The 268381-nt window shown below is 40.3% G+C and overlaps 18 protein-coding genes across 38 annotated transcripts in view; 7 read left to right on the forward strand and 11 right to left on the reverse strand.

Annotated features, from left to right (window-relative positions):
* LOC120545033 (M-phase phosphoprotein 9) overlaps positions 1 to 8839 on the reverse strand; it is a 28834-nt gene extending 19995 nt beyond the window's left edge. For 2 of the 3 annotated variants that reach the window (XM_039778970.1, XM_039778968.1), the window contains exons 1-8: positions 8744 to 8839; positions 5938 to 6209; positions 5032 to 5179; positions 4376 to 4465; positions 3658 to 4154; positions 2324 to 2489; positions 2105 to 2177; positions 609 to 712 (exon numbers count right to left, since the gene is read on the reverse strand). In XM_039778970.1, the coding sequence (XP_039634904.1) occupies positions 609 to 712; positions 2105 to 2177; positions 2324 to 2489; positions 3658 to 4154; positions 4376 to 4465; positions 5032 to 5179; positions 5938 to 6173 (1314 nt within the window). In that variant the 5' untranslated portion in view covers positions 6174 to 6209; positions 8744 to 8839. The remainder of the gene's footprint in view (positions 1 to 608; positions 713 to 2104; positions 2178 to 2323; positions 2490 to 3657; positions 4155 to 4375; positions 4466 to 5031; positions 5180 to 5937; positions 6210 to 8743) is intronic. The other variant, XM_039778969.1, reaches the window with a different exon arrangement.
* Positions 8840 to 10366: 1527 nt separating this feature from the next.
* Positions 10367 to 16900, reverse strand: LOC120544914 (cyclin-dependent kinase 2-associated protein 1). Of its 2 annotated transcripts, none has more exons than XM_039778788.1 (4): positions 16672 to 16900; positions 13454 to 13554; positions 11724 to 11850; positions 10367 to 11010 (listed from the first exon to the last, which is right to left on the reverse strand). In XM_039778788.1, the coding sequence occupies exons 1-4, from the start codon at positions 16697 to 16699 to the stop codon at positions 10943 to 10945; spliced, it is 324 nt and encodes a 107-aa protein (XP_039634722.1). In that variant the 5' UTR covers positions 16700 to 16900; the 3' UTR covers positions 10367 to 10942. The 2 variants fall into 2 exon arrangements, with proteins under 2 accessions (XP_039634722.1, XP_039634721.1); XM_039778787.1 differs by lacking the exon at positions 16672 to 16900 and adding an exon at positions 16009 to 16187.
* Positions 16901 to 18618: 1718 nt separating this feature from the next.
* On the reverse strand, positions 18619 to 44046 carry sbno1 (strawberry notch homolog 1 (Drosophila)). 4 transcript variants are annotated; one of them, XM_039779113.1, is made up of 33 exons: positions 43727 to 44046; positions 41143 to 41262; positions 40959 to 41057; positions 40103 to 40327; positions 39877 to 40009; positions 38426 to 38526; positions 38217 to 38313; positions 35283 to 35443; positions 34740 to 34873; positions 34529 to 34619; positions 32935 to 33096; positions 32610 to 32745; positions 32394 to 32499; positions 32135 to 32288; positions 30866 to 31048; positions 30490 to 30587; positions 30245 to 30396; positions 29850 to 30053; positions 29146 to 29316; positions 28883 to 29052; positions 28625 to 28756; positions 27470 to 27605; positions 27188 to 27300; positions 26994 to 27065; positions 26810 to 26909; positions 26539 to 26613; positions 26269 to 26415; positions 25947 to 26041; positions 25767 to 25853; positions 24744 to 24881; positions 24575 to 24651; positions 23407 to 23600; positions 18619 to 22805 (listed from the first exon to the last, which is right to left on the reverse strand). In XM_039779113.1, the coding sequence occupies exons 2-33, from the start codon at positions 41260 to 41262 to the stop codon at positions 22663 to 22665; spliced, it is 4206 nt and encodes a 1401-aa protein (XP_039635047.1). In that variant the 5' UTR covers positions 43727 to 44046; the 3' UTR covers positions 18619 to 22662. The 4 variants fall into 4 exon arrangements, with proteins under 4 accessions (XP_039635047.1, XP_039635048.1, XP_039635045.1 ...); XM_039779114.1 differs by having other exon boundaries at positions 26825 to 26909; positions 39877 to 40012; XM_039779111.1 differs by having other exon boundaries at positions 39877 to 40012.
* Positions 44047 to 46181: 2135 nt separating this feature from the next.
* On the forward strand, positions 46182 to 53011 carry kmt5aa (lysine methyltransferase 5Aa). Its single transcript, XM_039779115.1, has 7 exons — positions 46182 to 46437; positions 48697 to 48841; positions 49060 to 49348; positions 49485 to 49572; positions 49781 to 49840; positions 51616 to 51806; positions 52769 to 53011. The coding sequence occupies exons 1-7, from the start codon at positions 46201 to 46203 to the stop codon at positions 52977 to 52979; spliced, it is 1221 nt and encodes a 406-aa protein (XP_039635049.1). The 5' UTR covers positions 46182 to 46200; the 3' UTR covers positions 52980 to 53011.
* Positions 53012 to 61225: 8214 nt separating this feature from the next.
* Positions 61226 to 88314, reverse strand: rilpl1 (Rab interacting lysosomal protein-like 1). 6 transcript variants are annotated; one of them, XM_039780077.1, is made up of 10 exons: positions 87734 to 88314; positions 78975 to 79122; positions 77571 to 77689; positions 77227 to 77472; positions 76125 to 76295; positions 73987 to 74037; positions 73732 to 73886; positions 73257 to 73361; positions 65332 to 65419; positions 62944 to 63078 (listed from the first exon to the last, which is right to left on the reverse strand). In XM_039780077.1, the coding sequence occupies exons 1-10, from the start codon at positions 88019 to 88021 to the stop codon at positions 63073 to 63075; spliced, it is 1377 nt and encodes a 458-aa protein (XP_039636011.1). In that variant the 5' UTR covers positions 88022 to 88314; the 3' UTR covers positions 62944 to 63072. The 6 variants fall into 6 exon arrangements, with proteins under 6 accessions (XP_039636010.1, XP_039636014.1, XP_039636013.1 ...); XM_039780076.1 differs by lacking the exon at positions 65332 to 65419 and having other exon boundaries at positions 61226 to 63078; XM_039780078.1 differs by lacking the exon at positions 62944 to 63078 and having other exon boundaries at positions 65326 to 65419.
* A 1913-nt stretch (positions 88315 to 90227) lies between these two features.
* Positions 90228 to 112032, reverse strand: LOC120545035 (huntingtin-interacting protein 1-related protein-like). The gene is made up of 33 exons (XM_039778972.1): positions 111741 to 112032; positions 111327 to 111390; positions 110754 to 110896; positions 110577 to 110633; positions 110404 to 110484; positions 110233 to 110309; positions 110087 to 110148; positions 109025 to 109165; positions 108761 to 108818; positions 108602 to 108677; positions 108267 to 108395; positions 108046 to 108168; positions 106456 to 106639; positions 106263 to 106351; positions 105278 to 105394; positions 105058 to 105159; positions 103196 to 103390; positions 102084 to 102194; positions 101794 to 101988; positions 101083 to 101230; positions 100535 to 100621; positions 99916 to 100023; positions 99684 to 99820; positions 98796 to 98906; positions 98642 to 98700; positions 98521 to 98551; positions 98364 to 98426; positions 96697 to 96797; positions 96499 to 96604; positions 94827 to 94950; positions 94244 to 94305; positions 93256 to 94137; positions 90228 to 90492 (listed from the first exon to the last, which is right to left on the reverse strand). Exons 1-33 carry the CDS (start codon positions 111819 to 111821, stop codon positions 90457 to 90459), a joined length of 4140 nt encoding a protein of 1379 aa, XP_039634906.1. The 5' UTR covers positions 111822 to 112032; the 3' UTR covers positions 90228 to 90456.
* A 72-nt stretch (positions 112033 to 112104) lies between these two features.
* ccdc62 (coiled-coil domain containing 62) lies at positions 112105 to 119685 on the reverse strand. The gene is given in 13 exon segments (XM_039780514.1): positions 112105 to 112664; positions 112793 to 112996; positions 113553 to 113712; positions 114449 to 114549; positions 115163 to 115251; positions 115936 to 116037; positions 117158 to 117260; positions 117380 to 117481; positions 118013 to 118179; positions 118393 to 118585; positions 118832 to 118975; positions 119073 to 119113; positions 119237 to 119685. Coding segments are annotated over 13 exon segments (1533 nt in total). The 5' UTR covers positions 119304 to 119685; the 3' UTR covers positions 112105 to 112604.
* A 406-nt stretch (positions 119686 to 120091) lies between these two features.
* denr (density-regulated protein) lies at positions 120092 to 127619 on the forward strand. 3 transcript variants are annotated; one of them, XM_039778978.1, is made up of 8 exons: positions 120092 to 120258; positions 121196 to 121308; positions 122221 to 122240; positions 122567 to 122651; positions 123578 to 123664; positions 124576 to 124692; positions 124789 to 124928; positions 127301 to 127619. In XM_039778978.1, exons 2-8 carry the CDS (start codon positions 121206 to 121208, stop codon positions 127343 to 127345), a joined length of 597 nt encoding a protein of 198 aa, XP_039634912.1. In that variant the 5' UTR covers positions 120092 to 120258; positions 121196 to 121205; the 3' UTR covers positions 127346 to 127619. The 3 variants fall into 3 exon arrangements, with proteins under 3 accessions (XP_039634912.1, XP_039634913.1, XP_039634914.1); XM_039778979.1 differs by lacking the exon at positions 120092 to 120258 and adding an exon at positions 120266 to 120395; XM_039778980.1 differs by lacking the exon at positions 120092 to 120258 and adding an exon at positions 120660 to 120678.
* A 100-nt stretch (positions 127620 to 127719) lies between these two features.
* Positions 127720 to 130062, forward strand: LOC120545038 (hydroxycarboxylic acid receptor 2-like). The gene has a single exon (XM_039778976.1). The coding sequence runs from the start codon at positions 128009 to 128011 to the stop codon at positions 129056 to 129058; it is 1050 nt and encodes a 349-aa protein (XP_039634910.1). The 5' UTR covers positions 127720 to 128008; the 3' UTR covers positions 129059 to 130062.
* A 106-nt stretch (positions 130063 to 130168) lies between these two features.
* Positions 130169 to 167463, forward strand: clip1b (CAP-GLY domain containing linker protein 1b). 3 transcript variants are annotated; one of them, XM_039778974.1, is made up of 24 exons: positions 130169 to 130280; positions 135288 to 135362; positions 135573 to 135759; positions 137865 to 138245; positions 138338 to 138468; positions 138871 to 138995; positions 139680 to 139881; positions 140776 to 140973; positions 141231 to 141334; positions 141482 to 141542; positions 143055 to 143159; positions 145687 to 145848; positions 146119 to 146214; positions 147230 to 147287; positions 147412 to 147497; positions 150031 to 150105; positions 155887 to 155993; positions 160605 to 160650; positions 160858 to 160895; positions 164147 to 164237; positions 164337 to 164502; positions 164591 to 164643; positions 164740 to 164852; positions 167147 to 167463. In XM_039778974.1, the coding sequence occupies exons 3-24, from the start codon at positions 135669 to 135671 to the stop codon at positions 167379 to 167381; spliced, it is 2724 nt and encodes a 907-aa protein (XP_039634908.1). In that variant the 5' UTR covers positions 130169 to 130280; positions 135288 to 135362; positions 135573 to 135668; the 3' UTR covers positions 167382 to 167463. The 3 variants fall into 3 exon arrangements, with proteins under 3 accessions (XP_039634908.1, XP_039634907.1, XP_039634909.1); XM_039778973.1 differs by lacking the exon at positions 135288 to 135362; XM_039778975.1 differs by lacking the exons at positions 135288 to 135362; positions 143055 to 143159.
* Positions 167464 to 174178: 6715 nt separating this feature from the next.
* Positions 174179 to 183401, reverse strand: bcl7a (BAF chromatin remodeling complex subunit BCL7A). Its single transcript, XM_039780608.1, has 6 exons — positions 183223 to 183401; positions 180858 to 180939; positions 180129 to 180225; positions 179245 to 179394; positions 175046 to 175149; positions 174179 to 174409 (listed from the first exon to the last, which is right to left on the reverse strand). Exons 1-6 carry the CDS (start codon positions 183312 to 183314, stop codon positions 174335 to 174337), a joined length of 600 nt encoding a protein of 199 aa, XP_039636542.1. The 5' UTR covers positions 183315 to 183401; the 3' UTR covers positions 174179 to 174334.
* A 2359-nt stretch (positions 183402 to 185760) lies between these two features.
* On the forward strand, positions 185761 to 193823 carry eif2b1 (eukaryotic translation initiation factor 2B, subunit 1 alpha). The gene is made up of 9 exons (XM_039780303.1): positions 185761 to 186262; positions 186948 to 187049; positions 188626 to 188762; positions 190586 to 190702; positions 192876 to 192988; positions 193081 to 193149; positions 193239 to 193314; positions 193423 to 193548; positions 193628 to 193823. The coding sequence occupies exons 1-9, from the start codon at positions 186250 to 186252 to the stop codon at positions 193781 to 193783; spliced, it is 909 nt and encodes a 302-aa protein (XP_039636237.1). The 5' UTR covers positions 185761 to 186249; the 3' UTR covers positions 193784 to 193823.
* Positions 193750 to 201955, reverse strand: ddx55 (DEAD (Asp-Glu-Ala-Asp) box polypeptide 55). Its single transcript, XM_039780302.1, has 14 exons — positions 201746 to 201955; positions 201605 to 201655; positions 200554 to 200640; positions 200323 to 200414; positions 199021 to 199083; positions 197223 to 197372; positions 196908 to 197097; positions 196741 to 196823; positions 195691 to 195822; positions 195503 to 195595; positions 195057 to 195171; positions 194729 to 194897; positions 194346 to 194638; positions 193750 to 194060 (listed from the first exon to the last, which is right to left on the reverse strand). The coding sequence occupies exons 1-14, from the start codon at positions 201851 to 201853 to the stop codon at positions 193881 to 193883; spliced, it is 1806 nt and encodes a 601-aa protein (XP_039636236.1). The 5' UTR covers positions 201854 to 201955; the 3' UTR covers positions 193750 to 193880.
* A 1039-nt stretch (positions 201956 to 202994) lies between these two features.
* Positions 202995 to 206798, reverse strand: tmed2 (transmembrane p24 trafficking protein 2). Of its 2 annotated transcripts, XM_039780609.1 has the most exons (5): positions 206439 to 206798; positions 205348 to 205540; positions 205123 to 205140; positions 204683 to 204790; positions 202995 to 204573 (listed from the first exon to the last, which is right to left on the reverse strand). In XM_039780609.1, exons 1-5 carry the CDS (start codon positions 206616 to 206618, stop codon positions 204449 to 204451), a joined length of 624 nt encoding a protein of 207 aa, XP_039636543.1. In that variant the 5' UTR covers positions 206619 to 206798; the 3' UTR covers positions 202995 to 204448. The 2 variants fall into 2 exon arrangements, with proteins under 2 accessions (XP_039636543.1, XP_039636544.1); XM_039780610.1 differs by lacking the exon at positions 205123 to 205140 and having other exon boundaries at positions 206439 to 206797.
* A 1337-nt stretch (positions 206799 to 208135) lies between these two features.
* Positions 208136 to 230946, forward strand: ptpn11a (protein tyrosine phosphatase non-receptor type 11a). 4 transcript variants are annotated; one of them, XM_039780318.1, is made up of 16 exons: positions 208136 to 208384; positions 209877 to 209999; positions 213527 to 213721; positions 214841 to 215033; positions 216759 to 216878; positions 216976 to 217089; positions 218487 to 218583; positions 218689 to 218786; positions 219083 to 219241; positions 220433 to 220564; positions 221694 to 221848; positions 221958 to 222025; positions 223952 to 224103; positions 224204 to 224322; positions 228311 to 228403; positions 230483 to 230946. In XM_039780318.1, exons 1-15 carry the CDS (start codon positions 208371 to 208373, stop codon positions 228363 to 228365), a joined length of 1794 nt encoding a protein of 597 aa, XP_039636252.1. In that variant the 5' UTR covers positions 208136 to 208370; the 3' UTR covers positions 228366 to 228403; positions 230483 to 230946. The 4 variants fall into 4 exon arrangements, with proteins under 4 accessions (XP_039636252.1, XP_039636253.1, XP_039636250.1 ...); XM_039780319.1 differs by lacking the exon at positions 230483 to 230946 and adding an exon at positions 224433 to 224538 and having other exon boundaries at positions 208137 to 208384; positions 218689 to 218768; positions 228311 to 228932; XM_039780316.1 differs by lacking the exon at positions 230483 to 230946 and adding an exon at positions 224433 to 224538 and having other exon boundaries at positions 208137 to 208384; positions 228311 to 228931.
* Positions 230947 to 233603: 2657 nt separating this feature from the next.
* On the reverse strand, positions 233604 to 236871 carry LOC120545975 (tripartite motif-containing protein 16-like). Its single transcript, XM_039780690.1, has one exon. It carries the CDS (start codon positions 236270 to 236272, stop codon positions 234581 to 234583), a length of 1692 nt encoding a protein of 563 aa, XP_039636624.1. The 5' UTR covers positions 236273 to 236871; the 3' UTR covers positions 233604 to 234580.
* Positions 236872 to 239140: 2269 nt separating this feature from the next.
* Positions 239141 to 241056, reverse strand: LOC120545976 (tripartite motif-containing protein 16-like). Its single transcript, XM_039780691.1, has one exon. It carries the CDS (start codon positions 241011 to 241013, stop codon positions 239334 to 239336), a length of 1680 nt encoding a protein of 559 aa, XP_039636625.1. The 5' UTR covers positions 241014 to 241056; the 3' UTR covers positions 239141 to 239333.
* A 15851-nt stretch (positions 241057 to 256907) lies between these two features.
* rph3aa (rabphilin 3A homolog (mouse), a) overlaps positions 256908 to 268381 on the forward strand; it is a 50886-nt gene continuing 39412 nt past the window's right edge. Inside the window, exon 1 of one of the 2 annotated variants that reach the window (XM_039780629.1) lies at positions 256908 to 257058. The gene's annotated coding sequence lies outside the window, so the exon portion shown is untranslated. The remainder of the gene's footprint in view (positions 257059 to 268381) is intronic. The other variant, XM_039780628.1, reaches the window with a different exon arrangement.

Here is a 268381-nt window from a genome sequence, read left to right on the forward strand (position 1 = left end):
TGTTTTTTGAATTCATGGTCAAGAAATCTCATTTATATGAAATTATATACATTTTTTGTGTTTAGTTTCAGGATACTGTTTTGAAACCATTTGAAACCCAAAATTCAATAAAGTAGTGAACTGATCTTTCATTTAACTTGCAAGGAGCGTTGTATGGAACCATCCATGTAATTTTTGGACAATATGGATGAAAGAATCCCAAATTTCTGATGTAGAAACTTTTAAAAATGGGTCAAATTTGACCCGAGGACAACATGAGGGTTAAAGTGGTGCTTTTGCCCGATTCTTTGTGGAGAAACTCAGTTTAACAGATCTGCCGATTAAATCAACTAATCGATTAGTCGACCAAATCATATGAGTGTTAGTCGACTAAGAATTTCTTTAGTCGAGGACAGCCAACCACCAAACACCAGTCGTTTCTGAATATTCTCAGTTAATCTCCTCAAAGACAAAAGCTTACAGGTCTTTTTTTTATTCTAAAATGTAATTATAAAAGTGGAATCCACAGCTGCTTGTTTAATCTTATTCTCTACTAGGGATTGTTGGACTACTCATAACTCATCTCCCAATCAGAGCAGTCACCGTTTCCACGGTGAACTGTTACTCACAAGACTCATAGATGCTTCTTGCAGAAGGAGGTAAGCGCCACTGTCGAAGCTGTCCGGTAGGGGGTGATACAGTTCATTCTCATTCAGACGCCAATAAGTGAGACCTAAGACAGAGAGAAGAATGTAGTGTGATTTAATCTACTTAAAATTAAAATTACATGTCTTGTATATTTCCAGCAATGATAGCCACACCGATAGAGTTTATTTGAAAGGATAAGTCTGGTGATGTTCTGTATTATTCTTATTGTCAAAAAAACAAACATGAAAAGAACCAAACCCACCTACAGCATCCTGCTGACACAAATACTCACTAGAGCACCAAATGTGGATTAATCCGCCGCTGAAATAAGTCCCCAACCAATGCACCATTACCTCCTGTTCGTTTCATAAAAACTAAAGTGACCAGCTGACACGAAAGGGGAGAGAGGGGGGGAATGACATGCAGCAAAGGACCGCAGGTCGGAGTCAAACTTTGGACAGTGGTGGCCCTAAAGGTTAGAGAAGCGAGCTTGTGACCAGGAGGTCGTCGGTTCAATCCCCAGACCGACAGGATAAAATCTGGGTGGGGAAAGTGAAAGAACAGCGCTTGTCCCTCCCCCATTACCACCACTGAGGTGCCCTTGAGCAAGGCCCTTAACCCCAACCGCTCCAGTGGAGCTGCTCAGTGGCCAGCAGATCAGACTGTGGTTGTACTGGGCAGCTTCCAGGTATGAATGTGGAACTGTGTGAATGTGATCAGGGCGTTCCTGCAAAAGAGAGGCTGCCTCTCAGTGAACCTTCCCTGAATAAATAAAGGTTAAAAATAAATAAATAAATTTAAAAAACTCAGGACCGCTGCATTGAGGAGTAAACCTGACCAGCTGTTTTTAGGATATTACTGAGCCATTTAAAAAATGAAATGATATATCTGTGACCACTTTTTGAAGATTTACAGTAGAAACCAATGTGTTTGGTACTTAAAGCCACCGAAAGAGTAGACAAATCTGAAAATACTGAGAGACAAACTAACACATTGTTGGTTTTGGCCTTTTAATAGAAGTTGTTGACCATAACAAAAACATTTTATATTGCCAGACTTATCCTTTAAATGTATTAACTAAAACAAAAATATGGAAATAAATAAACTAAGGGACATGACATAGTATTAATCTCTCAGACTGGAGTAACAGTTCAGCTCTGCTTTCACAATGATTTCAGGTGACACCTAACAAAGTTGGTCCTTAAACTGTTTATAAAGGAATCACACACATATATTAGTGAAATGTTTCATGAAATAAAACATACGAGAATTGACATTATTTCATATTATGAAGCCCTCAGTGGTACAGCAGTGCCATCTTACTGTCACTTGTGGTAATTGCAACAGGGCTTTATCTTTCATAAAAACATGTAATAAATACCCTGTATTGATTATTCTATGGTCACATTGTCAGTGACTTCTTCACGCTGTCCGAGCCTTGCTGTTCTGTGTTTTGTCTGAGTCAGTGAATTGTTACCTGATGCCTCAGACAACAGGCTGTCAGTCCTCCTCAGGGGGAAAGAGCTGGTAGACGGCCTGGACGCTCGCTGCTGAAACACAATAGAGATGAGCAGATTAGATCCAGCGGAGGGAATGTAATCAGTAACAGCCACAACAGACATATGCATCTTAAATAAAAAGCACTACAGATGCAGGGCAGTGATTTTATTATCTGTTACCATGTGGTGAGTTGTACCTGGTCCTGGATGTCGGCGCTCTCTGGGGGGTTTTGTTTGTGAGATTCTCTGAGGCTGGGTGGCTGCTCCTGGTACTCAGGGATTTGTACTGAAGCTTGTCCTGCTTTGCTCTTCTTGGGCCTGAGTTTCTGCCTCTGCGCCCAGGAGGTCAGAAGCTGGCTGGTGCTGCCAACAGAACAAGTCAGGGTAAGTAGAAATGTAATTTCACTGATTGAATGTTGCTTATATCTTAACGGGGTTTCTGTAGAGTTCAAGTTAAATTCAAGACTTTTTAAAGACGCTTTTTTTCAAATTAGGGCCGGCGCGATATGGAGAAAATCAGATCTCACGATATTCTTGACCAAATACCTTGATATCGATATTGTGGCGATATTCCAAGGTTGACAGTTGGTGCTTTAAAAAAATATCTTCACACTTAGATTTTAGATAAATAATCATCAATAATGTGGACATAATGTCTAAGTGGGGAAAAGGTAAATAATAGAACAGCTAGAAACAGTCTGGTAAGTTCAGAGCATTACATTACTTTACTGTAATGCAGCCTTTAAAACCAGGAAAAGACAACACTTATGTCATATCACGATATTACGATATCCAAAATCAAAGTTGATATCTAGTCTCATATCACGATATCGATATAATATCGATATATTGCCCAGCCCTAGGCCAAAGTAAGGAAGATATCCATAAAAACCTGTGGGGACGATATGGCCTAAAATAATTGACAAAGTCCGTACATTTCCATATGAGATTTTTATATAAAGAAAAGAATATTTTTCAGTCATTTGTCTGCAGCTCATTCTGTTAAAAAAAAAAAATCGCGCAATCGACTTAAAGTCGTGAATCATATCTAATCGGGAGTTGAGTGCATCGTTACATCTAGGGGTGCACGATTCAGGAAATGTCACGATTCGATCGATTTTCGATTCAAAAACGGTTCTCAATTCAAAAAACAATTCACAGTATGTAAATACAATACATTAAAAAAACTAAAAAAAACTTTAAAATATGAATACATTTTTGGAATTCTATGAATCAATTTTGAATCAGTAGAGCTTGAATCTAGTTACATCCCTACCATTGAAGGCTGGGCTTTTTATGGATTTTTATTAGATAGTACAAATAGGCAGCAAAGGGCCATGGGTCAGATCGAAACCTGGGCCACTGCCAAGGATTCAGCCTACATGGGGCGCACTCTCTACCGGGTGAGCAAGAGGTCGCTCCTTCAAGGCTTTTTTTAATTTAGGAAACTTAAATAAATCCTTTTAAAGACTTTTAGGACCTGCAGACACCCTGTTATATGAAAAGTGTCTTCTAAACAACTCAGACGTACCCAGAGGTTCTCTGCTGGTAGTCTAATGGGTTATTTCCATCCACTCCTAGAGTCCTCACATGAGAATAATCCTGCTGGCACCCAGTCACAGTTTTCTCTCCGTCTTCCTGGAAGTTAGGGGACCAATCATGCTTCCCCCTCTCGTGAATACCATCCCCATCTTCGGCCGGAGACCCAGCCTGTTCCAGACCTGTTTCCCAAGCAGACAGAGTACCGTACCCACTGCTGAGCACCGTGGTTGCCCGCTCCTCCCCCTGGTTGGCGGTCTCTGATCTCTGGAGCGGAGGGGAAGGTGAGCTAAAAGGGGTATGGGCAGGGGCTGCCAGGCTGTCATTGGGACTGGCCACATTTTTGGGGACTGTGCAGTCACCGGAGATGAGGGTGAGAATATAGTCCTTTGTGTTTGGGGTAGTTTTGGTCACCGAAGTTGGAGAGAACTGGACGCTGGCCTGGCGGTTCTGGAGCTGAACCAGGGCCTTAATTTCATCCTGAATCAACTGGGGGGAAAGAATCACATAATTGTTCCACTGGATAAAACAAATATTTTAACATCATGATAAGTTGACCAGGGCCTGAAATTAACGCCCATATCTGTATTTAGCCTTTATTAGGTAAAACAAAATTGGCTGGTAAAAAGCCTGTGTTGCTAGTGGATTTTAAAATCCACTTGCCACAGTGGCTCATGGCCAAAAAAGGACATGACTAGATGCAGTCTTACCTGTATTTGGCACTGGTATTGTTCTTGCTGAGCGAGTATTTGCTCTTGGTATTGCTTCTCAACCAGCTGAAACAGATGCAGCCATCGGCCCTTTTGCAGAAAAAAAGATCAAATTAAGTGTCATTTACCATGATTACTCACAGCAAGAAGTTCATTTATAGTAAAACAGCTGAGGGAAAGACACAGTCTGTGATGGAAATCATCACAGACAATATACACTGACACTTTGACATTCCTTATTTGTCTTTGACCTGGCTCTTCATCTGTATACTGCAGTGAAGTCTTTGTGTTGCAGAACATCACAGTTGTCTGTTCCCTGCAAATCATAACCTGTGTCTGAAAGGATCAGCTGCAGTGTGGTGCTGTGTGTGTGTGTGTGTGTGTGTGTGTGTGTGTGTGTGTGTGTGTGTGTGTGTGTGTGTGTGTGTGTGTGTGTGTGTGTAGCGTGTGTGTGTGCCTGTCAGGTGTGATCTGCACAAAAAGATAAAAGTGACAGCTCAGAAATGAGGCTGCCAGCTGCCAAAAGCAGCGCTTAAGAACAACTGCCACAGCTGCTAACCCCAACTAAACATTCAACGTCATCGGCGTGCATTTACAATTTAATTTCCACATTGAACAATAACGTCTGCCTTTCAGGCTCTGTGGTATTTCCCCACCTCACAATCCTTCCAGATCTCAGGGTCGGTCTCTCCGCTGCTCTGGATCTCCTGCACCAAACCCCTGAGGGTCTCAAGGGAGCTTGGGTTGATGAATGGGAGGCTCTTCCCTTGTTCAAATGCTTCATCTGTGCTCAGACAAAGACTCCTGCAATAAAATCACATACTATTACATACTGTACCGTAGTATAGTATATGTACAGGATATAGATAATATACACAGTTCACCAGCCAGGATAAAACATCAGAAATTAACAATATTTGCATTAGAGCTGCAAAGATTAATCAATTAGATGTCGTCAACTATTAAATTAATTTAATTACCAACTATTTTGAGTCATTTTTTATTAAAAAGAAAGGAAAATTCTCTGATTCCAGCTTGTTAAATGTGAATATTGTTCTAGTTTCTTCTCTCCTCTGTGACAGTAAACTGAATATTTTTGAGTTGTGGACAAAATAAGACGTTTGAGGACGTCATCTTGGCCTTTGGGAAAAACTGATTGACATTGTTCACCATCTTCTCAGCCTAAATTACACACATATATATATATATATATATGTGTGTGTGTGTGTGTGTGTGTGTGTGTGTGTATAGGATTATTATTTTCCTACACCTAAACAAGACCGAACACTCTAAGGCATACTGCGTCCCATCCCATGATTCTTTAGATGTGACAAATTGACTATTACATTGAATCTATTATCTGTGAAGTTCAGGGAAATTCAGAAAACTACAACATTGGTCCTTCACAGGAAATAAATTCAAATCTTTACAATTGCATTCGCCATCATTTATATGTGGGAGAACATTTAAATGATCTTCTAATAAAAGATGAATCTACCGGCCACTGTTTCATATTTTATCTCTGCGGTCTTTTTATTTTCCGTAAGCCGTTCTTACTGCACCTGATCTTGTTGCATGCTGGTGTGATGTCCATGGGCCGGCTCTCCACAGTGCCTCCTGTTGTTTGGGAGGTTGTGCGTCTGCCCTCTGAGACAGCCAGCCCCGAGGCTGACGTCCCCTCCGAGGACACCAGAGAGGCCTCACTCTCCTTACCCCCATCCCCGTCAGCACTGGCATGGCAATGGCTCAAAGCCCCCGAGCTGGACACATCCTCAGAGATACTGTCATCTGTGGACATGTTTATGGGCCCATGCAGAGGGGGTCAGTCTGACAGCTGGAAGCCAAGAGAGGGGGAAATAGAGGCAGTCAGACATGTGGAAATATGGTATTTAAGGTAACAGTGGGAAGTAATCGATTAGTCGATCGACAGCAAAAATAATCACCAACTATTTGGATATTCAATTAAAGGTGGTGCAGATAGGATTGCGAAGATCCAGGACATAGCCAAAAAATTTGAACATCCCCACAAGGGAGAATGAATGCGTGTGCATGAGCAGTGACTGACACACAGTTAGACACCCCCCACCCTGGCCAACAGGGAGAGGTGGATTTTTGCAAATCGCACTACAGGCTGTAGGTGGTGCCAGAGGAGCCAATCGTTTTTTTTAATGACCTCCTTCATGTAGTTCTACTGGAACATAGGGTCAGTTTCAGCAAATATGACAGAAAGTTAGTTTTAGAAGTCTTACCTACTGCACCTTTAAACATTACATTCATGCAAAAATGGCAGGACATGCTTTTTTCAGCCTCTAAAATATGGAATTCCCTGCTTTTCTCAGTTTTAAATCATATTAAACTGAATATCTTATGTTTCAACTGACAAAACAAGACATTTAAAGACATCGCCTTGGACTCTGATGAACTGGGATGGAAATGTTTGACTACTTTCCAAACGGTTACTGGATTAATGTAGAAATCGATTTCAGAACGCTACTGTTGCCGTTCTGATCGGCTGCTTCATTATGAACCATCCAGAGCCCTCAGGTCGTCTGGGTCAGGTCTGCTTTCTGTCCCCAGAGTCAGAACTAATCATGGAGAGTTTTTATGCTCCACATATCTGGAACAGCTCCCAGAAAACTGCAGGTCCGCTGCAACTTTCAGTTCTTTTAAAGACTTTTTTATGTTATTTTTAAGCAATTGTTCATTTGTTACACTGCACTGTAACTTTTATTCTTGTATTTCATACAAGAATAAAAGTTTTTCATATTTTAGCTGTTTTTATATTCTTTTAACTGGTGTTTTTAATTGCTCTTTAATGTTTTCAGTGTTTCCAATACATAGGTTCTACTTGGGCGCCCCGCTGGAGACACTGTTAAATTTTGTAAACTGAAATAGACAGAAATCAGGGTTAAATTCTGTGTTTTAACTCTTCAACTTATTTAGTCTTCATGTTTGTTGCTGAGAGATGATTGCTGTGGTGTTTCTTCACCGCACAGAGTGCAATCAAACAAGTTTCAATCCAACATTATGGGATGTCCTTTGACATCTTGTCATTAGTTGTTGTGTAAATGTTTAGAGTTTCTTTAGGCGGCGCTCCTTCCTGCGTCTGTTTAGCCATGGAGGCTCTCAGGCTTGTTGACCTGAACTGAACATGAAAACTTATCCGTGCAGGAAATAATTAAATGAAAATTAATATTAGTTGCAGCCCTGGTACACATCTAGTGTATTCATAAGCTTTACTCTTTATTCTACAATCTATTTATTCATTTATGCACTTCCAGTTACTTAGATACTAAACTGCATTCCTGTACTTTGGGCAATAACAATAAAGCTATGTAATCTGTCTAAAAAAACATCTGTATATTACACAGCTATTATTGCTGAGAATAAGCATCCAATCCATGTAATATTTCTAACCTTAGTTACATCTGCTGTCACCATTCAACAGTTAGGCCTAGAGGTCTGAAACGTCATACAGGTATTGTTGACAATATGTATAAGGTAAGTGTGGTGATTTACATAGTGTGGCATGAAGCATGTCTTATTTATTGTTATTAAAATATGACTTATTACAGACGACCAGACCAAGCACATCTTCAGAAACTAGAAGAAATTAGGTTTCAATGCAGCCTCATGCATTTTGGCCTTGCAGTTCTTCTGTTATAAGCTTTTTCATATGGGTATGACAAATAGGCGAAAATCAAACAAAGAGAGGTGGATTTCAACAGGTTAACAAAATATAAACATTAACACAAATATTCAAGTTAATGTCTAAATGTTTTGCATTAGCATCTATCTTATCTGTCTGTCATAACCTGTTTCCTGTGTGTGTGTGTGTGTGTGTGTGTGTGTGTGTGTGTGTGTGTGTGTGTGTGTGTGTGTGTGTGTGTGTGTGTGTGTGTGTGTGTGTGTGTGTGACAGCTTGTCTTCACTGGCCATGTTTGATTAAATAGCTAACGTTACTACCACCACATTAGCCATCAACACAATCAACAAGACACAGACATACAGCTATTGTTAGCCATGCAGCGGTTTGAACAATTTAAAAAAACACCAGCTACATTAGCTTCTTTAGCTACGGTGACAGCCAGCCAGCCCAACGGAAGCAACATCTCGTTAAAGTTGCCTGTCAACTCCTCCTTGTCAGCTAGGCTAGCTAACACGATAGCTACAACTACCTAACTGATAAGCAATTGGTTAGCTAGCTAGCTAGCTAAGTTGAGCTAAGTTGGCTTATTACAGGTTTGTAAGCATAGCGTAGGCAGGATGGACAGCGCGGGTGAAATTATAACACACATAAACCGAAAGATAAACACTGGTTTATAGAAGAAAGAATGGCGCAGATAAACCAAATAATAGTTAACGTACCCGTTGACTTGTATCATCGTTTCATCCATATTTCTGTGTGAGTAGTCAAGTTGGTTAGCTGGTTGCTGGTTGGCTACTGCACTGCAGTGATCCCTGGCTGCTGTAACGTTCACAGCCCTGCGTCGCTATTGGTCAAACTGTAATCAAAAATACAGCGCCGTGATTGGTTGTCACTCTCACTCTGTGTTTCTATTGGCTGTTCACAGGGGAAAGAGGTGTACACATCTGTTGGGACAAAAGCTGACAGAGGAGAAAACCTACAGACCACATACTGTTCTACCTTTTTACAAGTACAAATTCAGGGTACTTTAGATGAGTATTTCGATTGTATTCCTCTTTATACTTCTACTCTACTACATCAGAGAGCAATATTGTACTTTTTACTCCATTACAGTTATCTGATACATTTAGTTACTAGTTACTTTACAGATTTAGATGAATAATACAAAATATTATCAACAAATAAAATGTATTATTATGGACTGAGCTACCCAGCAGTATATAAAATAATTCTTATTAGCTCTACCTTTACCAGCTGCAACATTAAAGTGATGAACACATTAATGCATCAATAATTATAATCCAGTAATGTAATATATTATTCTAAAATGGGAAAAAACAATAATTACTTTTATTTTTTGATGCCAATACTTTTGTATTTTCACTCTGAATGTAGGACTTTTAAAAAAGTATTTTACACTGTAGTATTGTTCCAGTGTAAAACTGTACGTTAACACCATATGTTTCCCTTTGCTTGCCAGTTTCAACATGAAATGAACTTAACTGCATTTATATAGCACTTTTATCCAAAATGGCTTGACAATTGGTCTATTGCATCTCACTTGTTCACTCACTTACACACACCAGTGGCAGCAAGCTACCATGCAAGATGCAGGCCCCAACATGTGGAGAAATTTGGGGTTCTGTATCTTGATCAAGGAGCATGTAGGGATGTAACGATGCATCCTTCTTTTTTTATTATTATTTTTTGGGGCATTTTCAGGCCTTTATTTCTATAGGACAGCTGAAGACATGAAAGGGGAGAGAGAGGGGGGAATGACATGCAGCAAAGGGCCACAGGTCGGAGTCGAACCTGCGGCCGTTGCTCCGAGGAGTAAACCTCTATATATGGGAGCGCGCTCAAAGGTGAGCTACCCAGGCGCCCGTAATGATGCATCCTTAATCGGTTAAACATTGATATAAATGTCTTAAAATTACAACCAGTTGAGACCAAAAAAAAAGAATCACCATGCAATATTTAAATGTACTAAAGGTCTCCTTTTGATTTCACTTGATTGACTTTCAACGCAATACTTTTCACTCACTTTTCTGCAGCTTATTCCGTTAAAAAAAAAAATCGGGGAAAAATCGTGATTCGAATCGTGAGTCGAGTGTATCGTTACATCCCTAGGAGCATGCCACATAAACATTTTAAAAAGTGAATCACATGAACCACTGAGCAAAGAAAACAATCACTGCAGCTTTCCTTACTTTTTTTTTTTTTTTTACCACTTTAAGGTTGTTAGGTTAGGTTAAGAGTTTGGGAAGACAACAGAAATACATGTTTATCACAACTGGAAGATGATTGTCTAAAATGCGCTGAATCACACAATGACAACTATATTGAAAATACAATTTATTACACTGAGTAATAAATACATACAAAGATGCAAGTAACAGCATTTTCCATTTTTTTTTTTGTAATACCAAAACCAACCTCAACACGAATGAACCGATGCATTTGGCACATTTCTGCCCCTCACTCACTCAGTCATGTGTTTTATTAGGGTCTGAAAAACAGACCAGAATACTATCAAAAACAAGCCTTGTCCATCTACCCCTGTACAAGTCATGCACTGTCTACAATTAACCCCCAGGCCTGTTCGCATGCATAAATCAAATTTTTTTTTTTTTTTTTAAATATGAAGTCAAAACTAAGATCCCAAAAGTGGGGCATAAAAACACATGATATCCTTTCATATGAATTCCAGTAACCCACACATGATTTAAATGATCCTCCAGAACCCTCAGGAGTCATGAACTGTGTTATTGTATTTTTTTTTTTTTGTCTCGCTAGGAGCTTGCTTTTCCATCCTTTGTTCATTTAGTTCCTCTTCTCGAAGGAAATGCCATGCAAGTTTTTTCTTCACGAGTAGCCCACTGTTAGTTCTTCTTGCACGGAGGAATGTGTGTCCGTAGCTAGGACCTCGCGTTTCTCTCGGTCTCAGCCAAGCATTCACGCACCAACCCTCTGGCATGGATTATTCCTTTAAAGAAAGACAAATACAATTTAGATGAACAAACTTTACTGTACTGTATGTTTTGCACTTGAACTGTTGTGCATTTCCAGGGATGGTATGCAAGTATTCAGATCCTTCAGTTAAGTGAAAGTATTAATACCACACTGTGAAAATACTCAACTACAAGCAAAAGTCCTGCAACCTTACTTAATGTAAAGGTGTCAGTGTTTTCCTCCTCTTCTATCTGATGCTTCTGGATTAATATTCCCGCTGCATTAATGTTTATGTTGCATTTTACTGCTGTAAATGTTTAAGGTGCTGATTTTAACTCCTTTACATACTGTTGGGTAGTTTAATCTACAGCGATGCATCATTATCTATAAAAAAAACAGCTGTTTTCTGCTTTGTGACGATGCATTTGATCCAAGAGGCTTTTTAAAGACTTTATTTAGCTGAAGGAGGAGAATTTTCTCAACAAATAAAGGAAGACTTCATCCTTCAGTTGATCACAATCATTCAACATCAACACATCTGGAGATACGCGGTTTTCACTGGACAGGAAGGGGAGGAAACACTGTCATCTGAAAAGTAACTAAAGCTGTCATAAATGTAGTGCAGTAAAAAGTACAATATTTACCTCTGAGATGTAGTGGATTAAAAAGTTTAAAGTAGCATAACCTAGATACTCAAGTAAAGTACAAGTACATGTGTACTTGAATGTTAAGAATAACAAGAGTTACCTCTTTTCAGTCTCTCCATTGCACTCTTACTTCCAGCATATGTGGGCCTGATCTCTTTTCCAAGCTCTTCGATGATGGCCAGCAGCTCTGCATATTTGTTCTGAGGCACTTGGCTGCCACTGGAGCCCTGATGTTAGCGCACACAGAAACGACATAAGCCAGGTTCAGCACATTTCACATTGTTTTTGATATGAAGGAAGGAATGGAAGGAAGGAAAGCGTAATCCTTTAACCGTTCACCACAAATTGCAAGAACGCACAAATAGGGAATGTAAAACTTAAGGCATTGCAATATTTCTGTGAATATCCTTACAATTAACCAGTGATTAATCTTACATTAATCCTGTAAATCTCCTTACAATATTCTTATTATAAAAGGACAGGAACGTGTCCCTACAATAGGAACTATTTTGGAATAGAAACAGCTTAACATTTCACCCATCAAGACCACTTAACTACTCATGTGGAGTACTGCTCAGCCTGTGAAAACAGTTGTTTAATGCCTTCTGTGCTTCGACTGACCATTACCTTTTTATTTTGTCTCTTGCACGTGTAAGAGGAAATCATATATCTGATTAATTACATATCTGACTACTAACTTGTCATGTATTTTTTAGCAGCTTGAATCTTTCACAGTTTCTACTTTCAGTACAAAGGTTTCAAATGTTGTTGTAATGTGCTGACTCTAACATTCAAAGTGTTTTTCTGATATCGGGCTACACAAACTGGGACAACAGTCTCTCTCCCAGGCTGTTGTTTTTCGGCCTTGGAGGGAGCTAATAAGGTCCGGTAGCTCATCCCCTCCCTTTGATTTGAACAGTTTAATAAGAAAGTGATTCTCTACTTCCTTTGGTTCCTTCTCCCAGACCTTGTGCTGTGATGTACTGAACCTTTCTTGCAAGAAATAAACCCCTTAAAATACGTCGTTGACTGAAGATTTATTTCAGATCTCACCCTATGTATAAGAACCCCCCCCTACAACCAATATATTCAGTTAAATAGGACAAAGTTAAAGTGCTCATATTCTGCTTTTTCCCCTTTCCTTTATTGTGTTATATATATTTTTTTGTGCATGTTATAGGTTTACAAAGTGAAAAAGCCAAAAGTCCCCCCAAAGGGACTTACCATCTCCAACAGAAAACACTGTTCACCAACTGCTCCAAACAGCTCTACTGTAGTCCAGCCTTTACTTCAGAGACAACGTGGTCACTTGAACACACGTTATAATGCTGCCTAGCTGCTAGCATGGCGCCCTCATACTCTGCTTCTGACTGGCTAGTAGTCCTTACCTGGGTACTGTCAGGGCTCGCCCTCATACTCTGCTTCTGACTGGCTAGTAGTCCTTACCTAGGTACTGTCAGGGCATGCCCTCATACTCTGCTTCTGACTGGCTAGTAGTCCTTACCTAGCTACTGTCAGGACACGCCCTCATACTCTGCTTCTGACTGGCTAGTAGTCCTTACCTAGGTACTGTCAGGCGCGCCCTCATACTCTGCTTCTGACTGGCTAGTAGTCCTTAGCTAGGTACTGAGCATGTGCGACTCCCAACAAAGATGGAACAGAAGTGAGATGTCTCACTCTGTAGCTAAAACAGAGAGCTCAACACACAGTGCAGCAAGTAATACAACAAAAATATGTTGTTTAAATTGAAAATTAAAAAAAATAAACCCAATTTTAAAAAAACAAAAAAAAAAAAAAAAAAAAAAAAAAAAAAAAAATATTTGCAGTTACCTGTGAGAATCCCAGAGATGGAGGGCCATAGTCGCTCAGAAGGGGCCTGTAGGACTGCAACGTGGCCAGGTTAGCTGCTGAGGGAGACTGGAGGCTTCCAACTGTTCAAAAATTACAAGCTGACATCAGACTTACAGCGCAAAAACAGTCATATAAACAGTATGACAATGTTTTTTGTTGCAGAATTTCAGGAAATAGTAGAAACATACCGCTACAATTGCCCAGAACCTGTTTTGTCCAACTAACAGCCCAAATCCCAAAGATACTGAATTTACAATACGAGAGTAAAAACAGCAAATTCTCACATTTGAGAAGCTGCAACATTTCCACTTGATAAATGACTCAAATGAGTAATTGATTATCAAAATAGTTTCCGATTCATTTTCTTTCAATCAACAAGTCGATTAATCGTTGCAGCTGTAATCCATTTATTCATTTTGTTGGCCTAAAATGGGCTGATTCGGTCTACAAATAATAATAATAATAATAATAATAATAATAATAATAATAACTTTGATTTATATAGCTATGTTGGAATGATCCTCAGAAAAACTGTAGCTTAAACTCCCCCCAAATTTCAATAAAAAATACTGGACCGAGGCAGTGTTGGAAGTATATTTACTGTATTTACTAAGTACTGTGCTTAAGTACAATTCTTAGTTATTATATTATATTTATACTTTCTACTACACCACTAATTTCAAAGTTTTTTTTACTCCACTTTATTCATTTGGTACCATGTAGTTACTTTGCAGAGTAAAAGCTTAATTACATAAGTAAGAATTTAAATGCAGTTTTACTTGTAACCGAGTATTTTTAAATTGTGGTATTTTACGTAAATAAAATAACTTAATACCACTGATAGTGAGTAATTTTTACATTTTCTTGATAATACTTACATACCTGACTCAAATAAGATTTTGAATGCAGGAGTTTTACTTGTAACAGAGTATTTTTAAATGGAGGTATTACTATTTCTACATAAATAAAATATGTCCGCCACCACTGATAGTGACTATTTTTAGGTTTCTTCATAATACATACACTACCGGTCAAAAGTTTGGGGTCACTTAGAAATTTCCATTCCTCTCCATTCCAGACAGAATACCAGCTGAGATCAGTTGCATTGTTTTTTTTAACCAGGGCAGCAGTTTTCAGATTACATTATGTGCTTACATAATTGCAAAAGAGTTCTCCAATGTTTTCTCAGTTAGCCTTTTAAATTGATTGATTGATTTATTAGACAGTAACAGAAATAAATGCATAACAAAATGCCAACACAGTGACATTGTACATTTATCAGAACTGTCGAGGATAACACAAGAAAGTTACAAACTTATTTCCATTGTGGTCCTAAAATGATATCAGATTAGTAAACAGAAGTTGCCTTTGGACTGTTGGATGAATGGTTGCTGATAACGGGCAATGTAGATATTGCATTAAAGGTCAGCCACTTCTGTCTACAACAGTCGAGAACCCTTTTACAATTATGTAAGTTCATAATGTCATCTGAAAACTGCTGCCCTGATTAAAAAACAATGCAACTGATCTCAGCTGGTATTCTGTCTGGAATGGAGTGGGAATTTCTAAGTGACCCTAAACTTAAAGTTTTATTTTTAAAATCTCATTGTGTAAATATTTTGTGAAAGCACCGATAGTCAACACTACAATATCGTTGCGGTATCGATATCGAGGTATTTGGCCACAAATATCGTGATATTTGATTTTCTCCATATCGCCCAGCCCTAGTTAGCGCCATAGCTCATTTTCATCTATTGTCGCTAGGCAGATACATAAAAAGAAAAACATAAAAACAGTAACAAGCATGCAACAACACAACAGCACTAAAAAACAACAACAACAACAACAACAGAACATGTGATTGTCACACATAGTGAAATGTTTCTTCATAACCCTAACAAACAAAAACATGTTGAACGCAGCAGTTTAACTTGTAACAGAGTATTTTAAATTGATTTTTTTTCCCTCCTATATTTCTACTAAAAGATGTTTTTTTTTTACATAACTCCACCACTGAATCTGAATCTAGGCAGGTTTTTTCTCCTCCACCCTCGCCGCTCCCCTGCTGCTTTGTTCGGCTGTAATATTCAGCCTCCGACGCGAGATGTCCTCGAAGAGTCCTAAAAACATTCAGAGGCACATCAATCAGCAGCTACCGACCGAGGAGCATCATGGAGGAAACGGAACAAGGCTGGCTCAAGAAGACACAAGTGATACATTTTTGTCACCGTGTAACGGCACCCACCCGGCGGGACCAGGACCCCGGACGACGGATAATCGCGTTTAAGGAACCGTCGCCTTCTCGTTTCACAGCCCAACCGTCTCCCTCCGCCGACCGATATCACGGACGGCGCTCTTTTACATTAGTAATAATGGCGGATATGAATTAGCCTAGCTCCCAGGATCTGACCCTATATATATAACTGGACAAAAACTACAGACACGGTCTTTCTCCAGGTATTCTCCGAGACCCCGAATTTAACACTCGATGTAGCGGACGGATACTTTGATTTTCCGGCGTTTTTTCTCCTTACCCTGGTTCCCAGAAGTTCCCGGAATGTGCTGATGGACATTGGGTTTATAAGACATTCCCAAAGACATTGTAAATTAAAGAAATAAAAATGACCCGAAATTCAGTGAAGCGTCTGTCTCTCACTTTTTGTTTACAACAGCGGCACCGGCAAATATGGCCGTCACTTTATATTGACACCCACTATGCTTTCTAACACGGCTACTATCCATTGCGGGTTATCAAGAAGAAGAAGAAAAAAAAACAGTTAAAACCTGATTTCGACGTTAAAACGACGGATTTCACGCGCGCTTCCACGCGCATATTTATCACATTTACTTAGCATCAGACGGACAGTCGACTTTGAACTACACTTTTAAAACACTTTTCTTTTTTTTAGGATGTTTAAGAAGTGAACATGTGAAGTGTGTTTAGACTTTTTTTTTTTTTCCTTTACATTGTAACGTCTTCTTTTACAATTTTTTTACACCACATTAAAAGGCAAACACTAGGCTAAGCTTTAAAAGTCAGATAATGAAGTTTGTGTTTTGTATATTTAATGTAAGGTTAAATGTAACATGAATCCAGATGAGTTATAGATGCTTTTGTTTCAATTAAATATGAACACTTTTTTTCCCCCACTGAAAAGAGAAGAAGAAAAAAACAACGAGCTGGTTATTGCAGATACCTGTCTTTGTCTGTGGGGGCGCATCCATTGTTTAGTCTTAGATAGGAATCTGTAGAGCTTTTTACATGAACCAAAAGAGAGAAGTTAAAGCATTAAAGTGAATAAAAGAATCCCCTCTTATTTTGGAGGCGGGTGGCTGTGTGTCCGCTCTTCTTCCATTCAAATAAGCAGTCAGTTTAAAGCCTCAGTGTGTCCCCGGGTGGCTCTCCTGACCGCATGGTTGAACACACAAGCACAGTGTGGCCCAATCCTTGCTCGGTGTCCTGACCTGCGACCCCGGGGAAGCAGTGGGATGTCCCCCCCCCCCCCCCACCCCCACTCCCTCCCCTATCCAGATGAGTAGATAACAGTGGGTGACAGTCTCTGACTCTAGGACATGCTTTTTGGGAAATTTACTGCTTGGTTTCAAAGAATTTTTTTGTCTTCAAATTGTACTCTACTTGGAGTATTTCCATTTTATACTTCCACTCGATAACTCCAGTTTACTTTAGATTTAGATCAGTAATACTAAATTTAATCAGTAACTAAATTATAATGTATTGTTATGGATAAAGACTTAATAGATCCGTTACAAGCTTCCAGGCTATATACAGTAAGGCAAGGCAGCTTTATTTGTATAGCACAGTTCAGCAACAGGGCAATTCAAAGTGCTTTACATAAAAACAGATAAAAAAAGAATTAAAAACAGATAAAATACGAGAATAAAAGTTACAGTGCAGTATAAGAAATTAAACATTAAACAGCAGTTAAAACAGTTAAACATATAAAAGCAGATAACATAGGAATTTCTCTTTATATGCTTATATAGATTGTCATACAATCTATAGATATACAATACAACAGTATATTATATATATATTATATACTATACACACAGTATAGTATATCTATAGATATACAACAGTATATACTGTCTGTATATACTATACACACAGTATAGTATATCTATAGATATACAACAGTATATACTGTCTGTATATACTATACAGACAGTATAGTATATCTATAGATATACAATACAACAGTATATACTGTTTGTATATACTATACAGACAGTATAGTATATCTATAGATATACAATACAACAGATATACTATACAAACAGTATAGTATATAGCTGCAACATCAAAGCAATGACCTCACTTATACATGTAAGTATAATGAAAATGAACTTGTTTTGGATTCTTTGTCCCAAATCATAAAACATTTTTATAACCACATAATGATCCCAAACTTAGCTGCGTACAGTTACGTGTACTCTGAGATAAAAGTATAGACTACCTGCTGCCAAGCTTTTAACATTTTAGAAGCTTTCTTTTAAGTTGTTTAAAAAGTGAACATGTGAAGTGTGTTTAGACTTTTTTTTTTTCCTTTCACATTGTAAAGTCTTCTTTGTTTACATTTTTACACAAAAGGCAAAGAAACAATTAAACTAAAAAGTAACTCTAAAAGTCAGGTAACTATCTTTGTGTTTGTATATTTAAGGTTAATAACATTTTTCCAGGTGAGTTAGAAGAGACTACGTTGGGGTGGGAAGGGGTGGGTGGGCACTGTCAAGCTGTTCCTGATTTTATTTATGTACATTTTTTTATGTGGTTGTTATTGTTTTCAGTTACTTGTATATCTATGTTGTTTTATTTTGGCTTTCTGTTGGGGTTATTTGGGCCTTTACGGCTTTGTCTTTTGGTTCAGTATTTGAAAAGAGGCAGGAACAGCTGTATTACTGTTCTTATGCTTCATAATAAAATATTTGAAACAGATGAGTTATTAGAAGAGTAAAATGTCAGTCTGTGGGGGAACATCCATTTTTTTGTGTATATATTAATTCTTTAGAGCCTTTACAACCAAGATGTGAAGTAGCATTCAGGTTTATAAAGAATCCACTCTTATTTTGGAGGATTTTCTTCTATATTTGTACATTGTGTCACAATTAACAGTCCTTCGAGGTAGAAGTATACCAAGCTTTATTGAGCATCACACTCATTCACGTACAGGTCATCTTGAAATTTTGTACAACTCTCGTCAGTAGTGCAACCCGTGCAATGATGAAAGAAAAAAAAATAAATCCAAGTGTTTTAAACTTCAGTAAAGCAGATCTGCCATGACGGCATTCAAAAACATGTATCTATAGATAGAGAGAGAGAGAGTGGACATTCAAGTTGAAACGACTTGCAAATAGAGAGCAGACCTTTTCAGTAAAGTCTCTCCCAGTTCTGTTCATCAGAATTTGTTTGCATCCTTTTACAAAGTGTACAAATGCACGTTGGTATGACACAAAGACTTCCTCCTTCCCATTGCTTTTGTTTCTTAATGCATCAATCGAGAACAGAGGAGCATACGCAGTAAATAACATGAACCAATCCACAGGATAAACGATACGCCGGAGCATACTGGGATAGAAAACATCTTAAATCATTATCGTCAGATAGGACAGCTCATGTATCCAGACTTTGGTCTGTCCCTTCCAGTGCAGGTTTAGTATAATGCAATATAGGACTGAGGAGGCAACAGAAGAGGTACACTATTCAACAGAAGCAGTCATCCATTTTAATCACAACTCGGCTCCAGACAGAAGAAGATTAAGAGGGATGGTTTCAAACATGTACTGTGAGGATACGCCACACAGTAATATTACTGAGTAGAGGTGTTTAAGGAGCATTTGAGTTCTGGTCATGCATTTCAGATACTGTGTAAAACTCTAAAGACTTTTGTTTTTCAGAGGGTCTTTTTATGAGTTTAACCCCTGAGCAGAATTCCTTTTAACAAAAAAAAAAAAATAAAATAAAAATAGGCAACAAAAACATCTGAGCAGAGCACAGTGCTGCTTGGTTTAAAAAAAATAAAAAAATAGAAAGAAATATGGTCTTCGTCAAGGATTTGACATTTCTCACAATTCCTTGGCTGCTTTACTGTATATGACTGTTGCGGTTAACATGTTTCCTGTCCTTTGAATGAGTTATTCAAGAGTGATTTAGTTTTAACTCCGAGATAAGTCGAGGTAAAGACCAAAGGTGGTTTTAACCTGCAACACAAAATAAAAAATAAAAAAATGTATATAATAGACTGGGGAGAAGGGAGCACAAACTCTTTAATGTGGGAACACTACGGCTCAACAAAAACAGCAGTAATGCCCCATATTTAAGCAGTATATAAACATTTAATAAATGGTTTGTAACACTGAAGTAGTTGTAAGTAGTGTGTATTTATGAGCAACTATAACTCCTGTATGAACACAAGACAAACTGCTGTCATAAGAGAAGTTACATTTGTCAAAATGTCGTTAAATCTGCTTACAACATTATAGTTCGTTAAACCATTTGAAAACTTTAAATAGGGAGATAGGAGAGACTGATTTGTGTCTCTTGTTAACACAAACATTACTCATTCTTCTATTTTCTTTGCCATTTAAATTCGTATCTTTGGGAAACATTTTCTAACGTCCACTCACTATAAATCAAAAATCACCAGACCAGCACACACTAAATCTTTCTCAAGTCCAAATCTGACTCGTCAGTGCTTTGTAAAAGGTGCCTGACCGGAGAAGCAGTTTGTGCCGATACAAAAGGCACATGTTACAAACTCCTGGCTCTAAAGGGACACTTCATTCCCAAATAGAAAATACATATTTTCACTCAGTGCTTTTTTTCAATCTTGATAGTAACGTCTGCCTTCTCCACAACATAAAAGGAACTAGATGGCAGTCGGCTCGTGGGGCTCCAAAAAAAACACACATTTGTAAAACTCAACAGTAATGTCTCTTTCCAGAAATCATGACCCGGTTTAGTCAGGATAATCTGGCCCTGGCTGTGAGCACGTAGGAACTATTTTCTTTCTACCGAAGTACACCGGCCAACTATATCACGGCGCAGAAGGAAGCGCGCTTATGGACGAGAGGCTCGTGTTCCTCGGCTGAGCTCTAACTGATACCGCTAGCTCACCTGAGCGCCAACGCTAAAGCTCAGCCGAGGGCATCTCGCACCATCAGGACCACGCGCCTCCAGTCCACCTTCCCTACTGCGCGGTGATACGGTTGGCAGGTGTAGCTCAGCCGATATCTCCAACACTGGACAACTCAAACCAAAACCATCCAGATTGATAAATAGCACTACAGGTAAGTGGACAAATACGTATTTTTGATTTCGGGGTGAACTGTCCCTTTAAAAAAAAAAAAAAAAAAAAGGATAGTTTCACAATTTTTCAATTCAGTCTTAAAACAATAGTTGTTAGGTTTTCATTTTGATTGCAGTCATTATTCCTAATGTTGACACTAGCTATTAAAAGATCCCTCACTAGGTTAGATATCTGGTGAAAAATATTGCTGATAGTTAAAAATAAGCCATCACAAAGAAATGAGGTAAAGTAGATCCCCCCCCCTATTCAGGAACAATGGATAGAGATAGAGGAAATCTACATAACAGAAAAAAAACTGACACATTGAGATTGCAAGAAGCTCTGATAAAAGAAAAGCTGGAGAAATGGATATTATTCAGGACCAAAATCAGCTAGGGACTAAGACTAATGCAGCTGCAGACAGCTAAAACTACGGAAAGGACAACTGATTTAGTTGACGAAACAGAGAGAACGGATAGACTAAAAATGTAACTCCCAAACAAACGTTTTTAGGTGTGATTGTATGTTTTTCTTTGTAGGTTTATTAATGTTGAAATCATCAATAAAAATCAAAGTGAAAAAATAAAAATAAAAAAAAGATTCCTTACTAAAGTGCTTTAAATGTAAGTGATGAGGGATAAAATCTACATTAGACAGAAGTTTATTTAAAGTTAATTTAAGGCTTCAGCAGTCTGAGTTGGACAGATCAGGTGGGTAAGTACCAAATTCTATTTTGGTTGCTGTCCATCCAGGAAACAAAGAGGGAATTTTGAATAGCCTCATATTAACTTCAGATACACTTTTGAATACATTGACACAAAAAGAGGGATTTTGTTCCTGATCACTTACATCGAAGGTGTATTAGGAAAGGATCTCTTAATGTCAAGTATGAACAGGATTAAATATTACAGCATGAAAAAAAAAAGTGTTTCAAATGTTTATATGTGCACCTGAATATTTGTACCAAGACTTGAAAAGACTGTGAACCTATCCTTTAATGGTACAACGTGGACAGAGAGGAACAAAGTGATGAAACTTGAAATGAAACAAACCAAAGAACTTTTGATTAATTTTGAGACGCATGTGCAAACAAACTGGTCTGTAATTAGGATGCAAGTGGATTCTGACCATAAAGACATTGTGTTTTGTTGTCTCATGAGTGAATACAACGGCTACAGAGAATCACAAAATCATCTGCACAGATCAGGATTCCTGTAGTTAACTGGACTGGCGTCCTGCATCACTTTTTCTACTTCAAACAACTAAATCTTTCTCCGTATCCGTGCCGAATCATGTCTGAGGAGTGATAAGCTAACACTTTTCTTCATATATTAATATGAGATCGTAGTTTAGCATTAAATGCCCATATTTTAATGAATTTGACTTATGAAGACATAGTGGTCTTTTGTCTCGTCCACCTTTGGTCTGACCCAAGAAAAAGTCTTTGCTTCATACCAGGTAGTTCAGACTAAACAGCTTAAAGCATGGGTGAGGAGTGGATAACTCAACAGCCACAGGCCGACAGGCCCTCTACATATCAAATCTGCCTCCATCATTACTATTATATTACAATTCTTTTCACTCTGAATGTCAGAGGACAAAACATCACCCGTCAAAATCTCTCTAGGTGAAAAAAAAGTGTCTCTGGAGATTTAAAAAAAGAAAAGAAAAAACACCTGAAATCTTTCCTCTGTACAACCACTGCTTTACATCTGAGAGTGTGGTGGTCACCTCAGACAATTTTGGGGGGTGGGGGGAGGGGGTGCAGAACAACAGACAGCGGTCCTGGAGTATGCAGTGCAGAGATAGAGACTCATGAGTCAGATCCCTTTAGTTTGGGATGTGAGCTTCGAGAAGGGATTCAACACGGTCCATCCCAAACTATGTGTTCGGTGCATGACTGAGACTTTGGGGATGAAGCTGCTGCAGTTTCTGCAGCTCCTGCACAGCGAGCTGCTGGCACTGGTCCGACGTCGAGAGCTTGTTACATAAAGGAGACACGCAGTTTGCTGGAATGATCAGTCCTGTGAAAGAAAGAAAGGGTTTAGATTGAACTAGGAGTCTGTACACGTTGCCTGTGAGACCAATGATGTGGACACTGAAAGCACACATTAAAAAAAGGGAAGAAGGGTTTGGACATTTTGGAAAATATGCTTTTTCCACTTTCTTGCGAGAGTTAGATGAGAAGATTGATACCACTCTTGTGTCCGTACAGTAAATATGAAGCTGGAAACCTCACAATGATGACAGGACAAGCCAAGAAATAGTCTGACACATAATGTCCCACAAAACCATCATGGTTGTCAACTTATTTTTGTACAGTTTCAACAAACAAGATATACTGCCTAAAGCTCGTAAATGAACAAGATGTAACATTTTAATTAATGAGCTTTAGGCAGATTACAGGCTAGCTGTTATCCTGGCTCTGTCTCCAGTCTTTGAGTCTTTAACAGACACGTGAGAAATTAAATTATCTATTACCCGGAGAAGCTGCATGTGAGAAAGCAAATGTCCGAATCAATATGGCCTCGTGTCCGAAAGGGAACGTTAACGATTTAGGGGTACGATCAATCTTCTCATCCAACTTTCTGCAAGAAAGCAAGCGGTAGCAGGCCTTTGACTTACCAACTATTCTCTGTCCATCTTCTGTTCTGAGGCGGACAATCTGCACCTTCACATTGGTTCCACTGACTGGAGTCAGCACTTCCTCCAGCTCGTTCCACACACTGAGCACGGAGCCACACAGAACGTAGTACGACCGACACCGAAGGCCAACTTCACACTGAAGACCCACAGATGCTTTCTTACAGTTACCCCGCCTGCGGGCAGAAACAGATGTATTCTATGTTGACTTCTCAATGTTATCAGTGAGGCATACATATTAGCATTTGGTTTTTAAAAAGGATAAAGCTGTCGATATTCTAAATTTTTGTAATTATCAACAAATCCCATGAAAAGACCAAAACCCACCAAGCCTTCAGTACTTTGAATTTTCTAGCCTGTTTGTGATTTGCAATCTCAATTTGTTCCTACTGAAAATGTAAATCTTTTAAAAACAGGTCACAAATGTGATGTTTTATTTAAAAAAAAAAGGATCAAATACTTGTCTCAAACAGCCTCCCATTGTAATCAAATTAACAGGAGAAAATAGTGCATTTGTTGGGACTACTTCCAGCAGTAGATTAATCTACATTTGTTGCTCCGGTAGCAGGACAGTGTATAAGGGGTGTATCACGGAAAAATATTAAGACAGAAAAAGACTTTTAAACCTACATTGTGTAATTTTTTTTTTTTGTTGATTCTTAGTAACAAAGAAAATTTTGTTCTTTCACAAATATGTTCTCATTCATGTGTAATTACTAAAAAAACTAATCAAAGTATTCTCGTAAGCGTAGAATCTGCCATTCAGAATACATACGAGCGAGTCGCTCGAATGACGGCCGCCATGTAGCGCCTCCATCTTTAAATTACATTAGCCAAAGAGGGACATACCTCCGCATTTCTCCTTCTTACACATATTGGCAGCGCGACAAATGCCAGGGGGAGATTACTCGCCAGGGAAGCGAAAAAGAGAATTAAAACGACAACGCAACAAGACCAAAGTTAATATTGGAGAACAGCTAGAACAGCTGCCTATAAACAACAGAGATACTAAGAGATCATTTTGTGTTCGGCCACCGTAGGAGGAAGGGCTAGAAAGTAATATTCAGTTGGTTGTCATGTACAATTTCACCACTAGATGGGAGAAATTCTTACACAATGTGGCTTTAACAGATATGTAAAGTGCACATACCAATATGCATGAGCGCAGATCTTTGCTGACAACTTGTACTGGTCAGTCCAGTGCTGCTTGGCATCTTCTGACAAAACCTAACAGGGCAAAAAAATAAAAATAAAAATCACCACATGAAGCATTGATGGTTTTTCTTTTAGCAATCTTAATATAAAGAATGTTGTGTAACCTTTTTAAACTTCTTCTTGAGGTCTGCATAGGTCTCCAGTTTGAGCTGTCTGCCGGTGTTGGGCCTGTGAACCAGGAAGAGCCTCTTCTTGGTGTTCACCTCTTTGACCAGTATGGCTGTTTTCTTGTTGTTCCTCATCTGTAAACGAAACGCATACTTTAAAAAAAAGGAGGTACTCCACTGATTTTACATATGCAGATCTGTTTACTTGTCAGGGGCAGTACCAGTCAGCCTGTGAAAACAGTTTTACAGTATAAAGTCTTATGTGCCTCTGGAGAAACTTTGTCAAGTCTGACTACGCCGCTGCATTGCAAACTGGGGACGTGAAGTTTGAAAGACGTGGGCATACACCAGTCAGAGAGGGTCTGATGAAAGATGCCATTAAGTTGGATTATGGGAAATGTAGGCTCAAGTGTTCTTGGTCTCGGACCCATGCTAGGTAATAAAAGTCAGGAAACCTCTGCTACACCTATGCTGACCACTTTTTACAAATCTGTCCAACTTCATAGAAGTGCAGAAGTACCCATTTACAAAGTTAAGATGCTGTGCAGGCTACCACTGCACTCAAGTACCATATCTCAAGATGTGTGCAAAAAAAACACAAGAGAAACGGTTTACTTTCTCCTGAAATAACATTTCTGAATTATACATTTGGTTTGTTAATATGGTACAGCAACAGTACAGACAAACTAGTTTCCACTGATCACTACCTACTACCATTATTTGCGAAATTATCCAACCACTCAATGCTAGCAGATCAGTTTTTGCTGCTGGAGAAAGAGTCCTGTTGAATTTTGGTATGGCATACATAGGATTTTACCCTCTGTAATGTTTACCGTCTTTCCTTTATGTAGCGGGATGATCTTAATACATTTTTGTACTACCTTCAAGATGCAAATTTTCCTCTATCAAAAAAGTGGAGATAACATCGATACAGTCCAAAAGTTATCACAGGAAGAACATCAATTTAACCAGTCCAAAGGTTGCAGGGCTAATTTCTAAGTGAGAATCATCTTCTCATACCTGAACATAGAAACCATCATCTGGTCCATTCTGATCTGCCCAAGCATGCGTGGCTTCCTCCCACGACATCCCCCTCTCCACACTCACCTGTGAAGAGAGATACAAAGTCAGGTCACGTGACTGCGATCTAACCATATCCTTAAGAGGGGGAATGGTATATAAATATTTGTATGAACATACGGTGAAGAGTTCCACATGTCCTGATGTAGTGTAGCCCGGTGTTAGGAATTTCCTGCAGTCTACCTTCTTCACCTTCTCATCACCAGAGCCCAGATCTAACAGAGGACAGGAAGAGAATGATTTTATTACCTTTCAGATCCAATGAGGCGCTGAAATCCAACCTTCAGGGCAGACAGATGGTTATGACTCAACTGATTTCCTCCCTGAGGAAAGCGCTTTGAGGCAGTAGGCATCTTACTATGTTAAATTATTCAGTTTTGCTTAAATATGTTTGTGACAGACAGCTGTTGAAGGATAAAATAAAGGATGATGACCAGCTTACCGAGAATGCCCATGTCATATCTGCCGTTCTTCTTGGCTTCCTGAATAACTGCTGCCAACGTGTCAGAAAAGTACTGGAACAAGGCATTTTGCTGCTGGACCTCCATGCCCAAAATACGGTTCAGGAACTTCCCCATGTTGTTGTAATCTGCAGCAGTTAAAGTACATAAATGACAAATATGTGGAAATGCGCACAAAACTGTACATGCATCGCATAACATTTAACAGCAAGAATAGTTGCAAGGTCATTCATTTTAAGTTTTAAAATCACCTTTGTCCAGTGACATTGCCCCAGATCTGTCCTCCAAATTTATGAGGCCAACGCCTATTAATCCACTTTGAATTTCTACGGAAGGAAAATACCGTTGTTACTCATAGCCACACGAGAAGAACCATCAATTAAAAAATAAAATACAGAAATCAATAAGATAATAATAATAATTATAAAATAATAATTACACAGACATCTAGGGGTAAACCAGTTAGGTAGATAGGTAAATACATTCATTACTATGTTTGGAATAGGACATAAATCAAAGTACCTTTGAAGAAATCACCTTTAAAGTTAGAGGGCGGAGACACTAATGGAGAATCAAGCTTAACAATTGACTTCATCACAATTTCCAGAGCGTTTCTGCCGTACTGTAACAAAGATAAACGTGAGTGAGTCACAGGTAACTAAAGACACTGATAAGAACTTCTGAGACCAATGCTTAATGTTCTTACTTTGTTGTCAAAATTAAACCTGCTGAGATCTCGAGTTTCTGTTGCTCTTCTGTCCCCGTGAGTGAGAGCACCCTGTTACAAAGATTAAAAGTTGATATTTAATATAAATAAATAGTGTTAAGTACCTTTTCACAAATAAAAATAATTAAAAAAAAAGTAAAAAAAGAAAGTTTAGACGTTCTATTAGTCCTTACCAGGCTTTCTAGTCTTTTGGCAACGATGGATGCAAATCTCTGCTCTCCTGCAAGCTCTGATATGAGGAAGACGTATTCTGGAGCTGTGACCTGGTTCGACCTGTGAGTTCTCCCTGTGACCAAACAACAGAGAAGAGTATTAAACCACAGTCTTATTCCATTTATGAAAAAAGTACAACTTTCAAGCCCAAATTGACACTTTGTCAGGTACAAGAGGACCAGTTTTGAATAATTGTCATTAGGTTTGTTTGTGCCTTCATAGTGAGATTAATATCCACTGACCGAACTGCTGTATAGCTCTGTCTGCACTCCACGGTAGCTCTAGTGTCATGTGGACTCTCCGCCGCTGGTTCTTCACTCGACGATCGGCCTGTAGGGAAATACCTGAGCTGGCAGCTTCCGAGATGATGGCTATGTTCTGGTTAACAAAAAAAGAAAGACAATTTTTTAATTAACCACAAGCTAATTAAATTTCTCGATTAACTGGCCCCAAAGTAAATACTGTGCAGTACAACACTCGTGGAGCAAAAGAAACTCGTTTGTCTCAGCTAATTTTGTGCAGTTTAAACAAACTCTGGTGTGTCAAGTTTGGCTTAATTTGGTCTGGTGTGAAAACTGTCAACCAAACTCTGCGGTGGACTAAAGCCTTGTGGTGTTTTTTGCTCAACGAGATGTTGCTGTATTCTCCTAAACACCAGGGGGTGTTTAAACTGTCTGGGCAAGGAGACTCCACCTCCGCTGGAACGCAGGTCGAAGGTGGCAGCGAAGCCAGGTGTGAGCCATCCGCAGTGGGCTGCCTGATATAGTGGCATCAGTATTAAAGTGAGACAGTTTCATAACTAGTTCATGAGTAGTGTAATTTGTGACACTGCAACATGTATTTGTATCTATTCTATCCCGTTTTTATTTTCTACCTCTTGCTGAAATATGCTGTAGCAATAAAGTTGCCTTGCCATACAACCTCAGCCTGTCAGTCAGTCACCAGGGCATAGTGACCACTGCTGTGCCTGTCTGAGGAAGCGTCACCGCACCACGACCGCTTTCGCCATTAATATTATATTGCAGCGACGCCATCTACGTGGAGTTTTAAAAAGTGTAACCACACTCGCAACCACTTTAGCGGCATTGCAGTGAGTCACCGACTTAAACTGCCGAGGCAACTTAGTTTCGCCGCGTCTGCACCACAGCTCTGCGTGTGTGTCGGAGCTCCGCTCTCTGTCAACATGCAGAGAGGACAGATAAGCTTGGACTTACACGCTTCTCAGGTACTGAAATTTGGCAACGTTTGATGTAGCGTGAATCGGTCGGTACCCAAAAAAGTTGGTGTGAACGCACCTCAAGTCCTGACTAAGTTATTAAAGCAGCAAACCTCTAACTAGTTTTTGGGTTACATGTTTGTTACATCTTCCCCCATTTTGAAACTAACTTTGCCTTTACCTTCTCTCCATCCATGAACCTTTGCTTCTCTGTGAGATTGAGGATTTCTACCGGGACATCCAGCTCAGAGCGCGATTCATATGTGATGGTGCCATCGTCATTGCTGACCACACGACCTTTGCGTCCAGTCATCTGAAACACAGTTGAAGAAAAAGTGAAGGGAGTTAAGATACAAATCAAATGGTGATCCAGATTTAAAAAGAAACACAAACTAAAAACAAAAAAGAAACCAAAGACACCAGCCACAAATGTTTATACCTCGGCTACGTTCTCTGGTCCTCCCAGTTCATCTATCAGCTCGTCCAGAGTGTTGGGAGGTAGATCCTCAGCTAGTTCCTCAAGTTTTTCCAGCAGATCTTTCTTCATTTTCTGGGCATGTTCCACTGCATCCTGACTTGTTAGACAGCTATCCTGACTCTCTGCCTTGACTTATGAACAAGTAAAAACAAGGCATTCATTAATCCTCAGAAGGCTGAATCGGAGTGCTGTAATCCTGCTGTGCCACGTGGTATCGGGCTTACCTATGGCCGGTGTGCTGGCGGGAATAACGGGGGCAGTGAAAGCCGGCCTGGTGGAGCCCAGCCCAGAGGCTAGCAAGGCACTTTGAATGGAGTCTGGATCAATACTCTTCTTTCTCTTTTTCTTTTTCTTCTCTTTCCCTTTCTTTGGTTCCTTTCTGATGAGCCATGGGTCTAAAACAAAAAAGACATAACCGTTTCCTGTAAACACTGAATTGGATATAAAGAGGTCTTAATTCCAGGTCCTGGTCCAGAGCTCAGAGTCCCAGTAAGAGTCTGAGGTCTGGTCCACAGCTCAGACGGGAATTGTTGATGTTTTTGTTATTAGCGAACTACAATAGAAGAAGCAACTGCTGCCTGTTCAGACAGATGAGAACTTTGTGCGTTTTTTAGGATCAATTTCAGAAAATATTTATTCTGGTTCATTATAAAAAATATTTCCTTCCTGGCTGGTTTTATTTTTTGTTTCCTCTTAAAGAACTGATTGACAACATTGATTAGCTCCAGATGTTAAAAGGAAACCAGTTTTCCACCAAGCTTCTGTTTGTCTTGTTGTCTTCTGATATGGTTTTGTTTTTGGTTATTTATTTGGTGATTATTATTTTGCTTGTTTTTGCTCATTCATTTTTGACCTTCAGGGTTTTAAGAAGGAAACCGAGCACTGAAGTGAATAAAAACTCTTCCACAGCCGCGCTCAGAAGTCTCACCATCTTCCTCATCGCCATCGGACTCGTCTCGGAATGGGTTGAAGTCGTCGTCTTCGTCCCCTGAGCTGACAGATTTGAAGCTGTCGTCACTGTCTTTACCAGACTCTCCGTCCGACTCCTCCGACTGGCTCTCCTCCGAGCTGGTACCCGACAAACCACCGTGCTTGCGAGGCTTCTTTTTCTGCTGCTTTTTTATCTCCGAACCTGGTGAGATGATCAGATTATAATGGGGAAAAAATTATAAACATCAAAAAGGTGATTAAACTGCCCATAAACTCCATTCACGAGAATCAAGACAACGCATTTTTTTTAAGACAAGCCAGCGGTTACTTCATGGATTTTCTGAGAAGGCCACTTCAGTTTTAAAATCAGTATACCTTAAAAATAATAACTACCTTTTCTTTTCTTGCCCTTCGGTTCTGGTTGTGCTGCAGTGTCACTGGGAGAGGGGGTCTTCTTAGTTGGGAGGTCGATACCAAGAAGGCTGTAAAGCTTCTGTCTGTCAGGAGCCGGAAAGTGCTTCTCAACCAGGGACTGCAGCACACCTCTACAACAACAACAAAAAATGTCAGTACAGTGAGATACATACATTATTCCGTTTCAAATTGTGTGGGAAAAATCATCTTTAGTCGGTCCGTACTTTGCAGTTGACACAAAGTCATTGAGCTCCCCTCCTCCTTCCTCCAAGGCCTCAAGTGTTCTTGCTTCTCCAGTGGACTGAAGGCCGATCACCACACACTGCAGGAAAAATGTGAATAATGTTAGAAGAGGCAGCACGTTAACCATTTCAGGAATTCATCAAGTAGCTTTTGTCTGGCAAAGTATTAATCTCTTGTTTTGCAGTGTTGACCTGAGTGTCTTTGGCTAGTTTAGATCATAAGTCATACAGTAGCCTCTGTGATCTCCAGGGGTTTTCTGATTTCAGGTGGTTGTACAAATTTGAGATCATAAAATTGAGATCGTAATCTAAATTTAAGTAATTGTACAGCCCAAACTTTTTACTTTATTAGTCTCACCTTTCCATTTTGGACCTCCTCTCGGGCCAGCTGAACCACTCTGCGGACTTTGGAGGCAATGCACAGGTATTTGAAGAACCTCTGGTGGGCAGACCAGAATTGGCCCCACATGGACTTTTTCATGCGTTGCTCTGCATCCATCAGGTTCGCTGCCTGCTGGAACTTCTCACGTGCTGTCACCCACTGGGAGAAGCAGGAGAGCATAATGAAGTCTAGTTATAAACCGCAAAAACAAAGCATCGCAGCAACGTGTTTAAAATGCATTTCTATACACTTATACCCCTTTCACACATAAATGGCTCAATCAGGGTTATAACCAGGTCGACTGTGTGTGAATGGGGTAACCCTCAATCTACTCAGCTTTGCGACCCAGGTAGCGAGGTGGGTTTAATCAGGGTAGACTAGGGTCGATTTCAATATGAATTGTGCATGACCTGAGTCGCTAGCAGCCAGGGCGGGACAAATTACGTGATTGGTTGGAAATGACAGCGGAGTAGTCGTCACAGGTCGCCGGCTACGTTCGCTGAACACTTTGTTAAAACAACAACAACATAAATTTTATCTCACTGAGATTTATGCAGAGTTTTCACCATACACTGTCTATAACTAGGATTTTCACAGGCAGCTTAGTTCTGCTGGTATACAGCTGGACTGGAGTATGTGATGTTAGCGGTTCACTGAATATGATGTGAAAGCCCCGCCCATTTCTAGCACTTAAGTTAATTGTTATGCATTGCTCCCGGGTTGACCCAGGTGAGCTCTGAATTGTCATGACCAGGGATATACCCATGTAGTAGGGCTGCTCAAATTATGGAAAAAAATTTAATCACGATTATTTCGGTCAATATTGAAATCACGATAATTGAACACGATTAGTTGACTTCTGGAAAGATGTTGCAATTATTGAACTTAAAAAACAGTGGGAAAAGTTAAATAAATCAACAGAAAAAAAAAAAAAAACACATACAACTGTGAAATTTGTCTTAGTACTTGTCCTATTTAAACTTAATTTTTTTATTCAGAACACAAGAGAAAATAGGAGTTCACTTGCAAAACGTAATGAGCTAAATAATTGTATTTCTAGATTATTCTGTTTTTGTGATCATTGGGAGCCGAAATCATAATCACGATTACATTTCGATTAATTGCTCAGCCCTACCACGTAGACTGGTTTGGTTTGAATTTCCAAAAGGAGGGTTGAACCCTGATCAGACAACCCTAGCCCAACCCTGGTAGGTAGTGTGAAAGGAGTATTATTCTTGTACTTACCAGCCTCACAGATTTGTTGTACATGTTGATGTATTTCTGAGTCAGGGGAACCTCCTCGATCTTAAAAGTCACCCCTGTAAAACTCAGCTGCCTTGCAATGTACATGCCCCTCAGTTTCATGTCCATAGCTACGATCTCCATGGCGCCAACACCTCTGAAATTGCGGGGAGAAAAACATGTTGAATGTTTAGACATGTCCAACCCGCTCTAAAGTCCATTTGCTTTTCTTTTGTGGTCACCTGCAAAAACAGAAACTTACCTTCGTTCAACAGCTTGGATAAAGTTGGCAAATTCTCTGAAGGGTGTTTTATGCCCCCAGATGCCCAGACGATTCATATAGGCCATATTTCGCGGTTCAGAGGCACCTAAATTGAAACCGTATATTTTTTGAACTGCACAAATTCCAACACCTCCACCCAAGTTCACACTGCAAATTCATTCAAAAAGATCATTTCCACTGATTGTGTCCACTAACCTGTAGCACTTGCATATACAACCCGAGCCTTGGGAAGTTTGTTCTGCAGTTCCAACACTGCAAGCCCAGTTTTTGTTGGTTTGGATGATCCAATTGGACATACATTTTTGGCTTTGTGACACTCGTCATAAACAATCTAAAGACATTGGGTTAAGGAAAGTCATTACAAAGCCATTCTAAAAAAGAAGATTGTCTAAAAATGATTGTTTTAATCACTTTTATAGAGTTTGGACCACAAAATTACTTCAGTTTTGTACACACACACAAAAAAAAAGGACATAGTAACATCTATTCTACTAACTGATTGCAACTTGAAAAAGGATACAACTCCATCAAAGTCCTCCCCACACCAGTGGAGAAGCTGTTGAAATCTGGTCTTGTACTTCCCTCCTGATTGGCTCTCTCCTATCAAGGAAGAGTAGGTGGCGAATATCACACCTTTCTTCACACTCCCATTGTGTTTTGAGGAGATTTTGCCATATTTGAACTGAAAATATAAACATGTAATGGAGTCACACTTTGGTACCGTTCAGACCGGTTTTTAAAATGTGTCCCAATCACAGGTGGACAGCTTTAAGTACAGGTGTGAATGAACCCAGGATGCATTCACGACGCTTGGAGATCTGATCACTCAGACCAGATACCACAGACATTGGTTTACATGCATAGCAGTAACTGGGGTATGGTTTTACCGGGTTATGCCAGTTCTCTCCGTATACATGAGCTGGAAGAATGGGAAAAATGACGGACCAACTCTACCTCCGGTACAGTAGGTAGAGTTCCGCTCTGCCAACACACAACTGGCTTTTTCTTCCGGTTGACCTATGTCAAAATTAGTTAATGAAAATTAACTTAATGTTTCATTCACACAGTTGTCACAGCGTAGGAAAGCACAGTGCTCTCGCCAGACGACCGACAACTTCTCCAGCTCATTATATTCGCCCAGTGTCGGGTGGAATTAGCAAGCTAACTTTATTAACAGCCCCAGAGATGGACAATCTGTTTAGCCATCTCCCGGTGTCTGCTGCTGCCTCGGCCAGGAGTAACGTACAACAGATCGACCACGTGCTCTTTGCTGCCGATGGCCCGCTGATTCGTCCATCACTGTTTTGTTGTATGGTATTATAGCAACGACTAAGACTGACAGCTCTGACTGATTATTTCCTTAAAAAAAAAAACTCCAGCGGAGTGGGAAGGGGCAGTTTACACATGCGCAGACGCTCAACCTGATCATACCCGGTTAAGGTGAATACATGAAGGAATACCCCGGTTACTGAAGGAGTTCTCTACCTCTGTTAACCGGGTTAAGGGGTTTACAAGGCGTTTGAGAAATGGGGTAATGCTGTAAGCTGAAAATACGTTTTTTTTTTTTTAAACTGCATGTAATGTGTGAATCTTGTGTTTCGAATGTTTTTATCATACCTGGGGGCTGCCGGTATATGTACTTGAATTCACAAATATGTGGATATTACTATAGACATTCCTATTCTTACGTCACAGTGCCTGTTGTTGTTATTTAGAAGCCTGCCAGCCTGAGTGAGTGGTCAAAGGAGCTGCTGTTAAACTGTGGATAACACTTCATTTCCTTAAACTCCCAATTATTTCGTTATGAAGCTGCAAAATCAGGAAATGTTGGGTCTACTTTAGCAGTAACTTAACGACATGAAACCGTAAAATAAAGCATATATAGGCAGCGCTTTTACATCGGTCGTTGCAAATTCTGTAATAATTTTTCATTTCTGGTAAAGCGGAGAATTGAGATGTGATCACAAGTGGTCACTCAAAGACATATGGAGACACATTCTACTGCCAGGTGTGAACACGCGTACTTAAAGCTGTCCGCTTAATGAACCTCAGACATTATGAAACCAGGAAACACTTGTCACTAGTTTCATCTATGCATCATAAAAGCATCTTACCTTGTTCAGTGAGTGAACCTGGATGTTTTTGGCTCCTATGTCCTTTAAATCCCTTTCAGCATCATACTTCAAGTCGTTTGAGACACTAAACCTGAACAAAAGAGGAGGATATATAAGAATAGGTCTGTTAGCATAACTTTTATTAAAAAAATTTTTTTATAATTTATAATTGCCTGTGTTAAATATGATGTAAGGGATTTGGGGTATTTACCAAAGTGATCTTTTCCTGCCTAAAAGGTAATTCTCATAGATGATCCCTGCAATGGTGCGGCCTTTCCCAACACCAGCTCCATCTCCAATCAAATAGGCAGCTCGATCCCCGCTGGGGAGGAATGTCTCATGTTGCTGTGGTACACAGGAGAAAAATGCACAATTAAAACGAGTTAAGGCTCAGAGTTTTTTTTTTTTTTTTTTTAAAAAGAGACCGTATTTCAGTCAGTGACTATTGTTTCAGTCTGGTTTAAGACAACAAAAAGGTAGGACATTTTATAACAGATTTTTAATAAAACACTTTCAAGGTACAGATATAGCGGTAACTCAATACAAGTGCATAGTAGTGCAAGACTTACGTGAAATATTATAGGCGGTTTTAAAAATATGTATTTTAAGTTTTTTTTCCATTAATCTGTTGTTCACACAATCATTTACTTTTTATTTATTAACAAACGTTTTCATGTTATTTTTGTTTGTTTCTCGTGACAGAAAGATGTCAACGAATAGCTTTCGTCATAGTTTAAGTTTTCACAACGCTTACCTGAGCAGCATATGTTATGGCCTCCAGCTGCAGAGCAGACAGGGAGCCACGATCAATGACTTCTTCTGGGATGGACAGTCTGTACCACACCTCTGGAGGGTTCACACTGGACAGGGAACTGGTCTCCACCACAGGATCAGGATGCCGCAGGCCGATCTTTACTGCATTGACAAACTTACTGGTCAGTGGATCGAGCGTAAAGCAATAGCAGGCTGTATCAGAGTTTCCCATACATAGGTTACACTTGGGCGCCCCGCCCAGGTAGATGAAATCAGAATTCAGTCAATAAAGTCCGAACATTATTATAACGATGGAATTTTATAGCACACAAACCAGTTGCCTCCAGCCCCTTCCTCTTGTGAACTCGCCCGCCACATGCACGTCACAGCGTCAACAACAATTTACTTCATGCAAGGCTCAGAGTCGGGTTTACGTTCGTAGTAGCAAAGATTCTTTAAAGTAGCACGCTGCTTGTGAGGTTTCGTTCTGTGGGCTCAACTGTACTGATAAACCGTAAAAAAAAGCTGCGGCAACACCACTGTGAAAGCTCCCCGAACATCATTTCACAGTCTGGTCGTTCACCCTCTCCGTGAGGTCGTTGCTAACCGAGCCTTCAGTTCTCGTTCTCTCCATGCCCGTACCCATTAACTGGAACGTTAATTATGCACTCGAGCCAGGATAAAACACAACATTTTATTAAGTGTGCTGTAAAAGTTGCTGAGTTGTTAGTATGGACCTTTTTCACAGAAGACATTTTGACTTATCGTAGTAGGAAAAGCACAGCTGAAATTTGTAACCTTAACGATGGCTCAATTCCATCAAGTTTCCCAGTAAGATATTTCAGTGAGTCAGCATGCACAATACCAGGACCTCTCCTAAGTGGAATGCAGCCATCATTAATGGTTTAATACCAGGACCTCTCTAAGAGGAATGCAGCCATCATTAATGGTTTAATATCAGGACCTCTCTAAAGTGGAATGCAGCCATCATTAATGGTTTAATACCAGGACCTCTCCTAAGTGGAATGCAGCCATCAGTAATGGTTTAATACCAGGGCCTCTCTAAGTGGAATGCAGCCATCAGTAATGGTTTAATACCAGGGTCTCTCTAAGTGGAATGCAGCCATCAGTAATGGTTTAATACCAGGACCTTCTAAGTGGAATGCAGCCATCAGTAATGGTTTAATACCAGGGTCTCTCCTAAGTGAATGCAGCCATCAGTAATGGTTTAATACCAGGACCTCTCCTAAGTGGAATGCAGCCATCAGTAATGGTTTAATACCAGGGCCTCTCCTAAGTGGAATGCAGCCATCAGTAATGGTTTAATACCAGGGCCTCTCCTAATTGGAATGCAGCCATCATTAATGGTTTAATACCAGGGCCTCTCCTAAGTGGAATGCAGCCATCATTAATGGTTTAATACCAGGGCCTCCTAAGTGGAATGCAGCCATCATTAATGGTTTAATACCAGGGGTCTCTCCTAAGTGGAATGCAGCCATCAGTAATGGTTTAATACCAGGGCCTCTCCTAAGTGGAATGCAGCCATCATTAATGGTTTAATACCAGGGCCTCTCTAAGTGGAATGCAGCCATCATTAATGGTTTAATACCAGGGCCTCTCTTAAGTGGAATGCAGCCATCAGTAATGGTTTAATACAGGGCCTCTCTAAGTGGAATGCAGCCATCATTAATGGTTTAATACCAGGGCCTCTCTAAGTGGAATGCAGCCATCATTAATGGTTTAATACCAGGACCTCTCTTAAGTGGAATGCAGCCATCAGTAATGGTTTAATACCAGGGCTCTCCCTAAGTGGAATGCAGCCATCAGTAATGGTTTAATACCAGGGCCTCTCCTAAGTGGAATGCAGCCATCAGTAATGGTTTAATACCAGGACCTCTCCTAAGTGGAATGCAGCCATCAGTAATGGTTTAATACCAGGGTCTCTCCTAAGTGGAATGCAGCCATCAGTAATGGTTTTGAATACACCTGTGCTTTTCCTACTATGACATGTCAACATGTCTGCCGTGAAAAAGGTCTATGACAGAAATCTGTTCTGATGAGATCTTAATGAATGCAACACGGAAATGTATAGTCCAAAACAGTGTTTAACGTTATTAGGATCCCCAAAACAGAGATTAAAACACTTTAAAAAACCAATAATGATCTATAACAACCAAAATGAACAAGAATTGACTTTGGATAGCCTTAGTGTTAAATATGATTTAACAGGAGTTAGGAGGCGCACGCAGGGTTGAGATTATAATAACATTTTCTTTCTGTATGGATCATAGTATGGGTTTATGGTTAAGTTCTTCAGCTCTGGGTAACGTCAGGTACTTTGTCTTCTGAACCATACATTTTATTTGACAAACCAACCAGATTTAGTTGACAAAGCGCAGCTATACTTCATTGTTATCTTCTAGACTGTTTTTTTAAATATGTAAATAGTTATTTCTTTCTAAATTATCTTGTTATGTAGTCTGCAATCTGATGGCATGATGCAGCGCAGTCACATCCTACACCACAAGTTAATTCTCCACCTGTGTGAAACACGGTTGTATTTTCTATGATTTGGATGAGTGCCATCGATGAAGGGTGATACAGTGCACTGCTGTTATCATTTACTCCTGTCCAATTTTTTAGGCCTGAGGGTAGCAAAGCTCATCACTTGTTTTCAGAGTTGCTGTATCAATGCAGTAGTCATCGAATTAAATCGAATTTTGATAGCGATTAAAAAAACAATGTAATTGAGTAAACAATTGTTTGCACATTACGCTTTGCAAGTAAAGTAAAGTTTTATTTTGTCTTGGTGATCTGAATGGGGGGAAAAAGTTCAAACGGGAAAAGTATTAAGGGAAATTTCACAGTTCAAAGTGTTTTCACCGTTGATTTGTTTAACTGGTTTCCTGTTTCCCAACACAGCAGTCATACTTACATTTCATTGGCATGTACTCTGCATAAGTCTCCGCATGACCCAACTCGTCTTCCTCTTCCTCCTCAGGCTCATCCTCCTCCTTCATCCCTGGGATTTTCTGTCAACAGATTTACGTAACTATAAATACTGACTTGCCAATATTGCCTTTAACATACCAGCAACTTTGCCAACGTTCAACAGCTTTGTAAAATGAATATTATGATACTTACCAGAGAATGTGAGAAAGTTTGCATTTTAATGTCATCGTTGTTCCAGATCCTGATAGCATCTTTACCCAAAACTTCCTTCTTGATCCCATTGTTCATTTCACCTGAAACACCAAAAGACACCACCGTCGTTACCTCACGAGTTTCTCAAATACTGAACAGAGTTCATTTCAAAGTATTAAAACTTGGATCAACAGAAAATAATAGCGGCACCATAAATCTTTATAAAATCGCGATCTCAATTCACCCGTTCACGATTTAACTTTTAAATGACTTCTGATTTTTTTTTTTTTCTCCTTCAATTAATTTATTGAAAGCATTTGACATTTACATGTTTTAATTATGTAAAGACATGTTCAAAGGTCAGATAGAGCCTGTATCAGGGCCATATTTAGTTCAATGTGTTATACATCACTATTTTTGGTAGCCTACTGTACTTAAATGGCCAGTATGTACTTTATTTTCTTTATTCATTGAAGCCTCTATCTTTACAGGCTTGTGGTGATGAGCGATGTGCTATAGGTGCCAAAATAATCTCTGTTTGGTACTGCCAATTTGTTTCGTCATGGTTCATGTGTCCAATAAACATTACACTTCGTGAGAAAAAAATCCTGGCAGAGAATCGTGATTTCAATTCTAAGCTATAAAAAAATAAAAAATAAAAATAAAATCATGACTCATATTTTTCCCCAAATCGTGCAGGCCTAGCAGATAACTAGGTTATTCAAGCAAAGAATATCAAACATCAACTTGTTCAAGCTTCTTAATTGTGAGACTTTAAAGCTTTTTTGGTCAAATGTAAATCTAAATTTTAGTTTTTTCCCCCCACTACTTTCAGACATGTTTAGGACCAAATGATCAATGGATATAAAAACGGTCTTTAATGAAAATAATAGTTTGTTGCAGCCCTGGTGCATTTATTATTTAAAAAAACAAACATTTTCATTCATGTTTTGTGAAATGTGAATGGGAGAGGGCCTACAGGGCCTTGGGACTGTTATTTCATCTTATACACCTCTCCCCCTGCCCCCATTTCTACACTGTCCTGTCAAAGAAAGGCAAAAATGCCAAAATATATCTTAAAATAAATAAACAAATTGAGTTTTCACACAGACTAATTTTCACTTTTTTTGTGGTAAGTTTTTTCCTCTTAGGGGTAAACAGAGAAACTGTTTTGTTCTGCTATGATTTTAACCTGCGATACGAACTCCATACCATCAGGAATTAACACCAAACTCTACAGCTTTGTGGTCATTATTTTGGTTCTCCGGAGCTTACATGAACTGTTTTTATAACCTCTTTAAATATCTTATAAGCCTCTCCAAATGATTAAAATCATACATCACTTTCATGTTTGCTTATTGTTAATTAAAATGTAAAAGATACTTCTCAGCCCTTATCGGTAAAAAAACAAAAAAAACAATCTAATGCACATTAAAATAACATTAAATGACCTGTGGCTGTTGCCGTTGCTACTGGTGGAGCAATGTTAGGTGGAGGCTTTAGCTTCATGAGCTCCATCAGACTGTTGCCCTTGAGACCGGTGGTCTTCACATTGCCGGTCCTAAGGAGGTCTCTCAACTGAATCTGCTGAAAAAGAAAATGTATAATCAGCATAACCAAAAGAATTGCTTTTCTCTGTGTGGTTTTGTCATTTAAGAATTTTTTCAAAATTGATACCTGATCTCTGTTGGAAGGCACTACTGTGGATGCTGAAGGAGGAATACTCGAGGAAGGGTTCGAAGAACCTCGCAGGGCTGAATTAGTAACATGGACCACTTTGGTGACAGTTATGGTATGTTTGATAGGGTTTGTAACTGATTGTTTGGTCACAGCAGCTCCTAGCGATGGCAACTGATTCAGCTGATTTAAGACAAAGGTGGTGGTTGATGGCTGAGGTTTGTGCTGTTGGAGACATTAGGCAGAAAGAAATTTTGATTATAATACATACCACAAAACACCAGCTGTAACTTAACTATGTCTTCTAATTAGGGCTGTCAAAATTAACACGATAACTTAAAATTCCTTTTAACGCCACAACAAATTTTGATGCGGGATTAACGCACACACGTTCTGTGATATTGGCCTTGGGCGGCTCCGTAGTTTGGTAAATCATGAAGCCATTTAGCAATAATGTTGTGCGTGGATAGCAGAAACCGTTATTTGCTCCGTGATAACATCTGGCTTGCCAGACGGCGGATAGCTGGAGTGTACGGAGGTCATATGAGCATGGCGAGCTTAGTCTCTGAACTGGTGGACACGTTAATAGCCGAGCGAGGATTGTTCTATTGACAAGACTCAAGTTATTTGCATACCATCTATGCAAATTAAGTTACCACCGGAGTACTTCAAGTCTCAAATACCACTTGATCATTAAAATCTGGAAAAATATCCCTTTTAAAAGTACATTTATAACAGATAAAAATGGATGAATAATCGCGAGTGAACTAAATCATGCGATATAACATTTTAATAGATCGACAGCCCTACTTGTAATTAGTTAAGGGGACTTTAGGGAGCTCCTCTATAACCTTACCCTGATAGTAACTATAGGGACTGGAGCTGGAAGCTCAGTTCGAACACCTTCCGCTGACTCTGTCCCCACACCAACATCCAGGGCACTGATGGAGATAGACTGCAAGAGAATCAGAACATTAACATTTAGCTATGAAAACATTAATAAAATCACTCTTCCTTTAAAAGAACAAAGACCATCTTACTTGCTGGGTTGTAGAGGGCTGTGCAACATCCTGAGAATCAACATCAAATAGGCCAATATCATTCGGACAAATGCCACTCTCACTTAGGGCAGCGAGAAGTAAATCCTGTCCAGGATCCATCTGCAAGACAAATGTACACATAAACATGATTAAAAACCATGATAAAACTATACCAAACATGTTTAATAAGTATAACAGTAAGTAGATTAACCTGATACACAAAATACATTTGCATCAATTTTGATTATCAATGAAACGTGGTATTTAAGAGAACATTTGCAGATTCCGGCCTCTCAATTAAAGGATTTACAGCTTATTTTAATGGTTCCGATTGTAAAAAATAAATGTCTTGTCTGGCAAGAAAATGTAAAAATGTAAACTTTAAAATGCATGTTTACACATCAGGAGAGGGGTTTACGATCTCATGCCATTTTCATCAAACTCTATAAACTTTTAACAACATAATTTCAACACTTGGTTGTTAACCATAAGCACATCAATAATAATAGTTTAAAAAAAAAGAAGCCATGAGTGAAATAATGCAACAGTGCATGCTTACAGAAAGAAAACCAACACAGAAATGTGACCTCCAAAAAAGCATGAACCAAAAATCTCAAATGGAAATTAGGACCCACATGCACACATGTGATCCTACAGGGATGCAATATTAACTTCAAAGCCCAGTTTTTAAATGATAAACAAAACGGTATTACATGTTTACATTCAGTATAAAAAAAGATCAAACGTGTTAACTGTAACACACACTTTTTTTTTTACATCTAATGTAAGCAACATATTAACCGTATTAAATGTTCACCTCGCTGTATCTCCTCCTGCTGCGCACGCCGAAAAAGCTAAAACGAAACACTAAAACGCAACACTGACTCGAAATAACTAAATTCACTCAAAATCGAGATTTACGAGAGAAGAACAAGACTTAGCCATTACTAACAGCAACGTCTGCACGCAAGGACTACTTCCAAAGTGACCCAAAACAAGACACGTGTTTGCAATGCCCTGCTTTGGTACGTTCAACTTCCTGGTCCCTCTGACTCAAACGTAGCTTCCCCTCTCCCCGGACTCCTTGTTAGCTCCGCCGGTTAATCATTATTTACACAAACAAGCACAATGTATGACAAGACATAATGAGCGCTGCTACACTTAAGTGTTCAACATGGCTAATTTGGCACCAGCTTACCTTTGACTGACACGCTGTCGCACCAGCTAAACGGACTGGCTGGACCGGGATGACACGGCTTGACTGTGCTAACCGACGGCTAACTTTCACATTCATTTCAGCGACACCACACAGTGAAGTCACAAAGCCCTAATTTAACTATAGCTAAATGCAAGACATTGTAGAACTAACTGCATGTATGAAATAAATCTCACAGTCGTTATGTAACCACGGAGACTTGCTCACATTTGTCACTTATCTTTTAACCTTATCCCCGCTGTTTCCACATACTACGTAATACCGGTTATTTTGTCCTACACTGGGTTTAATGTTTTCCATTTAAAGTGCAGAATGTGAGGGGGAAAGCAGATGAATTATACATTACATTATAGTAAATAGAAAATATGTAAGCTGATTTCTGTATTTAAAAAAAAAAGAATAGCTTTTACAACAGCATGGTGAAGAGGTGCTGTAATCATATTGTCAACATAAAGCTAGCAGTTGTTTTTTAACATTATCAAAATTGTACATACTTGTTATTACAAAGAGCAACAGTTTTGGTAATTTATTAAACATACAGCTACATTAAAAGGGATAACGTTCTGATATCTTAAGTGGGGTTGTATTAGCTAGGTACTTATCTGTAGTCAGTGCAAATATAACGTTATAGAGTGCAATACGAATAATAAATACTAATAAACTAATGTACATAATGCCAGAAACGTGTATATATATATAGGTTAAGTGTAATAAATATAACCTGCCAAAACAGTAGACGGCTAATGGTGACAGTTATACAAAATAAACAGGTTGATAAGGTACATTTCGAAGCTAGCCTGTCGGTAAGCCAAATTGTTTTTTTTCCTAGGATGGAGAAGGCATGACCCGTCCTACTCTCCCTCTGAATGGCTAGCACTCACTGCCTGCTCTGGTTGGATTGGTTAGATTTAGACAAGAGGCGTGCGATTGGTTAAGGTAAGGAGAGTAAGCCAATCAGAGGCAGAGTAGGGCGGGACATGCCTTCGCCATCCTAGATATATATAAAAAAAATAATAATAGACGTTGGAAGGAGTTGCTGACAAAATTACGTTATATAGTTTTAGTTTACAAAAACACCACATTAACCTTGACTGTCGGTGTGTCCTTCCTCAACCTTTCCACCCACAGAAGCCGGGCTCGGCGGCGGGGTTAATAAGCTAACGGCACCCTCGCATTGTTGTGATGTTGTTCTGTGTCATTGCTGTCGCTAAGCTAACACTAGCAACGAGGAGTAAACGAAGACGAAGCTGTCACAAATCGAAATATAATACTTTCTTTGCGTGTCACCGCGCCACGAAAAGTTCACGTTTTTAATAACCGGGACGTTGGTGTGAGCCCTAACGTATGCCCACGCTGAAATCAACTTACTTGACAGTGTAACGGCCGCTCTTGGTTCCCGGTGGCGGCGCTCAGCAGATCGGCAGTTTGTTGTCCTCTTCGCTCCGCCGCACAGACGCCATCTTTTTTATCAAACGTTTAGCCGCATGCTGGTCACGTGACGTGCAGGCCCGTTTTCGCAGTCAAATTCCTCGCGCAGCGTCGATAAAAACGGCTCTCCGAGCTGCTGCCGGACGTCCACGCATCACAATAAACCGATAAAACCGAGAAAGTTAGCATTTCTAAAACGTTAGCACTAACGACAAACATAGCAGAGTCGACGAGCTAATACAGCATCACGTGACCCCGCGAGATCTTGAGAGGAAGTGACGATTCAAAAATGTCTTCTTCGTTCTTCCAGAGTCTTCTCTTCCTTTTTTAATATACACTTTATTTAAAGAACACAAGTTCATCAACAGTATGTACACACAGACCTGTCCAATACCAGAGGGGCATATAGAAAGAAGAAAAATAAAAGTATAAATAATAAAATACAAATCAGAATCATATTTATTACCAGAGTAACTTTGGGATTTTCCTTGGTGTATTTTGTGTATACAACAAACATATTAAAAAGGGAATAAACAATAAGGCAAAGTCAAAAACCTAAACACAGAATAGATAGGTCTAAATAAAAAGTATGTAAAAAAAAAAATACACTATAACAAAATAACAAATATGAACAATATAACTCTTAAGAAAGCAAAAGAAGGAAGACTGTACAGTACAGAGCAGGGTGTACTATAATATTGATCAGGGGATGTTCAGTAATAATAGTCCAGTCCAGGCACTTTTCCAAGACCAAACTGAACAAAATCTTTCCTTCTGTTTTGTCTACCTGTGGATAGTGAAATAGGGCTGCTCCCTCTTAGTCGATTAGTTGACTAATCGGTCGTTTTGGTCTTAGTCAACTTAGATTTCTTTAGTCCATTAGTCATGTCTGATGCTGTTTCCATGCTGAATGACTTATTTCCAAGAAACGTACGAGCACATCTCTGGTAAACACAAGAATTAAAGTGGTGCTTTTGCATGACTCTTTGTGGAGAAACTCAGATTTACAGATCTGTCGATTAAATCAACTAATCGATTAGTCGGTACAATTGAATGAGTGTTAGTCGAATAAGAATTTCTTTAATCGAGCACAGCCCTATTGTGAAAGTCTGGCGGCGGTCATCTTTTCTAGTCTTGCCCCAACCTCAAGAATAATAATACCTTCAACTTAAACTTTATTGATATCATCCCAGAGGGGCAGTTTGTGGTGCAGCAAGGCATACATGCAAAACAGTTAGACATACAGTACAACAAAAGGAGATCCACATGAAATGAGGCACTAAATAGTAAGCACATGGCATACAGCTATACATTCACGTAATTTAAAATAGTTAGAGTTAGAGCTGGGCAATATATCAATATTATATCGATATTGTGATATGAGACTAGATATCGTCTTAGATTTGAGATATCGTAATATGGCATAAGTGTCTTTTCCTGGTTTTAAAGGCAGCATTATAGTAAAGTGTTGTACTTTTCTGAACTTACCAGACTGTTGTAACTGTTCTATTATTTGCCTTTGCCCACTTAGTCATTACAATCTCATTTTGTAAATATTTTGTGAAAGCACCAAGTCAACACTACAATATCATTGCGGTATCGATATCGAGGTATTTGGCCACAAATACCGTGATATTTGATTTTCTCCATATCGCCCAGCCCTAGTTAGAGTACTAGCATAATTTTTTTTGTGTTTATTTTCATTTTCTTTCATTATTGCAATGACACATACAGCATGCAGGTAATCCCTGATATGATGAATATTTTGTTGCTCCAACTACTCTTTGACTCTTCCCCCCACATTACAACAAGACAATAAGACTATATTGTATTTTTGTGCTGTACTGTATTGTTTTATGTTTCGATCCACCAGGATTTCAGTTTTCCAGCCTTCTTCTCGGGCCTTCATCAAACTTACTTGGTCTTGGCTCTATGGACTGACTCTCAATCCACTTGTGGTCATTTTTTTTTTTTTATTAATAATATATAAATAATAATAACTTCACTTGCACAGCACCTTTAAAAACAACAGTTTACAAAGTGCTTTAACAGGAGAAACAAAAGAACAAACAAATCAGTACTCATACACATATATACACATCATTGTAATAGTGTAAATAGAAGATGGGGACAGAAAAAACGACAATTGAATAAATAAAATGGAGTTAATAGGTGATCAAAAGGACGATAAAAAAGACATTGACATAGGCTATGTGCACTTTTTCTGTGAACTGGCAGTTTTTTGTGTTATTGTCATGTCTATTTGTTTGTTGCTGGTTTTTGTGTTAAAAAAAAGAAGGTAAAAACGTAAATAAAATCTTTGTGTAATTGTTTGTGATAAAAAAAGGGAAAAGAAACTGCCGCGGTCGGCCTGCAGGGGGCGCCGCTGCTTCGTCTCCGTCTACATCATTTACATGAAGAAAAATGGCGGAGAGGAGCTGTGGAGGCTGCATCGGTTGAGCTGCTGGCAGTTTAAACAACAACAGCGGGGCACACGGTCACCCTGGATCGGGGCCGGAGTGTACGGAGGGCACTGCCGTACGAGCAGGGCGAGGATAATCTCTGAACCGGCGGACACATTCGCTCATTCTTTGTCCTGGAAACGAGAGAGCCGAGCGGAGAGCCACGAAAACAAGTCGGACATGAACGGGGTAAGTTTGCTCGTTGTCGCCACCGTGCCAAAGTATCGTAAAGAAAAGCTGTATTAAGTGGATTACTAACGCTGCTTTCTTCGAGAATTAGATTTAAGTGTTTGCATTTACATTAATATCAAAGTTAACTGTTATTCGCCCGCTGTGAGTTACTTACAGTAGCTTCAAATGGGACCCTTTTTTTGTTGCTTTGCTAACATTAGCTTTACGTTGCATGTGCCTGCTAGCTGAGGACGTAAACATGATTTGACATTAGATGACACTACGAAACCCACACTTGTCTTTTTAAGGCGTTTTTGTTATTATTGTATAGTTTTAAAAGCAGCTGTTTTTAATTTGAGTGGATTTGAGAAGGATATAACGAGCCAAGAGGCCTGTGAATTTAAAGGGATTGATGGGAGAGTTGATGTGGGTGTGGAGCCAGCGTGGTCCCCTCCTCACGGCCCCACCCACAGCAGGGCTGGGCGGTACAGTCACTCAAGTACTGCGCTTCAACAAGTTGAGTTTTGAGCTACTTGTATTTTATTCGGCTCTATTCTGTTACTTTATATTTCTACTCCACTAGATTCATCTGACTGCTTTAGTTCCTGTCCAGTGAAAACCACACGTCTCTTGTTTGTGATAAACTGAAGGATAAAGTGTCTTTTGTGTTGAGAATTTTCAAATAAAAAAAAATAAGCTAAATAAAGTCTGTAAAAAGCCTCTTGGATCAGCTGTAGCTATACACACACACACACACACACACACACACACACACACACACACACACACACACACACACACACACACACACACACACGCGGTATACCCACATAGAAAGCTCCAGGATTGGAATGTGCAATGATACGCAACAACATATTTATGTGACAGAACTTTCACTTTATTATTATTATTATTATTATTATTATAAGATATTTGTATTCATAAATACGGGGTCGAGTAATGTGACAGCAAACTAAACTAACGCTGCTGAACATGCAGAGAGACTCTTCTCATCTTTCATCGACCCGCTCCCCGCTGAGCGCAGTGCGTAGTATGTGCGTAGCGACCGGGCCCCAAATGCTCCGCCTACACCAACGCCAGCATCCTCCCTTCACCGCACATTTAAGACAAATATAATAGTAGCCCATTTTATTTTCTCCTTGTTGCTTTGGGGGTCAACTTTTGTGATCCAGGCTCAGGTCCCTGATGTGAAAGCCCCCTTACTGCTTTATATTCCATTATATTTTGAATGTTTTCCTTCTCATAGGATAAATAAAGGTATTCCCACCATAAATTGGTGCATAAAAGTGTGTCAGAATGCAGGATATAAGTATTTCAGTATTGACACCCAGACCGCACACTTTGATATGCCTCCCCCAAAAAAGGCCCATTCTGAGCCAGTAAAAAAAAAAAAAGTGGTACAGTATACCCACTACAATACATTAGACTACACCACTGCTTCTGACTAAATGCTGCTTCCTCCCTTCAGAGTTTTTCTTCTGTTTACATGTCACATTAAGGGCTAACTGGTGTGTTGTTGAATTCCCTTACCGTCCTCAAAAAAGTCAAGTTCCCAGCTTCTCAAAGTGAGAATATGTAGATCTTCTTGATCTTCCTTTTTTTTTTATTTAACCTTTATTTATTCAGGGGAGGTTCACTGAGAGGAAGCCTCTCTTTCGCCCTGATCACATTCACACAGTTCCACATTCATACCTGGAAGCTGTCCAGTACAACCACAGCCTGATCTGCTGGCCCGGTTGGGGTTAAGGGCCTTGCTCAAGGGCACCTCAGTGGTGGTAATGAAGGAGGGACAAGCGCTGTTCTTTCACTTTCCCCACACAGATTTTATCCTGTCGGTCTGGGGATTGAACCGACGACCTCCTGGTCACAAGCTCGCTTCTCTAACCTTTAGGCCACCCCTGCATGATGGTGAAGTGAATATCGTTGGGTTTTAGTTTGTTGTATCTGTTGGTCTGTTGTTTTTGGGAAGAAGTCCGTTTTCTTTTAACTGTTAATCAGACCACTCTTTGAAGATATATATTTTTTTAAATACCTTCTCTTTCTTAATTGATATGCTTTTTTTAAATTATATCTTTGTTTTGTCAGCGTGTACACTCTTCCCTATTTTAATTATGTGTTCTTCTGGATTCACCATGTTCTGTTGTACTTGATTTACTTAATGGGAAACTGAAGCTGTACCAGCTTTGGTGTGGGTGTCAATAAAAATACATGTGGCAGGAACTATGGACTAATTACATTTTCTCTCTGCATTCACAGGAGATTGTATGCAATAGCCAATCAGTCACTGTCTTAAGCTGCACAAACTCCATATCACCAGTTCACGATGAAATCAAGCTGACACAGCAGGGACGGTGCTCTCCAATATGCTTCCAGCAAAATAATGCTCAGAGGCAGGGAGAGGGTAAGTGTCTTTGCTGCTGCTCTACAGCTCCAGCTGAGGAGAGTAGTTGTATTGTGTTTCGCTCCACAGGAGAGCAAACAACCCTGTATTTATTTTAGTATTTCAGTAGATTAGGTAACCGTAAACTGTGAGAAGAAGTGGAAACGCAAGATTTGACTGAACCACTGGGATAATATACTTTTTTTTAATTTTTGTGTGTATTCAATCTTTTCTCCCAGGCAGGAGAACAAACCCCATCAGCACTACACCGAAACACTCCAAGACTAGTTTCCCGGAGATGGAGAGCAGCTACAGCCAGTGTTCACCCTGCTGGTCAGATGATCAGCCATCGCCTCCGCAGCTCCACTGCGCTCAGAACTGCCTTCGTTCCCCCACCGAACTCCCCCTGCGCGACAGCTTTTCTCACGCTCCCCTCCTCGCCGCCAACAACAACGGCAGCACTCTTCACAGCCACCAGAGGAGAGGCGTCCGCCTCAAACCCAAAGGAAAGAAATCCACAATAAGAATGTACGCACATACTGATTATTTAGACCTTTTTTTTTTTTTTTCACAGGAGGGAATCTTGTCCGACAACATGGTGGTGTGATAATTATTTATTCATGTAGTTGTAATGGTTTGTTGTTGCACTCTCTTTCCACTAAAGTGCAGGCGGAAAAAACTCCCAAAACCGAAAAGTTACCGACTACTACCCAATAAGAAGAAGCTCAAGAAAAAGTAAAACAGAGATTGAGGTAAAATGAACTTACTTCTGTTATACTACGTGTGTGTGTGTGTGTGTGTGTGTGTGTGTGTGTGTGTGTGTGTGTGTGTGTGTGTGTGTGTGTGTGTGTGTGTGTGTGTGTGTGTGTGTGTGTGTGTGTGTGTGTGTGTGTGTGTGTGTGTGTGTGTGTGTGTGTGTGTGTGTGTGTTTTGCTATCTCACATTTCTTCTTGTTCCCAGTGTGAAGAAAAGAAGCTCATAGATGATCTCATCACAAAGGGAATAGAAGAAGGAATGGAGGTACACATGCGCCTTCCAAACACACCTAAAAATCAATTTCTTTGTACTCAAATAATTGGTAATTAATCAATTTTTAGCATTTCCACACTGTGCTCTCACTTAAAAATGACAATTGAACATTGAACTTGCCGGAGTGTTGGAGGAACGTTTTAAGTCGAGAGAAAAATCCAAGGGAAGCAAAATGCATCACTACAAATCGCGTGAGAAGAACGTTCACTCTGCTTATTGGTCAGATGTGTCTGGGGGGGGGAGAAAAAAAAAAAAAAAAAGTAAGAAAGAAAGAAAGAAAATAAATACAGGAAGAAGGTCCTGTTTGACCAGAAAATGACTTTGGTAGTTAGTCACCTTTCAATTCAATTTTATTTATAGTATCAAATCATAACAACAGTTATCTCGAGACACTTCACAGATAGAGTAGGTCTAGACCACACTCTATAATTTCCAAAGCCCCAACAATTCCAGTAATTCCCTCAAGAGTGAATTACTCTAGAATGTTATTTGAATAAAAGTCTTAAAGTATCTGATATTTTCTATACTTAAGTATCAAAAGTCATTTTATATTAAATGTACTTAAAGTGATGGTTCGGAGTAATTCACCCTAGGGTCCTTTGCACCACGACCTCGAGCCTAACACCCCCCAGAAGCTTTTTTCACCTGGGTCTAACATTGGGAGAGTTAGCGTAGAGTAGCGTTAGCCGCTGAATAGCTTAGCACAGGGGCTAACGGACACACGTTTGTATCTCGTATGACCCCACTAATTTAACCATTAAATTAATAAATATTTTTGTTGTAACTCTTTTCGGTGTAGTAATTTGTAGACGGCCCTAAGCACTCGTCTAACTGCAGGTAGCAGCAGCAGCAGCAGAGAGCAGAAGAGAGTAGGCAAGTGTTCATAAACTTCTGGTGTACTTACAAACTTTCCAATCCATCATTTTATGAGAGCATAACCTATTTGTACTAGTGTAGAAGTTTGGTATCATTTCGGGCATTATTAGTGGGGTCATTTACGAGATACATCAATGGGTCCATTAGCCCCTGCGCTAAGCTATTCAGCTGATAACGCTACTCTAGCTAACTCTCCCAGTGTTAGACCCAGGTGAAAAAAGCTTCTGGGGGGGTGTTTGGCTCGAGGTCATGGTGCAAAGGACCCTAGGGTGAAATTACTCCGAACCATCACTTTAAAGCAACACTAGAGAACCTTTCCTCTTTGGTCCCCCTACAGGTTGGAAGTGGAATTGCCCATTACAGTTTCTTATGTCTCATTCGAACTACAGATCCACTACCCGATCTGGCAAACTTGCATAGTCGCGGTTAAAAAAAATTTTGAGGTACAAAATAATCTTTGGCGTTGCTTTAATTATTAAAAGTAAAGAAAAACTTTTGATTATGAACTTTATAGTGGCTTCATTATCGTAAAGTATAATATCCCAGGTTTCCACACCTTCTTAAACTTCAAAGTCTGACATCAACAAAGAGGAAAAACGGAAACAGAACTTCCATTTTTTGTGAAGAAGAATCTTTCACTTCAATGTACCAAAAACATTTCTTGCAAGTAAGGAGTAACGGAGATGCTGAGGGGAATCGTAGTGAAGTAAAAGTATAAATTTTAAACGCTCCAGGGTTCGATTCAACCGAACTAAACCAGGCAGGTGGGAAGACATCTCCTCAAAGGTTCAAAATGAACGCAAAAACGACCCTGTGGCGAATTAAAGCTATTGTTTTAGTTAACGTGAAGTTTTGTTTCACGATGGAAAACCTCTCGCTCTGTTTCGTAGGTGCAGCACATAGAAGGAAAGGGGAGAGCAGTGTTCGCCACGCGGTGTTTCCAGAAAGGCGAGTACGTGGTGGAGTACCACGGAGACCTGCTGCAGATCACCGACGCCAAAAAGAGGGAGGCTGAATACGCTCTCAACCCTGCCACTGGCTGCTACATGTACTACTTCCAGTACCTCTGCAAAACTTACTGGTAGGATTAGAAATCAATGCATGTCCTTTTTTTTTTTTTTTTAATGCAAACATACAGAACAGAAACTGAGAAATACAAACTGAACAAGAACAAAACCCGTCACCCAACCCCCACCCTCTGCGGTCTCAAGGAAGAAAAACAAAACGAAAACCAATAAACAGAAAACGCACCATGCCTAGTCACTCTCCTCTAGTTCTTGTGGTGTTGAGGTCATTAAGTCTGATACCTGTGCTGCTGTGCTTTCCCGTAGACTGATAGTCGATGACTTGGCTTTGTTGATCCTTGCTGTAGAGAGCTCAAGGGGGGGAGCCAGCGCTGAGCTAGCATTTGCTTGGTTCAGTTGAGCCGGCTAGCCAAAGTTTCCTCGGTCTCCCAAGCAGGTGTAATTTAGAGTCGTCATTAAGTAACAAAACAATCGGGTCGGTAGGAATTCGACATCCTATCACATCAGATATTATTTATGTTGTTTTATCCCTGAACTCATGCACCTGTTCACACTCCCAGACCATGTGCAGGAAAGTTCCAGTTTGTTCAGGTTGACAGAACGTACAGTAGGGAGTGGGACTGGCTTTAGAGACGTATCTCTTCTGGGGAGTCCAATATGTCCTATGGCATATGTTGAAGTGGATCTGCTGGTGATTTGGGTTCTTGGAACAGTGGGAAATGTCCCAAACTCTCTCCCAATTAATTGCGTTCCCCTCATGGCTCAGCTCTCGCTCCCATTTCCCCACTATTGGGAGTTCTCCTACGGACACTTGCGTCTGTTTAGCATAGATCCTGGACACTAATCCTCTCACAGGAAAATCGACAAACCATTTAATGACTCAAGAGCCTCAAGAATCTTTCCCCATGGTGCATGTCCACTTTTGACGAATCGCCACAACGTATTGCTGGACAACATACTAGGTGTATTTAACATTTTCGAGCCTAAAGACTGATTGTGTTTTTTTTTGTTCCGACAGTGTGGACGCAACAAAAGAGACTGGTCGAATGGGTAGGTTGATAAATCACAGTAAAACCGGAAACTGCCAAACCAAACTCCACGACATCAACGGGGTCCCTCACCTCATCCTCGTCGCCTCTCGAGACATCGACGAAGGCGAGGAGTTGCTCTATGACTACGGAGACCGCAGCAAAGCCTCCATCGCAGCTCACCCGTGGCTCAAATATTGATCCTTCGAGAATGAATGAGAAAAAAAAAGAAACGTCAAAGTAACACGACCTGTGTTCCTCATCGCATTAGTACCGAAATGCCTTAGAAACAGAATGTGTACCCTTTTTTTTTTTTTTTTTTCGATATTGAGGAAGTAGGACGAGGGAAATGTGTTCCGGGGGGGGAGGGGTTGTTGGGGTACTTACCACACTTCGATTAATGTCTCTCTGCCTTGTCAGAGGACATATGTATTTTTATTTATGTGTATATGAAACATTCTGGTTGTTTTGCAGCACATTTCTTTTGTACATTTTGTATTACAATGCTTCTACCAGCATGCAGGTAGTAGTTAATGCTCTGCATTTTTATACGTTTTTCTTAATTCGTAGTAGTTACAAACTTAGCAATACTTACAAGGCCCCAGAGCCCTCTTTCTTCGGTCGGCAAGATCTGTGAGATGCAAACTACAAAATATATGTTCTGTTCAAGTGGAATTTGATTTCAGCCATCAGAACTCACACAACCTACCGTTGTTTAGTGGAAGTTTAATAGTTTACCAAACTCATGGTTCACTCTGCATTTTTGGGGTCTTAATTACAAAGAAACGGTGATGTGACTGACACTGGGTCGAAGTATTCCTGTTGTACAGACTTTAAAGATTAGATAGAAATACAGAAAATAGTCCGTAGTTTTTCTCTCTTTTTTTTTTTCTTCCATGCTTTATTTTTAACCTATATTGTATTTTTTAATAATGAATTAATATGCGCAACACACTTGAATTATCATGTAGTGAAGTTTGTTGCAAATACCTTTACAGTATCTTCTGCTGTGTCTCTAAATACAAATGTATATTGAAGTTTCTTAGGTAAAGATTTACTAATATAAATAGAATCAAATAATTAAAAGACGGTTTAAATTTCTCCCTGACTGGCCGACATGATTGTCTAGGCGGCGTACTGGTAATTTCACTTTCAATTTAGATTCTTCACTGTCTGTATATCACAGCACTATGTAAATATATTTATTGGTTTGCTGTTGCAAAATCAAGGGCGGTTTAAAGGAAACGTGTTGACATTTTTATTTTTTTTTTCTTCACCTTCTTGCAAAGAGTAAAGTGTGCTCTATGCTTCTGTGTAAAATTGCCGCCGTGGCTACGTACATAGGTACTTGGAGACACAGCGACCCTACGCCGTAGCCTGACGTGCGCATCTCAAAAACTGTTCGTACACGTCGCGGTGACGCGCGGCGCTTGGTAGCGTTGCATTTCCTGGTTCTCCTCCTCCATAAACAACGTGAAATCAAGGAGAGGGTTAACTTTTCCTGCTTCAGATTTCCCACCGTGGTCAGAAAACACAGGGGAGACACTTTGGTTCTCCCACTAGGACTCTAGAGTCGCTACTCGCTCCGAAGATAATCACAGTCACTCTCACTTCTCCCTCGCTCTACCACACACACACACAAGCGCACAAGTATAAACATCAGGCCTCTTACGTAGGCTACGGCGAAAGCTTAACAAACAACCCATTTAATGAAAACTGTCTCCACTTCTGTGAACATGTGTAAAGTTTAATCATAAAGCTATGACCAAATAATTTGATTTAAAAAAAAAAAAAAAAAAAAATGTTCCAGCTTCGTCTTGATGAACATTTGTACATCCAATCAAATAAAAAGTAGCTCAATCGCGTGTAAAACTGTTGTTTTGGGACCGAGCCTAATGCTACCTTTATGCTAAGCTAAGCTAACTCATTACCTCCCTGAAGTAGCTTTGAATTTAACCGGCAGATATGAGGGTGGTGTCGCTCTTCTCGAAAGGGAGGATGTGCGTTTCCCAAAACGTCGAGCTCTTCCTTTTAAAGACTTGACGACAACAACGCCAGGTTAAAGCGTCCGCTGGGAATTTGTCAAACATTTTATGTTGTATGTACACACAACACCAGCCTCTCCAACACGTGTACCACGTCTGTGGTGAACAGTGGCACTCCTTCTGTATATTTAAGGTCTTTGCAGGTTTTCTACACATCACGCTCACTAAATATTATTCATTTTCTTCCATGTGAAATTTGTATTGACAGCTGAACCGCAAACAGGTCATTCTTTTACTTTAAGTAGCTTTTTTTGAAATGTTTTTTTTTTTTTTTCAATTGTAGCCAGAAAGTCAAATATAACCCCAAATAATTCTCCCTTTTATCTTATCTTGATTTGTGTTTGATTTTCCCTCATTGAGAACATGACTAAAATGACCAAATTGTTATAGCTAATTAGTTACAAGTATATTCAGTATTTTTATTTTTTTAAAGAAGAGTTCCACTTCTTCTTTTTCCCGATCCAAACACATAAATCACAGTGGCACCTAATATATCTAATTTAGAATACAGTATTGTAATAATAATAGCATTACTTTTGGTCAAGTCACTTAATTACATTCATTATAAATTCATGTACCACAGAAAAAAGGGCACGTGCAGTGCAGCAATTGTGATTTTGAACAATGGACAGCTAACAAGTGAATTTGTCACCTGAAAGTGTTCAAATTAGAATAATAAATCAGTTTTAAAGCATTAAGCGTGGCGATATTCTACATTTTTGGAACAGTCAACAAATCCCATAAAAAGACCCAATCCAACAATGCGTCTCTTTAAAAAGTCCGTGATTTGTAGGGCTGGGTACCGATACCGTTAACTCCATACCGGTTCCTGGACGATACCTGAACATTATACATTATGGGAAACATTTTCTATTTTTAAACATTGTTTTTATTTTTATATAAAATAAAACTCAGAATGTTAACTCCTCTTCACCTCAAGCAACAACAAAAACAGGTCTTATACTGTATAGTAATCTGCTGATTTTCATTCTGGATCAGATGAAAATGTTCTGCAGATTCCACCTGGTTCCGTTAATCACTTTTCATAGCATTGTAACTATTTTTTTATTTTATTGTACAGCACTTTCTCTTATGTTACATTTGTATTATTGCTCTTAAATTACAATAGATTTTTTTTTATTAGTTTGGTATTTTGGGGCTTTGACTTAGAGGAATAGTTGGACGTTTTTGGGGTTATTATGCCTACTTGTCGAGAGTTAGATGAAAAGACGAGACCACTCATATAGTTCTGTTAAATTTGAACAGCTGCTATAAGATGCTTAGCTTAGCTTAGCATAACGACTGTAAACAGCTAACCTGGCTCTGCCAAAATGTAACAAAAATCACCACACACTAATTAACGTGTCATATCTCGTGTTAACTACTGAGCAAATAAAGTGTCAAATAATGTCTTTTTCTAATTACAGAGTTCGTACGCATTTTAACCAATACTTTTCGGCAAATTTAATTGACTGTGTTCCTGAAAATGTCAGTCGCCATTATACAATAAGAATAAAAATCAGTGTTAAAGTTTACCCGCAGAGGGTTAACTATAAAATGAATGACTGATTTATGCGATTCATAATATCGCGCCCCGAATACAACGCTGAGGTTAAGACAACGTGAAAATACATTTATTAATGACATATTATTATGCTGTTAAAAAAAATTCCATGATATCTGAGAGTGGTGTCGGTCTTCTCATCTAACGCTCTGCAAGAAAGGGAGGCTGTGCGTTTCCCAAAATGTCGAACAATCAAACTTATTTTAAAACAATGTACCAAATATAATACATCACGCCTCGATACATCTCTGTGGCGGTTTAGTTTGTACAGAGTTTCCATTAAAAGTGTTCACAAATCATGAAAGATCTTAACGTTTCCAAAATATTCAGTATATTATTGAATGATTCCTTCATTGCCGGTTTTAATGTTATTAAAATACCACGAAGAAACGCATCATCTGTGTTATATAAATGCTGTGCAATATATCTACATGTGCGATAAAGTAAAACCCATTTACATTTTGACCTTTCTAACAGTAGCATTGTGTTACATGTGTGACATGTTTTCATGTGAGCCTTTTTCTTAACATTTCTGAATTATTCCTTTCTTGTTTTTTTACTGTAAATGTAGAACTAATGGAATAATACCAGAAGGGGCAAAAGCTGACCGGTTGGCCATTTTGGGACATAATAGATCTTTGCTGTTGTAGCGTTGAATAAATCTTAATGCTGGGGTGTAGACATCGATGAATAAAGATGTCATATGCAAGAAACGAGCGTTGCCGTCTGATTTTTTTTGTTTTTGTGTGTGTTAAAAGACATTTTAGCAGGCGCCTGGATAGCTCAGTTGGTAGAGCGGGCGCCCTAATATAGAGGTTGACTCCTCGACGCAGCGGGCCTGGGTTTGACTCAGACCTGCAGCCCTTTGCTGCATGTCATTTCCCCCCCCCTTCCCTTTAATTTGCTGTCCTGTCAATAAAGGCCTAAAAACACCCACAAAAATAAAAAATACACATTTTTACAAGTTTAAAATGTTTTTTATTGAGTACTCTCGGTTCCATTTGTCCCACTCGGTGAGTGAGCAACAGAAAGATAACTTCATTCATGTTTTTGCACTATAACGTTCCCGTTACAGCACCCACATTAAAGTCTGTTCAGCCCACCGCACGCATTTCAAATAGCAGCCAACAGGCCGGGTTTGTACCTCATTTTCATCACTGCAGCCGGGGTGGGGGCCAGAAATTGTCAACGTTTGGAGGCTCAGACCAAAACTAAACCAAACCGCTTCAGACGGATTATAAGCAGATGCATCGGGGGGAATATGAACCAAAGACCAGTTTACACAAATGTGAAGTTCGTGAATTAAACTGAATAAGCAGATTTTCAGCCCGAGTTGAATATTTACAGGTCTGACAAAGGATGAGTGATAAGAAGAAATAGTTTTCATTTTAAACCCAAACATATCCGTGATGATGTGGCCCTGAGAGCTGGAAGGCCAGAGGCCAGAGGAGGAGAAGGTCGCTCCGATGTGAGGCAGCTCTGGAGCTCTTTACTGAAATTAGTTTTTTTTGATGTTGTTGAATCAGCGTTTTATATTCACTGAATGTGGGAGAAACACTCTGAGAACACCCTTAAACAGTAAACACGCCACATTTCACATACTCAACCTCACTCTGTCTACATCTGAAGATAACAGAGGATAATCTGCAGATGGTGCTGGAACGCAGCGGCTCGCGGTTACTAATGATTTTACAGTTCAGCGCTGTAAACACGTCCATCCCAGTGACACCATGGTTCACATTATCAGCCAGAGAGGAAGATACCGACTTAAAGCCACAGGTCAATGTTGATTTTCTCCTTTGCTGCACCTTTGATACTTATTTGGGGTTTACCAAGATTGCTGATCGTTAAATTACTTTGTTATATTTATATTATATTATATATATATATATATATATATATATATATATATATATATATATATATATTGAGTGGTCCGAGCCAGTATCCAGATCTAGGCCACAGTTTAGAGAGTCCCCTGAAGCAGTGTTCGTTTGCACACTGAGTGATACAAATCTAGGAACCCATCCCAGAGTTGGTCCAAGAGGCCTGCAGATACAATATCGGCAAATGGCCCCAGACCTTTGCTCGAAATTGATCCAAATTGATCCAAATAAATGGGTCTTAATACTTTCCATTCCAACGCCCTGAAGAAATCTATCCCCAAAATAAATGTTTTTCTGTTTGTTTGTATAATCCCAAAGGACACTTGCGCAGACCTTTGGCCACAGCGTGGAATGCCTTGTAACTCACCTAAAGTCCATAGTGTACTTGCCACATGTGTTTACTGTTGACTGGGGGCCAGTGAGTGCTATTTCAGGAAAGGTGTCTTATAAAAAGACTCTGAAATTGTTGAAATTTAGGCGCCAGTATCGACCAAAAAGTAACACTGTATCAATCGGGAATCACTTTTTATATTGACCTTACAATATGACTTTTTGCTGTTCTTTAGTTTCTCTTGAAGCCGACTGCTAATTCGCACTTCTAACACTTACCTTTTTCCCGCCTCGCTTTGCGGTCCTATTTAATAATCCTATTTTTCTCCTGTTCCGACTGGACCAATTTGGGGATTGTTAAGTTCCTCTGGCCACAGTTCCTGTGACTCTTTCAGCTCCTACTTCAGGGCAGGGTCTTTTTCATTTTCCGCATAGTGGTGGTTAGATGGCTGTGATTATAATAACAAAAAGTCAGTTCCTATGGTCACTGAATGCAAATGGCAAAACCGGTTTTGGGGAAGAGTAGTTGGTGGAACTGTTTAGAAGTGGACTGTTCCTATAACCACGTTCCTGTAACTACTTGGTCGGAAAGAGGCTTATATAGACGGGTTGAAATTCATAACCACTTCCAGGAAGAACTAAATATTGATGTGGAGCAGGCCGACTCTGATAACCGCTGTTCTTCACCAGTTAACAGCTGTGGAAGCAGAATCTCCAGAGAAGTTACAGCTGTCCATGAAAGGATCAGTAAGGAGGTGACTAAGCCTCTTGTGGTATATGGTATGTGGTCGAGGTTCTGCTGTGGCGAGGGCAGAGTTGACCGTTTCTACAACCTCTGTACTAATCATGGAGTTTGAGTTCTCCATACTGCTACATTGGACTACGCCAACTCCAAGAACTTCAGCAAAAGTTTTAGAGAGTGCGTCACCCAGACTGGACCTAAGACACTCCTCGGACAACTCCAAATCAAGACTCGAGATCCAGGTTTTTGACAACGATAGTATAATGTCCATAATCATGTCACCCACTAAAGTGTCGGTGGCAGAATCAGGGTTGCCAGATTACGAAAAATCTCCACTGTTCTATTGTCAATCTTTAAAAAAAGGATTCAATTAATGGGCGAACAGCATCTCCTGTTATGTCCGGTATCTTCTCCGTCTGCTGTTCTGATGAGACAGGTGTAACTGGTGACAAACAGCGGTTTTCAGAGTCGGCCTGCTCCACATATTCACCAATATTTAGTTCTTCCTGGGAGCAGGTCTGGCTTGTTTTCTGCCCGTGTACTCCTGTCTTCTCTGGCATCTCTTCTGTCGGTGGTGTTTCTCCAGACATGACTGTGCTGTATTATATGTTTAGCAGCTATAACTAACTACCTGCAAGCTTGAATTGTAACCTTTTCTGTTAAATAGGCCCGTTGGCCGATACTTCTTGATGCTTGCCAAACATTTGAATCGGCCTAATTGACGTAAGATGGCAGATGGCGTGTAGAAGTTCAATTCTGTGTGCCAAATCTACAATCTGATGTCGTAGATGAAAGCCATACACAGATCAAAGCTGCATGGATCAAAAAACACCCACAGAGCAGCTCAGTTTACCAGCTGTTGCTAGGCAACGATAAACCCCTTTGGTTTCCCCATGGATGGATGTATAATATTTCAAGATCCGGTAAGATCAGCGCTCGGCTTTCATGTCCAGTTCCAACCAGTGACCGTAAAAAAGAAGACCAAAGATGCTCGACGAGACGAGACGAGATGAAACTTGCAGCTACTTGCAACGAGCCGGTCTGCAACGTTCTTAAAGCTGCCAGTAACGTGACGAGACGAGACCAAAACTCTGTACTTCCGTTCTAACTTCCGACTTTTCAGGCTTTTTTTGTAGCTGAATATCGTTTGTTGTAGCCTGTTATATGTCTATGGTTTGTAGCGTCTTAAAATATTAAAGCAACACTAGAGAACTTTTCCTGCCTCGGTCCCCCTACAGGTTGGAAGCAGAATTGTCCATTACATTACATTACATTACATTATACAAGTATGCCAGATCGGGTAGCGGATCTGTAGTTCAAATGAACTGGACAATGTAATGTAATGGACAATTCTGGACAATGCTGTTCAGTTTAGTTTACTAGTACAGAGCCCGTTGAAAATGTGCCTGTTTGGTGGCCGGTTAGCTCAGTTGGTAGACCGGGCGCAGAGGTTAGAGGTTTATTCCTCGACGCAGAAGGTCCAGGGTTCGAGTCCGACCTCTGACGGTTTTCCTGCATATCTTCCCCCCTCTCTCTCCCCTTTCATATCTCAGCTTTCCTATCCAATGAAGGCAAAAATGCCCAAAAATGTATATAAAAAAAAGAAAATGTGCCTGTTTGGAATGGGCCAATTGCTTGGCCTGTGGTATTGCTGCTTGTACAATTCTTCAAAACCAAATTATAAGCCAAAACTACTTACAGAAGGACCCCAAACCACTTCATATGCAACTCCACTGTACAGCTGACTACTGACTTACAGTGTAGGCTACGTCGACATCAGAGGAAGACATTGTACTACTAAATACAAAGCCGATTTTTAATTATTGAGGAGGCATGTTTGAATAAAAATCAGCTCATTTAATAAAGCACTGATCCATTCATTAAATCTTTTAAATAGCCACTTTAATCAGGGAAACACACAGGGGGAAGGTGATCAACACGGACTTAAATAATGAGCTGCAGAACCGGAGCGTTTGGACACGTTGACCAGATTTCCCTTTTAATGTATTCATGTCTAAATAGTGCAGATCCCTTTGACTTTTCGATCTAATCTAGAATATGATACTGTCTCATCATTATCACGCTGTGAACAATGTAAAACAGGGGAAGCTGCTTTGATACCCATTATAGTGTTCCTGTCATTTTACATTCATTTAGGGTGGAAGACATCTCTCAGTGTTAAGTGTGAAGGTAAGCGGTCATAAAGCAGAAGCAGCAACCAGAGGTTAGCATTTTTAACAATAAAAATGGAAAACCACAGTTCAGCTTCATCAACTTTCTGTCATTTCTAACTTCTCAGCCGACTCCTTAACACAATCTGAGGAAGATTTAAATATTACTCTCTATGTAACTTCATGATTTTACGTGGTGCCCTTTTACTTCAACATAGCTTTGACACTGCGTTTCTATTTGAGGCCTTGTATGAATGATGCATAAACGCAGCAAGTCAACATGTACAATCTGTTTTCATCTATATCACTTTTATTTTAAATATTTTCAGCGCTTTACCTTGCTGTCAGACAGCCCAAATGACGGGGAACTAATGCCACTAGGCTCTCGGTCAAAGCCACCAGACTCCTTTGACAAAAACACTAATTTTACCTAACAGAATATAAGAGTATAAGAGTTTCCGCGATCGGTTAGTTAGTTTGGCTTATTGTGTGACTTTGGTGATTCCGAACTAACCCTTTAAAAACCCAAAAGTCACACAATAACACTAACTAACTAACAGATGGAGTGGGATTTCTTGGGTAACTCAAAATTAAATTAAGTAAAATTTGAGTTACTATTACTTCAAAATGTGAATAAAAGCATTTGGAACATTTTTTATGTACACAGGTTTTTAAAATTGTTTTTCTATGCAACGTTTTGTACACAAAGCCCCAAAAACGCTTTAGATTTGGAGAGCTGCATAGTTTGAATTTGCTGACAGTGCTGGTGATGGACCTACGAGCTGCTCACATGAACAAGGAAAAGACTTTTCAAGTAAATTAAATGGGATACACTGCTTTCGTTTTTTGAGAAAACTGCAGTAACTGTGTGTTTTCTTTATTCTACGCCGGTCTTAATATATGGTAAAACCCTACATTTTCATGGAATAGCAAACGCTACAACATCTGGAGTCGTGTGATTTTTAGATGGAACTTTGCGGCACGTTTTTATGCCCAGAGATTTCATCTGTGTCGTCATTTTCACCCACTCAACATATCATTCAACAACTTTCTACTTTCAATCCTACAACTTGAGTTTACCCTCTCTGCAGATCACATATAAAATCGTGTGTGATTCTGTCAAACCCTTCAGGCACCAACATATTTTCTAACATTTTTAAAGTCTTAGTATATGCCATCCCTCATTGAGATACGCAGTTTGTATATTATATAGTATTCTCAGGTGATTAAATAAACTTCTATCTAAGCGGGAGCCTCATTCTAGGTGACTCTCTCTTTGTCTGTCTCACCTCAAGAACCAAGATATTTTCAGGCGCAGTGCGAGTCACTGGTAGGGGGTTTTTGGTGTGCAATCGAAAACACTTCAGGATCCGGGAACTCGAGTGATGGACACGGAGTGTTAAGAGTTTTGGAGTTTGTTTCCAGTCCGGCGGCTCTACAAGTGTTGCAACGCCTCCTGGGCTTGTTCTGTGTACACGTCCTCCTTCCCCGTCCACGAGCCACCGTCAAACTGCTCACTCCGGTGCAAGTTACGCTGCTTGTCACGAGAGAAGAAACTAAACCTAAAAGACGAGAGGATGGAGAGGAGACAGAGGCGTTAATGTGATGTCCAGTGACATCAAAGTGTGCTTTAGTAACATGTATGCAGTGTGTGCAGTGCATACCAGGCATTTGTAAAGCAGTGTTAGTGGAACATATGCCTCTTGTATGTTACATTAAATACACACATTTGAATTATAAGTTTAAGTCAGTAATGTTATATTTCATATTTAAAGGTGCTGTAGGTAGGATTGTGAAGATCCAGGACTTAGCCAAAAAATGTGAACATCGACAACTTCTCAGTCCCTCCCCCCTTTCTGCTAAAGCCCAAAACGGTCTCTAAGCCCCTCCCCCCACAAGGGAGAATGAATGTGTGTGCATAAGCGTGGGTTTGACACGCAGTTAGACACCCCCCTGGCCCTGATTGGTGCATCTGAACAGGGAGCGGTGGATTTTTGCAAATCGCACTACAGGCTGTAGGTGTTTTTTATTTTTTTTTTATTTTTATTTTTTAAAAAGGTGCCCTGCCACACGTATTTCATGACTTTGTGGTGATGTCTGAAGTTCTACCATGGACTCTGTAACATTTTATGTGGAAAAAATGCCTTGGTTACCTTGTTTCAAGCCATTCTAGCGTGGTATAGAAAGCCTGCAGGAAGACTCAGCTCGATTTGTGCCAGTTCTCATTAAAGCGGTTTGAATCTAATTGGCTAACAGCTAGCCAATGACAGCCTGGCTGTCAGCATCCTTTACCCAGCCCAACTGGGCGAGCTCATGAATAGTAATGAGCTCAGGTAGTATGATGTCAGACTGACCAGCTTTTGTGATTGGTCTGATTTCTCTGCTTATTTAGGTTCAGTAGCTAGAGCTGACAGAGGAGCTAGCAGTTCATTTTCACATTCACAACATAACACACACACATATGTGTTTCAAAAAATGCAAGTAAAAACGGTTTTGTATGGCAGGGCATCTTTAAATGACCTGCTTCAAGTAGTTCTACTGGAACATAGGGTCAATTTCAGCAAATATGACAGAAATTTGTTTTAGAAGTCTTACCTAATGCACCTTTAATAGGTTTATAGGTTAGAGTATCTAAGGTAAGGTTGCAGCTTTAAAGCTTGTCACTGGGGGAGCAAGTCAGACCGGGCTTGTATTCCTCAGTGGAGTGTGTGATGGTGATGAAAACAGATAACCTGTGAATATTAATGTATAGCCTACCTCAGAGACAGTAACTACACCCAAATAAATACACCTAAATATTAGGGCTGCAACTAAGGATTCATTTCATTGTTGATTATTTTCTGGATTAATGGATTAGTTCTTTGGTCTCTAAAATGTCAGAAAATGGTGAAAAATGTGGATCAGTGTTTCCCAAAAACCCAACATGACGTCCTCAAATGTCCACAACTCAAAGATATCCAGTTTACTCTCACAGAGGAGAGAAGAAACTAGAACAATATTCACATTTAACAAGCTGGAACCAGAGAAGTTTTACTTTTTATTTTCAATAAAAAATGACTCAAACCGATAAATTATTCGCCAACTATTTTGATAATTGATTAAATAGTTGACAACTAATCGTTTAATCTGTGCAGCTCTATAAGTATCCATCTGTATCTTTGTGCGATTTCATTGTAATGTAATTTGTAACGGTAAAAGTCTTTGATCCTGGACTGTTGATCCTATTTGTCAGAAAATAGTTGTTGAGCTTGGCTTTTACACAAATCATCCACTAGTGCTGTAAGTTTTCTTTGATTACATTTTATTTTACACTGAATAATTTTACTGAGACCGGGCTTGTATCCCTCAGATCCCTAAGTGCTTGTTAGCAAAAAAAATCAACGTTGAATAGAAATACATTTTAAAGTTTCTAACTGAAATTAACTGATCAGTGCAGCAAAGTAGAATTAAACATGATGAGTTAACGGTCTGTTACAAGTGGTTTTAATCACCAAGTAATGCAAAAGAGCTAAAAGCGCTTTAGTTCGGAAATTAAAACAGATAACTGATATGAGTTTAGAGGTGCAGACATGTTATTACTGTGGTCAGTGAGGGGAAAAGACAAGATGTGACGACAACAGACGACATGTAAATTCTGACTGGCTGATTTTTATTTTCCACAATCATCCCATTGGACAATGACAACAAGACAACCCCACAATCAGCCAATCAGAATACTAAAAGAGGTGGGGGAAAAAGCTGGCACATGCAAGGGGAGGGAGGCTGTTAGCTGAGAGAGTGACAGACTCTAAAGTCAACCAAATATAGAGTCATACAAGCGATATGAGACGTCTGATTGGCTGTAAAGTGGGGTCATCTGGGATCAAACCAGCCGCCACCATCGGCATAATGGCTGTGAAGATCCTGTTACACAAAGGTAAAGACACACAAACACAAACAGGAAGAGATATATAGAGAAGAGGGCGGAGGGGAGACAAACAGGGGGGAGGGGGGAGACAGGGACCACATCAACCTTAGTTCAAAACCTCACGTAAAGTTCCTATTGAACCAAAAGAAATCATGCTTTAGTGCATTCTGCTGTTTTTTTCTTTTGCTGTTTTGCATCATGGTGAGTTGGTGTAAGTTAGGGCTGTGCAATTAATCAAAAGTTTAATTGTGATTACGATTTCAGCTACTAACGATCACAAAAACAGAATAATTGAGAAATTATTTTGCACATTCAGTTTGCAAGTAAACTCTTATTTTGTCTTTTGTTCTGAATGAAAAAAGAATGTTCAAAAGGGCTTTAAGTCATTAAAGTGCTCATATTATGCTTTTTGGGCTTTTTCCCTTTCCTTTATTGTGTCGTATATCTTTTTTGTGCACGTTATAGGTTTACAAAGTGAAAAAGTCCCCCCCAAAGGGACTTACCATCTCTAACAGAAAACACTGTTCACCAACTGCTCCAAACAGCTCTATTGTAGTCCAGCCTTTACTTCAGAGACAGACATGGTCACTTTGGAACACACGTTATAATGCTCGCCTAGCTGCTAGCGTGGCACGCCCTCATACTCTGCTTCTGACTGGCTAGTAGTCCTTACCTAGGTACTGTCAGGGCAGCCCCTCATACTCTGCTTCTGACTGGCTAGTAGTCCTTACCTAGGTACTGTCAGGGCACGCCTCATACTCTGCTTCTGACTGGCTAGTAGTCCTTACCTAGGTACTGTCAGGGCACCCTCATACTCTGCTTCTGACTGGCTAGTAGTCCTTACCTAGGTACTGTCAGGGCACGCCCTCATACTCTGCTTCTGACTGGCTAGTAGTCCTTACCTAGCTACTGTCAGGGCACGCCCTCATACTCTGCTTCTGACTGGCTAGTAGTCCTTACCTAGGTACTGTCAGGGCACGCCCTCATACTCTGCTTCTGACTGGCTAGTAGTCCTTACCTAGGTACTGTCAGGGCACGCCCTCATACCCTGCTTCTGACTGGCTAGTAGTCCTTACCTAGCTACTTCGCAACAAAGATGGAACAGCAGTGAGATGTCTCACTCTGTAGCTAAAACAGAGAGCTCAACACACAGGGTGAAAAGAGGAGTTGCAGCAATGTGCAGTACAACAAATAACACTATGGTGTTGTTGTGGCCGGTTAACTCAGTTGGTAGAGTGGGCGCACATACGCAGAGGTTTATTCCTCGACGCAGAAGGTCCAGGGTTTGAATCCGGTTTGACGTTTCCCTGCATGTCTTCTCCCTCTCTCTCCCCTTTCATATCTCAGCTTTCCTATCCAATAAAGGCAGAAATTCCCAAAAAGTTTGAAAAAATATGGTGTTTGAAAATTGAACAATTCCACCTATTCTGGTATAACCTCTAAATACAATTATGAACCTGAAAATGAGCATAATAGGAGCACTTTAAGGAAAAATTCACAGTTCAAAGTGTTTACTGTTGATTTGTTTTACTTTTTCAGTGTTTAAGTTTAATAATTGCAACATCTGTCCAAAAGACAATTAATAATCGTGTTAAATTATCGTGATTTCAATATTGACCAAAATAATTGTGATTTTCTTTTTAGAATCGAGCAGCCCTTATGGGAGTGTATCATGTGCTATACTTGACCCATGACAAAGAATTATTATTATATAATTATTAACCACGCACACAGACTGGTGAGCGTGTCTGATACGTGTCACTTTATCTTTATACACTTTTCCTAAAACTGTTTGCACATCTGTAGTGGACTTTCCATCTTATGAACTCATGCTATGCGCGTTGAGACAGTGGTAGCCCAGGTCTTAGTCAGGTGAGTGTCCAACATAACCTCCCAACCTGTCTCAGGCAGAGCACAAGTTCAGCTCTGTGTCTCCGTAGATGATGGGAGACGAAACAGCTGTATGATACAGTGCCTCGAAAGTTTCGCTTGAACTTTTCGACTTTTCCACATTTCAGGCCTCAAACATAAAGATATAAAACTGTAATTTTTGTGAAGAATCAACAACAAGTGGGACACAATCATGAAGTGGAACGAAATTTTTGGATATTTCAAACCTTTTAAACAAATAAAAACTGAAATATTGCAGTGCAAAATTATTCAGCCCCCTTAAGTTAATACTTGGCCTTTTTGCTTGCTTCACACGCTGTAAGTTTAACTGTCTCTATCAGTTTTGCACATCGAGAGACTGACATTTTTGCCCATTCCTCCTTGCAAAACAGCTCGAGCTCAGTGAGGTTGGATGGAGAGCGTTTGTGAACAGCAGTTCTTTCCGTTCTTTCCACAGATTCTTGATTGATTCAGGTCTGGACTTTGACTTGGCCATTCTAACACCTGGATATGTTTATTTGTGAACCATTCCATTGTAGATTTTGCTTTATGTTTTGGATCATTGTCTTGTTGGAAGACAAATCTCCGTCCCAGTCTCAGGTCTTTTGCAGACTCCATCAGGTTTTCTTCCAGAATGGTCCTGTATTTGGCTCCATTCATCTTCCCATCCATTTTAACCATCTTCCCTGTCCCTGCTGAAGATAAGAAGGCCCAAACCATGATGCTGCCACCACCATGTTTGACAGTGGGGATGGTGTGTTCAGGGTGATGAGCTGTGTTGCTTTTACGCCAAACATAACGTTTTGCATTGTTGCCAAAAGTTTGATTTTGGTTTCATCTGACCACAGCACCTTCTTCCACATGTTTGGTGTGTCTCCCAGGTGGCTTTTGGCAAACTTTAAACGACACTTTTATGGATATCTTTAAGAAATGTCTTTCTTCTTGCCACTCTTCCATAAAGAGATTTGTGCAGTATACGACTGATTGTTGTCCTATGGACAGAGTCTCCCACCTCAGCTGTAGATCTCTGCAGTTCATCCAGAGTGATCATGGGCCTCTTGGCTGCATCTCTGATCAGTCTTCTCATTGTATGAGCTGAAAGTTTAGAGGGACGCCGGGTCTTCAGATTTGTAGTGGTCTGATACTCCTTCCATTTCAATATTATCGCTTGCACAGTGCTCCTTGGGATGTTTAAAGCTTGGGAAATCTTTTGTATCCAAACCGCTTTAAACTTCTCCACAACAGTATCTCGGACCTGCCTGGTGTGTTCCTTGTTCTTCATGATGCTCTCGCTTTACACGGACCTCTGAGACTATCACAGAGCAGGTGCATTTATAAGGAGACTTGATTACACACAGCTGGATTCTATTTATCATCATTAGTCATTTAGGTCAACATTGGATCATTCAGAGATCCTCACTGAACTTCTGGAGAGAGTTTGCTGCACTGAAAGTAAGGGGCTGAATAATTTTGCACGCCCACTTTTCAGTTTTTATTTGTTAAAAAGTTTGAAATAGCCAATGAATTTCGTTCCACTTCATAATTGGGATCCACTTGTTGTTGATTCTTCACAAAAATTACAGTTTTATATCTTTATGTTTGAGGCCTGAAATGTGGCAAAAGGTCGAAACGTTCAAGGGGCGAATATTTCGCAAGGCACTGTAAGACAGTGCTGCCTCAAGCACCGACATCCTGCCAGGGTCATGGAGGAAGTTACCATGTAACACATTCCCACCCACACGCGTAAGAATAAGCTCTACCGCCGAATGGTCAGGCCGACATTGTTTTCTGTCTGTGCTGAGGTAGCCTGTATCCACGACGTTCAACTTCCGGGGTTGCTGCCAGAAATTCCACCAGATGCATGTCTTTTCGGCCAGATGTCCGTTACCTTCTGCTTTCTCTGGAATTTTAAACTCCGGTCAATATATGAGGACTATGATTAACTGCTGCTCAGATCTCTGCAGGTAATCTGTCCAATCTGACTTTTCTGTTGCACGATTAAAACTACTTTTGAACGTACACACGTTCCACCAAAACAAGTTCCTTCCTGAGGCTATTTTGCAGAGGCACTGTGGCTTTTCCCGGTGCTTAGCGCCACCCAAGACGATTGTGATTGGTTTAAAGAAATGCCAATTAACTAGAGCACGTTTTTCTCCCATCCCGGAAGGCTGTGTGGACTAGCCAGACCCTCCTCTGCAGCGCTTTGGAGGAAGGTCTGGCAATGCGAGACCAGTGCTGAGGTGTTTTGGTTCATAAGCATCTGTGTTTATGGCGCCCGCAATATCTTTGTTTACATTAAGGCTTCAGCTAAACTTAATGCCTCCAGCATGAGTAGGACAGGGACTAACCCTAACCGTTATTATTCAATTGTATGACTTCATTCACATTTTATTATTTATAATTTAGCACTACATCTTAACTTGCACTAGTTCATTTTTTTTTTATGTCTTAAGATTCAGATTTTGCTTTTACTTGTGTGTTTTTAGTTAATAAATGAACATAGTTAGAGGTGCCTGAGGCATAGAGATTTCTATTGCCAACGATTACTTCTGTTATTGTTGTGCACATGACAAATAAAGAACCTTGACAGAGCTGACACACAAAAACAAGCATTTTTGTGTGCAAATGCTGATAGAAATACGTAAAATGATTTCAAACAGAAGAAAAGGCACAACCTTCTAAAGAGTTATTAAAAAAGGAACCGTCTGTTAATGTGATTATTTTGTCACACATACTGATCCTATTGGTGCTTTCACACCTAACCTGTTTGGTTCATTTGAAACAAACTCAGGTTTGTTTTCCCGGTTAGTGCGGTTCATTTCGGCTGGCGTGACAGAGACCGAGACCGCTTGAAAAGGTTGGTCTCGGTGCGCTGACATGCAGACTCTTGTGCGGTTTATTTGTGGTGTAAAAGCCACCGAACCAACCGCAGAATTTTTTGATTTTAACATGATTTGAAAACCTAAACTACTAATAATAAATCCATCAGATGATCATGATCGCTGTTCAGAAAGTGGTCTTATAATTTATTAGTGTAAAGCCATGTACAGTGGTGCTCATAAGTTTATGAACCCATGTTAAATTTGACTAAAAAGAGGAATAAAAAAAAAAAAAAAATCATCTTTTGGAAATTGATCTTAATGCCTTAATTAAAAAAATGAGGAAAAATCCAACCTTTAAGGACACCAATTCTCTTTGTGAATGAATAATGTATCGTAAATAAATAAATGTTCTTCCTTAAAATACAGGGGGCATAAGTCAGTCCACCCCTATGTTAAATTCCCATAGAGACAGGCAGATGTTTATTTTTAAAGGCCAGTTATTTCATGGATCCAGGATACTATGCATCCTGATAAAGTTCCCTTGGCCTTTGGAATTAAAATAGCACCCCCACACTGCTTCTACTCGCACAAAATTCAAATTCATTCAATTCAGTTTTAGCCATTTTTATAAGACAAGACATCATGTTTAGTCAGATTTTAAAATGACTCCTCTGATCTCTGACATGAACCAGAGCAGCACGCTAAAACATGCAGAGTCTGACAACATTTTAGTTAGCTGCTGTGCCAAAAAAACGCAGGAAGCGGGGCGTATGTACAATATGAGCTGTTTCCAGTTATAATCTCTGAAGGTATTTTTGTAAAATAAAATAAAATAAAAAAAATGTAATACAGCTGAAACAACTACTCCTGTGGTTATATTTTCAATGTTGGGCTACTGTGTTTACTTTATGGGTGATAACATTTTGTAAAACTGCTTTCACTTTATTTCTAATTAATGACTCATTATGAAGTCACCTCGTTTAATATCAACCACAGCTGGGTGATAGAATGCAAAACCGATTTTACCCTGTCATAGTTGAATAACGACAGTTGGTGGGTAAATAGGACATACATAGAAGCTCAAAATCCCACTGACCCTCCTTTACTATCAAAACATATTTTGAAACTGCCGCTGAAAACGGGTGAATCCCAACAAAGCTGGAAGTTGGCGTCAACCTCCCAAAAACCGGAACCTTTGTCAGCCCATGGGTGTATTAAGAAAACGGTCACGCCCAACATTTACATAGGCTACACAACTGACCTGAGATCAGGTAGTCTTCTGAATCTAGGTCGCAGATCTCTGCTATTCAATTACAAAATTCACTTCTGAAACTTTTTATTTAGAAATAAACTATGTAAGGCACCGGTTTTGGATAATGGATTATTAGCTTGCGAGGCTCCAGGGCTGCAGTTCCCCTCTTCTAATGCCAGGTGTGTGTAGTGAGACACGGTCAGAGCTGTAGCCTCTACCACAGGTTCATTTAATCTTATAATGTGTGTAATTATAATGTGTTGAGTTATTTAAACAAACGATCGGTGAAATACCGCCTCTTGAGCATGATAGAGCCTGGCGATGTATAGCTGCAGCTGCTCTTCCCTGGACAAAAAACGACTACACAGTTACTAAAAAGTATAACTGGCACGAAACAAACCGTAAATATACCGAATTACCCAAAATGAAGCTAACTATCCTGATTTGAGCTACACACAGCTAGGATTGAAGGGGCAGTCAGCTAAGAACCTTACACCACAAAAAACTGAAATGGACACCGTTGTGCTTAGAATAGTTAGATTGTAAGTGGTGGCACAAACTGTAAATACACTGAATCGCCAATGAAGCTAACTAGCCAATCTGTACATAGGATTGAGGGACAGTGCAGCTAACCCTACATCAACAAACTTGAAATCGGACACGTAGTAGCTTTAAAAAATTAGTAGATTAAACTGTGAAATCAAACTTAAATATACTAATTACGACCAAAATGAACTACAACACACTGCAATCTTGTAACATAGGATTGTAGGACAGTGCACTACCCCTCACAAATAAACTGAAATCGGACGAAATTCAAACTGTAAATACCAATTCGACCAAAAATGAAGCTAACTAGCGTGATTTGTAGCTACACATAGATAGGCCAGGGACAGCGCCTAACAAACACCTAGCTAAACTTCACAAATACTAACTTGAAATCGGACACCGTTGTTAGGTTTATAAACATTTAGATGTTGTATAGCTAAGTGGTGACATTGTGTGTAACATGTGGTAAGAGATTCTGGTGTAACAAGCGCTGACCCGCTCTCACCTCCACACGGGCCATTTAGCTCGCGGGAAGAGGGGCTGCAGGCCCTGGAGCTCTGTCAGGGCTGCCAGCCTAACGGAGCTCACAGCAGACCGGGGTTTGTGGAGGAAGGCAGGCCGCGGGCAGCAGCACACCGCCCGCTGAAGTCCGACACACAGTCTTACCATATTTGCAATTAGCCATCAATTCTGTAAACGGCCCATATGAACTTTATATAGTTGATTTCTCACATAAAAAGTCTCAGAAGTGAATTTGGTAATGAAACATTGCAGTGTCTGGAATATGAGATTCTGTCGCTTCTCTAATGTGTGTGTATTGGGAATCGGCTCAACAATCAGCGCATCTCTAATGTCTGCCTATGGCAATTCAATACCAATCAGTCGCAGTTCATCTAAATATTCACGAGCATACCATATTTGGAAGAAAGCTCTTGTTTCAAATAGAGCCAAACACAGGGATGAATAAGGGCCAATAAAATATCAACCAGACCATTTTCAGCCCAACCAATGTTACATATCCCATTAAGAGACCATAAGGAACAGTGTGAAATACTCTTTATAATCATTCTATCACCCCTTTAAAAATCGAGGATGTTAAAATATTATCACAAAGCTAATGTTATTAGCCTGTAATAATCCCAAAAGTCTGGCTCTGCTAGTGAATAGACGCTACTTCTCTAATAAAGAACCACCTTGATTTGCATATTTCTTGAAGACTGTTATTTAAATGTTTGAGCATGAAGGGATAATTTGAATGAGCAAAACGTCTGTGAGATTAGGCGTGTGAGAAGTGTTTTATGTCATACGAGGAAAACTTACAGGCGTTTGATTCCTGACTCTGGCTGTGCAGAAGAGCGGGAGCGAGTCCTCAGTTCAGGTGAAGGAGACGGGGAAGGAGTAACGATCTCATCTTCTGTCTCATCACTGCAAAACAACGACATGGCCGTAAGCATGCTATTATGAGACTTTAGGTGCATCCCATAGCCCTTAAATTGCATCCCCGACACCTCCACTTGCCTCCCTTCCTCAAATCACAGGAGGAGAGAGGCAACGAGCAAATGTGTTTTAGAGGGATGAGAAGTCCTTTCCTCTGAAGCGTCACATGAATTTGTCAGCTGTATGGGCAGAGTTAGCGACTCCTTCAGCTGCACTGCTTCAGGGAAGGCTGCTCTCGTGTATCCTCGGCTCTGAGACAACTTCCGGTTCAGCCGAGGAGTCGAGGAGCTATCGAATAAGGGACATGGGATGTACCTACTATCTCCTCAGATTGACATCTATGTCCCTGTGAGTATACCTTTTGTAGTAGGCCAGCTCCTCCTGCAGCAGGAAGACTTTGGCCTTGAGCTCGTTCCTCTCGTGGAGGACGTCCCTCAGCTCCTGCAGGGTGAAGCGGGGTCGGTTGGGGTCCTTTGGGTCCAAGCCTCCTGTCTCCTCCTCGCACATCGCCTCCTGCCCGACAGACAAACGCATCACCAAGGGGAAACAAAACCAGAGAAAAAGGCCGGAAGGAAGGAAGGAAGGAACGTAGGCGGGAAGGAAGTGAGGATACCTTTGTAAAATATTGGAACACAGCAGGCATGTCCTCATCGCACATCGCCTCCTGGTGGCAAACGTTGAACTCTAAGTCAGACATCGGGCCTTGTTCCAATACATTTGTTCGCCCTTCCCTCCTCCCTTTAAGGTAACACTCGGTTTTTTAACTCAAGACATTCACTGTCACTGTCAAAAAATCCCCTGAAAGATTTTTAACAACACATGCGGCTGACAGAAGTCACTCATGCACTGAGCAACAAAAACCAACCAGACAACTATTCTTATTAATATGTATTATAAGTCCAACTGGAATCACATTTAGTTTTTGATCCAAAACGAAAAACTTAGTCCATATCATCCACGTTGTCATGAAGATTAAATCCAGCAGCGTTATTTGCACTTGTACTGAGTGATAATTGTTCCATAAACACCTTGGAAAATCCTACTAAAATCTTAAATCAATACGTTCTTAATATGTAATCGGTACGGTCTCACCGCCACATTGTCCGCTACGGAGTGCAGGAGGAGGAGATGGCCCGACTGCATGGAATACAGGATAGCATCAAATACCCTACCATTAGATAACTGCAGAACACAGTGTAAATAATATATGTCTTTAATACTGTGCATATATCATCAAATGTCAAAGTCTGAAAATACAGCCGTTAAGCTATCGCGCAATCATTACCCTTAATGTCCTCGTTATTGGTCCGAATTTTAATACTGCTCGTGACAAAACCTGCATGAAGAAAAGTGTGTTTGACTATTAGACTTTCTTCTTCAAATTGTATCTCGGGGTGGAGATACCACTAGTTGATGCTGTGATTTTGGCAAGGTGTTAACAATCACAAATTGTATGTAAACATATAAATACTGCGGTGACCTCCTGCAGGAGGACTACGCCAATGGAAGAATCAAGAGAGAAAGAGACTTCAGGGACCATGACGATGACTGGCTAATATGCCGATTTAAATTCCCTAAAGCTGAGCTCTTGGATCTATGTACTGAATTGCGTCCAGTAGAGAGGGTAACGCGCCGGAACCATGCCATCCCGGTCTAAATACAGGTCCCTGCCACTCTGGGGGCAACCGGCTGTTTCCAGAGGGAAATGGCAGACAGCTAAGTGTTTTTATTATAAATATTATCTATAATCTTTATCACTAAGGCTTGTTTGGATATAATATATAGTTCTGTTAAATCTTATTATATAGGTCTGGTATATCGAAGCTATCCCCGAGTGCCGTAATGCCTGCCGTTATGGACGGTATTATTACTATAGGTAGTCTATAGATCAGGTTTCCATACACCGTGCGAGAACAGGCCGAAATTATAACTCAATTTACGGCAATTCCCGAGCGTCTGAGAAGTTTTTTGCTTTTTCCCTGCCAGTCGTCATGATTCGGCGTAACGAAAGAACAACTGCCAGGGTCACTGACATACTGATCAGCTTTCATGAGGTGCTTTGCATCGATTATTTATGGGGGTACAGGGCGGGATGAGAGGCTGATTCACGTACGCACACTTGTGGGTAATCTGTGATTTATAAAGGGAACGTTGCTTACAACGTTGCTTAATGTGTACGCATGGTTTTATAAATCTGAATTTTTTTTGCCGTAGCCATTTTTAGCTTTTGGGCATACGCACCCTTTGAGTAAGGATCCTACGCACAGTTTTATAAACGAGACCCCAGATATGTATGATGTAGCGGGAAAAAAAAAAAAAAACTATTTCATTTCAGTTGGACTTTCAACTACCATTTCTACTGTAGTCAGGTGATTTTAGTAGTTTCAGGATCATGGTGCATTAAAAGGACAACTTCAAGTGCTGTTAGAAGCCGAGCTTTCGAGGTGATCTATATTTAGAAAGGTCATCGGTGCAGTCGTCCAGAAAGTCTCACCCAGTTGGCAGAAGGGCGTCAAATCCTACTGACACACTGTTAGTTCTTTAACAACCATGCCAAGCTGTTTCAACACTTCTCACGGGTCATACAAATGTTAGTCTACTAGCTTTGTGTATTCTTGTTCTAGTTGTATACAGTCAGTGGTTCTTTCTACTGATACGGTTTGCTGCTCTGGGAGTGGGAGTGCAGGGTTGGAGTTAGAGAGTCGGGACAATCACACCACTCTGGTTTGCTAACTAGCACTTCTGCATTACCCAAAGCAATACTGCCTCGTCCTCAGCCTCCTCATTCCCATCCTCTGGGTGTCCCTCTGGGCTGAGGGAACCAGGCAGGGAGGGGTCAAACCCACCCAACATCAGCTCAGAGGGGTCAGGTCTGTCTGACCAGCTCTCAGCCCCCACCACCACTGTAGCAGCTTTACCACGCTGGCGGAGTAAAAGACACTTTGTTATCTGTTTATGTAGCAATTCTAGTTGTTATATCTTTTTGTCAGACTTTTATATGTGCACCTGCAATTTGGGGAAAGATAAATAGCTTTAGTGGACAATTATTGGTTAACATATTGCACATAAAAGTCATCAGCCCTCTTCTAAATGAGAACATTTGAAACGACTTTGTGTATATATATATATATATATATATATATATATATATATATATATATATATATATATATATATATTATAATTTAAGGACTCTAACTTAAAGGAATAGTTCAATAATTTTGGAAACATGCTTATTTGCTTTCTTGTTGAGAGTTGGTTGAATACCACACATATATATGGATACCACAGACCGTTAGCTTAGCTTATCTTAACATAAAGACTGGAAACAGGGGGAAACAGTTAGCCTGGCTCTGTCCAAAGATAGAAAAGTCAGCCTAAGAGCACCTCTGAAGCTCACTAATTAACTGTTATATGTAGTTTCTTGTTGTCATGGTTTTATGGGGGGTTAGGTGCTAGAACAGGCAGGTCTCTTTTACCTTTGGACAGAGCCAGGCTAGCCGTTTCCCCGTTTCCAGTCTTTATGCTAAGCTAAGCTAACGATCTCCTGGCTGTAGCTTTATATTGAAGGGACAGACATGACAGTGGTATCAATCTTACTCTCAGCAAGTACATTCCCAACATGTCTTTTGTTTTAGGAGTTTTTTTGGCAGTTTTTTAAGATAAGATACAGTAAAGCAAGATTAAGAGAGAAAGAAGATAGCAATTGACAATAGACCAGATTTTAACCCACAGGATGCCATTAAAGTCTACAAGCAAACACAATGATAGATATATTCAAACACATTTCAATATTAAACTCTGACTACAGCCTCAGATGTAGCTCTTTTACTGGTTTCTTGTGCTGCGTTACCTCTGCAGGTGAGGGGGGCAGAGGTGGGGGTTCCTCAGGGTTCTGGGCAGGCAGGTTTCCTTGAAGTCGTTCCCTTAAGCGTGCAACTTCCTGCCGAAGGGCAGTGACTTCCTGCCCCCGCGCCTGAGCCCCGGCCTCCAGTTCCACCTTCTGTTCAATCAGAGCTTTCCCTTGAGCCTCCACAACGGAGATTTTATGGCGCAGGTCGTGGTTGATTTTCATGAGGCGAGACTGCTGCTGCTGGAGCTGCAGGAACACAGAGAGTTGTGGGTAAATTATTAAAAAAAAATACGTCCAGAGTATGAGAGCCAGCGCTTGTCGAAGTGGAGAGTTTGTCGCCTTACTGCTTCTATGTCCTCGTTTTTCAGCGTGAGCTCGCGATCCTTGGCCCGGATCTCGTCTCTCTGCTTGTCCACCACTTCTTTAAGCTTCTTCATCACCTGCCTCTCTCTCTCCGTCATACCTGGTGACCACAGAGAGCAGACAGTGAGCGAGGAGCGCTGTACATACAAACAAAAACAGGCAGGCAAAAGTAGATTTATGTCACAAATAGTTGCTGCAACTATCGATTATTTTCATTGTCGATTAATCGGTTGATTATTTAATTGATGAGTTGTTTGGTCTATAAAATCATTAAATGGTGAAAAATGTGGATGAGTGTTCCCCAAAAGCCCAAGATGATGTCCTCAAATGTCTGTTTTTTTTAAGTTTACTGTCAGAGAGGAGTGAAGAAACTAGAAAATATTCACATTTAACAACCTGGAATCATAACAAAGGACTCAAACTAATTGAACAATCATCAAAATAGTTGGCAATTCATTTCATAGTTGACAAACTAATCAATTAATCTTTGCAGCTCTAGAATTATTTATATGTTTTTATTGGGAGAGAAAAGACATTAAGTTGTGCAGCGGTAACCCTGAGACACACACACGTGTGTGTGTGTGTGTGTGTGTGTGTGTGTGTGTGTGTGTGTGTGTGTGTGTAGCAGGTGTGCTTGGACACTGAGCCTGGTCTGTCCACAGTGTGTCAGGGTGACTGTGTCCTCTGTGTGAAACCACGAAAAGAGCCTCTGATGCAGAGACAAGACTGGCTCGCGTTCAGACACAAGAGAAGGCCTCCTTTGTGTGTGTGTGTGTGTGTGTGTGTGTGTGTGTGTGTGTGTGTGTGTGTGTGTGTGTGTGTGTGAGAGTGTGTGAGTGAGTGAGTGAGTGAGAGAGAGACAGTTTCAGCGAGGGTCTCAGTAAAGAGCTGCATGCAGACATTTTGACGATAATACTTTTTACTTTTACCTAAGTAAAAATGAGATGCATGATCTTTACGTGTATTTCTACACTGTGGTATTACTACTTTTATTTAAATGAATGACCGGAATACTTTTGTCCCAGAAAGTGACTTCTTCAAATGTCAGACCAACAGTCCAAAGACCCCAAAGACTTTCAGCTTATAAGGTTATAAAACCGAAATAAACAGCAAATCCTCATACAGGAAACATCATGTCTATATTTTTAAATATTTTTAAGGCATCCTCCCCAAAAGAAAGCACCAATTTCAAGGTCTCCACTGTGGCCATAACGTAAAATAAATGATATTGTTCTAACAAACGTGTAAAGCAACTGAGCAACTGGTTTGTGATGATGATTTTCAGGATCTAAAGTTAATGGACTCTGCTTTCTGCGTGTGTGTGTGTGTGTGTGTGTGTGTGTGTGTGTGTGTGTGTGTGTGTGTGTGTGTGTGTGTGTGTTCACCCTCATGCCGCTGCAGGTCCTCCTCACTCATGGGGTCTTTGTTGGACATGTTGGTGAGGAGGGATTTGTTCTCCTCCTGCAGCTGAGCGATCTGGGTGAGCAGGTCCTGAGCTTCTCCTCTCCATACGTCCTCCACCAGCTCCAGCTCCTGCACTCACACAATCAAAAACACATATGCAATATTATATATTAACCATTATTATGATAATAATAACTTGGATTTCTACAGCACCTTTCACAAAACCCAAGGACACTTGACAGAGTTACTGGGGTAACAGAGCTCAGGGAGGTTGTAGGCTGTGGTGAACAGCTGTGTGTGTGTGTGTGTGTGTGTGAGTGAGGAGTTGGGATGTAACATTGCGCACATCTGCAGGGAGGGAGTTATAGATTATTGACCATATCTATTACACGTGGCCATATTGAGATTACCTTATTTTAGAACTGTTATTGTTGCGTTCAGGATGTCGCTACGCTATACGTGTAAAATAACGGTTCACCCTTCTGTTGGTCATGGTCATGCTTCTGCACGTTGTGTGTTGTGTGTGACATTCTTTGTGTCTTCACTAATCCCTCTTGGGTAAAATCTATTGTGGTCCCCATGGTGTGAGCTACTGCCTTGTGTACTGAACACACTTAAGTACTAATTTTAGGTATTTCCATTTTACGCAGTGTTATACTTTGTACTCCACTACATTTGTCTGACAGCTTTAGTTACTTTTCAGATGACAGTGTTTCCTCCCCTTCCTGTCCAGTGAAAACCACGTATCTCCAGATGTGTTGATGTTGAATGTTTGTGATAAACTGAAGGATGAAGTCTTCCTTTATGTGTTGAGAACATTCTTCTACTTCTTAAGCTACATAAAGTCTTTAAAAAAGCCTCGTGGATCAGCTGCGAAATGAAACGCTACAAAGCTGAAAACAGGGCTTTTTTTTTTTTTTTACGATGCCATGAAAAGTTTAAAAACTTTTTAGAGATACGTGGTTCTCACAGGACGGCGACGCTACAAACGTAAGATGATCTTACAGAATACGATGCATTGCTGTACATTAAATGGATTCAAAGATGAAATCATCAGCATTCGTTATGTTTCTCTTCTGGTTTATTCAAGTTTTTCTGTACTTTTGTCACCCGTTCGTATGTAGAGAAAAGCTCGATTGTGCTCTTAAATCGGATTCGGTCTCGATATTACATGCTTGTAGAGCACCGTGCAGAGCTCTAATTATACGCTAGGTTTACAATTTACCAGTTGAGAGCGGGAAAAGAGATGAAGCCGAACAGAGATGAAGCCCACACATTTTTGGTCAGATGTTAAAAACTGCTAAAGTTGAAAGAGTTCTTTTTTTTACGTTAAGCTCTCTGGATAAATGTAAAGCTATAGTTTACTCCTTTTAGCTTGTGTGTCCTGGAAACTGAGAGAAAATGGCAAAAATAAACTTAATCTTCTTTTTGTTGTTGTTTGTTTAATTGGTTTAATTTTGTATTGTTTGATATGTCATCTGTATTTAGATATGAGGTATTTCTTTGCTTTTTTTTTCATCTGGCCATCTGTCTACAACCCAAAAATAATATTCAACTTACAATGAAATTATGATATGTTTATATATATATATATATATATATCTTACTGAGCTAACTCTGGCTCATGTACAGTTTGCTGTTGATTAATGAGCATTGTCCCTGTCAAAATAAATAAATAAATGAAGAAAAAAATAAGAATTAATGCAAAAAAAAGCTGCAAAATGTCACATTTGAGAAACGAAAGACGAAAGAACGTTTTGGCGTTTTGGCGTTTTTGCTTAATAAATGTTAATCATAGTCAGAAATAAACTTTCTCTAAATCAACTAATCGACAAATAGTTTCAGCTCTCCGTACAGTTCAGTTCTTGCAAACTGCTTTGCATCAACCCGACAAAATATTATTGTATAGTTTGCGTTACGACTGTGACATATTTACAATTCACATTTTCTTCATATAGTGGAAAAAACCCACCTTCAAACTGGGCAAATACTTAAAGTATTTTAAGACTTTTATTACATCGATTTCAGAGCTGAAACGATTAGCTGATTGACAGAAGATTAATCTGAAGCTAATTTGATAATTGAATAATTGTAATTTTTTTAGGCAAAATTGCCAAACAATCTTTGATTCCAGCTTCCGACCGTGAACACGTGATGCTTTTCTTTGTCAGACATGATAATAAACTGAATATATTTGGGTTTCGGACTGATTGTCTGACAACAAACAACAAAAGATACCGGAAGACGTCACCTTGGGCTGTGAGGATCTACAGTATAAATAAAGAATCTGCTGATTAGTTGGTAATAAAAATAATCATTAGTTGCAGCTCTAGCATATTTAGACTTTTTTCATCTATGGATCGTTATTTCTTTTTCTATATCTTATGTTTACTCTACAAAGCCTTTTTAGCTGTGTGTGCTTCGGAGCATGTGACAAATGAAACCTTTAAATATTGAATCAGTAAGCACACATTCCAGTAGAATATAAGTCACAGGGGTACAACTAGGGCTGGGCATCGAGAACCGAGAATCGGTCCAAAAATGACGATTCCAGTAGAATCGTTCCTTTCAAATCTGATCATCTGCTCCAAATTTAAAATGCGCAAGTTTTGGTTTCCGTAGCGAAGCGGCCGGGCGCTTGTTGTGCTGCAGCCTTGGAGCGCAGTAAACGGCGCTCTAGTCTGGCTTTATTTTACGTTGAGAAAGCCTGGTAAAACTGCAACCCACCATTAAATCAAAACAAAATGTCCTTTTGCTTTTTATTAATAAGGGAAATAATTCCACTAATGAACCCTGACAAAGCACACCTGTGAAGGTAAAACCATTTCAGGTGACTACCTCATGAAGCTCATTGAGAGAACACCAAGGGTTTGCAGAGTTATCAAAAAAAGCAAAGGGTGGCTACTTTGAAGAATCTAAAATATAAGACATGTTTTCAGTTATTTCACACTTTGTTGTTAAGTACATAATTCCATATGTGTTCATTCATAGTTTTGATGCCTTCAGTGAGAATCTACAATGTAAATAGTCATGAAAATAAAGGAAACACATTGAATGAGAAGGTGTGTCCAAACTTTTGGCCTGTACTGTAGGTCCATTTTAATTGTATTGACATTACAGAAGTCTCTCGTTAGCATCTTGTAGGCTACTTGTCGCAAAGTGACGCATGCGCGACTCACATCTGCACTCGTACTAGTACTAAATCTGCAATGGAAGATGGAGGACGGGGCACCGCGGCCGAGTCGAGTCGAGACGAGTAGAGTCGGGCAGGTACCATGTAATACCATGTAATGGAAAAACGCCAAAAGAATCAGAATCGAGAATCGATAATAACCGAAATCACAACTGGAATCAGAATTGTTAAAACCCAAACGACGGCCAACCCTACAAGTACAACCGATACTCCAAGTCAGCTTACTCCCCCAACCAAGAATACTGTGTTTCAGAGATTAGCGGCATGTCATTCTGCTGTAGATGTGATGTTTTCCGTGTGAAAATCACACAAGCTGACTCTGACCTCTCAGTCACGGCAGAATCAGCTGTCACCTCCGGAAACTTTACCACTTTATCACTTTACCACACTCATGGGACACAGTTAATCAGTGAACCGGTGACTGTGTTCCCCCGTGGCTCACTCACTGTCACGACAAACTTGCATGTCAACCTTTTTTTAGCACTCTGAGCTGTAATCCTGATTTGAAACCACCACCATGTTCCTACAGTGCGTCTGTGATACTCGATAGGGAGTTTAAAGTCATCTCATCAGCTACTTAAGCACCACTTTCATGTACTTAATCGAGTATTCCCATTTCCATGCTACCTTTTACTTCTAATCCACTACGTCTCAGGGGGGAAATATGGTTTAGGGATGCAACTAACGATTATTCTCATAGTTAATTAATCTGTTGAATAATGGATTAGTTGTTTTGTCTATGAAATGTCCGAAAATGGTGAAAAATGTGGATCAGTGTTTCCCAAAGCCCAAGACGACGTCCTCAAATGTCTTGTTTTGTCCACAACTCAAAAGATATTCAGTTTACTGTCCCAGAGGAGAGAAGAGACTAGAACAATATTCACATTTACGAAGCTGCAATCAGAGAATTCTTTACTTTTTTTTCGTAAAATAAATCGCTCAAAAGCAACAAATATATTATCAAATAGTTGCCGATTAATTTAACAGTTGACAACTAATCGATTAATCTTTGCAGTTGAAATATTGTTCTTTTTACTACTCACTACACTTGTCTGACAGCTAGTTACTTTTCAGATTAACATTTTCAATAAATAAAAATTAGAGCTGTATAGTAACGAAGTAGAACTACTTCACTAATGTACTTAAGTACTAAAAGGCTGTATCTGTACTCTACTGGCGTATTATTTTTTTCTCCTACTTCCACTTTTACTTGAGTACATATTTTCGATGAGTTCAATACTTTTACTCCGATACATTTTTTATGTGCTGCATCGTTACTCGTTACTGTTGTGAATTCGTCACGCTACGGAGACTGTGGAGGTTACAGTGTGTGTAGTTACGGCTACGTTAGTTACGTACGATAATTTACGTAAGAAATCCCAGAGATCGCGTCGTGTTTCTTTTCATTACGGTTCCCCGTTCAGCAGTCAGAGACGATGTAAGTGTGTACTCTTTCTATTAAGCCATTGTTGCAGCAGAATAATCTATTCCTGAGTTGTTTGAGTCTGCAGTGAGTCCTGAATGTTAATCTGGATGTTTGACCCTGTGATGTGAAGCTGATCTAGTTTATCTGGATGTTTGACCCTGTGATGTGAAGCTGATCTAGTTTATCTGGATGTTTGACCCTGTGATGTGTAGCTGATCTAGTTTATCTGGATGTTTGACCCTGTGATGTGAAGCTGATCTAGTTTATCTGGATGTTTGACCCTGTGATGTGAAGCTGATCTACTTTATCTGGATGTTTGACCCTGTGATGTGAAGCTGATCTACTTTATCTGGATGTTTGACCCTGTGATGTGAAGCTGATCTAGTTTATCTGGATGTTTGACCCTGTGATGTGAAGCTGATCTAGTTTATCTGGATGTTTGACCCTGTGATGTGAAGCTGATCTAGTTTATCTGGATGTTTGACCCTGTGATGTGAAGCTGATCTACTTTATCTGGATGTTTGACCCTGTGATGTGTAGCTGATCTAGTTTATCTGGATGTTTGACCCTGTGATGTGTAGCTGATCTAGTTAATCTGGATGTTGGACCCTGTGATATGAAGCTGATCTAGTTTATCTGGATGTTTGACCCTGTGATGTGTAGCTGATCTACTTTATCTGGATGTTTGACCCTGTGATGTGAAGGGATAACTGGATGTTTGACCCTGTGACGTGAAGCGGATCTACTTTATCTGGATGTTTGACCCTGTGATGTGAAGCTGATCTAGTTTATCTGGATGTTTGACCCTGTGATGTGAAGCTGATCTAGTTTATCTGGATGTTTGACCCTGTGATTGTAGCTGATCTAGTTTATCTGGATGTTTGACCCTGTGATGTGAAGCTGATCTAGTTTATCTGGATGTTTTACCCTGTGATGTGAAGCTGATCTACTTTATCTGGATGTTTGACCCTGTGATGTGAAGCTGATCTAGTTTATCTGGATGTTTGACCCTGTGATGTGTAGCTGATCTAGTTTATCTGGATGTTTGACCCTGTGATGTGTAGCTGATCTAGTTTATCTGGATGTTTGACCCTGTGATGTGAAGCTGATCTACTTTATCTGGATGTTTGACCCTGTGATGTGAAGCTGATCTAGTTTATCTGGATGTTTGACCCTGTGATGTGAAGCGGATCTATTTATCTGGATGTTTGACCCTGTGATGTGTAGCTGATCTAGTTTATCTGGATGTTTGACCCTGTGATTGTAGCTGATCTAGTTTATCTGGATGTTTGACCCTGTGATGTGTAGCTGATCTAGTTTATCTGGATGTTTGACCCTGTGATGCGAAGCTGATCTACTTTATCTGGATGTTTGACCCTGTGATGTGAAGCTGATCTAGTTTATCTGGATGTTTTACCCTGTGATGTGTAGCTGATCTACTTTATCTGGATGTTTGACCCTGTGATGTGAAGCTGATCTACTTTATCTGGATGTTTTACCCTGTGATGTGAAGCTGATCTACTTTATCTGGATGTTTGACCCTGTGATGTGAAGCTGATCTACTTTATCTGGATGTTTTACCCTGTGATGTGAAGCTGATCTACTTTATCTGGATGTTTGACCCTGTGATGTGAAGCTGATCTACTTTATCTGGATGTTTCTAGCTTGCTAACTTTCCTGTAGCTACATCACACCTGTTACTAGCTAGTGTGTGATACATTTTTTGGGGCTTTAATCGTTACGGTGCTGGAGATGATGTTTATTTTACTTGCACAGTGTGATTTTATTTCAGTATTTGTTAATATTTGTTATTTTTAATATAATATATTTAATATTTGTTAATTCCGTTGGCTACAGCCTTGGCTAAACATTTGAAATAATATAAACAATATAATATTCAAACTTTTGACTGCTTTCTTTAATATCTACATAACACAACACTTGTACTTTTACTTTCAGTACTTGAGTAGTAAATTTTAAAATAAACTACTTGCAATACTTAAGTACAAAAAATGTTGAATACTTTAGTACTTCTACTTAAGTGTTCTGCTTAAAGAGCACTTCTACTTCTACTCAAGTCACTTGTTTGATAGAGCACTTGTACTTTTACTCAAGTATGGGTCTCTAGTACTTTATACACGTCTGATAAAAAATACTTGATGTTTACAAAGTAAAATACATTGTTAAAGGTTAAACCAGGGTTTTGGGGCTCCTTGTCACATTTCAAAAGGTCTAGGAGTTGTTTTCAGATCCATTAAAGGTCCAATGTGTGTGAATTTCTCCCGTCTAGCGTTGAGATCATATATCGCAATCAACTCTCTCGCCCCACGCAGTTCAAAGTAGGTATTACAGCTATGGTAGCCTTCACGCTTCAAAAAGCCGGTCTCTTGCTCTTTTCAATCTCCTTTTTCTTTTTCTGGGCGAAGAAGAAGAAGACTCCTGTTCCCAAAATGTGGATTTTGAATACGTGTGGTCCTCCATGTTTCCTTCTTCAAACTTTCCGGGGGCCGGGAAGCTACAATACCCGTTAGCAGCAGCTGGGAGTTTATCATGTGACAGCGAAAACATGAAAGGCCGAGCAGTATGTCCTGTATGTCCCTTACTGGCTAACGTATTTCAAGATGGAGCATGAATATGGAGCGTCTACCCCAGTTCATGCAAATGCAAATGTAAAATTTCAAGCCAAAAGGAATATTTGGAATTGATGGAGGTGGTAAATATTCATGAAAAAGGACAAATTTTGTGAACGGGCAACACAGATTTTGATAATGAACACGCTACACACTGGTCCTTTAAAGAGACTGTTGATTCAAGTTACCAGGGAAGATATGTTGCTGACTAATTGGAAACAATCACACATTGGACCAATATAACTGGAGTGTAATAAGTGTCCTGCTGAGTCAGCGACAACTTCCCCATCATGTAGCAACAAAACAAACAGCAGCTATCTGACTGGAGGAGTTACGTCAACAAGACTAGACTTTTGGGGGCCCTAAACAGGATTTGGTTTAGGGGACTCTCCACATTGTAACATGTTGCCACTGCACTTGGCACTAAACCAACTTGTGTATTGTAAATATTAGTTTAAGCACTCATAAATGTACAAATTCGCATTTAAAGACTAATGCGAGACCTATTAGCAGCAACACTATCTTTAAATAGACCGGCTCTGTTATGAGCTCTATTGTGGGACATTTCCAGCACTCTGGGCCCCTCTGGTAGCCACGGGGCCCTAAGCAGCCGCTTAGTCGGGCGGCTCCGGGAATTAGTATTTTTTACTATTGATACTTTGAGTATATTTTCCTGATAATAGGCCTACTTACATACTGTTATTTGATTGACATTTTCCATGGAGGACTTTAACTTGTAATGGAGTTAGAGGTGTTGAAATTAATCAAATAATCGATGCATCGAATCGTGGACATGGACGATGCTGCATCGATAATCGGCCGGCTCATAATCGATTATTTCTGTTTACAATTTAATGTAGGCCTAAGAACATTTCTGTTTACATATTCTGGTATGTTTTGCACATTCAGAAAGTGCCATGTGCTCAGTGCGGTATAGTTTTATGTATCCAAGTTATTTAGCATTAGAGCACTGCAGAATATTTTGTTTTGAAGCTTGAAAAGCTACGAATTAAATATCCTACATGGCTTTAATAGAAAATGTATTTGACGCATCGTGATGCATCGAGATATCGAATCGAAGACATGATGATCGTAATCGAATCGGGAGATCAGTGAAGATTCACACCTCTAAATGGAGTATATTTACAGTGGTACTTCCAGTTTTACTACAGTAAGATTTTAATTCAGTACTTGTACTCGTTATTGAGTGGTACTGATACTTTTACCTCAGCAACATTGTCAATGTTTATAAAGCATTTACAGCAGTATTGGTACTTAAACTTAAGTAACATTGAGTAAGTTTGGTTCTTTTAGTCGAGTAAAGAATCTAAATACTTCCATTACCTCTAGTTAAATCACAGTAACTCTGTGGCCCTGTTACATTTGGGGTGTGTGTGTGTGTGTGTGTGTGTGTATTAATCTAAATGTCCAGCTTTAACCAGTGTAGTGTTGAGTGATCTGGGCTGTCAGTGTGCAGTGTGTGTGTGAGACCATTCTGTGCTTCTTCTCCTTCTCCAGCCGGTCGAGCCGCTCCAGCCGCAGCTTGTCCAGCTCCAGCCGCAGCTCGTCGGTCTCCGGGCTGATGCTGTTGCGGCTCACCATCACCTCCAGGATCTCCAACACCCGCACCACTTTGGGCATCAGCCGGGACAGAGCCTCGCAGCCGTACTGGTCTATAATGCGCTCAAACTCCTGGCCCACCACCGCGGCGATGTCGTACACGTCCATCACGGTGAGGTCAGCGACATTCTTCTCCAGGGCCGAGTCGGAGTCCTCCATGTCGGGATAGTTCGGCCCTCCCCGGTTTCCTATTATGTTTCCTCCGCCACAGAAAACTTCCTCCCCCCTGGAAGAACAATTCTGCCAAGTTAGCTAAACTCTGCCGCTTCTCCTTCAGAAACTATACACAAACACGCCGCAAAACAGCATAAAACACCGTAACTATCGTGTATCCATCACTAGCGGCTGAGTCCGGGCGTTAGTTTGATATATTTGGGGTAAATATCGGCTGTGGCCCATCGCTGTCCTGCCTGTGCTGCTGTCCCTGTTAGCTAGTGACCACCATTGTCAAGTCAGCCACATTGAAATATCGCATTTCCGGCTATGAGTTTCAAAATAAAACCAGTGTTGACCATAGACTGTATATTAATATTAACAGTCTATGGTGTTGACGAATGTGTTGCAACAACTTCTGTTTTAAGATTCAAAAAGGTTTTATTCGTCACCAGCGGTGGAAAGTAGCTAAAGGAGTCTATATTTACTTATTTACTCAAGCAAGTCAGTTACTTAAAGCACAGCATTATTTCCATTTTATGTTGCTTTACTTCTGACAGCGCTGTGGAAATGGGTCTGTACTCCAGTAAAATTCATTTACACCTTGGAGATTAAGATTTTACATTAAAAATAATTTAATGGGCTTGTAAAAAACACATTTTCAAGCTTCTTGGTTCCTGACCTATTCAGATTATTGATACAAAACATATGCATAGGGTAGTTATTACTGGAATGGTCTTATAAAACTCCCCCGGCAGTTGAAACCAAATCTGAATTCCCAGAAACAATACATAGGAATAACCTCAGTCTCCTCAATGGAAGGTCCCCGGGTGAGTCCATCGTTGTCACCTAATCTTGTTGCACAATCTAGTCTTAAAACCTTGACTGCTTTAGTTTAGATTGTGCACTTACCATAGTGTATTAAATGCCATAAATGTCCATGTTTAATTGTTTTTAAGTGTCTGATCCGTACAGTTTCCTTGAATGCAACATTTGTGTGTGTCCAGTGGTCGCAGGTAATGTAATGTACAATATACTGTAAGCACTTTTGTACATTACAGTAATACTTCCCCATTTGGGAAGTTATATTTAATCCATTAGCTGTGTTTCTTAAAACATCGTAACTTCTACAATTGCTTTACATAACTGTTTTCTTTTACATCCTAATTTACAAATTATTATTGTATTTTATGCATTTTCCACTTTTTAATTATGGTGCTTAACATTAATTGTGAATGAAAAACATTTACATGAAAGGAGGATTAAAGGGTTAATGCACATTTGGAAACATAAAATTTTGAGGGAGCATTAAGCCATGTTTATTTTAATGCACTGACCTAAGATGTGTGTATACTACAGTGTAATAACACATGGGACTAACGTCCAAACATGGAGGCCTAACAGTCTACAGATTAATGTCCACCGGTGTTGAGCGACCTCTCTGATCTCGGAAGATCAGTTTACTTATACTGCATGAATCAACTTGTTTTGTGCTTTTATTTAGAAGGTAATGACATCTAATTTCCGGTATCTATCTATCTGATGTTCTTGTAACTTGACGCAGCTCTACTTTGGTCCCTATGGAAGTCTACACTGGCTACTTTCATAGTGGTGAGATTGCAATTTGCATTGCGCATGACAGAAATAACAGACAGATGAGGTCGCTGTCTCTTCATGTTGTTATTACAGCATGAAGAGACCTTCACTGGTTAGGAAGAAGTACTCAGATCATTTTCTTAAGTAAAAGTACTAATAGATACTGTGAAAAAAAGTTTCTATCAGCAAAATGTACTAAAAGTATGAAAAGTAAAAGTATTCGTTGCGCAGTGAAATGTTTTCCTACAGGAAAGGGATGAAAAACTGTCATCTGAAAAGTAACTTAAGCTGTCAGAGAAGGAAGTAAGAAATAAAGATGGGAGGAAGGAAATTAAGCTTCTGGAACCACAGTAGATTCCTTCCACCGTCTGGATACATTATGTTGTCCCAAAGAAAGCTGAAAAATGTACGGTAAAATGAAAGTTGTGTAACGTGGCTTTTCAGGAGGTTACCCCAGATGTGGTCAGGACTTTTCCTCCTGTGTAACTCAGTGAGCTTACAATGACGTGGACAATAGGACAGATATTTCCACCCTGACAGAGCAGAAATCAAAAGGAAACGTAACGCTATAGTCTGCCTCCGATGATTTTATGATTTTTAATAAATCAACTTGGTATACAAACAGCAATCAGTAACATTTAATATAATATAGGCTTCATGATTACAAATATCAGTTGGAGAATATTAATTTGCACTGACAATTTCTTTTAAGCTCAGTTTTTTTTTTTTTTAACAGAACCAAAGATAAAGTTTGATTAAAATATGTGTTTTTAACATATAAAAAGGATATTTATATTTCCAGTGATTAAGTTAAGTAAAATGTCAGATTCTTTTTCAGGCACGCTTCAAGATTCCCCTGTTCCAGTTTCACCTCGTTTAAACTGTAATTGAAAAAGAAAAGATTTATATTAATACACTATCTACTCATCAAATCCTCTTATGAAGGGATAGTTTAAATATTTTGAAGTGTGGCTGTATGAGCTACTTCTCCGTAGTCGGTGTGAGAGATTCAGTAGATGGCAGTCGGCACGCCCACAGAAGTAAAACAAAGCAAGTATGTAAATATACAGTACAGGCCAAAAGTTTGGACACACCTTCTCATTCAATGCGTTTCCTTTTTATTTTCATGACTATTTACATTGTAGATTCTCACTGAAGGCATCAAAACTATGAATGAACACATATGGAATTATGTACTTAACAAAAAAGTGTGAAATAACTGAAAACATGTCTTATATTTTAGATTCTTCGAAGTAGCCACCCTTTGCTTTTTTATTAATAAGGGAAAAACTTATTAAAAACTAATTAACCCTGACAAAGCACACCTGTGAAGGTAAAACCATTTCAGGTGACTACCTCATGAAGCTCATTGAGAGAACACCAAGGGTTTGCAGAGTTATCAAAAAAAGCAAAGGGTGGCTACTTTGAAGAATCTAAAATATAAGACATGTTTTCAGTTATTTCACACTTTTTTGTTAAGTACATAATTCCATATGTGTTCATTCATAGTTTTGATGCCTTCAGTGAGAATCTACAATGTAAATAGTCATGAAAATAAAAAGGAAACACATTGAATGAGAAGGTGTGTCCAAACTTTTGGCCTGTACTGTATATATATGTAATGTATCAGTTTAAGTGTACGCTATATTTATAATATTTCAGCGCTTCACCTTGCTGTCAGACAGCCCTTCACAACGGGAACTGAAGATGTTATCTCTGCTCTCTTCAAAGCCACCAGACTCCTTTGACAAAAACAGTTTTTGCTTCCCGATACCGATTCCGATACCTGAACTTGTGTATCGGCCGATACCGAGTACTGATCCGATACCAGTGGGTCATATATTTTATTATGTTTTAACAACTGTATACTACTATCCCTGTATGGATGGGATATGATTTATATATTTGTTGTCTGTCTGGCTCAGGTTAAACTCTTTGTGAAACATGAACAAACACAAACAATGAATGCCAGAACTTTCTTTTATTCTCCAGTTTGACAGTCAGTTATGACGGAAAAAGATTTTCTTTAGGGCTTTATTACATGGTATCGGATCTGTGCATAATCTCCAGTACTTTCCGATACAGATACCTGCGTTTAAAGTGATGGTTCGGAGTAATTCACCCTAGGGTCCTTTGCACCATGACCTCGAGCCAAACACCCCCCCAGAAGCTTTTTTCACCTGGGTCTAACATTGGGAGAGTTAGCGTAGAGTAGCGTTAGCCGCTGAATAGCTTAGCGCAGGGGCTAATGGACCCACGTTTGTATCTCTTAAATGACCCCACTAATAATGCCCGAAATGATACCAAACCGTCTACACTAGTATATATAGGTTATGCACTCTCATAAAACGATGGATTGGAAAGTTTGTAAGTACACCAGAAGTTTATGTAAATAACACTTGCCTGCTCGCTTCTGCTCTCTGCTGTTGTTGTTGCTGCTGTGAGGCGAGTGCTTAGGGGCGTCTACAAATTACAACACCGAAAAGAGATGCAAAACAAAATATTTTTAATTTAACTTATTTTTTAAAGTAAGTGCTGTAATATAACTAGCAGGAGACAAGTAATAATTGAGGTAAGTTTGGAGACATTACCTTATTTAATCATTAAATTAATACATATTTTTGTTGTATCTCTTTTGGGTGTAGTAATTTGTAGACGGCCCTAAGCGCACGTCTAACTGCAGGTAGCAGCAGCAGCAGCAGCAGCAATAGAGCAGAAGAGAGCAGGCAAGTGTTCATAAACTCGGTGTACTACAAACTTTCCAATCCATCGTTTTATGAGAGCATAACCTATATATAAATAAAAAAACTAGTGTAGACCTTTGGTATCATTTCGGGCATTATTAGTGGGGTCATTACGAGATACAAACGTGGGTCCATTAGCCCCGCGCTAAGCTATTCAGCAGCTAACGCTACTCTACGCTAACTCGCCCAATGTTAGACCCAGGTGAAAAAAGCTTCTGGGGGGGTGTTTGGCTCGAGGTCATGGTGCAAAGGACCCTAGGGTGAATTACTCCGAACCATCACTTTAAGGCAGTATCGGAGCCGATACCGATACTGGTATCGGAACATCTCTAAATTTTACCATGCAGAACACGGGAGTTGCTGCTCTACTGCCGCCTCCATTGGTTAGTTTGTTGAGGTTATTGTGTGACATAAAGAGTTAGGAACTTACCAAACTAACTAACCGATGGAGGCAGCAGTAGAGCAACTCCCTTGTTCTGCGAGGTAAAGTCACCGTTTTTGTTAAAGAAGTCTGGTGGCTTTGACGAGAGGACCCATAACATGGATTAACGGCTTTAGTTTCTGCCGGGTAAATTTAAACAGAGCTGTCTGAAGGCAAGGTAAAGTCGGAAAACTTTCTAAAGAGACTTTCTATAGCGTACACTTAAACTGATAGATTCTTTTCAGGTGTCTAAAATGTGTTTAGCTGCTGCCCCCGTCCACAGCAGGACAATGCTTAGCTTCCGTGTCAATACTCGTGTCTGCTTTTCCAAACTGGGGGTGTGACCGCCATCTACTGTAGCTAACACACCGACTATGGAGAAGTAGCTAATACGAACAATCTTTAAAACACCTGAACTGTCCCTTTAAGCATATATGATGACAAATATCCAGCTCCAGCAGATGAGTTTAAACACTTACCGCATTCTTCAGCAAGTTTCCAGATTTGGTAAAGATACTGGGTTTCCTAGAGGCTGGTTTGGTGGACTCGGTGTTGTTCTGCGGGCTGGCCCGGGGCAGAGACGGGGATTGAGGCCGGGAGAGGCTGGAGGGGTTCGTTGACGGTGCTGACAGCGAGTAAGACTGAGGTTTTAGGTAAGTTTGGGTTGGGTTTGGGGTGAAGGGCTGAGGTGGTGTGTAAGGCTGAGTTGGGATAAAAGACTGGGAGGGTGTGTAGGTTTGAGATGGGATGGAAGTTTGGGAAGGGGTGTAGGTCTGAGACGGGATGGATGTTTGGGAAGGGGTGTAGGTCTGAGATGGGATGGATGTTTGGGAAGGGGTGTAGGTCTGAGACGGGATGGAAGTTTGGGAAGGGGTGTAGGTCTGAGACGGGATGGATGTTTGGGAAGGGGTGTAGGTCTGAGACGGGATGGATGTTTGGGAAGGGGTGTAGGTCTGAGACGGGATGGAAGTTTGGGAAGGGGTGTAGGTCTGAGACGGGATGGAAGTTTGGGAAGGGGTGTAGGTCTGAGACGGGATGGATGTTTGGGAAGGGGTGTAGGTGTTTGTTTGTGTGTACGACTGAGGCACGGAGAAGGACTGCGTTGGTGTTTGAGCCGGTGCAAACGGATTGGATGCTGCATAGCTCTGGGTGTTCAGGTAAGGCTGAGTCTGCGAGAAGGACGGGGGCACGGGCGCGCACTCGAGCAGAGTAGGTGGCGGCGGCGGCGGGAAGCTATCGGCTCCGTCCTCTGCGTCAGCGCCGTCGTCCCCAGAGGCGTCGAGCTTGTAGTGCCTCTTCCTCAGCTCCCCGAGACGCACTCGCTCCTGCTCCAGCTGGCTCTCCAGCTGCAGCACCTTCACCTGAGACATCCAGAGAGCACAACATCGTCAGCTACTTGCAATCAACATAAAATACACACACAAAAAAAAAAACTAGGTAATTAATGTTCAGACTTGAAGACCTCACCTGAACTTCCATCTCCTCTGTTTTCAGTTTGATGAGCGACATGCCAGAGAAGTCCATCACACCTGTAAATACATCACAGATGTAACGCTGCAAGGCTCAATAAACAGAAATGTTGCTCGCTCTGCCACTTTGGTCCAGACTGAAATATAAACTATTTAATCGATTCCAATGAAATCTACTACAGACATTCATGTTCCCCTCAGGATAAATCCTTCTGATTTTGGGGATCCCCTGACTTTTCCTCTAGCGCCACCATGAGGTTCACATGCGTGGTTAACGTTGAAATATCTCAAGACTAGAGCTGTAAAGAGTTATCCAAATGGGTTGAGTAATGTTTTATGAAAAAAAATTTAAAAAATCTGTGATTGTAGCTTGGTAAATGTGAATATTGTTCTAGTTTCTTCTCTCCTCTGTGACAGTAAACTGAAAATCTTTGAGTTGAGGACAAAACATGACATTTGTAGGACGTCATTTTGGGCTTTTGGAAAACACTGATCGACATTTTTCACCAATTTTCTCACATTTTAGAACCCAAACAACTAATGTTTCCATCAGGATGAACTGTAATAACATCATCTCCCACCTTGGTCGGAGATTTGCTGCTGCCCATGTTTGGTGGAGGTGACGACCACAGCAGCCATGTCGTTTACGTGCCGTGAGGCCTGCTTCAGAGTGTTCAGCTTCTTGTTGTTGCGGTCGGCCTTCACCTGAAATTACACACGTGCGGTAACTAAAAAGGTTGTGACGGCCCCCGTGCTCCGTTCCCCTGCCGGTTCCGTGTTTTCTCTCTCCAGGGCTGCAGACCTGACCGGGGGAGTAATCAGCGGCACGGGACACACCTGGGCCCGGTGTTTCACATGCAATATTAACCAGAGCAGCAGCCAGTCGTTGGCGGCAGATCTCCTCGCCAAACCGCTTTACATTGTGGCTTTTGGTTCCTTTCTTTGCGTTTTTACAGCACTCAAGCAGCACATTTTCATTCATTCACTCCTTACAATACTGACTTCACAGATTCCTCCCGTCTTTTTGTTTGCCTTGGTTTTATTATTTTGTATTTAAAAAAGGTATAATATGTAGCATAATCCTAAAAAACGATGTTTAGACTAATACGAAAGTAATCCCTCTCAATCACTTATGACCACTAGAAGAATGTGGTGGTGTCTGTATCTGCAGGGACCCTGCCCTCTGCCTGGATTCTCTCTTTTCTTATTAATGCTGTTGTTTATAGGCGTCAGTAAAAAACCTTTGGGATCTCTCTCTCTCTCTCTCTAGTTAGTTAAGCCAGGGAGGAGAAGCCAACTCTGATCGCTGGGTTTACAAACACCAACCGACTAAAGTTAGGCTACATATTATACCTTTAATAAGTCACTTCATTCATTAGCATACCCGTGCGTGTCCTGTTTTTGTCCCGTCTAAGAGCCGGGCTGTGAGAAAGGTAACCTGTGGAGTCATTGTAAAGAAAACAGTCTCTTTTACATTCAGCATTTTTTCACTAAAACGCACGGTCTATATTCTCAAAAGGGTCAGTTCACACAAGTTACAAACAAATAAAACATTTCTTTGTTAAATTCAACTCTATTCAACTCTAAGATATCTGTCTGTGATTTGTGAATGGAAAGTAGTTCTGTCATCTACTAGAGGTACAGTGTCTTCGAGCTGCTCAAACACAAGTTTGTCTACACAAATGTGTATTCATTTTTAGGACCTCTCTCTAATCTTTTTTTATATTAATATTGGACAATTTCACCTCTTTGGGCCTCGAACAGTTCTTGAAATTAAACATCTTCGAAGTTTAGAGGGGAATTGTAACCTGTAACCAAAGCTCTCAAATAAAGGCAGTGGACATTTCTCTCTGACATTTGGTATTAAGTCCCGTACACTGAAAATATACGTAAAGTGAAAAGTAAGTCAAAGTTTAAGTATTTCAGTTATAGTTACTTTCCACTACTGCCTATGTGTCCATTTGTTGTTCCACAGCAACATTTGTGGTGAAAAACACCACTAGAGTGGCCAGGTTAGCTCAGTTGGTAGACACATATATAGAGGTGTATGCCTTGACGCAGAAGGTCCAGGGTTTGAGTCCGACCTGTGACAATTTCCTGCAGGTCTTTCCCCTCTCTCTTCCCCTTTCATGTCTAGCTGTCCTATCCATTAAAAGGCAGAAATGCCCCAAAAAAAGAAAACCACTAGATACCTTTAAAGTGATCAGACAGCTTCAGAAACAAACAGGAGAACATTTTGATTGTGTTTTGTACCTTCGAGGCAGCAACTAGCTGAGCCGTGCTCGCAGCGATCTCATGTGAACACGCGATGAGCTCCTCGTATGTTCCTTTTTCCCCCACCACCCGGTCAGCTGAGTCTCTGACAGCAAAGAGCGTGAAGTACAAGTTCATTATATAGTTTGATATTCAGGACAGCTATGTAACTACTAAAATACATGTTAGGATACTTACAGCAGCTGTGTGGCGCCCCAGCCTACAGCCTTGGAGGCAGAGATGAGTCCTTCTGTCCAGCGAGAGTTTTTGGCATAAAATTCTGTAACAGACGCTGCCCCCTACAAGGTGAACAATTACAAATGTGTCACTATCAAGGTTAGAATAGTTTTGAATCTTCAATTAGTTACCTCTGCCAAAAAACTGCCGTGCCGATTTTCCTGAAACTTGCTGAAAGGGCTTAGCACTGGCCGAGGAAGAACCCGTTACATTTTGGAGCGGATCCGAACCATGAATCGCTTTCATTAACATTGTGAGATGGACTGCATTGGGATCCCGCAGACCAACACAAATCTTGCTAGCTAGCTGGCGGTTTTAACATTGCTGTGTGGGAGCCATGGATGTACAGTATAACAAAGAAAGGTGGAAGCAGGCCACGTTGACCAGAAGGATGGAGTCAACAGTCAGCCAGTCAGTCAACAGTTTCTCATTAATGTGAAATACACAGAAAGGAAAAGCAGTCCAGCGAGTGTGACGTTCTTTACAAACTCCTCTTTGACACATTGCAGCGCTTTCTACAATAAATGTGCCTTCCTGGTTTTAGCAGCTTTTCCCTCAACTTCTCACAGGACTGAATTTATTATTATTTTTGGGGGTTTTGATTTTGAAGCCGAGACTCGTCGTCTCCAATTCAATCATTTCAAATATCTATTTGTCACCTGGGGGCAATTAAAAGCCCGTTTTTTTGTGGTGTGGTCAGGAACAGACAAACACACTCCAGGCAGTGGTGGGATAAAACATTTTTCTTCACCTTTCGCTTTCCGTTTGTCACTGCGTCTAACCAACTCTCACTCACGGAGAAGTCTCATTCTGATATCTTACGAGAAGGTGACTTGATCTAAATATTCAGCCATGACATTGAAAATCTTTCAGATAATGCAATTTTGAAAATGTGTATTTGGGCAACGTGGATGTTAACAACTGGAGAAATAAGGACAAGAGGTTGCTTTGGACATTACTGGCAGCGAGTAAGAAAACCATAACCAGGAAATGGTTGAAACCGGACCTTCCGACCATCGAAGAGTGGATCAACATAATCCAAGAAATCTACATTATAGAAAATCTTTCATTTACTCTCAGGTCACAAAGAAACATGTTTTACAAAACTTGGACAAAGTGGTCTGAGTATGTCAAGCCCATAAGGTCAGACTTTGTATGAGTTATAGTTTCAAATGACAGAAAACCATTTATGTACGGTTGCTCTTCCCACAACTGTTCATATTAAAAGATGTTAAAAATAAAAATTATAAAAAAAAAATCTTTCAGATAACACTAAGCTATGCTTTCCGTACTCGAACACAACAATTTCTTTCTGGCACTCCTCTCTCCAACCTCTCGCCAACAAGTCCCCTCTCGTGAGAGTTCAGAAAAGACTTCTCTGTGAGCGAGACTTGGTAAGAAACAATAACAAAAAAGCAAAAGGTAAAGAATAAAATGTTATTCTATGACGTTGCCAGACACGCACAATAACAATCGGAGCATGTCAATGGCAAAAACAGCTCTTAGTTGACGTACATTGATGGTTTGTAATTGCCTAATAGGATTACATTGCAGCCCGTTTTGCAGGTATAAAAGGCCCGGGAGAAGATTTAAAATCTCTTTTTCAAAAGGAGCATTAGGTGACTCACCCTGCCTCCTTCCACAATGTCTTTCTGTAGGTCAGTAGAAGCTGTCACCAGCATGTGAACAGCCTGGAGGGATACGACACAGAGCAGAAGAAACTGATTAATCACAGAAGTTCACAGAAATGTACTTAAAAAAAAGGTAGACAGACAAACTTCTCACCTTCATCAGGTCTGAACAGGATCCCAGGATACTGTGATGAAAACAGGATGGCAGATAAGAGAGTGATGCAAAGAGGCTTAACAGAGATGACTTTTTTAGGATGATACAGTATTTATCTTACCTCTGGTTGACTTCCAGCTTGATGCCAGAAGTCTCTCTCTTTGCCTGATTCAGGATCTCCTGAGAAACATTTAAAAACAGATATGTTAGGGACCACCAGGTGTGTTGATGTGGTCCAGAGTTCGTCAGGTTTATCTTCCGTTATGTGTCCTTACGTCCATTCGCAGCACGGCCTCTTCAATGGCCGTCGATGTAGCGCTCATCTCTTTATCCACCATGTACGCCAGCTCCCCTTTCATCACATCCTGTCCTTTTGGACGCAGATCCTAAAACATAAATCAAACAGTTAAACCATCAATAATTAGAATACAATATAGATTATTTTGAAATGGGCCATTCTGTATTATGAGTACCTTCGGTAATTATTTTCTTCAAATAATCATTTCTCTTTGTTTTTAATAACCTGATAATATAGTATTGTAGACTTGTTGTGAAAACGCATGTTTTTGTAATTGTTACATCCCCAACATTTACATTACACACCATGGCAAGTCAAATTTAAAATGCCAGACTTTTACTTGAGTATTTTAAACTGAGTATTTCTACACTGTGTAATTGCTTGATTTGAGTACTTCCACAACTGAAAACAGGTAAAAAAAAAATTGTTTATACAGCCGCCCAACTTCTAATGATTTTCTTTAAAAAATGTAAATATGTAAACGGAAGAGAGGAAAGAATCTGCTAACACTCTAAACTAAGATGGCGAACATGGTAAACATTATACCTAGTAAAAATTAGCATGTTAGCATTTAGCTCAAAGCACCGCTGTGTCTAAAATACAGCCTCACAGAGCTGCTAGCATGGCAGCAGACTCTTTTGCTCTGATAAAAGGTTTACGAAGAAACAATTTGCACATCAGGCAATACTTCTGTGCAGATGCGTTGGAAAATATAGACTTGAAAAAAGGGGAATACACTTGACGAAAGTCCAGAGGGACAAAAACATTAGTTTCTTCAATAAATGGTGATGCTGTAGCAAGAGCAGAGTGCAGGATCCTTTTTTCCCCCCTCCTTCTACTCCGATAAAGGTAAAATCAGTCTCACCTGTCCCAGAGCGAGGATGCGTTGGACAGTGTAGCGCACGGCGGAGGGATCTGCTCTCTGTAAACTGGCCTGAAGCTTCAGATCCTTCAAGAACTGAAGGCAGTGATTCGCACAATCCCGACAGCTGTCGGTTAAACCTGCATGAAACAAAGGGGGATGTGGGCGCTTACTTTGAACACTGTGTGTAGTACACGTCCCTCTAACAGTTACAGTGTGAATGTGTGTCTCTTACGGTCGGCCTGGTCGGTGGGAGCGGAGTGAGATGTTGCTGATCCGTTGACGATCGTGTCAGCAGCGAGGTGGGAGAACTGTGTGACCGATCTCAACAAACCACTGGCATCTACAAACAACAAAGGAGCAGTGCTGGGGTTTGTGATAAAGTGATGGATGAAGTGTTCCTTTAAATGTTGAGAAAAATCCTTCTACTTTTTAAGCTAAATAAAGTCTTTAAAAAGCCTCTTGGATCAGCTGGGAAATGCATCGTCACAAAGCTGATTTCTGATACCATGAGAAGTTTTTAAAGTTTTTAGCGACATGTGGTTCTCATAGTACAGCGACGCTACAAAAATGTGATGATTTTATAGAATAAGATGCATTGCTGTAGATTAAACTACCCAACAGTATATAAAAAGGAGTTAAAATGAGCAAAACCTTAAACATCTACAGCAGTAAAATGCAACGGGAATATTAATCCAGAAACATCAGATAGAAGAGGAGGAAAACATTGACAGGGAACATTTCAGCGGGATCTGAATACTTGTTCCAACTCAGTAGAGGAGCATTTGATCCACTCATCATCTAAACATAAACTTGATCTCCAAACGAAAAAAAAAAAAACCCAGCTCACTCACCGTTCCTGTTTCCGAGGTAGACGACGTGGCTCTGCTGTATTTTGTCGATCGATCTCAGAGTGATATCAGCTCGATTCACCAAGTAATCTGGAAAACAGAAAGAACTGGTGAGAAAAACACTTATCTTTAACCTCCCCTATTTAGCCTTTTAAGCAATATATAAACAGATTATACATGCTTATGACATATACACGGTTGAGGGGATTTAGGTTAAGTGTTATCAAGGTAAGGTTATTTGTAACTTTATTGATTGTATCATGCAAATATTGACAAATCATTAAACTGCATGTATCGAGTTTTTCAAATGTCTGCTTTTTTGTCATTGTAAAGTGAGTACTTGGTATGGTAATGGTTTTCTATCTTTCTATTCTTCCTCAATTTTCTGATATTGTGGATGTTCCCTCTTGCTACTCAGACAATGTCAACCTGAGCATTATATGTTCTATACCGATAATGAAAATAATTGTCATTTAAAAGCCCTAGTATTTAGTAAATGAGTGTAATGAATATGATTTTTTTTGTCGGGGGAGACACGACAGAGGTTTTACCAGGTGAGCAGATGCAGCTGACGTGAATGGGGTCGTCCAGTTTGGCCACAGCGTCCAGGATGATGCCCTCAGCCTCCACCACAGCACACTGCAGCAGGCAGAACTGCTCGTCCTGCAGCTTCTTGGACAGCTCAGCTTCACGACAGGCCTGATGACACAGACACAGACACACAAGAAACACAGAACACACAACAAACACACACACACACACACACACACACACACACACACACACACACACACACACACACACACACAACACACACACACACACACACACACACACGGATTATAAAAGTTGTCTGTTCCCACGAGCAGAATAAAAGCAATGTCAGGTGAAGTGAAATGTGTTTAGCACCTTAAAAAAGGAACCAGAGGACACAAATACACATCAAAACAATTCACATACCTATATGTACACATCGTAAAAGAGAAAACAGAAGATGGGGCAGCTTTAAAGGACAGAAAAAATTATAATTTAAAAATCTAAATTAAATGAACAGGCCATAGGCGATTTCACAATGAAATAGGTGATAAAAAGAGGGAATCACATAAAAGGGGGTCTATAAAATGTGTTTGAAGAAGAGATTTGAAAAGAAGTCACTGATTCTGCGAGCCTTGTCTCATTCCAAAGCCGAGGTGCCTGACAGGAAAAGGCACGATCACCTCATAAGAGCTTCACCGTGCAGCCAAAAAGTTTGCGTGCCGCACCTGTTGCTGTAACTGAGCGTGGAGGTTTCCCAGCTCCACACTGCTCCTCTGCCTCTCCTGCTCCAGGGAGCTGTGGTGGAGCTGAGCCTGCTGCCTGAGGGAGTTCAGCTCGCCCTCCTGGTCCCTCATCGAGCGCAGCAACGCCTCCCTCTCCGCCTGCAGCCCTGCCACTGAACTGCTCAGCTGGGTACCACTCTGGGGATCAAAACATGCATCAATTAGTCGTTTTTTTTTTTCCTCTCGAGAGGACGTGTAGGCGACGTGAGAAAAGTTACTAGATAAATTCCCACCATTTCTTTACTCTGCAGGGCGCTGTTCGCACGATTCAGCTCTGCCCGTGTCGAGTCCAGCTCCCGTCTCAGCCTGTCGATCTCCAACTTCTGCTCTGCATTGATGGCAAGCTATAGGAAGGCAAGTTATTTTTTAATAGCACCTTCCAAAAACAAGGCCAATCAAAATGCTCTACATGAGACTTAAAAAAAAGACAAGACACGTCTATATGTTTTAAAGAGAAATAGGAGACAAAAATAGGCTAAAATTAAATTAGTGCATGAAAAGGAAAACGAATGCACAGCTACAGAGAAGTGAGAAACATCATTTCCAAATTGAATTTAACTCTCTGAGACTCCTTTGTGGGAGGGACAGGGGATCTTTAGGGGGAGAATAGCAGGTCAACAGACAGTATATGTCCCATATAAGACATTATCTGAAAGCTGGGAATCTCCACTCTAGATATAAAACCCAAACCGCTACCGCCTCTTAAAGACAGTAATGTCGGCCGGGAGCACCGAGACTCCCGCGGGTGTCGAGGGTTAAAGTGGCATTGGTAAACAGGAAAGTTTTAAGCCTTGATTTAAAAACTACAGAGGTGAAGCACTGCTGGTTTTCTATCTGCCTATTTTAGCAAGTTCTTACTATCTTTGAAGTTATTCTCATATGCGGTTTTCTATCGCTGTGAGAATGAGTTGCTTTTCTCTACTTGTATGAAGTAAATGTTTTATTGTAAGTAAACAAACATCAATAAAGACTTTTTTTTAAATGCATAAATGGGAAAATAAAACTGACTACACAGCTACCAGGCAGTGAGAAATATGAATAATTAGTCTTAATTGTATTTTAAAAAAAGGGCAGAAAAAGAACATTTAGAAACAAGTGAGAGTTGGAGCAGCCCTCGAGTTGTCTTAGAATTTGTTCCAGATATGTGAAGCATACAAACTAAATTGACTCTGGGGAAACAGACCTGAAACAGACCGTCTGAGGGTCTGGACAGTTTAAAAGACTACCAAGTAGTTTTGCGCACTGTTGACTGCATGCGTTAGATGATTTAAGACATTCATGTGAGCCCTCAGAGTGCCTCTGTGTGTATAGATTTCCTGCATGTGTCTTTATCATAAGTCTGTACCTGCTGCTGTAGCTGAGCCCTGAGAGCCTCCAGCTCTCGCTGGAGCCGCTCTCTCTCCAGGTCCAGGGAGCCCTGCTGCTGCTGCGCCTGTTGCCTCAGCGAGGAGAGCTCCGCGTCTTTCTCTCTGGCGGAGCGCAGCAGCACATCACGCTCCGCCTGCAGGGCCGCCAGGCTGCTGCTCACCTGAGATCCCTCCTGAAGAAAACAGAAATACGCACGTGAATAAATTAAGCCCCCAGATGAGAGGATTAATTAAATAAATAAAGCTGTAAACTGCACTTTTCTTGAAAGGTTTTGTTTTCATCCTCTGAGCCAGAAATCTCCACTTCAGTACACCTGACCAGTACACCAAACTTCCCACTTAGATTTCCATCTACAGTATATTCTAAAGCTTTTTATACAGGGCTTAGTTCAGAGATCATTCACAGCCTGATTTATACAACATTTTATTTAAAAAAAAAAACAAAAAAAACATGGAGAAATTAGATTTTTTAATAGCTGTTGACAAAATGTTCTGGTTTGGGACGTGATTAAAAAAAAAAAAAAAAAAAGATATCCAAAATCCCCTCTGCTAAAACCTTTGACTCTTAATAGGTCAACAAAATGAAATTAAAACATTTTGAACCTGGCTTTATCCAACGTTCTCATTTCTGTTCTGGAAATGTTTGCTAATGAACAAATATTTTATAAGATAATGCCGCATTAACATTTAAACATACAATTGCAGAAAACTTGAAATACAAAAGTGGTTGTCTTAATTTAAGGTATCAACTGGGGAAGTTTCATGGTGATTAGAGGTGTTGAAATTAATCAAATAATCGATGCATCGAATCGTGGACATGGACGATGCTGCATCGATAATCGGCCGGCTCATAATCGATTATTTCTGTTTACAATTGAATGTAGGCCTAAGAACATTTCTGTTTACATATTCTGTTTTGCACATTCAGGAAGTGCCATGTGCTCAGTGCTGTATAGTTTTATGTATCCAATTTATTTAGTATCAGAGCACTGCAGAATGTTTGGTTTTTGAAGCTTGAAAAGCTATGAATTAAATCTCCTGCATGGCTTTAATAGAAATAATTATTTGACGGATCGTGATTTCAATCGAGATATCAAATCGAAGACATGATAATCGTAATCGAATCGGGAGATCAGTGAAGATTCACACCTCTAATGGTGATATCTATTGATAACATTTTCTTTTTTATTATTCAACTGCAGTATCTATGTCAGATTGCAGGGACCCAGGTTCCATTCAGCCCAAGATTATTTGTTCTGGGAGATGGGTCAATCCTAAGCGGGATGGATAAGCACATAAGAAGCTGGGTCCAGTCTAGTTTAATGATAGCCAGACAGATTATTTTAAAAGGATGGAAGAATGAAGGGCTGCCGTCAATCCAGGAATGGGCTTGTGAGATGGCTACGGTGGCAGCGTTGGATGTCTATACTAGAAAATGGGGAAAGTACTGGAACTTTCTGGAGGGCTCCTAAGAAGCTCTGGGCTGGGGAGAGACCTGTATGATGGGCTTATGGTGTTCTCATTTATACATATGTTTATTTAGTTTATTGTCTATTTTATTGCTATTTTGTTGAATGGTCTTGAATATTGTAGTTAATGGGTCATCTTTTCTTGATTTTTGTCTGGGAGGGTGGCCACTACAAGGGGAGGTGGGGTATTCATGTTGCAAGTTGTAGGTTTTTTATGTAAAAAATACAGCTACCGATACTGCAAAGAGGTGTTTTTTTTTAATGTAATTTGTGATTTCCCCCACTTAAACTAAGCCATGGAAGATGAAACCATATCTTTAATGATTGGTACAATAATACAAGTTTGTATGCATGTTTTAATTCAGTCTCACCTTGTCTTTATTGTCCAAAGTGCTGCGAAGGAGAGCCAGCTCTGCTCTTTGCTCCAGGAGTTCAGTGTTCAGCCGCTGAACCTCCTGCTGCTGCTGACTCGTCTGATCGGGAGAGGAGACACCTAATCAATTCTCACGACACAAAAGCTCTTCTGGTTCAAAGAGACAATCATGTCAGGTGGTGTTGTGTCTGCAGTGGTTAGGAGTCAGAAGTTCTCACCGTGTTTCTTTTCTCCTGTCGTAGATTTTCCAGCTCATTTTCAAGCTGCTGTTTGTATTTCAGCAAATCGTCCTGACCATGTTGTGTACCTGACAGCAACTTCACTGTTTCTGCGTTCTGAACAAGCACACAGAGAAAAGCTCAGACTAACTAAATAAAAATCACTTTAAATAATAGAACGGTTTGGCATTTTGAGAAATAGGCTTATTCGCTTTCTTGATTAGAGTTTGATGAGAACTTTGATACCACTCTCATGTTTGTACAGTAGATATGAAGCTGCAGAGGGTTAGCTTAGCTTAGCATAAAGACTGGAAACAGGGGGAAAGAGTTAGCCTGGCTCTGTCCAAAGGTAACAAAATCAGCCCACCAGCACTTCTAAAGCTCACTCATTGACACGTTATATCTCGCTTATTAAATCTGTATTAAAAAAAACAAAAAACGTTGCAGTTTCACAGGGGGTTATCATCTGTTGAATACTTTGGACAGAGCCAGGCTAGCTGTTTAAACATACTTCCAGTCTTTGTGCTAAGCTAACCGTTTGCAGCTTCATTTAACACACAAACAGAGTGATCTTGATCCTGTCATCCAACTCTCGGCAAAAAAGTGAAGAAACGCATTTCCTAAAATGACAAACTTTTCCTTTAACTGTTCCAGTCTCTTGTTAGCTTCATCTATGGATGTATTGCACATGTTCTTCTCCAGCATAAACAGGATTACATAGAAATATTTGAAGTGACTAGTTGCATTCAATAATTACGATGGATTATACATGTAGAAGTTAGGTTAGCTGAGAAACTGACGGCAACTATGGTCTAACAACACCCTCATAATAGGCAAAAATGAGTAAAAGAGTATCTTCTACTCAGGTTTTACTAAAAAATAAAATTAAAGCATCATAACATAACAAATAAATATCTATTCAGTGAACTCTTCTCATTTCCCATCAGGAAGAATGTGTGAAAGACACAACGACAGTGCATTTTACCTTCTTCATTAAGTCTGCGTGACTGGTGATGAGCTCTGCGTGTCTCTCTTTGAGTTGAGCGAAACGAAGCTCTGCTGCCTGAGCTCTGTCTGTGTGGAGATACGGGATGAAGAAGACACACAGTAAGAATCAGGACGCACAGAAACAATCAGCTACACTCATACTTCAACTGGACACAAATCTGCGTACTCACGGTCTGCCTCTTTGAATCCGATCTGAGCCCCGACATTGGCAACGTTAGTGCACCGTAAAGCTTCCACTTCCATCCGCAGGTGCTCCTTTTCCATCATGGCCATCTGTTTTTGGGTGCGCTGCTCATCGACCTCGGCCTCCAGACGATTCACCTGAGCCTTAAGCTCAGTTAAACACCTCTGAGCCTGAGGAGAGGTAAGTTTCACCTTCATTTAATAGTTCAGGTGTTTTCAAAAGTCTGAAACTGTGGGCCCACCTTCAGACAAAGCTTGGAAAGAGGCGCCCCTTTTAAATTTACTTGCTTGGTTTCGCTCAATTCCTGGATGGATCATTATGTGATTTGATCCCAGAGACACTCAACAATTGAGCCAAGACAACCTAAACTTTCTGTTTGACATAACTTCAGACTACAAAAGGTCTGTCCTAAGGCATTTGTTAGTTTCTGATACTGGGGAATTTTATAATTTTTTTTCCACTTTCCCAAACTACTGTATCTATTTAATCAAATCACACACATTAAGGCTATTCTATGTGATCTTTTTTTGAAAGCTATTTTAATATTAAGTATTATATATATTGTAATATTTGTTCACTTCCATTGAGCCTCCCCTTAAAAACAGCCTTGAACCCCCACTTTGAAAACCTAATACTTCTTCTCCACTACATCTCGGAGGTATATTGTTCTTTTTACTCCATTTCATTTGTCTGACAGCTTAAGTTACTTTACATTTTAGTTTTTTACCAGATGACAGTGTTTCCTCCCCTTCCTGTCCAGCGAAAACCACGTATCTCCAGATGTGTTGATGTTGAATGTTTGTGAAAAACTTAAGGATGATGTTACGCGTGTTGAGAAAATTCTCCTCCTCCTTAAATCTTTAGTACGTAACGTTGATATTAATGAACGTCCGTTACATTCAAGCCATTGCCAAATGAGTTGATACAAAGCTAATTAAGACTATAAGCTCCACACAACTCTCTCTGGATTTCGCAGTAGGACTATGTTCAGAAGATTGTGGCGCCCGTGACTTTCCCGCGCAGAAACTCAAGTGAAGATAATGACCTCTTCTGAAGTCCATCATGATTTTTTAAACCAGTGTCCTCCTTGGCTACTAGCAACTGTGTGAAGGAGGAGTGGGGGTGGAGCATGATTAAAGAAAGAATTGTATCATGTGGACAAGCCAATAGCGTTGTTGTCATTACTTAAAATTCCTCATAGGGGCGACAGAAACTACGCACTATAGCTTTAAGCTAAATAAAGTCTTTAAAAAGCCTCTTGAATCAGCTGGAAAATGCATCGTCACAAAGCTGAAAACAGGGCTGTTTTTCTGAAACTGACAATTTCATGGTTCTCACAGGACAGCGACGCTACAAACGTGATGATCTTAGAGAATATGATGCATTGCTGTAGATTTAACTACCCAACAGTATATAAAGGAGTTAAAATGAGCACAACCTTAAACACATACAGCAGTAAAATGCAACATAAACATTAATGCAGCAGGAATATTAATCCACAAAAGCACTGACAGGGTACATTTCTTCCACCACTGAGTATATGTCTGATGTGACCAACCTCTGACACCCAACTTACCTCGGTCTTGATGAGCTGTAGTTCTGGTTTGAGCACCTGCAGCTCTCTCTTCAGACTCTCATTCTCGGTTTCTCTCTGCTCAGCTGAAGCATCAGGTCCTCCCATTTGGCTGAGCATATAGTACTGCCATGAAAAAACTTAAATGTTAGCCGTGACACCAGAAAAGGACAAAGAGTTGGAAAACATTAACATTATTTATCTTTTAAACCAGTTGCATGTACCTGTGGGGCTTCCCTCAACTCTGGTTGCATCTCCACTTCCTCTTCGTTATGCCGCTCCTCGTTAGGCATCACTACCACCGGCTTTTTATATTCAGCCAAGGCAGAGGCACGCAGGAAGTTCGGGGGTTCCTGTGGGGTTGAAATAAACAAAATACACGTGCATGATGGACAATGGTGCAATGTAACTAAGTACATTTACTCAAGAACTGTACTTCAGTTCAAATCTGAGATACTTTCATGCTTTATACTTCTACTCCACTATTCCTCCACCACTGATGATGGAAAACCACACAAGTCAAATGTACTGTACCTGTGGAAAAATGTATCTTACTTACATCGGGGAGATCTGGGATCTGGATGATAGTTTTAAAGAACTCGGTTTCTCTAGCTCTGTCGAAGAACTGTGTGAGGCTGCAGAAGTAAAAAAAACACCTGTCACTAACAGAACCCAGAGAAATAAAAGTGTTTTTGCTACATAATCCTGATAACTTCACCTGTTAAATAGATCGCGGAACCGCTCTCGATGACCAAGAAGAACATCTGGAGCAATCCCTATAAACCAGAGGATATAATTAATATGATTCAAGCATTACTGAACTGAACTGTGAATGTTGCTAAAAAACACAAAAATAAACTATATAAAACATAAAAACCACCACAGGAGCCCAGTATCTCATAATCTGTCCATGGATTCAAGCATTGATCTAACACCGTACGGTTTGATTTTAATAGAAGAAACCTATCTCTATGTGACTCACGGCTGTGGAGTTTGAACATCGACAGGACAGAGAAGTGGTAGAGGAGGCTGCAGTCCAGGATGAGAGGAATCAGAGGAGTCAGTCTGCACTGTCCAGCTGGAGTTGTAGATTTGGCGCCATTGGCATCCAGCTGACGCAGAACTTTGAACAAGAAAAACACAAAATCAAAGAGACATTAAAAGATGAATGTCTGGCGTTATTCTATATTTTACTCATTGTCAACCAATCCCATGAAATCACATACATACATACATACATACATACATACATACATACATACATACATACATACATACATACATACATACATACATACATACATACATACATACATACATATATATATATATATATATATATATATATATATATATCTTCTTCCTCTGTGCCATAGAGCTCTTCAAATTTAGTGATTTTGTGCCTGCTCATCTCCTCCCTTTCCTCCGGCCTCCTGCCTGTGACCCGGAAATCAATCTCAGCGTGCCATCCTGAAGTATGTCTCAATTACTAAATTGCATCTCAAGAAGAGAGGAGCGAGGAGGCTTGCCGGAGGAGCTATGAGCATGCACCCATGATGCAGGAAAGAAAGAGGAAAGAGACGCAAACCATGGCAACGGTGTCACACGTCATTAATTGACGTTGTTTTAAAATGGCGGCTCTGAAGCACAGATGTCTCATTTGTCTCATCGTGGGTCTTCCTCACCTCCTCTGTTGTGTTTGTACTGTACATCCTTGCTTCCTTTTCTTGCCTCCTTGGGTCTCATTCCTTACCACCTGAGACGCGAGGAGGCAAGAAAAGGAAGCAAGGATGTACAAATGGAGAAAAAATAAAATAAAATAGGAGATGGGTGACATGTTTCTTCATTACCAGGAACCAATGTGCTGGTAAGTCAGACAACATTGAGAGGCAGAATTAAATATTGTTGGTTTTGGTCTTTTCAAGGGATTACGTGACAATAACAAAAATATAGAATATCACCTTAACTAATACTTTCAAGTATTGCTATCTTATAACAAAAAGGAAACCTGAACATGTAGAGAGTTACCTCCCTGTGGACTCACCTGTCTCCTCCATCTTCAGCCCAGCATCCCAGTAATCCATCAGTTCCTGGGTTATATCTAACCTACAACACAGCAAAATATGTTTATGAAGCATACTGTATATTTAATGAGTACACTGAGCACAGAGTTGTGGGTGGAAAACTTACACTTTGGTCACATCGCTTCCTGTTTCCCTATCGAAAGTCTCATCACTGGCCTCCAGGTTGGCTGGAATCACCTTGTGCTGTGAATTTTTTTTTATGCAATTAACCGATTTATCATTCTTAGTTTGGCACATATCATTATATAAACCATAAAACAAAATACGTATGTGTTACCTTTGCATGAAATTCCATTTTGAGGCAGAGGAACTTGGCAGACAAGGCAACAATGTGGCCGTAGCGATCATGCAAGTTTCCCTGGGAAAAAAAATTAAGATATTTCTAATTTGTTGTATAGATATCTTTACTTAAAAAAAACAATCAGGAGTACTTCTTCCTCTGCTACTCACCCAGAGAATGCCCATATCTTTGACGTTGCGGCAGTATCTGTGAGAATCTCTAACAGCCTGTAGGTCAAACAGAGAGGAGGGAGATCACAAAAGGGAAGAGTGTAAAAATACGAGACAAAGAAAAAAAACAAAAGATACACAAGAAAGTTTTCCTGAAATGTACGGGTTTAAACTCACATTTCTGTGTCCATCCCTGAGCACTTTGTGCAGCAGATAGCAGAACTTCCAGCTGATCATGGAGTTGCTGGACAGAGGAAGGTTGAGGGTGTAGGACCAGAAGGTGGAGGCTCCACCCTCCTTATGTGTTCCCATGATGATATCTGCACTGCAGTCAAGGAAACTCAACAAAATAATATAATATGCAACAATCTCATTTCAACGTGTGTTTCAGCAAGTTCATTAGGGTGTGATTAATAAAAGGAAAGGTTGGATTAGTTACAGAGGATGAACCCTTTTGACTTAATCTCTGGTTCCACCAGTAAATTCACAGGAAAACATCTTGGAAACATTCCAGTGGATTGCCATGAAATGTCCTACATTCATTCATGATCCCCAGGGGATGACTCAGATGCTGACTTTGGGGAGCCTCTGACTTTCCCTCTAGCGCCACCAGCTGGTCAAATCTTCACTCATTCAGTGTTCTGCACTGCCAGCATGGCTGTAGACATGGACCGTTTAAAGTAATTTGTCAGTAAATAATCCAAGTTGTCTTTTCTTAGATTGCTGTTAAATGTTTTTTTAAAAGGATACTGCGCACATATTTCTCTTTGAGTGGTGTTTCACCGGAGATGAGGGTTTTGCTGATGTTGTGAAGCTGAAAGAAAAGAGACTTAGTTAAAACAGCTCAACTTTCCTACAAGTTCAAATCGGACTGCTGCTTGAGGAAATAGACAAGACTGCAAGTTAAAAAACACAAAGTTGGATTTATCCCAGCCAGGAGGGCAAAGCCTTCTTAAAGCTAAATTTAAAGCAAGTATGAACAAGTTTATACTATTTTTTGCTTAAATGTTAAACCTGAAATGTTATTTTTTGTCGGTTTTAGCTTCACATTTAATTTTCCCTTAAGAGCACCTTCTAAAAATAAGTCACCAAAAGTTCCATCACTGAGCCGACTTTAACAAACTATAAACATAGGCTCGATAAAAAAAATAAAAAGTGACTCACCTGTTGTTTATTAAACTGCTCTTTCTCCGCGGCCAAAGCTTTTTCCGTCTTATTGTCGCTTTTGGTCTTCGTCTTGCTCATGTTGTTGCTGTCCTCCGCGCAAACTAAAAGTCCATGTATGAAACCACAGAGGCCAGCTCCTCACCTGTGCTCGTGCCTCTCTAATAGGTGCGCCAGATTCGCCGCGTGTATGCCCCCAAAAGATTCCTCCTTCTATTCGCTTCTTCAGATTAAAAACCCGCAGTCCTCCTGAAACAATGAGCCGTTTCTCTTGTGCGTAAAAACTCTCCAACTGCGTAAAAACGCGCCGATCCGTGCTTTTTTTTTTATTCACAGGTATTTAGAAAACACCACTGACATGTAGTTTATATATAAATATTTTTTTTAATCAAAAGTGGATGACAAAGTTACAAATTGTAAAACACCATTAACAGCGTCGACATTTCCTCTTGAGTCACCGTCAAATCTGCAGGCTGTGAAACTGGAAAGACTAAACAAGTACACACCACTCAACAGCCCTGTAGGACTGGTTTCACATCTCTCCCACTTCACACAATGCAGCCTTTAAAAGTCTGAAACAGGGCATTAAAATAACACATGTATGTATGTATGAATACCCCCCCCCCCAAAAAGAAATGATACACAGTAATGATTTGGCACCAAATTAAAAACCAGATTCAGGGTATACAGAGTGACAAATTCATGTTATGAATGGATTTTTATCACTTCATCATCTCCCTGTGAGGCAGTTCAACCTTTTACCTGTGTGCATCCAGGTTCAAGTTCTGTAACACTGATTTTGAAAATAGACTCCACTTAAAAGTTTAGCACATATGGAGCCACACATATGTGCTTCAGTGAATGTCAAACCGTCCACATGACTGGCTGGTGTCGAGGGCAGGCTTTGGGTGGAGTATCACCGGCCTGTTGGAGGAAAAAAATAAAATAAAGCTGTTATGTCTTACCACACCTAAACGAGTGTCACACCCCATGAATACAAAAGGAGAGACAGAGGAGAGGCTGAGAGGCGCAGCATCATGAAACTCCTGTACCTCGTATGTCTGGGTGGTTGGGTGGAGAAGGTGCTGCTGGTGGGATGTCTGGCACTTATTGGAGTAAATAGGGTCAGTGGCCCCACAGCTCATAGGAGGGACACGGTTACGGTGTACAGAGCTGTGGGGTCTCGAGCTGCGGATGAGCAGTCTGGACTCATCCAACAGCTGCTGCAGGGAACAGCTGGACAGAGGATCATCACCCTGGTCAGAGAGGGAGGGATGGCTTTAAGACAGTTTGGGAAACACACTTATTGGTTTGTTTTTTGGATTGAAATGAGAAGTTTGATATCACTTAGCAACTGGTTAGCTTAGCATAAAGAGGGAGAAACAGCTAGCCTTGCTCTGTCGGTAAAAAAAACTAAAACTTCATGTTCCAGCATTTTAAAAAGCTCAGTAATTAACGCTGTGACATCTTGGTTGTTTAATTCATACAAAACCCAGAAAAAAACAACATATAAAGTGAGTTTAGGAGGAGCTGGTAGTTGGGTTTTGTTACCTTTGGACTGAGCAAGGCTAGAAGTTTCCCCTGTTTCTAGTCTTTATGCTAAGCTAAGCTAACTGGCTGCTGGCTTTAGCGTCATATTTAACGTACAGATATTAGTATCAATCATCTCATCTAACTCGGCAAGAAACTGAATAAGCACATTTCTTTGTTTTAAAATGTACACCATTACAACTTTTACTTTCTTGTGACAAGCACTTGTCTCTAGGTGTATTCATTTCCTGTTGTCAATACGAGGCATCGTTTCCGTCTTACATCAATCGAGTGTGCAGAGAAGACTCCCAGGTCACAGTTGGCTGTGGCTTTCTGATTGGCTGCGGGTGGAGAGGCAGCGTCATGTGACGGTCTTGAGTTCTTCACTCTGAGCGATGAAGGTGACCCGCTGTCCAGACAGACACATCTTAACTCCTCCTGACTGAGACACAAACAAAATCATTTCACACTAATCCTCTCTATTCAATATCAAATTGAATAGATTGTGAACTAAGAGTGTGTGTGCTACACTACAGCTTGATACTGGTCTTATCAATGTAATATCTTACCTCTTTCTTACGCTTCCTTACGATGCACCTCTAGCTGCATGGCTGCACTGATTAAGGCTTTAAAAAAGAGCTGGCTCCTGCCTCTTCTAATATTTCTGTGTACAATCTTTTGTATGGCTGAAACTAACGATACATTTCATTACCAATTAATCTGCCGATTTTTTACTTGATTAATCATTTGATCTAGTAAAAATTTAAAATGTAACCTCTATGCCGGGGGATATATGTTTCCGTCCATGTCTAACTTTAATTAATGCAGGTTAACTGTGATCATTGTTTAATCCAAAAACATTTTTAATTATTTTCTAGATCAAACGATTAATCAAGAAAATACAAGTCTAAGCCATGAATTCCAGTCCTGTCAGCCACAAAAACACCTGAACATGATTTGTAAATGAAAAGTTACTGCCTTTAACTTTGAAGTCTTAAGATAAATATCATAAAGTTGAATCAGATTAGAAAAGTGCTGGTTTCAGAGAAAAGGGTTTCTCGGTTTCTCTCATCCTGGCTGCATAACGGCTGTTCTCTTCCTTCTGTCCCCGCCATGGTCATCGACTCAAACACAGCAGCTTCTCTAGAGCTACAAAACATGAACTAATCAACTTTTACCTGCCAGGTAACCCCTGACCGGTCTTCTCTTGCAGGGTTTCACGGGCACTTTCCAGGTTCAACTGCAGGAGCTGCAGGTCATTCCGCTGATTCTCACACACCTGTAAAAAACACACACAGACAACACCACGTGTAATCATTTCTGTATTTATTTACATTTCACACCATCAGATACAACCTATCCAACGCCTGAAGTCACAGTGAAACGGCTGTTATATTTTGTAATGTGACATATTTCTAAGTGAAACTAAATGATAATAAATTAAATTAAAATCCTTCAGATTGTTTCAATTGCTCAAGGTGAGCGTAATCAAGCAAATATGGAGAGATACGGAGCTGCCCTCCACCTGCTCTGGGGATCAATAAAAGTATCTAAGTGAAGAAAAAAAGCTAATTGTGATTTAATAACGACACGTGACAGCACACGATTTCTTGCCTGTATTGTGTGGACAAGTAATAGCCATGACTTTGACCCAGAGCCAGAGCAAAGAGACTGCAGCAGCACTCTGAGGTATGCTGTCAAACCAGAAAGGCGCTTCTGACGTCGACAACAGTGTGAGCAACAGGAATGAGGAAAGATGTATTCCCTAAGATGTAATCTAACAACAAAGTATTTTTCTAGCTATCCTGTGAAACTGAGGGAAAGTTTTTGTTGGATATGACTTTTTTTTTAATCCCTCTGTGAGGTATTATTCAAATCAGACACTGTAGTACCTGTCGTAGGCAGCGGAGCTCTGACATGGTGCGTTCCTGTTTGGAGCGAGCCAGATCGAGCAGCTCATCTCTCCAGCAGTCTCCCTCCCCTGGGGACAAACATCAAATGCTGCAATTACCTCAGCAGGAACGTTTGTTTTTCAGGCTGGGAGGTGTATTATTAGTCTGTCTGACAGTCTAAAAATCTATTTCATCGTGCGACTCTTACTTTAATAATACAAAAATGCCAAATATTCTGTTTTCAGCGTCTCAAACGTAAGGAGTGCTGATTTTTACAGTTTTCTCTACTAAATAATGAATCAGAAAAGTAACTGATTCATTGATAGTGAAATGAATTCTTAGCTAAAGCCCGAGTATGATTTAAATGATGAGCAGCTTTTATGTGGATACATTTTATGTCATGTTTGCCATCACTAAAATGTGGTGTGTTGATTTTTGCAGTGTGTCTGTAACTTTACTTCACCAGCAAAGGGCCTCACTGATCCCAGATAGCAGCACGACGTAGGATATTAAACATGGAGGTTACAAAACATGTATAATGAATTCAATAAAGTATGTAGAGAATAATCAAGGATCACAAAAGACGTACGATCTAAAGGATAAAGTAAAGTTGGTAAAATAACTAAAATTCTTAAGAAATAAATACATAAAATGAATAAATCAAATCCAAACACTGAAAATGACATTATATCCTAATAATATTTTAATTAAATAAATAGTTTAGAAACGCTGATAGAAAGAGGATGGACTTGGTGCGCTGCAGATGAATGTACCTGACAACGCCAGATCTCTACGGAGCAGCTGGAGCTCCTGTTTGAGACGGATGATCTCCTCCCTCTGAGTGCTGCTCTGTGTTACCTGCTGCTGCAGCTCCTCTACAACCACAATGTGACACAGGAGACAGAAAGACATGTATGGCTGAAATGATCGGAAGCTTAAGAATTAGTCAATCAACAGAAAATGAAAAATGGCATACTGATGTCTTAACTGCATGCTTACACTGAGGGTGTAAGGGTTCAGGGTGACTAAAGAGAGTTTTAAGATGGCTGATTCTTTGTAAGCAAAACACACCGTTACTCAAATAGGGATACCGGTGCATATTTTCGGTCATTGTCTCCACTAAAGCATTGTTTGCACTAGGGGTGGTACGGTTCATGAAAAAACATCCGAACTGCTCGGTTTGCTTGTCTCGGTTCGGAGCGTGCGTGGGTCGCACGGTTCGTCAGTACACTGTTAATGTGCACTAACCACTTACTGCCTTAGTGCCCACTTTCGACACTTGTGTTAAAACGCTTACTGGAAATGACATGCAGGATGAGCGTGACGAACGTAACAAATGGCAGCTGATTGGACGAATGCGTCACGTGGGTCTGGCTGCTCCCGAATTTCAAAAACAGACTCTAATGGCAGAGAACGGTGGAGTGTGCAGTGCTGCAGGTCACGTCACGTGTACGAATGGCAAGTGGGAGAGCCAAGGAAGGCTGCCCGGAGTTGGAGGATGCGCCAGCGTCATATAAGTCTGGTGTGTGGGAACATTTTTATATATAATATGCTGAAGTATATTTGTATACTTATATTATCTGAGTGTTAAAGATTAAAAGAAAAAATAACAAGAACCGTACAGAACCGGAAAGCCCCCTAAAACCGCGATACGAACCGAACCGTGGGTTTTGTGAACCGTACCAGCCCTAGTTTGCACACACTAAAAATGAAGGATACAGTTGTGTGAAGAATGAAAAAAGAGCAGGGACAACCCTACAGCTCAAGGGGTTTCCTTGTCATCTCTCTACTGTCTATAAAATCCAAAGACTGGACAAGAACTTTGTTTGGAGCCTACAGATGTCTTAACTCTGCATGTTTAGGTCAACCTATTCCATGCTGACACTGAGGGGGGGAAAAAAATCAGCAGGACGACTATAGAGAGTTTTAAGATGGTTGATTATTTTTAAGCCAAACACACTATGTTCTGTATGTAAGGAACTTTTACTCATGTACCTTTAAAGGTTTGTGATCAAATCTCTGTCAGCGATGTCTCCAGGTCTCGTAGGCGCCCTGTGAGGTTGACTAAATGACCAGAGGCCTCCATCACATCTTTGTCCTGATGAGGGACAAACAAAAACCATTGATCACCAACTAGCAGAATATCAGTAAACCCATATAAGATACAAAACTATCATGCATTTATGGAAGTTACAGAGGGATAAAAGTCTAGTTTACCTTGAGTTTGAGCATGGAGCTCAGTTCTTCCTCCCTGACCTGCAGAGAGCCGACTTGAGTGGACAGAGCCATGACCGTGGAGTTGAGACTTTGGTTCTTCTCCTAAGAGACACAACAGACACTTCAACCTAAAAACAGACATACTAAGTTCTGCTAAGACTGTTTTCTACTTAATATGAGAAGAATGAGTTAATTAAGCAATACACTTATAGCAAACATTATACATAATAATTAATTCTTATCCTCCTGCATACAAAAGGTACATATTACAAGCCTTTGCTTCCAGCATAATTGCAATTCGTATTGGGATAAAAAAAAAACTATAACACCAGCAAATTTCGTGTGGCTTTTGTTTTCCTTTTCAATTTTGATTTATCATTATCAAATTATTATTATCTGCGTAAAAATCTTATAAAGATATTGTTTTAAAAAACAAGCGTTCTGTGTGTATCAAAGTCTGATATATTATTAAAAAACAAATATAGAATATAATTAACCTTATCCTTTGACTATCACCAAGAAAACACCAACTATATCCACGGTGAGCCGTCCTGGTGCTATTCTTCTGCCTTATTTCCACAAGATGTGAGCAGTATTTTTATATAAAAAATACAAATGTGTATGATTGTGTACCTCAAAGTCTTGACGTTGTTGGCTGATGTTGTGCTGTTTCTGTTCGAGCTCACAGAGCTGCTGTTGGGCTACGCTGAGCTCCTTCTGGACCTCCTCCTCCCTGGTTTCCACCACCCACACACGTTTAGTCAGGACTCTGATCACCTCGTTACGTTTCTGCAACTCATCTGCACAAAAATAATCAGTCATAGACTGGAGCTAAAACAATCACAGAAGAATAACTGTAATGGAAATTGATCAAATGACAAACACATGCAAATGAACATCTATTAATGATTTATCATTCAGCATATTTAGCTATTTTTATGGTAAAACGTGGAAGCAAGAAATAGCGAAGGACTGGATCTGTATCAAATGAGGGTAGATCTCTGTGTCCTCACCATCCAAACGAGCACACCTCTGCTCCAAGGTAAGCACCCTGTGGCGATCTTGTTCCCAGGCGTGAAGCTGCTTATGATGGGAGGCAGCCATAGTGTTCAGCTCCCTGTCCCTGTCCTTCAGCTCAGCCATCAGCAGCTGGAGCTCCCTCCTCTGCTTCTGGATGGTGGAGCCACTCGGATCGTTCACAGGACACTTTTGGAAAGCACAAAGAAAAGACACATAAAGCTTTCACCATAACATGGCCTATAATAGTTCCTGGAAGTTGTTTTGTGAATGCGCTGCTCTGTTTTAACGCTGACAGGTGTCAGATATGGTGGAGCTTGTAGCCTGCGCATGAACTCATCACAAATGAACTCAATGTGTGTGGGAAACAATGCACAAGCTACATTATAAACAATTAAACCGGAGCTCCTGGGCAGGGGCCAAATTTGATCTCACCTCGGTGTCCTGCAAGCAGGGGGGACACGGGTCGTCTGCTGGGAGGGGAGGTGTACTTCTGGCCCACCGTTGGGCTGTGCTGTCCATCTTGAAGCTGCTTAGGACAGAGGGTTGGCTAGCATTCAGTGAAGCAACACCAGTATTCTGAAAAGTGGCATATATAGACACAATACAATACATTACAATCAGACAATATGAATGCATTCATTGTATGTGTGGATTTAACACAAATGTCACTGACCTTTTTAACTGGAGTGCTGTGCCAGAGCTCAGCTGAAGTATCTGAAACAAAGTCAAAGTGGATGTTTGATAGTTGAAACCTTCCCTTATACATTTCAAACAAATTAATGTAATGGGGTTGTTGTTGTTGTTGTTGGTAAAGAAAATGATGATGTGAATGTTTACCATTTGACCAGGGGAAACAGGCTAAGGCTCTTCCATTTGAAGGGGACAGTCCTTTTCTTTTGTCCATCACATCATAACAGTTACACACAATTCCTTCGTGTTTTATCTCCAGCAACCCCCTGTGTTATGTTACCTTCATTGCTATTATATGTAGCTTGTTGGTGTGGGCATCTATTGGGGGGCATGCCAGTCAGCTTAGCTACGTCAGCTAAAGTTAACGTTAGTTCGGCTAACTGTTAGTAACGTTAACTGCTAAAGTTAACGTTAACTCTGCAAAATAAGCTAAACAACTTATGTAATTTAGCGAAACGCTCTAAAAGTAATTCAAATGTCGTTAGCTGACAATACAAGTTTCTATAAAACACTGAAACGACCAGCTAGCTAGCTAGCATTAGTTTCTGGGAGAGTTTAGCTAACTTTTGAATGTAGAGTGAACGTATTAACGTAAAGGGAGAGTGAAGTGGGAAAACAAGGATTGGACGACTACGTCACTCCAACGCACACCCCGCAGTTTTCCCCAAAAATATTTTTACTTAATTTTAAAAGTAAAATTATGAAACTAAAAGTATGATGAGGGTCCCTAAAAAATAGAAACATGACACAATTAATTTCTTACCTCAAGTCTCTCAACTCAACCTTAAAATACTCAGACCAAGGAGACTTTATAAGGTTCCTTGACTCTGACCAGGAAGGATACAATATGCTGTTAAAATAGTTACAGATTATTTTTTTCTCCATGGATTATCATATCGTTTATGATTCGTTATATGACTTTGATTTTGGACATTTGGTAAACTGGTTAGTGTTGCGTTTTCGTCCTCCGACCACCAGGGGGCGATGATTCACATAACCGGTGCGTATCTGCCACTTCAACAACTAAAACAAGAAGCGCTACTAGGCGTGCTCAAAGTACGCCAACTAAACCTTATTCAATAAGAATGATTTTCTAAAAGTCAAACTAACGTTAATAATGCGAGCGGATTTACTGAACAGACATCAGTTTTAAGAATATATTTCGCGGGGTATGTAATTCGACATTTGTTCTATCTTTATTCAGTTTATTCAGCAGCGTTCAGTTAGCGGTGCGTTAGCTTATTTAGCTAGCATGCTAAGCTAAAGCCCCAGTAAACTGAGGTGCTAACGGTGACAGCTGGGTGAGGTAAGCCCACATTTCTTTTCCTAGGATGCCGAAGTCATGTCCCGAACTATTCCCCCTCTGATTGGCTAGTGCTCGTTGCCTGCTCTGGTTGGGTTGGCTAAATTGAGGCAAGAGGAGTGGGCTTGGTTACGGTAAGGGTAAGAATGTCAAGGTAAGCCAATCAGAAGCAGAGTAGGGCGGGACATTCCTTCGCCATCCTGGGAAAGAAATACTCGTAAACGGTACATGTTACCTGATGAATGAAAACATTGAAACTAAATTCAGGGATATTTTTTACAGCAAGGTACAGTTGTCTACGTGGTATAATAATATACAATGTCCACGACAACCGGGATATTCATATGTAGACATTACAACAAGTGTTGTAGCTAAGCTAAGTGTATTTAATAAAACAGCCGCATGTGTTAGCCAGCTAAAGCTAGTTCTTCTGCTGACTTCTCCGATGCTATCAAGCCAACTATCAAATGCTATGCTACTGTTGTGCATTAAATTAGCCCACCTTGAGACCGACTTGTGATCTGTTTAAGTTCACATGTGTCATGATGTTAGCTAGCTAGCTGCTATTCATGTAACTGATCTGTGTTGTTTGGGCAGGCTAGCATGATGAAATATTGGCAGGAGCCTTGTTCACTCATGCCTACAGTAGAGTCTGATAATAACAAGTCCGAAGACATTTTATATCATATCATCATATCATTACATCACAACTTCTATTCTGAAGTTATTTGTGGTATATTTTACAACAAACTATATGGACCCTGTGTAATTAATTTTTTTGTCCATTTGTGTCTTTTATCCAGATAATTTGTGATGGCTACTACTGAGATGGAATCTGGTTCCTTGGAAAGCAGACCAGAACATAGGACAGTGGGCTCGAACTCAAATTACCCACTGAAAGTACTTTACTGTGGAGGTACAGTATATTTTACTTGGTTTGGCATCTTCCCATACTGTTCTACACTGTACTATATCACTCTATATTATCTTAATAATGTTAAACTGTCTTACTACATTATAATAGTAATACTTTATTTATATCGCACGATTAAAAACCAAGTTTACAAAGTGCTTTCTGCTGCTAATTCCATAAAAAGACTTCAGCTGCTTTTTGAAAGCGTCAACAAAGACCACAGATCGTATGTCAAAAGGAAGGGCGTTCCACAGTGTCGGAGCCACCACTTCCAAAAACACGATCCTCTTTTTGTTTTTTGTCGAGTGCGAGGGACAACCAGTAATCTCTGGTCAGAAGACCTACTGGTGAGGTTAGGATGGAGCAGCTCAGAGACGTTCACAGGTGCCTGACCAGGCAAGGCTCTATAAGTCAGAACAAGAACCCTAAAATTAATCCTAAACTACATCTGAACTAAATAACCACATGGAAAAGACTAGCTTTGTATACTTCTGTGTGAATTAAGTACTTGACAGTGGCCAAGTCCTGAGTATTTTCTCACTAAATTAAGAACTTTAGTGCAAAATGAACATGTGCAAGGGTCAAGATCGTAAAGTTTTATGTTTGGCTGCTAGTTATTCGACATTGCAGTCGACAATAGAAACAACATAGGATTGATTGATACTTGATACTTTACCTTGTCTTTAATTGCGCCTGTATACTTTATTTATTTTTACTCATTCTAGTTGTATATACCACTTATTATAATATCTATTTTTGGTTCTATATTTGTACTTCTTTCTGTCTTTGTACGGCTGCAACACCTACACTTCCTCTCTGGGGATTAATTACGGCTTATATTATCTTATCTTAACAAGATGTATGTTGGTGCCTGTTCAAAATGTGACAATGTGAATTTTTTTTGTTTCTTTGCAGTGTGCTCTCTGCCTACTGAGGTAAGTTTGATTAACTATTGATCATCATCAATCATTAATGATTATCAAACAAGAAGGACCCAGTTCACTAAAGCACTCACGTTTGAGATATCAGAATCAGCTTTATTGGGCGGCCAAGTATGTGTTCACACTATGAATTTTACTCTGGTTTATTGTTGCTCTCAATGTACTTATAAACAGAACAATTTACAGGAAGATAGAAATAGATCTTAAAACAAGGACAACAAAGCTGTCTGATGTACATGCCTATTGTGTCTAGTCAAACTGTAGACTGCGTTTAAGCCGTTTTTTAAGGTATAATTGAATCTTCACTGTTGTGTCTACAGTACTGTGAGTACATGCCTGAGCCAGCCAAATGTAGGGTTTGGCTTGAGAAGAACTTCCCAGATGTATTTGCCAGGATGACTGTAGGTGAGTGCCATCAAACATGTACTCTAATTATTTGTGACCCAAGATTATAGCTGGGCAATATAGATTCATAAAGTATAGTTATAGTGTGGAGTTTGTGGATGTTAATAATATTGTAATATTGTGGTGCGGCATATGTTTGTGTAACTTCAATTTACACAAATATCTGATGGAATTGAAATGGACTATGCAGGCTTCTGTTTATGTCATCATATCCACTAATGTTTTCTCTGTTACAATTGTTTTTAGTGTACATTTTCCAAAAGTCACATTGTCACTTTTTATTGATGTACCCATAATTGGGTATTTCCCTTTACCCCTTAAATGGCCAAAATGTTGAAAAATGATCTTATTCCATATTTTCTGTCAGTTTCATACTTTTATACTCTATTGTTCCAGTTCTTCATTGAAGCTATATGACGTTTACACAGAGTAACATTTTAAATTCAACACTCCATGTTTGATTCCATCAAATAGTTGGACTGTAACAGCTTCATCAAAGAGTACTCTATTTTCATGTTCAGCACATATCACAGGGTAAAATAGCCACGTTACAGGACCAAAACAAGCTGCGTATATATAAATATATATGAAGGAGACTCACTGGGAAGTCCTAAAGCTGTGAAAGGAGAAAACGTATATTAAACAGAAATTTGGAAATGTGTATTTTGAGAGCAGAGTCTTGGAAGTTTACTTGTAGTACAAGTTTCACTACAGTGTATACAGAGTGAGAATTGACTTCATAATTCAGGTCTAAAGGTCTGTGATGACGTCAAGGTAACAACCCTGTTATGGACACGCTGGTCAGCAGCTAGACTAGTCTGTTACTAAACAGATCCAGCTTTGCGTTTATAGCCGTCATCCAAAAGGTAAGGAACTTGGTTGCAGGATTGGTTTTAATGTTTTCCTGTTGTCCTTCTGAACTACTGGCCCGGCAGCAGATGCACCCAGCCAGGAGCTCGGCACTGGAGAAGCTCCCCCTGCAGGCGAGGAGGAGAAAAAGAAACAGAGGAGAGGTATGTTGTCACTACCCCGATGTGAGTCCAGTGCAGATGTGAGTTGCGCATGCGTCACTTTGCGACAATGGCGCTTTGCTGTTAGCCACAGAATAATGAGATGGGTACATTACATAGCAGTAACGTATTATTTAGCGTAAGGCATCACATTTTCACGGCATGATCCCTGATGTCAGCTCTAGATTAGAGGCTGAAGTAGCCGACAAGAACCTGCTAACGAGAGACTTCTGTAATGTCAATACAATAAAAAAATGGACCTACATAACAAAGTTCGTTCACTGCTGGCTAGAAGTTAGCAATCAAACACAACAAAGGCTGTCACTTGAATGGTTGTTTTGAGCTAACGTTAGCAATCTAACAATCAGAGATAGCTAAAAACTTTTGCCGGATCCAGATCCCTTGGCGTTATGCCGTAAACTGTTTAAATCTGAGCATGCGCAACTCAAATCTGCACTCAATTCACATCTGGTAGTGACAGACATTTATTTTTTTCTCTCAGAATCAACTTTACTAGGCCTATAATAGGGTATTATACTGTTAGTTCTACATTATTTTTTATAGGTGTCAAAGCAAAATCATTTTTGATGGTTAACCTGCCTTGTTTAAATTTGTTTCCCTAAAATGTCAGTCCTGGTAGATTTGGTGACCTCTGCATGCATCGTTTTCCGTTTTGTGCGTGTGAAGGCAGTTTAAATATTATAGTTTTCCAAAACCGTTAGATTTAATGAAAATCCTTAGAATTATAACTTTACCGCTGTCTGTATTTTAAGATGTAGCTGTGTTGGTTAATTGTGTTTGGTGAAACTCTTTTTCATGATTATAGCAACATCCCAAATTTAGATGGATTAATGCTATAAGAGATTTGAAAGACTTTAATCTGGTTTATTTTATTTTTATTTATTTTTTTGAAGGTGGAAAAGGCCTGATCAAACAGAAAAAGAAGACTCTGCCTCAGAAAGTCACGATAGCAAAAATCCCCCGAGCCAAGAAAAAATATGTCACAAGGGTGTGTGGCATGGCAACATTTGGTAAGAGTCTTTAGTGTTTTCTTCTTCTTAACGTTGCCCCCTTCTCTTTCTCCTAAGGCTCTATTCTTAACGTAACTTCTGTAATGACTCTTGCAGACATTGAACTTAAAGAGGCTCAGCGATTCTTCGCCCAGAAATTCTCTTGTGGTGCCTCGGTTACAGCAGAGGATGAAATCATCATTCAGGGAGATTTTACAGATGACATAATCGACGTCATTCAAGAGAAGTGGCCTGAGGTGAGCTGTCTGAAATGTGTAGCTAAATGTGTGTCTTCAAGGGTTTCTCTTTGTTCGTTTATGTACCAGTTTCTCTTTTGCCCTCAACTTACTGGGTTTTAATTTGGACTTTTGCACTGAGTTTGAACCTCTCTGTACCTGCACAGTGTTGTTAAAAATATGAGATAGTTGGCACTAGGAGAGAAGGGATTTGGCCGGATAACCGAGAAGAAAGCATCTCAATGCAACAGATGTATCCTGTTTTATTTCAGCTCTAAAAGTCCTAGTGTACTGGTGCGTGTGTGTGTATTTTATGTTTCTTGTATCCTATTTTGTTGTTTTGATAAACTGTTGCTGATGCTTCTAAAAAAGCAACTGGGGAAGAGCCCTTAACTAATAAGCGTCCCAAACAATATAAGTGATGAGTCTGGGATTCAATATATTTTTCTTATTGTCAACAAATTCCAAAAAAGACCAAAAAAACATAATTCGTACCCAGTCTGTGGCTCTCAGCCCCAAAACCTACTGAAATCCTACTGAAGATGTAAAGCTTTAAAAATGAGTCACAAATGTATAGTTTCATTTTTAGAAGTGGCCTAGTCATTTCCTCAAACAGCAGAGGCCTGCACTACGAAGCAGGATCAACGTGTCCTGGATCTCTTTCAGTTATCCGGCTTCACCTAACCTAACAACCGCGGTCCCACATAAGCTGTATCACCACGCTGGTTATCAACTAGTTCAGTCAACTCAGGGTTTCCCAATCCAGCGGCGCGCGCGTTCACATAAAAGAGGCGGTGTTTGCGCACCACGACCAATCGCAAACATCTACCAGAGCCGCATATTTTAAACAAGAAGAGCAAACTATAATTCTACATAAATATGAAGAACACAAACACGTTTTACTGGCAAAATGCAGGAAGGAAAGCTGGTGTAGTCTACATAATAGTAAGCTCCAGGATTTCTATATAGGCTAACCACTTAAGAATGCCCAATGACACGTAACAACATAGGCTACTTAACATTATATTTTTGATACATTTTGAATTGTCATCCGTGCTTTTTTTCTTAGGCAATGAAGTCGTTGAACTTCCCTGGGGGAGGACACCCAGGCCCCCCCACTATGATATGCCCCCCTTCTCTCCCAAAGGCAGATTCTGGCCAATATACAGTACAGTACACCCACTAGAATAGCCTACATTAGACGACACTGGTCACTTCCCCATCAGTCAGGCACAAGATCTGACCATAATTACACTTTTGCTTTCCATGAACTGTTGTTGCTTTAGCTATTTATTTCAGTTGAAGCCCTGGCAGTGGTAAGCGATCGTGAGCGAAAAAAAAAAAAATATATATATATATATATATATATATATATATATATATATATATATATATATATATATATATATATATATATATATATATATATATATATCAAAACATAATTCTAACCGATGTGAGTATTGGCAACACACAGCTGAAGAAGCCGACAAATAGCCTATATGTAATTCACTCCTCTTAAAATCTATATCTTTCATAAAGATACCCATCAGTGAATGTTAACGGGGTTGTCGGTCTCTAAATGTTTTAACTTTTATGAGCGCTTTTCTCATCTCTCTCTCTCTCTCTCTCTCTCTCTTTTTTTTTTTTTTTTTTTTTTTTTTTTTTTTTTTTTTTTTTTTTTTTTTTCTCTCTCTCTCTCTCTCTCTCTCTGTCTCTCTCTCTGTCTCTCTCTCTCTCTCTCTCTCTCTCTCTCTCTCTCTCTGCGCACCGAGCTCAGCCTGATCTTCTAAGAACGGTGATCGCCGTTATCAATCGAGTATTGATTGGTCAGTAGGCGGAGCTTTTACACCGGTTGATCTCTGATCTCCAACTTAACCTGCTCCCGACCAGGTTAGGCGTTCAGCATGAGTTACCACGGCGATTGAACCCGATAACAAGTGATCCACCTTCGTGATACAGAAAACCAAATCTTGCTTCGTAGTACAGGCCTCTGGTCACTGTATTTTAGCAAACGTTACTCAGACAGGAGGATATAGTGCTTTTTTTGTGGAAAATTTGTTTTGTGTGGGATTGAGTCAAAACACACTACAGTGTGTGTGTGTGTGTGTGTGTGTTCGTTCATGGTAATGAAGGAATAGTTTTAAATAGTTTCTGGACAACAATGGAGCTCTATGGCACAGAGAAGGAAGATACGTGTCATGGTTGGTTTTGGTCTTTTCATGGGGATTTGTTGACAAGTTAAAAAAAGATATAGAATATCACCACGCGTATTGTGAAAACCTGTTCAATGATAAACAACCATAATTAATTTGTTGCCATTCCAAAAATGTGACCGCAATCGCAAACCAGACACAATGATTAAATTCCGTCTCTGTGTCTGTCGGTTGTAGGTGGATGATGACAGCATCGATGATCTGGGTGAAGTCAAGAAGTGAAGACCAAATATGCACTTTTACTGAAATGGATGTGACCTGTAACAACAACAACAACAACAACCTGGCCAAATGTACACATTAAGTCATTTTATACCTATTTTATTTACTGTTCATAAAAAGCTGCGGACTTGGCCACTCACTTGGCTTTTTTTTTTTTTAGTTAATAGCTGCTTTCTCTCGTTTGCCAAAGGTGTGGTATGACGTGAATCCCTCCCAAATGTTCTTCACTCTAGCAAAACTGTAGGCTAATAAATTTCAGTCTCCTTCGCCTGTACACTCTTCTTTCCAAGTTTTTCTTTTCTTTTTTTTCAATGTGTGTGTGTCTATTTAAAAAAAAAAAAAAAAAAAAACACTAAAAAGGATTGTAAGGTTGAATCACCTGCTTTATCAGAGTCACTTAAATGGCCGCAGGTTACTTGTTTTTCAGGCATCCCATTCCATCCCCGTGAGTAAACATACTCCCCTGCATAATAGTTTTATAATGAAGCCTCGCTCCCCAGACAGATAACATTTACAGTTGTTTCCGTGCTCCTCTGGGTCAATACCACTTCCCCACAGATAACACACTGCGTCATCGGGGAATTTGCATGTTTTTCCCAAGAATCGTTTGCATGAGCGGAAACATGATTCCCTTGTAAAGACACCACCTGCTACAGCATATCTATGTTGACATTGTATAGAGCAGCAGGTTGGTGTTGTGCTCCACTGACCGTTCAAAACATGAATATCACTTCAGACGAGTGCTGCGCCTTCGAGTCGCCCATGCTCGACCACGTTTTGCCGCCAATACTGATCTTGGAGTTCATATTCGGACTGATGGGAAACGTCGTCGCCCTGTGGATGTTCGTCTTTCACATGGACACATGGAAGCCCAACTCCGTGTACCTCGCTCACCTGGCTGTCGCCGACTCCATCGTGATGTTCTGCCTACCTTTCAGGGCCGACTACTACAGGCGCGGGAAGAACTGGCTGTACGGTGACGTCCCGTGTCGTATCCTGCTTTTTCTGCTGGCGGCCAACCGCGCCGCAGGGATCTTTTTCCTCACCGCCGTGGCTGTTGACCGCTACTTAAAGATTGTCCACCCGCTGAACCGGATCAACCGAATGGGTATCCGCTACGCTCTCTGGGTCTCCCTTGGTCTCTGGGTTCTGATTTTTCTTGCCACTGGATATCTTCTCGCCAGTGAGCACTTCTATTACAGTAACAACCATACACAGTGTGAGAGTTTCAACATCTGCATGGGCTTAAGTCCTCTCTTCACTTGGCACAATACTTTCTACATGACCCAGTTTTTCCTGCCCTCTGCAATTGTCGCTTTCTGCACCTTCAGAATTACATGGCAGCTGAGAAACCGGACCATGGACAAACAGGGGAAAATCAAACGGGCCGTTCAGTTTGTCTTGGCTGTGGCTTTAATTTTTATTATCTGCTTCTTTCCCAGCACTATCTCACGCGTAGCTGTCTGGGTCCTCAAGGTATGGTATAACGAATGCAAATACTTCCAAGAGGCCAACTTGGCATTCTACACTTCAGTGTGTTTCACCTACTTCAACAGCGTCCTCAACCCTCTTGTCTATTATTTCTCGAGCCCTGCCTTCACTGGCACTTTCGACAAGCTCCTGAATAAACTGCTGCGAAGGAGCGACAACAACGCTCAGACGCAAGATTCACCAGAGAGTGACATTTCCACCATTGATGGGAGAAAGGATTGAAGCCAGGTGCTTTTGTGTTCCCTTTCTAACATTGCAGGGATACTCGAATGAATGCACAGTGCATGTTAGAGGCCTGGCTACTGAGAATAGAATTACTATTATCCTAGCTTATAACAAAAAGTAAAATGAAGGAAAGACATTTTGCTGTGATTTTGAATATCAAAAGTACCCACCTAAAAGTAGGAGTTTAATGCTGTGTATATGTATTACAGAAACCCCTGTGAGAGTAATCATAAACCATTGACTGGAGATAAAAACATCTTAAATTGCAAGGTGACCATGTCAAATATGCACCACAAATGCTTGTCGAATATGTGATGTTTTGTGTGTGTATATCCGGTAACACTTTAGTTGAAGGTATCTACATAAGTGTGACATGACACTGTCATGACACGGTCATGACACATGAACCCTAACCCTAAATTGTCATGACAAAAACCGAATGACACTTACTAAAAGAAGCGTTGTGTCATAAAAGTTTATGACTTGATTATAATGTTTGTGACATGTTCATGACAGGGTCTTGTCACTCTTTTATGTAGATACCTTCAAGTGTTACCGGATATCCACTTTTTCTTGGTATGGTATTTCATATAATGCTTTCAATTGTCAATCCCATCCACTGTGAACAGAAAACACTGAGTTTCTGCCACCCAGTAAAACAATATTTACAGTAAAAATCAGTTAAACAGCCTGAAGGAAAGATTAGAATACTTAAGTCAATTAACAGCAAACCATACACTTACTGAAAAGTGTTATGTCATACCTGAGTCCATGTGGATTACGAGCATACAGGGAATTTCAACAATGTAAAAAACAAATTAATTTAAATTAATCCTTTTTATTTCTGGGGTAAGAACAGTGCATTTTTTAAAAGTTTCTGTCTTGTCATTCTATGTGCATATATTTCCGCACATTTCCAGTCTTGTATCCTGTCAAAGTTTGTTTGCAATAAAAACATGTAGCATTATAATAACCAACATAAATCCCATATAACTGTGCAATTTTCCTTTTGTGTTTGTGTCTTTTCCGAGTCGATAAATCGTATTTTAAAATGTGGCGCTCGGATGATCGAGTTTACCGTTTGGTCCATGAAGGCAGCATTAGTTGCCAAGGTGACGTCAGGCTGGGGCTGGGCTGGAAAAACATGTAACGGTGTAAAGATACGCAGCACCCACCCACGGCATCCTTTACTGAGACTCAATTCATCAACAGAGACCAAGTAAGCTTCCACGGCAACTTTTTACACACCTCTCTGCTTTTATTTAGCTTTAATATCACGTTTGTAGGGCGTTAGTTTTTACCTCAACCCCAGTTAATGTTTTATGCTAATCTGAAGCTAGCTTATAGCTTTGGCAGTTGGAGCGCATTCCAAGAGGGGCCAAAGCTATGACATCAAGGAATAAGTTTAATCTGTCCTATAACATGTTTGATTAAAGTATCCTGCCGTTTTGAAAATGAAATGCGTTAACTTAGGATATTTAGAAAAAAAAAAAAAAGTGTTGACGCGCAAGTTACTAGCTCCAGAGATGCAGCAAGTAGAATGAGCCCATCCCAGACACAAACAACACAGGCCATGTAACCATGCATCAGCAGCGATTTATACATGGTATGGTTGATATCTGACTGTGTAAGGCTAAAGACAAAGAAGTGGTAGACTGAGATGCTGCCACAGATAGGACGGGATTTGACAGCTCTCGGTGTGATTTTTATTTTGGTCTGGCAGCACCGGCTGGGCGGAGGGAGGGAGGGAGGGAGGGAGCAGTGTTGAGGTAATGTTTCAGCAGACAAGACCTCTCATGTTACCTGCTCATTGCATGGGATTGAAACATACCCTTTCTTCTGTGCTACCGTTAACTGTTACGCGCAAAACAATATGCAGTAAGACAAATTCATATCTCATGTTTTTATTTGATGGTAATTTTCAAAAATACCTGAAACACCGTCAGTGGTGGAAGAAGTATTCAGATCCTAAACTAAAACCCCCACTGAACATACTCCACTACAAGTAGAAGTCCTCCATTCAAAACCTTAAAAGTCTGTATTCCCTGTCAGTGTTTTACTAATATATGATCTTTCTCGATTAATATTACTGCTGCATTAATGTTACATCTTCCTGCTGTTGATGTTTAAGGTTGTGCTCATTTTAACGCCTTTATATGCTGTTGGGTAGTTTAATCTACAGAAATCATATGTTTGTGCTTACAAGTCGTGTAAGCACTAGATTTTAACGAGGAATAAAAAATAACATCTGGTTCCAGTGTTTTCCCTCGGCTTGTGGAAGACATAGATGCACATATTTGATAGGGGGGGTGGGGGTTTAGGGGTCCTCCCTTAAGGAAATGCCATTTTTTTCAATTTAAAAAATGCAATTTCACATCATTTAGGACCATTATAATGATTCCCATATCTGTGTCTAAAATATTGAAAAAAGCTAGATATGATAATTAAAGACAAAACTTGCTAAAGAAGTCCACTGGGGACCAACTACATACGTTATATACCTTTGTCATGGCAGACATGTTGACATGTCACAGTAGGAAAAGCCCAGGTGTATTCAAAACCATAATGATGGCTGCATTCCACTTAGGAGAGACCCTGGTATTAAATCATTAATGATGGCTCCATTCCACTTAGGAGAGGTCCTGGTATTAAACCATTACTGATGGCTGCATTCCACTTAGGAGAGACCCTGGTATTAAATCATTAATGATGGCTGCATTCCACTTAGGAGAGGTCCTGGTATTAAACCATTACTGATGGCTGCATTCCACTTAGGAGAGGCCCTGGTATTAAACCATTACTGATGGCTGCATTCCACTTAGGAGAGACCCTGGTATTAAACCATTAATGATGGCTGCATTCCACTTAGGAGAGACCCTGGTATTAAACCATTAATGATGGCTGTATTCCACTTAGGAGAGACCGTGGTATTAAACCATTAATGATGGCTGCATTCCACTTAGGAGAGGTCCTGGTATTAAACCATTAATGATGGCTGCATTCCACTTAGGAGAGACCCTGGTATTAAACCATTAATGATGGCTGCATTCCACTTAGGAGAGGCCCTGGTATTAAACCATTAATGATGGCTGCATTCCACTTAGGAGAGACCCTGGTATTAAACCATTAATGATGGCTGCATTCCACTTAGGAGAGACCCTGGTATTAAACCATTGTTGATGGCTGCATTCCACTTAGGAGAGACCCTGGTATTAAACCATTAATGATGGCTGCATTCCACTTAGGAGAGACCCTGGTATTAAACCATTACTGATGGCTGCATTCCACTTAGAGAGGCCCTGGTATTAAACCATTACTGATGGCTGCATTCCACTTAGGAGAGACCCTGGTATTAAACCATTGTTGATGGCTGCATTCCAATTTGGGAGAGACCCTGGTATTAAACCATTAATGATGGCTGCATTCCACTTAGGAGAGACCCTGGTATTAAACCATTACTGATGGCTGCATTCCACTTAGGAGAGACCCTGGTATTAAACCATTAATGATGGCTGCATTCCACTTAGGAGAGACCCTGGTATTAAACCATTAATGATGGCTGCATTCCACTTAGGAGAGGCCCTGGTATTAAACCATTAATGATGGCTGCATTCCACTTAGGAGAGACCCTGGTATTAAACCATTACTGATGGCTGCATTCCACTTAGGAGAGGTCCTGGTATTAAACCATTACTGATGGCTGCATTCCACTTAGGAGAGGTCCTGGTATTAAACCATTAATGATGGCTGCATTCCACTTAGGAGAGGTCCTGGTATTAAACCATTAATGATGGCTGCATTCCACTTAGGAGAGGTCCTGGTATTAAACCATTACTGATGGCTGCATTCCACTTAGGAGAGGTCCTGGTATTAAACCATTACTGATGGCTGCATTCCACTTAGGAGAGACCCTGGTATTAAACCATTACTGATGGCTGCATTCCACTTAGGAGAGGTCCTGGTATTAAACCATTAATGATGGCTGCATTCCACTTAGGAGAGGTCCTGGTATTAAACCATTAATGATGGCTGCATTCCACTTAGGAGAGGTCCTGGTATTAAACCATTACTGATGGCTGCATTCCACTTAGGAGAGGTCCTGGTATTGGGCATGCTGACTCACTGAAATAGCTTACTGGGACACTTGATGGAACTGAAACATCGTTAAGGTTATCAATTTCAGCTCTGCTTTTCCTACTATGACAAGTCAAAAATGTCTGCTGTGTAAAACGTCCAATTGGAGCTGCACCTAAACCTTATAATGGTAGGGAAATCCCTGTGGTTCTGCTGCTTTGATTTGATCATTTTTTTGAAACTGTCCATTTAGAATATGACGGCGTCATTGGATGCTAAATCTGTGGAGTACTCTTTAAGTGTAGAGCGTGCTAGGTTGAAACAGTCTTCACTATGTGAAACAAAATATCTGTATTGACCTAGCTGTTCTCAGTGAATCACTTGCTTTATGAATAAAATGCGTGGTCAGTATGCTGCCCAACACCAAAGATTCTTGTTCGAAGCCGTCTTTGCCAAAACACCTACGGTCAAAGACCTGCAGAGAAAGGAATGCTGAGTGTCTGAGGTGGAAAATCAGCATCACTGTTATGACATTTAGAGTCAAGACGTTAAAGAGTGAAACGGGACACACAACACACGGTCAGCAGGGTGATAATAAACCGCTTTGTAATCAACAGTGGGTTGGGTGTAACATATAAAAATATCTGTTTTTAAAATGAAAAGAGCTGTACTGTAGTTTAAATGAGGTACAAAATATTGATCTGTATAGAATTTTAAAGTGCTCATATAATGCTTTTTGGCTTTTTCCCTTTCCTTTATTGTGTTATATATATTTTTTGTGCACGTTATAGGTTTACAAAGTGAAAAAGCCCAAAGTCCCCCAAAGGGACCAAGCTGCCCCCATACTGTGTTTCTCTCACTGGCTAGTAGTCCTTACCTAGGTACTGTCAAGGGCACTTCTTAAATACATTTCTGACTGGCTAGTAGTCCTTACCTAGGTACTGTCAGGCAGCCCCACTCTGCTTCTGACTGGCTAGTAGTCCTTACCTAGGTACTGTTCAGGGCACACCCTCATACTCTGCTTCTGACTGGCTAGTAGTCCTAACGAGGTACTGTCAGGGCACTATCAATACTCTGCTTCTGACTGGCTAGTAGTCCTTACCTAACTACTGTCAGGGCACACCCTCATACTCTGCTTCTGACTGGCTAGTAGTCCTTACCAATGGTATACTGGCAACTCTCTGCTCGACTGGCTAGTAGTCCTTACCTAGGTACTGTCAGGGCCTCACCTGATACTCTGCTTCTGACTGGCTAGTAGTCCTTACCTAGGTACGTCAGGGCTCACTCCTACTCTCTGACTGGCTAGTAGTCCTTACCTAGGTACTGTCAGGGCACGCCATAATACCCTGCTTCTGACTGGCTAGTAGTCTACCTAATCTACACCATTGCCTCATACTCTGCTTCTGACTGGCTAGTAGTCCTTACCTAGCTACTGTCAGGGCACTCATACTCTGCTTCTGACTGGCTAGTAGTCCTTACTGCTAGACTGTCAGCACCACATACTCTGCTTCTGACTGGCTAGTAGTCCTTACCTAGGTACGTCAGGTACCAAGCACACTCTGCTTCTGACTGGCTAGTAGTCCTTACCTAGGTACTGATCAGGGCACTCATACTCTGCTTCTGACTGGCTAGTAGTCCTTACCTAGCTACTGTCAGGGTACACCCTCATACTCTGCTTCTGACTGGCTAGTAGTCCTTACCTAGCTACTGTCAGGGCACGCCCTCATACTCTGCTTCTGACTGGCTAGTAGTCCTTACCTAGCTACTGTCAGGGCGCGCCCTCATACTCTGCTTCTGACTGGCTAGTAGTCCTTACCTAGCTACTGTAAACCATGTAAACCTATTCTGGTAAAACCTCTAAATACAAGTATGAACCTGAAAATGAGCATAATATGAGCACTTTAAACATCTTTGGTGTTTTGGACAGTAGGTTGGACAAAACAAGGAAACTCATTGCAGTCGACAATTTTCACTATTCTCTGAAATTGAATAGCCCAAACAATAATTAATTAGTTAATTAATTGATTAATTAATGGAAAATAACCAGCAGGTTAATGGATAATTAAAATAATTGCAGCCCTGATGAAGATCAACTTGCAGACACTTGTTTGATAAGTGAACCATCACCGCCACCTTTCTATCTTCCATGTAGGTTTTATATATTTGAGTCACTGTTTGTCAGTACATGATTGCAGATTCCTTCTTACAACCACCAAGCACGAATAAGGTATGTATGACAAATATTGGGTAAATATCAACTGTGTAATGTGTGCAAGTGGTTGGCAGCAATACCTTACTTACAGTTAATAGAATAAAACATGGAAGTACTCTTTGTTTTTATTCCAGCTCCTATTGCTGATATTTGTGTACTTTTCTACCATAATGTTGTTGTTTTATATTTCAGCTTTATCATGGGACTTTTTCATTTGTTTTCCAGTTCCCTTCCATCACATTGGGACTTTTTGGGCTGGTGGGGAAGGCCTAGTCCCCCACCGCGGTCAGGCCAACCCTACCCACGGACAAACAAGGAGCCATGAGTACGCCAGGCAAGGCCAGCGGGCTCAAACCCCCCAGCAAAATAGTCCGTCCATCTGTGGTGCCATCAAAGACCTCTCCGACCTCTGGTAAGAACCAAGAAATTATTTAAATACTTATTTACTTTATAATATACTCGGGCTGTACACTTGATCAAATTTTAATCGAGAGTACGATTTTGGCTCCTAACCATAAAAAAACGGAGTAATCGAGAAAAAAGAAGATTATTTTGCACATTACGTTTTGCAAGTTGTGAATAAAAAAAAAATCGGAAAAGTGTTCAGGGAAATTTCACACTTCAAGGTATTTTCACTGTTGATTTGTTTAAAGGTGCAGTAGGTAAGCCTTATAAAACTAACTTTCTGTCATATCTGCTGAAACTGACCCTATGTTCCAGTAGAACTACATGAAGCAGGTCATTACAAAAAAATCCGGCTCCTCTGGCACCACCTCCAGCCTGTAGAGCGATTTGCAAAAATCCACAGCTCCCTGTTCAGATGCACCAATCAGGGCCAGGGGGTGGGTGTCTAACTGCGTGTCAATCACTGCTCATGCACACACTTAGAGACCGTTTTGGGCTTTAGTAGAAAGGGTGGAGGGACTGAGAAGTTGATGATGTTCAAATTTTTTGTCTAAGTCCTGGATCTACAGCACCTTTAACTGTTTCATCGTTTTTTAAATTCAATAAATGCAACATCTTTCCAAACGTCAGTGAGTAATCACGTTAAATAATCGTGATTTCAGTATTGACCTAAATAACCGTAATTATTGATTTTTGCCATTTTAGCCCTATAATATATTGGAGAAAGTATTAGTGGAGGATGTGAGGAGTATTTTAGTACATACATGCAACAGAACAGGACAACACAAGAACACATTTGTGTTTAAAAATGACCGTATAAGCAAAGGCAATATCACGCAGCTTTGAAAACTAAAGGTGTGTTGTGCTGTTTGCTCTGAGTAACCAATGGCCGCTCTAAACCACAGCAGGGTGCCAATCTGATTACAAAGTCCATCCTTTAATCAGCAAGCAACTGTTGAAGTGTACTTTATGGACCTTATCCTCCGACCTCTATGTGAACAGGAGGGCAAACAAAAACATGGATTTCTGGGTTTGAGGGATTCAAAGATTTTTTATTTTATTTTTTATACAGATTAAAAAATTATTATTCTTATACCTACATTGTGTAAGTTTTTAAGTTGATTCTTAGCAAAAAAAACTTTGTTCTTTCACAAAAATGTGCTCTTTCATGTGTAATTACTTCCACCAACTAATCAAAGTGTTCTCGTAAGCGTAGAATCTGCCATTCAGAATCATTCAGAATACATACGAGAGAGTCGCTCGAATGACAGCCGCCCTGTTGCACCTCCATCTTTAAAATACATTAGCCAAAGAGGGACATACCTCCATCTTTATAATACATTAGCCAAAGAGGGACATACCTCCGCATTTCGCCCTCTTACAGCTATTGGCACCGTGACGAATGCCAGCTGGGAGATTTCTCGCCAGGGTAGTGAAAAAGAGAATTAAAACGACAACGCAACGAGACCAAAGTTAATATTGGAGTGGCTAGAACAGCTGCGTGTAAACGACGGAGATACTAAGAGATCATTTTGGGTTTGGCCACCGTAGGAGTTAAAACGCGCTCGGAATGGGAGGGGCTAGAAGTAATATTCAGTTGGTTGTCATATACAATTTTACCGCTAGATGGGAGAAATTCTTACACAATGTAGCTTTAAGCTGTTTGTATTATCATAGTTCACCAATATTTATGTAGCAAAAGTTTGAGCTGGATATCTATTCGCAGTACTTTTAACAGCCAAAATGTACTTGTAGCACCAAGTATCAAAAAACTGTCAAGCACTGGAAGTTTGCATCTATGGCTTGGTCACATTTTTGATTTTGTTCCGTATTCTTTGATCTATCCAGGAGATATTAAATCATACATGTCAGTAAATTGTGTCAGTTTAGCTGATGTTTAAATGTAGAAGTAGCGGTGTGTATTGTGAACAGTATGTCATGCCAGAGTTAATGTGCCATGACAACAACCGTGTTAACAAACTTACTTTCCAGGTAAAACTCAGCTAAAACACAATTTTCTAAACTGTATTTAAACTGACTTGTCTGTTTGATGTCAGAAGTGATAGTAAAAAGCAGTGACTAGAGGTTAATAAAGCATATTTGGGATTGCAGGTGCTCCAAAGCCAGTTCCTCCTGAGAAGTCCCCCGGCAGTGTGACCTCCCCTACTCAAGATGGAAGTACAGACTTCCAGGTCGGAGAGAAGGTCTGGGTCAACGGCAACAAGCCCGGCTACGTGCAGTTTATCGGGGGCACGCAGTTTGCTCCTGGGCAGTGGGCGGGGATTGTGCTGGATGAGCCTATCGGGAAGAACGATGGGTCTGTGGCAGGGGTCCGATATTTCCAGTGTGAGGATGGGAAGGGGATATTCACGCGGCCTTCAAAGCTATCCAAGACTGCACTGCCAGAGAAGGAGGCAAATGGGGGGCAGGCCAGTCCAGCCCCAGCAGCCTCCGCAACAAGCGAGTCTGCACCCGCTGGCACTAACTCAACTGGTAAAATCCAGCACCATGTATCAGTGAAAATACAGAAAACATTGATATATACGTTTGTTTTTCAGTGAAATAAAGATGTTTTTTTTTTCCAGCTCAGGGCACCGGCATAAAGACAAGTGCTGCACTAAACCGAATGCTCACATCCAGCGAGTCGGTGTCTAATGTCTCAGACACCGAATCCATGAAGAAGAGGAGGGAGCTGAGGCTGGGAGACCGTGTGCTGGTAAGAAATACGGTGTAGAATCACTAATGTACTCAGAATGAATACTTATATTAACATACAGTCAATTGCAAGAACAGTTTTTGTATTCTGATCCTAACACGATCCTAGAACAAGTGTTCTTCTGGTATGAAATCTGAATAGAATTTGCTCTGGTAATATATTTTAATGCACCAACTGATGATATATTGTTGCGTAAGAGGGTAATTTTTAATTCCAAACTGCACTCCAGGTAATTGAATTATTAAAAGGTAGTATGTGCTTACTACAAACTGTGTTAACTATGTGTTACTGGAGTCCAACAATTCTTTATTTTAATGGCACATTTTGTGATTGAAAACGAAGACCTTAAGTGTAAATATAGAAATGAAAAAAAATTTTAATTAGTTTTTTTTGTGTGTGTAGGTTGGTGGTAACAAGGCAGGAGTAGTGCGGTTTCTGGGAGAGGCAGACTTTGCGAAGGGACAGTGGTGTGGAGTGGAACTAGATGAACCTCTTGGCAAGAATGATGGAGCTGTAGCAGGGACCAGGTAAAGACCACTGGAAAAGACACACATATATATATATATATATATATATATATATATATATATATATATATATATATACACACACACACACAGTATATATACACTACCGGTCAAAAGTTTGGGGTCACTTAGAAATTTCAATTCCACTCCATTCCAGACAGAATACCAGCTGAGATCAGTTGCATTGTTTTTTAATCAGGGCAGCAGTTTTCAGATTACACAATGTACTTACATAATTGCAAAAGGGTTCTCCAATGTTGTAGACAGAAGTGGCTGATCTTTAATGCAATATCTACATTGCCCGTTATCAGCAACCATTCATCCAACAGTCCAAAGGCAACTTCTGTTTACTAATCTGATATCATTTTAAAAGGCAAACTGAGAAAACATTGGACAACCGTTTTGCAATTATGTAAGCACATAATGTAATCTGAAAACTGCTGCCCTGGTTAAAAAAAACAATGCAACTGATCTCAGCTGATATTCTGTCTGGAATGGAGAGGAATGGAAATTTCTAAGTGACCCCAAACTTTTGACCGGTAGAGTGTGTGTATGTATGTGTATATATATATATATATATATATATCTGTATTAACAAAATCATGCAGTAACAGGTAAAGAAAATGTTCCTAAACCACCTGTCAGTGCTGAGAGTTCAGTTGGTGCCTGACTGTTTTCTCTCAGATACTTTCAGTGCATGCCCAGGTATGGTCTGTTTGCTCCGGCCCACAAGGTGACACGGATCGGCTTCCCGTGCACCACACCGACCAAAGCGAAGAGCTCACGGAGGAGGTCCACCCTCAAGAGGAGCCCGAGTGCTTCCTCCATCAGCTCGCTCAGCTCCGCCACCTCCTCCATCAGCGGCAAACCCAGCCGAGCGGGACTGGTAAGACTTGTTGAAGTTCTGTATGCATAGGTGGAAAACTCATCTTCATGTTTTTTGTGTCCTGAATTAAATTTTTTTATCGATGTGATAAGGAGACATTTTGAATAAATGTATTTGTCAACTCAAAAAATGTGCAGATTAAACTGTAAAACTTTCAAAGGCAACTACAGCATGATTTGAATATGCATTAACTGTTTTTAACCATGCAAGTGGCAATGTCAGTCAAATCTCTACACCTATTGCCATGAAACTTTGTACAAACATTCATGTTGTACTCAGAGGATGAGTCCTACTGACTTTGCTGATCCCCTGACTTTTTATCTAGCGCCACCAGTAGGTCAACGTTATCATTTATCCTGTATAATATCTCAACATCTACTTGATGAATTTGCACAAACGTTTGAACAGATATTCACGGTTCCCAACCAGTGTATCCTATTGACTTTGGTGATCATCTGAGTTTTCCTCTCACGCAACCGTGAGGTTCACAAATGTGATTTTGAGTGAAATATCTCAACAAATGTTGGCTGGATTGCTGTAAAATGAATTAGATAAATAGTTATAACGTGGGTGATCCTCTGACTTGTTGTCTAATGCCATTATCAGGTCAAAACCTAAACTTGTCCAACGTTTTATGACTAAATACCTGCAAAAATAATGACATTCCCATCAGCCAGCTGAACCACAATCTTTACCGCGGAACTCAGGATCTGAAAAATCCCCAAAATCCACCCGACCTCCTCCCTGCGAACATCATTTCTTATAAACAGTTGTCTATATTGTGTTTGTGGTGTCAATGTATCCCAGCCAATTTACTTGTTTTTGTCTAGGAAACAGTATCAGACAACATACAAACTTGTAAATGTGAATCTATCTGTCCCTGTATCTTTCCAGCTGACAGAGACATCTGCTCGGTACGCTCGTAAGATCTCTGGCACCACAGCGCTGCAGGAGGCTCTGAAGGAGAAGCAGCAGCACATCGAACAGCTGCTAGCAGAGCGAGACCTGGAGAGATGTGAGGTGGCGAAGGTTACGAGCCATGCAGGAGAGATGCAGCAGGAGATGGTTGTGCTGAGGAAAGGACGGGATCAGGTCAGATACATGCACACGTCTGTTGTCGGCAGGCAAACAAGAACACAGGCAAATAATAAGCATAAAGACAATTTAGCACAAAAAGGGAGACTTAAAATAGATTCCAAAACAAAAAATGTAAAGCTAATGTTTAAAGTGGTTTACATGTTGGTGATTGGAGCTTAATGTGCTGTTAATGCCAGAATCAACTCTTAATGTTTGGTGTACCTTCACCAAGTCAACTCATGCTAAGTGTTCTTCATTCTGTGTGTTTACAGTATGCAGTGGAGATGGAGGCAAAGCTGGATCAGCTGCGTTCGCTGGTGGAGGCAGCAGATCGAGACAAAGTGGAGTTGCTCAACCAGCTGGAGGAGGAGAAGAGGTGAGTCAGACTCTGCCTGCCGCCTGCACATGAATCTGTTTCTGGATAAAGTCCGAGCAGTGGTTAACAGGTGTGACATTGTTTGTATGTGTCACTGTATGATATGTACAGTTGGAGGACATTTTCATTATTGTTCCTGTTTGACAGAAAAGTGGAAGATCTCCAGTTTAGTGTGGAAGAGGCCTGCATCACCAGAGGAGACCTAGAGGTAACTTGTGGTTATGTAATCTGTAGGGATGTCACGAGACCAAAAATCTAGTAGTCTGTACCGATACCAAAGTCAATTACCACGTTATGTAAAAAGAAAAAAAAGAAGAAACTAATAATAATACTTAAACATTAATTCCTTTATTTAAACATTTGGTGGGGCAGTGTCATGTCACTCTTCTTTCAGTGTCAGTGTGTTGTTTGTTTTTTTTATTTAAGTTTTGGTGTGGAGTGGAGGGGGCAAGGAGAGCGTGATTCACATGTAATCTGGAGAAAACGTCAGTCTTCTGGACCCCACAGCTCGCTGGCACTGCTCTGAAGCCTGGCGTCACCACACATGCCAGCGTATGGTGACGTCTTCCATGAGTTCACCAGGTGAAGTCATGAAAGCCGCCGCCGTAGATGTAGGCTACGGTAAAGCCGTGAGCTGAATTGCGGTCAAGCCGTGCACGGAGATGAGGGGCTATTTGCTGTTTTTCCTAGTCGGCGTTCTTCTTCAGCATTTGGCGGCAGTCTAGAACATTTGTAACGTTAGGCGTATATACTGTACTGCCCCCGTCTGGTCCGGAAGGATTGCATCCCCCGGTACCTACGGCACTGTAGAAAAATGAGTACCGTCACGTTTTTTTGAATTTTGGTACCGAAGTACCCGTTCTTGTGACATTCCTAGTAATCTGGTTCTCAATTAAACATATTCTCTCACTCACTTCAGCTATAAAAGTCTCACATTTCAGGCTCAATTATTAGTGAAATTCATGCGTGAATTATTGACAAACTAGATGGATAGTTGATTAACTTATTTGAAATAACCTTTTCCACTTAGTTGTAGATAATATCAACCTTTAGCCCTCCTGTATACACGTTTCTAATGAACACCTGAGTTTGATCTCTTTTGTTTTTTACTTGCTCTGGTCATATGACTTTTAAATGCTACTATTGCTTTGCATTTCCTGATGATTAAATAAATCATTCTGTCTTAGGTTTTTCCTTTTCCTGTGCTGTTTCAAGATCATTAATTAGTTTTTTTGTTCATACACAATTTTCTTCCTGCTCTTTTTTATTTATTCATTCATGCTTAATTCATTCATGACCATCCTCTCGTCATCTTTTCATCCACATGCCTGTTCTTGAAAGCTGTTTTTGTCTCGCCTCGCCTTCAGTCTTCTTTCTTGCTTTCATCTTCCTCTCTTGTCTGCATCTTCTTCACTCTTCAGAGGGAATTAGTGCCTAAATTAGTGTCCTTCAAGAATTCAAGCAAACAAGTGTCAGTAGAAGAGAAATAAAAATGAGGAATCTGAGAGTTAGAACACCTGATATTCCTCAGAGCAGAATGTCAATCTTTTCCTTTGTTCACAACCAACTGATGTAACTGAAATGTAGGAAACCTTCAGTGCTTTCTTACTTACTGGCCTTTCTCTTTAAAGTCTTGTCTTCCTTCTGTATGTGGCACACAAAGCTGGCATGTTGCATTGGTGTTTGTTCTCCTTCTCTTCCTGCTCTCTCTTACTAACAGATGCAGTCCAGACTGGAGCATGCCCACATAAAGGAGCTTGAGCAGAGCCTGCTCTTTGAAAAGACCAAAGCTGAAAAACTCCAGAGGGATTTAGAGGACACTAGGGTAATGCTGGCTGTCCCAGTCCCACAGCAGGACTGAGTGATGTGCTTTCCCCCCACTGGGTTTATTAATGATGGCACAAAATACAGTACAGGCCAAAAGTTTGGACACACCTTCTCATTCAATGCGTTTCCTTTATTTTCATGACTATTTACATTGTAGATTCTCACTGAAGGCATCAAAACTATGAATGAACACATGTGGAATTATGTACTTAACAAAAAAGTGTGAAATAACTGAAAACATGTCTTATATTTTAGATTCTTCAAAGTAGCCACCCTTTGCTCTGCTCTTTGGTCTAATGTCCATTCCTTGTGTTTCTTGGCCCAAACAAACCTCTTCTTCTTGTTGCCTCTCCTTATCAGTGGTTTCCTAGCAGCTATTTGACCATGAAGGCCTGATTCGCGCAGTCTCCTCTTAACAGTTGTTCTAGAGATGTGTCTGCTGCTAGAACTCTGCGTGGCATTCATCTGGTCTCTAATCTGAGCTGCTGTTAACTTGCGATTTCTGAGGCTGGTGACTCTGATGAACTTATCCTCAGCAGCAGAGGTGACTCTTGGTCTTCCTTTCCTGGGGCGGTCCTCATGTGAGCCAGTTTCGTTGTAGCGCTTGATGGTTTTTGCGACTGCACTTGGGGACACATTCATTTGTTAAAGTAATGATGGTAAAGTAATGATAATATTTCTCTTTACTTGGCTGATTGGTTCTTGCCATAATATGAATTCTAATAGTTGTCCAATAGGGCTGTCGGCTGTGTATCAACCTGACTTCTGCACAACACAACTGATGGTCCCAACCCCATTAATAATGGAAAAAATTCCACAAATTAACCCTGACAAAGCACACCTGTGAAGTGAAAACCATTTCAGGTGACTACCTCATGAAGCTCATCAAGAGAATGCCAAGAGTGTGCAAGGCAGTAATCAGAGCAAAGGGTGGCTACTTTGAAGAATCTAAAATATAAGACATGTTTTCAGTTATTTCACACTTTTTTGTTAAGTACATAATTCCATATGTGTTCATTCATAGTTTTGATGCCTTCAGTGAGAATCTACAATGTAAATAGTCATGAAAATAAAGAAAACGCATTGAATGAGAAGGTGTGTCCAAACTTTTGGCCTGTACTGTATATTGCAGGAACCACAGCGTGCAAACATGCAATGTCAGATTAATCACAAGTTGCTTCTCTCGTTGCCCTGACATGGGGACATTAACATCTCATCGGCCTTGAGCTTTTCTAATAACTAGTTCTATCATACTAAAAATGATGCATGTGTGCACGCAATTACAAAAAAAGTTAGTCTGATAGAGTCTGGAAATGCCTCTGCTTTTGACGATGTCGGTCATCATTTTTCTTCAACAAATCCCATGAAAAAAACAAAACCAAAAAAACTAACAAAAAAATGTGTTAGTTTGTCTTTTATTACTTTTCCTATCTGTTGCACTCAAAACCAGAATACATTGTTTACTTCTAAAGATGTAGAACTTTAAAACAGCTCACAAACATATATTTTCTTTAAAAAGAAAAAAGGCTCAGTATCTAAAACAGCTGGCCACTGTAGTTTTCAACAAACAGAAGGAAATAGTGCATGTGTTGGGGACTATTTTCAGCGGTGGATTAAGCCACATTTTGTGCTCTAGTGAGTATTTGTGGCAGCAGAATGGTGTGTGTGGGATTGAGTCAAAGTGGTCTACAGTGTATGTGTTCAAAATGATGAAGGAACATGTCACCCAGTGCAACAGTTTGGCTTTCAACAGTTTTTGGACAGCAATGGAACTCTATGGCACAGAGGAAGAAGATCTATACAAAGTAATACTTGTTAGTAGATACATTCACTGTTGCTTTTTGTCTTTTCATGGGATTAATTGACCATAAGAAAAATGTAGAACACTACTATTCTTGGTCTTTTAACCAGAAGGTCCCATCTTTGACCGGTCTTTCTCCTGGAGTAAGACTGGCTTGCACCAGATTCTCCGTTGGTGGTTGAAACTTTGCTCCGGTCCTCCTGTGGAGTGGATTTTTCTTTCAATCAATGAATCAATTGTATCCACTCAGAATAAGTGTGGTTTATTTTATGGATGATATGAGATTTACAGGCCAAAATTCTTGACTTTTGACTAATTATAAATGTAAATAACTAAGAAAATAATTAAAAAAATAATTAAAAAAAAAAAAAAGGGCTTTAAATTTTAAATTTTTTTAAAATATTTTTTATTTTTTTTTTGATACTGACTTACATGAGAAGATTTATTTAATTTTAACTTATTTTTTTCGGATGTTTTATAGACAAAACAATCAATCACAAAAATAATTGTTAGTTGCAGTTCTACAATATCCACATACAACGTTCTTAAAAGCTATCTTGACAGTAAATAAAACTATAAAAATCAGAAAATCAGGTTACAACTTATATTTGTTTATTTTACTACACCACCAAGGTCCACTGTTTCCGCTACTACTCCCCTCTGTCAGCTCTCCTTGTCCGTTTTTTTTGTCTTCATGTCTCCTTTTCTACATTCTCTGCTTCAGGTGGCCACAGTGTCTGAGCGCTCCAGGATCATGGAGCTGGAGAGGGAGGTGGCCGACCTGCAGCTCAGGCTCCGGGCGTCCCAGCAGAAGGAGGACGCTGCGTCTCTGTCCCAGCAACAGATCAGCAGCCTCAAGGCCCAGGCACTGTCTCAGGAGAAAAAGGTTTGTGGAAAGAGAGTCAGCGTCAGAGCCTGGGCAGCAGCTGTATGATACTCTCCGCTTGTAAAATAGATTATTCATCATTGTCGTACAATTTATGGCATAATGTAAAACAGAAAGAATGTACACAGTTTCTATTTACAACCCTTCTTTTAGCCCCTAATGTAAATAGGCCTGTGTTCCTTCCTATGCTTGGTTTGTTAAAGCTGCTGTGATGATGCATCATTTATGGCTCAGGTTTACATGTATTTCTATACCATGTGTCTCCAACAGATCAGTGAGCTGAGTGTTGACATAGAGAGCAAACAGAAAGCAATTCAGTCTGTGCAGCAAGATAAGAGCTCTCTGGAACAGCAGCTAACCAGCCTGGTAAGAAGGAGGAAACTTGGTACATAATAATCACAAATAAACAGAGAAAAGAGATAACGTGACTATTAAAAAGAGGACGACGTAGACATAAAATCTCCAACATTTCTGGCTTCCAATATCGGTTATAAAGTGATTTGGGCCTTTTAAATATACATCTTTGTTATTTAGACATGTACTTCGTTACATAAATGTGATTGCAGTTTTACACTCATTGCACTCATTTAGTTCATACATGGTATCGTGCTAAAGATTGAGGCTAACACTGCACGTAAAAACTAGTTCTCTGCACATCAAGCAACAATTCTGCTTCTCAGAAAAAAAGGACTGATCACGCTGATTGATTTGCAGCATTTAATGGAGCAAACAGGCCGATGTTTCAACACAACTGTGTCTTCATCACAGTCAAAAGAAAAGGCAAAAAGACATCATCTCACCAGTTGCTGATTCATTTAGAAGACATGGATCCATGTAGAAGACATGGACATAAGCATACAATGATATAATGTAGTAAATGTTCTTCAACTGAAGTGTAGAGCTAGTTACTATTCACATTTGAAAAGCTGGGACCACTGGATTTGTTTGGCATTTTTGCTTTAAAATTACATTACGTTATTTATCCATTATCAAAATAGTTGATTTATTTATTGTGTTCAATGAATTCACTAGTTATTTTAGCTCTAAAAGTTTCACGGAAATGTTATTAGGTCTGCCTTAGTAATAATGGCGTCATAACCTTTACAGAAAAGTGGCTTCGGGAGTTTATTCTAACAGATTTCCGTGATGAAGTGCACGTCTGTCAGGGTCCATTCTGTAACTGTAGTTTTACCTTATTTGTCTTACTTTTTCCCTGTGAGGTGTTTTGCTCGTGGGCATCGTTAAAGTGGCCTCATTAAGAGAGGCATTTTATCCACAAACCTCGCATGTTTTCGGGGCCCAGTCATTATTAGCTCAAGGTACAAGAATGTGACTATGTGAGCGATTAGCTCGTAGTCACGCTGATGTTTCTCCTTTTCAGAGACAAAAGCTTGAGACAGCTGAGGAGGATAACAGGAGGACAGCAAAGACCATGCAAGGTAATCGTATCAGATGTATCTCAACTGAGTTTATGCTCATTAGAAAGTGTGTAATCAGTTTTTTTCTGAGTGAAGATGATTATGGTATGTTTATAGTTGATGTTATCTTTCTGATTTCTGTCAGAACTGGAGCAGAGTGTGGAGCAGTCAAAGAAAGAAATCCAAACCCTGAAAGAGGAGATTCAGTGCAGAGAGAAAGAGCTGACACAGGTAGGTTTACACATGTAGTCAGTGGTTGATAATAACGGAGTACATTTACTCAAGTGCTGTACTTAAATTCAAATTAGAGGTACTTGTACTTTACTCAAGTATTTTTCCAATACTATTCTTCTAATCCACTACATCTCCAAGGTAAATGTTGTACTTTTTACTCCACTACATTTGTAGAGAGCTTTAATTACTTTTCCGATGATTTCCTTCCCTTCCTATCCAGTGGAAAACCACGTATCTCCAGATGTTTTGATGTTGATTGTTTGTGATAAACTGAAGGATGAAGTGTTCCTTTACGTGTTGAGAAAATTCTCCCTACTTCTCAGCTGGAAAATGCATCGTCACAAAGCTGAAAACAGGGCTGTTTTTCTGACGCCACGACTTGGTTCTCACAGGACAGCAAGGCTACAAACATATGATTTTATAGAAGATGATGCATTGCTGTAGATTAAACTACCCAACAGTATATAAAGGAGTTAAACATCTACAGCAGTAAAATGCAACATAAACATTAATGCAGCTGGAATATTAATCCAGAAACATCAGATAGAAGAAGAGGAAAACACTGACAGGGAACATTTTACTGCAACAATGAGTACTTTTCACACTTAAAGTAATATGCACTTTTACTTAGATAAAGAATCTGAGTACTTACACCCACTGCACGTAGTCAGTGTACAGTTAAGTGGCCTTTACTTTAATAATCCTTCCTTAAGTAACCTTCCAGTGTGCTATTATTCAGACTTAGTGAAGCTCTCCCTCTCTAGAGCTGACTATGGCCTCAGGCTATTTTTCTATGTTGTTAAAACATTACTAACACACACATGCACACATTACTCTTATTCCCATTTGGGTTTGATAAGTTGACGCACCAGTCTTCTTCTTTTTTTCTTTTTTCATTCAAGCTGTACAGTTTTGCAAAGGTCTATCAGCTGTGGCTGCTTGTCATCATGATTTGAAAAAAGATGGATGTAGAAACAATGTAGAAATACTCCGTTAACATTAAAAGTCCTGCATTCAAAATCTTACTTCAGTAAAAGCACAGAAGTATTAGCATCTATATATATACTTAAAGTACAAAAAGTCACACAAAACAAACACGTGAGCTTATACAGTATATCAGCAGTAACATAAATAAAGTGGTAAAACAGAGTCCTCTCTTTCAACTGCTTTAATATTTCTAAAAGGATTCTCAGTAGACATTACACTTTGCAGTTATAAGCGAGTGTTTTGTTATCTTTCCCTAAAGTCCAAGCTTTTTGCTCTTGCTTCATGGGAAACGTTACAAATGGATGTGAAATTGAAACAGCTGAACAAGCTTGAGGCTCGCTCAGTAAAGGGCCTTTCCTTTTTTAGCCAACATTTTTTAATGACCTCTTATCTTTCCGGTCTATTTATGGAATGCTGTTTTTTAAGTGCTCACGTCCGTTTAGACTTTGAGCCTGAACTTGAGAGTGATTTTGATCTTTGTGCCTTTTGTATGTTTGTTGTGCAAAAGAGAATCTAAATTATATCTAATTTTAGGCTTTTCTAATTGATATTTAAAATGAACAATGGATCTAATGACAATGTGTAAGAGAACTATCACCTGACTCTGCAGTTCCCCTGAGCTCGACAGAGTATTTTAGCATCTTTCAGCTCATTGTTTTTGTTTTTACGCCCTGTAACCTTACTGTTTACTCTTTACTGATTTGCTTTCAATGCTTTTATCAGCATTGTTTCCAGCAGCTGCTGTTTTTCAGAGAAAAAGCTGTAAAAAGCCACTGTTCACTAATAACGACCTGCTGAGCAGCAAACAGACTCAGTAAGAGACTAGCTGGTGAACTTAGTGGAGCTTAGCAGCTAAAGAGACGGATATTTCCCTCAGGAGTTGGTGGAGGACAAAAAAGCAGAAAGAAAGAGAATATTGGACATTCATCAGGTAGGGACAAAGACTCCTAATGAATCATCATCGGGATTCTCCCTAACCCTAACCCTCTGCCGGATGTGGAAATAAGCAACTGTTTGCCAACAAGTTCAGCATATCAACCTAAAAGTTGATGATATGTCAGTGTTGTGTTTACAGCCTGTTTCCACTGTCCCAATGTGGCCAAAAAATATGTTAATACAGCTATAATTAAATGTTACACAAACACATTTTTTTTAATAATTTATATAGACTTTGCTGCTATTCAAGAGAGGATAAGACACATTACACAACATACTAAAATAATATAAAAAAAATAGATAATACCCAGAAAAATGCTTTGCTTTTTTGTCATCATATTTAATGATCTCAGCAGGACATGTTCTGTTTCCCCGTGATCTCAAAATAACGATTTCATGATCACGAAAAAGTATTTTGAAAGTTGAAAGGAGAGACTTCTTTTTTCTGGACAATATGTAATGTCGAGATCAGGCAATAATAAAACCATTTTCTCTTGATCACAAAACAAATATTCTCATGAAAACAAGCTGGTTTTGTCATAAATAATATTTGTCTGCTACATATTACCATACCCTGTGGAGCTAAATATTATTAATGTTTTTTCAGGCTACTGAAAAGTCCGAGAGGACGGCCCTGTCTTTTGAGCAGCTGACCAATGACAATAAGACACTGGAGACACAGGTGAGCAGATACAGCAGTGACTGTACTGTCACTGAAGGCCCCAAGTTGTCATTTTATTAGAAGTTGTATTTTTGGTATGCTGTTTGGACAATCTTTACACTCTCACACATCACATATGCAGTGGTAACGGTGGCAGATTTAGCACACACAAAAAAAAAAAAATCTTTGAAACAAAATGAAGATAGAAGCAAACAAAAGCATCTTCTCATGTCTAGCCTTGACAACTGCTACAAGCAGATTTTATCAGCTGTAGCTAAAGCTGCTGTCTCCGACCACAGCAGGACATTGCTTACCGTAGCTTCCATGTCAGTACTCCTGCCTGCTTCTCCAAACTGTTGTCGTGCCGACCGCCATCTACTGTAGCTAACACACTGACTATGGACAAGTAGCTCATACAACCTTCAAAAAATTCGAACTGTCCCTTTAAGTGTCCACAGCCCTGTGAAAGGATTCACACGTGCACATGCATACGTTTAGCATTTGAAGCCCGCAGGGTTTTTATTACGTATTCAGGATGGCCACACTGACCGCATGTGACTGTCCAAGTCCCAGTCATCGCGTTTAATCAGCCATGCATGAAATACTGTGGGCCGTCTCATTCTCGCTCTCTTTTATTCTCTTCTCCGTGTCTTCCCTCTCAGCCTCCATCTGTAACTTGATATTTTTATCATTTCATACTCCAATCCGTTCCACCTGCAGCCGTTCCCTCAGCCCGTGGCTCTCTGGTGCCCTCTTGTTCTCCTACATTCCCTCTGACTCCAGCTGTTTGTGAGCTCCAGATGTTCATGACAGCGAGGAAAATCGAGACGGGAGATTAGAGACGGAACGTAAACATGCTTTCTGTTCGGTCGTATCTATTTTAGTCATCCCGTGGCATAAATCTTTTTCATGATGCAACATATTTCAGCACTGCAACATAACTTAGGGGACTCTACCTGCTGTTATTGGGGATTGAAGTATTTAAGGCACTGATTTTAAGGTGCAAGAGGTTAGTATGATCCCCAGAGGAAAAATCTGAACTATAAAAGAGCAATTACACTCAAGTTACAAGGAAAGCAGTACACATACATACAGTATCCAAGGCCTGTATTGTACTTGTAAACTAACCGTATCAGTTAGGAAACGTAGTGTTTGTCTGTATAATATAGAAATATTATATAGTACGGGGCGGCCTCTAGCTCACCCAGTAAGAGCGTTCGGTAGGTTTGAATCCATCCCGCTGCTCTTTGCTGCGTGTCATCCCCCATCTCTCTCCCCCTTTGTGGTCTATCCACTGTCATTAAAGGGAAAAGCCCCAAAAAATAATCTTGAAAAAAAAAGGAATATAATATAGTACATAATGTAATAAAACAGTACAACAGTTTACACACTTAATTAATAAATAACTTAGTGAATATAAAATACATATGTATTATAATTAGAAAATGTAATAATAATCCTTCATTAACTTAACTATATACACCAGATACAGATGCTTCATAGGAGGAGTTTTAGTTTTTGACAAATACAATAATAAACACGAAAAAAGGTCCTTATTTGTGCTCACAGCTACGTAATATTGTGTAATACATAATTTATTATACTACCTATATATAATAAATTTGGGGGTGGGTGGGGTGTTAAAATAACGTGTTACCTCATTACATATTTATTTATATATTTAATTTTAGTCATTTTGCAGTCCATAGTGTTAACTGTGTGTTATAGTATAGTATAGTGAAATAAAATACGCACCTAAAATAAATACCTCCATACCACCGCCTTTATACAGTACTAGTGTTGTCAGAATGAGCAGACAATGTGACCCTTTCTCCATGACATTGTTCTTTTCTACTCTTTGAATTTAAATTCAAATCGATCATTATAGGCAATAAACAAAAGTGGCATTGCTGACTAAAATGTTTACACTCACCTAAACAGGGCACAAGGTAACATACAATATTTAAAGGTTTGACTGAACAACAGACAAAATACTTACCTACATCAAAAATTAAAAAAAGTTTTTGCAGCTTTAATGAAGAGAACAGGAGTTCAGTCTCTGTGGAGTCAAAGAAACAGACGTAATTTATTCAGCAGGGATGCTCTAACATCTGCTTCTGTTCGCTCAGCCATGTTGCTGTAAGTTGTGATGTAATGCTGCGTGTGTGTGTGTGTGTGTGTGTGTGTGTGTGCGCGCGCGCATGTGTGTGTGTGTGTGTGTGTGTGTGTGCGCCGCATGTGTGTGTGTCTGCTTCTCTTCGCTCAGCCATGTTGCTGTAAGTTGTGATGTAATGGTGGGGGGGGTGGGGGGGGGTGTGTGTGTCTGTTTGTATTGTGCGCGTGCGTGTGTGTGTGTGTGTGCGTGTGTGTGTGTGTGTGTGTGTGTGTGTGTGTGTGAGAGAGGTCTGGCTGGACACAACATTGCTTTAGTTAATGAACAGTTTGGCCTCTTGTCTGTCACATCTGTTGTATGCAGAGCTGAAACTTTGACAATCAATTAAATAGTTTGAGTGTTTTTATTAATATCATTTTTAGTTTGTGTAATTTTTAAGCCTTTTATTAGAGATCACCAGTAGGGAGACGACAAGGAAATGAGGTAGAGAGATGCAACAAAATGCCAGAAAAATTGCAGTTTTCAGCTTTTCAGTTGTGGTTATTTGCTGTTTTTCTTCATCTTTTATGAAAATGAACTAAATATTTGGGGATTCTTGTGTAGAGAGGGAGATAGAGACAAAATACCAACATGCTTTTTGTTTTGTCATGCTTAATTTCATCCTTCCACAAACCTTTTGGTTTGAACGGTGTCTCAGTTGTGGTTATTTGCTGGTTTTCTGATTTATTCTGATTTAGTTTTCAGATAGATAGAATATCTTTGGGTTTTGGAGTAATGGTCAGCCAAAAGGAGCTTAAATATGTCGAAAATGATCACCATTCTCCGACCAAAAGAGAAAATAAATGACCGATTAATCGATAATAAATAAAATTGTTAGTTGCAGCGCCAGTTAGAGCCTCTGTGTGTACAACACATCACTAAAACAGTATAAGACCCAATATGAATGACTCAAACTAGAGACATGGAGACTCCCCTGTTTGTGTCACTTTTTGAGAAAAAATTGCCAACAATTTGCTGGTTTCAGCTTTTAAGTTGTGGTTATTTGCTAGTTATTGTAATATTATAATAAACGGAGTATTTCTGGAGTCTAGTGGGAGATGGAGACAGAACATTAACATGCTTTTTGTTTTCAGTTGCAGCCCTAGTTAGACCGTCTGTGTACAGACACATCACTAAAACAGTATGAGAGACTACAACATTTTGGCTTGTAGTTTTTATCAGACCTGGTAGTGTAAGGAGTCAGCTAGCGCCTGCAGGTCAGGTCAACTACTTTGCTGTGATTCATGTTAAACACTGAATGAAAGGTGAATCGTTTAGAGGAGTGTGTACATATGGTGTTGGAGATGGGGGGGAAACGAGAGTGTGAGCAGCAGAATGCTGGTGGGGGGGGGGAGCTTATTCTGGTCGGGCTTACATAATGGAAGTGCTCAGCTTCTTTAACACAACTGTGTGTGAGAGAGAGAGAGAGAGAGAGAGAGAGAGACTGCTGAGGCGACACGCTCTCCATTTCCCTCTCGCAGCCGTGCACGGCGGGGGATGAGAGCTGATGGTTTATTGATGCCCAGCTTGTTTTAGTCTACATGTGATGCTGTAGAGAGAGAGGGTGACATAGCAACAACACTGCTGTTGTTTAGCAGGTGAACATAGTTTGAAATCCAGCAGTGGTGAGCTGTTTAGGTATGGATATAGCTGCTCTGCATCAGGGCTACTCCAGTAACATCTACTCACCTCACTACCAGGTAGGATTGTCGGCTTTTGTTTTGGTTTTCAGCCCGGGATTCAAACCTGATCAGTGCAGCAGATTCAGGGGCATTTTACTGCCACTGTACGCAGGTAGAGATGGTGCTAATTTGTCTCTAAATAGGCTTCTTTTTTTTTTATTTATTTTTCTTCTCAAAGAGAGCAAGGAGAAAACACTCATACACATGTATATCATACAACATTTGAAAACATTTTGCATCTCTAATTAGCTCTTGTCAATGATTATTTGTCTTGCTGTTGGTGTAAGATTTCGTGATGTAAGATTTCGTGATGTAGCCTGTGCTTCTGACCAGAGAAGATAACCTGTCTACATTCTGCATTTGTGTATATTTATGCATGTTTATATGTGAGCACGCTGTGCAGACCAGATCTCGCTTTGGAGGTGTAGGTATATATTGTTGAGGTGTTTAAAAAAGTCAAAAACTCCCATGCAAAGGCATCCAAAACACAGTTGATAACACACTTGACGAAGTGTTAATGTGCAAACAGAAACATGCTGCAGGCGGTTTCAGTGTGAATCGTTAAAGATGAGTTTTTTATTTATTTTATTTTATCTGAAGCCAGCTGCAGAAAAGGCATTGATTTAAAAGTCACTTGTTAATTAGTCATCGACTATTGCTATTTTAAGGCTGCGGGGCCCGCAGCCCTGCACGTGCCGATTTCATGATGTATGAGATGTGTTTCGAATCACAGATACCTGACTTTACTAGTATAGTAATAGTAACTAATAGTTTGCATGGGTTAAAGTTGGAGTAAGTGATGTCTTTGAGGCTTTTATTTTTAGTTTCACATGAATTGAACCCTTTCTGCTCTCTGCTGACTCAAATATCAAGGTGTTGTGTATTTTAAGAATTAACCGCAGTTTCACTTTTGATGACCCAGAATGTCTCTTTTGGGACTGCAGCATTGCCTCTGATTTTAAATGGGACATGGGAATATAATGTTGAATATACAGTATGTTTATGGTGTATAGTAGGGCTGAAATGATTGGTTGATTAATCGATTAGGGGTCAACATAGAATTAATTAGGTCAACTTTTTATAAGTATGTACGTATGTTTTTGGGGGGGAAGGTGGAGGCGTTTCGTTTTTTGCGTGTTTACAGACAGTAAAGAGATTACATGAAATTAGCGAGATTATTAGTGAGATGCATGATAAAGGTCTCGGGCGGGACTTGAACCAGGGTCATTCTGGTTCATTCCTGGAATCTTAACCCCTAAACTTTGGGATTGCCCCAGTTGGGAACTATTTTGATATCTGATAAATTGTTTTAATACATTTTCAAGCAAAAGTGCCAAAGATATGCTGGTTCCAGCTTTTGTAACATGAAGATTCCCTGCCTCTCTTTATCTTATCGTGTGTGTGTGTGTGTGTGTGTGTGTGTGTGTGTGTGTGTGTGTATATATATATATATATACTGTATATATATTTGTCTTATTTTTAAGTTTTAAATCTAAACAAATATAGGCTAAAAAAGTTCAAGTATTTGTAGCTGACATTACAACAGCATATTTGATGATCTCTTACTCTCCTGATGGCTTTATTCTTCTCTGTCGTCACATTGGATCCTCTTTAAAATACAAGGACGTCATTTCAGATGGGATTCAAATTACTGGAGGAACAGCCAGTTCGGAATCATTAATTGCAGCTGTAATTATCACAGAGTGAAAATGTATCCACATGCGTGCTCAGGATGGGATTAAAATCACTGACTAGTGCAAGTAATGGTAAAATCACCCCATCTCCCCTTGAGAAATAAATCCAGCCCGAATCAGGCTGAAGTGTACAGTAAAAACATTAATGCTTTGAATATGTTAAGATGAGCAAAAGAGAAAAACTCTTACTCCCCTTATGTTCTTTGTTGTTCTAACTTGGTGTGTACATATTCGTTCTGACCCTCTTTCCTTTCCTGTATCTGTTCCTCTGTAGCTCGAGGCTTTAAAACAGCAGAACTCCAAATACCAGGAGGAGCTCAGTCTGTCGAAAGAGCGGAGCAGCTCAGAAAACCAGCGAATCGGAGTCCTCTGCAAGGAAATGTGAGTACTCATGATAACTAATGTGTTTTTTCCTGGCACGTGTTGCCTCTAAAGGTGACCCCAGCCAGCCAGTTCATTAGACTGGTGTGGTTAATCTGCCCTGTGGGTCTAAACTGATGATTAAAAATCCAGCCTGCATTTTCAAGCTCTAATGAAATAAAGGACTCTGCAAATGTGGCTCGATTTAATTGCTTTTAAACATTTAAAATAAACATTTGAAAAACTCAGTGCTAAAATGTCAAATGTGTTATTAACGTGGCTCCGTCTGTAGCTCTCCAGAAGGAATGCTTCTACTTGTAAATATGCTTTAAATTGTTGTGTAAAGCCCATAATTAGCCAGAGGGTGCTATTATGTGATTATGGATGATGGATGATGGTAAAGCACAATGCCCAACACTCATAATCACAATAAAAAAAAAAATCTCGCATATAATATAATATATATAATATATAAAACATTTCAGACCAAGAGTCCTCAAAATGTTGTTCATCCTTAAAGGACAGGGTTAAGATCCTTAACTACAAATACTGTATTCTTTTGACATTACATGTTACCCTTTATGTATGTTATAGTATAGTATAGTATAGTATAGTATATGTATGTTTCAGATGTACTTGTCCGGTAGCGTTTGGTTTCCATTCATTTCCGTATGGATTGAAAAATCAAGTAAATCCACAAATTTCTGTAAAAGCGGCAGTATTATTATCATTGTGTGGAAACCAGTGTTGGGCAAGTTTTTTTTGTAAAGATTTATTTTATTGAAAGATGCTCGATTAACAGTACAATTGCAATATGTACGATACATAAACATTTCCTTTCATGCATGGAAAAATAGATTTAAAAGAGAGAAAAAGGAAATATACACTTACGAACAGATACACATATCTGTAGAAGAGAAGGTTAATTATAAACACAATAACGATTGGAGTTAGGCAAGTTTCCTGAAAACTGTAATCAAGTACTCGTTCCACATTACTCATGAAACACCTAGTTACATATTACTTCACTAATAATCAGCATCAAAAGCAATTAGTTAGATTACATTACATGTCATTTAGCTGACGCTTTTATCCAAAGCCACTTACAATTGCTTTATATCAGAGGTCACACGCCTCTGGAGCAACTAGGGCTTAAGTATCTTGCTCAGGGACACGTTGGTTGATGTATCGCAGTGGGAATTGAACCCTGGTCTCCTACACCAAAGGCATGTCCACTGCGCCATCACCACCCTGACACCCTTGCATTTCACTTTACTTTACTTTCTTATGGAAATGAATGAAAACCAATGGATCCATTGAGTGGATGAAAAAATGCATTCAGACTTGTAAAACATAATTTTGTCGCATAACGGTTTGCTATGGTGTAAAGTACTAAATGGAAACATGAAACACCACGGGTCTGGCCCTTTTAAGACCTCTCTGGAGCGATGAGAGCAAAACATGATAAAGCAAGATTCATCACCGATTCCATCTTTTAACAGCAATGTTTTTACTTTACTTTGTTGTGTTTGTGGTAAATCTCCAGCCTGATGTCAAGGTCTATTTATAGTGTGTGTGTGTGTGTGTGCGTGTGCGTGTGCGTGTGTGTGTGTGTGCGTGTGCGTGTGCGTGTGTGTGTGCGTGCAGAAGTATGTGGTGTGCTTTTGAGTCTTTCATCATTCTGCCACACCTCCCCTGAGTCATCAGAGCTGTGACGTCAGAGCTCCAGATGGATCCAATTGGCTGAATTATAGTCCTCAATATGTAGCATCCTGAAGGAGGGGTAGCCGACGGAGATGTCAACAAATAGCTTTAGTTACAGTGAAACAAAAGCAGCTTCATCCTCCTTAAGGAACGTCTGTTTTTCTATGAATGCCGAATTAAAAACACAAATGTCTATTAATCATGTTAAACACCTCTGTGGCTTCATTACAGTTTCCTTCCCTCCACCCCCATCCTGTCTCATCTCAACAGTGTTCCTCCATCCTTCCTCAGTCTGATGTTATATAATCGCTCCCTCTCTCCTCCTAGGACCGCCTGGCTCCTACATGGCGGCTGCTTTCACTATGACATCAGAGTGTGTGTGTGTGTGTGTGTGTGTGTGTGTGTGGGGAATCAATGTGGCTCTTGTGGCATCTGAGAGAGCAGCTGTGTGCACCACAGCTCAGATTTGTGTTTTGTTTTTGGTGCTACTGTGGGTCAAATCCTCAACACTTTGTCTGTTGTTGTTGTTGCTGCTGCTGTGTAGGCTTTATTTTCCAGAGAAAAACTGTCCTCATGTACAAGTTATGCTTTTTAAACAAGAGTCCACAGCCATGCTAGCAGCTCCGTGAGGCTGTACTGTGGCACAGCGGTGCTTTGAGCTAAGCGCTAACGTCAGCATGCTAATATGCTCACAATAGAAATGTGCTGATGTTTAGCAGGTATTGTATTCACCATTTCAGTTTAGCGTGTTAGCATGCTGACATTTGCTAATTAGCAGTGAACACAATGTACATCTGAGGCTGATTGGATTAGGATGAGTTTTGCAGGTATTTCGTCAGAATAAAGTATTAGTCAAATTAATGTTTTGACCCTATGAAAAGTGGAGGGATCAAAAAAGGTTATTACAATTCATCCTGAGGTGAACACGAATTTAATAACCAAATGTTATGGAAATCCAGTTGTGGAGATAAATTATGTAAAAAAAAAACACAAATGTTAACCTCATGTTGGCGTTAAAAGAAAAGGTCCAAGGATCACCAAAGTCAGTTGGATTCATCCTCAGGAAGATACATGGTTTTACTAAATTTAATGACAATTAATCCAAACATTGCCATTTAATTCTGGACCAAAGTGGTCAAACCGATCAGAAGAAATGAATGCAGCTTTAGGATTTCTTGTTTTCATCAATGTGTTTTGGTGTGTTGCAGTTTGAGTTCTCTTTGGTGAGACATGAAGCATAGAACTACAGTAATATTCAATTATAGATGAAGCATGAAACAGTTTCCCAAGTAAAATTGGAGAAGCTGATGCTCAGCTGCTTCACGTTGTGCTACATTTGTTTCTTTTACATCCTAAAAGAGAATAAAAGTGACAGAGACAGCATTGATGTTTCAAAGTATATGTGATGAACCATTTTTATATATACTATATATATATATATATATATATATATATATATATATATATATATATATAGTGCAGTTTCCGTTAACTCCTCCCTGTTGTGTTTGAGTGGCGTGGATGCTGTAGAGGCATGGCCGATGTGATTATACAGCAGGCAGCTAAACATTTCACCCAGCTGGTACTCAGATGAAGCTATTAGTCACACGTAGCTTCTTCCTTTGACACAAATCCTAAGAATGACCCACATGGAGCTAATTTCAATTTCTCCAGAAAACCATTTGGTTCCAGCATCCAAAAATATCCAGATTCATAAATTCCCAGACAACACAGTCTGCGCAGCTGTCTCGGGGTCTAAATTTGATCTCTTGCTCAGATTACAGTGTCAGCTTTATGATATCCTGATGGTATTTTTTTCACGAATTGTGGATGTACTGTATCACTACTGTATCTTTGTAGCACTACAGTGTATTAACCACTGTGGGCTTTACAGCTGTCAAATCCTTTAAGATGTTTAAAATAGGACGATGTAGAAGTCTACATAAGCATCAGATATACACACAACAGATGGCTTTTCGAGTCTGTGGATTATATCATTGTAGGTCCAACTGATTCTGCCTCTTTTTAGTAATTGACTTGAATACATCTTATATTTTTAAACCAGAGCTTTTTTTAATAGGCTTGGTTTGCTTTAAAGCTGCTATAATCAATATTTTATAATACAGTGTGTATGTGTGGGGCGGCCTCTAGCTCACCTGGTAGAGCGCACGCCCCATGTAGGCTCAGTCCTTGCCAGCGGCCCGGGTTCAAATCAGACCCGAGGCCCTTTGCTGCGTGTCACCCCTCTCGCTACCCCATTTCCTGTCTCTCTTCAGCTATGTGGAATGTAAAAGGGATCGATTGAAGTGATTAACCATGCGGTCCATTTAATTGGATAAAAAGTGAAACAAGGGCTGCAACTAACAATTATGTGAAAACATATCCATCCTAGTTTTATTAACTCCAGGGTGACATCTTCAAATGTCTTGTTTTTACCCAACGAACAGTCAAAAATATATTTGACAGATTTATGACATAAAACAGACAAAAGCGGGAAATCCTTTGTGTTACAGTTGCTTAAAACCATTACAAAATGACTTACTAATCTAACTTACTAATCCTTGCAGCTCTGAGTGAAACCATAAATCTTTTGTAACATTTTCTCTTTTCTGTCACACATAACACAGAAAAGTGCAAGTTCATCTAACATGTAACAGATAGACTTGACAGCTCAGAACCAAATCTAGAATGAGCACTTTTCATAAATTTTTTGCACCTAAAATCAAAGCAGGTGAAACATTCAATTCTTTTGTGGGTGTATGTCCGTATGTGTGTGTATGTTTAACAGATGTGAACACATCTGGCTGCACACCAGATTTGAGCATACAGCAGCGATGGTGACACAGATATACAGTATCACCGACTCTACAGGCTTCAGTGCAGCTCTTTAAGTGTGTCGCCTCTCCTTTTCTTTCTCGTCTCTCTCAGTGAGGAGCTGAAGCTGGCCTCCCAGAAGTCTCAGCATCTCGACGAGGTACAATACTGATCTTTCCGAAATCTGTATTATTATATACGTGATTTCCTTCATCCCGTTAAAGATTTGTTAAGTCAGAAACTGTGATTTGATGAATAGGTTTCGGCATAGCGAGGATTTACTTCCTGCTGTGACTAAACTCTTAAAGCTCAGACGGGTTTAGCTTCTATTTAAATGCCTCTATATTTGTGTGTGTTTGCCTCTCAGCACAAAGACGGCCGTAACATGCCAGACATGAAGACCAGGTAAGAAACTAGGAAACATGTTCCTTGTATGCTATTTCTGTCTATTTCTGTCATGTGACTTCTTTTTTTTTTTTTAATACAATCGCAGACTCTGGCTTTGATATGTTATCTGACAGCCACTTGTGTAGTTGTACACACTTTAAATACTTGAAAGTGTGAAAATTGATGCTTTTAAATGTGTGATTTAATTGATAATCATAAATCCATATTTATGGACGTTTAAGTTAATCATTAACTAACTGATTATACACTGGCTCGTAATAGGTCACACCCTTATTAATTCCTTATTCAGCATTTATAAACAGCACATACACAGCTAATTAATGGATTATAACACACTATTATGTAGTTGTGTGCAGATTTAAGGACATGTTTTATTTATAAATGCATTTCTCAATAATTCCACTGATAAATCATCCTGACTGGTATACAAACAGTTATTAACAGAATGCAACTAACGATTGTTTTCATTATTATTTTATTATTATGTGTAATATGTTGTTTTCACTGCAGGAAGAAGTATTTAAATAATTGACCTATGTAAAAGTAGAAAAAAAGTTCAAACTGTATGTTTTTGTACGTAAAATATTAATCCGAAAAGTGACTATAAAACTAAATAAATGTAGTAGAGTAAAAAGTCAAATATTTGCCTCTGAAAGTGGAGTAGACATATTGAAATATCCATGTGATATACAAGTACCGAACAATAACAGGGTTTATTCCTGACAGACTTTTTCATATCTGATAGTGCAGTTAGATGTTTAAAACTTATAACATCTATTCATTGTGTTTGGTCTAATTTTCATCCCTTACTAAGTCTGGAAACAAAAGAAAGTTTGTGTTGTCTCACGCGTGCGTCTGAGCTCAGTAATCGGGGGATTAAAAAAACAACTCAGCTCAACCTTCAGAGCAGCGACTTACGTTGAGAGTGAACGCTGGATAAAGTGAGGATGATAGACGGCTGAGGCAGGTTGTGTCTGATGTAAGATCTGAGAGACAAAGTGAAGGAGAAGGGCTGTGGAAGGCAGCCGGCAATCTCTGTGGTGTCGGCCGGAGGGAAATGAAGAGGTGATGCACGATAATTAGAGCAGAAGTAATAGATTTGGAGGGAGTCTTCTCAGGTGAACATGGAAAAGACGGGAGATGTGATTCGGTGAAACGACCTGCTTCACATCTAGTTTAATTTATCCATAAAACAGAGATGTTGTCGACTGGGTGTCACTGATCTGTTACAATTGATTTTTGGAGGCAAGTGGTTGAAATCCTCAGCTGTAAAGTCCACTGAGCTTCAGCGAAGGTGATTCTTGGTTGTGAATTTATATTGATTTCCTGGTTCTTCACCAGACCAAGCTCTGGTGATTTTTTTAAGATTGACCATTAGTCTGGGGAGTCTGCTCTGTATTGTCTACTGCACAAGAGCCGCGATCAACGGGCTTAGTTCAAATGACTCTGTACGCAATTGGCTAGTCCTTCAACCAATCAGACCAACCATCCAGGTGACGTAGCAGCGACAGCGGCATCAACGGGTTGCTGCGCTTCGGTGGCCGCCATGTTGAATTTAAACGAGAAGCTGCTTGGTCGCTTCTCCGTCGTCATTGTGTAAAACCCGCCAATAGCGCACCAGGTGGACAAGGCTGTTTGTGATTGGTCCCCACAGATTTGTAACGGAAGCAGGATAGAAAAATGTACAGGTTTCCAGCCTGAACTGCAGGGCGAAATCAAATCGCCGGCAGATCAGGCTGGGGTTACCCACTCTAGGTTTTTCACTGTTTGATTAATGTTAATGTAAAATCCATCTATCTCTTCTAATCTATTATGTATTAAAATGGCTTGGTTTGATTTCACAAGTATAAGGGGAGCAATGAAGTCCTAAAGGCTTTTTATTTATGCATATATATTAAAGGTACCCTCTGGAGTTTTTGACCACTAGCAGCTCTATGAAGCCGTGTTATGGAGCTATGTTTTGATGGCGGTAATGCCCGAACAACACATAGTAACGCACCAGTAAAGGCATTGAAGAAGAATGCAAGCTAGCAAACACAAGGAAGGAAATAGATTCTAAACATTAGTTAGACCTCAAGGATACACACAATGCTTTTAGGGAAGAAACACTAAATGTAAACACAATAAATTCAATGTAAACTGACAATAAAGTAGAGTAAAACTCTACAGTGTACCTTCAACCAAGCAAATAACACATTATAATCACATTTGGTCCTCACGAAGAAACTTGAAAATTTGCCTACAAATTCTTTAATACATTTCTGAAAAAATGAAAAGTAATTAGATCCATAGTTTGACATTTTGGAAAAGTCTCTTATTCACTTTAGTGAGAGTTCAATCAGGAGAGACTTTATTAAGAGAGAACAATACAATTTAGCATGATTACAAATAATTTGAGAAGAGTCGTTGGCGTTTAGACTCCATCGTGACGTGGTATATTTAGGATTTAGGGGGGTAGTGATGCCGGGATTATTTGAGGATATTTTCCCCCCTGGGGTCTAGAGATTGGTGGTGGTGGTGGGGAAGAGAGTTGCTGAAGACCTGGAGGACGATGTGAATGTGGAGCAGAATTGGTGTGATGAAGACTGGAGGCGAAGGAGGGCCGCATCTTTTCGTACTGAAATGACAACTGACCGTAGCAGAGAGGAGAACAGATTTCAAAGTTTGACAGCAAGGAGATGATTGGCTAAGATCGATCAAGTAAGATCTGGTTGGACGTGGCCGGGTTAGCTCAGTTGGTAGAGCAGGTGCACATATATAGAGGTTTACTCCATGACGCAGCGGCCACGGGTTTGACTCTGACCTGCTGCCCTTTGCTGCAGGTCATTCCCCTTCTCTCTCCCCTTTCGTGTCTTCATCTGTCCTGAGGAAATAAAGGCCTAAAATGCCCCAAAAATTGATCTTAAAAAAAATAAAAAATAAAAGATCTGGTTGGACTACTAGAGTGAACACCCACAGAGTAGAAGGTGGAGAGAGATGCGGAGAGAAATGAGAATGGATGAGTGAGTAAAGGGAGGTTTTTGCTAAGCTTCATTTAGATGAGAAGTTTGACACCACACTGAATATGAAGCTACAGCCAGGAGTCAGGTAGCGTAGCTTAGCATAAAGACTGGAAACAGGGGGAAACAGCTAGCCTGGCTCTGTCCAAAGGTAGCTTAACATTTGGGTTTACGTCTCAGCTGTTTTTTGAATAAAGATGACCTCAGTCAACCTATTGCTACTCTCTAAATCTCTCCATTTTTCCACAGAGAAACCATTTCTAATCAGGAAACGGAACAGAAATCCACTGGAGCCTTAATCTCCGACAAAGACCAGGAACTGGAAACTCTGAGGAATGAGGTACTGGCGCATGACTTTTAAATCTTTTCTTTTAAACGTCATTCTGTTGTTTTTCTGAGCCGTGTGAGGGATTCATCCGTTTGTCATCGGTCACTGCAGATCGCCGTGCTGCGAGGAGAAAACGCCACGGCCAAGACGCTGCAGTCGGCCGTGGAGACGCTGGAGAGAGACAAAGCGCAGCTGCAGAGCCGCGTTCACAGTCTAGAGCAAAGGCTCATGGGAACGCAGGCCTCCGAGGGAGAAGACAGGGAAGCTCTATCCTCAGGTGAGGAGACGGCGATGAGAGCGCTGGCGCTGTTGTGGCGCGGACAAGTTTCCTTTCGTCAACCTGTTTTCTGATTTTTTTCGTGCAGGCGATGCAGCTCTGGAGCAGCTGAGGGAAGAGAAGGAGTTCGCTGAGGGGCAGGTGAGACTGACAGGACTCTATCGAATCACTTCACGGTTCACGGTTCTTATCTGCGGCCACATGAAGGTGATCTGTGTCTCGATTCGTCTCCATCAGATCAACTTCCTGAACAGCGTGATCGTTGACCTGCAGCGGAAGAACGAGGAGCTGAAGATCAAACTGAAGAAGCTCGCTCTGGCTGAGTTTAACGGCAACGACGGGACAGATGGGTAAGAAATATAGAAAATAATAGAAATACACAGTGATAGCGGCACGTTTTCTTAAAAAAATGTGATGGAATATGCTATATGATATTTATGCAATTTTATGTGATGAAATTGCGGGAACTTGCAAAAATTGCGGTTTGATGAAAAAGAGAAAAAAAGTGATTCCCCCCCAACACCCTGCTTTTCGATGATGTTCATGTCGCGTAATTACGTCACTTCATAACGTTCCCATGGCAACAGGGGAAAATGGCTGCTAGATATATCATGGGACTTTTTTGCAATGAAAATGCGGGGATTATGAAATCATGCAAGCCTCGCATATTTTGCGCAGAAATCGGCAATTTATGCGGCGAAAGTGCGGCGTATTTGAAAAGAATGCAGCCCCCGCATAAATATGCAGACTTTGGCTGATTATGCATTGGATTATGCGATCGCACTATCGCGTTTTTCTGGAGAGACTGTACAACTACCACTGCAGTTACCAAATGTAAAGTTACTTTGTGAGTCGAAATAAGTGCGTTAGTGCGGCGGTCAACAGAAAGCGTTCGCTCCCTGGCTCACCCCCCCTCTGTCAAAGCCCAAAAACAGGTGAAGCAAACAAATATGTTATCACTTCCGCTCAAACCGCGATGAAAACGGCCACCACCTACAATATAAGTCCACAATATAATAATCAATAAATAATATAAATGATGAGACCATAAACAACATACAATATGTGGCTCCTACACGCCAGATTACTGGAAAATGAAAATAATCAAGCTGTGAGCAGCCCAATTCGATTTATTTGTTTTTTCTTTAAAAAAAAAATTAGCTTAGTTAGAGACCTTAGCTTAGTTAAGCATAAAGACTGGAAACATGGGGAAACAGCTAGCGTGGCTTTTTCCCAACCTGTAAAGCTCAATGATTAACATATTATATGTTGTTTGTTTAATCTGTATAAAACATTTGGTCTTAAAAAGACACTTTGAAACAAACATCGGAACTCTTCTGACACTTTTGATTGAATAAATGTACTGCTTTTTGAGCGGTTGTTGGTATTGCTTCTGATTTTCAAGGTCCCATCACATGGTGCTCTTTGGATGCTTTTATACAGATCTTAGTGGTCCCCTAATACTGTATCTGAAGTCTCTTTTATATAGATCTTAGTGGTCCCCTAATACTGTATCTGAAGTATCTTTTATATAGACCTTAGTGGTCCCCTAATACTGTCTCTGAAGTCTCTTTTATATAGACCTTAGTGGTCCCCTAATACTGTATCTGAAGTCTCTTTTATATAGGCCTTAGTGGTCCCCTAATACTGTATCTGAAGTCTCTTTTATATAGACCTTAGTGGTCCCCTAATACTGTATCTTAAGTATCTTTTATATAGACCTTAGTGGTCCCCTAATACTGTATCTGAAGTATCTTTTATATAGATCTTAGTGGTCCCCTAATACTGTATCTGAAGTCTCTTTTATATAGACCTTAGTGGTCCCCTAATACTGTATCTGAAGTCTCTTTTATATAGACCTTAGTGGTCCCCTAATACTGTATCTGAAGTCTCTTTTATATAGACCTTAGTGGTCCCCTAATACTGTATCTGAAGTCTCTTTTATATAGACCTTAGTGGTCCCCTAATACTGTATCTGAAGTCTCTATCCCGAAGTTCAGCCTTGGTGCAGAATTCCAGCCACTAGAGCCAGTCCCACAATGAGCTTTCCTTAGGATGTTCCATTTCTGTGTGTGTAGCTATGGAGGAGGAGAGGGGGCAAGGTGGAGGGTGGGGGTGTGGCCTTGACCTCATAAGGAGAAGATTCCTGATTGGTCCATCTGAGCTTTCATTTTCTCAAAGGCAGAGCAGGATACCCAGGGCTCGGTTTACACCTGTCACCATTTCTAGCCACTGGGGGACCATAGGCAGGCTGGGGGAACTCATATTAATGTTAAAAAACCTCATAAAGTGAAATTTTCATGCCATGGGACCTTTAAAAGCAGCTCACGAATATAGTTTCCTTTTTTAAGAAAGGCTCTAAAAAATGTCCTGAAATAGCTGCTCACTGTAGTTTTTATCAAACAAACAGTAGGAAAAAGTGCATTTGTTTGTGGTTCTAGTGAGTATTTGTGGCAGCGGGACACTGTGTGTGAGATTTAATAATCCTACAGAGAATGAACTACAGCGTGTGTGTTTATTGTGATGAAGTAACATGTCAGCCAGAGCAACAGTGTGGCTCATTGATTGTTCAACAACAATGGAGCTCTATGGCTCCGAGGAAGAAGATCTATCAGGCACAATATGTCTTGTCTCTGTCACAAAGGTTTGTTGAAGGTGTGCCAAAGCGGGAAAAGAAGGCGACTCCGCGTCTCTTCTGCGATATCTGCGACAGCTTTGACCTCCACGATACCGAGGACTGTCCCACTCAGGCCCAGAGCCCCGACTCCGTACCTCACACCACCTATCACGGCAACCCGGGCGACGAGAGGCCCTACTGCGACATCTGCGAGGCCTTCGGACACGCCACCGAGTCCTGCAACGATGATCAGACCTTCTAGTAGCTCCAAAAAAAAACTCTTTACCTGCATTTTGATTCCTTCCCCTTTTTCTCCTAAATACAACTCACCTTTTACTCTCCCACATCCAGCCCGACTGAACTCCCTTCAGGTTTTTCCATATTGTATTTTTATACTGTATTTATGCATATCACTGGTAGCCACTGTCCTGATCTAAATCCTTTACTCTCTGCGGCTCTTCTCTCTAAAGATAAACTGTAATGCTGAATGCTCGTCCAAATATGCTGCTTTGGTGCAATATCGATGTTTATAACAAAAAGGAATCCGTCCTCTGCACTCGTCGTTTTTATCGTGTTTTGCATTCGTCTGTTTCTAAAATAAGCAAAAGTGTTGTTTTTTCGGCTTTATTTCTTTGTTTTTTTTGGCAGGAAATGATGCAACTTAATGAAGCACAGTTCAAACTGAAGGGAAATGAAGCACCTCTCGACACATTCCTCACGTCTGTACGACTGCACACCAATCAGAGAGTGATACTGCCATGTCAAACGTTTATAAATGTTTTAATGTTTAGTGATATTTAGTAAGAAGACTTTATTCTAGCTTATCAACATGTGACAGAGTATATTAGGGCCACTTTGAGGAAGAAATATGGTCATAGATTTGAAGACACAATAGTGACTGCAGCGACTGTTCGTTCAAAACGATTGTGGATGTTGATAGACAAATGGTTCGTCCAATCACATGCCAGGTATTTTTTTTTAAAGTGCCTGCCCTTTCCCAAACAGTTTCCAACGATTTCTCAGATGGTTCTGTGTTAAAGTGCTCGTATTATCTTTTTTCCCCTTCCCTTTATTGTGTTATATATCTTTTTTGTGCACGTTATAGGTTTACAAAGTGAAAAAGCCCAAAGTCCCCCCCCAAAGGGACTTACCATCTCCAACAGAAAACACTGTTCACCAACTGCTCCAAACAGCTCTGTTGTAGTCCAGCCTTTACTTCAGAGACAGACATGGTCACTTTGGAACACATGTTATAATGCTCGCCTAGCTGCTAGCGTAGCACGCCCTCATACTCTGCTTCTGACTGGCTAGTAGTCCTTACCTAGCTACTGAGCATGTGCGACTCCAACTAAGATGTAACAGAAGTGAGATGTCTCTCTGTAGTTAAAACAGAGAGCTCAACACACAGGGTGAAAAGAGGAGCTGCAGCAATGTGCAGTACAACAAAAAGATGGTGTTTTTTGAAAATTACACCATATAAACCTCTTCCGGTATAACCTCTTAATACAATTATGAACCTGAAAATAATAATAATAATATGAGCACTTTAAAAAAACCATCTGGAGTTCCAAAAACTGTTCAATCAGGGCTAAAGTCCTGTGGTGGGCACTTGCCATTACTGTTATGTACGAAGTGGCTTAACAACATTTTAGTATTTGACAAAATCATTTTCTACACAAGGTCCATTTAATAGTGCGGGAGCTTTTGTCATAATCACAATATCTTCATCAGCAGCAGTTCCCAGGACTTTTAGATGTTAAAGTTTAAACATTTCTGTGCACTTTAAGGACTTCTTGTCTATGTTGGCATAAAATTTGAGATTTAAAGGTTCATCTGCATTTGCGTGACAGCGTGGCGACTCGATCAAAAGCTCCAGAGCAGCTACTAAATGGACCTCCTGATGAGATTTATTTAGTTTTCTCTCATGTGTGTGTAATTTCTGTTCCATCGATCATTCTACAGGAATAATGCCACTGAAAGTTACAGAGGATCGTTTGTGGTTGATGATGAAATTGTTGCATTTTGTTATTTATTGTCGGTCTTCACTAACCAGTGATTTTCCAACAGGAACATAAGCTAGCACTGATTTAAGGTGTATAGTCTGTACTAGGACTACTGTAGTATACTGTAGGCGGGCTTTGAAATGCATCTGCCTCATGTTACAGGATGAAAACGTTACCAGATGGAGCTATAGAAGCCTCTACTAACTTAGTTTTGCACTGTCCACTTTACAGATTCAGCAGAAACAAACAGCGCTTTAACTTGAAGACTTTAAACAAAAGGGATTTTATCATGAAGGTCAGTGCAGTTTATTCGGTGTGCTGTCACATTTCATACTGCCCTCTTTAAAGCAAATGTCTGACATTTTGGGAAATATGTTTATTCGCTTTCTGGCAGAGAGTTAGATGAGAAGGTCGATACCACTCATGTCTGTTCGCTAAATATGAAGCTAGTTAAGGCAGGTTTAGTCTATATCCACAACCTTCCACTTCCGGGATTGCTCCGTTGCCGCCTGAAATTCTGCCGGATGTCCCTCTTTTCGGCCGGATGTCCGTTGCCTTGGGCTTCCTTTGTGTTGCCATTTTAAACTCCGGTGGATTTGTGAGGACTATGGTTAACTGCTCCTCAGATCTCTGCAGGATAAATCCAGACAGCTAGCTAGACTATCTGTCCAATCAGAGGTTTCTGTTGCACGACTAAAACAACCTTTGAACGTACACACGTTCCACCAAAACAAGTTCCTTCCAGAGGCTGTTTTGCAGAGGCACCGCGGCTCCGTACGGATTTCTCCCATCCCAGAATGCCGGGTGGACTAGCCAGACCTTCCTCCGCAGCGCTGTGGAGGAAGGTCTGGCAAAGTGAGACCAGGGCAGATTAGTTTAGCTTAGCACAAAGTCTGTTAACGGGGAAACAGCCGGTTGTCGTTTTTACAATTCAGTTTAAACGTCCCATGGCATGAAAATGTCACTTTGAGGTTTTTTAACATTAATATGAGTTCCCCCAGCCTGCCTATGGTCCCCCAGTGGCTAGAAATGGTGATAGGTGTAAACCGAGCCCTGGGTATCCTGCTCTGCCTTTGAGAAAATGAAAGCTCAGATGGACCAATCAGGAATCTTCTCCTTATGAGGTCATAAGGAACAAGGTTACCTCACTTGAGTCAGCGGCGGTCGAGGCTAAAAATTTTAAGTTTGGAAATGAAAATAAAATAGTAATAAAAAAGTGAGCTTACCAGAGTGCAATGCTAAATCTGCTGATTACTCATTTAAACTGACAGATAAAAGTTAAAGTGAACTTTATTATCCCGAAAGGGGAAATTCACGTTGTCTTACACGTCTCCTCAGAAGAAGAAATCCAACACACAGAAAAAGATCTCTTCTGTCAGAAAGCAAACAGCATATTTGCCAAATTATCAAACTATTCCTTTAAATTAACTATGAAAAGCAACATGTATTTGACTTATCTTGTTCTTAAGCACAATTTTGGATCATATTGAATCTTCCAGTGTAACAGTGTATTATATAATACATGATGTGACTAACAATTGACACAAGTCTTTGTAAATACTAATCAGAGGCTTCCTTCTGAGAAATGTGTACACAGTGCCATGAGACAAAAGATAGCTTTTACGTGTACTACATTTTATTTTTCTGCCCTGTTGATAAAGATTGACATTGTATAAGGAGAGAAAAAAAAGCCCATTTGTATACTTTAAAACATTGTGTACTTTATAAGTGATGCGTCTAATTATTAGTGTAATGTTTTATATATGTAACTATTTCAGACACCATGTAGAAGTGGGTTTCGAAAGTATTTTACAGCTGTTGACGTGGTGTAAAATGTCACTGTTTTCTAAGTACTGTATACTCCTCAACAGTCCAATAGAAATACCAACAAAACAAGCTTGTGCTCATGTTTTTTTTTTTTTCACTCTAGCAGCAGCAGTGGAGGAAACTTCTGATTTAGTGTGGCCGGGTTGGCTCAGTGGGCGGAGCAGGTGCACATATACAGCAACGTGGCATCATGACTTTGCGTAAACAAACGCGCCACTTTCCTAAAGCCAAATGGCATGTTATCTGGACGCATTTTCAGCTATCGACGTGTAGGCCTATATCTACGCTGTATACAGCGGATGTAAACATACCTCGCCACGTTGCGTGTTATCGCGAGAACGCGACGTACTATCGCGAGAACGTCACAAGCCTGTTAAAAAAAAAGAAGAAGAAACGGTTGGGTTTAGGAAAAGAACACAGGGAAAGGCTTTAGTAACAAAACAGTGACCAAAACACGGAAAATAACGACAAAAACACGCTTAGGAAAACAATAAACGGTTGGGTTTAGGAAAGAAACATTGGGGAAGGCTTAAAAAAAATTGAAACGGCTGAAAAATCGGCACACGCGGGACGCGAACCCGGCTCTCCCGGGTGAAAGTGCCCCGTTCCTTTATACTACTCGCAATGTAGGTCAATGGCGGCCGATTCTCTCAAAACAAAACCAAAAGTAGCCTGATTTAGTGAAATAATCCTGATAACTGACTCAAAGCCACAAGAAGTCCAAGAAATTAAACGATTTCCTGTAATGCAGGCTGACAGTCCCCCTTAAATACAAACGCTGAACACAAACACCAACAACTTTTGTGAATTTTATTAAGAAAACAAAACCATTGGACATGATAAAAACCAAGCACTACTGATGGAATAAATAAGTCAAACCAAACCAAACATCTGTACAAGATCTAAAGTAAAACAAAATGGTCCCTAAAAGAAAGAAGAAAAAAAAAAAAAAAACATACAGGATTTTATATCTCACTTTTTTTTTCAAAACACAGTTATGAGCAAACTATAAGCAATCAGCTCAATCAGGTGAAAGCTACAACATAAGTGAGATCTTCCATTTTTAAACTGAGTGTACATAATGCTGTTTATAACTGTTAATGTCAATACAATAGCATTTTAAGTTCCAGCGCTGCTGGACTGGGAATGAGGTATATGCTAATCCATCCTCTAAACTGAGACAAATTTTTTTTTTTTTATTATTATTATTTCTTTTCTCTCCATCCATGTGAATGCTGATTTGTTGAAATCTGATCAAGTAATTCTGCGTCGTAAAGTACTTCTTATAGCCCCTGTTATGTCATGAAGTCATTGGTTTGCAGAGTTTCTACTGATTCCAATCCATGTTCACGAGTAAATATTAACGAAACTAAATCTTACATGTGTGAGGTTGAACATTAGAGGTCACAGGTCTGAATCCGCACTATATAGAGTTCAAGTAAATTGCACAGATCTGCACAAAAACCGAGAGCTTGATGCCACACGTGTATAGATTTAGCCAAAAGACAGCACCTTGAAGGAGGATTAGAACCAATGCTTCAGCTAAAAGACTGGACCCCTCTGCCAAAGATAAGTAGTGACACACAGAGATGAGAAGTGATTAAATACAAGTCATGATGGCGGACCAGACGGGAAAACCAGTTCCCTGTAACTGGTCCGTTCCTACTTTAGGGGGAGTGGGAGGGAGGGGGGGGGGGGATACGCCCCCTGAAGTCGACACAGACCAGCGACCGGGAACTCTGAATTATGAGGATTGCAAATGTTAAAATGTTCAGAAGATAAAACTGAAAGTTCTTCTGGGTAGTGTTCAAATTCCAGTAGACAAATGTTTGTTAAAAAAGGGAAGAGTTCCACATTTTGGGGTAAATAACCCAAAACTTGATACCGTTTTCATGTCAGTACAGAAAATCTGAAGCTACAGCCAGGTGATGGTTAGCTTAGCTTAGCATCAAGCCGGGAAACAGCAGGAAATGGCTAACCTGGTTCTCACTAATTAGCACGTTATAGATCTTATTTAATGTTGCTCCGGTCTGAGAAAAAAAATCCAGCACATAACCACCGTAAAAAGCCGAAATATTTCACTTTTTTTTTTAAATTAAGCAACATGTTAATAAGTGAGCTAAATCCCCTTACCAAAACCTGAACAACATTAAATCTAATCCGTATACAAACAAGTCTAAAAACAATTAGTAGCCGTTTTATGGGGGTTGTTTCCAGTCGTTATGCTATGCTAAAAGAAGCTAACCGTCTCCTGGCTCCAGCTTAAATATTCAACGTACAGACACGAGATCCATCCGCTCAGCTAACTCTCGGTAAGAGAGTAAATAGTTCCCAAAATGTCAAACAATTCCTTCGAATAAAAACAAGTGTTGTAGTTGAATATACATATTGGAAAAAGACTAATTAGTGATGATTATAAGGCATACAAAAAAAAAAAAAAAACAATAACATGGCACCAAAATTGTAATCCAAAACCGGCTTGACCTAAAAACGTGTATTTAATCGTGGCAACTCAAGGCACACCTTCATGATCTACGCTAGCTACGCCCCCGTCTTCACTACTTATCCAAGAGTTCATCTTGACCAGTACCATCTTCTTCTTAGTCTACAAAACCACAAACTAACTCACTTTAAAAAAAAAACGACAACATGTGAATGGAGAACTTTTCATGGATAGAGAAAAAAGACTTCACTACAGCAGCAAATCTATCTGTGATCGATTGTGACATACCATAACAGTGCATTGACCCTCCTGAGAAAAAAACCCTAAACGTTTCCTAAACAAATATAGAACATTAGTCTAACAGGAGGCGGATCGGGAGGATTGAAGTGACGTGGTCTTAGGGTGGAGGTCCCCCCCTCCCCGCGGCCGCTGGTCCGAGACCAGGTTAGCCTCTTTTGAGCTAAACCGTTAGCAGTAAAACGGTCTCAGAGCAGCGCCCGGTGATCAACCTCATCCTAATGTCAGATCCCCAGTGTTAACTCTTTTTAGTCACAGATGCAGGTCAGTGTTTGTCGCCTGGCGGTGGTGGTGGTGGTGGGGCTCGGCGGACAGCGCCGCCCCCTGGTCACGGAGGGGGATTGCAGCCCGGGTTCAGAGCATCTCTTGGCATTCGTGAAAAAAAGTGTAAGAACTGGAAGGAAGCACGGAGGGGACCAGTGAATAGAGGTAATATCCATTCTCCCTCTGTGGCAGAGGAGTGTTTGGGCAAAGGTGGCAAACTGGGGGGGAGAAGATGGACGTCCATTCTCCCTTTGGTATTGAGAAGGGGAGGTGGGGTAGTGAGAGGAGAGCCGGTGCATCCATTAGCCCTACATTATCTAGAGTTAATGGAGGGAGGGAGGGAGGGAGGGAGGGAGGGAGGGATGACTCAGCACCAAACATTTAACTCTCTTCAAAGTCCTGAGACGAGGACTCCGATTTGCTTTTCTTGCTGGGCGGGGCCTCCTCCTCTAGGTCCTGCAAGGAAAAATGAACACATGGGAAACAGTTTTTACAAATCATATGCACTTTATTTATGTGGAAAACGAGTCCGCGGTACGTTCAAGCTTTTAAACTTTTAAAATCAACAAGGACATCGAGATATTCAAGACAAACTATCTGCTGAGTTCATCAAGTTCAATTTAAAAACACCTTTTAAGCCCACATAAAATCCAATTGAATACACATTTAACTGTGATATCATTCAACGTATGCCGTTTTTTTTTAAAATTGACGACGTGATGTCATTTAGTTTTTTGGGCTTGTATTTCACTGTTTGAGTTTGTTGCCATTTCTTGTTCCACTGATACTGCGTGATTTTAATTCTAAATTTTTTTCTGAACCAAACGAAGACCTTTTAATAACATTTAAAGTTACAAACTCTTTGTGGACGCTAACTGGGGGGTTCAAAGAAAACAAAGTATTCATATGTCACAACATGGACACATAAAAACAGAGTACCTGCATGGCTAGAGCCCATTACAGATAAGTTAGAAAGTGTGTGGGTTTTACCCCCTTGTAAACTGGCTGAACTGATCGTTATCGTTTAAATATTCACAACTTGGACGACCAAACTAAAATCGGTCGTGGGTCTCGTTCAAGGCGCGGTCGTACCTGAGTGGCTTTGCTGTCTGTGGAGTCCTTGTCCCCTGAGGACAGGCTGTCTCTCTTGGCACTTTGTCCTCTCTCCGAGGTCTCTGACGAAGGTGTGGTCTTACCTGAGGATAACAACACGTCAACAAATCAGAACAGGAGCACATTTCTTCACCTGGCGGTAAACACAGAGGAGGACTGAACAGCGACCACGACAGACGCTGTGCCGTCGCTGCCGACAGAGACAGACTTTTGTTTTCTGACCCTTTAATGACACAGTGTGGCGGTGGGAAGGAACTGCAGTTATTTCACCCAGCTGAGACTTCAGTGTAAAGCGTGATTTGTGCTTCTATGTAAAATCTACCATGTGAACCTCTCTGGTCTGTAACTACGTGTCGTTCGGCCGTGGCTTGGTAGCGTTGCATCCCCCCCCCCCACCCCAGACTCATTTCCTGGTTCTCCTTCTCCATAAACAACGTGAGATCAAGGAGAGGGTTAACTTCTCCTGCTCCAGATCTCCCACCTCGGTCAGAAAACACTTTGGTTCTCTCACTAGGACTCTAGAGTCGCTACTCGCTCCGAATATAATCACCGTCTCTCTCTCACTCACTTTCTTCCTCGCTTTAACACACACACACACACACACACACACACACACACACACACACACACACACACACACACACACACACACACACACACACACACACACACACACACACACACACACACGAAGGCTACGGCGAAAGTGCTGCATGGAGCCTCCGCAGAACCGTAAATTACGCTCAACCCTTGTGTGGTCCTTTGGGTCACCGTGTCCCGAAGGACCACACAAGGATGATGTACTTCCGTTTATTTTGTTGAGAATTGCTCTCTAAACCCTGTCTCTTGTAAAGTAAGTAAGTAAAGTTTGTTTCCTAGCACATTTAAACACCGTTTAAGCTGACCAAAACGCTGTACCAACGAGCACCAAGGTGCTGCATTAACCTTTGTTTTGTCCTTCGGGTCACCGGGACCCGAAGGACCACACTTAACCAATGAAGAAACTAACTAAAGAGTGATTTATGGTTCTGCGGGAGGCTCCACGCAGAGCTTTCACCGAAGCCTACGTAAGTGGCCTGATGTTTATAATTGTGCGTTGGTGTGTGTGTGTCGATCTCTTTAATATCATGGGCCAGTGTGTGTGTGCGTGGGGAGCGTGTGGTAGAGTGAGTGAGGGAGTGACTGATTAGTGTCAAGTGTCTCCCCTGTGCTTTCTGACCATGGTCAGAAATCTGTAGCCAGTTTTTGATTCTCCTTGATTTTTTTTTTTTTCTTTTCATTTTTATTTATTTATTAAACAGGAAAAGATTAAAGACAATCGGGCCTGACTCAGTGTAAAACTGATTTTCAGCAGGTTCCTGCTCTGCCGAACATACACACCACATACACAACAAAAACTCCTAGACAGAACCATTAGATAGCGAGCAAATGTTAATTTAAATAGTCTTATTGATGTTAAAGTTCTAATGTGCTGTGGAATGTCATTCCAGGCTTTAGTGAGCACATAGAAAAAAGATCTCTGTCCATAACAGTTTCTAAAAGCCGGTAGAGGCAAAAGTCCACTTGTAGCAGATCTCGTAATGTGCTCGGACCTTGAACTGGGTTTTGGAACCAACGTAGACCGAGCAGCTGCAGTGTGACCATTTAAAATTTGATAATACAGTTTTATCCCATGGCTTAATTTATAATTCTCAAATGTCAAGGCATTACACAGAGATAGTGCAGTACAGTGGTGAGTCCATCCAGGAAGCCTAACATGTAGCTTATAGGCTTTGTTATAGAGTCTTATTACTGGTTCAAGAATCTCATTTGTTGTAAGTGACCAAGAAGGTAAACAATACGACAAAGTGGACATAATGATGGCATGAAGATAAGTCTTTGAGACAGAGAGCAGCAAATATGGTCTAATTTTACTATAAACAAATAACTTTTGGTTTAACTTTCTGGTTAGGGTTTGGACATGTGAGATGTGAGTCAAGAGAGACTCCAAGATACTTATGGTGCGTTCTTTTTGTCTTGTAATCGCGACTAGTAGCTCGAGCGTGACGTCACATCCGTGTCGAAAAACGAATAACCAGCGGGGTCGTTGCGTTCTTTTTGTCACACAATACTACGAGTCGGAGAAAAGATGGATTTTTGTAACATGTTTAGTAACATTTAGGATTCTATTCACCCAGTTATTGACATATTACACACATATATTTCACAGTTTGATACATGAAAATTACGTTTTGATTAACATTAATGTTAGGCTACTGCTCTGCTTTCTGCTCAAGACTCGGCTTAAAGCCATTGTTGTCATATAGCAACCGAGCATCTCTAGCCAATTTCAGCTACACAAGCTACAAAATAACTAATCAGGCGGTATTTAACTCCTAATAAGACTGTAGAGACATGCCTATAGGTAGCAGTATACAGCGCTATGTTTAACTCCTAATAAGACTGTAGAGACATGCCTATAGGTAGCAGTATACAGCGCTATGTTTAACTCCTAATAAGACTGTAGTGACATGCCTATAGGTAGCAGTATACAGCGCTATGTTTAACTCCTAATAAGACTGTAGAGACATGCCTATAGGTAGCAGTATACAGCGCTATGTTTAACTCCTAATAAGACTGTAGAGACATGCCTATAGGTAGCAGTATACAGCGCTATGTTTAACTCCTAATAAGACTGTAGAGACATGCCTATAGGTAGCAGTATACAGCGCTATGTTTAACTCCTAATAAGACTGTAGAGACATGCCTATAGGTAGCAGTATACAGCGCTATGTTTAACTCCTAATAAGACTGTAGAGACATGTCTATAGGTAGCAGTATACAGCGCTATGTGTACGACTTCATTTGGTTACAACAACGACAAAAGTGCTTAAAATTGTAGAAAACCACAATGTTTACTACGTGTGATGCACGACGTAGCCATCTTTGAAAGTGAGCTCGGGGTCCTCTGAGTTCAGACGACTTGACGAGTCGTAAATACGACCTCGGGCGCGTTCTTTTTGCAACTTCCGGGTCGTAACTCCGGAAAACGACTCGTAAAACGACTTCGGTGGACAAAAAAAACGCACCATTATAAGTGGATACAACTGAAAGTTTTTGATTAGAGAACATGATGGGATTGGATATGGATAAATGTCTCCTAGATGAATGGAAGTACATGCATTCTGTTTTCTTGGTATTAAGTGTTAAACGATTCTCTTGCAACCAGTTATGTAAATGCTGGAGATCTGTGTTAAGTTTGTGATTAATTGTATCAATATTTGAGCCAGAAAAAAAAATAACAGTGTCATCAGCATATAGCAGAGAGCTAGAAAAATGAAACACATAAGGAAGATCATTAATATACATAAGGAAAAGTAAAAGGACCTAAAATACTTCAGAAAGGTTTCATGTTGTTTATGGAGAAAAAGAATGAGGAAATGAGTCGGGGGCATATGCAAAACTACCAAGCCACGTAGGCCTACCTACGTACAGACGTACCCACGGCGTCCGATTTATCGCAGAAGCTTAATTCGGCCGTAAGAAAGAAACTAATCAAAAGATCAAACTGGATACAAATACAATTTCAAATTAGATCCTGAAGCAATTAGTACTTAAAACAATCTGAGAATTGACAATCTACCTTAAAAACTTGTTTCATGATTTATTTTTTTATACTGTTTTTACTATTTTGGTGCACAAGAGACGATAATTGAGCCTTTACGTTAATTTGACAGGCTTCGGTTCGGACTCGTGCCACGTTAAAAATGTTACGGAAATGTTAGTCGATTCCAAGCTAGTAAGACTGCTGCCTCTCCAGACGTGGGACAGATTAATATAAAGAGCTCCACGTCTGAAAGGGGCTTTTGGGGGAAGACGGAGAAGCTGTTGAAGTTGTATTTAACTATGAGGAAGTAGTCCCCCCCCCCCTTCTCTGTGTGTGATGTCAGTGGTCCTGACGTTACAAGACAGACACAAGATTAGGGCGGGAAAAACTAAAACAGGAAATGGCTCCATCTGTTCAGCCGTACTGCTACACCACCACCAGGCTGAGTTGGAGAGAATGACAGGGAGGAGATCTTTGGTGATGCTAGGTGTGTGTGTGTGTGTGTGTGTGTGTGTGTGTGTGTGTGTGTGTGTGTGTGTGTGTGTGTGTGTGTGTGTGTGTGTGTGTGTGTGTGTGTGTGTGTGTGTCTGACCCCTCTTGCTGTCCGGGCTCTGGTCGGTCTTGGCCTCGCTGCTCTCGCGGTGAGACGTGGCGGCGGGCTCTGGGGCCGGGCTGGTGCTACAACTGTTTTCCTGTTTCACCGGGGACGAGTCCGCGATGGAGCTCTGGTTGCTGTTGTCGTCTAGAGAAGAAGGAGAGACTGAGTTTAGCTGGTTTTTGTCATTGTGGGATCGTCGAACATTGATCTCATACACAAAACAAACCCCTTTTTTTAATCGTTTTGTATTACATGACTTTGTGGGACATTAGTGCGGTTTTTTTTCATAGAAGATGCATAAAAAACCCTCACGTCTGGGTACAGATTCCTCAAAATGTACAGACCCTGTTAACAGGGTCTCTGCAGGTTTCAGAAAGCCAAATTTAAAACTTTTAAGGGCAACATCTTACGGTATTTCTAAATAAAGGATGTGGCTGCATTTAGAAAAAAGGAGTCCCTGAATGATTCCTCTCCCTGTAGATGGTCTAAAACACTAGTCTGGTGTTATTCTATACCTTCACTGTCAACAAATCCCACGAAAAGACCAAAACCAACAGTGAATGTATCTTATAACAAGTAGTGAGTGTGAGCGTGTGAGTGTGTATGTGTGAGTGTGTGAGCGTGTGTGTGTTTCACAGCCAGATGCCTATTTACTATTACTTTGATAGAAACTAATGACTGAAATCAGCAATAACTGAGCCTTAAAATATACACATAACTATAAATTTGTGTTTTTAAAGATGTATGTCTTCAGTAGGAACCAATGGGCTTGTGACGGAGAGTCTCAGAAAGAGTAGAGAGGTCCGAAAGAGTTGATTTGACAATAAGAAATATACAGAATATCGCCAGCCGTGTCCTTTAAGGCTCTCGGTACGCACCATGCATGTCCATCATCCCTGGAGAGGAGCTGTTCTCTGGAGTCGTCAACTCGGAGCCGTATTTCTCATCTTTACCCTTCTTCTTATTTTTGTTCTTCTACAATGAGAGGAAAAAGTACAACGTTCAAACATTTAACATGTAATACTGGGATGTACGAACCGACAAAATCAAAAACGGTGGCGTGTAGAAAGTGTCATGGGGGGGGAAAAAAAAGAATAGTTTGGCCTTGAAATTAAAGGCCAAAGCGTTTCTTTTTGTCTTCAGCATTTCATATAAAGCTAGAGCTGGGCGATATGGAGAAAATCAAATATCACGATATTTTTGACCAAATACCTCGATATCGATACCACAATGATATTGTAGTGTTGACTTGGTGCTTTCACAAAATATTTACACAATGAGATTTTTGATGAATAATCATCAGTAATGTGGATATAATGACTAAGTGGGTAAAAGTGAATAATAGAACAGTTACAACAGTCTGGTAAGTTCAGAAAAGTAAATCACGTTACTGTAACGCAGCCTTTAAAACCAGGAAAAGACACTTATGTCATATCACGATATCCAAAATCTAAGACGATATCTAGTCTCATATCACAATATCGATATAATATCGATATATTGCCCAGCTCTATATAAAGCACCTGTTAAAAAACCATTAGGTTACATGGTGTGTTTTTGGGGGTTTACTGTTAACATTTAACGTCACTTAAAGAGGCTGAACTCACGTCGTCCGATTTGGGCTCCGTCACCGGCACCCACTTGTAGATGCGAAGGGACGTGTCTCCAACCGTCACCCATTTCTTCTCCCTGTGAAGGAGAGAAAAAACAAGCTGACTCAGCGGCTCAGAGTCCCCAAACAGCGCAGACACTGTGAAGCAGCTCCCTGGCACAAACAACTGTAGTAATTCTATAAATTAGGCTGTCTAAATACTACAAAAAAACAACAAGGCTATTAAAGTGATACAAGTTTAAAAAAAAGGTACTGCAACCAATTTACCATTTAGTCTTAAGAATGTCAGACAATAGTTAAAAATGGCCATCTCAATTTCCCACCGCCAATTATTACAGCGTTAAATGATCTGTTTTTATCCCCCGACAAACAGCCCAAAGATATTAAAAGATTTCTTTTTTTTTTTCTTTTTTTATAAACAGAAGAACTGCAAATTATCCTTATTTTAGAGGCTGGAGCAGCTAAGAAAATGGCATTTCTGCTAAATAAATGACTTAATATCTGTCTGTGAATGGAAATATTGTGATTAACACAGCAGGGAACATATGAGGTCAATAATAGTAAAAAAAATCTAAAATCACTACTGAATCCCAAAGGCTCGTTATGTCTCTCAATACAATCACACTGCAGCAGAGCCAATGCTTTTAAAGACCTCATCTTGGGCTTTAGGAATGTTTCCTGACATGTTATAAACCAAATTGAGTAATTGAGTAGATCATAGGGCCATTACATGATTATGAAAATAATTGTTAGCTGCAGCCCTATTATGTATAAATTACATGTTAGAAATTAGTAAAGAAATGTCAGTCACAATTTCCCAAAGCTTAATTGAACATGTTTGTCTTATTTTGTCCTGGTATTTTTGCTTCACTATCACATAGTTGCCGATTATTTTTTTTATATGTTGATCTAATAATCAATGAATCAACTTACTGCTCAATTGATTGATCAATTGTTTGGTCAATCAAATTTAGGAAAGGTAAGACTAATTGTTTCATCTCAAAGCAGTGGTGGAGGAAGTATTCCGTTACTTAAGTTAAAGTTAAATATTATCTAAATGTATTTTAAGTATCAAAGTATTCATAAATCTGTGTTACTATTGAATATAATATTGTATCACTGCTATATCAGTGCGAAAGTATCATTTAGTCGGTTGGGATATGGCAAAAAACACTTCTATATTTCATATATAACGTTATTCATTAAATATTTATATTTCCGATGTATTTGTGTAATCTGGAAAGAAACTAACGTTACAGCTGTTAAATGTAGTAGAGTAAAGATCACAACATTTTGCTCTGAAAAGTGAAGTTTAAGTATAAAGTAGTATGAAACGGAAATACTCAAGAAAAGTAAAATTATTTTAAAACTGACAGTACTTGAGTAACAATGTACAAGTCCGTGTAACATGCAGTAACTTTCTGTTACAGCAACAGAAAACAAAAACACCCGAAATAAATAATTAAAATTAATTTTAATTTTTTTTATATATTTGTAGTTTAATATTCAGTATCACAATGAGTTTTCTTTTTAATAATAATAATTTAAAAAAAAAAGATAAAAAGAAACCCGTTAAATTAACGTTATTTTTAAACCACCAACTTCTACTACTTCGACCTGGGGACGTTTGATTAAACTACCTTAAAAAAAATAAAAATAAAACCCACACACACACACCACATAAATTCTGCCACCGGGCGGGGTTACACATCTAAATGACACAAAAACAATACACCCCCGACATAAATGCATGTATATTTGAACAGTTATGTGTGTATAAAAGTGTCCTTGTGTAAACGTTTGGACTGAGCCACTACGTGTTCAGCCATGCACTGCTGTTAGCCTACTTCCCTCTCCCAACCCCCACCGTGCCTCCTTCTCTACCAGACCCAAAGGGTGACTCAAAGCGCTTAATTTAAAACTCCAGACGGACTAAACTACTCCGACTCAAGAGCGCCGTCGTCAAATTGTTTCCAAGTCAACAGTTATCGGAGGTTTTCGGTCCGAAAAACACCACAAACCGGAGCGTCAAGCTCAAACAGCAATGGCTTCATGTGACTGCATCGAAATGGCTTCTGGGTTTTGCCGTGAAGAGAAAACGAGAACATGTTGTATGTCTGATATAAAAGCAGCCAGACGACGGGGACGGACGGGCTGACGCGGTGCACGGCACTAGTGCGCCCCGGTGCACCTGAGCTGCAAGTACATCTGCCGTGAATCCCCGTTCAAAAATCATGCCTTTTCTTTCAATTTCATCACTCACTCCGTCTCCTTCCCTCTCCTCCCCCAACAAGCCGAAGCCTTTCTCGTGTTAGATAACGAAGCACGCTTCTTTTTTTTCTCTTCCTTTTCCCTCTTACCATTTTCGTACTTTCTCAATAGCGGCCATAACCCTTTTGATGTCATCTTTCGCCCTGCTCCGGGTCTCAGCTCGGACTGACCTGCCCGACATTGCCGCGGTGGGTATAATATTTTTAAAGCTCGCCGGCAGTTCAGACACAATGCAAACAGTAGAGCGCACAGAGAAGCTACTGCGCCTGCGCGGGCTGATAGAGCAGAGAGAAAGAGAGAGAGAGGGAGAGAGAGAGAGAGAGGGAGGGGAAGGGGGGTGCTGGCTGCAGCTGCACTATGAAGACAGATCTGATCTCCCTGCTGTGTGTGTGTGTGTGTGTGTGTGTGTGTGTGTGTGTGTGTGTGTGTGTGTGTGTGTGTGTGTGTGTGTGTGTGTGTGTGTGTGTGTGTGTGTGTGTGTGTGTGTGTGCGGGAGAACAAAGAGGCTGCGGCCAACTAAAAGAACTAAAAACTACCAGAAGTTTGGCTTTAAACTTGGGGATCTGTCAGCTGAAGCGTTCATCAGGGATGTAGAGAAGTGGCGGAGGAAGTACTCAGATCTAAATACTGTAAGAAGTAAAAGTCCTGCAGTGGTGGAGGAAGTACTCAGATCTTTTACTTAAGTAAAAGTACTCCTAGGCATACCACATTGTAAAAAGTCCTTCATTGTAAATGTAATTTATGTAAATGTATGTATAAGTATAATAGGTTTAGAGTAGTATTGGCGCTGTAGTGACTGTTCTATTGTATATTATATCATTAGATTATTATTCCTCATGCATTCATGTAAGAACAGGACTTTACTGTTGGAGTTGGTTGAGCTGGAGCTCATTTTTAACTATTAACTAGTGATTATTTTTATTCTGGATTAATCCGCTGATTATTGTCTCCATTAATCGATTGATCGTTTGGTCTGAAAAAATAGAGAAAAATGGCCCAGAGTCCAAAATGAAACCTTGAAATTACAAATTATAACAATATTAAAAAGCTTTTCAGGTACCGATGATTGTTCTGGAGTTTAATTCATAACAATATATCATATTTTATATTTTGTATGAAGAAATCTTAAAGTAGTTCTGAAAAGTAGTAGGCCTAACTAAATGTAGCGGAGTAAAAGTGTGCAGTATTTCCCCGTATACCCTTGAAGAAGATCACAAGAAGAATTGTAGAATTTGCTAAATGAATTACAGGATGGGAAACATGCAGTAGTGGAAGAAGTATTCAGATCCTTTACTTCAGTAAAAGTACAAATACCACACTGTAAAAATACTCTGTAACAAGTGAAAGTCCTGCATTGAAAATACTACTTAAGTAAAAGTATGTAAGTATCATCAGGAAGTAAAAGTACTCAATGCAGTGAAATCCTCACATTTAAGAAAGTGGAAACGATGTAAACAGTTGTGTCAATCAAGTGTTTAATCATTTCAGCTGGACTTGAAAGTCGATATATTTTTGGGTAGTTTAATTTATAATCGAACATCATGTTTTATAAACTACATGTGTTTTGTGTGCAAATCTGAATTTGTAAAGTAACGCAAGCTGTAACAGATGAATGTAGTGGAGTAAAAAGTACAATATTTCTCTCTGAAATGTAGCGGAGTAGAAGTAGAAAGTGGCATGACTCCAGTTAAGTACAAGTACCTTTAAATGTACTTAAATACAGTTCATGAGTAAATGTACTTGGTTACATTCCACTGCTGGAAACATGTAATACAAACATAGTTTTATAAACAAATAAAAAGGTTTCTGCCTCTCTTAAAATGTTGGTATGATTACCGTTAGTATAACTACATATAAACATTCGTTTAAATATTCAAGACTCTCAGAGGATGAATCCTAACATTTTCGGTGACCCCTGGCCTTTCTATCGACTGCCAATCTGACCAAAATCTCACAGTTTTCCACAACAAAATATTAAAATGTAGTCCAGTGTACTGAACTGCGGATAAGTGGGGTCATCCCCACTTTGGCCACTCACCCACTTCTCTACACATTATATACTTATCATTCCAATATGCATCTTGCACACTACTTTGCACTATTACTTTTTGCACATTACATCCCACTCCATGTGTACTTGTCTTGATATTATGTCTTATTTGTATATTTGTATTTTTGTATCTTATGTTGATATGTGCCTATATGTAGATTGTTGTCTCTATTGTACAGTATGTGTCTATGTTACTATGTGTCTACGTATAGAGAGTTAACACCTACCAAAGTCAAATTCCTTGTGTATGTAAGTATACTTGGCCAATAAATAAATCTTATTCTGATGTATAAGGACGTTCATGCTAACTAGGGTAAAAACCTTCTCCATTTGGACGGTCTCTGAGCTTTTCCTCAAAAGGCCAAAATATCAGACAGGGTTACACTGATATATACGGACAATTATTGATTTATTTATTTAAATTGTAGTAAAAATGTGTATGTTGCATTTAGGTGCGGTATATATGGAAGGTTGTGCTCATTTTAACTCCTGTATATCCATTTTCTTATTGATAGTTGCGTAACACTTCCGAAATAAATAAGCGTAAGGAATATGAAGAAGAAAAAAAAAAAGTGTTTAAAAAAAATCACAAGTATACACTGTTGTAGGCGTAATCATCCCATCAAAATCCATCAAAGCTCAAATTTGTGGCAACATTTCCGACAGTACCTAAAGAGGGCACGACGACGTTTGGGGCAAAAAAAAGTAATACGTCATCTCTCCGCGACACGTCAACACCTCTATGGTCAACACGCATTTTTTTATTTCTTAGCTGAACGCAGTGACAGTCGGCGAATATTGATAATAAAACTTTCCGCAGTGACTCAAAGCTGTTTTTATGGCAGCATTCTGAGAAGTGTAGGTGAAAGTGTTGGTTTGAATCTATTATTTTTTATTTTATTTAGTGTATAATTTGATTTGAACGAAAAGCTGCAGCGGCGCGGAGTCAGCAGCTGCATGTGTCAACATTTTTGGGGGCAGGCTTTAATTCACAGAACCAAACAGTCCCGGCCATTTGTTTAAAGACTAACAGTTCCAGCTTTTAGGCTCTCCTGTGGGTGTCAGGATGAATGAAGAAGGTACGTGGCTTCACGTTTCCCCTTTCCTCTCACATGTCACGTTTAGTAGCATTATACAGCATGTACAGTGCTGAGCATAAGCACACATAGCCTTCACCATACCTAGAGATTAGCATGGTTTTATGTCAGTTAGCCTAATAACTGGTTTGATTTTCATTGAGAGATGATCTTATGGAAAGTACCCCATGCCAATCTCTAGGTATGGTGAAGGTTATGTGATGATGTGGGGGGTATGGTGAAGGGTATGTGATGATGTGGGGGGGGTATGGTGAAGGGTATGTGATGATGTGGGGGTATGGTGAAGGGTATGTGATGATGTGGGGGGCTATTTTAATTCCAAAGGCCAAGGGAACTTTATCAGGATGCATAGTATCCTGGATCCATGAAATAACTGGCCTTTAAAAATAAACCTCTGCCTGTCTCTATGGGAATTTAACATAGGGGTGGACTGACTTATGCCCCCAGTATTGTAAGGAAGAACATTTATTTATTTACGATACATTATTCATTCACAAAGAAAATCGGTGTCCTTAAAGGTTTGATTTTCCCTATTTTTTTTTTTTTTAAATTAAGGCATTAAGATCAATTTCCAAAAGATGTTTTTTTTATTCCTCTTTTTAGTCAACTTTAGCATGGGTGTATTCACTTATGCTGACTGTGTTTCTTCACTGTGTCCCTGGATCAGAACTGGTGGAGTATTTCAGGGCTCAGATGAGGAAAGACCCGGACATGGCCTCTGCTGTGGCCGCTATCCGCACCCTGCTGGAATTCCTCAAGAGAGACAAAGGTGTGTGTTCATTCCCAGCATCATTTTTACCTGTTATGCAGTGGTGGGAGAAATATTTAGATCCTTTACTTCAGTAAAAGTCCTGCATTCAAAACCTTACTGAAGTAATAGTAACGTTATGTATGCTGCAGTAAAATGTTCCCTGTCAGTGTTTATCTCTTCTTCTATCTGATGTTTCTGGATTAATATTCCCGCTGCATTAATGTTTATGTTGCATTTTACTGCTGTAGATGTTTAAGGTTTTGCTCATTTTAACTCCTTGATATACTGTTGGGTAGTTTAATCTACAGCGATATTTCTCTAAAAAGTTTTTAAACTTTTCACGGCATCAGAAAAACAGCCCTGATTTCAGCTTTGTGGCGATGCATTTTCCAGCTGATCCCAGAGGCTTTTTAAAGACTTTCTTTAGCTTGAACCTTGTGTTGTCTTCGGGTCAAATTTGACCCGTTTTCAAAATTTCTATATCAGAAATTTGGGTTTTCTTTTTAACTACCTCATTGTATTTACCCAAAAATAACACGGATGATTCCATACAACGCGGTTCGCAAGTACAACAAAAGATCGGATCTCCACTGTTATTGAATTTTGGGCGTTTTATTCAGTTTTTTAGCATTTGAAAAAAAAAACATTGAAATGTTTTAAACAGTATCGCGACAGAATGTTGACATATAACTGTGATTAACTTTCCTTTAATATTAGTCTAAATAATTCACAATTTCAGCTTTTAACTCATGGATTAGGAATAATTTCCTATAAATGAGGTTTTGACGATGCATACAAAAATAAGTGTAAAACTAGTGGTAATAAATTGGTTTTAGTGGTGTAAAAAAAAAAAGAGACAAAAATTTGTTGATTTTGACACGGGAGGACGACAAGTGCACGGTCGAATAGAAGACAACACAAGGGTTAAGAAGGAGGAGAGTTTCCTCAACGCATAAAGGCAGACTTCATCCTTCAGTTCATCCCAAACATTCAACATCAGCACATCTGGAGATACGTGGTTTTCACTGGACAGGAAGGGGAGGAAAAAGCTGCCATCTGAAAAGTAACTAAAGCTGTCAGACAAATGTAGCGGAGTACAAAGTACAAAATGTACCTCTGAGATGTAGAGGAGTACAAGTGTCCTGTGTTTCTAGTGAACCGCAGCCTGTTTTGAGAAGCTGTCGCTGCCCCTTCAGGTGTGTTACAATAATTTCATTATCAAATAACAGACAGAACCACTGAAGTTATATTAAAGTTAATTGTACTTGAGAACCCCAAGAAGGAGACAGTTACAGTACTCGCAGCATGAGTACAGAAAATGACCAACGAATAAGCTTTCTACAGCAGCTTTTGTAATACAACGTAGAATGTGATTAAAGTCTATAGTCATAATAGCCGATGTCGTCAGTTATCTCAAGCTGGGCATCTCCTCTGCCTGCTCTGCTCTCAGAGACATCCTGTGCCTTTCACAAGGACAGACGATGGCTCCGTGGTGTCTTGTGAGCGTGTAATCATTTATAATGTGGCATTCTATGCAAACAGCTTAAATAACAACAAGAGAGAAAGTATGTAAATCAAAATTTCTCTTAACAAGGTGAAACGATCCTGGGCCTGAGGGAGAGCCTGACGTGGGCCACGGACTGTCTGACGGGAGTGGACTCCTCTGTGGCCGTGTCCTCCGGAGGAGAGCTCTTCCTGCGCTTCATAAGTCTCACATCACTGGAGCATCAGGTGGGTGGCCTGCCTGGGACACGGCCATGCATCGAAAGAAAGAAAGAAAGAAAGAAAGAAAGAAAGAAAGATAGATAGATAGATAGATAGATAGATAGATAGATAGATAGATAGATAGATAGATAGATAGATAGATAGATAGATAGATAGATAGATAGATAGATAGATAGATAGATAGATAGATAGATAGATAGATAGATAGATAGATAGATAGATAGATTGATTGATTGATTACATAATATAATCAACTGCTCAGACTGGCCAGGAGTATTTCAAATGACTCCTCACGTTTTGCACAGAGAATATCAGCTTCTGCCTTCAAACAGACGCTTTAGAGTTCATTCTTTCAATCGCATCAGACTTAAAAACTCTTTCATACATTTCAATTCAATTTTATTTATAGTCTCAAATCATAACAAGAGTTATCTCGAGACACTTTACAGATAGAGCAGGTCTAGACCACACTACAATTTATAAAGTCCCAACAATTCTAGTAATACCCCCAAGAGCAAGCATAGCGCGACGGTGCGACAGTGGCGAGGAGAAACTCCCTTTTAGGAAGAAACCTCGGTAGACCCAGGCTCTTGGAAGGCGGAGTCTGACGGGCCGGTTACATCAATCTATCCTGTTGTTACACCAGCTACATTAAATCCAGCGCAATATTTATTCAGGGTTACAAGTCTCCAAGACCTTGTCTGTGTGTATGTTCATGTCATTTTATACACGTATGCTTTGTCATTTGTGGTAATGGTTTATGTATGTCTTTTGGTGTTATTCATCTTATGTATGTATGTCTGTATGTATGTCTATGTCCTCTGAGCTACCCAGGGATACAAAAAGAATTTCAGCCCTGGCTGACAATAAAGTTGTATCGTATTGTATCGTAACATCACGTTTTGTATTCATTTTATAGGGCACGATATGCTTTTGTCCCGGTTCGCTTCTTTCACGATACATGGGTGGCCAGTCGGTTTGTGTTGCGATTTTCTTTTACTGCGATTCAAGAGGTATTGCGACTTGATAGTATTAGGTATTGCGATTTTCTTTCGGGGGGTTTGCGGCGACGCAGAGGGGTCTGCTCAGAAGCATAAATCAGCCTTGAGAAGTTACTACTGGCTTTGTCCTGACTCTGCTCCACCCAGGCTTCCTCCTATTTGATCAAATGATCAGGTCTCCTCGGTGACAGGCGAACCAATGAGAATATTAATTTGTTTCTGCTTCTAAAATACAGTACAGGCCAAAAGTTTGGACACACCTTCTCATTCAATGTGTTTCTTTATTTTAATGACTATTTACATTGTAGATTCTCACTGAAGGCATCAAAACTATGAATGAACACACATGGAATTATGTACTTAACAAAAAAGTGTGAAATAACTGAAAACATGTCTTATATTTTAGATTCTTCAAAGTAGCCACCCTTTGCTTTTTTTGATAACTCTGCAGCAAACCGCCTGGTGTTCTCTCAATGAGCTTCATGAGGTAGTCACCTGAAATGGTTTTACCTTCACAGGTGTGCTTTGTCAGGGTTAATTAGTGGAATTTTTTCCGTTATTAATAAAAAAAGCAAAGGGTGGCTACTTTGAAGAATCTAAAATATAAGACATGTTTTCAGCTATTTCACACTTTTTTGTTAAGTACATAATTCCATATGTGTTCATTCATAGTTGTGATGCCTTCAGTGAGAATCTACAATGTAAATAGTCATGAAAATAAAAAGGAAACGCATTGAATGAGAAGGTGTGTCCAAACGTTTGGCCTGTACTGTATGTGATTTAAATATGTGAGAAAAACTCTTAACTTATGTTAACTCTGTCTGTCAGGATCTGTCTCGCTGTAAGAAGGTGATGGAGGAGAGAGGAGAACTGTTCCTAGAGAAGATCTCGATGTCCAGGACCAAAGTCGCAAAGCTCTGTCACACCTTCATCAAAGACGGCGCTGTAAGTATTTGTTTTACACGATGTATGCTGTTGGTTCAGTTTTAGGAATTCAGAACGTGTCGTGGAATCAAGAGAAAGACACACGCTGAGTAGAACAATCACAAGTATTAATCCACATACAAGTATGAGTGTATAAAGAAGTAGTCCCTCAGAGGAACTAGAGTATCTAAGTTCAGTTTGTTTTGCAGTTGATTTCAGGAGTTAATGGTTGAGGTAATGAACCACCCAGGCCTCTCAGGTCGTCTGTGTCACGTCTGCTTTCTGTCCCCAGAGTCAGAACTACACACAGAGGCAGCGTTCATTTTTTATGCAACAAACTCCCAGAAAACTGCAGGTCCGCTGCAATCGGTTTATAAAAAAAAAAATCAAGGCTGAAGACTTATTATTATCGGAGTGTCTATTTGCACCCCCGGTACGAATAGCCTCGGCCACACAGCTGAGCTATTCACACCCTGTGACGTAACAACAAAAAAACGTTGCTCGCGTGCACCAAAATCATGGCGGACGTTCATCTTCCATGACCGCAAAAACTGGCGTATTAGGGAAGTTTTGTCTCAAAAGTTTATAACAATTGCGGAAGAAAAAAAAAAGCGGAAAATGGATATTACAGTTGCGCTGTCTTCAGTGAAAGCATACAACCGTTAGTTTGTTAGTAAGTACCATAGTACCTATTTTTTGTATACAGTATGGTTACCTAGCAACCGAGCAAGACACCAAGTGGTAAGCAGTTGAGTCACTTCCAGTAAGAGCTGCTAGGTTAGTGGTTAGAAAGTTGAGCTTTGGTCTGGGAGTCCGGAGTTCAACCCCTGGTGATGCGATCTTGTTTTTTTCATTTTGGATGAGATAATTTGCGTGCAATTGCGCAAGTCAGGGCCTTATATATATGTCAATGGTCAGGGCCCGCGAACGCGAATTATTTTTTGCAGGGTGGTAGGGGAAGACTCATGAATATGCCTGCTCTGGTTGGGTTGGTTAGGTTTAGGGAAGAGGAGTGGGATTGGTTATGGTTAGGGTAAAAATGTCAGGGCGATAATATTCCAAAAAGGTGTAATATATGAGTAGTATGGATAACTGTGTGTAAATGTAGGCCAAGGTACTGTAAATGCACAGGGGTGCAAATAGCATACATTGATATTTGTACCAGACGGGGTATTAATAGAACACGTTGCTGTGTGCACCGGCGGGGTACGAATAGCATTCATTTCTAATTGCACCAGGGTACGAATAGCATACACTGCTAATTGTACCAAGGGTGCAAATAGCCTCACCCTATTATTATTATTAATTTCTTACACCACACTAACTTTTCTTCTTGTATTATATACCCATCTTATCAGATTTTAGCGGTTTGTTTTATATTCTCTTTAACAAATGTTTTTAATTATTTTTAATTGCTCTTTAATGTTTAATGTAAAGCACTTTGAATTGCCTTGTTGCTGAAATGTGCTATATAAATAAAGCTGCCTTGGCTCGACTAGTGAACAGCTCGTTAGTGGGAAAAAAAGAACTAAGAATGTCACTGCCAACTACTGCTTCACTGTAATAGTTGTGCACATCACAACCAAGAGCTTGAACTTGTACTATGAGCAGGTCTAAAACTTGACTGTTGTGACTGAAGGTCCTTGTTAACGTCCGGAAAGAGTCTGGCTACTCCACACAGTATTCGGGGATGGGAGGAAAACGTGCTCTGGTTTATTGGCATTTCTTAAAACCAATCACAATCGTCTTGGGTGGTGCTAAGCGCTGGGAAAAAGCCGCGGTGCCTCTGCAAAATAGCCTCTGGAAGGAACTTGTTTTGGTGGAACATGTGTATGTTCAAAAGTAGTTTTAGTCGTGCAACAGAAAACTCAGATTGGACAGATAGTCTAGCTAGCTGTCTGGATTTACCCTGCAGAGATCTGAGGAGCAATTAACCAGAGTCCTCACAAATCCACCGGAGGTTAGAACGCCAACACAAAGGAAGTCCAAGGCGACAGCTATCCGGCCTAAATGAGTGAAATCCGGCGGATTTTCCGGCGGCAACGCAGCAATCCCGGAAGTGGACAGTCAATGATTTAGACTAGGATTTTAGCCACTACAGCTTAGATATATGCAGACATACAGCACGCTGTTTGTACACACATTAAGGAATCCCCCCTCCCTGCCTGACATCTTTAAAATGTTCCCCTCCCAGAAAATCCTGACTCATTCGTACTCCAGAGTCGTCCTCCGGGTTCTGGAAAAAGCTGCAGCTGAGAAGAAACGCTTCTCTGTCTATGTGACGGAGTCGCAGCCTGACTCAGCCGGGTGAGTGAATAGCGTCCGTAAAGTTAGTTTTATTCTGAGGGGGTAGGACACACAGAATCATTGAATCTAATTTTATTTCTTTCTTCATTCAGGCGACAGATGGCAGACGCCCTGAGAAAGCTCAATGTTCCAGTAACCGTAGTTCTGGATGCAGCTGTCGGGTAAAAACAGTTATTATTGAGTTTAAAGGAACACGCCAAGAAAGTGTGTTATACGTTGTCAACATAAACTTATTTGTCATTTTCCACAGGTACGTCTTGGAGAAAGTCGACCTAGTTATTGTTGGTGCAGAGGGAGTCGTTGAGAGCGGAGGGATCATCAACAAGGCGAGTGGCCGTGTTACAAACAAGTTTGTGTAATAAAAGAAGACTTAGTTACTTCCCAGTGCTGCTTGTGATACAGAGACCTAAACGTTTGACCTTTTGCTGATGCAGATTGGCACTTATCAGACGGCCGTGTGCTCTAAAGCTCACAACAAGCCCTTCTACGTGGTGGCAGAGAGTTTCAAATTTGTCCGCCTCTATCCGCTCAACCAACAGGACGTGCCCGATAAATTCAAGGTATGGTGGCAAAGAAAATCCCATCTAGACTTATTTTGTGTTCTATGTCTTTTTACAAGCCGTCTTCTCGCCCCCACAGTACAAAGCTGATACCCTGAAGACTGTAAAGAACCTGTCGGAAGAGCATCCGATGATCGATTACACCCCCCCCTCCCTCATCACCCTCCTCTTCACCGACCTGGGAGTCCTCACCCCGTCTGCTGTCAGCGACGAACTCATCAAGCTTTATTTATAACTCAAAGTCCTCCAATAAAATCCATTTATCAAAAGGTAAACAAAGGTCAAATGTTTAATTAAATTCTGCTTTCTACGAGTTGAATACATACAGCCGATCACACATCCTCATCCCCTGAGCCGTCGAGCGATGGTTCTTCCGTTTTGTGTTTGGACTTCGTTCCACTTGTTATCTGTTTCTCAAAGTCCTCCTCGCTGATTTGCCCTTTCTTTAGTTTCTTGAGGATGCGTGTGTCATTTAAAAGCTCCGTCATGTCTTCGTCGTCCACGTCAGAGCCCTGCAGACACGGAAGAGTAATAAATACAATAAAATAAATCCAGCCCTCGGATGGTTCTTATCAAAATATTTGAAATAAAAATACTTAATCGGTCGTCTTGGTCTTAGTTGACTAAGATTAGTCGTTTTTTGGGCTTATATTAATGCTGAATGACTTATCCAAGAAAGTTATGAGTGCATCTCTGGTAAACACAAGATTTAAAGTGGGGCTGTTGCATGATTATCTGTAGAGAAACTCAGTTCTACAGATCTGTCAATTAAATAGCGTTTAAGCCCTAGAAAATACCTCATTGTGCTTCCTCTTGGCCGACCTCTTTTTCTTGCGTTCCTTCCTGGTCTTCTGTTTCGACCAGGCCTTATTCTTGATGAAGTTCTTTTTTGGAAAGGGGGTGTCGTCTTTCTCTCTCAGCTCAGCGAGCATCTTCTGCCTCTGCTTCTCCCTGTGCTTGTCCTTGTAGCGGATGGTCTCGGTGTCTACTGTCGTCGCGGGGAAATCTGGAAAATGTTTCCCCCTCAGCTCGGGCATCTTCGGCAGGCGGAGGAGGGCGAAGCCGCGGGCTAAGGCGGCAAAGTCCACATCTAGACAAAGAAATGCAGCACAAAGGGTTACATTTGTACTTTAGGCATACTGCAGAATTGGATCTAAGATGGAAAAGTGGCAGTTTTCACCTTTGATCCTGAAGATGAGACTGCATTCATGTTTGGCGTAGGCCTGGACAAACGACACAAAGGCTCTCATGCCTCTGTCGAACATGGCTCGGTCGGCCAGGGCCATGGCCTTCACTTTGGGCAGCACATCCACAACATCGCCTGTGAGGAGCATCTTCTGCAGCGGGCACTGAGGAAATGACAAAAGCCAAATATCTTATGTGTCCACTTCAAATGATCTTAAAACATATGTGGCTAACATTCCCCTGTCTTTATAGTACTCATACTGTATGTATATGGACCTAAATGGGGGTAGAGCAGGAGTAAAAAGTGAAGGAAAATAACTCACTTTCTGGTTTATGGACAAAAATTTGACATAGGACTCCTCCATTGGCAGCAGGAAGACGAGGGCATTGCCCTGATTGCCGATACGTGCTGTACGTCCACATCGATGTACAAACGCACTGGGGTGGACGAGACAAAAAGGAAAATACAGCTGAGCATTTGTAAATTTATAATCTTAAAATTAAAAATCAGTCCGCTGCTGAAAATAGTCCCAAACAAATGCACCATTTCCTCCAGTTTAAGAAAATGCCGATTAAAAACCACAGTACCCAGCTGTTAGGAAATGACTGAGCCTCTAAAAACATAAGCTATATATTTGCATAGATATTTGTGACCTATTTTAAATACATTGATGAAATGATGGCAGTTTTATCATGACAAAAACAGTAATATAGTAACATAATTTGACTCAATCGTGAAGGTTTTAGAGATTCAACGCCGCTCACTCACCTGGCACTGCTGGGAGGATCATACTGCAGCACCCAGTTAACATCAGGGATATCGATACCTCTGGCCATCACATCCGTACACACCAAGATGCCACTGCAACAAAAACCACAAACAAAAAAATTATATATAAGTCAAAGTGCCGATTACACACAACCAGATATATTTTTTTCCAGTACACACAGTTTCACCTTTTCAGGGCTCGAAAGTCTGCAAAGATCTTGTTGCGTTTGTTCTTCATCTTGCCGTGGATGCAGTGGACCGTGACCTTCTTGACCAGAGTCTCCAGAGCTCGCCCGTAGTACTCCACGCACGCACACGTACTGATGGGGAGACAACAACAAGTCCTCTCAGTCAGTGACTGCAGACCCGACAAAAAAAAAACTAACTTCAAGGCAAGTATCAGCATAATGCAGACACTGTACTGATTAAACCAGATGTTATCCCCAAACTAATTCAAGATTTACAAAAAGGAAGATGAATTATGACCAAAAAAGTCATAAAAAGGCCTTTAATAAATAAATAGTCATAATTCTTCTTCCTTTTTTATGAATTGTATTCCCTTCCATGAGCACCGGTGGTTAAAAGGATACCAGAAGCGCTCTTGGCACTTCTTTCCAATTAAAGATTTGTTCCAAATGTCTGCCTGGTTGGTCTTTGTTTTTTTTTTGGGGCATTTTTAGGCCTTTATTGACAGGACAGCTGAAGAAATGAAAGGGGAGAGAGAGGGGGGAATGACATGCAGCAAAGAGTCGAACCCGGGCCCGCTGCGTCGAGGAGTCAACCTCTATCACAGCTCACAGCTGATTTATTTGCCTGAACGATTAACGATCTAGCTGTTGACAACTGATTGGATTTCATTGTCTGATTTCCCCTCAAAGCTACTCTCAAAAGTTCTGTTATAAACTGTTGTGAGCGTGTTTTAAAGTAGTAGTAGTAGTAGTAGTAGTAGTAGTAGTATTTCACATGTGGCTAACACTGCAGGCAAACCTTAACTTCGCTGCAAAACAGACACCATATTGTCTGCATCTTCCAGCCATCTTACTTTCCGTTCATAGTAAAATTATACGAAGGTAATGCCGACATTGGCTTTTTGTGAACAGTTTTAAGGACCCGGTCATCTTGTTTGTATTAACTTTATTGGACAAAGCCAATTGGGGGTTTACGTTACAGTATGTTTTGGCCATGCTGAAAGGCCGATTAAACCGTGCACGTATTAACAGCTGCCCATCTTGACATACCTGAAGAAGACCAAATTCTTCTCGTGCTTGTGTTGCCTTAGAAACGCCACCAGGTTGTTGAACTTGTCTTCTGATCTACATATCTGAAATGACAACATAAGCATCTTTGTGTGAGTACATTTTCATTTTGGCTCTGATTGATGTGAAAGCGTTTGCGTGGGACTCACGGTGTAGTAGTTGGAGAGTCTGGAGGGCGTTTTCTGGCTGGCGGTGGCTGCCACGCCCTTCTCTTTGACAGCGATGCGTACTGGGTTCCTGAGGCCGGCCCTCACCAGCTTCTCCAGCTCCTGAGTCTGAGTGGCCGAAAACAAGCCGGTGCGCCTCTGCTTAGGCAGGTAGCCTAAAATGGTATTCAGACTGGACACGGAAACACACGAGCTCTGTTAGCGGCACAAAGACCTAACGACAAAAAGCTCTGTTTCTGGAAGTGTTCTAGGACTCATTTCTCCTCCCATGAGTACAACAAACGTTTTATTCAGCACCTGGTCTCGAAACCCATGTCCAGGAGCCTGTCGGCCTCATCGAGAACCAGCACATCCAGACTCCTGACGGAGCCGGCCAGGTCCAGACCGTCTGCCTTCCTCCTGAACATATCCTCCAGGCGGCCCGGTGTCGCAATCACAATGTTGGCGCTGAAACACACACGGACAAAATGTAATAGAGCTGCAAAGATGAATAGATTAGTTGTGAACTATTCAATTAATCGCTATTGATTTGAGTAATTCTGTGAGAAAAAAAGAAAGTAAAAATTCAGATTCCAGCTTCTTAAATGTGTATCTTTTCTTGTTTCGTCTCTCCTCTGTGACAGTAGAATATCTTTGAGTTGAGGACGTCGTCTTGGGCTTTGGGAAACACTGATCCACATTTTATACCATTTTCTGACATTTTATAGACCAAACAACTAATCCATCAATCCAGAAAATAATCAACAATGAAAATAATCGTTAGTTGCAGCCCAGTGGTGATAGATGGATGGATAGATAGATCTTTATTGTCCGTAGACAGACATTTGTCTTGCAATACAAGCTCCAACAATTACAACAACAACCTAAAGACAAAACAGTTAAAACATATAGGCATCAAAAAATAAAAACAAATAGATAAATAATTAATATGAGGGGGGTGGCTGCCCTGCAAGAGTGGTCTTAAATAGCCATAAATATATAGATGAAAGGGGGGGGGGAACTATCACTTCTTTGCCCTCCCGTGTTGATGCTGACCATGTTATTGCAACGTCCCCGAGTTCTAGTCCGGTTGGGCCTTTGTTGCATGTCATGGTCTCTAATGTTTGCTATCTTATAAAAGGTATATTTTTAAAAAGGAAATTTTTTTATGGCAGTGGTTGGACATTTTTGGGAAGCATGCTTGTAGCAGAAAGGGGGTAGAGAACAGCTCTTTTGAAACTAACAGGAAGAGAAGGTGGGGTGATAAATCAGACACACCTGTGAGCCAGGGGAAGGGAAAAAACTAACAAAAGCAGCATGGAGGAGAACAGAAAGAGGAGTGAGAGGAGAGGTTAAAGGAGGAGAAAACTACAAGTTTAAATCCAGTTTCTGGAACTCGTCGATCAAAGAAAGAAAAACAGTGATGTGTATAGTGGTAAGAAGATTGCCAGTTGTTCCCGAGAACGAGCTGGATTCCCTCAAATTCTCTGAGCAACAGCGGGCTGCTGGAAGTGTCTGGATCTCTGCAACGAGTTTGGATGAATCTGGTTCAGCTACCTGTTTGACCTGCTCTGATGAAGCGGTGGACTTCCTGGTCTGTGTTGGAGCTACAACAGTTAAGATAAGTCTCCCCTCCTACAACTCTCCAGGCTTCTCCTGCCTCAGATTAATGTGCTAAACAGACTTGGATGGATTTGGCATCCAAGTCTGTTTAGCACTGCCTTTTACCTGGCTCATTGCCTCCTTGCACGGTAGAGTTTATTTAACTAGGGCACGTTTGATTTTTGCATCTGAACTCTGAGTATCTGTTGATTTAATAGACATTTTGGGAGTGAGAAACTTTTCTGTACACTTGTAGCTATCCAGGTTATTTATCTCAATCATTTGAAAGTGACAAATTTAGGATTATTGCCACACTCTTACTTTGAATATTTGGGATAAACATACACTACACATTACCCTTGCTTGCCAAGAGTTAAGATAAGAAGATTGACGTCACTTTAGCCAGCCGCTGGTTAGTTTAGCATTTTGACTGGAAACAGCTAGCCTGGCTAAATGAGTAAGCCTACAACAAACTCTAAAGCTCCCTAATTAACACATTATATCTGGTACATACCCCTGATCCTTGAACTTCTCCACATCATCTATTGGGTTGGTGCCACCAATCAGCAAAATCTGCCTAGAAAACAAACACAGAAAGCATTTTTTGGGGCATTTTTAGGCCTTTATTGACAGGACAGCTGAAGAAATGAAAGGGGAGAGAGATTGGGGGGGGGGAGAATGACATGCAGCAAAGGGCCGCAGGTCAGAGTCAAACCCAGGCCCGCTGCGTCGAGGAGTAAACCTCTATATATGGGCGCCCGCTCTACCAACTGAGCTATCCGGGCGCCCAACACCAAGCATTTTAATATTATAAAATGAATTCACAACACAAAAGATCAACGTGACTGACACAAAATGGGAGGGGGCTGTTTTTTCAGCACAAATGGAGAAAAGGTTTCTGTGATGTCATTTCCAGTGACTGTGTAAAGTAATGTTGGCAACACTATACCGAAGTTTTCATCAGTCATTGAAATTAGGAGTTTGAGTTAAAAGGATAGTTAAGACTTTTTGAAGTGGGGTTGTATGAGGTACTTGTCCATAGTCTTTGTTTTACCTACAGGTCCTTTACGACGGGGAACTGAAGCGAATAGAGTATTTTCAGCGCTTTACCTTGCTGAAGCAGTTATCTCTGCTCTCTTCAAATCCTCCAGACTCCTTTTGACAAAAACAGTGATTTTACCTCACAGAACACGCTGTAGAATGACCTTTTTGTCAAAGGAGTCTGGAGGCTTTGAAGAGAGCAGAGATAAAGGGCGTCGTAAAGGGCTGTCTGACAGCAAGGTGAAGCGCTGAAATATTATAAATATAGAGTACACTTAAACTGATAGACGTTTTTAGGTGTCTAAAATGTGTTTAGCTGCTGCCCCCCCCCGTCCACAGCAGGACATTGGCTTATCTTCCGTGTCGGTACTCCTGCCTGCTTCTCCAAACTGTTGTCGTGCTGACCGCCATCTACTGTAGCTAACATGCTGACTACGTAGAAGTAGCTCATACAACCACACTTCAAAACATCTGAACTGTCCCTTTTTTTTTTTTTAAAGGGTATATTCGGTTGTTTTTTCTTCAACCTGGACCCCATTTCCTCATGCATTGGTTTTAACAGACTGATGTGACCAAAAATCTTTGAAACTGGTCCAGTATTGACCGAGAACGCAATGATGGGCTAAAATGATTTCAACAATATGGAGAAAAAAACAAAACAAGGAAATTGCCCTTTAACTACTATTCAAAATGTCAAGGATGAACTTTTACAATCAGTTTGTTTTTGTTGTTTTGTCTTTTTGGATCTATACTCAGGTCTTTTTCAGTGACTTACGTAAATTGTGGAAATTTCTGAATGAAGTGCTCCATCACTTCGCTGATCTGAAGAGCCAGTTCTCTCGTGGGCGTGACCACCAGGGCACCAACCTGCAGAAAGACCAGATCTAAAGCTTCACCAGACGATCAACATCCACCACTTGTTTGACAGCATCACGCAGCATCCGAAAGATTTGAAAGCTCTGCAGTGGCTCCAGGTAGAAGGTAAATGTACAGCTTGGCTTCTCACCTGCATCTTCTTCAGCTTTTCTTCTCTCTTCAGGAGCAGCTCTACAATAGGAATAACAAAAGCGAGCGTCTTTCCGCTCCCAGTCACCTACAATGACACGACAATCGGTGAGCTGCACAGGAAATGCTAAAGAAAAAAGCTCCAGATGTCTTGGAAACATTTTGCAAAAAGGTAACCAAAAGATAAATGTTAATAATTTGCTAGTTCTAAATTATTTAGAATATATTTGGGTTTTGCACTGTTGGTTGAATAAAACAATCTCACATTGGGCTGTGGGAAATCTTAACAGCCATTTCTGTACTTTTATTTTGTGTTGTCATTTTATAGTCAATATTATGCATCAAGAAAATAATTGTTGGATTAATCGATAACGAAAATGATTAGCTGTAGTGCTGGCTAAAATACCAGTCATGCTGTGGAGCTGTACAAAACGTTTCCTAAATTCTATGCATTGATTGGTTTGATATCAGAAGATAGATCATTCTTGTATATAGATCAATCCTAGTATATAGATCATTATTGTATATAGATAATTCTTGTTTATAGATCCATCCTAACTCCTTAATCACTATATTAGCATTGGAAACAGTTTTAAACAGGACTCTATTTGCTCTGTCTTGACAAGATCTAGTCTTGGACTTGATTTAAGTTGGTCTCATATCTATAGATCATTAATACATGATTTATTAGCCATAAGTGATAGCTCATAAACTTTTCATATTAAAGTGGTACCAGCCTGTCTGATAGGTTGAACTATTTATAATTATAATTGATGCATTGTGTTCATCACTTTAATGTTGCAGCTGTTAAACGTGATGCTAACTCGTTAATTGTTATTCTGCTGGATAGTTTAATCTTTAATAATACATCAATATTTACTGATTTTATATTAATAATCTGACATCTACAAAGTAACGTTGAGTAAAAAGTACAATATTGGCATCCAAATTTTAAAGTGGCATACAATAAAACTACTCAATTGAAGTACAAGTGCTTAAAAATTGTACTTAAGTACAGTAACGTTACTTAAATGTACTTTAGTTATACTTACCGCCTCAGCAGCCACATCTTTGTTACTCATGAACAGCGGAATACATGCAGCCTAGAAACAAACAACCACAGTACATCATTTCATGTGTTTACTTCAGTCAGAGTGGCGTTACAGAGCCAGGGCTAACGTGCTCGTGTTTACCTGTACAGGTGTCATGTGCGTGAACTTCAGTTCGTCGAGCGTTTGTAAAATTGCGTCGTTGAGTTTAACAGGTAAACTGTCCCACATCCCTTCTGTCGTGTTATCCATGTTGGTAGTGTGACATTAAGTACAGTTTTACGCTAAAGTTGTTAGCCACCGCTGCGCTGACTGTCCACGCTGCTCTTGTTTCCGGGTGCGCTGATGTTTACGAGCCGGTCGGAACTGAAGCGCTGTCATGAGTATCGTTCCGCCTCCAAAGATTTTAATTTTTCGTTTTTTTTTGTTTTTTTTTACTGCTAGATACAACAAATATGGAATAAACATTCAGGTCATTTTAATTAAGTTCAAGTTACTGCTTTTTAGTGTAATTTTTCTTTCTTTTTTTTTACATTTAGGTATTTTATTTTTGTGTTGTAATTGCAGTGGAAGTAGTGTTCACATTACTTACTCAAGTAAAAGTACTAATACCACGTTATAAAAATACTCTGCTACAAGTATAAATCCTGCCTTTTAAAAATGTTACTTGAAAGGAATGACAGTTGACCCCAAAATCCAAAATTCATATTTTCCCTCTTACCTGTAGTGCGGTTTATCAATCAAGATGTTTTTGTGCGAGTTGCCCAGTGTTGGAGATAGCGGCCGTAGAGATGTCTATAATGGAACTAGATGGCCCGGGCGGATTGTGGTGCTCAAAGCATCAAAACTCAACAGCAATGTCTCTTTCCAGAAATCATGAGTTATTCGAGTTAATCCACAGACCTGGTTGTGAGCAGTTTCACGTAGGAACTATTTTTAATAAGTTTCTGCCGAAACGGTCGTTTTTGTTAAAGTGGCAATAGGACATTGTTAAAATATTACAAGTCCTGCATTCAAAATCTTAAGATTTTATATTTAATTTTTACAGGTTGAAGAGAAGCTTGTGTGTGTTGTTGCTATATTACCTCAACACTCAACACGTTGAGTCAGATTCTATGATCATTTAGAAAACATTTTGACTCTTTATAGCAGGAAAAACAAATGAAACAATTTAAATTAACGCCGGCTCAGTGCCAGCTATTACTGCAATATTACAGGCAATGCAGCAATTTACTTTGTTTACACGGCTGCCAGCTGTGAAAACTGTCAACTTTAATTTCATGTTTTCCCCCTGGTCATGAACTCCACCCAGTTTGAAAACCATTAAGTTAGACAATTAGCAGTCTAACTTTCTTGATAAGACATCACCACCCGTTTTAAAAAGACATCCAAGTAATTGTACAGAATATTGGCTTTATTATGAAACCTGGGGCTTTTTCCACTAACAACCATTCTACATTTGTACAGATCCATTTACCAGATTTAGTCGTTTGTAATCACAAAAAGGAGAGACTGTGTACAGAGCACCTGCCAGAGCTCACCAAAGATTGTTTTTAATACAAAACGGGAGCATATTCAGGGACACGCAACACTTATGATGTTGCAGCTGTGTGCTAGATGTCAAGCTGCTGCCTTGGACGTACTTTATTTTTTACCTTGATGTGGAAATAAACTGGTAAAAGATTAATTTGAAAAGCTTCATCTAAACAGTTGCATGTCACAGGATATGCTCCATGAAGAAAAAAAAAAAAATAAAAAATTCAAATTTGTATACAATTATATAATTTAAAATCCCTAACCCCAACAAAAGAGCTATAGTAGAAGCAACTAAAGCACACAGCAGTCATTAGGTGTCACACCCCCCACCCAGCCTCAATCAACATGTAACATGTATTTCAGTATTTCTCGACACTTTGCTTTGGAGTTCCGCTCCAAGTAGTTCAGTTTAAAATCCAACCCTGCCTCAGCTCCTCAAGGTCTTACTGCTAAAGTGACGTTGGAAGTTTTCAAATAAGTGTAAAAATGAAATTAACTTGTGAACTCTTAGGCCACGTGCCTGTTGCCATTTTCTGAACTACATAGTTTCCCTGCAAAAGATGTCCACTGAAGCCCCCCCCCCGTCTCCTGCAGCACAGATCGCTAAGAATCAACTCATAGCTAGAAGCCGTACATTTTCCCTTGAAGATCAGCTGCAGTGTAAATCCTTCAGGTATTTAGATTCATTTATCAGGAGTGCAATTTGTTGTTTGGGAGCATAAACACAATGTACAGATATCACATATCTGGGAGTACATTGTCCGACTTGGCTTAGACCAAGACACAAAACCCCCTGCATCTCAGATTAAAAAAAAAATAATAATAATCAAATGCACTGCTTTCATGTTTGTCTTTTTTACCATTTGAAAAGGGTCCCATTTTAAATCTTCATTCTCCTGTGGGAACTGCACACATGCCGATCCATGTGTGTGTTTAAGTCTTCTGACCTTTACTTAAAATGATGAGCCTTACAGTCATTCACACAGGTAAAACTGCACTGGCAAGTTATTTGTACTAACTGTAATTAACAATATTGGACAAAAAAAAGGAAGAAATCAATCTGTTAAACATAAAAAAGGAACTTATGAACTTAACAGACATCTATCCCAGAATCTTTTGGCCATTCGTTCCAAACAAACACTAATTACATTTATAAAGAAGGAACCAAATAGGTTAACAGGAGAACAAAATATCTGAAATCCAATCAGGCTTTACTCAAAAATCTGCCAGTCTCATTTCCAGAGTGTAAATAACTGTCTTGGTGTTGCGGAGAAAATCAGTGGAGGGGACAGAGGGATCATTGAAATCGCACTAAACTACTCGCCGTACTTCAAAAAATCTCTTCAGGTAGTAAATCTGTCCAAGAGTCATTGCCACCAGAACCAGAGCTTCAAAGAACGACCACAGCACCACTCTGCTGTTTGTGTTGTCGTTGACTAGAAAGAGAGAGAGACACACACACGGTATTTTTAATTTCCACTCAAACAATTTCAAAAAGACAAACTGGTTCTTTGAACACGTTCTTCTTATTGGCTCTGGACTCACTTGCTCTGTGTATCCTCTCGCGAACCTCCATGTACTCCTGTTCATGCTTTACAGCTGTCATAGCAACTGCCAGCTCGTTGATCATCTCCTCCAGCTTGTTTTGGTGGGCTGAAACAGGTGAAAGTAACCATCGGTAATAAGCCACAACACAGGTGAGGTGCAAAAAATAAAAAACATGCGTGGAGATATGCAATACATGCATAACAGTTTTGTAATTGTGGCTTATGTCGCAGGTGATGCCACCCCATCACCAGCGACATTTATAGATCACCATGTTCTCAGTGTGCCAATAGTCAAGCCATTCACAAACAATACAACTTCCTATGTATTGTAGAAATGCACAATATTAATACTATGGAAACAACACTGGTTAGAGGAAACTAGCAGTGCATTGCAAACTCAAAACTATTTCACAACAGCAGTTTTGCCCTGTGCCCTACCATCCCAGCTGTCACCACCTACAAAGAGGAACAGAGTGCCCAAAACAAAGTCAAAAAGGCAAATAAACTATCACAAACAATTAACAAGATAAGCAGAACACAGACAGAGCAACCGGTTTGCTATCTGCAGGATCTATCTGTAAAGGCTGGCTGACAATATATTGATGTGAAATTTATTTTTCTCTCTGTACACAGCCATATGCATAAACCCACACATTGATGTACCTTCTGTCTCCATGTCCTGGCCTTTGGGGGCCTCTCCAATATCAATCGTGAACATGACGATCTTGGGCGTCATGGTCGACATCTTGTTGCTGAAGCAGAACTTGTAGGTGCCGTCCATGTGTGCTGCCACCGAGTATTTCCCGCTGGACTCTCTGTCACCTTTGTAAATCTGCTTACCATCAGGCCCTGTTATCTGGGGAGGACAAAAAACTAAAATATGAGTAAAGACCACTGCTGCATGAGGGCACGACAAAAAAATGCATGTATCAGAATCCACTATAATGGCCAAGTAAGTGTTTGACTCAGGCTTTCTGTTGCTCTCAAAGTACATCCAGAGAGTTATAGACATATGGCTAAAAACAAACAAGAAGCTGAACTATGTAAACAAACATTCGACTACAATGTACACATATGTCTGTATATAAAAATACATAAATGCAGACTAACAGCCCTATGAGGATTGTAAACTGTAAGACAACAGGGCAATGCAAAAGTACAAATGGTGCTGGAATAAATAGGAGGTTGGTGGTTATGACAGTATCCAGCGTATATTTGACATATATTTACATATATAATAATTTATGGCAACATATGACATGGTTAATTGATGGCACTGTTATAACATATGGCAGCAACATCTGTGTACACAAAACACTCAGTTGCACGTTAAAATACAGCAACGTTTCCACAGAAAACAAGTTAGAAGGAGGTGATGTTTTTTTTTAGGTGATGCTAAAACACCATATTGGCTAACGTTAACGTAGCTACATAGTTTGATGGCACAGTTTAGCCCGGACATAATGCTAACGCTGCACTTCCTGTATCCTTATGAATAATTAAATTAACATGTTCACGCACTTAATAACAGAAAGCTGGTCGAATGATAATTTGATGCAGACATTCAAATGTTTTAATTAAAATCAGTTGATGACTATCAACTAACGTTAGTTTCAGTTGACGTTACGCAGAGGCGTCGGCAGCTAACGTTAGCTAGCACAGGCCTTGTGTATCACACTCGCACATTAGGAGAAAAAACAAACATATTTCTCCATATTAGGTGGCATGTTTTTTATCTCAGTGAAGTATCTCACCTCGACATCGATGTCCAGGAAGCCTCCTTCGGCAACCTCAAACATGAGGCCCATCTTTGTGCCGGAGTTGACCCGCTCGTAGAAGCACTCATCGGCATGGGCGTCTATGCTAACGAAGTAGCCGGACGCAGTGGCGGACAGGACGGCCAGCAAGACAACCAGCTCCGACAAGGTAAACATGTTTCTAAATGCTTTATTGCGGGCGTCACAACAAGACTGGTGATATAAAGAGCGTCCTTGCTTCAGTGTATCCTGTAGGAGTGCAGGATGTCAGTCTGTATGAGTGAGTTGTTGCAGGAGCGGAGCCGCACCAGCCTCGGCTGCTGTGTGTAACGTTAGTCTCTGAATGCCACGTACAGGCTTAAACGGCAGCCGGCGAGGGCCAAATTTAGTAGACTGCGAGGCACAATGCTGTCAAAAAGAAGCCAAAAGTGCCCCTTTACTTGTTCTGAGCAGAGCATCACATCAACCTCTGTCTCTGGTGGAGTAAGTATTCATTAGGGCTGTTCTCGATTGAAGAAATTCTTAGTCGACTAACACTCATTCAATTGTATCGCCTAATCGATTAGTTGATTTAATCAACAGATCTGTAAATCTGAGTTTCTCTGCAAAGAGTCATGCAAAAGCACCACTTTAATTCTTGTGTTTACCAGAGATGTGCTCGTATGTTTCTTGGAAATAAGTCATTCAGCATGAAAAAAAGAATCAAACATGACTAATCGACTAAAGAAATCTAAGTTGACTAAGACCAAAACGACCGATTAGTCGACTAATCGACTAGCAGCCCTAGTATTCAGACCCTTTACTTACTTTTCAGTAAAAGTACTCATACCACACTGTTAAAATACTTCACTACAAGGAAAAGTTCTGCATTCAAAATCTCACTGAAGTTAAGTCTGTATCGCAAAAGTGTATTGATTGTGGAGTTAAATATTATTATTATATAAAAAATGTTTTACTATTAATTATGATGTTTTTGGATTATGAATTCATCAATTGGATATATAGGTAATTGAGCTGTCTTGAGTTTGCCAAAAAAAAAACTGCTGAAAAAAAATTAAATGTTTCAATTAATATAGCCGGAATACGTTTTAAACTCAATAAGAAGTATAAACCAGTAAAGTAATTATTAGACGATCAACAGAAAATGATGGCGACTTCTGGGATAATTAGCATCAGAATCAGGTTTATTATACCAAGTAGGTATTGTTATTTTGGTGCATATCAATAAACATAGTAAGAGAAAAGAAATAAGAGGAGACTGTACCATAACCAAAAATATAAAATACGCTATCAATGAGCATGCGCGAAGAGAAAGTGATAGGACTCTATATTTTATGTCTCACTGTTTGTTGAACAGACAAAACTCTCTTTATGTATTATATTTCTCTGCGAAGAACGGCCGCCCAGTGTGAAATAATGCTGTATTTACGTTCTCCTCGGATGTTCCCTCTCCCGAGTTGGAAAGGCATTCTTCCAAATACATCTTTTGACATTTTCATCAATAACTACATTGATATGGTCACTATAGGATACCTTAAAGAAATAAGACAGCAATTGAGACGATTTTTGTTTCGATAAACCTCTCTTTCACCGACTTTCACGTGAATCTTCCCATTTGGAAGTCACTTTCCCGATTATTCAGACACCACATGAATGGAGCATAATCCGCGCACACTCTGTTTTGTCGCATGTTTGGTGACGTCCAATAATCGATTTGCTGTGAAGTCTCCGGGGCCGAGGCCTAGAGACTTTTTTTTTTTTGTAACGAATACAATTTTTGTTTCGATGCCTATATTTCGGTGCCCGCTTTGACCGGGTGTGAACCGATGAAGCACTTTATCCTGTGATTGAAGCGGAAACGGTCCGAAACGTTAGCCAGCTAATTGTAGCTACTGCTAACTGCCAGCGAGGAAGTGAGGAACGACGAAAATGACATCTCGGAGGTAACGTTAAGTCTGGAAAACAGTGTCTGCTGATCGTGTTAAGCTAAGCGAGCTAACTTTGAACTAAACTCAGCTGTTTGGATGTTTGTGTGTGTGCGTAAACAAGCTCAGTGTGTCGACGTTTCTGGAGAAAAACTGAATAGCTAGTTAGCTAAAGAGCGCTTCATTTAGCATACACCGGCAACTTAACGTTAGAGCCCAGTCAGAGGATGTTTAGGGTTAGTAAACACTGTTACTATCTGTCATATATATATATATATATACACAGTAGAAAGTATATACAGTAGTAGAACTACAATATGGAGCGGCATAATGACAGTATTAGGCAAATAAAGCACAATAAACAGTTATTTTAAGTGAAGCACAGCAAAATAGCCTCAGGAACAAAATTCTGAAATGAACCCTTTTAGCATAATGAGTACTTTCACTACTCAATAAATTTAGATGCTAAGACTTTTGTACTTTTGTGTTTTGGTGCACATTGAAGAACATAGAAAGAGAAAAATACAGATTTAAAACAAGTACTGAAGACTAGAGCTGGGCAATATATCGATATTATATCGATATCGTGATATGAGACTAGATATCGTCTTAGATTTGGGATATCGTCATATCGTAATATGGCATGAGTGTCTTTTCCTGGTTTTAAAGGCTGCATTACAGTAACGTGATGTACTTTTCTGAACTTACCAGACTGTTGTAACTGTTCTATTATTTGCCTTTATCCACTTAGTCATTATATCCACATTACTGATGATTATTTATCTAAAATCTCATTGTGCAAATACTTTGTGAGAGCACCAGTAGTCAACGCTACAATATCGTTGCCGTATCGATATCGAGGTATTTGGTCAAAAATATCGTGATATTTGATTTTCTCCATATCGCCCAGCCCTACTGAAGACATGGAGAGAGGACACACTGCTTGTACACACACACACACACACACATAACACTAAAGGGTACTGTATTCACGAAGAGGGAGACAACATGCAGTGTGAGGACCGTTAGGAACAAAGACTGGCTGAGTGTCAGCTTGGCTGAAGCACAGAAATTAACCAAAACTACGGACAGTCTTGGGTGGGTGGGGGGAAGAATTGGAGAGAAAAAAGATGCAAAGGAGCCTCTATACTGAAAAAGACAGAACAAAATCAAGTGAGACAGAGTTGGCACACACATGTTTTATGTTGAATATGTTTTTGTGTGTTTTATAATGGTTTATAATACAGTCTTTGGGTGTTTTGGGTTTTACCTTACTACAAGACCAATGTCCCTCCTGGAACATTAAACGTTGGAAACGTGTAGTTATAGTGCAACTTAAGTTTTTGCATCTATCAGTTGTTTGTTTTTTTTGTTGAGAAAAAGTAATGTACATGCCACACACGATGCTGTCTTAGTCAATATTTTAAGAAAGCGAGTGAATACACAACAGATTGTGGACACAGCCTTGCACTCCACACTGAGGCTGATTGTTGCTGTACTCCTCTTTCAGGTGGTTTCACCCTAACATCACAGGTGTGGAGGCTGAAAACCTCCTGCTGACTCGTGGAGTGGACGGGAGCTTTTTAGCCAGACCCAGTAAGAGTAATCCAGGAGACTTCACCCTCTCAGTACGGTAAGTGATGGCATTCATGAGCGTACCATGCAGCATACACTGGAGCTGTTACAAATCCACATTTTGCTGTACAATTAATTGTCACAGAAATAATTGGCGATTAACAACATAATTGTTTTGCTTTTTCAAACAAATAAAGTTTAAAATGAATCACAGGATACATCTTTTGGTTATATCACGGTCATATGACCCAGATAATGTAGTAACACAAATACACAGCCTTTGAAATAAATTGTGCCTCTTTATTACCATAAAACATTGTATTTCTTTTCTTAAATGAAATGTTTTTTTTATTTTTTGTAGCTAATGTTAGCAATTAATTACGGTTAAACGGCGATTATGTAAAAAATATTGCGTTTAGACAATTCTGTAATAATTGTAAAAGGCCTAGCATACATTACGGGATACAACATGGCACTGTGCATGTCAACAATTTCAGTAAACTTTCTGGTGGGTGGGGCCAGTTAAAATGAAAACTCACCACCACAGATATTAGTGTTAGCCTCATGTTTTAATGTTGGGTTTTCTTATTTTTGTGTACACGTAGAAAGGCTTTGAATAAACGAGGCTGTTATTTCATGGTTTTTATTGTACCACGGTTTTGAGTTTATTCAATAGTATTTTTTAAACTAAGCCTTTTTAAAAGCAGACACAAACAAAATTTTGCAGGTTTCAGCAGGGATCCAGAATGGAAATCTGGGGACTCGAAGTGTTATAACATGTACAGGGGTTTTAAAGGTTTGGTTTGTGATGCAAATGTAAACAAAAGAGTGATAAAACAGGCACTAACTCTGGACAAAAATAATTTTTTAGATCAATAATGTTTGTAAGTATTTCAGCAAAAATGGCTGATGTTGTTATGATGAGCTGAGGACCAGACAAAATGAATTTCTTATCCATCTCATTTATTACTATTCTACTATAACTATACTTTCAGCAACAGTGATTGTGCACTAACAGCCAGCAACAAGACAAAAAGCATCCGTAGGGAAAGAGTTTGTGTAAGCAACGTTATGACTTCATGTTCAATTATATCTTCTTTGCTTTTAGGAGACCAGTCTTATAGCTATCTTAATTCATTCTGCACTAATATGTATTTTTATAATAACAAAGGATCAAATTACTATGTATAATTCGAAAGGGGCGTCTGGTAGTGCCAAACCCACAGCGAGTTATCACCAACTCTGCACTTCCCTTCAGCTCGGCTGAGAATACAGTACTGTGCAAAAGTCTTAGGCAGGTGTGAAAACATGCTGTGAACTAAGAATGCTTTCAAAAATATAAATAATGATTATTTATTTTTATCAATTTACAAAATGGAAAGTGAGCGGACAAAAGAAAAATCTAAAATCACATCAATATTTGGTGTTACCACCCTGTAGAGCGGTACAATAATGAGTGTCTGCAGGCAACAGTGAAGCATGGTGGAGGTTCCTTGCAAGTTTGGGGCTGCATTTCTGCAAATGGAGTTGGAGATTTGGTCAGGACTAATGGTGTCCTCAGTGCTGAGAAATACAGGCAGATACTTATCCATCATGCAATACCATCAGGGAGGCGTATGATTGGCCCCAAATTTATTCTGCAGCAGGACAACGACCCCAAACATCATCATAATAATAATAATAATAAATTGAATTTATATAGCGCTTTTCATAGACTCAAAGTCGCTTAAACATACAGCCAAGGTCATTGAGAACTATCTTCAGCGTAAAGAAGAACAAGAAGTCCTGGAAGTGATGGTATGGCCCCCACAGAGCCCTTATCTCAGCATCATCCAGTCTGTCTGGGATTACATGAAGAGACAGAAGGATTTGAGGAAGCCTACATCCAAGATATAATATAATAGTTCTCCAAGATGTTTGGAACAACCTACCTGCCGAGTTCCTTCAGAAACTGTGTGCAAGTTTACCTAGAAGAATAGATGCTGTCTTGAAGGCAAAGGGAGGTCACACCAAATATTGATTTGATTTAGATTTCTCTTCTGTTCATTCATTTCATTTTGTTAATTGGTGAAAATAAACTATTAACACTTCCATTTTTGAAAGCATTCTTAGTTTACAGCATTTTATTTTGGTGGAACATGTGTATGTTCAAAAGTAGTTTTAGTCGTGCAACAGAAAACTCAGATTGGACAGATAGTCTAGCTAGCTGTCTGGATTTACCCTGCAGAGATCTGAGGAGCAGTTAACCATAGTCCTCAGAAATAGCCCTCATAAATCCAATTTATTGAAAAACGTAACATTTTCTTGAGGGAGGACCCCCTAAACTTCCACCAAATATGTGCACCTAAGTCTTTCACAAACCGAGGGAAAACCCTGAAAGTGTGAAACCAGCTTTATCCAAAGAAGGTCTGTGGTTTGATCTCAGGACCTGTTGAGTCATACATTTTTAAGATGACGTATCATTAACTCAGTTTAGCTGATGTAACCACTGCTATTTTTGTGTCTTTTTATTTTTTAAAATTTTTTTTTTTTAGCTGCACAGTGTCTCATCTCGCTATATTTACTTCATATGGAATGAAAGTCACACTCCTCTGATGGAAAGGCAGACATTTCCAGAAGGGAGACTCGTCACTGCTAGTTCAAACCAGCACACGTCTCTTGTGTGTCTTTTTGGGCTCCTTCAGCCAGGCTTAACCAGAAGTCATTCAGGGTTTCAGACCTGCCACAAGTTCTCCTTTTTCTTTTTTCCGAGATACTGGTGGTCACCTACAATGACTCAACACAGTTTATGCCGTCTGTATCTGGTTTGTGTCTTACAAACCCTGGGGTTTTCCTTTTCAAGAAGTTGCATCTAAGTGCCTTATGAATATTTAAAAAAATATATTTTCCGTCTCTTCTGCAAATAACAGAGATGTCAGCCATGTGGTGTCTGTGACTCCGTGTTAAAGAATTTATAACTTTGCTCACTTTAATCATAATACATGCACTCTGCATCTGAAGGGCTGCAGCATAATGATGCAATTAGGGCCGCGGCTAAGGATTATTTTCTTGATCAATCGTTCTATATTCTGTCATGAATTGATGTGAATGTGAAAAATGGCCGACAAATTTATTCAGTTTAAACTCTCATTGGACAAAGAAAAGAAGCAAATCCTCATATTTGAGGAGCTTTGTAATGTTTGGCATGTGTGCTTGAAAAATTGAGAATCTATTATGAAGTAGTTGCAGAGAATCTCTATCAACAAATCGTTTCATTACGAGATGCACTTGTACTGTTTTATGTTGAACAAGCCAACTGAGATAAATCAAACTAATCAATAGTAAAACACCTTATAACTGTAAATTTCAGTGACCTATCATTTTGTGTTTTAACTATCAAAATGTAAAAATTCTGAACACAAAATAAGAGTTTACTTGCAAAATGTCGTGTGCAAAATAGTAATTTGTCTGGATTACGTTGTTTTTTTCGCGATCAAAATCGTTTGATTTCCCAGCCGTAGGTTTGTGACCCTGGTGGTGACGATAATATTGTTGCCCCCTTACAGCAGCTTTTCTCTAAATGATCGTTTCATTTTTTTTCTGCAGGCGAAATGGAGCGGTCACCCACATTAAGATCCAGAACACAGGAGACTACTATGACCTTTATGGTGGGGAGAAGTTTGCCACTCTGGCCGAGCTGGTGCAATATTACATGGAGCATCACGGCCAACTGAAAGAGAAAAACGGAGATGTTATTGAGCTCAAGTACCCGCTCAACTGTGCGGACCCCACATCCGAGAGGTGAGCGATGGCGCTGGATGTTGTAGCTTTTTGCTTGGATGTTTGCTGTTTTAGAAATGTAGGAGTTTGATTTATTAATTACAGATTCGTGTGATGGTCAGTTTGAAGGAATTGCAACAAAGCATAATAAAAATAGATGGTGTTTTGTGTCAAGCAGAAAGGGTTGCCATTGAAATTTAGATGTTAAAGCTTCAACGTGTCTTTAGCTGCAGTTTTTACCTCAAGAATAGCTGTGTTCGGGGCCTGAAAACAATTTTTTTTTATAATATTGTTATGTTAATTTACAGACAAAGACCTATTAATACTAATAATACTATTAGTATTATTAGAGTCTGCATCGGCAACATTTAGTTGCAGCAGTGAGGAAGTGTCGGATGCAACTCGCAGCAAAACATTCTTGTAGCTACATTTTGACATTAAAAGCAGCTCCATTCAGTACACATTCTCTGAGGTTTTGATATGCAGATTTCATATTTACTCTTCTCCATACTTAAGATAAGAAATTGTACATGGCTCTTTTCTCCAGAATGTTAAACGTTCAGTACACTCGCCGTTCCCGAGCTGGCACGCGCAAACGTGACGTCACGGGAGCGCCGTAACTGTTTACACGCGACACTAGTTGCAGTCTTCTCCTGAACAGAGGTGGCGCTAATGAGGAAAGGCTACCGACTTTGCTCTTTCTACGGACTAGAAGAAGAAGAAGAAAAAGGTAAACAACGGCAGAACTGGCAGCAGCATTGACGTCAATGTTTCGATTTGATTCGATGACCTACTTCGTCGGGTCAAGCCTTCCATTCACCATAAAAGAACTCCTGGCGCGCCAGCAAGATCTACGTCATTTTGACGTCACATGCGTGCGCGCAAACTCAGCTGAGGCAACTGTAAAACGGCTTTAAAGAAGCAAAACCAACTTCAAAAAGAAAAACAGTTTAAAGATTGTGAGTTTTTGTTAGCGAGTTAAAGTCCAGTGGAAAAACGTTGTGTGTGTGTGTGTGTGTGTGTGTGTGTGTGTGTGTGTGTGTGTGTGTGTGTGTGTGTGTGTGTGTGTGTGTGTGTGTGTGTGTGTGTGTGTGTGTGTGTGTGTGTGTGTGTGTGTGTGTGTGTGTGTCTTTTTGCCAGATGGTTCCACGGTCACTTGTCGGGCCGGGAGGCCGAGAAGCTGCTGACGGAGAAAGGGAAGAACGGCAGCTTCCTGGTGAGGGAGAGCCAGAGCCACCCCGGGGATTTTGTTCTGTCTGTCCGGACGGGAGATGACAAGACGGACAGCAGCGACAGCAAACCCAAAGTCACTCATGTCATGATCCGCTGCCAGGTAAACACACTCCTCATCACCGCCGTGGTTTCCTGCCTTCCTGCATTTAACAGAAAGAAAATGTGTTACAACACAAGCCGAAGGGCAACAGATAATATTAATTGAAAGACGCCTAAGGAGGTCCGTGTTTTTCAGTTCCTCTGCGATGTTGAGATCTTTTAAATCTAGATTGAAAACCCACCTGTACTCATTATATTATAGCCACCCATAACACACCATCCTTTCTGGTTCCTGCACAAACCATACTTTATCACTTGTTCTCTTATGTTGCTGGTTTTTTATTGTTTATTATTACTGCTTCAAAGGGGAGCTATGCTTAATTTACCTTAACTGAACAGCTTCGGAGTCATTGGAATGGTTATATGACTTTTTTTTTGAGTTGAATGGTGGTCGTCTTGCTTCCCCCTTTAGCGCCTGTGAGCGGAAAAAACACCTTTCGCAACTCTTGCTCACCGGTATGTATGTAAGTATGGCGTGAGATCAGGTCTCGCGATGCAACTAATTGCTTCAAGGCACTGCACACAGATACACCCATTGGTAGTATCCATCGCTACCCAACAAGGCAGCGATGGAGATTTTCACACTATCGTCATGGCTGAGCCGGCTAAACAGAAGCAGAAAGCTCGGAAAGCATCGTCGGAGGAACAGAAAGAGGAAACGGCAGACTGACCGAGAGAGGAGTCAGACACGAGTAAACACAGGAGCTGTAGGGGGGCTCTATAGAGAAACCTGTAGGGGGGAGCTCTATAGAGAAACCTGTAGGGGGGGCTCTATAGAGAAACCTGTAGGGGGAGCTCTATAGAGAAACCTGTAGGGGAGCTCTATAGAGAAACCTGTAGGGGGAGCTCTATAGAGAAACCTGTAGGGGGGCTCTATAGAGAAACCTGTAGGGGAGCTCTATAGAGAAACCTGTAGGGGGGCTCTATAGAGAAACCTGTAGGGGGGCTCTATAGAGAAACCTGTAGGGGGAGCTCTATAGAGAAACCTGTAGGGGGGGCTCTATAGAGAAACCTGCCAGCAAAAAGCGAAGAAATGGCCAAAACTAACCTGACTCCACCAGATGGATCGCTTCGCATTTGCTCAGTATATCCATCTGGGAACTTTCCGTTGGAGAACTTTTGGGTAGGGGCGAAAATCCTGGTTACTTGATTGGATAAACCATCTGTCTATCACCACCTATGTTGGTGATAGACGGGCCAAATCAACCAATCAGATCAAACTGTTGCTGAAACTAGTCGGGAGAAGAGCAAAAACATCTTTTCCTCCGAGAAAAGCCTCCAGTGCCGTTTTTTGCTCTTCTTTCAATGAAGGAATACTTTCTAATTTGGATAAAACTGGCTGCGATAGCTACGCTCATCTCATCCGTGGAAGCCGCCACGTTGTTTAGACTGAACAGTTGCTTCTCGTTGCATCACACCTAAACCCGCCTCAAAACCAACGCTGATTGGTCGGTCGTTTGGCGAACGGCTCCAAATTTTCTCTATCTCAAGATGCCAGATTGATCTGTGAGTAGAAAACTGGAGCTCGCGAGATCAGGACGGTCTCACGAGGCTAGGCCAAAACTGCATAGCGCCCCTTTAATGCTGTTCAATTGTTTTGTTGCTCTCTGTTATTTTTGTGTTCCTTTTTTAATTGTAAAGTGCACTGAGACCATGTTTAATAGTGATTTTACTATTTAAATAACATGTGATTGATTGACTGATGTGGCTGTGGCTTCTTCTTTAGCATGACCTGAAGTACGACGTGGGCGGAGGGGAGAAGTTTGACTCCCTCACCGACTTGGTAGAGCACTACAAAAAGAACCCCATGGTGGAAACTCTGGGCACTGTGCTTCAGCTCAAACAGGTACCTCTAATGTCTCTTTCAAATGTGTTCACTGTACGCTAAGGCCACCTTTTCCCTGACTGTAATTTCTGTCGCTGACCCCTGCTCTCCTCCCCAGCCCCTGAACACTACTCGTATTAACGCTGCAGAGATTGAAAGTCGAGTTAGGGAGCTGAGCAAACTAGCGGAGGCCACAGACAAGGTCAAACAGGGCTTCTGGGAAGAATTTGAGGTGAGTGGTTCTGTTGTTGTTGTAGGGCTGCACGATATGAGGAAAATATGTGATAACGTTGTTGAATATCGCAATAACAATATTGCTTGCGATAAATAAACTAGATATTATAAAACAAGTAGATCCGACCAGACAATCTGATTGGTCAAGTGGACATTAAGAACGTGCTCAAATGACAGCACGCCCAGAGCCATTTGAGCACACCTGGCGCATCACTTAAAATATCACTCGGCAAGTTTTGTGTCAACATACAGAGTTGAAATTAAAATAAAAAAAACTGTTTCAAAACATTTGTATTCATGTAATGTTAGCGTAATTCAGGAACCACAGTGGAACACACACAAGCTCTCCAACTAGTAAATATAAAGTGATTCATCTCATCAGAAAGGTTTTGGATCAGCTGTGCCGGTGACGGTGCTATCTTGAAAATGGCTGCTACGTGTGATTTTCGTGGACGTAAAGGAGCTAGCTATATCTGTCGATGGAAAAATTACTTTTTTTTTTAGCAGATATCTTAGTTCTAACAAGATTAAGTTAGCACAGCAGTTTGGTGTTTATATTTGCGGTAGTTATTCAGTTTGGGAAATCCTATGATCTCTATAAAGCTAACTTTAGCTTAAGTTTACTGGCATTTAATCGCAATATTACATTGCTATATATATATATATAAAGTATACTCAGTTCTGCTGCTTTCAGTATTCTGCTAAAATGCAACAATTTGCTTGTTGATTTCAAAACTAATAATTTTCAATGTTCTTTTATTGAATAAATTAAACATTGAACTGAATATAAAATGCAATACTAAAAAAAGAATGACAGTTACATTTTAATGTGCAGTTTTCTGCTCATATTTTCTTTCAACTTACACAAATAAGTGTCTATCGCATGTTGCAGCCTTTCGCGACGTGTATATTGCGCAAGTTGATATTGCCATGACGATAGAAAAGAACGACCTATTGTGCAGCCCTATCGTTGTTTCATGCTGCAGCTCACCTACCCTAGTTTGTACTTTATTTTTTGTCGAGATGGACCGATTGCAAATTTCTTGGACGCTTCTGACTTTCTAAAAAAATCTATAATTGGCAGCATACACAAACCATTTAGCAACTTATCTTTAGAATTGTTCCGATACCTGATACAACCTAAAATGCTGATATCAGTATCAATGTCTATGCACCGATCCAATACCCTTTTAATTGGGTAATTTAGCCCCGAAAAAATACTTAAAAGTAGTATATTCTGTTCTTTTTTTTCGTTATTACTGACTGTCAAACTAGATAATAAAAGAGTGCTATGTTTTGCAAAAGGTTTAACCTAAGCCAGCAATCCTATCGCATCGATACAGGGTAAGTAGTATACAGCTGTTAAAAATCCTCTTCTTTTTTTTTCCCATCCAGACGTTGCAGCAGCAAGAGTGCAAGCTGCTCTACAGTCGCAAAGAAGGCCAGAGAGCAGAGAACAAAAACAAGAACAGATACAAGAACATTCTGCCATGTGAGAAAACCCTGACTGCTCTTTCATTCTATAACAACCTTTCACTTTCACCCAAGGTCTTTTTTTTATTTTTATTTTTACAACCTTCTTTGTTTCTGTTTCTAGTCGACCACACACGTGTGGTGCTGAATGACAGGGACCCAAATGAGCCGGGCTCTGACTACATCAACGCCAATCTCATCGAGGTAGCATCTGCTGTCGTGGTAAACTCACTTCATTCTCAGGGACATACACACACACACACACACACACCATCATCATCATGTGTTGTGCCCTTGGCCAGCTTGTGTTTCAGTCAGTTTGTGCTCGTGTTTGGAGTGCATGTGCTGTATTTGTGTTCATTTTCAGTATTCAGCTGTCTGTCTGTCTGTCTCTTTGTGTGTGTGTGTGTGTGTGTGTGTGTGTGTGTGTGTGTGTGTGTGTGTGTGTGTGTGTGTGTGTGTGTGTGTGTGTGTGTGTGTGTGTGTGTGTGTGTGTGTGTGTGTGTGTGTGTGTGCAGCCGGAGCTGGACCCGAAGTGTAACAGTACAAAGGCGAAGAAGAGCTACATCGCCACTCAGGGCTGTCTGCAGACCACCATCAGTGACTTCTGGAGGATGGTGTTTCAGGTGAACTCTCGAGTCATCGTCATGACCACCAAAGAGGTGGAGAGAGGAAAGGTGAGCAAAACCGATTACGTACTGGACCGTGACTTAATGTCAGTCCACTCTAAAAACCGTCACTACTGTGTACGGTGTACTGTTGTTATTCCTGAATACTAGCTAAGCAATGACATTGTTGCATCAATATATTTCCACTGCAGCTACAGTTTATCAATATCATGTTTTTGTGTCAGTCACCAGTGGTGGAAGAAGTACTCCGATCTTTTACTTTGGTATAGGGCTGTGCAATTAATTGAATTTCGATTTCAATTTCGATTTTGGCTCCCAACGATCACCGAAATAGTATAATCGAGAAAAAAACGATTATTTTGCCATGTTCTGTTTTGCAAGAACACTCTTTTTTTTGTCTTGTGTTCTGAATGACACGCGCATCCGCACATCCGCACACGCTAATCCGTCCCTCCCGAAGCCAGTCAGTCAGGGAGGCAAGTCGTGTGCATATCATCCGCTGGAATTTAAAAACTCAGCGCGAGTACAGATGGCAGCAGCGTTTGGTGAGCAAAAAAAGGCCAAACCAACTCAGTTGTCTGGCAACAGCTAACGTTAGCTAACCCTGCGGTCCCTCTGCCTTTGTTGTTAAACTGTATGTAAATGAGCAGGGACGTTAAATCACCTGTTTCACGTAACGTTACTCTAAGGTACCGTCTATGTGCTGGATTCTTCCTAAGGTTAGCTAGCAAATAAGCCCACTGACGGCGACATTATTGTTGATATTTTGGCCCAATGTTTCGTAATGCCAGTAGTAGTGGTCATAGTGAGTGAACATGTGATGTGAGATGCACATTGTGTTATGTCTGTGGAACTGTCCATTAGCTGTGTAACGTCATGTGTGATATCTGTAACAGTAGTAAAACAGATTTTATTCTGATCCAAAGACTCTTTCTGTGAGATAAAAGGACACTAACAGATTAGACCCTGGACACTATCCATTATATCCAAATGTTAATGAGTAATCGTGTTAAATAATCGTGATTTTCAATATTGACCAAAAATAATCGTGACTATTATTTTTTCCATAATCGAGCAGCCCTACTTTGGTATAATATAGCAATACTACAGAGTATTTCTACACTGTGGTATTGCTATATTACACCAAAGTAAAAGATGTGAGTACTTCTTCCACCACTGCTCATTTGACAGCAGCATCGGAGAAAACGCTACAAAGCGAATGTTACCGTGTCTCCGCAGAGTAAATGTGTGAAGTACTGGCCGGACATGTCGGCTCTGAAGGAGTACGGCGCGATGCGTGTTCGCAATGTCAGAGAGACGTCTGCACACGACTACATCTTAAGAGAACTCAAACTGTCCAAAGTCGGACAGGTAAGTTGTGTTTGTGTGTTAGAAACAAATGTAATGTATTCAGTAGGGGTGGCAATCACCAGAGGCCTTACGATAGGATATCATGACGATACTTATGTCCCGATACGATATTATTGCGATTTCAAATATATTGCAATATTCTGCGATATATTGCAATTCATTACCTTTTTTCCAACTTCAAATTTTTCCCAATTTCAAATTGTGTCCCCAAAAGGAAACTTTGTCAACATCTGTTTTATCTAAAAAGATACATTTCTCTGTTTGTTCATCTCACTTCAATTGTGTTGCTGCAAAATCAGATTGTCAAGCAGACAAACTGACCAACACATATGTAATAATAGATCGATACTTGGCGTCTGTGTATCGATACAGTATTGCCACAGAAAATATTGGGATACTATGCTGTATCGATTTTTTCCCCCACCCCTAGTATTCAGGTAGATTTTTCCTAATTCCTAAATAGGAGGGAAAGACGTTAGATGCCGTTTCACTAGATGGCACTAGTGCTGTTTACCAGCAGCACTAAACCGATTCTTATGGAGCAGTCCAAGTCTAACAATGATGCAGCATGTGCTCTTCGAAATATCTTTTTTGGGAAATGTGTTGTACTGAAAACAGACTTTAAACCTTGTTAAATGAATCCACTCCAAGATGGACTCCATGTGAATCTACAAAGTCAACAAATTGAAATACAGCCAAAAAAAATATACTTTTCACATTCGTGACAAATATTTATCCACAAACATTTCACAGTATTACTTTGAGGGGGGGGGGGGGCAAAAGGTCACAGAGCTACATAACAATAAATGTAAAAAAGAAATTGTGGGATTATTTTTTTTTAGGCCTTTATTTTGACAGGACAGCTGAAGACATGAAAGGGGAGAGAGAAGGGGGAATGACACGCAGCAAAGGGCCGCGGGGCGGAGTCGAACCCGCGGTCCTCAGTAGTACCGACGTAATTCTGCAATCTTGTACTGATATCGCGAGACAACTTTATTTTTTTTTATCATGACGAGAAATATCGTAACGTTTCAGTCTCACACCTCTGATTGATTCTAATAAACTAAACCGTTTTGAATCTGTCTTGTCTGTTGAAAGTACCTCTCCACTTGCATGTTTTTATTTTTAGGGCAACACAGAACGTACAGTTTGGCAGTACCACTTCAGAGCGTGGCCGGACCACGGAGTCCCCACAGACCCGGGCGGCGTACTCGACTTCCTAGAGGAGGTCAACCTGAAGCAGGAGAGCATACTGGACGCTGGGCCTATAGCGGTACACTGCAGGTACCCAAATCACTTCAACTAATGAGCCATAAATCCTCGGTAACACACACACCATGAATGCGTATGGAGGAAACCTGTTAACCCAAAGACGTTCTCTCATGTTTTTCAGTGCAGGGATCGGGCGGACAGGAACATTTATAGTGATCGACATCCTGATAGATGTGATCAGAGAAAAAGGTGAGTCCTGCTAGAGCTGTAACAATTCCTAATCTTACCGTACAATTAATTGTCTCAGGAATGATTGCGATTAACTATATAATTGTCTCTTTCAGTCCAATTTTAAAAATATCTATTTATGTATTACTTTTAGATAATGTAGTAACACAAGAACACAGCCTATGGAGTAAACCATGCTCTTTTTTTTTAATTATTATTATTATTATTATTATTATTATTATATATTTTTCCTTAAATGAACATAAAACTGACGATTACCATTTCAAGTCATACCCCTTAGGACCTTCGCTAATGTTAGCAATTCATTGCGATTAAATGGCAATTATGTAAATATTAATATTATTATTTGATAATTGTTACAGGCCTAAGTCCTGCAAATGTACACATGTCAATTCAAGTCTCTTGTATCCTGATAAAATCCAGATGAGATTTAACCCTTGTGTTGTCCTCGGGTCAAATTTGACCCGTTTTCAAAGTTTTTTTTTTTTTATATCAGAAATATGGGTTTCTTACAAGCAAATTGCCCCAAAATAACGTAGATACATGCATGTATGTTCTATGGATCCCAGACAAACATATACATCCATGTTCTTCGCAGGTAAAATTAATGATTACATCCCCAGAATGTTGATTGATTTATTTAATTTCATAGCATTTGAAAAACATTTTTTAAAATGGTTTCAAAACAGAATCCTGAAACCAGTCTGTGATTCACTCAACATCCTCTGATCTCAACTATTAGTCAAAATAATTCAAAATATCTGCTTTTTTTAAACTCAAAAATTAGTTATAATGCCATTTAAATTAGGTTTATTTACCATGAATAAAAAAAGTGTTAAAAAGAGGGACAAAAAACGTTTAAAAAAAGCGGCAAAAGCCTAGAAAAAGCGACACAAATGTCCACAACACAAGGGTTAGGACACTTCCCAGTTTACTCTTGCCGTTTTCACATTTGAGCCTGGACAATGTCCAACGAATCGGGCCCCTCCCCCATAGTCCTGCGTTTCCCTTTCACACGTGTAGCACACAACAGGAGATTATCGGTCAGTGTGTTTACATGCAGTTAAAAAAAAACGATTATATTCGTGTTAAGGCATTACCCTGATTTCTCAAACGCCATGTAAACACCGGTTAAAATCAGAGTTCTCATAGCCCTGTTAACAGAGGTAGAGAACTCCTTCAGTAACCGGGGTATCCCCGCAAGTATACACCTTAACCCGGGGTATGATCGGGTTGAGCGTCTGCGCATGCTTCAGCTGCCCTCCCCACTCCGAGGGAGTTGATTTTGAACCGGACATACTCCGTCAGCGAGCTTAGAGACGAAGTCAGCTTGCTAATTCTTGCTAATTGATGCTGCTCCATCGGAGTGTAAATGTGTGTGAATGTTTATCTGATGAGCAGGTGGCACCTTGTACGGCAGCCTCGGCCACAGCGTATGAATGTGTGTGAATGGTGAATGGTCCTTGTACTATGTTAAAGCGCTTTGAGTAGTCGTTAAGACTAGAAAAGCGCTATATAAATACAGTCCATTTAATTCCACCTGACACTGGTTACAGATAACGTTATAATGAGCCGAACAAGTTGTCAGTCATCTAGCAGGAACATTGTGCTGTCCTACGCTGAAATAATAACATGTAAATAATAACATGTAAATTAACGTGTTAAATTTGACTAATTTAGCGATCGGTCTGTGTGATGTTGACATAGCTAGGTCAACCGGAAGAAAAAGGGTTGTGCGTTGGTAGAGCGCCATCTACTCTACCGAACTCATGGATGAATCGCATTTAGGAACGACAAGCGAGACAAGCGTTTTGTACTCTCCACAGGCTCCCAGTCTGTATGTTACAGACTTGTAATGCCAGGTTTGTTTTTTTGTCACCAATGCTTAAGATATTCTCAGTGTAAGATATTGTTTCCATGCTGCAGGGGTGGACTGCGACATCGACGTGCCAAAGACCATCCAGATGGTCCGATCCCAGCGCTCTGGGATGGTGCAGACCGAGGCGCAGTACAGATTCATCTACATGGCTGTACAGCACTACATAGAAACGTTGCAGAGACGCATAGAGGAGGAACAGGTGTGCAGCAGATAACTCCTCACTTTTTTCCATTTTCGCCATTTTTTTTTTTTTTTCCTGCTCACGTTTTTTAACATTTATTTTTTTTCCCACTCTTCAGAAAAGTAAGATTAAAGGCCGCGAGTACACCAACATCAAGTACTCTTTGTCTGACCTGACTGGAGGAGAGCAGAGCCCTCTGCCTCCTTGCACTCCCATTCCTACTCCCACCTGCACAGAGTGAGTACATTGCAGCAGTTGTGACTGTTTCATGTTGCATTGAAACCACTTGTCAAGAGAGCCTCGCCTCGCCGGTAGTTTCTCATGCAAGTGTGTGTATGTGTTGGCAGGATGAGGGAGGACAGCTCCAGAGTGTATGAGAACGTGGGCCTGATGCAGCAGCAGAAGAGCTACAGATGAGATTCACCTTTGACCCCAGTGCTCTTTCAGTTCCGGGTAAATGAAATATAACGTGCTGTACAGAAAAACCATATGAGACTGTAAATTCTCAAGGAAAAATTTAGCTGGCTGGGGAAAAACAAAGGCTGGACATTGATAAAAAGCATTTAGGGAGTTTACATTTAGCATAATGTGCATATCTGCCACACTCGTATCATTCCTGTTTGCTAACTGGTTCACCAAAACTTTTAACTTAACTATATGGTTACATTACATGTCATTTAGCTGACGCTTTTATCCAAAGCGACTTACACTAGCTATATATGTCAGAGGTTGCACGCCTCTGGAGCAACTAGGGGTTAACCCCGAAATTCCACCAACTGCGGACCGGCTCCACTGCGTGTCGGCGCCGTGCTCCGCCGTCCGGATTTGTTGCGGTACGGCTGCGGCCATGACCATACCTGCAAACTCAGAAGGGCTGAAAAAGGTGACGCATTTTAAAAGGTGACACCCCAACTCTTCGGATCTACACGATTCAAGTGGATGACATTTTCCCATTCAAAACGGCGATTTTCGCCGAAAAAGCAACTAGTTTGCAGGTATATGCACAACTGACCGCTGTAGTCACGAGGACCCACGAGATCTCGCGAATTCGGGTAGAATAGAACCACAAAACCAACAACAGTTTGTTTCCATTCCGACTTCAGGCCGGTCTCCGGCTATGATGACGTTTTCAAGGTGTAGTGCAGGGAAATCTGATCCGCTGTGAGCACGGTGTATTTTATTTTGAAAATGAACCGCCGGTTTTATTTTGCTTCTGTGCTCGACTTCCTGTCCCGCACCATCTGCCGTGTGCTGACTTGCTGCGGAGCTCTCCGGCATCCGGCAAAAAAAGAAGCTCTGAGTATCGCAGCCGTTCTTCAGTCAGTGAAAATACACACATTGACTTTAATGGAAACCTAATGACTCGGCAGCCAGTGGAAATTGGGGGTTAGTATCTTGCTCAGGGACACACTGGTTGATGTATCGCAGTGGGAATCGAACCCGGGTCTCCCACACCAAAGGCATGTGTCATATCCACTGCGCCATCACCACCCCATATGGTGATTCTATGTTAGATTTTGTGTTTTCAGCTTGTACCGCAGCCCTTAAATTCTGTTTCAACTTAGAACAACTGTCCATTTTTGTGTTCGGTGTCATACAAACACTGAAGACTTCCTGCAGATGTTTCACATTAAAAGCCTGCCATAAAAAAAAAAGTGGAATTATGCCCTTTGAACCACTGGAGGACTTTCAGTGTTAAACATCTATGCAGCTGGGCGCCCAGATAGGTCATTTGGTAGAGCGGGCGCCCATATATAGAGGGTCTACTCCTTGATGCAGCGGGCCCGGGTTCGACTCCGACCTGCGGCCCTTTGCTGCATGTCATTCCCCCCTCTCTCTCTCCCCTTTCATGTCTCCAGCTGTCCTGTCAATAAAGGCCTAAAAATGCCCAAAATTAATCTTAAATAAATAAAAAAATATATCTATGCAGCTAAACTCCAACTGAATAAAATGGCAACGCGATTAAAATTAATTAACTCAATGTCAAAAACTGTATTTCTCTTAAAAGGTAAACTCTAAGCAATAGATTGGCAAGTCTGGTGTGACTGTGTTGTTGTAATGTTCATTATTCTGCGTTTTCTCGAGACAACAATGTAAACTCAACACTTCCTTCCAATATCACATTTCCAAATGTTCTTTTTTAGGGGTGTAACGAATGCATCGATCTGGATTGATGCATCGTTGAAATCCTCAACCATATTAATCCTACAAAGTGAAAATATCCATACATATCGTCATCTTTAAGACGCAGCTTTATTTTGAAAGTTTTTTTATTTAAATGTCTGGAAGAGCTTAGTATTTAAATTGACTAATCCTATTTGAGTTGCTTTTTGTAAATGTATATAAATGTAAGTGGTTGTGTTAAATGGGTCCAGGTATCGCAGGCCCCTGAATTGAACTGAATCGAATCGTGGCAGACTTTGTGATAGAGACCTGCGCTGGACTGTTTTTTTTTTTTTTTGTTAATCCGGCTCCTGCTCGCCGGTCCCGGTGGATTTCTGACCATTGTCGCCCGCTCCCGCAGCGTCCGTGTTGGGTCCCGCCCGCTCGGCAAACATTAGATTGTCGATAGATTGACCATTGATTTTGTGTCTTCTCCCCTCCTCGCAGGGAAACTAGTTATTTTACTGTGTAGTATTAATAAATAAAAGTCACAAGTAGCGAAATTACGTTCTAGTGCATAATTGCGTTCAAGTGCAATAATAAGTTATTTTAGTGCACTATAAGGGCACTAAACCAAAGTTGAGGTAACTCTCGAGATCGAGCCTTACTTTCTTTTTTGATACAGAGCAGTTATCAGGACTTTTACGTTTCTCCGCCATGTTTCATTCATAAAATAATGATGCCGTGGCGGCAGGAAAAACGAGGATGATAGCAGCTAGCAGCTGACCTGATGACAGCTAACAGCTAGCAGCTAACAGCTAGCAGCTAGCAGCTGACCTGATGACAGCTAACAGCTAGCAGCTAGCAGCTGACCTGATGACAGCTAACAGCTAGCAGCTGACCTGATGACAGCTAACTGCTAGCAGCTAACAGCTAGCAGCTAGCAGCTGACCTGATGACAGCTAACAGCTAGCAGCTAGCAGCTGACCTGATGACAGCTAACAGCTAGCAGCTAGCAGCTGACCTGATGACAGCTAACAGCTAACAGTTAGCAGCTGACCTGATGACAGCAAGGGTCCCAGGTTAAGAGGTCCCGGAGGTCTGGCCTACGAAGTAGCCTGCTTCCAATTTTAAGCGAGAACAAAAATATATAGTTTTTATACAGACTTTTGTACACATTATATATTCTAGTGTATTACCATAATTTGTTTAACATGTGCAAATATTTTTTTTTTTACCTCAACAAACCAGATAAAGACTTGCGCATCCCCTGTGATCTTTGCCGCCCCCCTAAGGGGTTCCCGGACCCCAGGTTGGGAACCACTGGTCTAACAGATTTCATGTTAATCCCTGTTGATTGGATCCCTCAGGTCGCCGTAGGAGAAAGGGGCGGGGCACAGTGCCCCCGGAAAGAAGTGAGAGAGAGGGAGGGAGTAGAAGAGTGTTAATAAATAGAGTTGGGCAGCATATCGATATTATATCGATATATCGTGATGTGAGAATAGATATCGTCTTAGATTTTGGATATCGTAATATCGTGATATGACATAAGTGTCTTTTCCTGGTTTTAAAGGCTACATTACAGTAAAGTGATGTCATTTTCTGAACTTACCAGACTGTTGTAACTGTTCTATTATTTGCCTTTACCCACTTAGTCATTATATCCACATTACTGATGATTATTGATCTCAAATCTCATTGTGTAAATATTTTGTGAAAGCACCGATAGTCAACACTACAATATCGTTGGTATCTATATCGAGATATTTGGTCAAACATATCGTGATATTTGATTTTCTCCGTATCGCCCAGCCCTATTAATAAAGCGTTTGGCTGATGCTCCGTGTGTGACTGTTAGTGACCCAACAGTCGGTTACAGCCCTGATCAGGAGCAGCGCTCCTAAATCCCGGGACCCGGCCTCTATTTTTGGACTGCCCGCTCCCAGCCGCAGCTCCCTCGCGATATTTGTGTTGGGTCAGGCGGGATCCCAATCCCAATACAGTCCTCTTCTGTGATATCAGAGATCATTGTATCCTTGACCAAATAATCGATATACGTTTATCGCGATCAAACTGTGTGATTGACCACCCCTATTATTCTCTTTCTTTCTGTCTCCTTCAGGATCTTGATACCTGACAGTTTTTTCGCCAGCCACACCGTGACGCCTGAGACTTGACCGTAATGACATGGAACAATGGAAACACACAAAAAAACGTGAGAGAGACCCTGACGCCAGGGTCCTCCTGTTCTCGCTCATCTTACATGAACATTTGCCCTCTAGTTGAATTCTAAACCACTGTGATGATCATCCGAAGAGCCTTTTGAGAAGCCTAACATGCTAAATCCTACTACTAAACAACAGTTTTGGGTTAAGCCTTCGTAAATCTCACCCCAACAAGGGCTGCAAACAGCGAGCACTCTCCTCAGAGGGGGAAAAACCCTAGCTAACCTTTGCTCATCTTTATTTTTCTGTTTTACCTTTTTTTTTTGTTTTGTTTAATAACCAAAGGAAGGTTATGTAGATTGATTGATTGATTGTTTGGAGATGGAAGGGAGGAGTTTCCTGAAAAGGCCTGTGCCAAAACCACAAAAGGTTTTATCCACATTTCTCAGCCAATTAGAAGTCTCTATTCGGCCCGTTCAGCCTTTAAACGCGTTGGGAGACGAGGCCTTATATGTGGACAAAAGTCGGGGCAAATTTTCCAGTGATAGTTGTCTCGTTTTCACTGTGTTATATATATATATATATATATATATATATATATATATATATATATATATATATATATATATATATATATATATATATATATATATATATATATATATATATATATATATGAGTAATGTTTCTGAATGAAGAGCTATTGGCATTGTAGTGTAATACCATATTTACTGTTGATATTTAATCCACTGACTTCTAAACATGAACTCCTTTTTATTTCTTTTTGCGCCAGAACTGCCTCGAAGAGAAACTTTAATTCAGGCTGTTCGGAGTGTGAATTAACTGTTGTCGTCCACATGGGTTAAACGTGCTTTTTGTATTTGGGATACACCGTGTCTGTTAGTTAACCATTCCTGAGCTCAAGCCGAAAGCCCTTATTGCTGCACTTTCATTTAGCAGCATAACCGTTACAGTCGAGCCTTGATTCACCCGGTGGATTTATAAATAATGTAATGCGGGCTTTAAAGAGGAGTTTCTTCACGCCTGCATTTCTATGTTAACGTCAGCGTGAGGACATAGAATAAGACTTCAGGGGAGTCTGTCGAGTATCTCAGTTGCAGGCATCGCCACAGACGCACGGCTGCCAAAAAAACTTCTTTTTTTAAAGTGCATATTACTTTTTTTTTTTTTTTTTTTTTTTTTTTTTTTTTTTTTTTTAATAATAAGAGAAATGCCTTTTGTGTACCATTGCCTATGTTGAGCACCACATGTACTTAATTTTAACAGTCACTGTTTAAAGAAGCATTCACGGATCTCTCAGCTTTGGCACTATAGATAGTCATCGTTGTGGTTATAGATTGTTGGCCCTGTGACAGTCCGCTGGATTCAGTAGTAACACACACACACACACACACACACACACACACACACACACACACACACAGTGTACATGCATACACTTTTCTTTCTATCTTGTCTTTCTGTTAAAGTTAATCCTAGTAACATGTAGAAGGTTGATTCCTCTGATGTCTGTACGCTAAATAGGAAGCTACAGTCAGCAGCTGTTTAGCTTAGCTTAGCACATAGACAGCTAACAGGTGAAAACAGCTAGCCTAGCTCTCTCCAAGGCTACCAAAATCCACATACCAGCATCTCTAAAGCTAAAAAATTACCACAGTTTAATCTATATATATATTAAAAAAAAAAACAGTGTTAAAATGACAAGTCAATCCCAAGTTAAGGATCAAATGTTGTGTCGCCTTCAGACCGAGCCAGGCTAGCGGTTTCCCTGTTTCCTGCCTGTCTTTATGCTAAGCTAACCTATTACCCGCTATCCCTAGCTTCATTTTTGGCGTACAGATACGACAGCGAGGTATTGATCTTTTTCATATAACAAGCAAGTGTATTCCTCAAAATGTCAAAACTCCTCCTTTTTTTTTTTTTTTTTAACGTTACCGTCACAATCAGCGGCAGTATTTAGGGAAGTCCAGTGTTTTTGTTTCTGCATTATTCTGTGAGAATCCACAATGCTCATGTCAAACGCACGGCCTAAGTGTTTTCTTTTTTGTCTCCGCCTTCCCATCACTACGCCTTGATGAACTGCGGTCTTGCGACTTGAACCGTAACAGCGCCGACTCCGAATCTCTCCATTTGAGAAAAAGGAGGAGGAGAAAAAAAAAAAAAAAGGAGCTACGCAGCTCTCCTCTTTGCCTTGAGGGACAGTTGTCAACAACCACTGATCCAGGACCGATCAGCTTTCTTTCTGTAACAATTTAAAAATCATGAAATCAGTGTTTATTTGTTTGTTTGTCGGGGGAGGGGGGGGGGCTGCTTCCTCCCACTCTCTCTCTAACGCCTGACTTCTGCTTCACAGCAAGCGTTTCTTTGAAATGATTCCTCTCCTCCCGGGTAAACGCCAGCTCCTGACTCAGATCTCCTGCAGCGTGGTGTACTGTATGCAGTTTTATCGTCAAAACCAGAGTTTGTACTCTTCTCCCATTTCTGTGTGTGTGTGTGTGTGTGTGTGTGTGTGTGTGTGTGTGTGTGTGTGTGTGTGTGTGTGTGTGTGTGTGTGTGTGTGTGTGTGTGTGTGTGTGTGTGTGTTTTTTTTGAGGATATTTGTGTGTGTGTGTAGGCGCGCCGGCTGCCTATCAGCCATATGTTCTTGGATACTTTTTTTCTTCTTCCCAGATGATAAAACTGCTCTCCATTTATTATCATGTAAGCAATTTTAGATGCATAGACGTGCCTTCTATGCATATGCCTAAGTGTATGTGATAGCTATAAAAAAAAAACTAAAAAAAACAGCTGTGCTCATCAGTTCCACCGCCATTCAAGAACCTTTAACACTTAAATGTGATTCCTTTTCATCCTGAACAAAAAAAAAGGAAGGGAAAAAAAAACGGTGATCGCACACAAACTATATTTTTTAACATGTATATTGTACATGAGTACCTGGTAGAGGAGAATGTACTTACTAAAACATATCTACTTGCCAATAAGATATACTGTATGTATATTCCTACAGCTTTCTCTCTGTGACACAGGAAGGGACCTCTCACACAGCTTAAGAGGTTCATCGTATGACTTTCAATGCAGTTAACCATGTTAACTTCCTCAATAACAATAAATGGCGGCTCCCGCCTCATTCTGTCTTTGTTTGTGTGTGATTTACATTTTTCTTTATGGATATGAGAGTTAAATGTCTCCTGTTGCTTCAAAGGTGATCTACATCCTTCGCGTTCCACTTCGGCATCGCTCCAGCGCTGCAGGAAATGCCTCCGGATGCACGTATTTTCCGTTTCCTTCCACTTTCTTTGTGTTGGAATTTTAAATTCGGTGGATTTCTGAGGACTATGGTTAACTGCTCCCTCCTCAGATCTCTGCAGAGGGGGGGTGGGGGCTAGATCGATATCTACTCCCCAGCATTAAGATTTATTCAACGCTACGACAGCAAAGATCTATTATGTCCCAAAATGTTTTATAAGTATTCCATTAGTTCATTTAAAAACAATAAAGGAATAATCTGAAATGCAACAGGTTTAAGAAAAAGGCTCACATGAAAACATGTAACACAATGCTATGGTTAGAAAGGTCAAAATGTAAATGTGTTTTACTTTATCGCACATATGGATCTATCTCTCCAGATATATCTAGAGAGATAGATATTAAACAGCATACATATAACAGGATGCTTTTCTTCATGGTATTTGAATAACAAATTTTGTAAACTTAGATCTTTTGTGATTTTTTAACACTTATATGGCGAATCTGTACAAACTAAACAGCCACAGAGATGTATCGAGAGGCAATGTATTATATTTGGTACATTATTTTAAAATAAGTAAAAAAAAAAAGAAAAAAAAAAGGGCTTAAAGAACACACAGCTTCGCTTTCTTGCAGAGGGTCAGATGAGAAGAGCGACACCACTCTCATATCTGCCGGTTAAATTCAAAGCTACATCAGGGAGGTGCTTAGCTTAGCTTAGCTTAGCATAAAGACTAAAAACGGAGGGGAAACTACTAGTAACAGTTTGACACCTGATTGAGCTACTTCTTATTTGAATGGATGTACAAATGTTCATTACTCTTAATCTACTTTAGATTTCACTTGTTTGACTTAAGAGGTTACGTCTTTTTAGTTATTTTAATTAACCCTTCAGTTCACCTTCTATAGCCTTTATGGAATGATATCTTAACTTTTGAGTTAAAAAAGCAGAAAGTATGAATTGACTTGACTAATATTTCAGCTCCGAGGATGTTGATGGATAATCAGACTGTCAAAGTTTAGTCAGAATAATGCTATCAAATTGAATAAAACACCCAAAAGTCAATTTGAGTCAAAATCAATTGACTCGAAGACAACATGGAGGTTAATAAAGTAGTGTCGGAGAGTTTTGAGTTTGAGCCGACAACTGACTTTAAACTTTGCTGTTCTATTTGGCCGCCTCTTAAATAGACTCCATGTGAGCCTACAAAGTCAAACTGCAATACTGCTGCAAAAAATATACTTTCCACATGTCAAGATGAAAGAAGAAATACTTGAAGCAATGAAAAAAAATCCTTTTTCCCCCAAATATTTATCCACAAACATTTCACAGTATTGATTTAACCCTTGTGTTGTCCTCCCAGCTCAAAATGGACCCGGTCTGTTTTGCCAGTTTGTATAAAGCATATACATACAAGTATACATTTTCCAATTCTGCGTTACATCTTCTAAGCCAACTTCATTCCAACTTATCACCGCTAGTTTTACACTTATGTTTATCATATTAAAATATGCCTAATTGAGTAAAAAAAAAAATCCCAGAAATTATGACTTCAGTTAATAATAAAGATCAGAGGAACATATGTTAATGCATAGTTACAGCCTGTTTCATGTATGGAACCATCTGGTTTTTTTTGGGCAATTTGGTTGAAAGAAACCCATAATTTTTATACAGATCTTTGAAAACACGTCAAATTTGACCCGAGGAACACACAGGGGTTAAGAAAAACTAAAGTTGGGATAATACTGAGACAGGTGTAAAAATAATCTATTTGGATTAATTGACACTAACTAAACAAAAAAAAAAAAAGCGTTGATCCTGTTTATGCTTATTATCTCATGTGGAGACATTTAAAGCACTGAACTGGGATCAGGGCTAGTTTATCTTGAACCTGCTACAATAAAGCAGACCTGAGCTCAGAGCTTAACCACATTTAGCAAGAAGAGAGAGAACACCGAGGAATAATGCCACGAACAAGACAATTTAACAGCAACAAAGAACCATTTATTTTATTTATCTAGGCTGTATCACGTGTCTATTCTTTGTACATGATCTTGCAGTGGGAGGACTGAGGGCCATGTTGAAGCGGTTTCCCTTCATGTTTTGTAGAAGCCCCCAACTTCGGTTTAGTCACATGGTTAAGTTTATAAGTTTATTATCATGGATAAACACTGTCTGCGACACTATCTGTGACATACAAGGGTTTCTAGCTATAGAACATGTGTGTAGTGTGTTCCTGGCAGTGGAGGAAGAAGTACTCCGGTGTTTTACTTCAGTATAAGTAGCAGTCAGTACAACATGCATTCTCATAGGAACTCTTCAGACTTGTCATTTCCCATCCGTCCACCAGATGCCCTCACACTGTCTCCTGACTCCTACATCCACCTCCTCATTCCTCACTCACATAAATCAGCCCTTCTAATCTCCACCTGCTCCTGGCAAGAGTGAAACTCAAACATTTGCACATCTGGGAGGTACGCCGTCTGCTTCCCAAGTCTCTTATTTCATATCTCCTCGAACCGCAATTCCTTCTGGCCCTCCCGTCTGAAAGCTCTTATGACTGCCGAGGATTGAGGAGCGAGGATGGAGGAGGGATCTCTGAGGAGCTATGAGCGAGGAAATACAAGAGCAGCCTTCCCAGACGCTGAAAGCCGTTACCAACTCCCCCCATACAGCTGACTTATTCACGTGAGGCTTCAGAGGAAAACACACAACCTAGTTTTCCTCTCTCCTCGCGTCTCTCCCATGCTTCCTTGGTGGGGCTGGCTAAGACGGGAGGAAGGGAAGCAAGTGAAGATAACGTGGATGCAATTTAAGGAACTGGGACATTCCCATAGTACAGCCTGTAACGTTTGATGGACCGCTGATCTCTGTGCAGTGAAGAAACGCCACGGCAATCTGCTCTCGGCAACAAGCACGGAGATAAAATAAAAGTTTAAATCCCTTCAAAGACTTCTGACTATTTCAGTTTACACAGCTCAGCAGTGGCTCCAGGAGAAGAGAAAGGAAAGCAGTCATAAAACCGAAGTCCGGCGTAGAGCGGCTGAGTGAACGTGGTCTGGACTCTGTGGAGGAGAGTCATGGAGTCAGAGACGCTGTAGAAGGACAGGACACCTGCGCTGTGATCCAGGTACACTCCTACTCTGGAGGACACAGGACCTGAGACGGGAGTGTGGACTTTGTCGCACCAAAATGTAGAACTGTTCTGGAAACAATCCAACGCCCAAGATTTGTCATTTCGTCCAAATACAGATTCATTCGACGCCCCTGTTCTGCCGATGTTCTTGTATGCGACTGCTACAGAAACTCCTCCTCCTCTCCTCTTCACCTCCCAGTAACGACGTCCAGTCAGACTCTCTCTGCTCAGGACCTGACTAAATTCAGTGAATCTGTCTGCGTGACTAGAATAAGACTGTTGATGGTACATGAATGTTGCCTTTCTGTTCCCCTCAGATAATAACAGCTGTGTGTTTGCTGTGTTTGGATCCAGTGTGATTTTACGTGAATATTTTAAGAACCCAGCTCTGGTCTTGGGCTCTGGTTCTGGTTCTGGCAGTAACATGTCCACTTTAGTCCCGGTCAGTGAGTCGTTTGTCCTCTTCTCTCTCAGGACGTCCTGTAGTTTCTCTCTGACTTCTGACACGGCCGCTGTCACGTCCTCAAAGCAGCTCAGAGGACGGATATGGATGCTGGATGCTGATTGGCTGAGTGGTGACAGTGAGGGGTAGTTGTGTAGAAACTGGTTGTGATCCTCTGTGTGTGAGAGCTTCTTCAGCTCAGCGTCTCTCCTCTTCAGCTCAGTGATCTCCTGCTCCAGCTTCTCCTGAAGCTCTCTGACTCGACTCTCTTCACTTTTCTGCCTGGATCTGACCTGCTGCTTCACATCAGAGCTTCTTTTCTCCAGGAGACGGATCAGCTCAGTGAAGATCTTCTCGCTGTCCTCCGCTGCTTTATCAGCAGAGAGATTGATGGCCTCCGCCTGCTGCTGAAGCAGCTTCACATCTTTCTCTCTGTCCTGGATTCTCTGCTGGATGTTTTGTCTACTCCCCTCGAGCTCTCTCTGCCTCTCAGCTCTCTCTGCTGCAGCTGAGACTGTGTCGTGGCCTTTATGTTTATCCATAGAGCAGAGATAACAGATAAGCTGCTGATCAGTACGGCAGAACATCTTCATCACCTCATCGTGATGAGAGCAGACGTTCTCCTGGAGATTCTTGGACGGCTCCACCAGCTTGTGTTTCTTTAACTGAGCGACATCATAATGAGGCTGAAGGTGTTTCTCGCAGTAAGAGACCAGACAGATCAGACAGGACTTGTGTGCTTTCAGTTTTCTCCCAGAGCAGATATCACAGGCCACATCTCCAGCTCCAGCATAGCAGTGATCAGCAGGAGCAGCTTGGAGTCCAGTCTTCTTCAGCTCCTCCACTAAAACTGCTAACATGGTGTTTTTCAGCAGGACAGGCCTCGGTGTGAAGCTCTGCCTGCACTGAGGGCAGCTGTGGATTTTCTTAAGATCCTCTACATCCCAGTGGCTTTTAATACAGCTCATGCAGTAGCTGTGTCCGCAGGGAGTAGTCACCGGATCCTTCAGTAGATCCAGACAGATGGAACAAGAGAAAGTTTCTCGGTCCAGCTCAAGTCCTTTCTGCGCCATTTCACCTCCTGAGCTCTTAACTGTTTGTGCAGTGAATGCGCCCAGTCAGCTCGTGCACACGTAACGTGTCTGGTGCTGCAGGTGGAGAGAGCTATCTAGCTAGCTAACAGTTAGCCGGAGCTCCGAGATAACTGATTAGCTATTAGCTAACGATAACGTAGCTGATACTTTGTTCTACAATGTAGAGACCAAGACCATACAATGCCAGGTCTCCACGGCGCTATATATCTACTTATCATACACCTACCATAACCTAACGTTACACCAAATCGTTAGGAAGTCTCTCCTGTGTGTCGGTCCGAGGAGGAAAGTCCGCAGCAGCACTGGCTGCACACTAGCTAGTACATCACCATGGTAACAAACGAGGGAGGCACTACTAAGCGCCGCGGTTATAACTCCCAGTGTCCGCGAGTACGCTCACATGTAGCTACACTTCGTAACGTTACATTAAGTACTCACTTGCATGCTCACTTGTGAGGCGCCTCTTACTACTGTCGGGCAGAGTGATAGAGAAAGACTACTATCACTATTATGGTTCTGCTTTCGGGTAATCATAAATCGCGCACAGCAGTTATTAATATATATGTCAATGGCAGTTATGCACACCGACCGGAAATAACTCTTCTTCTGTTTATTGGTAAATTCAAATTGCACCCCGGGCGCACCTTTACCGCCACCTACCGCTTGACATAATATAGACCTTTTCAATGGAATTCCATTGCAAGGCAACAACCCATGGATGTATTAACCATAGGTATTAACCATAGACAGTATATAAACGTATTAACCTATATGGTATTAACCATAGACAGTATATAAACGTATTAACCTATATGGTATTAACCATAGACAGTATATAAACGTATTAACCTATAGGTATTAACCATAGACAGTATATAAACGTATTAACCTATAGGTATTAACCATAGACAGTATATAAACGTATTAACCTATATGGTATTAACCATAGACAGTATATAAACGTATTAACCATAGACAGTATATAAACGTATTAACCTATATGGTATTAACCATAGACAGTATATAAACGTATTAACCTATATGGTATTAACCATAGACAGTATATAAACGTATTAACCTATATGGTATTAAGAGAGCAACAGCCTGCATGGCCCCTTGTTAACTTCCTGTCAGTTGATGCCATTCACATAGACTGCTACAAGAAATCAACTTGAGTCCGTTGAGCATGTTTATGTTTACATCTCTGTGAAAAGGGCTTGTTTTCTCAAAATCTTAGAGTGTTTTTTTAGAGGTATCCACCAAAAAAACGCATGTATAGTTCGGTTTTTGCAACCGCTGTAGATTCCTCGTTGGTGGTCCCTGTAGCTTCCGCGTGAGAACATTACGAGATTATTTATGAATGAATTAATAATTGTATTATTGTGTCATGCACACACACATGCCCACTGCCCAGGCCAGCCAAACGGGCTTACAAGACACTATTACCTATGACCAAAGGACCAGATACCAGAATAGCAACATCACTTAAACAAATAAACCTTCTTGTCTTCTTTGGCATTTTTTAGAAACAAAAGTCACCAACTTATATATTAAATCTGAACAACAACCATTTGGTCATGATATTTATATATTATATTCGTATTTAAACAAATATTTTATAGAACGTTAGCCAAAAAGTAAAAAGTGTGGACACAGTTCTGCTAGAGTTTAAATTTTAATTGGCGTTTTTGGCGTTGACTATACGGCCCACAGTAGCCCCGTTACCCCGACATTATACTATGTGTTGGGAGTGGGACATATACTGAGTCTAATTGTAGTGGGCATTGCAAAAAACGCCGAGTATCTCCTACTTTTTGTATTTATTTGTATTTATTATAAGGATCCCCATTAGTTGACGCCTAGACGACCAGCTAGTCTTCCTGGGGTCCAAGACAACATTTAGTCAGACAATATTAAAACATTTCATAACATATACTGAAAAGAAAAGAAATAATATATATATATATATATATATATATATATATATATATATATATATATATATATATATATATATAACAATATCTGCTTACAAAACTAAATAACAAGAAGAAAATTACAATTAAAATGAGATAAAAACAATAAAAACAGAATAGAGAAATATCTTGAAAACAAAGTTATATATTACAGTATATTACATGGTTAACATTAAGGTAGATCGCATTAAAATAGATGATAATCTATTTTAATAGATTTTTTTTTCACCACCCAATCAGTCAGTCAGAAACGTCATGATACTTTAAATGAAGGTAAGATTTGACTTTCTTTTTAAAATATACCTTTCCTGTAATAAAACATATGTTACTTGGAATTTTATTCCACAAAGAACTTGCTCTATAAATGAAAGTTTTTTTTACACTCTGCATCTCCTCTTCCAGGAATAAACTAAAGCTCCTTGTCAGAGTTATAACTGCAATGTTTAGTAGTGCCACACGGTGGTGCCTCTCTTTGTTTGTTACTAGTGATGTACGTGTTTAATGAGTCTGTTTGTCTTGCATTAGCTACTTTCACTTGTTTTGCTCCCTCTGCCATTAATCTGACTATAATGTTGTGATTGACCAAATTAATTTATACTATTTAATTATTTTATAGTTTTTAAAATTTTTAATATTTATTGAAAATGTTGGCTGTAAAAAGCAACAAGTGATAGAAAACTCTGCTCATTTATCTGTGACGAAGCCGTTTTAGGAAGGAGAGTTGAAAGAGCAGAGACTGACTGACTCTAAACATGACCACTGTACTTTGTGGTGTTTCAGGAGAAAAAGTACCTCAGTTATACTCTCATATCAGTTTCACATTTTCTCTGTCAGCTTTGTCTGAAACCCTGGAATGAAGACAAGAAGAAAATGCTTTGTTCATGTTAGTTTATTCATCATGTAAAGCTTCCGTTTGTTCACACATCCCATCAGTAAATAATGTTCAAAGACTATTCATGATTATGATAACATTTAAGAAACGACAATCAGCTCCCAGCAACAAACATGGAGACCAAAAAGAGTTAAAACACAGAATTTAACCCTAAAATTACTACAATATTATACTATTTCAGTTTACACAACTCAGCAGAGTCTTTAGAATTTAAAATCCAAAATCCTACATAGAGCGGCTGAGTGAATGTGGTCTGGACTCTGTGGAGGAGAGTCATGGTGTCAGAGACGCTGTAGAAGGACAGGATACCTGCGCTGTGATCCAGGTACACTCCTACTCTGGAGGACACAGGACCCGAGACGGGAGCGTGGACTTTGTTGTACCAAAAGGAAGAACTGTATTTGTTGCAACAACTTAACGCCCAAGATTTGTAATTTTGTCCAAATAAACATTCTTTCGACCACCCTGCTCTTCTGATATTCTTGCATGCGACTGCTACAGAAACTCCTCCTCCTCCTCTCTCGCTCCACTCCACCTCCCAGTAACAACGTCCAGTCAGACTCTCTCTACTCAGGACCTGAGACCTTTTAGTGAATCTGTCTGGGTGATTAGGATAAGGCTGGTAATCCCCCATTAATGTTGCCTTTCTGTTCCCCTCAGATAATAACAGCTGTGTGTTTGCTGTGTTTGGATCCAGTGTGATGTCACGTGAATATTTTAAGAACCCAGCTCTGGTCTTGGGTTCTGGTTCTGGCATTAAAACATCCACTTTAGTCCCTGTCAGTGAGTCGTTTGTCCACTTCTCTCTCAGGACGTCCTGTAGTTTCTCTCTGACTTCTGACACGGCCGCTGTCACGTCCTCAAAGCAGCTCAGAGGACGGATATGGATGCTGGATGCTGATTGGCTGAGTGGTGACAGTGAGGGGTAGTTGTGTAGAAACTGGTTGTGATCCTCTGTGTGTGAGAGCTTCTTCAGCTCAGCGTCTCTCCTCTTCAGCTCAGTGATCTCCTGCTCCAGCTTCTCCTGAAGCTCCCTGACTCGACTCTCTTCACTTTTCTGCCTGGATCTGACCTGCTGCTTCACATCAGAGCTTCTTTTCTCCAGGAGACGGATCAGCTCAGTGAAGATCTTCTCGCTGTCCTCCACTGCTTTATCAGCAGAGAGATTGATGGCCTCCGCCTGCTGCTGAAGCAGCTTCACATCTTTCTCTCTGTCCTGGATTCTCTGCTGGATGTTTTGTCGACTCCCCTCGAGCTCTCTCTGCCTCTCAGCTCGCTCTGCTGCAGCTGAGACTGTGTCGTGGCCTTTATGTTTATCCATAGAGCAGAGATAACAGATAAGCTGCTGATCAGTACGGCAGAACATCTTCATCACCTCATCGTGATGAGAGCAGACGTTCTCCTGGAGCTTCTTGGACGGCTCCACCAGCTTGTGTTTCTTTAACTGAGCGACATTGTAATGAGGCTGAAGGTGTTTCTCGCAGTAAGAGACCAGACAGATCAGACAGGACTTGTGTGCTTTCAGTTTTCTCCCGGTGCAGATATCACAGGCCACATCTCCAGCTCCAGCATAGCAGTGATCAGCAGGAGCAGCTTGGAGTCCAGTCTTCTTCAGCTCCTCCACTAAAACTGCTAACATGGTGTTTTTCAGCAGGACAGGCCTCGGTGTGAAGCTCTGTCTACACTGAGGGCAGCTGTGGGTTTCCTTCTCATCCCCTTCATCCCAGAAACTGTTAATACAGTTCATGCAGTAGCTGTGTCCACAGGGAATAGCCACCGGATCCTTCAGTAGATCCAGACAGATGGAACAAGAGAAAGTTTCTCGGTCCAGCTCAAGTCCTTTCTGCGCCATTTCACCTCTCAGTGACAAAGACTGTCTGACTCTCACTTCCTGAGAAGTGAAACCAGTTTGAGCTCTGATCTAAAAACACCATGTGTTTGTGGCTGTCAGCTCCGGCACTTCACCACCATGTTGGTTACACCCATCTGCAAACTGTAGATCTAAAGGAGAGGGAACATGGCAATGTGTGGACAGAGTGGAGTTTGAGAGCAGCAAGAGGAGGGAGGCGTTATCAAGCTTTGCTTCATTCCTGGTAGAGGAATGCTTTTCAATGTTTATACTGACAATACCGTTTTATAATAATTTTCTCACATGATTAATTATCTACTTTGAAGCATTTGTGACAAAAAGTTCAATTTCAGAATATCATCCAGAGGTAAACCAGCACGTTAAGCCTCATAGGGTTTCAACAAATATCATTGCACTAGTTATTTGTCGCAACTCTCATTCCAGAAGGACATGAACAGGGCGTCATGCAAGCTAAAACCGGGGAGGGGGGGGGGGAGAACAGGCACAATTAGAGCAGGGGGTCCCTTCCCCAAGAAACAAAAAAAATGATTACATAATTATCTGCAATTTAACATATGTTTTCAAAGACTTTGGGGGGGGGTTATTTCAGCTTCACTTAAAGGGATATTTCACCGCTGGAAAGATGAATATATCTTAAATTGGGTCACTTATGTAGCAGAAATGTGAATTTTATTTTAGAAATTGGTGCCTTCAGGGCCGAGAAAAGCCAGAAAATATGTTTTTGGCTCATGTGGATGAAAGACACCAAATCCCAGAATGCACTTGCTTCGCTTCACTACGAGGCCACCCCCAAGCCACGCCTACCGCTTACAGAGAGGCATTCAACTGAGTCAAGTCAAAAGTGTGTTTTATTGTCATTTCAACCATATACACGAAACAACGTTTCACCATGGCTCAAGTGGTGTTACACATTTAAAACATATAAAAACGACATTATATAAAAACGACATACGAAACAGGCTACATTTAGTGCACGCACATTATATGCTCCATGAAGTTCTGCTAACGCATACTAGCATTAGCATATAAACACAGCCGTAAATTTGTGTGGAATGTAGCTAGAATGGTCGGCATTTAACATCACAAACTCCACCAGCGGTGAGCAGTTAGTTGGATACAAGCACCAGTCCGTGTTAACCCAGCCCACCTCCACGAGTTTTATCCGGCGACACAGCAGGGCTAGCAGGCCTGGTAGCTGGATGGTCCGGTACACTGTTGTTCAGCCATGTTTCCACAACAACAAAAACACAGCAGTCTCTGAACTCACATTGGGAGTTTCGTTGAAGTTGGATGTAGTCCAGTTTGTTGTCTAATGAGCGGACACCTGCAAGCAGGATTGATGGAACAGGTGGCCGGCTAGCGTTAGCTTTCCACCCGCTCTAACTCCTGCTCACCGCTGTCGAGGTCCCTTCCCCCGGCTAGCAGCATCGGGCGACACCGGAGGCTGAGGTGCCGGTGTCCGTAAATGGCGAAGCTCGCGTAGTGTGTTGAGTATTCCGTCTGTAATAAAGTTTCCTGCATATACTCCTAAATGTTGTAAAAGTTTTCTGTTGAAAAGACCATAGGAAAAGACGGAGCCAGTTTAGCGAAGCTTCAAGATGGCTGACACTCGTTTTGCTTCGGGAACCTTCGGGGAAAGCCGATTATGAAATCATGCAAGCCCCGCATATTTTGCGCGGAAATCGTCAATTTAAATCTGCATAAATAAATATGCAGACTTTGGCTGATTATGCATTGAATTTTCCATCCATCCATCCATCTTCCACTTATCCGGTGTCGGGTCGCGGGGGGAGCAGCTCCAGCAGGGGACCCCAAACTTCCCTTTCCCGAGCCACACTAACCAGCTCTGACTGGGGGATCCCGAGGCGTTCCCAGGCCAGGTTGGAGATATAATCCCTCCACCTGGTCCTGGGTCTTCCCTGAGGCCTCCTCCCAGCTGGACGTGCCTGGAACACCTCCCCAGGCACCCAGGGGGCATCCTTACCAGATGCCCGAACCACCTCAAGTTTCGGCGCAAAGGAGCAGCGGCTCTACTCCGAGCTCCTCACGGATGACTGAGCTTCTCACCCTATCTCTAAGGGAGACGCCAGCCACCCTCCTGAGGAAACCCATTTTGGCCGCTTGCACCCTGGATCTCGTTCTTTCGGTCATGACCCAGCCTTCGTGACCATAGGTGAGGGTAGGAACGAAAACTGACCGGTAGATCGAGAGCTTTGCCTTCTGGCTCAGCTCTCTTTTTGTCACAACGGTGCGATAAATTGATTGTAATACCGCACCCGCTGCGCCGATTCTCCGACCGATCTCCCGCTCCGTTGTCCCCTCACTCGCGAACAAAACCCCAAGGTACTTGAACTCCTTCACTTGGGGTAAGGACTCATTCTACGGTGGCCGGGAAGTGCAATGCAACATTACAAAGAATGAAACACTTTTACATTTTGGAAAACAAATTTACATTTTGGAAAACAAAATAACATTTTGGAAAACAAATTTACATTTTGGAAAACAAAATAACATTTTAGAAAACAAATTTACATTTTGGAAAACAAAATAACATTTTAGAAAACAAATTTACATTTTAGAAAACAAATTTACATTTTGGAAAACAAATTTACATTTTGGAAAACAAAATAACATTTTAGAAAACAAATTTACATTTTGGAAAACAAAATAACATTTTAGAAAACAAATTTACATTTTGGAAAACAAAATAACATTTTCGAAAACAAATTTACATTTTAGAAAACAAATTTACATTTTGGAAAACAAAATAACATTTTAGAAAACAAATTTACATTTTCGAAAACAAATTAACAAGATGCAAAACACTTTTACCAGTCCCGAAACAAATTTACAAATGACAGATTTCTTCACGGAAAGGGAATGTACCACATACCGGAAGTGATGAGGTTTTGTATACATGTCGCCATGACTACGGCAGTTATGGATCGATGCGTCAATAGAGCGCCATCTTGGAACAGGGAGGCACTGCCTTATATACTGTCTATGGGCCGTCCTTAATGCATCAGCGTCAATGTAGGCAAGGGTCTAACGGAAATAAAATCACTATAAATCGGCAAAATCTCATGCGATGTTCTAGTTTTTTAAACAAAAACAAAGAGACTAATTAATGTGTTAATACAAAGAATATTTATTATAATCAGTTCACAGATATGAGTACAAACGGAAACTTCACCCTTCTGAACTAAGAGGTTCTGCTTCAAAGTGAAGTTTAAACAGACTGAAATGTCCAGGCTCACTCCCCACTAATGATTCATTTATTTCTGCATGTATTTATTTATTTAACGAGACTTTAAGTCGCGGTTTCGTCGTCCACAGTCCGAGTCCCGCCAGACTCCCTTTAGGAAACCTGTGATTTAAACTTCAGCAGGCTGTGACAGTCCGGCTCGCTTTTAGTCCTGGATCTGATTCTCCCGGGCTTCCCTTCCCTCCAGCGGGCCCAGCAATACGGCCTGGGTCTCCAGCTGCGGGTGTCGGTTTTGGCTCCCAGGAATGGGCAGTGAGCTCCAGGTCCGCAGCTGCAGACGGACTCAGCTGCCCCCTGCTGTAGCTTCGATCCGGCCGCGGCTGTCGATACGTTCCCTGTTTTTCCAATGTTTCCGTCCAGGTCCGGCGTCATATAAAAACTCCAAACACCGCCACACGTAAAGTCACCATAAACTTCATTCACGCCATATACTCACTCACAACAACACAAATTGGCTGCGGCTCACCAACAACACCTCATCACTTCCGGTATGTGGTACATTCCCTTTCCGTGAAGAATCTGTCATTTGTAAATTTGTTTCGGGACTGGTAAAAGTGTTTTGCATCTTGTTAATTTGTTTTCTAAAATGTAAATTTGTTTTCTAAAATGTAAATTTGTTTTCTAAAATGTTATTTTGTTTTCCAAAATGTAAATTTGTTTTCTAAAACGTAAATTTGTTTTCGAAAATGTTATTTTGTTTTCCAAAATGTAAATTTGTTTTCTAAAACGTAAATTTGTTTTCGAAAATGTTATTTTGTTTTCCAAAATGTAAATTTGTTTTCTAAAATGTTATTTTGTTTTCCAAAATGTAAATTTGTTTTCCAAAATGTAAATTTGTTTTCCAAAATGTAAATTTGTCTCGAGCTTTGTAAAAGTGTTTCATTCTTTGTAATGTTGCATTGCACTTCCCGGCCACCGTATCATTCCCTACGCATAGGATTATTTTTCTGGACGGACTGTTAGCTGCGGACAGATACACAAACATGCACGCCTACAAACACACGCATGCATGCATGCACGCACACACACACACACACACACACACACACACACACACACACACACACAAATGAAAGCATGATCTCCTTCCAGGCTTACGTCTGACTGAGATAAAAAAAAAAAATCCAGTTTTAAGTTGTAATTGTATTTTGTCTCTCTATTTTATGAATTCCTTCCATCATGTTTTTTTCTGCCATCTCTGCCCTCTCCCTTAGCTCTTCTTTTTCTTTTTTCAGTGTCTTTCTGTCAGACTGACATACTGTAGCCCTCAGGGAGACTTTGAGGTTTGCCGCACGGCGCCCTTTCAGACGGCGACCACTCACTCACGAGACTCGGCACTGAGGCCAAACCGCTCCACTAAGTTGTGTCATGCCACCATCAGGCAGAGAAGCTGATGGATTATGACATCCCTGCAACACACGCACACACACACACACACACACACACACACACACACACACACACACACACACACACACACACACACACACACCACGTCATTGACCTTAAGCTCCCAGCATGTGTGGTCATGAATTTGGCATTTATTCGTCATTTGTCATCAACTATGCCTCCCTGTTTCTCTCTGGTTTCCTCTCCCTCTGCTCTTTTATTCCTCTGGTTTCTTCTTGTCCTTCCCTATTTTGTATCTTGCTTGCAGTCATTACCACAATGTCCAGTGAAAATCTCCTATCTTCAAATTTGGTTGATTGAGATTTTTTCTGTATGCTTGAAAAAAATGTTTTCCTACTTCTTAAGATGAATAAACAATTAAAGAACCCATTGGATTTTCATCACAGAGCTGAAAACCGCTGCTTCTCTGAGCAATGAAGACATTTATACCAGTCCCTCCAGAAAAACTTATTGCGATCGCATAATTCAATGCATATTCAGCCAAAGTCCGCATATTTATGCGGGGGCCGCATTTTTTCAAATATGGCGCACTTTCGCCGCATAAATTGCAGATTTCCGCGCAAAATATGCGGGGCTTGCATGATTTCATTAACCCCGCATTTTCATTGCAAAAAAGTCACATATATAGTTGAAAAATGTTGCGTTTACTTCACACAAGAGCAGCCATTTTCCCCTGTTGCCATGGGAACATTATGAAGTGACGTAATTATGCGATGTGAACATCATCGAAAAGCAGGTGTTGGGGGGGAATCACTTTTTTTTTCTCTTTCATCAAACCGCAATTTTTGCAAGTTACCGCAATTTCATCGCATAAAATTGCATAAATATCATATAGCATATTCCATCACATTTTTTAAGAAAACGTGCCGCATAATCAAGGATTTTTGCCCGCAACAATCACAAAAAAACTTTTCTGGAAGGACTGTTATACATTGGCTTTAGGTACGGCGATGTCAGTCGGTCGATCAGTCCACCAGTTTTGTCGCCACCATGAGGGTGATCTTTGTGTTTCAAAATTAAATATCTTGACAACTAATTGATGGATTGCTATGGAATTTGCTGCAGATATTAACATTTCCCCAGAGGATGAATCCTTCTGATTGTGGTGATCCTCTTTCACTTACTCAATGAAATATCTCAACATCTACTTAATGCATTAATTTATGGTTCTACTAACGATGATTCCTACTAACTTTGGAGGTTCCATAACTTTTCCTCTATCGCCACCATCATTTCAACATTTCCGTTTGCCCCATTCTTTGGTTTACTACGGAAGCCCTAAACTGTCATGGATGCAAATGTTTTTTAAATGCCGTTATCCCGAGAAAATGAGCTCATCGATCTTGATAACTATATCATTCAGTTATTCAATACTGAGACAATTTAAATAAAAAAAAATATATATATTCCAAATTTTCCCCATCAGCTTGATCTGAGCTGTTTGAATGCATTTTACATAAATGTCAGTGATCTGATACATATTATAAGTAATAAGAGGAAATACTCTTTTGTTTTCTCGTGATAACGAGGTAATTATCTCCAAATAACAAAGCTTGTTTTCTCAAGAGACAGCTTGTGCTCGCGTGATAAAGACATTTAAACAATGCTTGAATTTATGACCGCTTAGGGCTTCCGTAGGTTTACGACCAAATACCTGCAAAGCAGGTAATATCCCCATCAACAAGAGCTGTACTCTGTGTTTAGTGAATATGTTAGCATGCTAACATGCTAAAGTACGATGGTAAGTATTATATTAAGTATTAAGTATTTGACATGCAGGCATTGTCATTGTCATGTTTGTGGTTTTCAGTTTAGCTGTTTCCAGTTTTATTTGGTTCTCTCTGTCTCTGTATTCTCGTTCCTTGTCCATGGTTATCTTTTGCCCGTGTTCTTCTGTTTCGTGTTCTCTGTTTTGTTTTCGCAGATCTATTCCGAGGCTGCGTGCGAAACCGTTCCCTATCACGGAAATAGTGCGCTATATAGTGTGTTCGAAATTTTGTAGTGGTGTTTGAATTTTCCGTGGTTAATTTCATTCAGTCTATAGGCTGCATCTCATGCCCCTTATTTGACAGCTCCTCGACTCCTCGGTCCTCGGCTGAACCGGAAGTTGTTCTGTCCCTCCTCAGTGAAGGCCGTCTCAAAACTCTTATTTCTGCCCCGAGGAGCGAGCATCGAGGAGCTATAGCCGAGGATACGCGAGAGCAGCCTTTTTTCCGGAAGCTATTCAGCTGAAGGAGTTGCTAACTCCGCCCAAACAGCTGACGAATTCACGTGACGCTTCAGAGGAAAGGACGTCTCATCTCTCTAAAACACATTTGCTCGTTGCCTCTCTCCTCCCGTGATTTGGAGGAGTCAGGGATGCAATTTAAGGGATACGTACCTCATAGTCCACTATAAAATACCCACAATGCACTGCTAATTTGAGTGTATACATACAATGTACCCTACATTTGACTCCCGTATACCACAGTGCAACGCGGTTGTGTTATCCTGGAGGAGAAAAAGAAGCAGAAGCACCCGCGAAAAATGAAAAGGAAAAATGGAGCAAGCTTTCGTTTCTAAACTGGAAATGTAACATGCAACATATTCACAACCTTTTACTATTCTCCTGAGTGCTCGGTGTGTTTCAGGGACACATTAGAAGTAATTTTGTTTCAGTTTGTTTACATGATGCTGGGTGCGCCTGCCTCCATCACACAAATAACCGGCGCACCTACTGATGCAACGATGTTTTCAGTGAGTGTCCGAAATCTCGTTTGGTCGTTCCTAGTTCACCTGTTAAAGCTATAGTGCGTGGTTTCTGAGGAATTCTAAGTAATGACAAAACTGTCGTCGCATTAACATGACATACGCCTTCCGTGATTGCGCACCACCCTCCCTCCACGAACATGATGGACCCTTCAGAAGAGGTAATTATCATTGAAGTGGCGATTTGTCCTAAGATTGAACAAAAACAAACTCAAAACTCAAAATCAAAAACAGCCACTGAGGCACCGAAGGAGTGAATCTTGCGCAGAGATAAAAATGTTCATTGTCCAGGCATTTTATGAGATTTATTTATCCAGTCCTCGGCAAAAAAGTTTTTACAAAGGAACAATGACGTCTCTAGGCTCTGGAAGAAAACCATCAGCGCTCCTCGGTGTCTTCCTGCTACATCCCTGCTCACCCCTATATGAGCATTAGTCTTCTCCTGGTGGCTCAGGCTGAATCGTACTTTCAAAACAAAAGCACTTAAAGTAGATACTTAAAGTGCCCATATTATGCTCATTTTCAGGTTCATAATTGTATTTTAAGGTTGTACCAGAATAGGTTTACATGGTTTAATTTTCAAAAAACACCATATTTTTGTTGTACTGCACATTGCACATTATGATTCAAATAAAACAGAAACTACATGAATAAGTAAATATTTAACTATTTAATATAACAAAACAATGAATAGCGCCAACAATCTTCACTCGAGTTTCTGCGTGCAAAAGTTGCCGGACGACACCTGTTTCTGAAAATAGTCATACTGAGAAATACAGAGAGAGTTTTGTGGAGCTGATAGTCTTAATTAGCTTTGTATTAACTTATTTGGCAATGGCTTGACTGTAACGGACGTTCATTACTATAAATGTATGTGTGTTTGCAAGCGCTACTTCCTGTATTATTTTGTAGTGTTTGGTTTCATGTGTCTGTCTAGCTTTGTTTCCTGTTGAGTCTGTTTAGTCCCTGATGTGTTTCACCTGTTCATCTGCCCTCATGTCACCTGTCTCTCGTTACATCCCTCGTTACCATGTGTATTTAGTCTGTGTGCTCCCTGTGTTCTGGCTGTCCCTATAGTGCTGTGTTTTCTCGTATTCTTGGTTTTCCTATGATTTTTGGATATCCGCCTGCTTCCTTGGATTGTAAGTTAAATTGTGGTCATTATTTCATTGAAACTGACCCTTTTACCTCCCCCTCACCCCCTCTCTGCATTTGGGTCCAAACAATAGACAGTAAAAGAATGGACACAGCGACGCCATATACTTTGACGGAGACCAGTGAAGTCACTTTTCCGGTGAGCGCTGAGCGTTACTGCGCAGCCTCCAACTGAGAGAGACGACGTAGATGTGACGTGAGCAACCTGTCTGAAAGTTGGAAGTCTTCTGGTAGCTGTACCGAGAGAAATCTCAATCATTCCCAATCTTACAGAGAGAGAGAGTGCAGGTATGTGTAAGGAGATAACATAGGCACAGGCTAATTATTGATCGCTAACATGCTAGTTAACATTAGTAATTAAACCTAAACCGCTAATGTAAGTCCAAACTGCCTGTGAGCTTCTCCTGTACTATACGGTAATTTCTCTACTGTGCGACAGAAAGTCACTTGGTTATGACCCAATCGTTAGCCTATTTTTATAAAAACGTCTGCTACGGAGCCATAACGTGAGATACAAGGTAATGGAGCCTTTTATACATTGTCGCGTTTCTTTAGAAATAAACAATGGACAAATAGTCTTTAAACGCTTCAGATGTAAAGTTATTCACTGTCAAAGTGACTCCAAAATGAATGGGAGTCAATGGGATGCTTACGGGAGGTGATGGCTTGTTAGCCTACAATCTCCCCATTGCTTACACCCTTGGTCCAAACCTGTACAGTAACTTCCTGAAAACGTGACAGTATGTTGATGTTAGCTCAGTTAGCTTGATTAGCTCAAAGCTAGGCATGGCTGTAGACTCTTAAAAGCACAGAGATATTGACTTCTAAGATGAGGATGATTTATAACGCCTGCAGCCTTCCTGACATTTTATCTTGTTTAAACATTTGTTATGTTTGGGCTCCCAGTTTGTTATAACTTAACACGTAACGATGCATCCTGAATCGTTAAAAATGGATATAAATGTGTGAAGATTACAACCGTTGGAGATAAAATAATGAATCGCGATTCAATTTTTAAACGGCCTAGGGTGTAATCTACTTCAGATTTCACTTCACGTCTTCTTAGTTTGTTTATTTGAAGATATGTCTTTCAATTTATTTAATTATTTTTACGTGGGATTTAAAGAAAATGTGTTTTATTTATTTTTTGTCATTTAAGATAAAATTTCAGTGTCGCTTTTGATAAGAGGACACATCTGTTTTGCACAGTTTATATAAATAAAGGAATATGTTTCAGTCATTTGCCTGCAGCTCATTCTGGTAAAACAATCATATGGTGAACTTTAAATCTTGCGTATCGAATAGTGAGTCGTAATAACTTACCCTCACGAGCATGTCTACTGTTCATCTCTAGAATTACATTTTTATCTCGTTAGTGCTGTGCAGTATTTGGGATTCCTGTATCATGAGCAGGCCTTTAGCCGTCCTCTTCACTAACCGCTGTACAAACACGACTCCAGTTTTACCCCCGAAGCATTTCTGCATCATTTGCAAATGTGATTCCATCACATCAGAGTATACATCCTCTCGTCACCATTTATCATGCTCAAGTTATCGCAGACAGGCAGGGCTGAGGGACTCCTCGGCTGATCAAAGGTCTTCTTTTTCTATGTAATTAAGGATGTGTTTGCATAACTGGTGCTTAATTATGTAAACATATGGAAAGAATCAGACATTTAACACCTTGGGCTAATAGTTGATGTTTAATTAAGAAACTGGTTCATCTGGTGTGGAAACATCTACAGTACACACGGAGATCTTCCTCATCCTGTTTCACAGTCATAATTTGTATATATATATATATTAAACCCTCTATGAAAAACAATTGAATTTATCATTCATGAGCAGTCTATAAACATTTAATAAAAAGCATATAACACACTATAATGCATTAATAAGCAGCTATATGGACATTCCAAGTGTCTGTAAATGTAAGGGGAGTTATAGTGGTTGATGAATAGCCTACATGAATAAACACTTTTGTGCTAACATTACAGTTTGTTATTAAGTGCTTCTATACTAGCCTCATGAGACCATCCTGATCTCGTGAGCTCCAGTTCTCTACTCGCAGATCAATCTGGTATCTTGACATAGAGAAAATTTGGAACCGTTCGCCAAAGGACCGACCAATCAGCGTTGGTTTTGAGGCGGGTTTAGGTGTGACGCAACGAGAAGCGACTGTTAATCTAAACAACACGGCAGCTTCCACGGATGAGATGAGCGTAGCTATTGCGCAAGTTTTATCCGAATTATAAAGTATTCCTTCATTGAAAGAAGAGCAAAAAACGGCACTGGAGGCTTTTCTCGGAGGAAACTCCTTCGTTGATCTGATTGGATGATTTGGCCCGTCTATCACCAACATATTCCCAAAAGTTCTCCAACGGAAAGTTCCCAGATGGATATGCAAATGCGAAGCAATCCATCTGGCGGAGTCAGGTTACTTTTATACTGCTTGTTAATGCTAAAAATACATTGTAAGAACGTGAAAACAAACAAGCAAATAACAGGTGTTTTATTTTACTTGCAATATAAAGCTGCAAAAGGCAATCTGTAAATAAACATTTATGTTTTATTATCCTGCATCACTCCCTGTTTGTTGGGACTGAAGATGCAGAGAGGCTCAATCTACCGTTAACACCTGCATCCATCAACTCCAGCTTCCTTCCAGACAGAGAGAGTGCATACTAAAGCCTGATTGGAATTTTTTCATTTCCGTTTATTTTTTTTAATTAACAAAACTCAAACTCTTGTTCTGCTGAATGAACTGACACTCTTATCACAGCTTGCTGCTTACCGTGGCCTGTTTTGGCACATTTTCACGGTTGAGTTAACATTAAATTCTGTGCAAATGTCCTGCTCGCCGGCGAAATGTTTGGCCAATTAAGTGTTCAAGGAAGTGTAATTACAGAGCAGGCACAGGGATGGGAGGCCGGAGGCAAATTATTAAACATTACAATAAAGGAGCCACAAGAGGGCAACGTCAGGCCGGAAACTGCTGCACATACTGGCTGGTTTGATTTCAGTTGAGCCTTTGGAGGACAGAAAGTGATCCTCTGGGACAAACTATCCCCAATTAAAATAAATCAAACTGGCTCCAACTTCACTCATTTTAAAGGTCCCACATCATGCTCCTTCTTAGGTTCATACTTGTATTTTGGCTTTCTACTAGAACATGTTTACATGCTTTAATGTTCAAGAAACACTTTATTTTCCAATCCTCATACTGTCCGTCTGAATATACCTGTATGTATCTGTGGGAAACGCTCCGATTTAGCACCCGTCTCTTTAAGCCCCTCTTGAAAAGCACAGTCTGCTCTGATTGGTCAGCGTTTTCGGTCTTTTGCATCTGCGCTCTTGGAGTACCTGGGTACATCTCAGGTCCATAAATTGCATCCATGTTTCCTTCACTTGCTTTCACGTGGGAAAGAGACGAATAAATCATACAAGGAGAGCGGAAACGATGAGTTTTAGAGGGATGAATGTCCTTTTCTCTGAAGCGTCACGTGAATTCGTCAGCTGTATGGGTAACTCATTTGCATGAATATGTTTGTACGATATATTGTATGAAAATTTATGCACACCAATATGGATGATATCTTACGAAAATAGGCGACAGCCCAGCAGGCTGGTCACGTGATGGCAGCTACAGAGTTCTGTGAGATGTCGCCGAATCAGTGGCAGTAGGGTGTTGGGTTTACCCGATAAAAGGTGACTGTGAGCCCGGTACAGAGCACCTCGAGCTGCCGGTGCCATTACAGTTAAGTTTAGGCGACAAAAAGCATGCGTAATGCGGCAACCACAGTTTAGTTTAGGCACCAAACGACTAGTTAAATTTAAGAAAAAGATCGTGATTTGGATGAAAACACTCCCAAGGAACACTCATTTCCTGGGTGAAAGTCTTTTATTTATTTATTTTCGGGAAGCGAACTCTGCTTCATGGCTCCATGGCTGGGTCATGGCTTGACCCAGCCATTGGAAGCATTTTTTTCTGACCCACCCAGCCATCCACCTCGACTTCCTCCCTACGCGGCGCAGAGCGTTCTCATACAGCAGCAGTCATTGTGATGCATACAGCTAAAAATATATGAAATACGAATTACAGTGCTTTACTTTTACCTAGCTTTTTGTACAAATGGTTCATAATAACAGGCTGTACGGGCGGAGTTAGCAACGGTTTTCAGCTGCACGGCTTCCCGGGAAGGCTGCTCTCGTATGTCCTGGCCTCGGTCGTAGCTCCTCAGAGATCGCTCCCCCATCCTCGCTCCTCGGGGCAGAAACGTCTTCACGAAGGACAACAGAACAACTTCCAGTTTGAGCTAGGAGCAAGGAGCTATCCAATAAAAGACTTCCATCCTCTGCACCGTCACAGCAGCCGGGGAGTATAGTTGTGACATCACAACCCTACGGAAGTCCTACCGGCTCGTTTAAAGGCACAGTTTCTGAATTCGGGCCGTGTGCATTTCTCTTTGGATTGAGCATTTGATATTTTCACAGTATTTATAAAGCCCCTCAACCTGTTTTTATAATCAAACAAGATGTAGAAATGTCCCTTTTTACAATATGGGACCTTTTATGCGGGTGCATGTCAGCGCAGCGTCTGTAACATGTGTGACAGTGACGACTCTGTTGATCCAGTGACCGCTCTTTAAAATGGCTAAAGGTTAACTCTTGGCTACGTTTGCTGAATAATAGAATTACATAATCGTTATGGTCTCTAATTGCACTGTGCATGCGGGTCTATTGGATTTGTATTGTATTGTACATAATAAGTGCAGCTGTTTAGCTTCAGGGAAAATAACAGACTAAAAATAGATCTATTAGAAAGTATTCCCATATGGTGCATGAATACGAGCTCTTTTGTAGCACATGATGTACAGGCAGCCGATTCATTCTCAGACAAATAAGGAAATTAAATTGATTTTTAATTGGGGAAGTATTCAGATCCTTTACTGTATAGCATTATCAGCAAATATACTTGAAGTATCGAAGTTAAAGTACTTAAAATGTCTCCTGTGACTGATATCTGACCCTATGTGACATTATTAAATTAGATATTAACACTGAAGCATCAATGTTAGAGCAGCATGTTACTGTTGTCGCTGCTCCAGGTGGAGCTACGTTAACTACTTTATATGCAGTTACTTTAGTCCAGAGGTTCCAAACCTAGGGGCCGGGCCCCTTCGAAGGGTCACCAGATAAAGCTGAGGGGTCCTGAGATGATTAATGGGAGAGAGAAGGAGAAGAAATTAAGTTAATACACAACTTTTTATTCCACATTTTGTGTGAAATATTGGATCATTTTACCTCTTTGGGCCTCCAATAGTTATTTAAATAAAGCCGTTTGAGAAGTTTAGAGGGGTCTTTATTTATGGGACAGCTGAACACATGAAAGGGGGAGAGAGAGGGGGATGACATGCAGCAAAGGGCCACAGGTTGGAGTCAAACCCGCGGCCGCTGCCTCAAGGAGTAAACCTCTGTATATGAATGCCTGCTCTACTAGGTGATCTACCCAGGCGCCCACAAGATTCACTTTAAGATGTCAGAAGTCAAAATGGTTGGGAACCAGGGTTCAAAATAAAAAAAAGGGGTCAAAAAAATCAAACAAAAGTCAAATCTTCAAAGCGAAAAAGAGAATTGGAAAAAATATGTCAGAAACCACGGCACATTCAAATCATTCAACAAGGATTTACTGCTGATAATGTGATTTATAATACAATATAAAAACGATGTCCCCGGGCCATCGGGCAACCCTTATAGCTGTTGCATGCTTCTTGCGTTGAGCGCGGTCGGGGCGCTGCGGACCGTCTGGTCTTTCATACTGATTGTGGTCAAAGCGGCTCAAAGAACGGACTTCTTCTCTCCTGTAGCCAATCATTGGGACCCTCCACGCACAGTCGCCCAGGCCGTGTTTGCGTCAAATCGCCTTCTGCACCGCGCTGAACGCAAGAACCCTGAAACTGTTGAACCCTGAGGGAGTCTTCAACATTTTGTAAGCCAAGGACCCCTTAGCTGAAGGAAAGACGGGGCAGGGACCCCCTACATATATTGCATAAAATAAAGTTACACGTTAAACTGGGCCAGATGGATGAAAATAAATTGATACTAATATATTATTGTATATTTATACATTATGCGGAAGGCACAGTGAATCCTTAAGCTTAACGGTATAGCTACCATAGTGGCTACCTTATAGTAATCTTATCTTCAACGTGTAAATTAAATGTTTTCTTTTCACGGATAGGCCAATTTACCTTTTTTTTTATTTATTTTAATATGTTGGATTTATATGAATGTATACTTTCAGACACATACTGAAAGTATACTTTTTTTTTTACATAATTTGGTGGCCCTGTAACAACGCATTATGTAATAAAACGTCAAAATGTAATAAGGTCATACTTTAAACATTATGTAATAAGACCCGTATTATGTAATAATCTGCCACATTTTGTTATAAAAACCCTGAACACAATATGTAATAAATGTAGTGATGTGTATTGACCAATGAAAAGGTTATAATACTAATCTACTGAACAAATAGTACTTTTTTAATTAATTTTGAGTCACCATGATTCACGCTAGAATTCACAAAATAAACATGACAGTGTTATAAAAAATGAATGAAGACCTCCATTTTTGTTTGGTTATTACATAATGCACCATATTACATTTCCGTTAAAAAAGTGCAGCACCCCACATTTTGTAAGACCCCTTTATTACATATTGCGTTCAGGTTTTTATTCCAAAATGCGTCAGATTATTACATAATGCGGGTGTTATTACATAATGAAGTGAATATTTATTACTTTTTGAAATTTTATTACAAAATCCGTTGTTATTATATAATGTGTTACAGGCCCCCCTGCACTAACTCTTGAGGACCCCCAAGGGGGTCCCGGACCCTGTGTTGAATATCTCTGATCTATTGAGTGGCTGGTTAAATTTGAACATCCACTAGCCACTTGGCTGGTTGACAAAAATTTTAGTTTTGAACCCTGTTGGGAACCACTTTAATTTGTAACAATTACATATTTTATTTATGTATTATCTCAATCTGAACAGTAAAGGTAGTGAAGGAAATACCCAAATAACATACATTTTATACCACTAAAACCACCAGAACGAATACATGTTGTAGAGTACAGAACAGGGGATGGTATTTAAGCTGCAACCTGTTTGTTTTTTCTTTCTTATAGTTCACTTTGCCAGCAATGGTGGCATCATCATTTTGTCTTCTGCTGATGAGATGAGTGGACGGATGACAGAGAGAGAGGAGAGCGAGGCTTTTACTCCCTGTGTGCTGAGGAGGCTGGCAGTGAGGAGGAGAGTACCGGAGAGGATGCTGGATGCTGACACGGAGCTGCTGGCGTTTCACTTTCTGTCACACTAAAGCAGCTCGAATCCTGACAGAAAGACAAGAATAACAACATATCTGGGTGAACGCCAAAGGTAAGACCAGACATTTATTTCAAAAAGGATAAATGTTCCAGTTTCATTGATATTGTTTTTATGATGATAATTGACCTTTTTAGTTTTAACTTTTTTAAATGTCACGTTGGTTCGTAGCCTTGTGGTTCAGTAACACTAACATGTCTCAAACAGCAATATTCATCCATTGATTGTCAAGAAATGTAATACAAAAAACTGCCTAATTTAAATGAACATTTCTGATATTTCCCAAAATACCTGTTTTTATTCCTTTAAATTAGGGCTGGGCGATATGGAGAAAATCAAATATCACGATATTTTTGACCAAATACCTCGATATCGAAACGATATTATAGTGTTGACTAGTGGTGCTTTCACAAAATATTTACACAATGAGATTTTTGATAAATAATAATCAGTAATGTGGATAAAATGACTAAGTGGGTAAAGGCAAATAATAGAATAGCTAGAACAGTCTGGTAAGTTCAGAAAAGTACATCACTTTACTGTAATGCAGCCTTTAAAACCAGGAAAAGACACTTATGTCACATTACAATATTAAGATATCCAAAATCTAAGACGATATCTAGTCTCATATCACAATATCGATATATCGATATATTGCCCAGCTCTACTTTAAATTATAAAAATTTGGATGCCAAAAAAGGATGATTTTTGTCACTGTGTTCAGATATTTCTTTGAGGTTTACGTCTTATTTTTGAAACTATCATTCACAGATAGCTGATGTCATTTAAGTTACAGACTATGATGCACATCACCAATTTAAGAAAGATGAATACCATTCAATTAAATAGAGCACAACTGATACTGGATTTTAAAATTGATACAGATAGCAGTATTTTTTATATTAGAAAACATCTGACAATGTTATATAGGCCAATATTTGTTCTTTTTTTTTACAGTATACATTTTTCAGGTTTTTAAAGATTGTCATAGATTTGATTTTCATTCCGCGAGAAAACATGACGCGTATGACAACAGAATATAAAAACATAATCTAATGGTCAATATCTGTAGCTATGTCCGCTAAAACTACAGCTTGTCATTGTTACATCTCTGTTTATGTATGTGTTAAACAAATATGTTAATAAACTAGCATAGGCGATGCTCAGAGGTGGATTTTGAACCAGGCTAGCTGTTGCTTTATGCGATGCTCCAACATAATCCGCTCTGTGCTCCATCCAAAATCCTCGTCTTCACGCTCGGCTCCCGCGCGGTATTGACCTTCTTAGCTAACTCCCTTCCAAAAAAAGCAAATAATGTCATTTCATGTAGGCTAGTCCCGCACGTAATGCACCCTAAAACCGCAACTAAACAAAGATTTTTAATCAGTGAGCTTTAGAGGTGCTGTTTGGTGGATTTTGTTACTTTAGCAGAGAGAGCCAGGCTAGCTGTTTCCCCCAGTTTCCAGTCTTTGTGCTAATCTAAGCTAACCGCCTCATGGCTGGGGCTTCATTTTTAACAGGCAGATGTGAGAGTGGTAGCGATTTTTGCATCTTACATTTCGGCAAGAAAGTAAATAAACGGATTTCCCAAAAATATTGAATTATTTCTTTTAAAAAAAAAAGCAGCAAATCTGTTGCATCGTGGACAGTGAAGGTGCGAGTGTGCGCAGCAGAGATGAGGAGTCTTTATCTCCACGTTAAAGGCGTTGATCAGCTCCAGAGAAAGCGCCAGTACAGCGAAGCAGCTCACTGGCTAACATGTAGGCTGGTGGCAGCAGTGGAGTCAAAGCTGAGATGGAAAGAGAAGAGGATGAAGAGGAAGTGTGCTGTGTGATTGTGTGTGTGTGTGTGTGTGTGTGTGTGTGTGTGTGTGTGTGTGTGTGTGTGTGTGTGTGTGTGTGTGTGTGTGTGTGTGTGTGTGTGTGTGTGTGTGTGTGTGTGTGTGTGTAATCGATTTGCAATACTCACTTTTTATTTGCTCTATCATCCTCAGCCAGTCGACTATCGAGCCCCCTCTTCTTTCCCATGCTCCCTGTAATCCCTGCTGAATGCTCTTTTTGCCCCCAATCATCTGTATTGACTGTAGTGTGTGTGTGTGAGGTGGGTGGCGGTGGATTATACAGGCTGCTGAGCACTCAGGTGCTGACTGATGTGGTTAATGTGCTTGAGAAGAAACGGTTCACGCCGACTCAACACCCCCCTGCCTGCTGAACTCAGGGGAAATATTTCCTACTCTACTGTTTTTTTCTCCTTGTGTCTGAGCTTTTTCAGATATTGGCATTCCAGACTTAATTGTCTTAAGTGCTGCTTTTAGTAGAAAACATCTCAGTGGCAAAATAACTGCTGTCAGCATGAGGTTAATTAGACATTAGGCTCTAAGTTTAAGTAAATGAAATGTAACCCATTCTGTTAAAGGGTCAGTTTACCCAAATTGCAAAAAAACATCATAGGAGTTGGGATAGGACTGATTTACGTCCAGTGCCAGCGTTCATTCATTAAATGATGTTCATGCAGGCGATCAGAGTTCATGTCCTGTCAAAAACATTTCAATTGTTTGACTTTTTTCTCATAACTATGTTCTTTACTTTCACTGTTTCAGTTGCCTATTTCTGAACATTTCTTTAACCATTTAAACAATCTGACACCAAGTGATACTAGGTTCATAATCACAGATATTGATACCAATACAGATACATTTTAATATTAAATAAGCAGCTAATGTATAGTGAGGCCCGTGTGTCATGATTTATGAAGCTGTCCAGTGAAAACCATGTATCTCCAGATGTGTTGATGACATTGAATGATGCTCGATGGTGTTTTAAGCCCCCAACGTCTCCTTCCAGGCAGCGCTGCGACCGTTGACTACAAGGCACTAACTTTAATCCTAACCTTAACCATAACTTGCCTAATCCTAGTGCCTTCCAGGAAGCATTGCCTGGAAGGAGAGATTGGGGGCTTAAGACACCGATAAACTTGAATGATCAGCTGGAAAATGCATCGTCACAAAGCTTAAAACAGGGCTGTTTATCTGAAACCATGAAAATTTCGTGGTTCTCACAGGACAGCGACGCTACAAGCATGTGATGATCTTAGAGAATATGTTGCATTGCTTTAGACTAAACCCAACAGTATATAAAGGAGTTAAAATGAGCACAACTTTAAACATCAGCAGTAAAATGCAACATAAACATTAATGCAGCAGGAATATTAGTCCAGAAGCATCAGATAGAAGAAGAGGAAAACACTGACAGGGAACATTTTACTACAACATGTATACTTTTATTTAATTCTTCTGATAATACTCAAGTGGAGGATCTTCTTCCACCACCAGAAAGCGGTTTTATATTAATAGATTTTATGAGGGCAAATGTCCAGTTTAAGTGGGCGAAATTGCCTTTTTATTCATAAAAAAAGGTGTCAGTTTGGGGTCAGGTCCATTCTGACAGAAGCCATCAATGCAATCAATTGAACTTTATGGATTTCCCATTTTCCCATTAATTCTGTTAATGGGAATGTGACTGTTCCACATGAGCTCATTCAGTTGAGCGTTTTAGCAATTTGGACGGTTGAAATGTACACTAATTGACTCTCCTCTCCTCACATCTGCAGCTGAGGCATGATTGTTTCCGACGCTCGGGAATTCTCTCAGCACAGCAGGAACAGCAGATGTGCCGTACAAACCCACGGTGGCCCAAAGTGTTTGATTAGCGGTGTATCACGGGCACGCTTACATTGTTTACAGCCAGACAGGATGGGCAGAGGCAGATGTGTATTTATATGTATATGTGTTTATGTCACAGAAACACAGCTGTAGACAGAAAACCACTACGGCACTAATAAATGCTGGTATGTGTGGACGTCTCCACCTGCATGACCCGGATATTTTGTCAGGCGCCTCAGGACAAAAAAATGTCCAACACACACCGCCAGCGTTTGTCTTACGTGGCCTCATTTGAACCAATCTGGGTCAAAATTGAAAATTAACAAGTTTTTTTGGGCACTTTTAACGTTTTTGTCACTTATTTTTCCACATTTTTTTAAACATTTTTGTCTCTTTTCAACGTTTTTTTTTCAATTTTTTCTGCGCTTACCACCAGTATACACTAACAGCAACTTATTACCACTATTTATACCCTTATTTTGGGAATTTATGGTCAATAAACCTCATTTAGTCTTTCTGAAATTATATCTAATTTGTGAGATAAAAAAAGCATAAAGTATTGATTATTTTGACAAATATTTAAGATCAGAGGACAGAGACTGTCCAAGTTTAGTCAGAATAATGCTATGATACTAGTGAACCGATCCCTAATTTGACTTGTGAAGAGTATTTAATGGAACCATCCGTGTTACTTTTGGGGCAATTTGGTTGAAAGAAACCAGAATTTCTGCTACAACAGGAGGGTTAAGAAAATATAATAATGGTGCAAGGACCCTGATACAATGATGTCCGAGTCGGAACTGTATGTTTTTAAAAAAAATGATTAAAAGTAGAATTTTAAGGCGGCATCGGTGCAGTGTTAAGTTTAGTTTATTATAAGGATCCCCGTTAGCTGACGGCTAGACAACCAGCTAGTCTTCCAGGGGTCCAAAAGAATATTAAATCAGACAATATTAAAACGTTTCATCAACACATACGTATATGAAAAGAAACAAACTCTCACAAGTATGAAACAAAACAACAAGAAAACTTGAACTCCTCCAAGCTCAGCTGCTAGTAAATGGACATCGTGGTGAGAGTATTTTGTCAGAAAGGTTTGGTGTTTGCAAAAATCTGCTTTGGATTTCCCCCACATATTTTTTTTTTTGTTTGCATTCTCCCGCTGAGTACGACAAATTTCACAACGTGATTCGTGACGTTGGCCAATAGGAGCACAGAGCGCTTTTCAACTGTGAACATGGCGACGAGAAAAAGAACTGACGTTGTCGGTACTGCAAGGTGGAACCAAGGGGGTAAGCCTCTGTCAACAACCTGTAGCTCCTATGGCGCCATTTTGATGCTAACAAGCCATCACCTCCTGTTAGCATCCCATTGACTCCCATTCATTTTGATGTCACTTTGACAGCGAATACCTTTACATCTGAAGCATTTAAAGACTCTATTTGTCCGTTGTTTATTTCTATAGAAACCTATAGAAACATGACCATGTATAAAAGGCTCCATTACCTTGTACCTCACGTTATGGCTCCGTAGCAGACGTTTTTATAAAAATAGGCTAACGATTGTGTCATAACCAAGTGACTTACTGTCGCACAGTAGAGAAATTACCGTATAGTACAGGAGAAGCTCACAGGCAGTTTCAACTCACATTAGCTGTTTAAGTTTAATTTCTAATGTTAACTAGCATTTTAGTAAGCAATAATTAGCTTGTGCCTATGTTATCTACATGGTCTATCTATGGTACCTACACTCTCTGTCTCTGTAAGATTGGGAATGATTGATATTTCTCTTGGCACAGCTACCAGAGGCTGCGCAGTAACGCTCAGTGCTCACCGGAAAAGTGCTTCCAATATCCTTCATTGGTCTCCGTCCAGAGACGTGGGATCTGTTGGGCCATTATAAACTGTCTATGGGTGGAACGGAGAAACAGACGAAATATGTTTTTCATTAATTTTTTTAAATGATTTTCCAAAGACAAGACACCATTGTTTGTTTACGTTCTCGCTCCTGGAAGTCAATCCCTAGCACCTGCTTCTTGATGACCTCACGCAAGCTATGATTCGGTCGTGGGACCAGCGTGTAGTATGTTAGTATGTCTCTTGGCCGATTCACAGCAAGAATTTCTGGCTCTATAATGGCCGGCTCTGACACAGTGACCACCTACTGTACTGTAACAGACAACAATATCGTGCTGTCTGAAACACTTTAGATTGTTTCATGCCTCAGTGAAAGTCAAACACACGGACAATGATGATGTTCACAGCCTCGGTTTAGATGCAAGATTGAGTGTTGACAGGTGAGCGTGTCATATGTGATGACACCTCTCACAGGACATGGCGTTGGTCCATCTCTGACCTCCTTTCTCCTCATTATTCTATCTCTGTCTTTCCTCCTGCAGCTGACGTCCTCATCCTAAAGTCAGACAAACGCCCTCAGCCAGCCGTCTCGCACACAAACAGAGAGAGAGAGAGAAAGAGAGAGAGAAAAAGATAGAGGAGACAGACAATTATCCTGAGGTTTGCATTTGTTTAGTGGCTTCAGTGCTGCCTCTGGTGTATAAACACACACGAAGAGACGCACAGAATCTGTGATTTCCACTCACCATATGGGTGTTTGCTCTCCTGTCATACACGCACGCAGATGGCCACAAGCTGCTAATTATAACTTCCATTTCTTTTTAATTCTTTTATAATTTTATACTTTTGGTTTGCAGAAAGTCTGCAAGTCAGTGAAATCAAAACCGATTTATTCAAAATTGTCCTTTGGGAAAAGAGATGACAGGAAATGAGAGACGAAAGAGAGCGAGAGAGAGATAGAGGATTAGATGCAACAAAGGTCCCCCGATGGATTTCACTTCATCAGCTTTATCCCCGAGGCCACCAGGGCGCCCCAAATCCAGACAGATCCAAACAGCCATGCTAGCATCACTGTACGTCTGTAGTAAATAATAAATACTAGAGTCAACATGCTCACAGTGATATTACTAAAATGCTGATATTTAGATGTTCAGGTAACCGTGTTAATCATCTTCTTACTTAAGCGTGTTAGCATGCTAATGGTCGCTAATTAGCAGTAAACACACAATACAGTTGAGGCTGATGGGAATGTCATTAGTTTTGCAGGTATTTGGTCATGAAGTGACAAAGTATTCAACAATTTGAAGTAAAAAGTTAGGGAATCCCCCAATGTTATTACAGTCTTAAGTTGTTACAGTTCATCCTGAGGAGGTCATGAATGTTTGTACCATCTAATGGTTGTTGACATATCGAAGTGAAAGTGGTGGACGGACCAACTGATATTTCCATCCCTTGAGCCTCACCATCAGTGCTGTAGGAAATCAACCCCATTCTTACTCTTGTCTCTGTCTCCGACAAAGAGAACTCAGGGTTTTATTTCCAGACCACAACTTGCAGGGATATCACTAAATTGCCTGTGCATCGTCTGATTTATGCGTAAACATCATTACTGTGATTGGATGTAAAATGTCCTGCTTCAAATGCAACCAATAACTTGACTCTAATTTGAAATTTGTTACTGTTATCCCCCCTCCCCCGCCCCCTTAACCCGCATTACCAAGTAAGTGAACGTTGGAGACAGGAGAAGAAGCACTGGCTGTCTGGGAGATGTCAGACAAATCTTCGGTAATACATTTGGCTACCTAAACCATTAGGAGATTATTTGCAAAACAGCATCTAAAAGAAAACGCACAGCAGTTTGTACATTCTGCAATGTACCGCTGACTAAGACAGCTGGGACCACCTTGTATTTTTTATCAAGATCAATTTGAGGAGTGCCTATGGTTACATTTTTTTTTTCCATTTTATCGTGTCATGCAGTGTGGGACTCCCACTGGTCTGGTCTTGTCTTGGTCTTAACTCCTCAAAGTCTCGGTCTTGTCTCAGTCTCAATACACTCTTGGTCTTGGTGATGACTTGGTCTCAGGTTTAGATGGTCTTGACTACAACACTGCTTACCGTTAGCATCGCTGAACAAATGCACCAACGCTATCTTTCCTGCTTTCAATCCCTCGACCTACTTGTGCTCTGAAAAGCCACCAAGTGTTTCCCTCTCAAACGTTTTGTTGTACTGCCTCTTCCTCCACTCCCTAAACCAGGTAAAGCCATTTCTAGAAAACTCTGTCATGTCAAAGCTTTCAGCCAGACATGTTGGGATTGAAGAAGAAATTACTCTTATATCTACGCTTGGCTTTACCCAGGAGTCATCGTGTATGTACTATATGTGTGTGTTAATGCAAGGGTTAACCATCCCCAGAGAGTCATCATCAGACAGGGGATAAAGTAGGTGGTGATGCCTCTTTGTAAGACTAAGCTCCATAAGCTGCTTCCTCACGAATCTGACAAGCCTCAGTGGAGGAGTGGAGAGTCGTACAGTATGGGGAGGGGGGGGGGCAAGAAAGCAGAGCGCATGAATGGACGGATGACGATGAATGCATGATGGTGGATTGATGAGAGCAGCGACAGCTGTAGGGACAGTGTGAGGAAAGGAGTGGGATGAGTTGGATGAGTGTGTTAAATTGTTCCAGTCTAATTCAGATGGGAGTCAGTGTTTGGACTCCTTGGGGAATGTTCTGTGTACCGTAAATAACCGTTGTAGTGGATGAAGCAGCCTGAGCATAGTTTACTGAGATGACTAACTTCGTTTTTAAGGTCAGACGACCGATCCAATAGAAAGGTGAAGCCCCTCACCTTCCGGTGGACCACCATGGGACCTTATTTCGGAAAAAAAATGAATGGTAGTGAACGGGGAGAGACAAATAATTATTTTATCCCGTTTGAATTAAGCCATGAATTACACATGATGTTGATGTTGTGTAGGTTTGTCGTAGTACCACTTGGTTTTGTGTGAAACCGCTCAGCCTCACAAGATAGGTGGTAGACCCCCAGTGTTGAACCGAAAGTTACGCCCTTGGTAGAATTGCACGACATTTTTGTCAGCATGCGGTTGGCTAGTTGAAATACACTGTATTGGATTAATCACTGGACAAAACAGCCGATTTAAACTTTTTTCAGGTCAAGATGTCCATTCACACTAAAACATCTCAACAACAGAAACATTTTTTTGACACTTTTGGACGGAAAATGACAACAGTGAGCATCACAGCCCACATCTGCTGATGATTGGGACAGACAGTCTGACTCTGCTGAGCCTCAGCTGTTCAAACCCCAGTTCTGTCCCACTCTGTTGACAGAAGACTCGGATTCGACGGTGGCTCATAAATGCTACCTGTTTGCCCAGGTGACCGGTTATTCTTGCAAATCGCTGCTTTATGCTGACCAAACAAACATGGAGCCTGATAACAGCTGTATTGTTTGATCACAGCCACACAGCCTCTGATCTGTGCAGACTTTGCCTCACTTTTTATCCCGTACACCGGCGATTTCACATTTATCTACTCTGTAGTTTGACAAGTTTCGTTTTTCATTCTTAATTGTTGGAGAAAAGAAAATGGTACACATTGTGTGTCTTAAACACCAATCAAAGTAAAACCATGCTCTGGTTATATAATGTTTTTTTCCAAAATTGTAAGTGTGCACAATTTGGATTTTTTTTGTACCTCCAAATACAGAATTTAAGATAATCTGACTAAAATGTTTACAAACTGTTTGATTATTGGCCTTATCAGACTTTGTTGCAGTGACGCATCATGTTCCAAAAGCACAATTATTAATGATGGAAATGTTGCATAAAACTATCAAAATAAGCCCCAAATTGTAATAAACCTGAATTTCCTTTCAACCTGAGATGACATAAAAAAGCTTTTTCATATTTCCCTCTTGAGTTCTGACTATAGACCTAGATAAAGTATTTAATGGAGCGTATACTATGTATTTATGAAGTGCAAGCACATTTTTCTTTTGCTCCTGAAACATGAATGTGAAATATAAAAAAGAAATCCAACGTGAACCCAGTCTGACGTAGGGAGGCCTCTCGGCGTTACGGGACACACAGGAAGATGACGCAGTCTGTCAGAGTTTTCCTCCCTGCAGCGCTCACACAATCTCTTCCACTCTGTGTCTGTGTGCGTGCGCGCGTGCGCGTGTGCGTGCGTGTGCGCATGTAAGTGTGTGTGTGTGTGTGTGTGTGTGTGTGTGTGTGTGTGTGTGTGTGTGTGTTGTGTGGCCCTGCAGCTCTAAGTCAGCCCACATAGTCTCATGGAGCTAAAATGCCCTGGTTTCCTTTTACTTCATGTCAATTTGCAGTGCTTTTCTCTGAGCCACTGACCATGTGTGACAGGTCCTCTCTCTGCACACAAAGTGTGTGTGTGTCAGGGGGAGAGCGTGTGTGTGTGTGTGTGTGTAAGTCAGGGGGAGAGCGTGTGTGTGTGTGTGTGTATGTCAGGGGGAGAGCGTGTGTGTGTGTGTGTGTGTAAGTCAGGGGTAGAACGTGTGTGTTTGTAAGTCAGGGGGAGCGTGTGTGTGTGTGTGTGTGTGTGTGTGTGTGTGTGTGTGTGTGTTGTAATTCAGGGGAGAGTGTGTGTGTGTGTGTGTGTGTGTGTGTGTGTGTGTGTGTGTGTGTAATTCAGGGGGAGAGACGTGTGTGTGTGACATTTTTTGCATGTCAATTTGTGTTAATGTTAATGTCAGGTTGGTAAAGGTCTTTATTACAGAATACCTACTTTACCAAGCCGGCAGGAGAGAGAGAGAGAGAGAGAGAGAGAGAGAGAGAGAGAGAGAAAAAAAAAAAAAAAAAAAAAAAAAAAAAAAAAAAAAAAAAAAAAAAAAAAAAAAAAAAAAAAAAAAAAAAAAAAAAAAAAAAAAAAAAAAAAAAAAAATGATTAGCTGAAAGATAGAAGAGCTCCTCGCAGTTCCACTTCTCCTTATCTGACCTCAGAGAGAGAGGAAGACATGTTTTTGTGTTGGATGGAAAAGAAGAAGATTGCAGCCATGCTCGCAGCTCTCTGTGGCTGTTTGAATACACAGACGGGCTTTGAGCTAAACGCCGACATGCTCGCAATGACAACTGTGACAAAATGTTGACGTTAAGCAGGTCTGTTTACTGCGTTTTAGTTGAGCATGTCAGCATCCGGAGACATCTGGAAGCTGCTTGACATCCTCCTGCGATCATATATCTTCATATCGGTTTGCTTTAATACTTTATGTTGGCTGTTCTGTACACACAGCTATTGCTTGTCTTGGAAGAGGGATCCCGCTTCTGTTGTTCTTCCTAAGGTTTCCTCCTTTAAACCTCCTGTTAAAGGTTTTTTTGGGGGGAGTTTTCCTGATCTGAATCGAGGGTCAAAGGAGAGAAAGTGTACAGTGATGTACAGGTTCTAAAGCCCCTTGAGGCAAATTTTCCATTAGTGGTATTGGGCTATATTGACTTGACTTTACATTCGCTAATTAGCTCAAAACGCAAAGTCTAATTGAGGCTGATGAAAATGCCATTGGTTTTGCAGGATGGCACTAGAGGAAAGGTAAGACCTAAGTCATTAGGATTAATCTAGTCTCGCAGTGCCAGACCTATCTCCACAGAGCTGTGGAGTAAGGTCTGGCTACGCCACAGATGCATTCTGGGATAGTAGAAAAAAAAAAAACTCTGGTTTGTTTGCATTTCTTTAAACCAATCACAGTCGTCTTGGGCGACACTAATCTACGGACGCAGAGACGGCGACTCTGCAGAATAGTCTCAGGAAGGAACTTGTTTTGGTGGAACATTTGCACCCCTGCAAAAGAAAACGCCACATACAATATTAAA

The sequence above is a fragment of the Perca fluviatilis genome, chromosome 17, assembly GCF_010015445.1.
Source record: "Perca fluviatilis chromosome 17, GENO_Pfluv_1.0, whole genome shotgun sequence".
Classification (NCBI taxonomy): Eukaryota; Metazoa; Chordata; class Actinopteri; order Perciformes; family Percidae; genus Perca; species Perca fluviatilis.

Excerpts from the sequence above, each read along its gene's own strand:
- LOC120544914 (XM_039778787.1), bottom strand. The coding sequence starts at position 16,075 with ATGTCTTTGGGAATGTCTTATAAACCCAATGTCCATCAGCACATTCCG. Across the intron at positions 13,555-16,008 it reads GGGAACTTCTGGGAACCAGG|TTGGAAGCCTCCAGTCTCCC; the intron begins GTAAGGAGAAAA and ends ATTTTTGAACAG. Across the intron at positions 11,851-13,453 it reads CATCTCTGGGATTCTCACAG|GGCTCCAGTGGCAGCCAAGT; the intron begins GTAACTGCAAAT and ends CGCTAACATCAG.
- sbno1 (XM_039779111.1), bottom strand. The coding sequence starts at position 41,262 with ATGGATCCTGGACAGGATTTACTTCTCGCTGCCCTAAGTGAGAGTGGC. Across the intron at positions 29,053-29,145 it reads CGCCAGCACACCGGCCATAG|TCAAGGCAGAGAGTCAGGAT; the intron begins GTAAGCCCGATA and ends CTTGTTCATAAG. Across the intron at positions 22,806-23,406 it reads AGATGGACAGAGAATAGTTG|GACTGATCATTCCAGCAAAC; the intron begins GTAAGTCAAAGG and ends TTTCTTTCACAG.
- kmt5aa (XM_039779115.1), top strand. The coding sequence starts at position 46,201 with ATGAAGAAAAATGGCGGAGAGGAGCTGTGGAGGCTGCATCGGTTGAGC. Across the intron at positions 48,842-49,059 it reads TGCTCAGAGGCAGGGAGAGG|GCAGGAGAACAAACCCCATC; the intron begins GTAAGTGTCTTT and ends CTTTTCTCCCAG. Across the intron at positions 51,807-52,768 it reads TACCTCTGCAAAACTTACTG|TGTGGACGCAACAAAAGAGA; the intron begins GTAGGATTAGAA and ends TTGTTCCGACAG.
- rilpl1 (XM_039780076.1), bottom strand. The coding sequence starts at position 88,021 with ATGGAGGACTCCGACTCGGCCCTGGAGAAGAATGTCGCTGACCTCACC. Across the intron at positions 77,473-77,570 it reads AAAACGAGGACATAGAAGCA|CTCCAGCAGCAGCAGTCTCG; the intron begins GTAAGGCGACAA and ends GTGTTCCTGCAG. Across the intron at positions 63,079-73,256 it reads GAGTCAGGAATCAAACGCCT|GTTTAGTTTCTTCTCTCGTG; the intron begins GTAAGTTTTCCT and ends CTCGTCTTTTAG.
- LOC120545035 (XM_039778972.1), bottom strand. The coding sequence starts at position 111,821 with ATGAGCAAGACGAAGACCAAAAGCGACAATAAGACGGAAAAAGCTTTG. Across the intron at positions 110,149-110,232 it reads GGAAGCGATGTGACCAAAGT|GTTAGATATAACCCAGGAAC; the intron begins GTAAGTTTTCCA and ends GCTGTGTTGTAG. Across the intron at positions 105,395-106,262 it reads ACGCAGACTTAATGAAGAAG|AACGCAGAAACAGTGAAGTT; the intron begins GTAAAATGCACT and ends GTGCTTGTTCAG.
- denr (XM_039778978.1), top strand. The coding sequence starts at position 121,206 with ATGGCTACTACTGAGATGGAATCTGGTTCCTTGGAAAGCAGACCAGAA. Across the intron at positions 123,665-124,575 it reads GAAAAAGAAACAGAGGAGAG|GTGGAAAAGGCCTGATCAAA; the intron begins GTATGTTGTCAC and ends ATTTTTTTGAAG. Across the intron at positions 124,693-124,788 it reads GTGTGGCATGGCAACATTTG|ACATTGAACTTAAAGAGGCT; the intron begins GTAAGAGTCTTT and ends TGACTCTTGCAG.
- LOC120545038 (XM_039778976.1), top strand. The coding sequence starts at position 128,009 with ATGTTGACATTGTATAGAGCAGCAGGTTGGTGTTGTGCTCCACTGACC.
- clip1b (XM_039778974.1), top strand. The coding sequence starts at position 135,669 with ATGAGTACGCCAGGCAAGGCCAGCGGGCTCAAACCCCCCAGCAAAATA. Across the intron at positions 138,246-138,337 it reads CGCTGGCACTAACTCAACTG|CTCAGGGCACCGGCATAAAG; the intron begins GTAAAATCCAGC and ends TTTTTTTTCCAG. Across the intron at positions 164,853-167,146 it reads GGCAACGACGGGACAGATGG|GTTTGTTGAAGGTGTGCCAA; the intron begins GTAAGAAATATA and ends TCTGTCACAAAG.
- bcl7a (XM_039780608.1), bottom strand. The coding sequence starts at position 183,314 with ATGTCGGGCAGGTCAGTCCGAGCTGAGACCCGGAGCAGGGCGAAAGAT. Across the intron at positions 180,226-180,857 it reads CGGAGCCCAAATCGGACGAC|AAGAACAAAAATAAGAAGAA; the intron begins GTGAGTTCAGCC and ends CTCTCATTGTAG. Across the intron at positions 175,150-179,244 it reads GAGCCCGGACAGCAAGAGGG|GTAAGACCACACCTTCGTCA; the intron begins GTCAGACACACA and ends TGTTATCCTCAG.
- eif2b1 (XM_039780303.1), top strand. Across the intron at positions 188,763-190,585 it reads TCACATCACTGGAGCATCAG|GATCTGTCTCGCTGTAAGAA; the intron begins GTGGGTGGCCTG and ends TCTGTCTGTCAG. Across the intron at positions 192,989-193,080 it reads TCGCAGCCTGACTCAGCCGG|GCGACAGATGGCAGACGCCC; the intron begins GTGAGTGAATAG and ends TTCTTCATTCAG.
- ddx55 (XM_039780302.1), bottom strand. The coding sequence starts at position 201,853 with ATGGATAACACGACAGAAGGGATGTGGGACAGTTTACCTGTTAAACTC. Across the intron at positions 196,824-196,907 it reads GACTCTCCAACTACTACACC|ATATGTAGATCAGAAGACAA; the intron begins GTGAGTCCCACG and ends TTGTCATTTCAG. Across the intron at positions 195,596-195,690 it reads GACTTTCGAGCCCTGAAAAG|TGGCATCTTGGTGTGTACGG; the intron begins GTGAAACTGTGT and ends TTTTTGTTGCAG.
- tmed2 (XM_039780609.1), bottom strand. The coding sequence starts at position 206,618 with ATGTTTACCTTGTCGGAGCTGGTTGTCTTGCTGGCCGTCCTGTCCGCC. Across the intron at positions 205,541-206,438 it reads TCCTGGACATCGATGTCGAG|ATAACAGGGCCTGATGGTAA; the intron begins GTGAGATACTTC and ends TGTCCTCCCCAG. Across the intron at positions 204,574-204,682 it reads CGAGAGGATACACAGAGCAA|TCAACGACAACACAAACAGC; the intron begins GTGAGTCCAGAG and ends CTCTCTTTCTAG.
- ptpn11a (XM_039780316.1), top strand. Across the intron at positions 213,722-214,840 it reads GCGGACCCCACATCCGAGAG|ATGGTTCCACGGTCACTTGT; the intron begins GTGAGCGATGGC and ends TCTTTTTGCCAG. Across the intron at positions 218,787-219,082 it reads AGGTAGCATCTGCTGTCGTG|CCGGAGCTGGACCCGAAGTG; the intron begins GTAAACTCACTT and ends GTGTGTGTGCAG.
- LOC120545975 (XM_039780690.1), bottom strand. The coding sequence starts at position 236,272 with ATGGCGCAGAAAGGACTTGAGCTGGACCGAGAAACTTTCTCTTGTTCC.
- LOC120545976 (XM_039780691.1), bottom strand. The coding sequence starts at position 241,013 with ATGGCGCAGAAAGGACTTGAGCTGGACCGAGAAACTTTCTCTTGTTCC.